At 42.7% G+C, this 288,358-nt stretch overlaps 1 protein-coding gene across 8 annotated transcripts; it reads left to right on the top strand.

The window, feature by feature from the left end:
* Positions 1 to 111,464: 111,464 nt before the first annotated feature.
* WASF3 (WASP family member 3) lies at positions 111,465 to 252,257 on the top strand. 8 transcript variants are annotated; one of them, XM_037800303.1, is made up of 11 exons: positions 147,337 to 147,368; positions 153,944 to 154,054; positions 159,798 to 159,873; positions 217,333 to 217,475; positions 228,316 to 228,450; positions 230,851 to 231,004; positions 233,432 to 233,549; positions 239,015 to 239,190; positions 243,202 to 243,456; positions 244,797 to 245,164; positions 248,697 to 252,257. In XM_037800303.1, exons 4-11 carry the CDS (start codon positions 217,343 to 217,345, stop codon positions 248,852 to 248,854), a joined length of 1,497 nt encoding a protein of 498 aa, XP_037656231.1. In that variant the 5' UTR covers positions 147,337 to 147,368; positions 153,944 to 154,054; positions 159,798 to 159,873; positions 217,333 to 217,342; the 3' UTR covers positions 248,855 to 252,257. The 8 variants fall into 8 exon arrangements, with proteins under 8 accessions (XP_037656228.1, XP_037656235.1, XP_037656234.1 ...); XM_037800301.1 differs by having other exon boundaries at positions 147,344 to 147,368; positions 159,798 to 159,892; XM_037800300.1 differs by lacking the exons at positions 147,337 to 147,368; positions 153,944 to 154,054 and adding an exon at positions 111,465 to 111,550 and having other exon boundaries at positions 159,798 to 159,892.
* The last annotated feature ends 36,101 nt before the right edge of the window (positions 252,258 to 288,358 follow it).

Raw genomic sequence — 288,358 nt, 5'->3', positions numbered from 1 at the left:
GCCGGTAGCGGAGCCCTCAGCTCTCGGGGCTGCTTAAAGGGTACCGGCGGCGGGGGCTCTTTCCCGGAGGCGAGGGCGAGGCGGAGGACTTGGCCAGGTCCTCGGCGGGGGGCGTACAAGGTGTGGAGGGCGGCGATAAGGACAAAACACTCTTCATCCAGTAGGAGTATGTGCCAAAGAGGATTTATTTAGGGGTGATTACAGGTTATATAGGCTGGTAAGAAGGGTAGGGCTGGAAAGGAGGTGAAGTAGCCTTAAATGGCAATACTGAAGGGAGAGGGGCTAGGATTGGTTCTGAGAGGACGCAGGAGCCGTAGCAGCGGGCGGGAGTTGTTCCGGCCACGGTGCATGCGCGCTGGCGGTGGCAGGAGTTGCCTTGGCACAGGGGAGTGTGCGGGCAAGATAAGGAAGTGGGGAAAGGGCGGTTGGGAGAAAGGCGGTTCCCTCCGGCGAGCCTCCCCTGTCAGTGGCATTTTGGGTGAGGAAAAGGGAGCTGCCCCGACCTCGCTTCCCAGGCTCGGGGGGGCTGCAGAGGGCACTAAGCGCCCGTACCCACTACCCTCCCCAGGGGGTGATATCAGGTCCCCTGGCCCAGGCCTGGTAAGTCGAGGTACAAGCTCAGTCACCCGCAATTCCCCTTTCTTTTTAATTAGAGGAAGAGGTTTTACCAGAGAGGCCCGCTAAGGGTGAGGGAAGGGGGAGGTCAGGGAAGGGAAAAAGGGGTTGACGGTGGCTTAGCGAGGCTGGAGCTTAGTGTTGGTGTGGTGCCCGGGCGCTTGATAATGGCTTCGCTGCAGCGGGCTGGGCGAAGGTGAGGGGTTTAAAGTTCAGGGGTTTAGAGAAGCTGGAACTCGAGGCGAGAGCGATGTTTAGGTGATTGAGAAGGGCTTCGCGGTTGGCGAGTCGACTGGTGGTGTTGAGGTCGCGGAGGGTTGGTTGTCATCTTGGAGTGGGGGGCGTTAGAGGTGGCGAGTCGCTGATACTGGATTTGCACGAACGAGGAAAAAATGGCATCTGTTTGTTTTCTTACAAGCTGGACAATTTTGCGGATGAGGTAGGGTCTTCAGATGAGAGCTAGAATAATTATTAATAAGGGGCCAAGAAAAGGAAGGATGTATGGGAGGATGGGAGTGAAAAAACTGGATTAATAACTGGTGGCTTCACGATCTTTTTTACGCTTTTTCAGTTTTTCTTGGACCCTTTTTAGGTTGTCCTCGACGAGACCTGTGGAATTGGCATATACACAGCACTCTTCTCCTAGGGCGGCGCAGAGGCCTCCTTCTTTGAGGAGGAGAAGGTTAAGACCTCGGCGGTTTTGGAGCACTACTTCAGAGAGGGAATTGACAGAATTTTTTAGATGGTAAATAGCATTTTGTAAGTGACGAATGTTTTCGTTAACAGCCGCCCTGAGGTGAGTTAGGGCGGAGCCTTGACTGGCTAGTGCAGCGATTCCGGTGCCAGTGCTGGCAAGACCTAGGAGGGAGGCAATTGTGAGGGCGGTGATGGGCTCTCGCTTTTGCAGAAGGGCAGGAGCTGCAGTTTTTTCCAGACGGAGGAAGAAGTTTTTTTCGCTGTGGTATAAGACCCTAGGGATAAGGACAATTAGGAGGCAGGTTTCTTTATATTCACTGATGATATTTGTGCTGAGACAGGGGGTAAGTCCTGTAGAGGAGCAGAGCCATTGGGAGGAGTTATGAGGAATGAGAAATTTTGCCGAGCTGCTGGGAGATGAGTAGCTGGCACAGGCAGTGAGGTTGGGAGAGTTACTGGAGTGAGGGCGGACGCACTTTCCCGTATAGGAGACTGAATGAAAGGTCAGGGGGACGGCAGAGGTATTTCAATTGCATTCTAAGGGGCTGTTTTCTGTGCTTTCTGAAAAGGAGAGGTTGGAGGCAACGGGCTCGTACAGGGAGGAAGAGGTGGAGAGGCAGAGCCAGCAGGAGGAGGTAAAATTGGGGTTGGAGGAGTTCACTGAGGCAAAGGCGGCTTGGATGAGGCTGAGGAGGGGAGAGGAATAACGAGAAGGGGGCAGAGGAAGCTGGGGTGGTGGGGTTGGCGATGCGTTGTTTGTAGCTGAGGTGCGGCTGGTTGGAGCTGAGGAAAAAGGGGGTTAATGACTTTATTGGGACCTATGCCAGAGGGTGTTTTTAAAGCAGTATTTTGGTATGGTTGGTTTACAGCCTCCTTTTTTATTAGAATAAGTGATCCTCGGTCGGTTCCTTTTTCATAGATTCTGAAGCCTCAAGTTTGACCGAGTAACCAGGAGGGATCAGTGGGGAGCTGCACTGTAAGATTAAGATGTGTGCAGGATCCCTTACTTTCTTGGCCGAGCCAGTTAACAGTAGGGAGTTTGCACCCTGTAGGGGCCCACTTTAAGGTAAGGTAATGATTAGGAACAGGAGGCTTCCAATTAGTGGCTAATGTTTCATACCCCCAGTATGCACAGTAGTACTCGTTGGGGGAATTGCAGTACGATTTTTCAGGATTTGAGGATGGGCATATGTAATATTGGGCCTGGGGGTTACTTACCTTTTGAGCGCAGGTTTCTTCGACTCTGGAGACAAAGGTGGTGAAAGGCTCATTCGGCTCCTGGAAGAGCTTGGTGAATTTATTAGGCCGACAGGCAGAGCAGTTGGCAAATGCTCGTAAGGCGATTCCCCAAAGGACAGGCCAAAAGGCGGCAGGCGCATTAATATAGGCAGACGCATTTAGAAACGCTCCAGTGCCCAAATAGGCTTCGGGGGGATGATAGACTCCAAGGGCTGCGTTTTGCTCACTTTGCTTAGCTGCTTCCGCCTGGAAGTGAGCACGCCAGTCAACAAACTGACCAGGGTTAAGAATGGAACGGGCAAGCGAGGCCCAGTCTTGGGGGACGCAATAGTCCATGCCGAGATCCTGCAGTATTTGGGAAGCGTATGGGCTACTTAACCCGTCCTCCTTGACGGCCCTGCGAAGTTGCTTGATAGTATCTGAGTCAATGGGATACCAGTCATACGGTTTTTGTGGGGTGGGGGCAAGGTTAAGAGGAAAGCAGCGAAAAGCACGAGAGAAAGGAGGACGCGCTTGCAGAGGGCTTGGCGCGGGAGTGGGGGTAGGGGGAGCGTTGCCCCAAGGGTTGCCTTGAGGTGTAGAAGGCAGCCAGGGGTTGTTAGTCGGCAGGGTGGGAGGAGCGGCGGCAGCTGCCGGTAGCGGCTCCGAGGGGGAGCTCGCCGAAGGGGGAGGTGGGAGTGGGAGGCCCCAAGCGTCGCAAGATGGCGGCGCGGTGGGCGTGGCTAAGACACAAGATGGTGGATCAGCCCCGCCCTGTGAAAGGGCGGGGTTCAAGGCACAAGATGACGGACTAGCTCCGCCCTGTGGAAGGGCGGGGTAAAGCGTATGCGGTTTCCGGCCCAGCTTAGGGCTGATGTCATCGCCGGAGCATTTCCTCCCCTCGATGGAAAAAGGAGGAAGTTCGCCATCTTGGCGTGGCGCAGTGTTATTTTGCTTTTTGGGAGTCACCTCGAGCGCGTTGTTAATCTGCTCGACTAAGGACTCCGTGTCCGAGTCATGATTTGAATTAGTATTGCTATCTGAATCTGTTGGCTGGGTTGATAGGGCCTCCTTGGATTTAATGGGGCCTCGATCAGGGGGGAGGGAGCCTTGAAGGCAGGAGCGGATGGTTATCAAGGCGGGGAGCAAGCCGGGAGGGAAGCGCTTGCTCTCATGTTCCATGACGTTGGTGACTCGATCAATAAGACGATCATAAGTAACAGGGTCCCAAAGATGGCAAGTGGTGAGCCATGGGTTAAAGGGCAGCAGGAGGTCTCAGTATACTTGCAGCTGCCGGACAGACACTTTACAGCGATGAGTGTCTAGGAGACCCGCCAGAGCACGAACTTGAGGTGCCTGGCACGTAGATAGACGATTACCCATAGCTGAGGGGGGAGGAGGGGAGGTTGTTTGCCGAGCAGAGAGAATGAGATAAACCGTGGCCGCAAGGCCAAAGGAGACGGCGAGAGCGGAAAGCAGTGCCCTTTGGCAACGGGAGCAGTCGGGGGGGGCGGTTGCAAAGAGGCACACGGCGCCAAATGAGGAAACAAAGATACAAAGAACCACAGCAAAGTAATGGAGGGGAAGAGGGAGAGCGTTAGGAGGAACGGGGGTCATAGAAGTGCGCATACAAGAGGACGAAGAGAGCGTGGGGGAAGGGAGGAGCGGCTTCGGAGCAATGAACCTCACACGGCTCCGGAAGCGGCGAAGGAGAGGCGGCCCTTACCTTGCAGGCGAGGAAACGGGAAGCTGGAGAGGCGTCCGGGCGAGCGGGCGACCTGCCGAACTGTTGTGTGGAGACGCTCCTCACACGGAACACCAGTTGCGGTCGCGGTTACTGCTTCTGGGGGGAGTGGCGGCCGGTAGCGGAGCCCTCAGCTCTCGGGGCTGCTTAAAGGGTACCGGCGGCGGGGGCTCTTTCCCGGAGGCGAGGGCGAGGCGGAGGACTTGGCCAGGTCCTCGGCGGGGGGCGTACAAGGTGTGGAGGGCGGCGATAAGGACAAAACACTCTTCATCCAGTAGGAGTATGCGCCAAAGAGAGAGAGAGTTTATTCAGGGGTGATCACAGGTTATATAGGCTGGTAAGAAGGGTAGGGCTGGAAAGGAGGTGAAGTAGCCTTAAATGGCAATACTGAAGGGAGAGGGGCTAGGATTGGTTCTGAGAGGACGCAGGAGCCGTAGCAGCGGGCGGGAGTTGTTCCGGCCACGGTGCATGCGCGCTGGCGGTGGCAGGAGTTGCCTTGGCACAGGGGAGTGTGCGGGCAAGATAAGGAAGTGGGGAAAGGGCGGTTGGGAGAAAGGCGGTTCCCTCCGGCGAGCCTCCCCTGTCAGTGGCATTTTGGGTGAGGAAAAGGGAGCTGCCCCGACCTCGCTTCCCAGGCTCGGGGGGGCTGCAGAGGGCACTAAGCGCCCGTACCCACTACCCTCCCCAGGGGGTAATATCAGGTCCCCTGGCCCAGGCCTGGTAAGTCGAGGTACAAGCTCAGTCACCCGCAAAGGGATCAGGAATTACGACTTGAACATGCCTTTTTGGGGGACACAACACAACCCTTGACAACTTCCTACTGTATTTAGAATACAGCCCCACATGACGTACAAGACCAAAGGGGATCACATCCTTGCTGACCGTTCTCACCTGCCTGCCATCCTTTCCCCTACTGTCCTCCCAGTAACCCCCATCCCCACCTCTCGCCTAATATCTGGAGCTATTCTTAGAATGTCTGGAATATGTGTGGGTATCTCTGACACCTGGTGCATGTTCTGTCTGGAAACCTGTTCCCCCACCTCCTTGACTGGCCAACTCCTGTCTATTCTTCAGGATGTGGGTTGGACATCATTTCCTACCAGAAGCTACTCTGGCCCTCTCTGTGTGTCCCTGTTACATCTCATGTCCTCCATCAGAACATTTGCTTGTATTCTTGGCCATCTCCCAACCGCATGATGACAGGGGCTGCGAATGCTTTGTTCATGGCTGTGCAATGGACACTCAGTAATTATGTGCATAATAAAGGAACAAAATGAAAGCTGCGTTTGAGTCCGGAACGGCCTATTGTGACACGGAGAAGGAGCAATTAGGTTCTCCGGGGACATCCAGATGGTAACGGGGCACGTTCCAATTCTCCACTCCAGTGGCTCTGGCCTCCTTGCCGACCCCTGCGGGTCCCTCTGTCAGGAGCCTTCTCCCCAGGCACCTGCATGGCTTGTTCCTTCTCCTCTCTCCTCTTCAAGGTGACTCAAATACCCTCTTGGTGAGACCTTCTCAGACACAGTATTTAAAGTCTCCACTCCCCCATCCCTGACTGCCTGCTCCCAACACTCCCTTCTCACCTTTGTTCTCCTCCACAGCACTCATCACCCTCCAATATACAAACGATGCTCCTCTTCGCCTTGCGTATTCTCTGTCTCCTCCTCGTAGAGTGTGAGCTCCAGGAGGGCAGGGATGTGTTCAGTGCTGTATCCCCAGGTAGCTCTGTGCCTGGGACATGGCAGGTGCTTGACAGCTCTTTGTGAGACAAGGATTCCGAGGCCCCTGGTTGATGGAGTGAGTGTTCTCAGGAGAAAGGCGTGAATGGGGCGAGGTGGGAGGGAGGGGGTCTCTGCTGGAGACTGATGCCTGCTGCTCTCTGCCCTGCCGGGATGAATTACACTGCAGGGTTGGTTCAGCTGACCTTGTATACCCCTAGGACCAACTGTCATCAGCTTCGGGCTGCTAGGGGTGGGGAGATACCTGGAACCTCCCAGGTGAGCTGCATGTCATTTGCTGAGGAAGTTCTCCAGAGAAGGGACCGCTGCGTGATTTGCAGTAGCAGCCAGCATGCCCGAGCCAGGGCACAGGGGCACATGCCCAGTGAAAAGAGTCTGGGAGGGACACCAAGGACCCCCACTCCATCCTCCAGCTCTTCTAGCCTTCTGCTGGCTGGGAAACCAGAGGGCCAAACTCTTGAGTGAGGCACCGAAGAAGAGCAGAGTGCTCTGAGTGGGCCTGAGTTGCTTGCCAGTGATGTTAAAACACTGGATTTAGAAATCTATTTTTCTCATTCAGAAGGCTTTTTTCTGCTTCCCTCCTAATTCTTGCTTGAGTTTGCACAGTTGAGGTTACAGAACAAGTGAGTTTTGGATAAATGAGCGGTTGTTTGGGGTCCCAAGTAGATTACTCTGGTCTTAGTGCATAGGTTGGTGATGGGGGAGTTAGGGTTGCTTTGTGCATGGCCCCAGAAAGTGGCATTCTCATTGTAGTCTACAGGAATGGCGCCCCCAGGAGTTGTGCAGAGGACAACGAGTGCAGGCTCCACGGGGGCCCACCTTAAAGAAATGCACACGAGTACTGTCCTTAGTCATTCCTGGTGCATGCATCGTTCCTGAAGTGAGGTGGCAGTGGTGGCAGGACAGATGGGGGATGGGGCTGCTGGGCATGGGGCACAGCCAGGCCTGTCGCTGGGTGAGGTGGGGCACTGCAGCACCAAACACAGATTACAGAGCTCCCTGAGTGCTCTGCAGGAGACCCGGGCCAGCTTCTCCCCACCCCCCACAGTCGCTCCACACATGTCCTCGCCCCCAGCAGGGTGGTAACAGGTTGCCATGGGAACACGTGGGGGCTGTCTTATCAAAATCCAGACCCCTCAGATTTCTGCAAAAATAAACGAGATCTATAGAGACAAGTGCCCATTTCAGCTGCTCCTTGGCTGACTGGCAAAAGGTCTGGAAGGGACAGTGTCCAGCAGGGCTCCTGCTGCCACGAGAAAGTCCCAGACCCCCCATCCCCTACTCTAGAAGCTCTGCTCCCACCCTGGGATTGTACTCTGAGGGTGGTGGGAAGAGGGAGTGAAGGACTGTGGAGAGAAGAGGGGCTTTGGAGTCAAGGAGGCTGGAGGCAAACACTGGGCTCCTGCCCACCTTCCCACCCTGCAGGCGGGTTCAGCACCACCCCTCTCCCAGGGTTGTGATGGGGTGAAAGGAGCGAATCCTGCCCAGTGCCACAGCCAGTGCCCATCTCCTGGGTGGCATCCCCTCGGCAGCCGGGGAGGGGCAGAAGGTCAGCTGCCGTCCTGCCTGCAGGTTTAGGCCGCCAGTTGGCTTTCAGGGTGTGGAAGTGCAGTCAACACCGGGGAGCCTGTGCCTTCCAGAGGGGCGGCGCTTCCCGAATGGCTCACCTGCGCCTGCAGGCTCATTACCGCCTTTTCTGTTTGCCTGCGAGGATTCCACATTGCCCAAGAGCTCAGTCTGGTAAACACCTTTAATCTTTGTAGCTATGGTTTCTTTTGTGTACTGTTCCTTCATGTGCCAAAATGGGAGATGTAAAAACAACTAAAACTCTAATAAGACGTCATCCTTGTGGAAAAATTAGATAATCCAGTTAAGCAACACGCAGAAATAGAATTAAAATAGCTCCAAATCATTCCACTCAGAGACAACAATGTAACATTAATTCCAGAATTTCCCCCATGTAAATATATAGAGAGATGTCCTTTTTAAAGGCAAATTTGATTTGTATTATACACACAGCTGTTTAAACTGTTTTTTAAAAATTTTGTAGATGCTGAGCATCCTTCCAAATAAGCAAAGGGGGGACTGTAATCTATAATATCTTTTAAAATAGCTATATCACATTCTTTACATAGATGTATTATGATGTATTTTTATTTAGGGTGTTTGAATTATTTTTATTATAAACAGCACTGCCATGAGCAAAATGTTTGTGCTCTATCCACTTGTTTCCTAAGAATAAAGTCCTAGAAGTGGGACTATATGGGTTAAGGAGATTTACCTTTTTAGGGCTTTTGATACAGTCATGCCACATTGCTCTGTAAACACACTGGTTTACAGTGCACCAGTCCGAGAACGCTGGTCCTTTTCCCCTGCCAACCGTGGTTACTTTTCTTTTTTATTTTTTTCCCATCCAGGGTATGAAAAGCATACTCTTGTTGTGGTCTTTTCCATTTCTTTAATGACTAACCAGGTTTATCACTTTTGACATGTATTGGCTGTTTCTTCTTTTATTAAGTGCCCCTTCCCCACTCCTCCTAGCCCATTTTTCCGTGAGGGAGTTTCTCACTTTTTGTTGATTCCCAAGTGCTTTCTATGTAATAAGCTCTTGCACAAACCTCTGCCCAGGGAATGCTCCTCCCACTGCGTGTGGGAGGTCATTGTGTGGACACTTTGGTGGGTGCTGCTGCAGCCAGGCGCACGCTGCTGGGTGGGCATCTGAAGGAGAGAGGCCGGGCGAGGCGTGGAGGGGCCGTTGGAATCTGCCAGGGCTGCTGTGGCAGATACCACAGACCGGTTGGCTTAAATGACAGGAATTATGAGCTCATTTGGAGGCTGAAAGTCCAAAGTCAAGCTGTCAGCAGGATCGTGCATTTTCCGAAGTCGGTGGCTTGCCGGCAACGTGTCACATGGTGTCTGCCTCCGTCACAGCCGTCTCCCTGTCTGTCCGTCTTCTTCCACCGTGTCCAGATCTCCCCTGCCACTGAGGGCTGCAGGCACGTGCATTAAGGCCCACCTGGTTCCGTCTGACCTCTTCCTAACTAATAGGAATTTTGAAGATCTTGTTTACAAATGGGTTCATGCCCACAGGACCGGGGTGAAGACCTGAGTGTGTCTTTGTGGGGGACGCGACTGACTCCACAGTAGGAGGGGTGCAGTGGCTTTGGAATTCATTGCTCTAACTGGATGCAGACACGCCGTTTGGCCTCATCCTGGTGCCGGATCCAGACGCCGTGTGGTGGGGTGAAGTGGTGCTGCGCTTGGGTCAGGAGCGTCGGCATCACTCAGAGAAATGCAGCCTCCCAGGCCCTGCCCCCACTGAACTGTTGTGGGCTGTGGTGCCAGTGCAGCGTCTGAATCAGTGGTTCTGGGGTGAGGCCCAAGGTTCCAGACCACGCAGCCTATAAGCCAGGCCAGTTCTCCGCCCGTTGTATCCCGGCCCATGGTCAAAATCAGCCACACCATCCAGGGGTAGTCTCAGTGTGTGGGTCCCGCAAATCACAGGGGATGCCTTTAAAAACACGACCTCTCATGCCCCCCTAACCAGCCCTTTCTGCTCAGCTCCCCACCCACCCCCACCCTTCTGATTGGCAGGTCTGAGGGGTCCGGGACAGAAATCCTCTCTGCTCTTTGCAACCAGGCTCCCCAGCTGGCCGGGTCCCCAACTCCCTACAGGCTCCTCACCTGCGTCAACCCCCAGCACTGTTTTGATCTTCTCTATATACTGGACCTTTCTCATTTGAAACAAGCTTCCTGAGGCTAAAAACCTGTATTCTAAATGACTCATGCATGCGTTCATTCCTTCAGCGAATGTTTACAGTGTCACTGTGTGAGAAGCCCTCTTCCGGGTACCAGGGATACAGCAGTGAGCAAAAGACAAAACCCTGCCCAGAGTAGCTTTCAGGCTGATGAGGACACAGATAATAAATAAGATAAACAAATAAATTGTTAGCTTGAGACACTGAGTGTGAGAAATAAAGCAGGGAAGAGAGATGGGAATTGGGAGGTGATGTTGAAATTTTTGGGAGGGAAGCAGGGAAGTCGTCATTGAGAAGGGGCCCATGGGGTAAATATGGCAAGGAAGTGAAGGAGCCAGCCATGGGGGTATCTGGGAGAGTCATTCCAGGTAGAGAGAATCAAATGCAATGGTCCTGAGGCAGGAGCATGCCCGGAGAATTGAAGGAGCATCAGAGGCTGTGTGATGGGGATGGAGTGGGTGAGGCAGAGAAAGGTGGAAGATGAGGCCAGAAGATAACAGGGCTAGATCATGTCAGGCCAGCGCTGTCCAGCAGAAAGATCATGTGATCCACATGTGTAATTTCAGAGTTTCTGTAGCCATATTAAAAAGGTAAAAAGAAGCAGGTGAAAATAATGTTAATATATTTTATTTAACCCAATATGTCTGAAGTAATATTATTTCAATGTGACTGATATAAAAATTATTGCTGAGCTATTTTGCAGTCTTTTTTTATGGTGAATCTTTGCACTCCCATGTGTGTTTTACCCTTACAGCACATCTCATTTCAGATCAGCTGCATTTCAAGGGTGCACACGGGGCTGGGGTGACCATAGTGGGCAGCAGGGTCTGGACGTGGAAAGCCCTTGGCTTTTACTCTGAGGGAAATGAGGTGTACTGTGGGGTTCAAGCAGAGGCCGGGTGCAGCCTGCGTGCCTGTTTACAGAACTAGCAAATCCTGGTGGGCAGCAGATGGAAAGGCGGCCAGGGTGGATGTGGGGGGCAGCTGGAGGCTGTGGCATTACCCTAGGGGAGAGGCAATGGGGCTTGGACAAAAGGGTGGTAGATCTGGGGGTGGTGGGAACTGGCCACGTGACTGACTGACAGATCACTCAAATGAACCTTCTCGTAAGCACTGTCACACTGAACTCCATGAAAACAGGCCTGTCCTAGGGTGCTTTTAGAAAGAGTCAGCTAACACATTTCTTGAAATATTAAATAAACTTCTGGGGGAGTTTAGACAATGAGGTAATCCTGAAAAGACACACAGTTTTGCCTCTTTGGCTTCTCACCGCAGGGGGCCCGTCCCTCTCCCAGGCCTGCTTGGGTCATTACATTCCGAGGTCGGAGCCGAGCTTTGGTCCACGTGGTCTGTAGCGCCCCCTTCCTGTGGTCTCTGCAACGGCAGGAGCTGCCTCCACTGGGTTAGAAGAGGTGTCTGTCTGCAGAGCGGGTTAGTACCCAGGGAGGGCACGTGATCAGGCTAAGCCAAGCCCCTGGCCTACCTGCCTCTTCATTTAGACTAGATTTTCCTAGGGCTTTGCTGCAGACCTGAAACAAGAAAAGGCTATTGTTTCAGGAGCACTTTGTCATTTGATGCTTTCCCCCACGAGGGCAACTTCATTTATTTGGAAGCAACCGCTGCTGGTCGGATCAGTGGGGGCTCGTTCTGGCCAGTGCTCCACCCCTCTCCCATCAGGTTCATTCCAGCATCCAGCCAGGAGACACCATCTTTTCCCCACAATCTAAACAGAATACTTTTGGTTTCTGGGTGTGGCTTCCTTCACGAGCTGCCACTAAATTCCGCCCAGCCGCCCAGAGCACTGAGCCGGGGATGCCCCCTTGCGAAGACTCAGGTGGGTTAAACCACAGGCGGAGTTGACCAAGGGGAAAAGTAGCGACCACACCTCTCCTGGAAAGCAGGGCACAGCTGGGGTTCTCCTTTCACAGACGTTACCTGTGCAGCCCACAGCTGGTTTTCAGCAGCTGCGTCAGAGACCCCCGGGAGATGCCGCTCGAAGGAGGCCTGGGAAGCCACACTCTCCAGACTTCTTCCTGCCTGCGGAGCACATTCCGAACCGTTCTCCTTTGCAGTGGCCTCCAGGGCCCACTCACGCCCTGTAGGAAATCCCATCTCCTTGTGCAGGAGAACAAAACGTGTGGTATTACCTGTGCTGATCTCAGGTGGCATCCACCGCGTTTGACTTGGAATTATCTTCTTTTGCTACTTTCTGAGCCCATCTATTAAAAGAAATGACGCGACCTGAAAGCAATGACATTGAAAGCCTCCCAGTAAATTTGATTCGTTATTGCATCACTGAAATAAGGGTATCGTAGTCTAATTGGATATTTAATCTTTTATTGACATGTAGTCTACATACAGAAAGTTGCGCAGATCACATCTGCACAGTCTGATGAATTTTCAGAAACCGAACACTCCCAGACGTTGGCACCAAACAGGCACAGAACATTAGCAGTGACTCCTTCTGGGTCACCAGGGCCCGACTGTGTTCCTGGGGCCGTGAACTCCTGTGTAAAGAGGATGTTTTGATGATGCAGCATTTAGTCAGGGTGTAGCCAGCTGAACCAGGGTGGCTTTAATCCAGATTACTCGAGGCCTTTATAAACAGGAGAAATTCAGACACAGTCAGTCAGGGAAGGTCACAGAGAAGGAGGAACCAGATGAGAAGTCAGTGGGAGTAGGAGGAGACACAGGAGAGAGACATGGCCCTCTGCGGGGAAGCAGAGATGCAGTGACAGGGCCACAAGGACTGCAGCGAGCCAGCCCCAAGGCGCACAGAAGCAGGAGGAAAGCGTGGCCTTCTGGACTTCTTAGACCTCTGGCCTCCAAAACTGTGAGGAATAAATGCTTGTGTTTAAGCCAGTCACTGTGTAGCGTTTGTCATAGCAGCCCGGCAAACTAAGATACTGACCAAAGCTGAGATCAGGGCGGGCAAGGGAGGCAGTGAGGACACAGAATGAGGGAGGGGCTCACTCTCAGGGGCCAGAAAAATGCGCTTCCTCCAGCCGTGCGCCTCCTCAGCTGTGTGCTTCCTTCTGCTCTGCACCTCCTTCAACTGTGGCCTCCTCAGCCCTGCGCCTCCTGCAGTTTGTGCCTCAGCCCCTCACTTGTCCCACCCTCACACCTCTGGGATCCTGACTTCCGGCAACATTGATCCTTTCCGCCTGCTTCTGTGTTTTGCATAAATGGAACCATATGACATGCACTTTCTTGTGTCTGAAATCTTTCACTCAGCATTGTGTTTGTGCACATTTTAGTTTGTTCAGTTCCATCACCCGATAGCAGGGGTTCTCAAATAGCATCACTCGGACAGTTTGTTGAAAGCAGAATGCTGGGCCCCACCCCCAGAGTTTCTGGTCCAGTAGGTCTGGGGACGGGTTCCAAAGTTTGCTCTACTCACAAGTTCCCTGGGGATGCAGGTCCGGGGACCACACTTTGGGTTTTGTGGTGGGAAGAGCATCTGATGTTAAGGGGCAGTTGGCTCATCTCTAGTTTTTTTTTTTTTTTTTTTTTTTCACTTCCAGTGCTATTTTATTAATATTTTTAAATAAAACTGTTGCATCACTCAAAATTGCTCTCTTCAACTCAGCAGTCTGTTGGGAGCTCAGAAAACCTGGGAGATTATAATCCCCCAGAATCCTGAGCAGAACTGTCTGAATTCAAATCTTTTTAGTTGAGTGATTTCAGGAAGTTATTTACCCTTCTGTCCTCTGTTTCTTCATTTGTAAAAGTGGCACTAATAATATCACCTCATAGTATTTCTGCAAAATTAAATGAGCTGATCCACTCGATGGACACGTGCTGGAACACAGCAAGCCTTCAGATGAAGTCCCTTTGCTGCTGCGAAGGCAAGCCCTTTCCTAAGCACGTGGCCTTTAACTTTTTTTTTGTATTTTATTGAGATATATTCACACACCATGCAGTCATAGAAAACAAATCGTACATTCGATTGTTCACAGCACCATTACATAGTTGTACATTCATCACCAAAATCAATCCCTGACACCTTCATTAGCACACACACAAAAATAACAAGAATAATAATTAAAGTGAAAAAGAGCAATTAAAGTAAGAGAGAACACTGGGTGCCTTTGTCTGTTTGTTTGTTTGTTTCCTTCCCCTGTTTTTCTACTCATCCATCCGTACACTAGACAAAGGGGAGTGTGGTCCTTATGGCTTTCCCAATCCCCTTGTCACCCCTCATAAGCTACATTTTTTTTTTTTTTAGTTATTGAAAAACTTTTAAGTATCTTTGGAACAGCTTGGACAGGTGCATCTACTTTTACAACCAGAAATTTTATAAAACCTAAATTCAGTTCAAGTATTTTTTTTTTAATCTTCATTTTATTGAGATATATTCACATACCACGCAGTCATACAAAACAAATCGTACTTTCGATTGTTCACAGTACCATTACATAGTTGTACATTCATCACCCAAATCAATCCCTGACACCTTCATTAGCACACACACAAAAATAACAAGAATAATAATTAGAGTGAAAAAGAGCAATTGAAGTAAAAAAGAACACTGGGTACCTTTGTCTGTTTGTTTCCTTCCCCTATTTTTCTACTCATCCATCCATAAACTAGACAAAGTGGAGTGTGGTCCTTATGGCTTTCCCAATCCCATTGTCACCCCTCATAAGCTACATTTTTATACAATTGTCTTCAAGATTCATGGGTTGTGGGTTGTAGTTTGATAGTTTCAGGTATCCACCACCAGCTACCCCAATTCATTAGAACCTGAAAAGGGTTGTCTAAAGTGTGCGTGAGAGTGCCCACCAGAGTGACCTCTCGGCTCCTTTTGGAATCTCTCTGCCACTGAAGCTTATTTCATTTCCTTTCACATCCCCCTTTTGGTCAAGAAGATGTTCTCCGTCCCACGATGCCAGGTCTACATTCCTCCCCGGGAGTCGTATTCCACGTTGCCAGGGAGATTCACTCTCCTGGGTGTCTGATCCCACGTAGGGGGGAGGGCAGTGATTTCACCTTTCAAGTAGGCTTAGCTAGAGAGAGCGGGCCACATCTGTCATCTCTAGTTTTTTATTCTTGCAAACAATGCTCCTCTGTACAGTCTTGTGCGTTTCCTTTGGTGAACTCTGTATGCCCTTCTGCTGGGTGTACACCTAGGACCGGGATGGCTAAGTCAGAGAGTACGCGTACACTCGGCTTTAGATCCATGCTGCCGAAGAGTCTCCCTACAGTGTTTGTGCCGACCTTCATTCCCACCAGCAGTTTCTGACGGTCCCTGTTGCCCCAGTCCTTGCCTGTGCTTGGTTTTGCCCATCTTTTTTATTTTAGGCATTCTGGTGAATGTGTTGTAGTATCTCATCATGGTTTGAATTTGCTTTTCCCTGATAATGAATAAAGCTGAGCCCTTTTCATATGTTTAGTGTCCATTTGCGTATCCTCTCTTATGAAGGGCAGTAGATTGAATTAGGTGCCCTAACAGGCACATGTTCTTAATCTTAATCCACATTCCTGTGGCTGTGAATCCATTGTAAATAAGACCTTTTCAAAATGTTATTTTTAGTTAAAGTGTGGCCATCTGAGTCAGGGTGGGCCTTAATGCAGATGGCTGGAGGCCTTATAAGGAGAAGCAACCAGAATCAATATTCAGAGAAGGCTGCAGGGAGAGGCAGGAAGTCAGTGGGAACTGAAAGAGGAGACACAAAGAAAGAGAAATCTCCATGTGATGGGGAGAGGAGGAGGAAGCTGGGGAAGCCCCAGGAATGGGGCAGTGCACACCAGAATGTACAGATTCCGGAGGGGAGCAAGCCTGGCTGACATCTTGATTTTGGACTTCTTATCTAGCCTTAAAACCAGGAGCCAATCAATTCCTGTTGTTGAGCCCAAATCAGTTTGGAGTGTTTGTGATAGCTCTGGTTATTGATCAGTCTTACTGATTAGTTGAGATCTTTACATGTCATGGAAGAGGATCCTTTGTCAGCTATAGACCCAAATATCGTCCCCTACTCTGTGCATTCATTGCCTTTTCACTATCTCCAGTGTGTTTGATGAGCAGAAGTCTTAATTTTAGTACTGTCCAATTTACCAATTTTTCTTCTTTATGGTTTGTGCGTTTGTGTGCTGTTTAAGAACTTTGCCTACTACAGGGTTCCTAGTGAATATTTTGAAGTAGGCATCCAGTACCCCCCTGGAAGTGTAGTTTTGAGTGTGATCACCCCCAACGTTTTGGATCCAGAGCTACCATCCGTGGCTTGTGTTCTCGCTCCTCATCACTCACCGCCTGGGTTTTCACATTTGTTCTTCATCCACATTTCTCCACTGCTTGCCTTCCTCTTCTCACTCTCACCTATCACCCCTGCTTATGCCTCATGGAGCTCCTGCAGGAAGCTGCCCCCTCCGTCTGGCAGCCTCCTGCCCTCGGGTCTTCAGAGCTCATGATGGGCTTGGGCCTCATTTCTCGAACGTGCCATGTGTGGATGGTGGTGGCTCCTCCTGTTTCCCCCACAAAGCCCCACGAGCCCAGCCCCTGTCACATGTGATGGCTCAGATACAGCCACCAAGTCTCCTTTCCAGACAAGACTATTTCCTTGCTGGGAACATCTCCGTGTCTCCGCAACCCAGTGCTCATTCATCACTTTCCCCAGCTGGAGGTCCGAAGTCCTGTGCTGCCGTTGCTTATTCTGTGGCTGGATTTTAGTATGGACTTCGTCTCTTCAGGTTGAGTAGGGCCCTGCTGCTCACACCATCAGCCTGCCTCTGAGCCTTCCATGGCAGAGCCGGCCCCAGGGGTGACAGGGTCCACACTGGCTCCTACACCAGGAGCTCAGCATCTTTTGAGTTTGGAGGAGGGTGAAGCATCAGTGGGCCACAGTGATAGTTACTAAGGACCTGAAAACAGAGTGACAGAGACACCGAGACGAGCCAGGAAGGATGCGAGGTGGATCAGAGGCTGGCAAGGCAGGCTCAGGGCATGCAGGTGGGAAGGCCTCCCGGACGGGACCTGTGTGCCACAGACACGGTTTCTTCAGCCGTGCTGTCCTCACACACTGAGACCTTGGCCTGGCTCTGACTCCAAAAGCATCAGCCTCCTCACGGCAAATGGAGTTCACTAACACATGCACACACATGCACACACACACACATGCATACACACCAACACACACTCACTTATATACACACACATGCACATGCACACACGCACACACACCAACACACACTCATGTATACACACACACATGCACACGCACACATGCATACACACCAACACACACTCAGATGTATATACACACACGCACATGCACACACGCACACACACCAACACACACTCATGTATACACACACACATGCACATGCACACATGCATACACACCAACACACACTCAGACGTATATACACACACGCACATGCACACACGCACACACACCAACACACACTCATGTATACACACACATGCACACGCACACATGCATACACACCAACACACACTCATGTATATACAAACATGTACACACACCAACACACACTCATGTATATACACACATGCACACACACATGCATACACACCAACACACTCACACATGTATACACACATGCACACACACACGCATACACACTCACATTTACATACTAACATATACATGTATACTCACATATACACATATATGTACATGCACACACATACATATATTGACATAAAATATGCATACCCTCAAACATATACACACAGACATACATTCACAATGCACACACTCATGCACACATACATACACCCACACCCTCACACATCTCTTACTTACCAAAGTGGTAAATAAGGAAATGGCCTGAACTGGGTTCCCTGGATATGTGCCCATTACAGATAATTCCAGGTTTTCCATATTAATGGAGCAACCAGAGATTTGAAACAGAATGTTCAAATTTATTTAAATGTTACTGTCTCCGTTGGCTGGGCTGCTGTGACAAATGCCACACAGCGGTTGGCTTAAACAACGAGAACAGATCGACTCACAGCCGTGCATTCCCCTCCCGTCGGCAGCCTTCTGGGGGAGGCAGGACCCCATCACGGGAGCTCTGTCTCCTCTCCGGCTTCTTCTGACTTCTGGCTTCTTCTGACTACCTGTGAGCAGATTTCCTCTCTGAATAAGGCCTCCAGTGGATTAAGACCCACCCGGATTCAGTTTGGCCACATCTTGACTAATAATAACATCTTCAAAAGGCCCTATTTACTTGTGGGCTCACCCCTACAGGGACATGGATTAGGATTAAGAGCATGTCTTTTGTGGGAGACGTGAGTCAGTCCCTAACAGTGACTGTAAAACATCAGATGAATTTCCTTCCCTTATCAGGGCTGCCTCTTTCTCATGCTTTGCCAAGTCTAGAGTTACTCTTTGAATTTCCTGAGCACACAGCAGTGGTGAGGGCTTTGGGCAATGAGGGGTGAGGGGTTTGAGGGGGGCTGCTGGCCAGATATTTTAAGTCACCTGACAACCCACGGTGTAAGGGGCCAAATCGTCCAGCACTGAGCAGAAGCAAGTCATAGCAGGTCTTAGAAATTGTGGCCTCTCTCCACAACTCTCCATGTCAGCAATCATATTCTTCAGTCCTTAATTCTCTTTACTTATCTTTGTATTTCCTTACTTGTTTTCTGGCAGTTTCATTTTAAGCCCAGCTTTCTGAAGGTGTGCATAGTCCGTGCCCTGGTTAATTTCCCACCGGTCCTCGATGCAGCACTGCACCGCTCACGGTTCAGCCTAGAAGGCGAAGGCTTTACCTACTTGTTGTTAACTGCTCCGCCACCATTTACCAGTCAATAGGACAATATGACTAAGTTAAAGTACAATAGAACTAAGTTAAATTTCAAAAATCAAAGTTTAGTGTTCCAAGAAAGTGATCATGGGTGTAAGCAAAGATTACAGGGTTGCTTATCGAAGACATTGCCTAGAATAGTAAACAAAACAAAACAAACAGCTAACTAAATGTCTGTCAGTAGAGGATTAATTAAATGATGGTGTGTTCTTACAGTAGGATATTAGAAAGCCATAAAAATAATACTGCAGAATAATATTTGAGGATGTGCAAAGTGATAATTGACTGTTGGTGAAAAAAGGTTAAAATCAATATGTATAGGATGAGCCATTTTTGTAAATGAAATAAAAGTAAGCGTCTGTAGTCACAAAAAGAAAGGGAAAAAAACCAACACTGTGAATAAGAAATACCAAATGTTCACAGGATCAGCTGAGGGGATGGTGGGGGGAGTCATGGTTAGTTTTTATTTCTTGGGCATAGCCCAGGAAATTTTTATATAGTGTCCATATGTAAGTTTTTTTTTAATCTTTTTTAATGCAACTTTATTGAGATATATTCACAAAACAGATAATCATCCAAAGTGTACAATCAATGGTTCGTTGATATCATCATATAGTTGTGCATACATCACCACAATCAATTTTTAAACATTTTATTACTTCAAAACAAAAAGAATAAAAATAAAAATAAAAAAAAGAACACCAAAGCATCCCATATCCCTTTTACCCCCCTATTATTTATTTATTTTGTCCTTATTTTCTTACTCATCTGTCCATATACTGGATAAAGGGAGTGTCAGTCGCAAGGTTTTTACAATTACACAGTCACACCATAAAAGCTATATAGTTATACAATCATCTGCAAGAACCAAGGCTACTGGATTACAGTTTGATAGTTTCAGGTATTTCCTTCTAACTATTCTAATACACTAAAAACTAAAAAGGGATATCTATATAATTCATAAGAATAACCTCCAGGATGAAATTTTTCTAAATTTTTCTACCTCTCAACTTTATTTGAAATCTCTCAACCACTGAAGCTTTGTTTTGTTTAATTTCTCTTCCCCATTTTGGTCCAAGAAGGCTTTCTCAATTCCACGGTGCCAGGGCCAGGTTCATCCCCAGGACTCAAGTCTCATGTTGCCAGGGAGATTTACAGTCCTGGGAGTCAGGTCCCACATAGAGGGGAGGGCAGTGAGTTTACCTGCAGTGTTGGCTTAGAGAGGGAGGCCACATCTGAACAACCAAAGAGGTTCTCTGGGGGGTGACTCTTAGGCATAATTATAAGCAGGCTTAGCTTCTCCTTTGGAGGAATAAGTTTCATAAGGGCAAGCCCCTTTACCCTTTAGTCTGATTTGCCTTAGTTCTAACCAGATCAGCCTCATTCTTATCTTGTAATTGAAGTCTGATCTCTTTTTCATCTTTGTAAACAGTTTCTATATGGGATAATGCTGACTTTCATAGCTGCAGAACTCTAACTCTGAGTCTCAGGTGTCACACAAATACCTGAAGTTCCAGGGAAGACCAGGTTATATACAAACAGCTCGGCATCTCAGAATTTAAAAATAATGGTTCCAACTCATGAATACATGGATTGCTGTAAGAGTTTACAATCTAGGAACCTTTATCATAAGCCTTCCCCTGATAACCTGTGCTCTCGAATTCAGTTCTCAGAGTTTGCACATTACATTTAGTTCATATTAGTGAGGTGTTACGATGTTTGTCTTTTTGATTCTGGCTTATTTCACTCAACATACTGTCCTCAAGGCCCATTCACCTAACTGCATAACTCACAACTTCATTCCTTCTTGCCGCTGCTCAATATTCCATTGTATGTATACACCACAGTTCTCCCGTTCATCAGTCCGTATTTAAGTTTTGCAATATGAGAGAAAATTTTTTAAATTTTGTTAATTTAGATGTCCAGTGAATGGAGGCATGGTCTTAGGGACGCACGAGGAGCGAAATGGGGGAGCAGTTACCCACTCGGAGTCAGAGCCACACGCTGACAGGTTAAGCTCCGTGATGAGGCTCCGCCCTCTTTACAGGAGAATAGTATGTAATTTGGATTTGACCTGAATTAGTCTGAGATCTGCTGCAAAGAGGCCGCTTTGTAAGTAGGACTCAAGTTGACACCATAAATGCTCAGGGATAGACTGACTGTAGAACTTCCCCATCACTGGGGAAACGTGTTGCTGGATGGGTTCTGTTCTCCTGTTTTCTGAGTGAAAAGTGACCTCAGAGGTGCCTTAAAGCAGGATGTTTTTCTTGAAAGTACATGCATTTTTCCCTCGGCCCACCAGAGGGCAGACTTCTAAAGGGCTTGTTTAAAAATTCTTGGGTCTTTGGGACTGTTTTTTGTTCACCTTGATTTTTAACCCTTAATAGCCTTAAAGATAATAGTTTCTCTTCTTAATATAAAATTGTTAGAAATAGGTAACACTTGTGTTGCTTATTAACATCACTTATCAGTTCAAATCTTAATGGGTCACTCTTTTCTTTGAAAGTTTAGGATTACAACTAGGATACACTTCAATTTGAGTGTCTTGATAATTTCAGAATCAATTTTTCAAAAAAGCAACTCTTTGTTTATGTTACCTTTTATTAGAACTCATGTGATTTTAGTTTCCTCATCTCATCTTCTAAACACCTCATGAGAAAATTATAGAGGTATCATGCAAGAGTGGAAAGAAAATGGATTTTGATGTCAGAGAAGTTGAGTTTGTTTATTCAGTCATTCATTTAATCAACAAACGTGTTGTCACATGCCAGGCACTGAGCTGGGTGCTGGGTTCAAGTCTTATTCTGCCACTTGGTGGGTCTTGAGACTGTGGACAAGTCAAACTTGCTGTATTTCTGCTTCCCCGTTGGTCAACGGGGCATAATGCCAAACCTAAGGGGCTGTTTTAGGACTCAGTGCAGTCACATGCTTGGAAAAGTTTGGAAAACTTCAAAGTTCAGGCCCCCTGCTAGTTGTTTCATATTTGCCAAATTTCGTGTCCCCTTTCTAAAGCAGTTTCTTAGCGTGTGGGGCGCAGGGGCCACCTGCTTCTGAATCTCTGGGATGAGCATGTGGAGGGTTTTAGCCCAAACCTGACTGGGGAAAATCTGCCTGTATAGCATGTTCACCAGCTCGCTTGTGTGCACTGAGGACTATGGCTCTAGCAGGGGCGGGGTTCTCAGCCTCGGCCCTGCTGACGTCTTGGGGTGCATGGTGCTCTGCTGCGGGGACCCTTCCTGTGTCCTGTGCATCCTAGGGAGTTAGGTGCACTGTGGCTTCTACCCACTGGAGGCCAGCAGCATCCCTGGGTCCCCAACCCCCAAGTGCAACAGTCAACAACGTCTCCAGACAGTGCAGTGTGTCCTGGAGGACAAAACTGCTGGCTGAGGACGGCTGAGCTGGAAAAATGGACTCCGGCTCATGGTCATCACGTGGAGCCACAGTCTCGGCCCAGCTGCCCTCTCCCAGGCCCGGCTCCTGCTGCCTCGTTCCACCGAGTTCTTACACTCATTTTTAACCTGCTCATACCAACAGCCACCCTTTACTGGCTGACTACTGGGTGCCAGGAGTGCTTTACATAAATTATCTGCATTAACATTTACAACAACCCCTTTGGTTGTTATCAGCATTAACTACTATTAGTATTAATTCTGGTTTATAAACGAGCCTGAGGTTCAGAAACCTGTGCCCAAGGTCATATGTGGAACCAGATCTCCCTTGAGCCTTCAGTGTCCCTGCGCCCATTGATTAATTACAGCCTGCCTCGTCACCCGTCTCGTATAATTTACCTAATCCAGTGGCAGGCTCTTCAAAGGCGTACCTGCCAAAGTGCTGACACGCGATAAATATTGCCAACGGATTGACTGAATGGTTTCCTCCTCTCTGCAGGTAAGGTGTGGGCTTTTATCTGTTGGAAACCATTAATGAATTAGGGAGTTAGTCTATTTGTGGATTCCGTGTTGCTACCTCTCATAGAAAGAGTTATTATTAATGTCAGAATCGTTCCGTTATATTTACAGAGAAGGTCCAGATCCTGGGGAAGCCGTGTAAATCTTCATCTGTGAGCCACACTGTTAGGTGTAATCATTGTGATGGATTTCTTATTATCTAGTGGTATAATGGAGGTAGCATTTCAAATATTAAGCCTGAGATTTAATCGTTTTACTATTTGCAATACCGAGACTCTGTATAACACTCATATTATTATCAAAAGTCAAACTGGGCCCCAGTCGATTGTAAGGTCAGAGGTCAGCAAGCTGAACAGAGAATAGATGGAAGAAAAAGAAGGCTGAGTATCAGGTGCCAAAGCTCTGAGGCCAGCCTGGTGCATCCCCACCGTGGGGACGGAGGCGGGATGGGAGGGTGCACAAGCCCCGGATGTTTCCTCTGTACAGTGGGCACACTGCTGCCCCCAGCCCTGCCGTGAGGAGTCTCTAAGTGAGTGGGTGTAATCAGCACAGCCCCCAGCTCTCTTCCCCTCACCCTGGTTTTCTTGGGCTCAGAGGTGCCTTCTAGCTCATCTGCACCATGGAAGGGAAGTGTTTGCAAACCTGTGTCACCCTGCATCAGGTTGCCCCGAGAAGGGGAGACAGAGGGGCTCCCTGTGAGAGGATCTCACAAACAGGGAGGCTGGCCCGGGTCCAGAATGGGGTCTCCTGGGCTCTGGGGCTAGAGCCAGACCCGGGGGTACAGACAGAAGGCAGCGCCTTTCTTCAGAAAGGTCTCCCGGACTTCACCAGTGCCTCAGAAGGGGTGGGGAAGACAGAGGCAGAAGGGGAGATGGCCCACCCAGACCCGGAAGATGCCGGGACCCTCCCCACTGGCATGGCCTCAGTTCAGAGGCTGCCCCCGAAAGCCTGGTGCCGGCCTCTAACTGCCTCAGCCTTAAGAGGCTTGCTTATTTATTTATTTATTGGTACTGTTTGAAAATATTTTACTAGTTTGCATACAAACTGCTGCTTATTTTTACTTATCTTTCTAATTCTTTAAGGTTTCTGGTCTTTCTTTTATGACTTGATCTATTTTTAACTGCTTTCATTTCCTTCCTGCTACGGTTTAGAGTTTTCTCCTCTATTTTTGCCTTAGCTTTAATCTTTTTAAAATTTTTTATTCCTTTTATCGTGACCTATAAGTCATTTTAATTCCTCTAAGCTAGCATCCTCTTATTACCCATTTTTTAAAAATTTGCCTTCTTAGTACTTTTTCCATAAAAACAAAATATTTTCTTTTTAAATTTCTATTTTACCTTTTGTCCTTTTAAATCTTTTTTGTTGTTGCTCCTTTTAGTTTGGTGGTTCAGGTGATATCTGCCTGATTTTTTAACTGTGGTTTACAAACGGCAGGCAAGCTGTGTGGGTGCGGGCGGAGAGAGATGGGGAAGGGATCGGGGGTGCTTGGACAGGCTGTGATCTCTGACTCTGCCTGTAACTGCCCCACTGGCTCCTCTCGATAATCCTCCATCTCCTTGTATGCTAATTTAGCCACAGTCTCAATCTGTTTCATCTGGAGGCACCATGCTGTTTTCCTTCCCAGGCAATAAGGATTTGTCTGTGCAGGTAACACACTTGAATCCGTTCATTTAACAGCTGTCTGTTAGGCACACCTGCCTCCTTTCAGGACTCACTCTGATGAGCAAGACAGACAAAAGTCTGCCCCTGCCGTGCTTATCCCAGCAGCAGACAGACAGGCAGCCTGCAGTCATTGGCCCAGATAGCTTCCGGGAGTGATAAGAACCATAAAGGAAATTTTAAAAAGGAATTTAGGCATCGGCTCTTGCCGGAAAGTGAGAACAAACGGGTTGGCAGACCCCTGCTCTGACTTTTTGCTTCTGCAGACAGGATTGTGTCTCTTGTGTGTGATGTTTGGGGGCAGCGAGCCCGGGAAGTTCTGAGGCAGGGAGCCTAGAGGGCTTAGCACGGCACTTTCACGTTAATGGTTTGTTGATTGACTCTTAGAGTCATTCACTTCCATTTGTTCTTTTTCTGTTGTTTATTTGTTTTGGATACATGGAACTTCTGAAAATAAAAATTGTTGAAAAATTTCATTCAGAAAGAATTGCTGGAATGCTGTTGATTTACTATTTATTTACTAACCACTTCCCCTGGGATGCTCTAAAACATGAAAATCTCATAAACTAAAGAAAATGGTCTCTGAGACCATAACGATCGGACATTGGCGGTGCCACATAGATGGTGCCCAGCAGGAGAGGGAGATGGAACACGTCCCACCCTCCTCTCTCACGGGCCAGGCAGAGCTGAGCTGTGAGAACAGGGCAGTGATGAACCAGAGAAACTCCTTCCCTTGCCTGGGCAAGCTCACTGAGGGGTGTCAAGGCAGGGAAGGGAGCTATAGAAGTGTCATGGTTATTTAGCAAACCCCATGGAATGGCAAGTAACCATGGCCATCTCGGGACTGTCCACCTGCAGGACCTTGACAGCTTGTCTGGCAACATGATGACTCCTTAGCCAGGCAGGGATACGCTGTAGGAAATCCACCTTCAGGTCCTTGTTGGGGATGTAAACCCAATCACGGGAGTTATATGAGGGAGCATTGCGGGCCAGTGACTTAAGATGTTTTCTAAGTCATCAAGGACTCCCCCAGCCTCAGGAGCTGGCTGTTCTCTGGGATGTCACCTTACCCCTCCTCCAGGAGGAGTCAGACAAGTCTAGGCAGGCCAAGGTGTCTGGTGAAGATGGAGTGGAAGGTGGAGCATTTGTTACCCTTAGCTGGCAGAGTCTGGAAGCTGCAGGGAAGTGGCAAGTAAATTTCAAGGATCCAAGTCAAAAACTCATGTCTGCAACAGCTGATGGGGCTAGTCTGGTTGGGTGGGCTTGTCAGATGAGGTCCCAGGAGGAGGGTAAGAAGACAAGCAGGGGAAGGGGTTGGAGTGACCCAATGTATACCTGTGACTGCAGCCACCAGTGAATCATAGGGGCAGACCAAAGCTTTGCAGGGCCAGGAGAACTGAGTGGACAAGTTGCACTTGTGATTTTGATGCAGATGCCTCTGGTTTAACTTTAATAGGAAGCCAAGTGGTGCTGAGCCTCCCGAGAGAACTCCGTGGAAAGAGGGAATATAGAAGGTCCAGAGCAGGGTCTTAGGACCTTTTCTACTCCAGCCTGCTCTGCTTGGGCTCTGACTTCTCTTTCCCTTCTGTACACACAAGAGGGTCCTCCTGGGTGGGGTCTTTCCCGCTCCTTCCCTTTATGAGGAGGACCAAGGAGAAGCCAGTTGGGGCTGGGACTGAAACAGCATCCGCTCTCCCTTTTACTTCACTATTCATGTAAACAAAGAGTCGAGTCTGTCTTGGTCTCCTAGGGCTGCTATAACAAAGTACCATAAACCCGGAGGCTTAAAGCAGCAGATAGTTCACTGTCTCACGGTTGTGGAGGCCAGAAGTCTGAGATCAAGAAGTCGGAAGGGCCTGGCTCCCTTTGAAGTCTCGAGGGAAGGAGCTATTCCCTGCCTCTCTCCTGGCTGCTGGCAGTGGCTGGAGGTCCTTGGTGTCCCTTGGTGAGTAACAGCATTGCACGGCCTCTGCCTCCAGATGTGGCCATCTCCCCTGTGTCTGTCTGTCTGTCTGATTCTCCTCTTGTTGTGAAGTCACCAGTTATATTGGATCAGGCCCATCCTAATCCAGTTTGGCTTCATCTTAACCAATCACATCAATCAAGACCCTATTTCTAAATAAGGTGCCATTCACAGGACTGGGGGTTAGGACTTGAATATATTCTGGGGGGACACAATTCAATCCCCAAAAGGGCCTTTTACCAGCCTCTCTAGAATGCTTGCAGTCTTAGGAGAAAGGAGATCCTGTTGCATCTTCCAGGCATGAGTCTCCTTTCCTCTTGGAGAGGCACCACACGTGCCACATGGCATCATAATTGCCTTTGTGCAGTTGAGTCACGTCATATGTATATTTAGCTTAAGTGAATTCAACTGTAAGTGCTCAAAAAAAATTAAAAGCGATGTAAATGATGTGTGTGATTCTGCCAGCCGTTCCCCTCACTAAGCATACGCCTTGGAGTGTGGATCTGCTCACCTTTGCATCCAGCCCTGACCCTTTCGTGATGTGAGCATCTTGCACGCCTGTGTTTAAAGAAACCACACATATTTTTCCTACAGCGTGACCTCAAAACAGAAGCCACGCCAACTGCTTCATCTGGTGCTCGATCAGAGAAACAGCCATCTGTCCCAATGCTGGAGGGAAAACGGGCCGTGTTGTATTTACTGCGAGGCAGGATTTCAGACGCCAATGCACCACCCCCATGAGGGATGATTTCGTCTGAGGGTAATTTTGATTATACTTTATTTTCTCCGTAATGTTGACTTGAGAATCTACCCAACAATTACATGAGATGCAGTTCTTCTCTGTGGCTCTCTTGCCTCCTAAGCTGTGAGCTCCTTGAAGGGTGGACCACGTCCAACTCACGTTTCTACCCCCACTGCATGTCTGGCCCTGGTGGGCATGGTGCCATGAATGAGGGAAGATGCCAGAGGGGTAGCCTAGGATGCTCATTTCCCTAAGTGGGGGCAGGTAGAGATTGCAGAGGATGCCTTGGTTATGTTCAGATCTGGTGATGTGACATAGCTCCTGATCTATGCTCTTCCACTATATCTTCTAATATTTCTTTGGAAGGACTTTTTGACAATTTTCTTCTGTTGGTGAAACCTGAATCACTGATACACACATGGACCATGGGTTCTTAGCTTTTAGAAGAGTTGCAGCCTGGCACCAGAAAGTGCTCAGTCAATGCATGCTGAATGTGGAGGGAGTAAAGAACAGATGAATGAGCCAGCTCCCCTTCTGCTCTAATGGTAATTACATCTTACATGCCTTCCTTTTGATTCTCTGTCTTGCACTAATTTACAGTCCACTCTCCCAGGTCTCTGGCTGAGTTTTCTAAGCACAATATATGAATTGCTTGTTTAGAATTTGTTCCTTCCTCTCCCAATTTGGGTCCCTCTTAGCAGGGCAAATGGTAACTCGTAGATGTCTGACTACAATCGGATCATGTTTTGTTTTGTTTTTTTAACTTCTTATTTTGAAATACTAAAAAACTTACAAAAATAATACAAACCCCATACAGAGAACTGCAACATAACCCTATTCCCGCAGCTACCCAGATCCACCAATTTCAACATTTTGCCACATTTGCTGCATCATTCTATCAATTCATCTCTCTATCCATATATGTATCTATTTATCAATCCATTTTCAGAATACTTGCATGTAGTGTGTATACGTCATGCTCCTTGAACACCTTACACTGCTATGTGCATATCCTAAGAATAAGGATATTTGCTTATGTAATCACCTGAACTACAGTTATCAAGTTCGAGAAATTTAACGTTGATATAAAGCTTACAATCTATATTCCAATATTTGTCTGAATAATGTCTTTTTGAATCTTTTCCTCTCCCATATTAGATCCTGTTCAGGATCACATATTACGTTTAGTTATCAACATCTCTTTAGTTACTCTTTCTTTTTTCTTTTTCTTTTTTTTTAACTGTGGGAACATATATACAGCAGGAACGTTCCCATCTCAACCCCTCCCAAGTACACCGTTCACAGGGATTAAGTACATTCACAGTGTTGCGATGCCTCCACCACCCACCATTACCACAACTTCCCCAACTCCCTAAACAGAAACCCTACACCCGTTATTCATTAACTCCCCATTCCCCCTGTCCCCTGCCCCTGGCAGCCTGGACTCTACTTTCTGTCTCTACAAGCTTGTGTATTCTCCGGTATTTTCTTTGTGGTTACCATGGGGCTTAAATTTAACATCTTACATCTATAACAATTTCATTTCCCTTGATACTTAATTTCAATCGTATGCACAAACTTTGTTTCTATACTCCCCTATCCTCCCCTTATGTAGTTATTGTCACATATACATGTTTATACATGATGGGTCCAAAATCACTGATTTATCATTACATTTTGTGCATTTGCCTTATAGATCCTGTAGGAACTAATAAGTGAGTGACAATTCAAAAATATAATGGGACAGCTATTTATATTTACCCCTATCATTATCCTTCCATGTGGCTTTGATCTGTCATCTGTTGTCCTTTCCTTTCAACCTGAAGAACTCTCTTTAACATCTCTTGTAGGACTAGTCTAGTAGTGGTGAACTCCCTCAGCTTTTGTTTATTTGGGAATGTCTTAGTCTTCCCCTCATTTTTTTTTTTTTTTTTTTTTTTTTTTAATATGCCACCTTTATTACTGATCAACACTGAATTGGAGGATGCAACTTAGTATGTCCACCGAATGGCCAATTAATTGCATGATGGAATCAGACTAATTTACTAACCCAATTATAGATAATGCTGATCAGGATATGTTTCCCAGCAGATGACTTTAGGTACACAGGATTAGAGAAGACATCAAATTGTAGTTCAGTCGCAACAAGAGGAGAAAGTGCTGAGCTGGGCAAATCCAGTTACTCTTCTCAGTTTTACAATTAGATAAACTTCCTCCATCTTACCTGGGGCAGAATGCATAGTGAGGCGGAGAGAGGCCAGAATTGGGTTTCGGGAAAATCCCACAAATGGAAATCAAGACTCGAAAGAAAAACATTTCCTACTAATGTTAACCTCATAAACATGGCAGTCCTGCCTAATAATCCTGCCTGTGTGTGTGTGTATATATATACACACACATATATGGATAATGTAAGTCTAAACAGAATTACAGAGACCTTTTGTTCCCAGAATTTGATCAAAGAACTCTAAAGAACACCTTGGTGAGCATGTCTATTAGAAAATCCAATAAATTTTTGTAAACATATTAGATAATATAAACCACTGAAGGAATAGGGGTGAGTGGATATAAGGGAATACAAAAACCAAGGAGACAAACACTTTCTGGGTTTAAACACCATCAGAATTCTCTTTGCCGCTCAAGTCTGCTTATCGCTGTATCTTTTTCCTTCAGTAATAGCTGTTTTCTTGACTTAGCTGCTGGAGGGTCTAGGATCACATATTAGCTCTCCTGGACTTAGCTCCCATTACATTATCTCAGGAAGGGTTCTCACTGGCCCAGCTTTCTCAAATGTTCATCCATGGTGTCATCAGTGTGCAGTCAGGAGGATGGGGGCACCATGGGTAACAGCCACTTCTGTAGATAAAGTAACTGGTCTCAGTCACTGGGTAGTTCTGACTTGAGAATTCCTCCACTCTCCATGGTTTTTCTCCTTGCTCCAATTTGAAGATCACATCTGGTTTGCTAACATGATTTCACTGAGACTCGGTGGCTGTACTTCCCCAGCATCACATCCTTGCACAGGATTATCTGATCAGGGTCCAGCTGCTGCCACTCATCCTGGGTGAGGTCCACAGTTAGCCTTGAATGAAACTGATCCCTGTGCTGGAGCCGGGCGTGCAGGTGGCGGGCCCTCCTTGCCTCCTGGGCCGTGAAGAAGGAAGCAGCGATGGCGTGCCTCAGGCGGCGGGCGTAGGTCTCCAGGAGGACCGTGGAGCAGGCCAGGAGCTGCAGGGCGGCCGCAGCCAGGGGCCCGGCCGCGCAGGGGTGCTGGGCAGGCAGCAGCGGGCAGCCGGGGGCGGTCTCCCCTCATTTTTGAAAGAGTTTTGCCAGAAGCAGAATTCTTGGTTGGCAGTTTTTGCTTTCAGCACTTTAAATATGTCTTCCAACCACCTTCTTGCCTCCATAGTTTCCTATGAGAAATGGGCACTTAATTATATTGAGACACTCTTGTATGTGACTGTTGCTTCTCTCCTGTGGCTTTCAGAATTGTCTCTTGACCTTTGGCATCTGACAGTTTGATTATAATATGTTGTAATGTGGGTCTGTTTGAGTGTATCTTGTTTGAGCATCTTGGATATGCATAGTCATATCTTTAGTTAAATTGGGGAAGTTTTCAGCTGTTATTTCTTTGCATATTCTCTCTACCCCTTTGTCTCTTTCTTTTCCTTCTGGAACCCCACAATGTGTATATTGGTATGCTTGATGGTATCACACAGGTTCCCCAGGCTCTGTTTACTTTTCTTCATTCCTTCCTCTTTCTGCTCCTCAGACTGTCTTTATTTCAATTGTCTTATCTTCAAGTGCATTAATTCTTCCTTCTGCCAGCTCCAATCTGCTATTGAACCCCCCTAGGGTATTTTTAAATTTCTGTTACTGTGATCTTTAACTCTGCTTGGTTGCTTTCCATAATTTCTGTCTATTGATTTTTCTCTTTGCGTTCATCTATAATTTGCCTGACTTCCTTTAGTTCTTTGTCCATGTTTTTCTTTAGCTCTTTGAGCATATTTAGGACTATTTTAAAAAGTCTTTGTCTGGAAAGTCCCAGGTCTGATCCTTCTCATTGATGGTTTCTAATGCTTGAATCTTCTCCTTTGCCTAGGCCGTCTTTTGCGATCTTTTGCTGAAACCTGGACATTTCAATATTTCAGTGTTATCACTGGAATTTAGACTCTGTGGCATCTGTTCCTTAAGCTTATATCCACCTAATGTTATGACAGAGCTTTTCCTGAATGCCAGGAACTAACAAAAAATAAAACACACAAAAAAGAAGGAAAATAAGAAAAACCCTTTCCCAGTCATTGCAGATTGACCTGTGCAAGTGCTCTCCTTTGGAGATTATCCATTCAATGAGTTTAGACAATAGCTTGAGGCCAAAGTATAGGTGCTGCCCTAACCCTTTTTGCACATCTGTCTTTTCTTGGGTATGCCTGTGTGACCATAGAAATTCCCCCATTGGATACGAATGCCCCCTCTTCTCTAGGAAACAGTTTCCTCATGGTAATAGGCACTGCACTTTTTGTCCTACAGCCAGCAATGCCTTGCTCCAGGCAGCCGCTTGACTGCTCTCCCACAGCATTCTGTAGGAAAGTTCTGTGAACCACCTTCTACACGCGGGGCAAGTTCTAGGATGACAAGTCTGTGACGAGTGTCCTGGTTCAGTCCTTCAGGCCACCACCAGACAGAATGGATCAGACACACATGCTCCCAGTATGTGCATGAGGGTGACTCTGTACCCTCCGGAACAGGGACTGGGACCCACCTGGGATTGCAGGCTGCCCCACACCTAACCAGTGAGGGGTTAGGAGAGGGGCCAGACAGGGCACCATGAGATCCTACCACTCTTAAGTTGCCTTTTTTCTTGGCTCAGTGCGTACCCTGTTACCACAGTCCTTTAACTGTTTTCTGGAGCTTTGAGAAAGATGTTTCTGCCAATTCTTGCTGGTTGTTCAAAGCTTCTGTTTTGGAGATGGGTCTTGAAACTTCTTACTCTGCCATCTTGATCAAGGTAGGGCTGGTTGTTCCTGATCATGATTTGGCCTCTGTTCTAAACATCCCATAATGAAGAGAATTACCTCTCTAAATCTAAACACTGAGACTGCTACAGGACCACCATGACTTTCCCACAGTTTGATCTGGACTGAAGGGCTGTTTTCTAAAGCTCTGTCTTCTAGAAATGGCTATGCTAATTTAAATAGAAAACCCCTTGCCCGCATTAGGTTTAATGTTTAGATGACACAGTCCACCAATCCTACTACATACTCCTAGTCCAGTGGTTCCTAAACGTAGGCATCATTGGAATCAGCTGGAGAGATTTTTAAACTACTGAATCCTATGCCTTAACCCTGGAGATTCTGATGCAACTGGTCTGTTGCAGGGCCCTACCTTTGGTGTATTTTAAAAGCTACCTGTGCATTTCCAATGTGTACCTAGGTTTGAGAATCATCTCACCTAGTTAATTCACTCTGTCACTCTTCTGGAAGATAGTATCACATCCTTTATTTCCTCCTCAAGGCTCCATATCCCCCCTCTCTCTTCCAAACCCTCACTCTTTAAGAGAGCACTACCTCATTTTCCCAGCACTAACCTACACACTAATATTCGTACCCATGTGCTCTGTCCTGGCTTCCATCTAGGCAACTCCCCCCACCACACCCCCTCACTGGATCCCACCCCCTATTGCCACCTCAAGGGCTTCGCTCCTGCACTTGTCCCCGCCGGTACCCTGCTTGCCTCCATCATTCATTTCCCCTTCTGCTGAGTCACTCTCATCACATCCAAGCAGTGCTGCAATAGCTCTTGTCTAAAAAAGTCTTTGAGTCCCCACGTCCACCTGCAACTGTCCCCTACTCCTCTGTTCCCCTTCAGCATAAATCTCTTCTAAGGGCTTGTGCCAGTTTGAATGTATTATGTCCCCCAAAACGCCATTATCTTTGATGTAATTTTGTGTGGGCAGATGCGTCAGTGTTAATTGGATTGTAATTCTTTGAGTGTTTCCATGGAGATGTGCCCCACCCAATTGTGGGTGATGACTCTGATGGGATAATTTCCATGGGGTGTTGGCCCGCCCATTCAGGGTGGGTTGAATTAAATTACTGGAGCACTATATAAGATCAGACAGAAGGAGCAAGCTGCTACAGCCAAGAGGGACACTTTGAAGAAAGCACAGGAGCTGCAGATGAGAGACAGTTTGAAGATGGCCGTTGAAAGCAGACTCTTGCTCCAGAGAAGCTAAGAGAGGACAAATACCCCAAGAGCAACTAAGAGTGACATTTTTGAGGAACTGCAGCCTAGAGAGGAACGTCCTGGGAGAAAGCCATTTTGAAACCAGAACTTTGGAGCAGATGCCAGCCACGTGCCTTCCCAGCTAACAGAGGTTTTCTGGACGCCATTGGCCATCCTCCAGTGAAGGTACCTGATTGTCGATGTGTTACCTTGGTCACTTTATGGCCTTAAGACTGTAACTGTGTAATCAAATAAACCCCCTTTTATAAAAGCCAATCCATCTCTGGTGTTTTGCATTCTGGCAGCATTAGCAAACTAGAACAAGGCTTGTCTGAACTCTTTTCCTCCCTTCCCATTCTCTTAATCAGCTTTCCGTTCTCAGCATTGCACCCAGCTGCTCTTGTCAAGATCACCAGTGACCTCCATCTACCCAAATCCAATGATCAGTTCCCAATCCTCGCATCTTATTGAACCATTTGGCGGAGTTTTTCTTTGCTTCTGGGTCTTCCCCCTCTCCTCATTGGCCACTCAGCCTCAGACTCCTTTGCTAGGTCTTCCTTCTCTTCCTAACCACTGAACATCTGCGAGCCCTAGAGTCTTTGGCTCTGCCCTCTCCTCTTCTTTATCAGCACCTGCATCTGAAGTGATCCTACCCAGTCCCTTCTCATACCTCCAGCCCCAAACTGCCCAACAGAGTAGCTGCCAGGCACATGTGCTACTGGGCTCTTGGAATGTGGCCAGTCAGGTTGAAATGGGCTGACAGTGTAGATACCTAATTTTGAAGGCTTAGTACAGAAAAAAGAAGGTAAAAACTATCTCAGTATATTTGTGTTGATTGCATGTTGAAATGATAAAATTTTGGATGTATTGGACTAAATAGAATATAACCAAATTAATGTCACCTGTTTCTGCTTACTTTTTTTTTTAATGTGATTACTAGAAAATTTTAAATTATCTCTGTGACTTGCATAGTGTTTCTGTTGGACGGCTCTGGTCTACACACCGATGACTCGGAGCTCTAGGCTGGTACCCAATGGCCTGCTTGGCATCTCCACTTAGATAGCTCATAGTCATCTCGAACTTCTTGGCTCCCAACCAGAACCGCCTTGCTACCATATCCAACCTGCTTCTCCCATCCCCAGCGTGTAATATCTCCATTGACCAGGTTGCTCAGCCAAAACCCTAGGACTTACCCTTGACTGCTTTCTTCCCTCATTTCTCATAGTATCCATCAGCAAGTTCTGCCAGCTCTACCTTCAGAAGAAATCCCAACTGACAGCCACCTCCTGGTCCAGGCCTCCGTCATCTCACAGTTTGCCTGAGCTGTGATCACAAATACCACAAACTGGTTTTGGTTTAAACAACAGGAATTTATTGATTACGGTTTTGAGGCTAGAAGTGTTGTGGTGCTGGCTGCCAGCAGTCCTTGGGGTTCCTTGGCTTGTGTCTCTGCCTCCTGTCACATGGTGATGTCCTCTCCTTTCTGGCTTTTGTGACTTGTGGGTTCTCTTTCTAAAGCCTTTGGTGATCCAGATGAAGGCCTCAGCCTCACTCAGTTGGGTTAAAAATAACATCCTCAACAAGTCTTCTTTACAGTGGGCCCACACCCGCAGGGACAAGGGCTACAATTAAGCACATGTCTAATTAGGATATGTAACTCCATCCACCTCACCTCTCACCTTGACTGTCCCAGTACCCCACACCACCTCCCGGCTCCCACTCCTGCCCACCTGCAATCAAATCTCCACACAGCAGTTAGTCACCTTTTTAAAACGCAGACCTTACCATGTAACTCCCCTTCACAGAACTTGCAGCTTTTATCACACTCAGAATAAAACCTGAAATCTCTATGGAGACTTCCAAGATGCAAAGAGCTGCCCTTGCCAGTTCCTCGGCTGCTATCGCCTCACTCACCTGGAGGCCGTTCCTGCCTTGGGGCCATTGCCCACGCAGCTCAATGGCTGGAGCATCTTCTCCTGGTCTCGAGTTCCCTCCCTCACTTCCTTCAGGGTGAAGCATCTGTCCGTCCATCTGCCCTCCTGGCGGGGTCCACCTCCCGTAAGGCAGCCGTCGTTTCTCGGCACAGAGTCAGGTGCTGGTGTGGCTGGCGAGCCTTCTCTGGGTCTGCTCCCTGGGGAGGCAGTAGAGAGAGGGGACCACCGTCCGGCGGGGCCCAGGGGGCTGCTGGGGTCAGACCCTCCACTCCCGTTTCCTCCCGGCCACAGCTCACCCCCTCGCAGCCTCAGCCTTCAATGGTAAAATGACAATAACGATGGTTTCCATTTCATAGGTTTCTTTGGGAGGATTATGATGGGATAACCCTCATCAAGTGCTAACCGTAGCAGATATTCCGTACACGCCAGCTGAGGTATTGCTGATTTTATTGGTCAAACTTGCAGAGAAGGAACCAAGAGCCATTTAACTGGGCAGTGGAAACCCATCATCCAGGCTTGGGACTCTTTGGATCCATTCATCCCTCCATAAAAGGCTAAGGGATAGAGTGGGTCTTTTTTTGGGGGGTGACGGGAAACTTGTATAATCCAGTTTTAAAGGGAGAATCAAGCCTCACGTTAAATACAAAGCCAGCAATGGCTACCAAGAGAGGGCTCGATATCGTTTCCCTTCACTCTCTGTCAGCTTCATTGAGCTTGAATCGTCACTGCCTTCCGGTCCTGTTCTTCCTGCTCAGCATGTTTGGCCTCACGGTCCCAGCAAGTGACATGATTTTATGGTGAAATTTGTTATCCTGGAAAGTTGAGTATGCTGGGAGAGTAGGCTGCTCACTGGAGTTGGTAGTACAAAAACATAAAATGAGAACTGCAGCCCCAAATCAATGAACAGATAGAAGGAAGCAACACGCTGCGTTAAGTAGGTTTCGGTCTCTTGATGGCTAGGACTTGTAATCACAGACAGCTAATGGGATTTGCAAACACTATCTCAGAACCACTATCTGCCATCCTCAAGAAATTAGGCGGAATGGGAGGGGTGCCAAAAGGCTGGAGACAGAATTTGCAACTGTGGAAACAATAAGGATATATCGAACAGAAGCAAATCTTTCTTTGATAAGCCAGAGGGCAATTTAGAATCACGCATTGCTTCAGGGTCATTACACTGAATGAAACTTACTGTTGTGTTCTGGATGGACAGATGTTCGAATGAACAGAGAGCCGAGGTAACAGTTTTCTGGGTAGCAGGTTCTGATTTGTTAATAATCGCTTCCATTCACTGAGCCAGGAGCAGCCCCGAGCCTTCCCTAGTATTATTTAATCCTTTCTGCCACCCTGGATGGTAGGATGAAGAAATTGACACTTAGAGAGATTAAATAACCTGTCCACTGTCATAAAGGTAAAAGGACAAGATCTGAGACTCCAACACAAATGTCTAATTTAAAGGCAATTGCTTTTAACTGCCACTCTATAACTACTAGAAAAATCCAGACTGCATTTGGAAGAGAAGTCAGCAGGGCAGACAGAAACCACGCAGCCCCGTGAATGAGGCTTCTGGAAGAGTCCACAGTCACTTCACTGCAAAGGTGCACTTTTCAGGTTGGAGATAATGATATTTGTATGGGATAGAGGCTGGTTCAGCATTAAAATGCCATGAGCTGCTGCAAATCAAGGGCTCAAGTACCATGTGAAGGGGATTGGATTTGATAAACAGGAATCAGGGAACGCGCCCTGTTTACGTTGCAGTTAGGGTTCTTTTTACCATCCTTCCTCTGAGATCCATATGTTATTTATATTCTGTTTACAAAAAAACAACCCTCCCTACTGTCCTAGACTCTATTTTCTATTACTTATATTTTATTAGTTATGGCCCTGACAGGAAGTGAATGGAACCCTGAAACTGATAATCGAGGAAAGTTTAATGGAGGGGCTTGTCACAAAGATTTGGGCAAGGTTCAGGGAAACCAACACAGTTATGTTAGTGGATTCCAAGAGCTGACCTTCCCTGGAAGGAGCAAGAGCAGGAGCAGGTTCCAGGGCCTGGAGAGAGTTCCTGCAGGCAAAAGATGCCTGACCTGAGCCAGGCTTGTAGAAGGAGCAGCAGTGAGATGCTGGAGGACATGTATTCCAGTCTCATTTCCTTCCCAACTGTGACCCAAGCCAGGGCCTCCCAGCAAAGGGAAGACACAGGGCGGGCGAAAGAACCTGTTGCTCCCAGCACAAAGAGGGTGGAGCAAGATGCGCAAAGGATCTGGGTGGGGTTTATTGAAGATAACTAATACGATTCCCTATTTCTAAAAAGAAAAAAGTGAAAAGTAATTAAAACAAGCTTGAAAAGAAAGAAGCCAAGTAATAAAATGAAGGAAGTGATAATAGTTTTTAAAAGTCAAGGCAAGACAAAGGGTAAAGGTCGAAACTGACTGTTTTAAAACCTCAACTTCCATGTGAGACCAAGGGAAGAGATGTCTATTTGGTGCAGGATCTGTATTTTCTAAACAGTATAACTCTATAGTCGGTTTGTTCAAACATCACAATTACATGGAACTTTGAATAGGACGTGAGATATGGTAGATTAGTATAGGTTAGAGTGCAATAGTGACACATCCCAAAGTAATTTGGGCAGAGAATAAAAATATATTTACAGGGCCCCCCTGAGGAGCTGGGGGGAAGTGCAGAAGTTTTGAACTTCTTCACCTGGATGGTTGCTGATGTTCTCACAAACATTAGGACTGGTGGTTTGATGTGTGTAGCCCTCTATCATGGGACTTGCTCTTATGAAGCTTGTTACTGCAAAGGAGAGGCTAAACCTGCTTTTAATTGTGCCTAAGAGTCTCCCCCTGACTACCTCTTTGTTGCTCAGATGTGGCCCTCTCTCTTTCTCTGTCCAACTGAGCCACCTCGGCAGGTGAACTCACTGCCCTCCCCCCTACGTGGGACCCAACTCCCAGGGGTGTAAAGCTCCCTGGCAACACAGGATATGACTCCCAGGGATGAATCTGGATCCAGCATTGTGGGATTGAGAATATCTTCTTGACCAAAGGGAGATGCAAAATGTAACGAAATAAAATTTCAATGGCTGAGAGATTTCGAATGGAGTTGAGAGATCACTCTGGTGGACATTCTTATGCACTATGTAGATAACACCTCTTAGGTTTCAATGTATTGAAATAGCTAGAAGTAAATACCTGAAACTTTCAAACTCCAACCCAGTAGTCTGGACTCCTGAAGATGATTGTATAATAACGTAGATTACAAAGGGTGACAGTGTGATTGTGAAAACCTTGTGGATCACACTCCCTTTAGTGTATGGATGGATGAGTAGAAGAATGTGGACAAAAACTAAATGAAAAATAGGGTGGGATGCAGGGGATGATTTGGGTGTTCTTTTTTACTTTTATTTTTTATTCTTGTTCTCATTCTTTCTGGTATAAGGAAAATGTTCAAAAATAGATTGGGGTGATGAATACACAATTATATGATGGTACTGTGAACAGTTGATTGTACACCATGGATGACTGTATGGTATGTGAATATATTTCAATAAAACTGAATTTAATTTAAAAAAAAAGTCAAGGCAAGAGACACTCATCAAGAGGTCACAAACTTCAACCCTTGAGTGGAAAATGGTCCTTAGACTATTTTGATTTAGATTTAGATTTAGATTTTGATTTCTGCTTCATAGACACATTTGAATTTATTGCCAATATTTAAATACTGGGAGATTTTATATAGAAATATGGATTTCCTGTTTTTCATGAACAATACAATGATTCTACAACAATGGCCCCACAGCAGGAGCTGGGTAGCAGCTGCCCCCTATGTGGGGAATGGGGTTAGAGACACGCAATCTCTACCCTTACCACTTGACTTATTCTAATTAAATGCATGGCCCCTGTAAGCAACCTATGATTTATACCAAATATGATGGTTAATTTCAGTGTCAACCTGGCTAGGGGTCAATGCCCAGTTGTTTGGCCAGCAATGGCCTGATTGTTACTATGAGGGTTTTTTTGTAGATGAGTTTGTGTCATTAGTCAGTTGATTGCATCTACTGGCTGATTGCATCTACAGTCAACAAAGGAGATTGCCCTCAGCAATGAGGGGAGTCTCCTAATCTACTCAGTTGAAAGTCTTAAAGCAAGAACTTTAGAAGTCAGAAAAAGAATCCCTGACTCTTCTTCAGCCAACCAGCTTCTCCTGGGGAATTCAACTTCACCTTCATAGAGTTTGCCCTAGAATTTGGACTTGTTTATTGCCATAGTGGCATGAGCCAATTCTACATATGTATGTATCCTGTCAGTTCTGTTTCTCTGGAGAACCCTGACTAATACACCAACTAAGAAAGACTGATACAACACAATGGAACTATTACTTCTAAGCTTTCAGGCCACCAAGGCAAACAGGGCAACTGAAGAGGGTCATTGTGTTCTAAAAGGAAGTGTACCTGTTCATCAGAAGAGTTTTCTAGCTCCAGATTCTGGCTCCACAGAGGAGATGCACGTCAAACATTTACTCCTTTGCCAAGAACAAGCAGGGGAAGAGGAGGACATTCTCTCCTACAATTTCTGATGCTCACAAGATGCTCAGCCTCAGATGGGAGGAAGAGGGGAACATGGTAGAGGAAATGCATGGAGCCACTCAGACTGCAGACTGTCCTGCTACCAGAGCCTTGGGCTATTCAGAACCACAATCAGATGCCGCCTCATACCCACTAGGATGGCTATTATTTTTTAAGATGGAACATAACAAGTGTTGGCAAGGATGTAGAGAAATTGGAATCCTGGTTCCTGACACATTCCTGGTGAGGATGTGAAATGGTGTAGCCACTGTGGAAAGCAGTCTGGTGGTTCCTCAAAAAGTTAAACATGGAGTTACCATGTGGCCCAGCAATTCCACTTCTAGGTATATGACCCAAATAATTGAAAACAGGAACTCAAATAGATATTTGTACACCAATGTTCATAGCAGCTTTATTCACATTAGCCAAAAGGTGGAAATAACCCAGTGTCCATTGACAGATGAATGGATAAGCAAAATGTGGTCTATCCACACAATGGAATATTATTTAGCCATAAAAAGGAATGATGTTCTGATGCACACTATGACATGGATGAACCTTGAAGACATCATGTTGAGTGAAATAAGCCAGACACAAAGGGACAGATATTGTCTGATTCCACTTATATGAAATACCCAGAATAAGTAAATTCATGGAGACAGAAAGTAGATTAGAAGTTACCAAGGGCTAGGGGTAGGGAGAATGGGGAGCAATTGCTTAATGAGAAAAGAGTTTCTGTTTGAGGTTGTATGGATGGTGGTGATGGTAGCACAACATTGCAAATATAATACCACTGAATTGTATACTTGAAAGTGGTAAAATGGGACATTTTGTGTTATATATATGTTACCACAATAAAACAACCAACCAAACAAAACCCTTCAGTGGCTCCCCATTGTCCTGAGAACAGTGGTTCTCAACAGGTGACAATTTGGCCCCCAGGGAATATTTGACAATGTCTGGAGAACTTTTGGTTGTCATAACTAGGGTGGTGCTACCGGCATCGGTGGGCATAGGCCAGGGATCCTGCTCAACATTCCACAATGTACAGGACTGTCCCCTGCTCCCCAACAGAGGAGTGTCTGGCCCCAGATGTCAATAATGCCAAGGCTGAGGAACCCTGCTCTAGAATCAAGTCCAGATTCTTTCATCCCACTTTCAAGGTCTCTGTGCCAGTTTGGATATGTTATGTCCCCCAGAAAAGCCACGTTCTTTGATGCAATCTTGTGCAGGCAGACTTACTAGTCTTTTGATTAGGTTGGAAACTTTTGCTTGAGGGGTTCCATGGAGATGTGACTCACCCAGCTGTGGATGAGACCTTTGATTGGGTTATTTCCGTGGAGGTGTGACCCTGCCCACTCAGGGTAAGTCATGATTAGTTCACTCGAGTATTAAGAGAGCTCAAGAACCGACACAGACACTGACACTTGGAGACACTTGGAGATGTAGACAGGACGTTTGGAGATGCTAAACTAGGAGTTGAAGCCCAGAATTTGCCTTGGAGAAGCTAAGAAAGGACCCCCAGATGACCTGGGAGAAATGCCCTAGGGGAAAGAAGCAAGGATTCACAGGAGCTGGGAGAGAGGAGCGAAGAGAGAAGCCCAGAGGCATTTTGGAGAAAGCCATTTTGAAACATAACCTAGGGAGCAAAGACCAGCAGATGCCAGCCAGATGCCTCCCCAGCTGACAGAGGTGTTCTGGACGCTATTGGCCATTCTTCAGTGAAGGTATCCTGTTGCTGATGCCTTAATATGGACACTTCTATGGCCTTTGAACTGTAAATTTGTAACCTAATAAATCCCCTTTATAAAAGCCAATCCATTTCTGGTATTTTCCATAATGGCAGCGTTAGCAAACCAGAACAGTCTCTGTCTTAGATTCCCAGTGACTAAAGCAAATACTGGACAGTGGGTTGGCTTACACAATGAGGATTTATTGGCTTAGAGGTTTGAGGCTAGGAGAATTAAAAAATGGGACACCAGCAAGGTGATGCTCTCTCCCCGAAGACGGTGGCTTCCTGGTGCTGGGTGCCAGTGATCCTTGATCTTTGATCCTTGGCTTTCTGTCACATGGCAGTGCACATGTTGATGTCCTCTGCTATCTCTTCTGGGTTCCAGTGACTTCCAGCTTCTGGCTGCTCCCTGTGGCTTCTCTCTCCATGTCTAATTTCCTTTGCTTATAAGGACTTCAACCACATTTGATTAAGGCCCACCCTCATTCAGTTTGGGTATGAAAACATCTTCAGAGGTTCTGTTTACAAATGGGTTCCCACCCACAGGACCAGGGGTTGGGACCTGAACTTGCCTTTTGTGGGGGACGTGGTTCAGTCCCCAACAGTCTCCAAGGTCTGGACCCTGCTTGTATCAGCAACCTCCTCTCTCACCTTCACCCGCCCCCAACTCAAACTCGATACTTGTGCCCACTTCATCCATGCTCTCTCCTATGTCTCGGCCTTTGCAGATGCTGTTCCTTCTGCCTGGAACAGTCCCCTGAACACAACACATTCGCCTTCATGTGCCTTTGGAAAATCCACCTCCCTCAAGTCTCACCTTAGGTATCACGTCACTTCCTTGGAACCCTTGTCTCCATGAGCTCCCCTAGCATCTGGTCCTTACCGCAGCACAGTAACCCTCATGCCCTGTTAAACCCCCAGGCTGTGCATGTAAGAGGGCAGGGACAGCGTCTGTCCCAATGACTATTGTACCTCCAGTGCCTGGGGACACAATACTCAATACTGCTGGATAAATAAATGGTCACCTCCTCATCTTGGTCCTTGAATAGTTTTAAAGAAATAAAATTCAAGTCCTTCTAGCAGCCCTTTTGACTCCAAGATAACCAGTATGACTCAAGCAGTTTCTGGGAGAAAGTGTGCATTTGAGAGATTCACCAGCTCACCTGCTAGCAAGAGCCGGCTCTGGAAAGCCCTTGCAATTCCACCTCCCCCGAGAAAACGTTTGGTTTATCGCTTGATCTGCCTTGGCTTAGGAAAACCGGGAATGCATTCAATTTAATTACCATCCAGTGTTAGTCAGCATGGACCTGCAGAAGTCTTCACTCTACATATTTATGGAGAAAACCATCGACTCTCATTTTTCTAAGCAGGGCAATTTCAGACACTTCCTGTCTCCAAGAAGTCATTGCTAATATTGAATTCCAATAGTATGCGAAACTGTGGCTGGCAGCCAATAAAAGATGCTTTAAACCCCAACCGTCCCTTGATAGTCCAGCAATTTGTGAGTAACCTAACAGGCAGGAGAATTCACTGAACTCTGAAGTCTAATCCTTTCCCCCCAGTGGTGAGGACTGAAAAGAGGATTGGTGACCCCAAAGGAGCTGCTTTGTGAATCAGAGTTGCATACATTCACTCACCCTGTGTCCCCAAAGGAATATTATTTTTCCCAAAGACTTGTAAGTGGAAGTGACAAAGGGAAATGCTGAGACAGGATGCCTGTCTCCGACTGGACAGCAGGTGCTATTTCTAGACCTGACCATGGCAAGGCAGGTGGGGGCAGGTGGGGGCCGGTGTCAGCCAGCTCAGGCCCCTACGTGGTGCTGGACCCGGGCACTTAGGAGATGAGAGCTCCCATCTGTTTGCCCAGCATGGCCTCGCTGTAATGTGCACCCTGGGCATCTTGTATTTCCTCTCTGCTGGGGATTTGTGATCTCTGTCAGTGCAACCAGAATCTCAAAAGCCTGGAGCCTCAAGGAGATAAAGAGCATCAAGCTCTGAAGAGCAGCCAAGTAAAACCATGGTTTTCGGTGACAGGTGTTCCTGGGGGAAGGGTCCCTTCTCCCCTCTGGGGAGAAACTGCATCACTGGAGCCTTTCCACTGCCCTGACAGTACGATGTGACAGTCCCCAAAGAGGTGCAGAAATGGCTGCTCTGTTACTGTGATGAGATTAAATATGACTCATCAGGAACAGGAAGGAGCAGAAGCGATGTTTTTCTTTCCGTGGTGAATGGTCTGAGCTGCTGGATTGTGCATGTACAATTGTCTATCGTACGATTAATAGTTGGTTTCACAGAATTGCAGGCTATTGCAGCTAGAAAAGAACTTTGAGACCACATAATCCAGTGCTCTATGAAATGCATTTCACAGATGAGGTACCCCAAACCCAGAGGTCCTGGGTGATTTCTTCAGGGGCACACAGTGAGCTAGAAGCAGAGGGGACTAAATTTCTTAGTCTCGCCTGTTTTCTCCAGACCACGCCACCTCCCCACCCTGCCCAGGAACCCAGCCCTGTACCCTCCTGTGCTCTCACGGGGGCAGTTTGCTGCAACAAGCACCGGGCTTCAGTGTCTAAACGCCTGGGCTGGATCCCTGGCTGGGTCACTCACCGACTGGGTGACACGTCTCCCCGTGTCCCCATCTTTAAAGCAGAGCTAACGGTCAGTCCCTCCGGGGCCCTGTGTGAGCATTAAAGGACACGATGGCCAGGGGAGCACAGGGCACACAGCCAGTGCTCAGCATGCAGGTGGAGTCTGACATTACCTTTTCGTGCACATACATATTTTATACCTAGTTTATGTATAAGAAAATTAATACAATAACATGCCTGCTTCAGTTCTTAAACTGTCATATTCTGATCTGTGCTCATAATTATGATTGCATAATGCAGCAGGATAATGCTCCTGCTGAAAATGACTTAGAGCTTCCTTTCCAGGTACACATCAGCCAGCAAAGGGAGTCGAATGGCCTTTTGAGTAAGGAAGCTCCCGATGCCGTCGCCCCCTCCCTGCTCGGCCCTCCTCTGTCAGGGCCTCATATGGTGAGCTGATGGGCACTAAGCTTAGCAGAGTGGGTGTCCATGGCCCTTGGAGCAGCTCCCCACAGAGAAGCCTGCGGGTTGTTGTAGGGAAGGCAGGTGTGATATAAAATGCACTTCTCTCCTCTGCATCTTGGGGCTCCGTGCCCCTCTCGGTCCAGCCTCACGGGAATCCCTTGGCCACTCCACTGACTAGATACCCACGTCTCCTTCTGAAAGATACCCATACAGGGCCCTTTTAGTGAACTGCTTTTCTTTTCTTTTTTTTTTTTTTTTTACTGATAGGGATATATTTGTTTTATTTTCTAAATCAGCACACTTATAAATCTTTTTTCCCAATAAAATTATTTTAAAAATACAATAGTGCAGCAAATTACAAGTTATCCAAATTAAAAACTTTTGTGCTTTGGAGTACACTATCAAGAAAGTGAAAAGACAACCCACAGAATGGGAGGCAGGTTTTGCAAACTACTTGTCTGATAAGGGACTTATATCTAGCATACATAAAGAACTGTTACAACTCAACAATAAAGAGACAAATACCTAATTACAATATGGGGAATGGGTCTGAGTAAATATTTCTCCCAATAAGATATGTAAATGGCCAAAAAGCACATGAAAACGATGCTCAACATCACCAGCCATCAGGGAAACACAAGTCAAAACCATAATGAGACACAACTTCACACCCAATAGAGTGAGTATAATAAAAAACTGATATTATCAAGTATTGGTGAAGTTATAGAGAAATTGGAACACTCATATACTTCTGGTGGGAATGTAAAGTATTGCAGCCACTTTCAAAAGCAGCCAGGCAGTCCCTCAAAAGGTTAAATGTAGAATTACTATATGACCCAAAAGTTCTACTCCTCAGTATATACACAAGGGAAATAATAACATATGTCCACACAAAACTGATATGTTAATGTTCACAGAAGCATTACTCACAATTTCAAAAAAGTGAAGAAACCCAAGTGTCCATCAACTGATAAATGGATAAGCAGAAAGTACACACATACCATACACACACGTGTGCATGTGTGTACAAGAACATTATTCAGCCATGAAAAGGAATGAAGTGCTGGTACATGCTACACCATGGATAAAACTTGAAAACATTATGCTAAATGAAAGAAGCCAGTCACAAAGGACCATATTGTATGATTCCATTCCAGAATAGGCAAATCCATAGAGACAAAAACTAAATTGGTGGTTGCCTAGGGTTGGGGGTTTTGGAAGGTGGGAAATGGGAACTGACTACTAGTTGATACAGAGCTTGTTTTTGGGGTAATGGAAATATTCTAAAATTGATTGTGGTGATTGCACAACTCTGAATATGCTAAAAACCATTGAATTGTACACTTCGAATGGTTGAATTGTATTGGTGTGAATAATATTTTTTTCCTTTTTTTTTTTTTTTCCTTTTTTTTCTTTTTTAGTGAACTGCTTTTCAATGTCAAAAATATCTGAAGGGGCAAGAGTGGCATTCTGGAGGGTCACTGGCTCTTCCTGGAGACAAGCAGTCTCCTGGGCCCTGGGGCAACACTGGCCCCTGAGTAGCCCTGGGCCCTGGAGCAGCCTCTCTGCCCTGGAGTAGCTCCTTGGTGCTGGAGCAGCCCTGGACTCTGGAGCAGCCCTAGAGCCTGGAGCAGCCCTGGATTCTGGAGTAGCCCCTCTACCGTGGAGCAGCCCAGGGGCCTGGAGCAGCCAACAGGAAGAAGAGCTGGGAAGAGGTCTGGCAAGAGTTTTGTGCTTTACCTCCCTGACCAGAGGGTCCTCTTTCATGATTGAGGATAACAGCAGCTCCCATATCAGGAGGATGAGATGAGATATGCAACATGGGGTGTTCTGTGGGAGAGAATCCTTCATTTTCTGGCAGTTTCTTTGGCTCCTTCCTGGCTTTCTTTTCTCTTAACTTAAGAGACTGGCGAAGCAGAGGACAGGGCCCAGGCCACGTTGACATGGGTCAGTAAGGCAGGACCTGGCCCCTTTAAGTTCCCGACTAGCTGAGAGTCGCCCAGTGCCACTTTCAGGTGCCACAGGAAGCAGCGGGCTCTATCACTCACACCCTTTCCTCTTGTCAAAATAAGTGTCTGCAGAGGGAGTCGTGTCCGAGGTTTAGGGAGCTGAGTGTGTGCGTGTGTGTGTGCGTGATGGGGGTGGAGCCGGCGGGTCCTCAGACATCCCCAGGTGAGGGGCACGAGGCTAGAGGCTCCGAGAACGAAGCCCGTGGTTTTCCATGTTAGAGAAATAAATGGCCCGTGGGTTTCCACCCCCAGCCTCAATCGTGGCACATTCATCTCCACAGCTGAGAGTGGGTGAGTGCCCACATTACCCGTCACCCCGATCCTGGTGTCGGGGGGTTGGGGAGCACTCCCTGGCAGCCCCGCTTTCCCCGGGCTGCGGCGCCGCTCCTCCCACGCCTGGACACGGTGCTGGGCACAGATGTGGCTTTTAATGTGTCTGGAGGCAAAACACCAGTGTCCCTTCACTCCTGTCCCGGTTGTCATTAAAATGGGCTTTATCCAAGGCTGGGAGGGCTAAGCAGGGAGCCAAGCCCTAGGATCTGTCATTCTCCCTCCTCTGTGACCTGCAGTGAAACACTGTTCACAGATCTCACAGCGCTGAGAGAGGGGGCACGTCGGTTCCCTCACTCTGTTCACCAGCAAGGCAAGGAGGCAGCAAACCTGCTAGAATGCAAAGCCAAAATCTTGGCTTTCACAGTTGCCAAATTCTGCCTAAATTTTAGCTTCCCTAAGAATGTTTGCTTAAAAAAATTTTTTTATAGTAAAAAATTATTTTAGTGCTTGTTTGGAAATGGGTATCTTGATTTTTCTCAGCAAACAGCTCAGTCTGTTGGTTCCTAGTGAAAAGGTCAGTCTCTTCCTTACCCGTGTGTAAGCAGTTCTACTTCCAGTTTAGCAAAGTAGGTAACTGTAAATTTGGAAAAATCTACCTTCATGACTATGCTTATTAAATTGTGTAACTCTTGTAAAGAATATTATTCAGCTGTTACAAATGATGAGAAAATGCTATAAGTTAAATGAAAAAAAAAATCAGGATATAGAATTAAGTGGTGTTAGTGCAACTCTGTAGAGACATAGGAAAAATCTGCCATAAGATTTGCTAAAACATTAACAGTGATTGTATAACTGGTGGGATTGTGTTCGATTGCTTTTCTCTGTTTTCTAAATGTTCAGTTACATGATTCTATTTTATAATGAAAAAATTTTGCACCCAAGAAGGCACTGAGCTCTCCTGGACCTGGGAGGCAGTTACCTGACGTGAAACAAATCCACACGAGACGACTTGGTAGTTTAGCTGACTCGCTGTGAGTCACCCATGAATTGACTCAGTGTGACTCATGTGAAGGGCTTGCTGTCAGAGCTACTGGCATGCTAGGTGGTGTTGATGAAAGTGTGGTTTCTAAAACTCCAGTTGTTCTCTGCAATGCCTGGGTAGCATCTGGAAGTGCATGTGGAGACCAGCAGAGGTCTCCAGGGGAGGGAGGTTGGGGTCAGCTGAAGGAGAGGGGCACGCGTGACGGGGAAAGAAGACTCAGCAACAGCAGTCTGGTTGTCCTCACCACTTGGGAAACTGCAACTTTGTCTTGTTCGCAACACCTAATCCCTCCTCCCCGGGAAGCTGATTTCTTCCTCCAGAAGTGACTAAGGAAAATAGCTTTGCCTGGTCCTCTTCTTTGTGCCCTGTGTCTCGGATTCTCTTCCGTGTCACACATGGTTTCACGCCCGCTGCCAGTTGGCAGTGGATGGCTAGCTCCCTTACATCAGAATTGATTTGCCAATTGTAGCCAGAGTTCTTCCTTTGTATTTGCTTAAATTCAGATACTAAGTATGAATTCCTCATCATTATGTCTAGAGATACAGCTACTATTCTTTCTACTTTGCTACTGCCCAGATCCATGCTATGCCAGAACTTTCCATTCATTCATGTCACGATATTTAGTGAGCACTTAGGGAACCTCATGCTCTCCCCATCTAGGCATGGGGATGCAGCAGTTCACAAAACAGACAAAATCTTTTTCCCCAGGAAGCTTCAGTTCTAGTGAGATAGTGGGAGAGCTAACATTTATTGGTCATTTGCATGTAGTAACTATCTTCCATCTCAGAGGCACGGTACAGAGGCACAAGGATGTTTAGCAGTTTATTTTGGAGTCCACACCTTTGCAGAGAGGCGAGGCTGCCTCTGTGGGGTGACTTTCAGGAGGCCGGGACCCCCCTCCCCAGTCTGCAGCGTTTGGCTGCAGCCACCTGCCATCTGGAAATTTCTTGTCTCCCCTGCCGCAGGGCAGTGGGAGGCATTATTAGGATGTGAGTATGAACAGAATGACTTCCAGGCTGAGCAGTACTTAAAAATGTGATTATCTCTACCTTACTCCTTGTGTTCCATTGTTATCTGGACTCCGAACGTAACAGCCTCGGTCTTCCTTGAACCAGCTCGTGAGAATGCCAGTTATTATTATTATTATCATTTTTACAGTATACACAAAAATGAAATATTTCTTTTAAAGTAAAATATGTTCTTACATGTACCACATTTTGGAAAATTGTATCGTAACCCACTTTCATAGCTGCTCAAAACTGGCTAAGAACCATCAAGATGATAAAAATACCTCCTGTTACAAACCACAAGAACACAGGAATGTTGTGTCCACAGAGGTTGGAGATTTTAAGATGCTGACTCAGAGTGCTCGATTTTTAGAGACAGTATACTTTTCATACGAACTGCTACACTTATTAGTTCAATTTCTAACTTTTTAGGGTATGAGTCTACTCGGAAATGCTAGATGCTCTGTTAATATTATGTTGCCTGCAAGCATTTTTATAATTTTCTTATATACAATCTTAGGTTTTGGAGAAGAGCCTTAATGAGGAAGACAAATTTTTTCCCTAGCCTCTGGTGTCAGATTAGGAGGTATCATATTTAGGAGATTCCTATAGAGCTATTTTTCCATTAGGGATTATAGACATTCCTTTGTTTTAAAAATTAATTTTGTTTTTGTTTATTAACCTAATTACTAGCAGATTTGACCTAATTAACATACATTAACATTAACCTAATATTTATCGAGTACCTACTACATCACGCATTTTTCTAGGCACTGGGGATCAGTGATAAAAGATGGACAGTGACCCTCATGGAGTATATTTTAGTAGGTAAGGCAGCCAATAGAAAGAACACAAATTATGTCAGTTGATAACAGCCATGATGGGGGAGGGGGAGATAGGCTAAGAGGAGTGGAAATGGAGGGGATGGTGCTTTTAGATGGGTCACTAGGCAAGGCATCCCTGAGGAAGTGACCCCGAGCTGTGACCTGAAGAATTTAATGTGATGGTTCAGAGCGAGGCTCTGGGGCCAGACTGGCTGAGTGCAGATGCTACCTCCCCCACCTAAGAGATGGGTGATTTTGGGTAAGTTGCATGAATTAGTCAGAGTTTTCCAGAAAATTATAGAGATTTATTAAAGGAATTGGCTCACATGACTGTGGGGATTGGAAAGTCTGAATTCCATAGGGCAGGCAGCAATCTGGAAGTTTTGAAATCTTGCACATACAACACTGTAGGGCAGGCCACAAGCTGCAAACTCCAATGAAGGTAAAGCTGTATTCCCCAGGAGAAGCTGGCTAGTTGAAGTAGAGGCAGAAATTCTTCTTTCTAATTTCCAAAATCCTCAGTTCTGGCTTTGAGACCGCCAAGTGATTGGATGAGGAGACTCCCCACATTGCTGAGGACCATCTCTTGTTGATTGTAGATGCAACCAGCCATGGATGCAATCAATGGACTTTAGAAGCAAATCAATCTACAGAATACCCTCAGAGTAACAATCAAACAACAGAACACCATAACCCAACCAAATTGAAACATGAACTTAACCATCTCATTAGATTACACCTCTATTTTCTCATCACTAAAATGGTGACAATGAGTAATTACATTATAGGAGGTTATATTTATCATTCAGTTTTTAAAATTTTATATACTCTCCTTGTGTGCCTACTTTTCTTACAAGTATATTTTGTTCATATTTTCTATATAGACATCAAAAGGGAAACACATTCCTTTACAAACAATTTTTCTAGTTGGGTGAATTTATTTCAACTCTTACAAAAGGTGTAAAAATCAGTTCACATTCTGATGCCCATGTAATACATTATATTTTTTAACTTTTTATTTTGAAATAATTATAGACTTACAGAAAGTTGTAAAAATTGAACAGAGAGTCCTGTGTACCTGTCACTGAGCTTCCCATGGTGGCAACTTATATAGCATGTACCATGCTGTCCAGAGGGAGGTTTTTGTAGGGGAGGGAGAGGGACAATAGTGTTCTATACTTGGATCTAGGTGGTAGCTCATTGAGCATTTGCTCTTTAGTTGTTGAACTGTACACATAAGTTTTGTGTATTTTTCAGTAAGTTATATTTTACAATTTAAAACAAGTTAAAAGAGAGGACAACTTCTGGGGAAGATGGCAAAGTAGGGGGCTCCAGGACTCACTCCTTCTCCAAAACCAGCTAGTGAACAGGCAGAAACAGTCTGAAACAACTGTTCTGGGGCTCTGGAGGCCAGGGGGCACTGTACAACATCCAGGGAAGAGCGGAACAAAGAGGCTGTAAAACTGCAGTAAAGAGCTGTGAGTAACTTGCTCTGTGGTGGCTGCCAGCACCCTTCCCCACTCTTGAGGAGAGCCACCTTGGGTCCAGTCCTTGGTTGGCTGCTGTGGATGGAGAGGAACGTGGGAGCCCTCTTTCCTCAAGAACAGGGATGTGGGTGGTACAGCCAAACACTTATCATGGGGCTTTTGATCAGTGAATTCAGATCACTGGGTCCTGGCCTTGAACTGCTGTTTTAGCCCACCCTGGACAGAGACCCCTGCAGCAGTTGTTTCAACCCATCCCACAGGGATGAAGGCAGTGGAGGTTCGAAGAAGCAGGTCCTCCCTAGGGTTCTGGGGAACAGTTTGTTGAAATGTACCATCTGCTGGACAGGCCAGCGTAGCTTCGGGGTGCCATCAAAAAGGTTTTTTGGTGTCTTTCCTAAGCCTCTCCCTGGCTCTCTGGAAATGGTCTATGCCCCCTTCATGGGTCTCTGGCCCTGTTTTGGCCAGTAAATACTGAATTTTATTGTATCCCGGGTGACCATCCTTCCAGAATTTGCCCTCCAAGCAAAAACAGCTAGAGACAATGAGAGTAAACAAACAAACAAACAAAAACACTATAGAGGCAAAACAAAAACAGAACAGATCAAGATTCCTGGAGAAGGAACAGAGGAAAAGAAGCTTACTCATGGGGGTGAAACAGTTGCACAAATTATGCAATCTTAAAAATTGTACCACAGACCAGAGCAAGAATCAGATGAAGAGCTGAAAAATCTGATCAGTTAAACACAGGCTATTCTAAAGGTTTAGAATAAGTTGAGTCAAGTGTCAAATAAGAGTCTTAACACAAGCCGATCAACAATAAAACCCAAGGAGAGAGAGGAACTGACCTTCAGAGTAAACTCATCAAGGCATCATAATCAGATGCTTAGACATCGGTAAAATTTACAAGCCATATTAAGAAACAGGAAGATGTGGCCCAGTCAAAGGAACAAATTAAAACTTTAGAGGAGACACAGAATTTGGAACAACTAACCAAAGATGTTCAAACAAATCTCCTAAATCAATTCAAGGAGATGAAGGAAAATATGATTAAAGAGATAAAGGACATTAAGAAGACAATGGGTGAGCATGAAGAAGAATTTGAAAGTATAAAAAGAAATAAAACAATTTATGGGAATGGATGGCACAATAGAAGACATTAAAAATACACTGGAGGCATACAAGAGAAGATTTGAACAGGCAGAAGAAAGAATCAATGAACTAGAAGATAGGACAACTGAAATATTACAAACAGAAGAATAGATAGAAAAAAGAATGGAAAAAAATGAGCAGGGTCTCAGGGAATTGAATGATAGCACTATGTGCACAAACATATGCATAAAAGGTCACAGAAGGAAAAGAGAAGGGAAAAGGGGAAGCAAGAATATTTGAGGAAATAATGACCGAAAATTTCCACTTTTATGAAAGACTTACATATACGTGTCCAAGAGGTACAACATACTCCAAACAGAATAAACCTAATAGACCTACTCAGAGACACATACTGTCAGGTGCCAAAGATAAAGACAGAATCCTAAAAGCAGCAAGAAAAAAGTGATTCACCACATACAAGGAAACTTCAATAAGGCTAAGTGCTGATTTCTTGTCAGAAACCATGGAGGTGAGAAGGCAGTGGTATGATATATTTAAGGTATTGAAAGAGAAAAACTGCCAGCCAAGAATTCTTTATCTAGTAAACCTGTCCTTCAAAAATGAAGGAAAAGGGGACAGGGGCAAGATGGCGGCATAGAGAGGAGTGGAAGCTAAGTAGTCCCCCTGGAACAACTGCAAAAAACCAGAAACAACTAGTAAATAATCCAGAATAACTGCGGGGGGACAAACGAGACCATCCACTCATCATATTCCAACCTGAATTGGGAGGAATGCCCGAGAACACAGCATAAAATCTGTAAGTAAAACCTGCGGAACCAAGTCATGAGACCCCCTCCCCATAGCCCGAGCTGCAAAGCCTCGTGGTGCCAGAGAGAAGCTCTCTCCCAGCAAGCAAATATAGCTCAGCTGAGCTCCAACTGGGGTTTTAAGTAGTGAGTGTGAACTGCTCACTACAGGTACGCATCCCCAAAAACAGACAGAGGCTTTGGGTGATGACTGACCTGGGAGAGCCAGAGGGTCACCTTGGACTGGGTCTTAAGGGGACTGTTTCGTTTTTGGCTCAGTGGAGAAAGCCCCAGTCATTTTCAGTTTCCAGGGCTGTGACTCCAGGAAGGGTGGAGACAGCACAAGCAGAGAGCCAGACCATTGAAATGCTAATGACCTCCACCTGGGGGCTCTGTCTTCTCTAGGAGGAAAGGGGTGGGGCCCTTTCCATTCAGAACCAGACCCCAGAGCCTGGGGGAACATGGCCATACCTCCTCACACCAGTCAAGAATTATAGGCTAACAGGCATCACCTGCTGGGCAGAAAAGCACAGTGAGCTGAGGCATCAAAGGGTGGAGCAATTTTCTAAGACACACCCGCAGGGAAACCAGATACTGAATATTTCTTTCCTCTGGGACCTGAGCCTGTTCTGGTCTGGGAAAACTTGATTTGTATAACCAAGGAAACCATGCCTAGACAACAGAAAATCAAAACCTACACTAAGAAAAACAAAGTTATGGTCCAGTCAAAGGAACAAATGTACACTTCAACTGAGATACAGGAATTTAAACAACTAATGCTAAATCAGTTCAAAAAGTTTAGAGAAGATATTGCAAAAGAGATAGAGGCTGTAAAGGAAGAACTGGACATGTATAAGGCAGAAATCAAAAGTTCAAAAAAACAACTAGAAGAATCTATGGAAATGAAAGGCACAACACAAGAGATGAAAGACACAATGGAAACATACAACAGCAGATCTCAAGAGGCAGAAGAAAACACCTAGGAACTGGAGAACAAAACACCTGAAAGCCTACACGCAAAGGAGCAGATGGAGAAAAGAATGAAAAAATCTGAGCAACGTCTCCGGGAACTCAAGGATGAAACAAAGTACAATAATGTACATATCATTGGTGTCCCAGAAGGAGAAAAGAAGAGAAAGGGGGCAGAAGCAATAATAGAGGAAATAATTAATGAAAATTTCCCATCTCTTAGGAAAGACATAAAATTACAGATCCAAGAAGTGCAGCGTACTCCAAACAGAAGAGATATGAATAGGCCTACGCCAAGACACTTAATAATCAGATTATCGAATGTCAAAGGCAAAGAGAGAATCCTGAAAGCAGCAAGAGAAAAGCGATCCAGTACATACAGAGGAAGCTTCAGAAAACTATGTGTGGATCTCTCAGCAGAAACCATGGAGGCAAGAAGGAAGTGGTATGATATATTTAAGATACTGAAAGAGAAAAACCGCCAACCAAGAATCCTGTATCCAGCAAAGCTGTCCTTCAAATATGAGGGAGAGCTCAAAATATTTTCTGACAAACAGACAATGAGAGACTTTGTGAACAAGACACCTGCCCTACAGGAAATACTAAAGGGAGCACTACAGGGTGATAGAAGACAAGAGTGCGTTGTTTGGAACACAATTTTGGGAGATGGTAGCACAACAATGTAAGTACACTGAACAAAGGTAACTATGAATACGGTTGAGAGAGGAAGGTGGGGAGCATGTGAGACACCACAAGAAAGGAGGAAAGATAAAGACTGGGACTGTGTAACTTGGTGAAATCTAGAGTATTCAACAATTGTGATAAAATGTACAAATATGTTCTTTTACGAGGGAGAACAAGCAAATGTCAACCTTGCAAGGTGTTAAAAATGGGGAGGCATTGGGGGAGGGATGCAATCAACATAAACTAGAGACTGTAACTAATAGAATCATTGTATTATGCTTCCTTTAATGTAGCAAAGGTGATATACCAAGGTGAATGCAGATAAGAGGGGGGGATAGGGGAGCCATGTTAGACACTTGACATTGGTGGTATTGTCTGATTCTTTATTCTACTTTGATTTAAGGTTATTTTTCCTTTTGCTGCTTCCTAGCTGTCATTTTTTTTTTCCTCTTTCTTTTGCCTCTCTACCTTCTTTGACTCTCCCTCCTGCCTTGTGGAAGAAATGCAGATGCTCTTGTATAGATAGTGGTGAAGGTAGTGAACACATAAATGTATGACCATGCAGAAAACCATCGATTATTTACTGGGGATGGAATGTATGGTGAGTGAACAAAACCATATTAAAAAAAAAAAAAATGGTTGATGACAAAACCTCAAGGGCAATATACTGAGTGAAATAAGCCAGACACATTAGGACAATTATTACAAGGTCTCACTGACAGGAACTAATTATAATATGTAAACTCATAGACATGAAATATAAGGTACCAAGATATAGGACAAGGCTTAAGAATGGGGAGTGGTTGCTTAATATGAGGAGAATGTTGAATTAGGATGAACTCAAATGTTTGGAAATGAACAGGGGTGTTGGTAGCAAGATGTGAGAATAACTAACAGTGCCGAATGGTGTGTGAATGAGGTGGAAAGAGGAAGCTCAGAGTCATGTATGTCACCAGAAGGAAAGTTGGAGGTCAAAAGATGGGAATGTATAAAACTGAATCCTTTGGTGGGCAATGTCCATGATCAACTGTACAAATACTAGAAATCGCTTCCATGAACCAGAACAAATGTATGACAATACAATTAGAAGTTAATAATAGAGGGGCATATAGGGAAGAACTATATACCTATTACAAACTATATACTACAGTTAGTAGTATTTCAACATTTTTTCATAAACAGTAACAAATGTACTATATCAATACTAAGAGTCAACAATTGAGGGGGGTTGGTTAGGGATAGGGGAGGATTAGAGTTTCCTTTTCTTTTTTTCTTTTTTCATCTTTCACTTTATTTCTTGTCTGGAGTAATGAAAAGTTTCTAAAAATTGAACAAAAATTAAGTGTGATGGATGCACAGCTGTATGAGGGTACCCAGGGGCAAGTGATTATACACTTTGGATCTTTGGATAATGGTATGGTATCTGAACAATCTCAATAAAAATGAAAAAAAAATAAAGTAAATGAATAATAGGAAGGGTTGGGGGGTATGGGATGTTTGGGGTGTTATTCTTTACTTTAATTATTATTATTATTCTTTTGTGGTAATGAAAATGTTCAAAAATTGATTGTGGTAATGAATGCACAACTGTATAATGGTACTGTGAACAAGTGATTATACACTGTGGATGATTGTATGGTATGTGAATATATCGCAATAAAATTGAATTAAAAAAAATGAAGGAAAAGGAGGAAAGAAGATGGTGGCATAGAGAGAAATGGAAGTTAGTTAGTCCTCCTGGAACAACTAATAAACAACCAGGAACAATTAATAAATAATCTGTAATAACTGCTGGGGGACAACTGTGACTGTCCACACATCATACACCAACCTGGATTGGGAGGTACACCTGAGATCACAGCATAAAATCTGTAAGTAAAAGCTGCAGAAGCGTGCTGGGAGCCCCCTCCCTCCATGACAGCTCAAACTGCAAAGCCTCACTGTGATAGAGAGCAGCACTCTCTGAACAAGTGAATATACCTCAGTCCAGCTCCAACCAGGGTTTTGATTAACAAACGTGAGCTGCTCAATACAAGCTACAAATCCTGAAAAGCAGCCAGAGGCTTTTAGTGACGACTGACCTTAAAGACCGAGAGGACCTCTCTGTGCTGAGAAGGGGAGCCCAGAGGACCAGGTGCTTTCTCTGGCCAGTGAGTGAAGCTGGGGGGACTGTAGACTGGCCCTGAAGGGGGGCTTTCTATTCCTTTTTCTTCTCAACCTGGGCAGCTCAGTGGAGTAAGCCACAGCCATTTTCAGTTCACAGCACTCAGACCCAGGCAAGGGTGGAGATAGCAGAGTCAGAGAGACAAAGAACCTATTTAAATACAAATGAAAACTCCCTAGGGGCTGTATCTTCCCTAAGAGAAAAGAAGTGGTGCCCAGCCCTACTACTGGCCTCCCATTCAGAACCAGACTTCAGAGTCTGGGGGAAAACAGCCAAAACAGAAACTAAAGACTAAAGGGGTCACACCTCCTTATACCAGTTAGGAGCTACAGGCTGACAGGCACCACCTGCTGGGCAAGTTAGAGAAAGCACAGCAGCTTGAGGCCTTACAGGGTGTGTCAATCTTCCAAGGCACACCCTCAAGGAGACCTGACACTGAATATTGCCCCCTTCTGAAATCTGAGCCCATTCTGGTCTGGGAATACCTGATTGGGGAAACCAAGGAAACCAGATGCCTAGACAACAGAAAACTATAACCTATACTAAGAAAAATGAAGTTATGGCCCAGTCAAAGGAACAAACTTACACTTCAACTGAGATACAGGAATTGAAACAAATAATGCTACATCAATTTAGTTGAGGGAAGATGTGACAAAAGAGATGAAGTGTATAATGAAAACACTGGGCTAATATAAGGTAGAAATCAAAAGATTGAAAAAACAACTGGCAGAATCTATGGTAATGAATGGCAAAACACCAGAGATGAAAGACACAATGGAGACATACAACAGCAGATCTCAAAAAGGCAGAAGAAAACACTCAGAAACTGGAGAATGAGCACCTGAAAGCCTACACACAGCAGATAGAGAAAAGAATGGAAAAATATGAGCAATGTCTCCAGGAACTTAAGGACAAAACAAAAAGAAAGAATGTATGTGTCATTGGTGTCCCAGAAAGAGAAGAGAAGGGAAAGGGGGCAGAAGCAATAATAGAGGAAATAATCAATGAAAATTTCCCATCTCTTAGGAAAGACATAAAATTACAGATCCAAGAAGCACAGTGTACCCCAAACAGAATAGATATGAATAGACCTACACCAAGACACTTAATAATCAGATTATCCAGTGTCAAAGATAAAAGAATCCTGAAAGCAGCAAGAGAAAAGCGATCCATCACATACAAAGGAAGCTTGATAAGACTGTGTGTGGATTTCTTAGTAGAGGCAAGAAGGAAGTGGGGTGATATATTTAAGATACTGAAAGAGAAAAACCACCAACCAAGAATCCTATATCCAGCAAAACTGTCCTTCAAATATGAGGGAGGGTTTAAAATATTCTCTGACAAACAATGACAGAGTTTGTGAACAAGATACCTGCTCTACAGGAAATACTAAAGGGAGCACTACAGACAGATAGGAAAAGACAGAAGTGAGAGGTTTGGAACACAATCTTGGGTGATGGTAGCACAGAAATGTAAGAACACTTAACAAAGATGACTGTGAGTATGGTTGAAAGAGGAAAGTTAGGAGCATGTGGGACACCAGAAGGAAAGAGGAAAAATAAAGGCTGGGACTGCATAACTCAGTGAAACCTAGAGTGGTCAACAGGCGTGATAAAATGTACAATATATTTTTACATGAGGGAGAACAAATGAATGTCAACATTGCAAGGTGTTAAAAATAGGGTGGTATTGGAGGAAAAATAAAATCAATGCAAACTAGAGACTATAATTAACAGAAACATTGCATTATGCTTCCTTTAATGTAACAAGGCAATATACCAAAGCTAAATGCATATAAGAGGGGGACATAAGGGAGGGATATGGGATTCTTGGCATTGCTGATGTTGTCTGACTCTTTATTCTACTTAGTTTAATGCTATCTTTCCTTTTGTTGCTTCATAGCTGTCATGTTTTGTTTTGTTTTGTTTCTCTTTCTTTTTTCTTTTTCTTTTGTCTCTCTACCTTCTTTGACTCTTCTTCCTTCTTTAGGAAGAAATGAAAATGTTCTTATATAGATAGTGGTGAGGGTGGTGAATACATAAATATGTGACTATACAGGGAACCATCGATTGTTTACTTACAATGGAATGTATGGGGTGTGAACAAAACCATCTTTAAAAAATGGGTTGATGAAGAAACATTGAGGACAGTATACTGGGTGAAATGTCAGACACAGAAGGACAAATATTGCAGGGTCTCACTGATATTAACTAATTATAATATGTAAAATCATAGACATGAAATATAAGTTATCAGGATATAGAACGAGGCTAAAGAATGGGGAGCAGTTGCTTTTTATGAGCAGAATGTTAAACTAGGTGAACTTAAGTGTTTGAAAATGGACATAGGTAACAGTAGCACATTGTAAGAATAACAGTGCTGAATGGTGTGTGAATGTGCTGGAAAGGGGAAGCTCAGAGTCACGTATGTCACCAGAAGGAAAGTTGGAGGTTAAAGGATGGGAATGTATAAAACAGCAAATCCTATGGTGGGCAATGTCCGTGATTAACAGTACAAATATTAGAAATCTCTCTCATGAACTAGAACAAATGTCTGACACTATAACTAAAAGTTAATAATAGAGGGGCATATAGGGAGAAAAGTATACCTATTGCAAACTATATACTACAGTTAGTAGTATGTTAACATTCTTTCATCAACAGTAACAAATGTACTATACTAATACTATGAGTTAAAAATGGAGGGGGGTGGTTAGGGATATGGGAGGATTTGAATTTCCTTTTTTTTTTTGGTCTTTATTTCTTTTCTGGAGTAATGAAAATGTTCTAAAAATTCAAAAAAAATTTGGTTGTGGTGATGGATGCACAGCTGTATGATGGTACCATGGGCAATTGATTGTACACTTTGCATCTTTGGATAATTGTATAGAATGTGAACAATCTCAATAAAAAAAAATGAGGGAGAGAGGATAAAACATGGGACTGTATTAAACAGTGAACCCTGTGGTGGACAACAACTGTGAATAATAGTACAAATATAAAAATATTCTTTCATGAACTAGAACAAATGTACATCACTATTACAAGGAGTTAACAATAGAGTGGTATATGAGATAAATGTACCTATGGCAAACTATGGGCTACAGTTAATAGTAATATTTTAATATTCTTTCATCAACAGTAACAAATGCACCACATAAATGTTAAGGGTTAATAAAGTGGGGAAAAGGGGTATAGGATGTTTTGGGGTTTTTTTTTTGGAATAATGAAAATATGCTAAAATTGATTGTGGTGATTAATGCACAACCATGTGATGATACTGTGAAACAATGTACATTTTGGATGGGTCGTATGGTATGTGAATATACCTCAATAAAGCTGTGAGGGAGAGTTTAAAATATTCACAGATAAACAGAAACTGAGAGAGTTCATCAAGAGATCTGCCCTATGAGGAATACTAAAGGGAGTTCTGCAGGGTGAAAGGAAAAGACAGGAGAGAGGGGTCTGGAGGACAGTGTCAGTGAAGATTATCAGTAAGGGTAACTAATGGGGTAAAAAGAAAGACAAAAATAAGATATGATATATAAAAACCAAAGGATGAAATGAAGTAAGTACTGCCTTTACAGTAATAACACTTAATGGATTAAACTCCCCAATCAAAAGACACAGATTGACAGAATACATAAAAAAAGTATGATCCTTCTACATGCTATCTATAAGAGACTCACCTTAGACCCAGGGACACAAATGGGTTGAAAGTAAAAGTTGGAAAAAGATATTCCATGCAAACAGTAACCAAAAAAGAGCTGGGGTAAAAAAGACACCTTATCTTAATAAAAGGGGCAATTCACCAAGAGAAAATAACGATAAATATTCATGCTCCTAATCAAGGTGCCCCCAAATACATGAAGCAAACACTGGCGAAACTGAAGGGAGAATTAGACATCTCCACAATAAAAGTTGGAGACTTCAATACACCACTCTCAACAATGGATAGAACTTCGAGACAGGATCAACAAGGAAACAGAGAACCTGGGTAATATGATGACTGAACTAGGCCTAACAGACATACACGGAATTTTGCACCCCCGAACAGCAGAACATACACTTTTCTCAAGTACCAGTACCATGAATAATTCTCCAGGATAGACCACCTGTTAGGTGACAAACCAAGTCTCAGTACATTTAAAAAGACTGAAATTATACACAGCTCTTTCTCTGACCATAATGGAATGAAGCTGGAAATCAATAACAAGCAGATAACTGGAAAATTCACAAATTCGTGGAGGTTAAACAACACAATTTTAAACATTCAGTAAGTCGAAGAATTGCAAGAGAATCTGTAAATATCTTGAGATGAATGAAAATGAGAACGCAACATATCAAAGCTTATGGGATGCAACAAAGGCAATGCTGAGAGGGAAATTTATAGCCCTAAATGCCTACATTAAAAAAGAAGAGCTAAAATCAAAGACCTAACTGCACACCTAGAGGAATTGGAAAAAGTACAGCAAACTAATCCCAAAGCAAGCAGAAGGAAAGAAATAACAAAGATTAGAGCAGAAACAAATGAAATCAAGAATTAAAAAACAATAGAATTAACAAAAGCAAAGGTTGGTTCTTTGGTAGGATCAATAAAATTGACAAACCCTTAGCTAGAGTAACAAAGAGAAACAGAAAGAAGATGCAAATAAATATCAAAAATGGGGGGGGCATTACTACTGACACCACAGAAATAGAAAAGATCATAAGAGGATACTATGAACAACTGCATGCCAAAAAATGAGACAACCTAGATGAAACAGACAAATTCCTAGAAACACACAAATAGCCTACATTGTCTCTGGAAGAAATAGAAGACCTCAGCAGACAAATTACAAGTAAAGAGATTGAGTCAGTCATCAGAAACCTCCCAACAAAGAAAAGCCCAGGACCAGATGGCTTCACAGGTGAATTCTACCACTCATTCCAAGAAGAATTAGTATTAATCCTGCTCAAACTGTTCCTAAAAATTGAAGAGGAGAGGACACTACCTAACTCATTCTGTGAAGCCAACATCACCCTAATACCAAAGCCGGATAAAGATATTACAAGAAAAAAATTACAGACCATTTTCTCTAATGAATATAGATGCAAAAATCCTCAACAAAATATTTACAAATTGCACCCAACATATTAAAGAATTATAGACCATGATCAAATGGGTTTTATCCCAGGTATGCAAAAGTAGTTCAATGCAAGAAAATCAATTAACATTAACAAATTGAAGGGGAAAAAAACTGCATGATAATCTTGATGGATGTGGAAAAGGCACTTGACAAAATCCAGCATTCTTTCTTGATAAAAACACTTTGAAAGACAGAAATAGAAGGAAACTGTCTCAACATGGTAAAGGGCATATATGAAAAACCCACAGGCAACTTTGTACTCAGTGGTGAAAGACTGAAAAAGTTTTCTTTGTAAAATCTGGAAGAAGACAAGAATGCTCACTGTCACCATTGTTTTTTAACATTGTGCTGGAAGTTCTAGCTGGGGCAGTGAGGTGAGAAAAGGAAATAAAAGGCATCCAAATTGGAAAGGAAGAAGTAAAACTTTCACTGTTTGTAGAGTATATGATCCTATATTTAGAAACACCCCCCCCCCCCGCGAAATCTACAACAAAGCTACCGAACTGATCAATGAATTCATCAAAGTGGTTGGATACAAGATCAACATGCAAAAGTCAGTAGTGTTTCTATACACTAGTAAGGAGCAATCTTAGGAGGAAGTAAAGACAAAATTCCATTTATGATAACAACTGCAAGAATCAAGAATCTAGGAGTACACTTAATCAAGGTTGTAAAGGACTTGTACACAGAAAACTACAAAACATTGCTAAAAGAAATCAAGGAAGACCTAGATACATAGAAGGACATTCCATGTTCATGAATTAGAAGACTAAGTATCATTAAGATGTCAAGTCTACCCAAATTGATTTACAAATTCAATGTAATCCCAGTCAAAATCTCAAAAGCCTACTTTGCAGAAATGGAGAAGCCAATTATCAAATTTATTTGGAAGGGTAAGGGGCCCCAAACAGCCAAAAACACCTTGAAAAAGAAAAACAAAGTTGAAGTACTCACACTTACTGACTTTAAAGCATATTACAAGGCTATAGTGGTCAAAACAGCATGGTAGTGGTATAAAGATAGATATTTTGATCAATGGAATAAAATTGAGAGTTTAGAAATAAGACCCTCACATTTATGGCCAATTGATATTTGACAAGGAGGCCAAGTCCACTCAACTGAGACTGAATTGTCTTTTCAACAAATTGTACTGGGAGAATTGGTTATCTGTATGCAAAAGAATGAAAGAGGACCCCTATCTCACACCTTATACAAAAATTAAAATGTATCAAAGACCTAAATATAAGAGCCAGGACCATAAAACTAGAAGAAAATACAAGGAAACATCCTCAAGATCTTGTGGTAAGCAGTGGTTTCCTGGACTTTACACTCCCTTAAAGGTGGATGAGGGAAATAGGACAGGCTGAAAAGAAGCAAGGAACCCAGAAAAATAGTTACCTGTGGGGGGAGGCAAAGGGGAATGGGGGGAAGGGGAAAGAAGCAGAGGCAAGACTTCTCAGAATACACCTTTTTGTGTTGTTTGGATTTTTGATGTATGTAAACAGTTGTTTATTCACAAACGAAGAAGAAGAATGGGGAGAGGGATGGAAAGGAAGAAGAGGAGTAGGAAGAAGTAGAGAAGCAGGAGGAGGAGGAGGGAGAGTTCGAGGAGGACAAGTGTTAAGATGATTCCTACTGCAAAACCTAGAAAAGGTTCAGAACTGGAGGAACCTTTTCAGGACCCTCTGAAGAGGAAGTGGGTTTGGGACTGGGGCTGAGAGCAGTGGGGGAGCATAGGTGGGGGGCGGGGCGGGAAGGCTGCATGACAGCTGAGGCCCTAGCTTCCCTCTCCCAGCTGTCGCAGCCCAGACCCTGGAGTCTCAGGGACACCAGGCACAGCTGGAGGTGGGTGGAGGTGACATTAAAGCAGGGGGGCTAAGGGAGTCTGCCAACTGGGTGATGAGACCCCTCCCCAGCCCCCTTCCCCAGTTCTGGAACTCTGGGAACTCTACATGCCCCACCCCAGCCCACCCCCAGGAGCACATTAGAGGATTTCCAAGGAAGGAGAAGGCCTCTGGTGACGGGCCATGGGACTGACTGAAGGGCCCACCTGCGCTGAGTTTCTCTGGGCCGGTTCCTGTTCTGAATGCGCTGCCTGGACCAGCTCATCACCTCCTCCCCAGGGGGCCACCGGCATCTTTCCCGTTCTGCAGGGGGGGCAGCCACGCAGAGAGACTTCTGTCAGGATCCTGCCAGCCCGCTCATTCACGCCCGGTCCATCTGCTTTGAGCCTTCAAAGTACTGTTAAAAAAAACTCCTGGACTGTGCTCTTTGTCTTTGGGGTTGATTAATGTCTTTTTTTTTTTTGATAAAATTTTTATTGCTTCACTATCATCTTAGTGGGGCTTGGGGAGAAAAAGGAGATGAGAAAGTGGGTGCTTAAGTTGCCACTTTTAAGTGGAAGGTAAGTGAACTTCATTTTTCTGGAATGTTCCTTTTAAAATTGAAGATGATGCCTTTCCTCTTTAACATGAGTTCATGGCTTATGAGAAAGGGCTAGGATGGGGCCAGACTGGGTGCTCAGGAGCTCGCAGGCCCTAGCTAGCGCTGGCTGCAGGAGCACTCCCATCTCACCAGCCAGCCCCTACAGTTGCAAATTCTACATGACGCATTTGCTTAAAACCATGTTTGTCGGTTCCTGGTTTGAAGACCTTATTAAAGAGTGCTTGTTCCTTCATTTTGAAAAGCTAAATCTTTTTAAATATAAACATTGAACTGGACAGCCCTGTCTGAAGAATTTCGTATCATTTTGGCCACCCTCTCCCATTAGAAAAAGGGGGAAAAATGACAAGGAGTTAAATACCAAGGTCTGTCTCCTCCAGAGCTTTGAGGATGAAGGAAAACGCCTCAGTTGGCTCCCACAGTCTTGGGAGTGATTTGTTACTCTTTTAAAAAATACACAGCCAGGAAAACGTTCTCACGTTGAAAGGCAGCTCCCTCCGTCCCCAACACGCGCTTTCACAGGCTCCCGCACCTGCCATCCTGCAATTTATTTCCCCTTAGCTTCTCTATCTGTTCTCCACCGCAGCTCACTGTTTTATTTACATGCTCTCCAGAGGAGAGCCGCGACTCAAATAATTCTGCTTTCTGTGGCTCTCCCTGAGCTCGCTCTCTGCCGGGGCCACTCCATTTCCTCATCTTTTGGAGGATTTTCCCCTTGCAAGATAGATCAGAAACCCGAGGATCTGGAAGAGAAAAATGCAGCTCCTCGGTCCTGAAAAAAGGAGAGGGAGCGCAGTCTGCTGGGACAGGGGACCCTGCAGCCTCCCTGCGGCGCCCAGAGCAGCGGCGGAGCGCGCCGCGCCTTTGGGCCCCGCCTGGATGTCCCTTTCGGGCGCCGCGAGAGGCCGTGGCCCGGGGCTAATTCGCGCCGCCCGGGTGCGCTCCGCATCGGCAGCTGCCACTCGCCCTGGCCTCCAGCTCATTGCAGCCGAGTAATCCGCGGCTTTAGCGGAGCATAACCCTGGAATTTGAAGGAAAGTAACATTTTGAAACCTTCTTAACTGTTGGCGTCTTTTCTATAAGAAACTCTAGGCCATAAAATTGCTTCGTTCGGGTTTTTTTTTTTTTTCAATGTCAATTCTTCCGTGCCCTGATAAATTTCAGGCCACCTCTCTGCATACACAATCGGATTTTACTTCTAATGGGACATAGGGACGATTATATGACCAGATTTGTTGATAAAAAGAACCCGTCAGAAATACTTCCTCTTCTTCTTGGCTGAATTTCAGACCATCCCAGAAGCATCCGGTTACAGCCTCTCAGTTGCAGTTAGGCACTGGAAGAAAATGGAAAAATTGAGTGCCTGGCGGCAAATTTAAAGTTCTTCCTAGGTTCTTTCACTGGAGGTGCGAATTCTTCAAAATGGGGGATCCTTTACTAAGATTTGTGTTAAAGGGAGGGTGATATATAAGAATCAGAGTAACAATACCATTATCACAAATTACAGACTTCTTTGGAATTGTGTTTGATGCGAAATTACAGTCTGTCTGCAGCTTCCTTTTTGCAGCTGTGAGCTGTTTACTCTTTAACCATGCAACCTTAAGTTACAGAGAAGAGGGGGAAAAATCTCTGTTTAGGGCATGGCCTGCACTCATCTGTACAGATCCCAGTTATTTCTATAAGTTGCTTTACAGATTAATTCTAGTATCAGTTTTCCAGGCCCCTTGTGTAGTTTTGAAAGTGTTTTAAAAAATCATCAATAAGGAAAATCTGGACGAATTTCAAAGCAGAAATAAAAATAACAGTGATTTGGACATGAAAATTAAGGTTTAGCCTTTAAGAAAATCAACTTCATTGCTAATTTCTCTTCAGACACTTCCCAGAATCTGGCAAAGCCAAACTGTAGAAAGATCAGCCAGATGGTGGTTCGGCAGAAAATCTTATTTAGGTAACTCACACTGTTTGGGAATCACACATAAATAATGCCAAGCAATCCAGGCAGGCGGGTGGACTTGCAGATTTCATCAGCCTGCCCTCGCCCGCTGCCTGTGCCCAGGTGACATCTGCTTGTTCTGGAGGCAGAGTCGGAAGCAGGGGACTCCTAGGGCCGGTTCAATCACTGAATAGCTGGTGGGACTTGGACAAGGAACTTAATTCCAGATGCTTAAATTCTCTCATCTGTGCAAAGAAGAGATTAGAATAGATACTCTTTCAGATTCCTTCAGTTCAAAGCAAGTTCTGATTCTAGGTCATTTTCTGATTCATAAGCTGATATTGGGGCCTTGTAGGAAGTCTTCAAGGAAGAAATGAAGTTTGAGCAGTGCCATGAAAATTTGGTTTGAGAGTTTTAGGATATTCTAAGCTGGAAACTGATGTGTTAGAAGTGAGTGAGAATAGAACACCCTTGAAGAATTGATTAAAATTCTTGCTGGGCCCTTTCTTTAGCTGCAGTAATACCTAGAAATAATGTAAATCACCTAGCACAGTATCAGTCACCTTTAGTTATTCACTGAATGGAAGCTATTAATGATATTGGAAGCTGGCTACCATTAAAGCAGAAAGGGTGCCTGAAGAATCAATAAGAGGGAGAAGTATTGAAAAAGTATAAAGCCTGGAGTAACAAACTATAAATTACTGTGAGGGGCAATTGTGAACTATCTAGGGACCTACAAAGATAAATATCCCAGGCAGTTATTACTTATGGAGGGTGATTCCTTCTGCCAAGTGGAAGTGCAAAGAAAGGCAGAGTGGGAACAGCCAAGCTGGGAGACCACTCAGCATGCTGTGATCTACCTTAGGATGATACCGTCCTGAGAATTCACCCTGGAAATTCCCTGCAAGTCATTGGTGATGGGAATCATACAAACAACTATACCAGTGGCAGCGACACTCAGAGTGCTCAGATAGAAGCTGTCCCTTGTGAAAGGGTAGGGCAGAAAGAGAAACCACATTGCAAACACTAATCGATGAAGTGGCTTTGAACAGGCTAGAATGGCTCCTGCTTATATGGAACAATTAGCAAATATTTATTGACAGGCTAAATGGATGGATGGATGGATGGGTGGGTGATGGGTGGATGGATGGATGGGAGGATGGATGGATGGGTGGGTGGGTGGTTGGGTGATGGGTGGATGGGTGATGAGTGGATCGATGGATGGAAGGATGGAAGGATGGATGAATGGTATCCTTGAAGTTAAAGATAGAGTGGAAGGAAAAGGAAGAGGACTGTTTAAAATGGCAAAATACATATTTGAAAAAGCTCCATCCTTTCCTTCTGCCCTGGTTATTTCTTTTGATCCTCATCTCCTTGCCCGACTGAGGAATGTTTCAGGTGGGTGACCCCAAACCTGATTAAAGCCCAGAGATTCCCTGTCTAGAACCTTACAGAGGCCTTTAACATGCTGTAACAAAAGTCATTGTGTCTTTTTCAAAATTTTTCATCTCTCTTTCTTTTCATTCTAATTGCTATTTCCCTAGCTCGGGCTTTCGTTATCCGACTTCTGTCCCAACAGCCTCCTAATGTATCTCTCTGCATCCAGTTTCACGCCAATATAAGCCATTAAATAATCCAGCCTTCATGCTCAAAACTTCCCAAGGTTTTGCTTTACGTGTAAGTTAAAATCCAAGTTGCTCTGTTTGACTTGCAATAACCTTTCCCCAACTCTTATCCAAGCATATCTTCTGCTTTTCTTCAAGGATCTTCCCATCCTGTCAGAACTGTCTGTCCTCAAACTTGCCATGTCATCCTTGCCTGTATGCTTATGCATTTTCTTTGGCTGCAGAATCCTACCCACCCCTTACCCGGCCTTCAAGTGCAGATCAGTATGTCTCTGCTCCTCTCCCCACCCCCCCAACCATTCCTTTCCTTTCCGATCATCATTCATCTACTAACTTTTCTTTTGGTGATGTTATACCACCAATCCCAACCAGACAAGATAATGAACACCCTGAGGGAAGGGATTACATCTTATATTTCCTTCCCCACAGTGTTTTGCATTGTCTCAATAAAGAGTGATTAATGGAAAAATCTATCGGTAGCGATGAGATTTCGGAGGCACTTGTTGATTTACAAAGTGATTTCAAATTTGTTTTATTCGTTAAAGTGAAGGGAAGCTATCTTTCTGAAGGGTATATAAAAATAGAATTTTAAAATCAGAATTCCCATTGGAATAATAAATTCAATTACATTTTGGATTTTTTTTTAATGTGATATTAGTTTTTCATTTCTTCTGCTAGTTGTTTCCAGGCAACATTGAACATGTCAAATAAAAAAGTATAAACAGAAGACTGTGAGATGTACGACCTTACTTTGAAAATCCTGCCCTTGGCAGGCTGCACACACTGTTCAGCATTCTGACTAGACGTTTCTTAAAGGCCAGAACTCTTTTCTCAGTTTGGGTTTTTCCAGAAAGAACTTGGATGATTTTAGGAAGATAACTTGCTGTGGTAAAGAATGCAGGATTTGGAATTATATAATCTGAACTGTTTGAATCCTGACGTTATTGCTGTGTGATTAGGAAAAATCATTTAAACTTTCTGAGCTTTGATTTCTTTGTGAAACAGGCATAAATATCCAATCTGCCTACCTCCCAATGAGGTTTTGTGATATGAGTGACTATTTTACAGAATAATAAAGATGCCTTTTGTTGCTGCCATTGTCATCATCGCCATCATCCTCATCATCACCAACACCATCACTAGAGACTGTACAAAGGGCAGAGGGGAGGCCACCCTCGGCATTTCTCCCCAGCCAGGAATTGGGAGAGTCCCTTTAGCACCTGCTTGGCTGCCCACGCATGCAGCGTGAACCGCACCTGACCCAGAGCCGCCTTTCCACAGCCAGAATCAGCACCTGCTTGGTGTACCCTCTTGCCTTCCACTGATGGCTCATTCCAACCCACTATCCTCTGGGGACCTGGCCCCTGGCTTACTGAAGGGCCCAGACTTTTCCTGTTGTAGAACCAGTTTGAGATGACCTTGGGAAGGCAACTGGAAATGGCAATTCCAGCCTGATTCTGGGATAAATCACAGAGGCCTTTGATGTGTGTCCTGAGCTTGGTTTTCGGTCCTAATCACTTCACAATCTGCACTTGAACCTCTCCTTTCTCTGTTAACACAGTGAAGGAACAATTATCTTCCCTATGAAAATTGTCAGTACTCTTTCCCCCTTCTCTGTTCTCACACGGCACCCGATTGTGAGGGATGAAATAAGGCGATGGAGAACACCTGGGGCTATTAACTTCCACAAACCCCTTGAGGATCCAGGCTAATGCTGAAGGTCACCAGGAGAGAATTTCTAAATGAAAAGTGGGAGCACTGGACTTGTTAAAAAACTTCCTCTTCCTGCAAGGAAGAAGGACCCTTCTATTACAACAGAAACTAGGCCATTTCAGAAGAAAGCTGAATTGTTTTCTGTATGATAATAAAATAAAATGTGCCCTTGCCAGGTGTCCCTCAAAAGAAATGGTCCTTCCAGATGTGCGGAGTGACTGCTTTATTTTTGGTCCATTTTAAGATCAATGTACATCCGTCTCACGTGGTTTAAGAGCAGCAGTGGAGGACAATCCTTTTGAAGAGAAATTGACTCTCAAGGTGCGACTAGACCTTATCTATGGGTTTTTAACCAGAACAGCATTATTCTGGAATGATATTCTATTATGGAACATCCTTATTCTGTTTTTTTAATGTAATTTTATTGAAATATATTCACATACCATACTATCCAAAGTGTACAACAGTTTTTCAGTTTCATCATATATTTGTGCATTCAACACAATCAATTTTTGAACATTTTCAATCACTCCAAAAAAAAACAAAAAATGAAAATGAAAATAAGAAAAAAAAAAAGTAAAAGAGAATACTCAAAGCATCCCATACCCCTCCTCCCCCTCATTTACTATTTTTAATTGAAATATATTCACATACCATACAATCATCCAAAGTGTAAAACAGTTGTTCACAGTATCATCATATAGTTGTACATTCTTCATTCACCACAGTCCATTTTTGAACATTTTCATTACTCCAAAAAATAAAAATAAGAACAAAACTAAAAGTTAAAAGGACACTCAAAATGTCCCATACCCCCCTCCTCCGTATTATTCATTTACTTTGTGTCCCCATTTTTTCTACTCATTTGTCTATACACTGGGTACAGGGAGTGTGAGCCATTAGGTTTTCACAATCACACAGTCACACCACGTAAGCTATACAGTTATACGATCGCCTTCAAGAATCAAGGATTCAGGATTGCAATGCAACAACTCCAGATATTTCTTTCTAACTATTCTAATAAACTAAAAAGGGACATCTGTATAATGCATATGTGTCACCTCCAGAATGACCTCTCGACTCCATTTGAAATGTCTCAGCCGTTGAAACTTTATTTTGCTTCAATTCTCCTCCCCCTTTTGGTCCAAAAGGCTTTCTCAATCACACGATGCAGGGGCCAGGCTCATTCTCAGGAGCCACGTTCCACACTGCCAGGGAGATTTATACTCTTGGGAGTCAGGAACATCCTTATTCTTCACCCTGGCCTCATGAAGCTTAAGAGAAAGGTCCAATTATGGAGCCATATGGCAAAGAGAAATTTTGGTAAACAAATTTGTATTTCAATAAAATTTAACAGTTCCATAAAATATAATAATTAAAATGTAAAATAGTAAGTATATTTGCTCAAAGTTACATTCATAGCTTACCAGATGGTGATTTGTGGATTTATGTTCCACAAGCAGAGGATTTTTAGGCAGGTAATATTTCCAATATTCTCTTTCTCCCCCATTTCTATTTTTGGCAATATTTGTGGTTCATCGTATCACCACCCCCTCAAACCAGCTTTGCTTCCGAGAACGTCTTTGGTCACGCATCTAGCAGTACAGTGTATTGCAGGTCTTTGTGTTGATTTCCATTTCCTTGTTTATTTGCGAGTTCTCTGATCCAGGATTGGAGGGGAAAGAATACAAGAAAGATTGCTTTCCCCACATGATTTCCCTCTCTGTTTTCCTGGCTCTGCTTTGAATGGCAAATGTTAAGAGCAGCCTTGCTGGGTGGAATGTTTTTCTCTCCCTTACTAGAGGGGTTAGAGTTAAATTAAAGAAACTGTGGCTGTTTTTCAGCTGCACTGGTGAAATGGTGGAGGAGCGAGCTAATCAGCTTTCTCTTCTCTACCTTCATCCTGCCACCAATCTGCCTTTTCCCCTTCATTTCTCAGCCTCTCCTTTCTCCCCTGAAATAAGAGCTCAGAGCTATTAGTGGGGAGGAGGTGGGAGGAAGAGGGGCAGGTAAATGAGAGCAACAAGAGGTGAGGTTCAGTATTGTCTGATTCTCTCCTCCCTGGACCGAAGGTACTTAAACACTGGGGCCACTCGAAAGTAAAGGAAATCGTAACTCTAAGTTTCTTTCAATCACCTGAACATCATTTTTTTTCTCAGTCTCCTTCAAATACACTCCTTAGCCTGCAGCGTTGCTTAGAGCAGTCTTTTTATTCAAGTGGCACCAACCAGCCCAGAAGCATTAGGATTCCAATAAGGTTGCCTCTGATTGCACTGGACAAGTCCCCGCTACTTAGAAAACAAGGCTGAAAGATCTCAGATTAAGACGGTTGGAGAGGATGGCACAGATCAGGACTGAGAGGCTCATGTAAATCCCCTTCCCATAAACATGGTATGAAATGGGAGCCATAGCAGTCCTACAAAAAATGTAAAATATTCCATTATAACACCTCATGCTACAACATGAATTCATACATAACAGGCCAAATGGTGATACAACCATATCAATATCAGGTAAAAACTGACAGAGAGCAACTATAGTCCATGAGGACGAGGATGGGGGCAGAGGGTGTGGTCAATTTCTCCCATAAGCCAGCAAGATTGAATGGTTCTACAATGTGATTGTACAAAGGAAAAGCAATGCCAGTAGTCCCCCATTTGAAGAGCAAGACCTGGGATTTGCCTTTCTATGAGTCATGTGGGAGCCCGCGGCCCAGGGATACCCCAAGGACCTTGAAGACTGTGCACAAAGCAGCTAGTATGACCTTGGTCAGTTAAGGTTTGACCTACTCTCCTTGTAGGATCAGGCCTCCGGAGCTAAATTTACTCTATAACTTACCTCCTCCCTGAAACTCCCTGAGGCATGATTATCTACAAGATAATCTATAATCCTCTCCTCTTCCCTGTTGACTACAATCAATCCCTCCCTAGTCACAATACCCCAGCTCCCGCCTTATGCTCTCATACCCATTTGAATGTCTTTGTCCTGATCACCCACTCCCTGGCACCCCCTGCTTTTGCAGAGTATCTTCACTTTGAGCTCTGAACCTGCTGCCACTCAGAGCAGCTCCTGAATCCAGGCAACGTGACCAACTTCCATTTCCTTGTAAGTAAGCCCCAAATAAAAGTTCATGCCTCTAGACATGCCCAGAGTCTTCTTTGGCCTCTTGGCAGCAAAGGCCCACCTGGGCCATTGACAAGTGCTGTGGTAAATGGAATTACGTACCCCAGTTTAGTCATGCCCATCCCATGGGTGTGAACCCATTGTAAACAGGACCTCTTGACAATGTTCTTTTTAGTTAAGGTGTGGCCCTACTGAAGGAGAGCGGCTCTTAATCCACATTACTGGAGGACTTATAAAGAGGAGAAACCAGAAGCCGGAAGTTGAAGACGGCCACACAGGAAGAAGCCGGAAGTCAGAGGAAAGTGGAAGAAAAGACACAAGGAGAGCGGGATCGCCATGTGACGGGGGGCAGAGGTGCAGCCAAGGGACCCCGAGGACAGCAGGGAGCTGCCCCCAGAACACCATGCACTCCTGGGGAAAGCATGGCCTTGCTTATGCCTTGATGTTGGAGACGATGAGACAATAAATGCTTGGTGTTTAACCCAATACATGCTTGTTGCTGTGCATTTGTCATTGCAGCTCTGGAAAACGAAGACATTTAGGAATGCATAAAGCACGCTGGGTCATTGAATGGGCCGAAGGTAACAAGCGTTCTGGGTTCCTCAGGCAGCTCTGCTCAGAATTAAGCAGTTGGGATTCATCACTTCACTTAGGGTTTGAGCATCGTTCCCTTAGGTGCTTTCATGTCCTCCAGCCAAGCAAACTGGAGCTAGTGCCAGTGGCTTCTGTCTCTTAGGCCAACTTGCTCAACTTCAATTTTGGTCCTTGAGATTTTTATTTTGACATTTTAAAAATTGCCTCCCCGGTGCATGGGCCTTGACTTGTGTGATGGTTCCGAGTGAATTCCAACAAATTAGTGTATCTTTTTGGATCTTTATAGAAATATAGGAAGATAAATTGCATCTGTCTCCTGTGAAAGTTACAACTTCAGCAGAATGTCAGGCTGGGAGGGCTGCAAGGAAGAGTTCCTGACAGTTGCTCAATGGAGCAGCCTGAATGGAGCTGGAAAAATAAAGACTCTCTGCTGAGGCAGATGGCCCATAGGTGAAAATATGAATGAACCTCATATTCCAGACCCCTGGGAAATCATTCCACGCTGATGGAGGGTTTTCCATCATCTTGGCGAAAAAAAAAATCCCTCAAACCCTACGTCTCTCTTGTCTGGAAGTCATTTAGATGGAAATCTCAACTGTCTGTGATGCTACCAAAATTTAGGAAGGAAGTTAAGATGTCCTCTGAGGAATTAAAATAGATGTCACCAACCCTGTGCACAAAAATACATGTACTTTGATGTTTAGGCCCTTTTTAGGGCCCATTTACTCCTTCTTGAGACAGAATTCCAACAAACTTTACACTCTGTTTTTTAACTCATGCCCATCTGAAGCCATATTTGGAAGAATGCGGGAGACTTCTGGAGCAGAAAGAAATGGCAGCCACAGAGAGGGAAGAGACCAAAACAAAACAAAAGTGAACCTTAAAAACAGACAAAGACCTCAGGAAGCTTCCTGGGACCATTTCAGGAAGAGCCAGATAGCTCTATACTCAGCCCGTGAGGGGGCGGCAGTGCCTCTTTGCAACCTGATACAGAAGTGACCTTCCTAACAAGGCTGGATGTTATCAACAAGGGATTAAAATATGCTCATCCTATTGCCATTTGTAGATACGGTTTAAAAAGCCATCCTTCCAAAATGATTAGATATTTTCAAAGGGAAAGATTTCAGTTATCTAGAAATCTATCACTTAACAAAACTTCATTCCTTTATTCTTACTTTATCATGCATCAACTCAACTAATTCAGCCTCAAAAAATTAACAGAGCTGCCAGGTGACCCCCTTGTTTTAGTTGTTATTATTATTGAGAAAAGAATTGTTTTTATTGTTTTTATCTGACTCTTCCACCTTTTCCACCACCTCTTATACACACATATACACATGTACATCTAAGAGATCAAGTCTGGTGTATTCTATATCTAAATATGTTTGAAATTTCTCCCCTCTCCTGCCACTGCCTTAGTTCAGGTGTTCAGTTTCTTTCCTGGATAACAATAGCATCCTGATTAGTCTCCATGATGAGGAGATGATCTCCCTAAAACACAAACCTAATCATGCCCTCATCCTACTTCAAGTCCTGTAGCAGTTTCCCATTTGCTTTCAGGACTGAGTTCAAACTCGTCCAACCAATCTGATAATATTATGCCCCGGCAAGTTGGTGGAGTAACTAGAACTCTCATTCATTGTTGGTAGGAATGCAAAATGGTACAGCCACTTTCGAAAAGAATTTGGCAGTTTCTTATAAATTAAACAGAAACTTACCATAGAACCCAATAATCCTGCTCCTAGGTATATACTCAAGAAAAACCTACATTCACACAAAAACTTCTACACAAATGTTCATAGAGGCTTTATTAATAATTGCCAAAATCTGGGAAAAACCAATATCCCTTAACTGGGGAATGGATAGGCTGTGGGACATCCATAAAATGGAATAATACTGAGTGATAAAAAAAAGAAACAAACTCCTGATACATGCAACAACATGTAGGAATCTTAAATGCATTAGGCTAAATCAGATTTTAAAACCCCTACTTTATGATTCTGTTTTATGATATTCTTGCAAAGGTAAAACTATAACAGTAAACACCATTGATTGCCCAGGGGTGGGGGAGGGGCTGACTACAAAAGGACATAGGAGACAATTTTGGGGACAGGGTTTTAGTGATGGTTCTACAACTGTATCCATTTGTCAAAGCTCACAGAACCATACACTAAAAAGGGTGCGTTTAAATCAAGCCTGGCCTGAGGAGCCTGGTGGGCAGGTGCCCAGCCCTGGAGCAGTGGCCCAAAACCAAGGACAATGAGGAGGCAGAGCAGGCACTGCCGGACGTATTCCAGGAAGGGCTGGCCAAGGTGGTGCAGGACCCACTGCTCTGTGATCTACTCATCCAGTTTCTCAGAATTTCCTCATGATTTTGAGGACAACTTGTCAGCACCACCTACTGAGTCCTGTTTGGACTGTTTGGGAGTGAAAAGCCAGAGGAGAACAAACGGTGGCTGAGTTCTTCACAGTGCAACCGTAGGAATCAATGACCTTGGAGGACGTAACTATTGACATCCCAGAAAAAACTGTACAGAGATGTGATCCTGGAGAACATCGGTCATCTGGTCTCCATGGGGTATCAATTCTGTAAATCAGATGTCATTTCTCAATTGGAACAAGATGTGATGTGCTAGAGCAAGATGTGATTTCTCAATGTGGAGAGATGGAATAGGATTTCCCCAAGACCCTGAGACCCAGTAGTGAAAGTGGCCTCAAAAATCAAGAGATAATTTCCACCCAGGATCACAGGAAGGACTCATGTAGTGTCATGTCACTGTAAAGATTTCACCCTGGAAAGGAGCCATTTGAATTTCATATGTATAAGGAAGTTGTTACTCACAACTCAGTAATGATTTGATATGTGTTAACTCACCTTGGAGAGAAGCCCTATAAATATAATGAAAGTGGAAAACACTTCAGTCAGAGTGCACACCTTTGCAGACACCGGAGAACTCACACTGTAGAAAAACCCTATAAATGTGATGGATATGGAAGAGCCTTCAGCTGTAGCTCTCACCTCAGCACACACCAAGATTTCAGTAATAATTATTCCTTCAAATGACGTAAGAAAATCCACACTGAAGAAAGACCATGTGAAAGTCTTCTGTAAGGAAAAGCCTTTAGTCAGTGTTCTAACCTTAGACAATATGAGATCATCCACACCGGAAATACAAATGCCACGAATGTGGAGGAGCCTTCAGCTGCAGCTCTCACGTTAATACACACCAGAGAACTCACACTGGGGAGAAATCTGATGCCTGTATTCAGTATGGAAGTGCCTTCAGTGATTGATCTTTCATCCTTCGGTCAACATCAAGCAAATCCACCCTGGAGAGAAACCACGTTAATGTCATCTGTGTGGGAAAGCCTTTTCAACGCTCTAACCTTCAACATGGGAGGACTCACACGGGAGAGAAACCCAAATGTCGGTAGAGCTTTTGGCCAGAACTCTCATCTTTTAACCCAGCAGAGAACTCACACTGGGGAGAAGTCCCGTGCCTATAGTAAGTGTAATAGAACCTTCAGTGGAAGTTCTCAACTCTCAAACGACCAGAGAACACACAGCAGTCAGAAACCCTAGGTCTATAATCACTGTTGATGAACATTCATCAGAACTGCCTTCTTGGTGTGCACAAGAAAGCTCAGAGAAGCGGTAACCCCTAAGACTGGAAGGAACACAGTGACATGGTTAAACATAAGAAAAGTCCAGCTGGAGAAACAACTCAGTGGAATAAACTTGGTGTAGGCTTCACTTATCCTGTGCATAATAATCTAGAGCAATATATACTGGAAAGAATATCAAGAATACTTTGGCACATAATTTGGCAAATAACAAACTTTAGCCAAATGACCTATAATTGAAAATATTTCGGATATGGATGTCAGTTTCTGAAGTGTTCTTCAAAATGTTGGATGTAGAAGTGGGAACAAATAATACTCAGTGAGGTTAAATCTTTTGCAGTCAATTCATTGGTCATGTTGTGAATACATATGCAATAAAATTTATTGCTGAAAATTCTGATACGTTGGTATGTGTCTTGGAAAATGATGAAACATTATATGGAATATAGTGGGCCATTTTTCCTTTAAAATTTCATTTGTGCTGGTAAGTTAGTCTTTCTATTTTTTATAACGCTCTAAACATAATTTGAAAGACTTAGGTCGATGATAAACTAACTTTGTTCACTGAGAAATGAGGATCACAAAAATATGTCTTTACTATATTAATGTTAAAATATGACTTGGAATGAATGAATGGAAAGATAAATAAGAAACATATCATTTTAAGTTTTTTAACTTTTTAGGGTGATTTTTACTGTATGAAAATTATATTTTATTTTTTTTTAAATGGGAAAACAAAAGTAGAGTGACTGTATGTTTCTTTTTTTTTTTAATTAAATTCAGTTTTATTGAAATACATTCACACACCATACAATCATCCATGATACACAATCCACTGTCCACAGTATGATAACATAGTTATGCGTTCATCACCACAGTCTATCTCTGAACATTTTCCTTACATCAGAAAGAACCAGAACAAGAATAAAAAATAAAAGTGAAAAAACACCCAAATCATCCCCCCATCCCACCCCATTTGTCCTTTAGTTTTTATCCCCATTCCTCCACTCATCCATACACTAGATAAAGGGGGTGTGATCCACAAGGTCTTCACAATCACACTGTCACCCCTTGTAATCTACATTATTATATAATTGTCTTCAGGAGTCCAGACTGCTGGGTTGGAGTTTGGTAGTTTCAGGTATTTACTTCTAGCTATTCCAATACTTTAAAGCCTAAGAGGTGTTATCTATATAGTGCATAAGAATGTCCACCAGAGTGACCTCTCGACTCCATTTGGAATCTCTCAGCCACTGAAACTATTTCGTCTCATTTTGCATCCCCCTTTTGGTCAAGAAGATACTGTCAGTCCCACAATGCCGGGTCCACATTCATCCCCGGGAGTCATATTCTGCGTTGCCAGGGAGATTTACACCCCTGGGAGTCGGGTCCCACGTAGGGGGGAGGTGACTGTATGTTTCAATTTGCCTAGTACAGTCCAGGTTTATGCTTATTGTCCCAGGGTAATTTATTATTGGCTTCTTACCCTCCATTCTCAAAAATGTCCCCAAATTATCTGATCATAGACTTAGCTGAGGATTCCCTCCCCACCCCCCACCTAGAAAGCAGAATCCAAGACAGGGCTTATGGGCAGGTAGTTTGTTTTGGGAAATGATTCTCGGGAAGAGGTTTAGGGAACTGGGGAAGAGTAAAACAGGGAAAGAAGGAAAGCCAAAAGAGACTGTCGTCCAATTGGTCACCCAGATGTGTAGTTGGGGCTTGACGCCACTGGAATCATCCTCCTATGGGATGGAAGAGGCAGCATTTTCCCACTGGCTCTCATGCCCCACTGGTCAAACATGGAGAGTTAACGTCCAGGTTGCCCATGTGTGAGGTTAGGTGGGTCAGTGCTGGCCTCCTGGTCAGTGTCAGCAAAGCCCCAGAACAGAAAGAGGAAGGTACTGCTGGAAGCCAAGGCAAGTGCTGTCAGCAATGGCTGGAGGAAGGCGCAGGCTGAGAAGATGTGAGGTGGGACCAAAGAGATGTCAGATTCAGTCTTCCTACTTAAGAGGCCCTTTTGCACTGGCCCCTGAATTCCCTTCTGACTTTACCTCCAGCCACTTATTCATATGCTCCTTTAATGCCAGACATCCTAAACACCTTTCCCTGGGCCCTTTGTGCTCTCCCAAAGGACTACTCAAACTAGTTCTTCTTTAGGGCTTCCATCTGATGTTGTACTGGTTGTACACTACACAAGGGCTCCTGTACCCAGGAGCTGGGGCTTAAATCCAGTCCAGTCACCGCTTACCCAGCCAGGTACCGGCACAGCTGTGTCTTTGCACAAAAGTACCCTATGGCCTTGTAGCAATCCTGCTCCTTGCAGCCTGGCATCCTCTGATCCATCCTCTGACCCATCCTTTGTCTGCTTAACTCCTGGTTACCTTTCCAAACTCACCTTAAGAAATATTTCTCCTTGGAAGCCTTTCCTGTTCCCCCACCCCCACCACAAGCTGTTAAATGCCCCTCTTTTGTCTTCCATAATGCCTTCAGCACACTTGTACTGCTTTGAATCCCAGAATTATTGGCAATAATTATTGGCAATACATATTTTGCTTTTCAATTTCACTTCTTTTTCTTTTGCTGAATTCTCCCTAACATAGCTTGTCTTCAAAATGCTGATCTCTAAGATTGGTGAGAAATAATAGGAGAAAAGAGAATGAAAGTTAATGAGAGTGAAGGAGGACATGACATGCCTAGAGACCTCCAGAAAAAATTGAAGATAAGGATTTCACATGCCCAATCCCCAGTTTCCATCACTGATTGGTGTCCAGAGGTGAGATGTACATAGTCCTAAGTCTCTGAAAATACGGATGTAAAACTCACCTCTTTCACCAAGTGGCTGAGAGTATTGATTAATGTTCACAAAATCATTTAAAGCTGAAAAGTTGCACACAAGTCCTTAGATATTAGATATGCTTTGCATAATAAGCTTTAGGTGCAAAATTTATGCAATAAATCAAGTAACTTGGCTCAGAAGCGAAAAAGCACGTACAAGGTACATGTTCAGAATCCACATTAATTACACAATCAACAACTTGCAAACATTCATTTCAGACTGCACTATCGATAATCTGAATCTTAAATCTCCTTTGTGTGCATTCCAGTGTGATTATCAGCACAGTGTAGGACTTTGTAATGTATATTTTAATGCACTTCTAGGTTTCCATTTTTTGTGTTAGATATATTCTGATTCTTTTTCCCAGTGATGGAAAAAGTTGACAGCACTAAGAAAATTAATATACTTCATTTTACAAAGTTTGAAATGCTGGCTTTTGCCATTATGCATCCATTGTAGAGGTAACAACTATGCTATTGTAATGATAATGATTTCCTCTGTCATTTTTCAGTTTGTATGTGAGTCCTTAAGCTCTTTATAAGCTAGAACTACTTTTCACTTCTCTGAAACAGGGAGATCCTTAAAGGTGATAACACTTTATTATAATCATGTATTTAATGTCTGTCTTCTCCCTCTATTGTAGTTTCATGAATCCAGGAACTATTTTTGACTTGCTTACACACTATTTGGCATACAGCAGGTGTTCAATAAACATCCTACATAAAGTGGAGGGGGTGGTTGGGGAGAAAGAGAGAATGGCTGTCAGTGGTACTGATACTATCTAAGAGAGATGGATGCAGGGAGGGAGGGACTGACTGACAGCACACAGTCTAGAAAGCTAGAGAACAAGTTTTCAAGATTGAACAGAAGATTTCAGTTTGCTAGGGTTGGCAAATCTTGGCTCAAACCACCCAACTATGGAAACTGTGTAAACATGGTATTGCTATTTCTTAAACCTTAAGATATCTGAAACAAGAGGATAGTATTATTAATTTTTTAAAAACTCCTTGCCCAAAAGGGTAAGTATGTGGCTTATAATTAGTAGGGTAGAATCCAGAACCTTCTAGGCTAAACAGGCTCACTCATTTTGGGGTCTTAACAGCACCTTGGATGGCATTTTGCACCTAGTTGTTTCTCAGTACAGTATGTGTGAGTATTGAGTATTGATATTACTGATATTGACTATTGATATTATCTGGCTATCATGTATGGAGCCCCTTACTCTCTGTCAAAATGTGCTACCACACATGAACATTTTGACTCCCATTTTACAGAGAGAGGAGACCAAAGAGGCTCCAATCTCGTACAAGAAGTAACAGGTACAATGTGGATTTAAACTCGGGATACTCTAAGTGATCTTTCTCTTATATTGCGGGAGAGTCTGCTTTTTGGTTTTAAGCATGTGACCTTGAACACGTCACTTAACTTTTATGAGCATCCATTTTCTTTCTGGTCTTTTTCCTTAGAAAATCCTACAAGCCGAAGAACAGGAAGGCAGGGAAGGCACTCCCTGTGGTGATGGAGCTGTCCGTGGTCCTGACAAGGCTGGAACAAATAAAGCAATGATCAGCCTATCAAAAGGAAGAGCACATGAGGCCAGAATTGCCTCCATTAATAAAGATCTTGCTGCTATTCTCTGTGTCTCTTAAGTAATTAAGCATGCTATCTCTTACTGCTGAGTGTATGGATTATGCCAGGAACCAAACCCCTGTAAATTAAAGATGCAGGTAGAATTGCACAACCCTCTCCTTCCCTCCCCTGTGCCTGAAATAGCCCGTGTGTTCCAACCAAATGAGCTGTGGTCACATCTTATCTCCATTTTTTATTATTTTGTCTTGAATTACAGATACTTTTTTTGCCCAACAGATGTTCTTAAGCCTGATTTTCCAAGCTTAGTCACCCTAAGAATCAAGTGAAATTAATTTTACAAGTTATCTAAGTAACCAGGGAAGTTCCTCTGTTTTAGGATGTTTCCATTGCCTTTCAATTTATTCATAGGAACATGTAGTTCACATATGCAGGTATTCGTATCAAGGGATATACATTTACTGTATGAAAAGCAATATAAGTTGCAATTCAAAACAAAGATGCAGTGGATACAGGACGTGTGAGAACATATAAAGTAAGCACTTACCCATCCTTTTTCTGTCAATACGGCTAATTACTGAATTTTGTACCATCATTTCTTATTGTTTCCAACTTAACCCCAATGTATAATTTAACTTGTAAAAAAACATTAATAATAAACCACTGTTATTTTGTAATCTTTTTGCTCCATGAAGACCTTTGCAAGGTTAAAAAAATTGTGATGTTTAAAGACATAAGGAGACCCTCCCAAACTTAGTGAAATAGCATGTCCTATTGAGAATTATTATAAGCTATATCTGTACTAATAAGGATATAGTGGACAGCAGTAAAAGTAAAATTCTAAAAACAATGAGTTGTAGGGTTATGACCTAGGCATTTCTCCTAATGTTTACTTGAGTTCCTCTTTGAACTGGGGATTCACTCATATATCTGCGTGTATATATATGCTTTCGTATTTTCATGCACATGGATATATTTTCATACATGTATTATGGCTGAATCTAAGCTGTTTGCATATGGGGCCAAAGGAAGCCATCTTTTCCTTCCTCCAAATTATGTACCTAAGTGATTTGCAAAAGGAAAGAGGCCTTCAAGGGGTGATTTTGAAGGGTTCTTGTAGCAAGCAATGAAAGGGATGATTTTGCAAGTTAAGGCAGAGAAAAGGAGTAGAGAGCCTAGTAACTGGTATTCACCCTAGCTCAAGGACTAAGAAAAAAACGAGGGAGAAAGGAAGATCTCCCCCATCCCCACTTAAATGAAAAAAAAAAAGCCAGGCCTTAGAGCTGTAAGGTTTGAAGGGAACAGGGCCATTTGGCTCCTGGAGGGTTTGCAGCTTTGGCAGTCTTGGAAGCAACACCTTGGGCAGGGGCAGCATTCGCCCCCAGGTGCTGAGGAAGAGACAACTGGCAGGGACTGGAGGGTGCCCAGGATCAGGGTGGCTGTCCATACACCTGGGCAGGTGTCAGCAGCAACAAGCTTGTGCAGACCAAATACATTTCACAGAAGGCAGCAAGGGCATAGAACTCACACACATCTAGATGTGTTTGGGGGAAGCAACATTCATCTCCAAATCAGGTGCAACAGATTTTGTCACACTATCATCTAGTTATGAAATTTTAATTTTCAATTACATTAGTAATGCATATATGCTTCTTTAGAAAAACATGCAAGTATTAAAGAAAGGCTAGAATCTCATTGATCATCACCCTAGACCTGGTTCCTTCCCCCTTTCTCCAGCAATAACCAATAATCTGCCATATTAAGGAACTTTCTTCCACAAGAAAAATTATGGCCTGGAAGTCAATGAAAGTACAAGTTTTAACCTTGACTTTTTAAAAATGAATGACCAGAAGCATCAAGAATAGACACACTACAAAATGGAGGGGAAAAGAGCTTCAAATGAGATGTTGGAAATATTTATCTCTATAAGCCCAATCTAATAAATATAACATTTCTCTAGAAAAGAAAAAGAAAAATAGAGTGAAAGATTTGGGCCTAACTGACTAATACATGGTCTATTCCAAGATGTTTCCAGAAAGAAAGAAAGACGGACAGAAAGAAAAAGAAAATTCACACGCTCTTTAGGTTGTGTCTACATTAGGCTTGCTTATAATGACTAATTTTTCCCAAATACAGTTTTCTTCTTCCTCATTGATGATTTTAGGTATTTAAGAGATAAAAGGATGGGTATTAAATCATGTGTTTCTTCTTAACAGTTTATTAATGGACTTATATTTGAAATTTTAGAAAATATGATAAAATTCCCTGGTTCAAAAAATTTCAGAAAGAAGTAGTGGTTCCTAATCATAGAATAAATACTCACGGCCTCCATTTACTAGTTAATTCCTTCTCCAAATGTTTTAATATAACCATGTGGTTATCATTACTTAATTTAATGATTCAGGTGTTCTGATTTTCCTGAAATAGTAATTTGGTAAATGGTACTTCCATGGCCTAAAAGAGTTAATGCACTCTCCAGAAGTGCTGTGTGTACTCCCACAGGCAGTCCAGCTCAGGGAGACTCTCTCTGGCTTTTAATGTCCAGTGGCAGCATCCTTGGTCTCAGGGCATTTTGTCCTTTTTCCAGGGCTACTTGGTACTACTCCGAATGGACGACTTGGCTGTGAAGCAGACATGACAGGGAATTCCTTCACATATATGGAGCATAACTCAAAGATGAATGAGCTGATATATTTCCACAATTTAAAAAAAGAGCCACTAAAGAGGCAATAATAATTAAATATAATATATGATTTGGACTGGATTTAATAATGGAAGACACATGAATAAACAGAAATATAGATTGTAAGCTTTATATTGATATTAAAATTCTTGAACTTGATAAAGGTACTTAAGGTGGGAATATAAGTGAATATTCTTATTCTTAGGAAATATACATGTAAGTATTATATGTCCAAGGACCATGACATATACAACCTATGCTCAAATGTCTAGAAAGCAGATAGATAACCAGACAGACGAACAGATTGATGGACGGATGGATGGACTGATGAACATATAGAATGATACAGCAAATGTGACAAAATACAGATATGGATATCAGGGAGAGGGGACTGTTGGTGTGTTTTGTATGGATTTTGCATTATTTTTGCAACTGTAATGTAAGTTTGAAATTATTTCAAAATAAAGTTTCAAGAAAATAATATATGATTGAGCTGGGTACTTGTGGATGACAGATGTCCAGTCGTAAAGAGGCCCCTGTGTTTACAGCGAACATCTTAAGAGCACCCTGCAGGTCACATCTGGACAGTTAAATCATCATCTGCTCCGTGCTTTCCTTCCTGCTGCAAAATTCTCTGTGGGCTTTCTCTCGATCACTGACTCTCAGTACAAACTTGGTTTATGGTGAGTTTGAGCAGGGTGTCTGTCAGAAGTTATTTGGCAGCCAGATTATTTTTCAACTGATATGATTTTCAAAGAATTTGTTGAAAGAAATGATTGGTTGTGGAACATGATGTCCACACACTTCAGATAAAAATGGGTCCTTCGCTTGCTGGCCTGAGCTTCAGGTCTGGATCACCCTGCAGTAGGGCAGGCATCACAAAGGATCTGGAGAGAAGAGGAAACCCCCCTCCCAACTCACACTAACCTGCAAAGCCTCTCCCCTCTGTGGGTGCTCCTTCTCCTATCACTCGGCCTCCAGGCCTGAGAAATAAGGATGTACTGTTGCCGAGGAACCAATAAAAATAAACCCAGTGACTGCCTGCCATTGAGAGGGGTGATAGTTTGAATAATGTGCCCAATTTAGACATGTTGTTAATCTTAATCCATATCCTGTGGATGTGAACATATTGTAAACAAGACCTTGTGAAGTGGTTGTTTTTGATTAAGGTGTGGCCCATCTGCAGGAGGGTGGATCTTGATTCATGTTCGTGGAGGCCTTATAAAGAGAAGAAACTGGGAACCAGAAGGTGGAGAAGGCAAGAAAACGCTGGAAGTCAGAGGAAACTGGAAGAGCAAACCCAAGGTGTGAGAGATGGCCATGTGACAGGGGCGGGGAGCAGAGATGCGAGCCTTGGAACCCCAGGGACTGTGGTCAGCCAGCACCAGAACGCTACAGACGTGGGGAGAAAGCAAGCTTGGCTGATATGTTGATTTCGGAGTTCTTCTAGCCTAAAAACTGCCAGCTGATAATTGTTTAAGCAAACTCATTGTGTGGCATTTGTTGTCATAGCAGCCCGGCAAACTGAGACAGAGGGAAAGACAATTAAGTACATCGGCAGAGTAATTAAATACATTGGCAGAGTAAGAGCCCATTGCAGGGGCTCCATATATGCGTGTTAATTTAAGTATGGGCAAAGTGCTGTGGAGGCAGAAAGGATAGTCATGGATGGGGACTGCATGTGGGGGTGATGGTGGCAGGGTTGAGGAAGGCTCCAGGAAAGGTTTGTGGAGATGTGAATAGAGTTTTGGCAAATACCATTTGGCCATGTGGACAGAGAGTGTTTGCGAGCCTTGGCTTTGGGCTCTGGCAGATCTGTTTCAAATTCCAACTCTCCACTCATTAGCTATGTGACCACAGGCAAATTCCTTCATATCTCTGAGCCTCAGTTTCCTCATTTGTAAAATGGGATTGATAATACCTACTTCAAAGGATTGCTCTAAGAATGGAAGGAGGTAATATATGTCAAGCCTGTACCACGATGCCTGGCACACTCGATCACAGAGGCAACTGGCTATGTGGACGTCCATCCATCAAGAGAGAGGGTGCTGAGGAGGAATGGTCATCTCTTAAAGGGCCGTAGACCAGAATTTGGACTGACCTAAGTCCAGATTGAGCCAGTGGAAGGCTCTATTGGGATAGGAGTGTGTGTTTGGGGAAGGGGGAAGCGAGTGACAGCTTGATGGCCTCATGGGAGAATGGAGAAGGAATTAAAGGGGAGCAGCCCATCTTCGCCTGTAAATGTTGAGGTGTAAACACCATGTGAACACAGTTATTTGCCAAAGACCTTAAAACAAGATTGGAAGAGAGAAGGCAAACAGCTCAGAAATCCTTGCTTTCCAGCTTGCTGGCAATGTCACAGATCTTGCATGCTTTTGTTAACTTTGCATATATATCTTAACAGCAAGAGGCATTTTCTTGTGCTAAGTTTAGATTAAATGCAAAGAATAAAGGTTACACACACAGGAAGCTGGCCTGGCATTTAATTCAACTTGTAAGAAAGGAATAAGTTTCGTTTTCACATAGAGACAGCATGGAATAAGGGAAATGGAGGCAAAACCAGTTTAAACAAGCCCCAGACAAAGAGAAGAGAGAATCTGCCTGATGTAAAGAGACATGAGGTAGTATCAGAGGTGGGAACTCACAGCAAAAAAATAAAAATTTGGGGGGGGGGCATTGGCTAATCAGTTCAAAATCTCAATAATGAGCTAGTTGGCTCTCTGGGATTGGCTGTACAAATTAAAATCTCAAAAGATGAATTAGTTAGTGTTCTCGGATAGGCTGTAACCTCTGTAGTACCCAGTCAATGGGGAAACAGGGGAGGGACTTGCGAATTAGGAGTAGGAGATTTAAACATCGCCATTCTCTTCCTCTGGGGCGCCAGCCTTCCGCGTGTTTGGCTGGACGCCCCATCTTGCAAGATCGTAAATAAATTCTTTTCTCCTCCAGAACCGAGAGAGCGTTTATTCCCTTACAGGTACCGCTTTATTTCCGACAAACTCTTCCGCTCTGATTCTCCAACTTGCCTCAAGAAGGTATATAGACACTTATTTTCTACATCCAAGATGTCTGTAATCTTCTGAGGTGAATAGAGATGATGGAGGGAATAAAATACTGATCTAATGGCAAAACAAAACAAAAACAAAACAAAACTAAGATTTTACCACTTCATAGCTCTTTGATCCTGGAGGAATAAATGAGCCTCGGTTTTTCATCTGTAAAATGGGTGAAAAAACCTATACCACGTGGGCTGCCGTGAGGAGCTGAACCTGCTGCCGATGGTGGAGAACCTATTGCCCACCAGTAATGACAAGCCATCCCTCCCTTTGTCTAAAAAGAAAAGCTTCTTTCAGAGCTTGCTTTATACAAAATTTGAAAATAGGCAAAATCTATTTCTGGCTTTCCCTACCCTTAAATTTATGTCTCTCTCAGTGTCAAAACCTAAGGTTCTGGAGCTCTCACCCTACTAACCACTCCCAGGAGGGGAGAGCTGAGACGTCATTAACACCTCGGCGCAAATGTGCTTAATGCATGCTCCCTGCTGAGAGTGTTTGCATTTTAAAAAGAGACCCAAGGAAAAGGCCGAGTTTCAGGCTTTCAAAGCAGAGCAGGGTGGTGTGTTAGAAAACCTCAGATCAGGCTGGGAATTCTTTATTCAATGGAAAGCCCACGTCTGCTGCCATTAAACCAGACCTTTGTTGTCTTATATGCTAATTCCAAACTGAGCCCATTGTAACTCTTGAACTCACACAGAAAAATACAAATAAACACATGCTTATCTTCAACTGCTATCATTAAATTTTACGCTGGGAGGGAAAATTTGCAGGCTCGTTCTGCTCAAATGAAGGTTCCAGTTGAAGCCCGTCAGCGGCCCAACACCTCGGTAATTCTAATCCCCTTCAGCGCAGGTTTACTAATCTCTCCCTATTATCTTTTCCTCATGACAGGCTTCTCCTTTGCTTTGCAACACCTGTCAGTTCCTTCTCGTAGTGAACCACCACGATTACATTATTACCCGAAACACAGATCCCACTGCTAAGGAAATATTTTTCTTCCTACAGACCTTGCACGCAGTATTCTCAGAAAATGTTAATAGACTGCAAGAAGAAAGGTTGGTTATTCAATGGAATCTCACTCTTCTTTTTTTAACTATAATGTCACAAGCTTAGCCTGTCACATCCAATTAGTTGCAAAGAACTACGCCTTTCCCCTTTGCCCTGCTCTCAGATCCTCCCCCTCTGACCTGCCCCACACTGTCTGGTGGTGGGGTTTGCTGGCGTTGCTACCAGAGAAACGATGGGTAAGTATAAAATCAAGCCTGGAAGGTGAATGCAGAATTTGGAACCACAGCCCAGTTTAATTACTGAGGACTGGGATGGAGGGTACCAAGAGACAGGTGTGTGGGAGCATGGGGGGTGGGAGGCAGGGCTGGGGAGATGGGTGCCAGAACTGTGTAGCCAAGTTCAGGCACTGATGGGGACATAAGGGAGCAGGTCCCAGAGACCCAAGGAGAAGCTGGGGAAGGGAATTTCATCCTGTAAATACCGTTTTTCTGACTGCTTTTAAAAGAATGGATGCACTGCCGCTTAGTCATGTTTTTGGGGGCATTTCTCTCTGTTAAGCCTTTCCTTTCCCAATTAAGATTCTTACTGTATTTAAAAAATACAGAATCTCAGAAAGTGGGAGGTGAGCATTGGTTTTTGCAAAAAATTTTCCCAGGTAATTCTAAAGTAGCCAGAATTAACCACTGCTTTAGTCTCTGCCGCATACATCCATTCTCCATTCTACTTCTAGATAAATCTCTCTGAGCTTGATGCTTTAGAACCCTTCCATGGCTCTCCATCTTCTTCTGAATTTGGACCAGACACTTCATATTATAGCCTAATCTGCCTTTTTAGTCTTAGCATCTGTGGTTTTCCTGTGTTTTCTTTTATGGCTTCACTTGGTGTTTTCTCTGCCTTGTCTTTGGCATGGTTGGATGTGGCCATGGCTGGGTGTGGCCATGGTTGGGTGTGGTCATGGCTGGGTGGGGCCGTGGCTGGGTGTGGCCATAGTTGGGTGTGGCCATGGTTGGGTGTGGCCGTGGCTGGGTGTGGCCATGGTTGGGTGGGGTGTGGTTGGATGTGGCCATGATTGGGTGTGACTGTGGCTGGGTGTGGCCGTGGTTGGGTGTGGCCATGGTTGACTTTGGCCATGGTTGGGTGGGGCTATAGTTGAGTGTAACCTTCTGCAGTACAGAGGTGTCAGGATTTGAATCATGTCCCCCACAAAAGAATAGCCCCAGTCCTGTGGACATGAACTCATTTACAAATAGGACCTTTGAAGATGCTATTATTATTTAAGATGTGGTTCATTTGTGAATAGGATCTTTGACGATCCTATTTTGGTTGAGGCCATATGGAATCAGGGTGGGCCTTAATCCATATGACTGGAGGCCTTATAAGCAAAGGAAATTTAATCAGAAGAAAGCAGAAACCAGTAGAAGCCAGAAGTCCGAAGAAGTCAGATCGGAGAGTGGGATCACCATGTGGTGGAAGCCTGCCTTCACTAGATGCTTACAGTCCTTGCCAAAAGCCCAGCCAGGCTGACATCTTGAATGTAGATGTCTAGCCTTCAAAGCTGTGAGATGATAAATGCTTGTCTAAGCCACCCTACTGTGTGGTATTTGTCATAGCAGCCCGGGCAAACTACAAGAGGGGACTGACAGAGACAGAGAGCTGAATTTAGATCACCCCCAGAAGGGGCAGGCCCTGGGAGGGGCAGGCCCTGGGAGGTGTTGGAGGGAAAGCTCCCCACCCAGGGCCAGCAGCATGTAGTGTCTGGAGAGCACGAGAACAGCCCCAGGTGTTGCCTGGTGCAGGGACCGGAGGTGTCCTGTGGGGCAGAGGTAATAATGCTCAGAGATTTAAGGAGATGGGACACTCGTAGACCACAGCAGGGTCTCAGCTGTCAAGCCCCAGAAGGACTGAGTAGTGAGCCTCCAGGGCGAGGAGAACAAGGTTGGATGTGGGTGGCTGTCCCGTGCTGCTCCACAGCAGGTTGTCATAATAAGCTCCCAGGCACCTGCTGCTCGCTCTTCCTCTCCTGAGGCAGTGGGATCTGCCCAGGGAGTGTTGGAACAGCCCTGGCCCTGCAGTCGCTGGGCTTGGAGACAGTCCCTGGCTGCCTCACTCTCCAGGGCCCAAGAGCGGGAGGGAAGGCCACCCCTCCGCACGCTCTTCATCCCCATTTCCTGAGCCTCGGGCCTGGTTCCAGCTTCCCTGCAGCCCATTTCCTCTTGCTCTGGGTTCCCTTGGCCCTGGCCCTGCACCTGCCCCTGCCACACACTCTGCTCTTCTGAGAACTTATGCCAGGATCAGCCCTTGACCACACCCCTCCTGGCTTCGGCCAGGAATTGGCCTGAATTTGCCACGAGTCCTCCCACCCCATTTGGACTAGGTTTAACATGGTTAGACCCTTGCCCAGTCCACTGTTTCTGCTCCTACTTGATCTTGTGTTTGGTAAATTCCAGAACCTTTTCCCTTGGTTCAGACCCCAAACATACTCTTCCCTACAAATTCCACCTCCCACCCCTGCTTGCATCTGACCTCATGTCACTACTCCCTATTATCATGGACATAGTTTAAAATCAGGCTAGAAGGAAATATTTATTGACACGGAAAGATGTTTATGCTAGTGCTAAGTGGGAAAAAAAGCCCATTGCAAGATAGTTTATATGTATTAATCCCATTTGTATTTTAAAATTTATGCCATACCTGCCCAGAAATGGGGCTAAAAGGACACTCAGCAATATGTTGAGTGGTTGTCTCTGGCAGGGGATGGAATTATGGAAATCTTTTGATTTTCTTCTTTTTGTTTTTATCTATCATATAATTATCCTATAGCAAATATGTAATGTCTTTGAAATAAAGAAAACTATAAAAAGACATTACTATTTTTTACAAAGAAAAGAAACTCTTAGCATTAGTTTCCTAGGACTGCTGTGACAAAGCATCTCGAACTATGTTCCGGTTTGCTAATGCTGCCGTTTTGCAAAACACCGGAAATGGATTGGCTTTTATAAAGGGGGTTTATTTGGTTACAAAGTTACAGTCTCAAGGCCATAAAGTGTCCAAGGTAAGGCATCAATAGGGTACCTTCACTGAAGGATGGATACCGGCATCTGGAAAACCTGTTAGCTGGGAAGGCACATGGCTGGCATCTGCTTGCTCCCAGGTTGCGTTTCAAAATGGCTTTCTCCCAAGTGTTACTCTTGGGACGTTTTGTCCTCTCTTAGCTGCAGCTCTCCAAAATGTCACTCATAGCTGCTCTGAGGTCCTTCTGTCTGTGAACTCCTTTATAGGACTCCAGTGATCCAATCAACACCCACCCCTCATGGGCGGGGCAACACCTCCATGGAAACTATCCAATCAAACCTTTCACTCACTGTTGATTGAGTCACATCTCCATGGAGGCACTCAATGAAAGGATTCCAATCTAATCAACACTAATACGTCTTCCCCCACAAGATTGCATCAAAGATAATGGCATTTGGGGAGACATAATACATCCAAACTGGCACAAACTGCTTGGCTTAAAACCACAGAAATTTATTGTCTCTCAGCTCTGGAGGTGAGAAGTCTGAAATCAAGGTGTCATGCAGGCCATGCACTAGGGATGCATTCTTCCTTGCCTTTTCTAGCTTCTGGTCACCCCAGGCAGGCGTTCCTTGACTTTTTACAGCATTGCTCCAACCTCTGCCTCTATCCGCATGTGGCCTTCTTCTCGATGTGTCTGTGTTAAATCTCCCTCTCCTTTCTCTTATGAAGACACCCATTAATGGATTCAGGGCCAATCCAGGATGATTTCCCTACATCCAGGATGATTTCATCTCAAGATCCTTAACCAATTACATGCAAAGACCCTATTTCCAAGTGAGGTCACATTTTGAGATTCTGGGTGGACATGAAGTTTGGTGGGGGTCAGGGGTTACTGGTCAACCCGTGACACAATGTAAGATAACTCCAGGGGTCCCAGTTGTCAAAAACAAGGCAGAAGTGCAACTGACAGCACTGGTTCAAGGGCAGGGTCAGATTAGCAGCCTGGGCGGCCCGAGGTGTAGGGCCTAGCTCCTGAGGAAAGAGAAAAGGACACACCGAAGACTGCAGCTGAATCCCAGGCCCCCACTATAGAGCTCTGCATCCCTGGACAAGTGACCTACCCTCTCTGTGCCTTGTTTTTCTGTTCTGAATAAACATGGGATTGGATTATTTGATGGCTAATCTGATGGGACTATTTCAAGGATTAAATAGATTATATTATGTAACAAACACTTCAAATGATACCTGGCATACAGTAAGCGTTCAATAAATGTTAGTTATGGGAAAGAATTGCAGGACTGGGAAGAAACCCCACCTGGCTCTTTAACAATATCCTTAGCCCCAACCCTTTTGTGCAACTTCTTTCTATATCCCTGAAATCCCCTGCGCTCTTTAAGCTCCATCTCGAATGCCATATCCTTATCTCCAGACTTTCTTTTCCAACCAGAGGAAACGGTGTCCTCATTTTCCTCTGAACCCACCTGCCTGTCTGCGTGGTTTCTCCAGCCCTGTGTGTATCCCGCCTCCCTGACAGTACTTTGTGCACTGGCTTTATTCTCCCTTTGGAACTGCACAACGGGGGCCCATGCAGTGCCTTACACATGGTGAATACACATTAATGATTTCAGCTGAATTACAGGCTTTGAAGATGATCCATTTACCTTGCAGAAATGCTAACTGAGCTCTCTGCCTGGGTATATGATAAACTCCTGAGATTGCATTGACAGAATTTTATTTAACGTGTCACTTTATACACACAAGGAAGTTTAATTGCACATAATTAAAATTATGATATTCAGTCACAAATAAAGTCTTAATCTGGCCAACAGTCCCACTGTCTCCACCCTTGTTTTTTGCCAACTGGGCTATAAATAAGAGGCAGGTTGTTTGAGCCAGTATCTGACCACAGAATAGCAAATGTCTTCGAAGGCACTTAAATCCCGAACAGTGACGGCACCTCATTTCCAGCCAAGTCTAATGCAAGGATCTGCACAAGGCTCTGCTGTTGGACTGTAATCAGCAGCATTATTTTTGGAGAAGGGAAATGCTAAACTTGCTAGAGTTTTGTTTTATATTTACCTCCTACACGTCTTGGCAAATAAGCTATAAGCCATTTGTTTTTCTCCATCCAGACCATACTTCCTTTCAAATGTTTTTGTATTACATTTGCCAGAGAGCTGCAGAATCTTAATTGTGGCACTGCATCAAAATCTGTCAGGAGGAGGTGGTTACAGGACTCAGTATCTATTTGCACCAGGCTATATGTTGGCTGCATACTTTGAAGTGACATGTCTAAGAATTGGAGTTCAAAAACCACATGCATTTGATTGGGGTTAAACGGTGTTCTGCATCACCCCTGCCCAAAGCCCACTGTAAATTCACTAGCACCTGTCATTGTTCTGGACATAAAGTAGGTGCTCAATAAATGCTTATTGATTGATTGCATTGCGACGTTCCTATAATGTCACTCTTGGAAAGGCATTGAACGAGCTTGCAGAATTAGTGTCTGCACAAAAGGAGCTTACGGTTTTCATGGGACAGAGGATGTGTGGGCATGGTTAGAGAGGAGGGGTTGGAAAAGCTGAGTACCTAACGCCAGTAAAGAAAAGGAAAACATGATGGAGGGTAGTGCAGGGCTGTGGGACATCCCGTCCTGTCGGCGTCCTGTGTCCAAGGGCTGAGCCCTACTTTCTTCAAGGCACTTCTGAGCAGCAGGGTGCTGGGGTGGCCTCGAGGTGGTGAGAGTACTTCTGCCGGAGCCTTGACCCTGGGGTTTTTGTTTACCTGGAAACATTCCTGCTTTTCTCCTGGGCTCTTGGGACTTCCTCTGTATGTGTGGGAGGTAGCCCAGCCTAGGTGGATGGATGGATGGATGTCTGCTTGGTTGGAAAACAAACCCTAAAACCTGGGAAACAGTGTGGGACAAACTGGGCACAGTTATTGGAAAGGAAAATTTATTGTTTCTTGACTCAGAAAACCTTTCACCTTTCATGTATAATTTTTTAAAATACAGTAGACTTTGGGATAATTCTAAAAGAGGAAATGAATTCATTTTGAATAATTTGAAGAAAAATATTGCTATTACTACTGTGGTGTGTGGGGAGAGGGAGGGGAGGGTAATAGATCAGTGTTCTCTTACATTTCAGAACTATAGACCCGATTCTGGGAGAAGAGAGGAGGAAGGGTGGACAAATGGTGGGAAGGTGGGACAGAGCTAAACAAGCACAATTGCTCAGTTCCCTTAGTCCCAAAGCCTTCACCACCTTCACAGGACGTGGAGAACAGATTCATTTTTGCTTCCGGATGCCCATGACCAAAATGTTTATTACACCTGCCAGAAGGTTCTCTCTTTATCTTTCAAACTACAGGAATGACAGAACATTTGTGGGCATGGTTGGTTAAGAAGTGTTTTCCCAGCCTAGCTGAGCTTGACCTCTTTTGATTTCCACTCGCTTTTAGCAAAACTTCACTGCAATAATCTATAAATCATTTAACTGTAGCTATATTTAAACCTACAAGAATCAGTCTCTCCAATCCCAACAATTGTTACTGACACAGAGGCGGCTCCTGAAAAAATCCTTAAAAAGCAATGATTCTAGGATCTGGGGTGGGCATTTGCACTACCTCCAACCCCAATTCTGATTTATTCCCTGGGGCGGGAATGTGCTCCCCCATCACCTTCTGCTTAAGGGTGCCCGTCATTTTGAGGGTTTTCCAAGCAGGGCTGTGTCATATCTTCCGTGTGTACCAGGGCAGATACAAGATCAGGAACCACTGTAGAAATGCACTCAGAGTTGAAGCCACTGGTTTCCAGGTGGACTTTATTAATGATGCTAAATTGCTTCTAGGTGTGTTTACAGCTAAATATTAAATAGCCATGGTTTTGAGGTACTCATTTGGGGGAAACCGATTAGGATGTGTTTCATGCAGGTCCTGTTAGAAACAGATGGTACATCCAAAGGGTGGAACAGAAGAGAGTGTAATGAAGGGATTTACAGGGGTGTGGACCAGGTGAAGGGAAACAAGGAGGGAGGGTGAGAAGTCCAGGGGCCAACGATGGCAGGGAGCCTTTGACATACCTGGACCTAACGGACCTGGGGAGAGGACAATGGGCTGGAGCCCTTGCAGAACTGTAGCTGTAGGAGAGGATGGCTGGGCAGGAACATGGCCATAGGGAGCCTAGAGGTGGGCGGATAAAGAACCCAACCTCTCTCTCCTGCCTTCTTGACTCCTGCCAGTGCCTTCCATTGCTGAACCCAACAGGAAGTCCTGGGCTCCAGTGCAGGGCAGAGGGGCAGAGGATGGACCAGGAGGTGGGATGTGCAAGAAGAACCACCAGCGCAGCTCAGCTCATGAAGATTGGTTGCCCATCTCAGGCGATCCACCCAGAGCATGAACAACACACAGGATGACTCTCCCACACCCACCACCCAAACCCACACCCCTCTGTTTCTCTGCTTTCCACCTCTCTCATTTTCCCATTTTAAATCTCCCTGAACTGCTCTGATTTCTTTGTTTCTTCAGGGTGACTTTGGGGTTTCTCTTAATTGCAGTTTCTTCATGTTTTAAATGAAGAATCCCTTCATGGAATTCTTGTGACTGAAAAACCCATTGAAAGCCCCTGGCATTATTCATGGACATTCTTGCCCACACCTTAGGGCCCCCCATATCTTCTCCATGTTCTTCTTTAGCCTTAGGTTTAGGTCCATGCCAGGTGGCTCTGGGGCAGCTCTATTAGCAGGTCCGTCTGCCTCACAAAAACAGGACAGAGAGAGGAATAGAATGGGCAAGAAAGCAGTTTCCCATAGAGGCCAAGATGGAGATAAAATACAGTGTCCATTAAACTAAAGCAGGAGATTAAAGGGGAGGAGCAGGCCAAAGCAGGAAGAATAAAATTCACAGACAATTCATCAGTCACCAAAGAAGGTATCAGTGCCATGTGGCCTGGCTTTTCTCCAAGGCATGAAACTTCATTTCCATGGAAGGATGGATGGAAGGAAGGAGGCTTTTATATTCATTCAGGCCTCTTGTAACTGCCCTGTTCCAGTAACAATGGGATTTCAGAGACACAGGAAGAATTCTTAAGGCTCCTAAGTCAGGTTTGGGAATGAAATCCTCACAGGAACATCTAGGAACTGCTCTTCCAAAGAATCTAGTTGTCAAGTCTGGATGGGAGGATGAGAGACGGTGGTGAGTAACGTCACGAATGGATGCAAAAATACAAGGTGAATCTTAGCTCTTAATATTCTTTTCAAAATGAGAACCATAAATAGTTACAAACTCATCCACTCTTCATCCGTCTTGGCTTCTCCTAAGGAACTCTTATCCAAGTATTTAAGATGCATGGTAAGATCCAAGCCTTGAATGGGTTTTATTCCTGGAATTAGGAACAATTTTTTAAGTGGTGTGGATTGCAGGATGCCTCCGTCAGGCTGCGCTGCACAAAGGCGGTCAGCAGCTGCTTGTCTAGGAAAACGGGGGCCACGAGGACACCTTCTAGTATCATCAAGAGTTAGGCAAATCGCAAATCTCACCGAAACGGGACCACGAATGATAAAAAATTAAGCCATGACCCAACTTGGTTAAATATGTCTAAGGTAATCTCATCACACACCTTGTTGTTTTTCCAAGGGAAAATCTTGGATTATAGAAAAGGAATTGCAGCACAGGAATCTGCCCGTGTTTACACTGCATTTGATTGTTCAGTCAATGAGTAAACTGAATCCATTTGGCAAAGGCACTGCATGGGGGGCTGCAGGACTCTGTTGGATTGAGCTGGTGAATGAGGTCTCCTAAACTGCCAAGGTGAGGACCAGGCTCTGAACCAGAGGGTTCCCACAGCACTGTGCTCATCCAGTGACGCTGCGCATGCCCTGCCTGTTTTAATTTCTCAAGGTCAAGCTTGGTTATGCACAAATTTCACCCAGTATCTGCTAAGTAGTTTGTCTTCCACCGACAAGGGTAAGTAACTGAAAGACGTTTTCTGAGGCTGAGTCTGGAGCCCCCTAGATGCTGGGATTAAATAGCTGAACCATCTCTGACTTCAGCTACCGTGGCTGCAGGGGCAGGAGACGCCAGGCTGGAGGCCAAGGGCAACACCGCTCCGACTTCCACGTTGCTCTTTGCTCCCTTGACTATCCACCCCCATAAATAATGGGATCAGCACTGTGGGAAGCCAGGTACAGCTACGGATTCAGTCAAGCAAACTCTGCTACTGTGTGCTTGCTGCCAATTTTCTGTCATTTGCTTCCATTTTAATGGAGAAGTTGGAGTTTTTCCCCAGAACTTTAACTTTGTACCTCAGGATTATTTTAGGGCATATTAGAGCTTTGATTTATGTGGTTTTCTTTGTCCCTTTTTATATTTTTAATTTGCCTTCTCTAATTTTCAGAATGCTTAGAGTAATTTTCTCTAATTGTTTTGCTTTTAATTCTACTACTTTTCAATTTTGTTTTTACTTTTGACCTGTGAGTCTACAATGCTGTCTAGTTTTTTTCAAATTTTGATTTCAATAATTTTAACTTTTATATTCTTGTACTTAATCGTTTATCTCTTTTACTTTTGTTTTAATTTTTATCTGTTTCTGGATTTTCTCTTTTAGCCTAAATTGTGTTTATCCTATCTCTATTTTATCATTTAATTTTTTTGAAATTTTTATGCCTTTCAATCATGATGTGCTTTAATACATTCTCATACTTAAAATGTTTAATTTCTATTTTTAAGTACCATTATTTAGTCTTATAAGATTTATTTTCCTCTTAAACAACTATTCTCCCTTTTACTCTTTTTCTTTCTTTTCTTTTATATTTTATTTACTTTTGAATTTAATTTTAGGGATCATTCATAGTTTAGGATTTTATTTGGGGGACCACTGGGGCCAGGTAGGAAACACAAATATGTGATTTGGGCTGGACAAGGCATTAGGGAAATGGGTATCGTGAGGCCCTGGAGACAGCATGTCCTGCCTAGAAGATCCAAATTCAGAAGAAACCCTTGAAGCAAATACCTAGGATATGAAGCCGGTGTTACCAGGGATAATTTCTGGGTAGGATTATAGTTTGCTTTCTCTTTATGCTCTTTTGTATTTTCAAATTCTTTTACAAATGTATTTCTTTTATAATAACAGGGAGGGAGAGTAAAAACAAAAATTAAACAAGAGGACAACAAAAACACCGTGCAGCCAGACAAAACATGTGTACTGGCTGGATACGGCCTGAGGACTTCAGGCTTCAGTTAGTAACCTGGATTTATTTTCATAGTGGGAGGAAAGAAGCTCATGTTGCAAACAGGTGAAGTTGAGGACATTGCTCTCCGCTCCTTTCCCTGCAGCCACCCTCTCACCCCCTCAATCAGTCTTCACCCTTTCAAGGACAGTTCTTCTCAAATCTTTACTTGTCAGGTTTCAATGGCTCCTATTAGCAAAACTACTTACCAGCTAACCTTAACAAGCACTTACTACATATCAGATGCCACTCTTTCTTCTAAGCAATTGAATTCTTTTTATTTAATGGATACTGTAAGTCATGTTGCAGATTGTTTCCATCCTTCGGCTGGCAGCTAGGAAGCTCAAAGCCAAATAGGGATCCACTGTAACCACTACTCATGACCTCAGCACTAGCTCACTTATGTCCAACTCACATTCTTTCCTTCTTTGATTGCCTCCATAATTTGTAGTCCTGTTTTATTGAATATATTTTGTAAGATACTTTAAATCTTTTTTTTACTTTTGGAATAATAAATGCACATGATCTGTCTTGGCTTACTTCCTCAGTCTCATTTTGGTATAATTCTTTCCACACCTCTCCTCTCCCTCACCAACACACACAGACACTCACCATACACATCCTTTTTCTGGGGCTATCCAGAATTAATAGTGATAGTTACCTAAATTCCCCATACTTTCTTCATAACCTTGCATTTACTATGAATTCTGCGTAGAGTTGGCTATTACTGTTTCCTACTCTTCGTCAGAGTTAACATTTTTTTCTAACATTTTATTGTGATTAACATTTTTACAAATCAAAATTTCTCATTTTAACCACTTTCAGGTGTACAACTCAGTGATATTAATTACCACAATCTTGTGCTACCAGTGCCACCATCCATTACCCAATCTTTTTTATCACAGAAACTCTGTACCCATTAAGCAGTAACTCCACATTCCCCTGCCTCCAGACTCTTGATATCCTCTGATCTACTTTCTGTCTATGTGAATTTTTTTATTCTAGGTGTATCACATAAGTAAGGCAATGCAATATTTGTCTTTTTGTGTCTGGCTTATATCCTCAACATGATTCTGTATTTTCGCATGTATCAGAACTTCATTCCTTTTGAAGAATGAATAATATTCCATTGTATGGATGTACCACATTTCGTTTATCCAGTCATTTGTTGATGGACATTGGGGTTGCTTGCACCTTTTGCCTTTTGTGAATAATGCTGCCATGAACCCCGGTGGACACAATGTTAACTTTGATCCACCTCCTCAAGGAGCCTTTCTCCTCAGTTTCCTTCTTTCCCGCCTTTCTGCTTAAGATGCTTGTCCTGCTCTCGTAGTGTTATCCTAATCATCATGGTGTGTGTGCCGGTTTGAATGTATTGTGTCCCCCAGAAAAAGCCATATTCTTTGATGCAATCTTGTGGGGCAGACATAATAGTGGGGATTAAGTTGGAACGTTTGGATTAGGTTGTCTGCATGGAGATGCGCCCCACCCAACTGTAGATGATAACTGATGGGATATTTCCATGGAGGAGTGGCCCCACCCATTCAGGGTGGGCCTTGATCAGTGGAGCCATATAAATGAGCTACAAAAAGAGAAGGAACGGAGTGCAGCTGTGAGTGATGTTTTGGAGAGGTGCAAGCTTGCTAGAGAGGAACGTCCTGGGAGGAAGCCATTTGGAAACCAGAACTTTGGAGCAGACGCCAGCCATGTGCCTTCCCAGCTAACAGAGGTTTTCCGGATGCCATTGGCCATCCTCCAGTGAAGGTACCCGATTGCTGATGTGTTACCTTGGACACTTTATGGCCTTAAGACTGTAACTGTGTAGCCAAATAAACCCCCTTTTTATAAAAGCCAACCCATCTCTGGTGTTTTGCATCCTGCAGCATTAGCAAACTAGAACAGTGTGCTTGCTCCACTGGATCTTCTCCACTAAACTGTGAGTTCCTTGGTGGCTAGGGCTTCTTTTTTGAACATGTCCATTAAGTAAAAGTACATAGAATAGAAACCAGCGAGAGCATTCCTAGAGGCATGGGCCTCTGTTTGGCTGAATTATTATATCCTATGTAGATTTTGATATAATCATCTATGATCTAATCATCTAATATGCACCAATGCCAAAGAATGATGTTACTTAAATCATTTGGTTTTCCCTGGAGAGCAAGTTTTCGCTCTATTAATGTCTATCATGATAGATCTTTTGGCTTGATACAGCTTGGCCTTCTGTGAACTTCTGTAGAGGGAATTCAGTTCGTGTTTTCAGATTTTAATAAGTAAACCTCTGCACAAATGCAGTTCTGACTATGGCACTTCTATCTTTTCATTATACAATACCCAATAACTATTCTTTGCATTCACCATCAAACTCAGGATGTTTTCCTTCAAACTAGCTCTTCCCCCGTCTGTGATAACATCCTCCTCCTCCTCCGCAGAAGCCTGGAACCTTGACATAATCTCAAACAGTTAATCACCTCCTCTTTGACTTGTAGTCAATGGTCAAATCTCATGGATCCTGTCCCTGAGAAGGTCTCACATCTGCCCTTTTCCTTCTGTTCTCTTTGCCACTTTCTTGTCATGGGTCTTCATTTCTTGTCACTTACCGTGAGAACTCATTTCCTTGTCCCCTATCTCTTTTGTCCAACCTACCTACACACAGAGCTCTTCATTTCACTCTTCTCCATGGAGCCAGGTCCAACCTAAGGGCTTAATGTAGTTGTTAGAGCGGACTGACTGCTTTCAGTGGCCCCTCGTTGTCTGTGCAACAATGTCAGAATTTCCTAGCAAGACTCTAATGACCCTTACACAGTTAAGTCCTAACCTCATTCTCCAGCTTCTCCCCAACTTTCTCAGCATCTCACCAACTCTCCAACTTCTCCCCATCCACACTATTTCTTGTGCTGGAATGCTCTTCTGCAGCTATCTCTGCTTGTCAAAATTACATATCACTCCTTTCAGGTTCAACCTAAATGTTACCTCTTCCATTCCTCCACGAGGATATCTGTTATGACAGACCACTTGGCTTGATACATTTTAGTCTTCTGTGAATTTCCATAGAGGGATATGGTTCATGATATTTCTGTCTCCATGATGCCCCTGTGGAATTTAATTTATTATCAACTTGTCTCTTAGAACTTGCTGTATTTTTTCTTGACTTATAATTTTTGCATTCGAGTGCATGCCTGAGTTTCTCATGCTGTCTGTCTGATGGCTGGAGAACCTGAGTACACAGGTTGGCATCCTCCAGAGCACCTGGCAGCCTGTTTCCCTTTCAATAACTGTTATTAAATATAATTAGTGCTTTGTAACAACTAAGAAATCTTTATTATCTCTTATGGGTAGTGAGGGCTAGTGGACTTCACATGGGAACCACAAAGATGAACAAAACACAGTCTTTTCCTTCAAGAATGACTCTGGAAATTAAGGTAACCAGGAAGTGTTCTGGGATCTTTTAAAGCAAAATCCTTCTGTGATCACAGGCAAGTTGTTAACATTCCTTGTGTGTTAGACAACTCATCTGTCAAATATCCTATTGTCAAGGGCTTTTCCTTTTTTCTAAGGAAAAGGCGATATTTTAAAACATCCAAATCTGTTAAGATCTTTAAATTTTATACGAAAAGCCATTTCATAAATACTGTATATATGAAAGGGCTTGGAATGGTTAACTAGCAAAAATGCCGGGCCCTGATGGTCAAGGCAGGGTCTGATAATGAAGGCAGGTGTTCCAGGTAGCATCAACCTGGTAATTATTTTCTTCCTGCCACAAGCCCAGGTGGCTCATATAACGCTACCTCACCACAGAGCAGAGATAAAAGACAATCGTGGGCCACTACAGTGGGTAATTTTGCAGACTATGCATTGCAAGAGGGTATTGTACATTTCTTTCCAGAGCAAATTAGGACTAGTAATCACCCAAGCAATGAAATGAAGATTCTGTAGTTTAATATCTGAATTTGGAGCTATTGCTCTCTAATTTTTGTATTAATATGAAAATAGGTTCAAGTGAATATAAAACCAGCACAAGGTCCCAGATGAGGATGAAGAAATTAGAGGAGGGTCTATGCGATACCAGGACAGAGCCTTTGCCCTCAAACTAAAGGGTTCGATATTTTAAAGGAACAATTTATTATTGAACTACATAGGACCATCCTATACTCTATTTGATATTCGTTTAAATATGTATAGTGAACTTCAGTTCACTTCATAGCTTTAATTCATTTATTTCCAGGTAACCCTTTTTTGTCATTTAATTTTAAAAATCCTTCAGGTAGAGAAGGGAATGCATCTGGTAAATCAACAAGTGCAGACTGGGGAGAGAGAGGAAAAAAGAAGAGGAATAATTAATATTCACTGAACATTAGCAATTGTACAACTATTTTCATGCTCATTTGTATTGTGGAAGTGGGGACCCAGAGACGTTAAGTTACTTTCCCACCATCAATTTCACTAGTAATGAACAACACGAAGAGGAAATTAAGAAAACAATTTCTTTTACAATAATGACTAAAAGAATAAAATATCAAGGAATCAATTTAACTAAAGATGCAAAAGGCTTGTATACAGAAAACTACAAAACACTGCTAAAAAGAAATTAAATTAGACCAAAATACAGGGCTAGGCATTCCAAGTTCATGGTTTAGAAGACTACATGTTGTTAATATGCCAAAATTACCTAAAGCAATATACAAATTCAATGCAATCCTGATTAAAATTCCAGCAGCCTTTTGGGCAGAAATGGAAAAACCAATCCTCAAATTTATATGGAACTGCAGGGAGCCCAAATAGCCAAAACAATCTTGAGAAAGAAGAATAGCATTGGGGGACTCACACTTCCCAATTTCAAATTGAATTACAAAGCAACAGTAATCAAAACAATGTGGTACTAGCAAAAAATAGAGAAACGGATTAGTAGAACAGAATTGAAAGTCCATAAACAGACCACACATCTATGGCCAATTGATTTTTTTCCAATTCCGTTTTATTGAAATATATTCGCATACCCTACAGTCATCCACAGTGTACAATCAGTTGTTCACAGTACTATCATATAGTTGTGCATTCATCAGCAAAATCAATTTTTGAAAATTTTCATTACTCCAAAAAAATAATAAGAATAAAAATACAAGTAAAGAAGAATGTCCAAAACATCCCATACCCCCATACCCCTTATTATTCATTTAATTTTTGTTCCCATTTTTCTACCCATCTGTCCATACACTGGATAAAGGGAATGTGAGCCACAAGTTTTTCACAATCACACAGTCACACAATCGTCTTCAAGAATCAAGGTCACTGGATTGCAGTTTGACAGCTTCAGGTATTTCCTTCTAGCTATTCCAATACACTAAAAACTAAAAAGTATAACTATAACACATAAGAATGCTCTCCAGAGTGATCTCTATACTCCATTTGAGATCTCTCTCAGCCCCTGAAACTTTATGTTCTTTCATTTCTCTTCCCCATTTTGGTCAAGAAGTGTGTGCTGGTATGAATGTATTATGTCCCCCAGAAAAAGCCATATTCTTTGATGCAATGTTGTGGGGCAGACGTGTTAGTGGGGATTAAGTTGGAACGTTTAGATTAGGTTGTTTGCATGGAAATATGCTCCACCCAACTGTAGATGATAACTCTGATGAGATATTTCCATGGAGGCATGGCCCCGCCCATTCAGGCTGAGCCTTGATCAGTGGAACCATATAAATGAGCTGACAAACACAAGGAACTCAGTGCAGCTGTGAGTGACATTTTGAAGAGGAGCTACAGCCAAGAGGGACACTTTGAAGACAGCATAGGAGCTGCAGATGAGAGACAGTTTGAAGATGGCTGTTGAAACCAGACTCTTGCTCTGGAGAAGCTAAGAGAGGGCAAATACCTCAAGTCCAACTAAGAGTGACATTTTTGAAGAACTGCAGCCTAGAGAGGAACATCCTGGGAGAAAGCCATTTGGAAACAAGAACTTTGGAGCAGACACCAGCCACGTGCCTTCCCAGCTAACAGAGGTTTTCTGGACACCACTGGCCATCCTCCAGTGAAGGTACCCGATTTGGACACTTTATGGCCTTGAGACTGTAATTGTGTAACCAGATAAACCCCTTTTATAAAAGCCAGTCCACCTCTGGTGTTTTGCATTCTGGCAGCATTAGCAAACTAGAACAAAGGGTTTCTCAATCCCATGATGCTGGGTCCACGCTCATCCCCAGGAGTCACATACCACATTGCCAGGGAGATTTCCACCCCTGGGAGTCATGTCCCACGTAGTGGGGAGGGCAGTGAGTTCACCTGCAGTGTTGGCTTAGAGAGAGAGGCCACTTCTGAGCAACAAATGGCCAATTGATTTTTGATAAGCGTGCTAAGTACATGCAGTGTGGAAAGAATAGTTTCCTCAGATGCTGTTAGGCAAACTGGATGTCCACATGCAGAAGAATGACACTTGACCTGTTCCTCACAGTGTGTGCAAAAATCAACTCAAAATCGAGCAAAGAACTAAATATCAGAGCTAAAACTATAAAACTCCCAGAAGATAACATAGGGACATATCTTCAACAACAACAGGACAAATCCAATTACAAAAATTGGCAAAAGACTTGAACAGACATTTCTCCAAAGAAGATATACAAATGGCCAATATAGACATGAAAAGATGCTCAACATCATTAGCCATTAGAGAAATGCCAATTAAAACCACAGTGAGCTACCACTTCACACCTACAGGGTGGCTATTATTAAAACAACAAAATAAAAGATGTTGGAGAGGATGCAGAGAAATTGGAACTCTAGTGCATTTTTGGTGGGAATGTAAAATGGTGCAGTCACTGTGGAAAGCAATATGGCAACTCCTCAGAAAATTAAATACTATATGACTTGGCAATTCCACTTCCAAAGAGAGTGAAAATAGGGTCTCAAACACATATTTTTATACTAATGTTTATAGTAGCATTATTCACAATAGCAAAAGCTGGAAACAACATAAATGTCCATCAACAGATGAATGGATAAACCAAATGTGATATATACACACAATGGGATTTTATTTGGCCACAAGTGAAACGGAAGTTATGAGATATGCTGCAACATGGAAGAATCTTGAAACAAACAAAACACAAAAGGAAAAAAAACGGTATGATATCACTTATAAGAGATGACTAGAAATTAGCAAATGCACAGAGATAGGAAGTAGATGAAAAGTTACTGGGGGGAGGCGGGGGCAAGAAGTGGGGAAGGGGAAGGAAGAGTGAAAGAAAGTAAAGACATGTGAAGGCATACAAGGAGAGAACAGAGGCGGGCACAAAAAACCGTACCCAGGCAGGCCGTGGAAGGCGATGTTTGAGCCGGGTTGAAGGCTGCGTTTCCTGGGCGAGGACAGGTGGGACATGTATTCAGACAGAGGGCGCACAGGGCCTCGAGGGAGAACGGTTAGTGGTGCAGGATGCTTTAGGAAAATTGGGTGGAACTGGATTATTAAGGCCTTTATTTGCTTTATTATGTAGGCAGTGGGAGCCTCTGAAGACTTCTCAGCAGGGGAGAGATGCATTCAGAACTGTATTCTACAAACCACTCATGCAATAGAATGATGGACCAAAGCAAGGGAAATGGGTAGGAAACATTGTCAACACAGATGAATGATGATACAGACTTCCACGAGGGTAGTGGCAATGGGAAAAGAGGGGAGGGGATAGATTTGGGGAAATATTGCATATGGATTTCCCGCTGTATTGTATACACATCACTCTGTCTCACTTTGTAAGAACAGCAATTTTTATGGATTTTCTGATTCACAGGAGAAAGTTTGCTCATGAAAATACCACAGATCCTTGACTTGGTAACCTTGGGTAAATAACATAATTTTTCGGAGCCCTATCTGTAAAATGGGTATAATACCACATACTCAGTAAATGCTGTGGAAGTTTAATAATATATCAAGTACATCATACTGCACATAGCGAATTCTCAATAAATGTTAGTTTCACCTTCCTGTAGTTTTCCTCACCTTAAAAAAAGATTAATATCATTATACTGCCCTGTTTTTATAAGATAATTGAGGTAATATTCAAATTTAAGAAATGGTTCTTCATGTTTCTAGGGAAGATTTTATTCTTGTGAGATGTGGATATGTCTATATGTGTGCTCATTTCACCCTAATGTCAAGATAAAAATAAATACTATCCTTCAAAAGAGTAAATGAAGTGTGTTTATAAAGATTTATCTATGACACTAAATTAGTTCTTGAGAACTGAGGTGGTTGTAGTCATTATTTCACTTCATTCTGAGAACAAGTACAAATGAACACGTCAAAAGTGATGGCAATTATTGTGCTTTTATAATTTGATTTCTTGCATATTCTAATTATATCCGTTTAATTAGTAACCACTCTTTGTTCTTTAGCTTCCCCAAAGTCAGACTGAACGCAGTGCCTAATGCAAAACAGTTTGTAATTTTTATGAGATGACATGCCATTAAGTAAAAAGAATGACAATTGTTTTTCCACTCAAGACTTAGTAATGACAAAAGATAACTTAAGCAAATCACTGAGCAAATATCTAATTTATAAAGTCTCTTGAAAAAGTCACTGTGTCTTCACTATCAGATTCAAAGTAAGGATGACATTAAATCTGCCTATGTGTTAACTTCGGAAATTTACCCAAGATTTTGACCAGGCAAGGCGGAAGAAAAACAAAGACGGTAGCTTTCATGTAGTAATGCAGTTGTGACGATCTTATTTAGGAATGTGCTTGAGAGCTTGCTCTCAACATGACACCAGACAGCATATATTCACTCACTCAGGGACCCCGGATTGGCTGCCCCCCACCCCTGGGCTTTGTACTCGTGATTTCACAGACCCCTGACGATGGCCTTCCATCTTCAGGCTCTCTTCAGCTTAGTGCCCTATCACCACTTCCTCCACTCCCAAATTTAATTTTATTACTTGAGAATGACACCTGCTTAGGAGATAAGGGCAATGTATATCAGGGTGGTTAACTATTTACAGAAAAAAAAGGGAGTTACGAAGGCTTGAGCAGTTGGAGGTAGCTAATCTCCAAGTTCCCAATTTATAGGCTCTTCAAGTTTCTTCTTGTATAGGAGAAGAATCAAATTTTTGCTCTTGGAGCACAAATGTGGGTAAAGTGTCTTGGTGCCTGCAATTTGCTTTCAGGTGGTTCAGTAAGGAAAAATTATGTGTTTACAGCTACAGAGGAAGGAAGACTGTGATGAAGCAAATGTGGTTGAGTGTAGACAATTGGTGAATTTGGGTAAAAGGCATATGGGTGTTCATTGTATCATTTCTTCAATTTTTCTTTACATTTGAAATGTTTCAGTGTAAAATGTTGAGGAAAAACTCACTAAAACAACAAAAAAGTGCATGTGATGAACTTCTTAAGATTTAGCAAGAGTTTAAGGGCAATTGAATTTGTCTTTGATTGTATTAAAGGATCACAAATAAAGCAAAGTGACCCCCATAAAAAAATAACAGGAAAATTTTCTCTTCTTTAGGTTAACTATGGTTTCTGCTGGTTTTTTTAAATGATTAATAGACTTTTTAGTACAGTATTAGATTCACAAAATAATTGAGCAGATAGTACAGAGACTCAAATACTCACCCAGAATCCACCCCCAGAATGTTATATAGTTGGAATCGAACAGTATGTAGCCTTTTTAGACCAGCTTCTTTCACTTAGCAGTATGCATTTAAGGTTCCTCTTTGTCTTTCTGTGGCTTGATGGCTCATTTCTTTTTGTTGCTGAGTAATACTCCATTGTGTGACTCTACCACAGTTTGTTTATCCATTCACCTATTGAAGGACATCTTGGTCACCTCTTGGTTTTTGGCAGTTATGAATAAAGCTGCTGTAAACACTCACATGTAGGTTTTGGGTTGAACATCAGTTTTCAACTCATTTGGGTAAATACCTGCGAGTTGGCTTGCTGGGTTGCATGGTAAAGCTGTTTTGCTTTGTAAGAAACTGCCAAATTGTCTTCAAAATAGTTGCACCATTCTGCATTCTTATCAGCGATAAATGAGTGTTCTTGTTGCTTCCCATCTGTTTGGTATTTTCAGTTTTTTTTGGATTTTAGCTATTCTAACAGATGTGTAGTGGCATCTCATCGTTGTTTAAATTTGCAATTCTCTAGTGACATGATGTTGAGAATTTTATATGAAAAGATGTTTATTTGCCATTTTTATATATTCTTTGGTGAAGTGTCTGTTCAGATGTTTTGCCCAACTTTTTATTTGAGTTGTTTTTTTTTTCTTATTATTTGAATGTTGTGTGGCTTTTTTTTTTTTAAGTGAATTGGCTCATGAATAGAGGGCTCAATCATATATTCATTTATTCAGCAACTCTTGCAGACACTGCCACTGCCACACTCAATATCTGCATTCTCCTTCTCCCTTACTAACAGAACCCTGACTTTGTTCCAGACAAGTTCCCAGATAAACATACTTAGTATTTCAGACTCCTCTGCAGTTAGGAGCAATCATATGACACAGGACTGGCCAATAAGAAGCAAGTAGAAGGTGCTGGGTGGGACTTCCCAGAAAGATTGTTAAAGGGGACAGGCTCTGTTGGCATGATGCAGTGCCCAGAAAGGGCATGGCCAGCTTGTGGGGATAAAGAAGAAAGTCACAGTGAAGGACAGTAGAGTCAATGGTAGAAGGTGCCTGAGACACAACAACGTCATGGAGATGCTGAAGCCCCAGGACTCTCTCCAGGACTTCTTGTTCTGTGATAGGAGCCCCTAACTGATAAGCCACTGCCACGAGTTTCTGTAACAGGCATCCAAGACCCTCCCTGATTCAGCAGCATTTTTCAAGCATGTAGTAAGTGAGAGGCATGGTGGTGGGCATCAGCCTCTGAACAAGATTATCCTGAGCAGTTTTAAAGACTGGTTAACAGAAGTACTATATTTGAAAGAACTTCTTTATATTACAGACATAAAACCAAGGGTAGAGTTATATTTACTACATATTCACGCTGTATCAGACATTGTGGTGATGTTGCTGGAGTCTGGTAGACACCCAAGTTGCGCTCCAGTACAGGCTCGTTTTCTTGTCTCAAGAAAGAACTCAGGGACAAGAGGAATGGTAGCAACCAGTAAAGTTTATTTGAAAAGCTGGCACACACGGGGAAATAGTAAAGGCTGTAAGAAGGGATACACGCTTGAGAGGTCCCCACGGGCGGCCGGAAGAGAGGGGCCGCACCGGGTTGAGCTATGTCCAGGTTTTATTTATTAACCTGTTGCTGTGCTTTAGGCCACGGTTGGGGGTAGAAATTCCCATTCTCTGCCCACCCTGGCTTAACCTCTCCTTTTCTTCCATCTGGCTATCTTGGCCAATTCTGGGGATTAGGGTCTGGTTCCCATTCCACCCAGCCCTTCCTTTCTCCCTCTGCCTGTCTCCCTGCCTGTCAGCTGGTTCTAAGAATAAGGGTTTGGGTTTCCTTTTGCTTGGCCCCCTCCTTCCTGCTCTCCATCTGGCTGTCTCGACTATGGCTTGATGCTGACCCTCCATTTGAACTGACTGACGCCCCTGGCCTGCCCAGAGTGCCCTATTCTAGCCTGCAGAGGACACAGGAGTATAAAATAAGGACCTTTCTCTCATGGAACTTGCAGTCTGCTCAGAGAGATATGACTGATCTATATGAAACTATCCTGAACACTTCAGGACAGTGCAATTAAGGGCTCATAGTGGGTGCTAATTAAGTGCAGCAGCAGATCAGAGAAGGCAAGGGTGAACACGAACACTGAGGAGCCAGGAAAATGTAATTAGCAACCCTGAAAACACATTCTAGGTATCCTGCACTTCAATATTACTGAGTTCTAAATCAATGACCTAAATATAGACATGGAAGCTATTCCCCCGGGTAAGGGAAGGTGAAATGAAGGAAAGTCATTTTCGTTTGGATTCAGCAGAAATTAATCACTCTTGTATCAATACTTGAAATACAGGGACGCGGTGGTCATTCACTCAATTCTTGTTTACCTTACTAATTACCAGTATATTTCATGTTGACGTGATATGGAAAGTGACTATATGTCTTCTTAAAATAGAGCTTTTAAAATCCTTCCATTGGGAATAATATAGGTTAATAGATCAGACATTTTATGAAGAGGGGTACATGCTTTTTACTTAGGGCTTCTGTTGTTGGAAACTTTGCTAACATTGATAACTGCTATTCATATTTCTTAGCTTTTAATTGCTGATTACTGGCTACCTGGAACAGATGTTAATCACATATGTGGAAAGACAAGAGCAAGGTAAGTCTGAGTTAGTGTGTCTTGGACTCTTTTGGGATTTGAACTTTTTTCCTTAAAGTTTTTCAATTGTAAAGATAAAATCTGGTGATCAAAAAAGATAAAGGCACACAAGCAAAATAAAGATAACATTTCTAATATTTTTAAAACTTTTTTCCTTCAGTAACTATGAGAATGTATTTATTTATTTTTTTTAACCTTTCTTTTCTTTTCTTGGGTCTATTTAAACCTGAATTACCAAATATTACTGGCTGTGTTCCATTGTGCAGGGTCTTAGGTTGGCAGCTTCAGGATATCCCGAAGGTATTGTGTGGATTTTCTCTCATCTAGAGAGGAGAGAGCTTGGAGGTAGGTTGAAGGAACAGGGATGAATCTGTGGAGGCAGAGGATGAGGAGATTTTGTGGGCAGAATGTTAAGGGATTTGAGACCAGAGTTAAAGCGACCGGTGATATGGCCATAACGGTCCCAGGGGCGCCTCGACCCTCATCCATGCCCGTCTGACAACATCCAGCCAGGCAGACCTCTGTCTCCATGAACCTTCAAAACCCAGGTAAGCCGAGGGCACAAGCGCAAACTCAAACGGACCGCAGTGGGTACAAGGCAACCTAAGGTGATCCAAGGACCCTTGGGTAAACTCGGCCACAAATCTCCCTCCCCCCAACTCAGCAAGTCTGCGGCCAAGCCCCTTGCCCAGCCGGGGGCAGGTGACCCGGGGTGAGAGCCGCCTCCTCCGCAATCCCCGCCTCCTCGGGCAGACGCTGAGCTCTTCTGCCCGGCGCCCCATTGGCCGACGCGCTCGCCAATCGTAGGGAAGCGGCCCGGCGAGTGGACTCTGGTTGGCGGCGCCGGCCCCGCGCCCCCTCCCCCGACAGCCCCGCCCACCTGGGAGGGGGCGTGGCGCGGCCCAGACGCGGCCGGGGGCGGCGTCGCGGGCGCCCGCTGCGTGCGGGGCTGTGCGGCCCGGGCGGGGCGCCGCTGACCGCGAGCTCCGGGCGCGATGCGGCGAGGCGCGGGCGGCCGAGCCCGGGATCGGTGAGTGCGCGCTAAGGGCGGCCGGCCGGCGAGCCCGCTGGGCCTGTCGCCCTTCTCCTCCGAGGCTTGGCACCGGGCCGCTGCCGGGGAGGGCGCGAGCGGTCCGGGCCCGCGGTCCGGGCCCCCGTCCCGCCCCGCAGCCGAGTGAAGTTGGCGCATCGGGCCGGGCGCACGCGCCCCGGGGCGCGGGGCCCACGCTGACCGCCTCTCGGCGCCGAGCCCTGCGGCGCAGCAGCGTTCTTTCCCGGCTCCCACGCCCCCAGGGCTTCCCGCCGCGGTCCGGCCGGCCCTTCGCCCCACGTCGTCCCCGCCCTCCGGTCCCGCGGTCCCCAGCCCCACTGGCCCCTGACCCCCGCGCTCCCGGGCCCAGTCCCCACGCCGCGCGCCGGCCGCCCGCCCGCCATCCCGGCCGGTGGCTTGGGGCCTCGGGGAGCTCCACGCACGACGCATCCGAGCGCCCCGCGTCTGGACCTTTACATTCCCCGGAGCTCCCGCGCTCTCACCCCTTTCTCCCGGTCCCTCACCGGGCGAGCCCGCCGACCCCCGCCCCGGGATCGGGTCCTCTCGGCGCCCCGCACCCTCTGTCCGTGCCTCGCGCCTTGTCCCCGGTGCGGGCGCGGTGCGGACCCTCCTCCGGGCTGCGGGGCCGAGCGCTCCCGGCCCAGCACCAGGCTGGGTCCGTGAACCGAGGGAAGGGGGCTGGGGCCGCCGAGGCGCGCGTCGCAGGGGCGGGGGCTGAGGGCTGCGCGCCGGGGCTGCTGCGCGTGGTTTGCTAATCCCCGGGAGACTGTCTCCGCGGGGCGAGGGACTGGCGGCCTGACTCGCGCCTCCTCCGCGCGGGATCTCCAGCGGGTGGGAAGTCTTTCCTCTCCGTCGGTGGTACCTACGGGCAATGGCGCTTTCTTCTCTTTGCAAGGCATAGTTCTCTGATCTAGAGCAGAGTTGTTGATTATTATTAGGAAACTGTGCGATGGTTTCAGGGGTGGATGCGAACATCTCATTTTCTTAGCTGCTATTGGGTGGAACAGGAATGTTTTCTCTTTGGAGGTTAATTTTAAATTGGTAGCTTACCACCAGCAATTATTTTTGAGTTTCTAAAAATTGAAAATTAAAAAGGCCAGTTTTTGCTGGATGCTTTCCGAATCAAATGTATCAGGGGGCATAAAATTCATCTTTCAGCAGTCGTAATCCATGTTTCTTAAAGGCAGGAACTAAGACTTTTTTGAAGGTTTGTCTAAAGCTGTGTTTTAAAATGTCTATTTTCTATATGAAAACTGAGTTCAAAGCGTTATAATTGACTTATTTTTTCTTTTAGTTCTAGGACATTCTGTTGAATGTTGGTTACTTCTTTTTGTATATACGCTACCTGACTAAACAATGCAGTAGTTTTAAAAAGCTAGTTCTTTAATCTAGTTGAGAGGTCAAACACGAGAAAGCAGTGTTTGACCTTTCCCATAGGCAGTTCTTATTGTGTCTTCTCCTTTCCCCCAAGATTTTATTAGTTTAAAGATAGTACTCATTTTTCTTCATTTTTAAAGATCTCAGTTTGTACTCACATCAGTTGTGTCTCTTTAGATGTTTAAAGCTCACTAGCTTGAAAAGTTTGGTTGACTATATATATGTGGTCTGACCTGTATCTGTTTTCACTTAAAACAATGGAAAGAAGCTTGTTCTAGAACTATCTATATACCAAAATTGTTCTTGCACTTTCAGTTGCTGACATGAAGTTGCTTTAGAGAATTGTTTTCCCTTAACATTTGCTTAAAATTTACAATCTAGTAGTTAGTGATGTGCTGCACCAAGTAGACCCTTTTAAAGATGTCTGAAAATAAAGGCGGAACACTTATTTGAAAATGAAGGTGGAACGCTTTGGTAAGTGGTCATGCCAACGTTCTGGTCTCCCATCTATTGTCAGTGTGTCTTTCTAGAAATACTTTACAGTTCCCATGGAACTGGCATGCAGCAAATAATGTCTTACGATGCTTATTGGGATGTGATTAAAATCATTGCATATTATACATTTTGAAAGGATTGTCCATACCAGTGGGCCAGTACTAGCGTTCTTCTTGTAGAGTTCTAAGAACTTCTTTGAAGGATACTCACAGGTTATGTTTTCCACTCCAATCCACTCTGTTTGCTTTGGAAATGGCTCTCTATTGCTCTACAGATCTCAAAATGCCCAGCTTCTCTATTCAGTCCTTCTTTGTTGAGTTTCCCATGTGGTTCTTCAATGTGGATCTTCTTTCCTCACCATTTCCTAGGCACTTGTCTTCTTTCTTGGGACCTGCTTTTGGTCATTTGGAACCAAATATTGCTTGCAGTCCCTGCATTCTTCGTCAGCATTTTTTTTAAATCTGTGAGTTAATTTTATTTACACTAGTAAATAAAACATCTTTCATTTAAAACAAACATTTTACACTAGTAATACAGGAGTATTTTATATCAGTAATATATAAATAGTGCACATTGTAAAGTAAATTTAATATCAGCATAGAGATACTTGGAACAGAAGTCTTAGTTCCTTTTCTCTCCTATTTCCTGCCCTTTCTTTTTCCAGAGGTAACCACACCTAATACTATGGGATGTGTTATTCCAGATGTTTTTCCAATGCCTTTTTATCCAGAAACCGTTTACTGAATGCCTGCTAGTTACCAGGCACTATTCTAATCACTCTGGTTGCAGAAGTAAGCAATGAGAACTTTCAAGATGTTGATAACCAACTATGATGGTTAGGTTCATGTGTCGCCTTGGCCAGGTGATAGTGCCCAGGTGTCTGGTTAAGTAAGCACTGGCCTGTTACTGCAAGGACATTTGTGGCTGGTTAGTAAACCAGAAGGCTGGTTTGTTAAATCATCAGTCAGTTGGCTGTAGCTGTTACTGATTACATCAACGAAGGGCATGTCTTCCACAATGAGAGAATGTAGTCAGCTGGATTTAATCCAGTCATTGAAGACTTTTAAGCAAGACAGATAGAGAACCTTCACTTCTTCTTTGGCTTACCATTGAAACGTTTCCTGAGGAGTTCATCGAAGTTGCCAGTTTGCTGCCTGAGTTGTTCATCAAACATCTTCATTGGAGTTGCCAGTCTGCTGCCTGCCCTATGGAATTTGGACCCATGCGTAACCACAGTTGCGTGAGACACTTTTATAAAATCTTTTAATCGATCTCTCTTGTTGATTCTGTTTACCTAGAGAGCCCTAACTAATACACCGACCGAGACAAACAATTACTGTGCCGTGTGATAAGCAGTAGGATCGCATCAGGAGTGGGAGCACAAGTGGGGGATGACATGAATGATGCACACGGGGACCTTATCCCTTCATTCACTTGTGCTAGTCATTCGGCACCTTTTGGGGTTCAGACCGTGTGAATATGTGCTGGGGATGCAGAGACCACCTCTCGGCCCATGAAGGGCTGACTGTTCATGCTGGGTCTCAGACGGTGTCAACTGTTGGCTCCCGTGCAGCATGGAAGTGCTTTGAAAGGGGCCAGCTGCAGGAGCTCATGGATGGACCACAGCACCCAAGCTGGTGGACATTTCGGAAATAAGAAGTCTCCCAGAGGAAGTATCTAAGAAGGGATTGGTCACAGTCTGGCTTGAGGAGGGAGTGTGCAAAGGCTTGTAAGGGAGATGGTCCATGAGGGGAACTAAAAAAAGTGCACTTGAGTGCAGGGGCATAGAAGTGGCAAGAAATGACACTGGAGAACTGGAGCCGTGCCATGCAGGGCCTTGTGATTCCTGTTAGGAGGAGTTTGTACTTAACTGTGGACAGTAGGAAACTGGTGAAGAATTCTGAGCAAGAGAGTGACATGAGAATGGATTAAGATGGAGGAAGGAGGGAAGTTTGAGGAGGTAAAATTGACAGGACATGGTCATTGGCTGTCTGGGGGGTGGGGGAGGGGGAAGTTAGGAGGGGAGGAGTTCAGTTCAGGTTCTGGCTTAATAGCAGGGTGGGCAGTGGCGACATCTCTTAGGAAGGGAGAGAAGGAGGAGTTGTAGCATCCATTTGAGGGAAAAGATGATGGGTCCCACCTGGGCATATTCAGTTTTGGGTGCCTGGGGGACGTGGTGTTGGGTTGGCTGTGTTAGGGAGCTGTCTGGGCTGGAGATACAGATTGGAGAGTTCTTGGTACTAGTTCCCAGCTGCCAGCCGAGGTGCCACGGTGCACTCCAAGGCATGCTGCAGGAGATTTTAAACTGTTGGGGGAAACCCAGTAGTGCTTACAGCTGTTTAGCCTTGTAGCTCACGGTAGTTAACAGTCTCAACATTAGATTGTGCCAGTTTCCTTTCAGTTACCTTACCTTGTAAAGCTGGGCCTTTGCTCGTTGTACCACGTGAAGATCATTGTGGAACAGGCAGAGCCAGCAGGGGAAGGTGCTGGCGAGAGAGCCACTAAGATAGTGGCTGAAAAGTTTCTGTGGGGTCTGGCCGCAAGGATAGCTTTGGGGACCGTGGCAGGAGGAGTTTCCAGGAAGCGTCCTGCGGTCAAGGTGGACCTGGGGCTGAGGGAGGGAAGGGCTCAGGGGAGATGGTCTCTGGAGCTTGGGTATGGAGAGGGGAGAGAAGAGAGGGGCACTGGCTAGAGGAGGGCAGCTGGCACAGGGCAGCTTTTTTTTTTAAAAAAACTTAGTACCTCTCCCCCTATTTCCCTCCCCTTTCTTCCCTCCTTTCTCAAGGCATGCTTTTCTTAAGACTGGTTGGTCCTCTTTGAGGTGGAGTCTGCTTTGTAAAAGCCTTTTCTTGTGCCTCCTTTGTCCCCTTCTAGGTCATGTTCCATTCTCACAGAAAACCTTCTCTTCTCAGGCCTTCCTGTTGCTAACCTCAAGACCAGTTTTGTTTGTTTGCATTGGGGCCTCCTGAGGAGGAGATCCTATCTTATAATCCTTAGATTAGAACGATTTTTCCTTACCCAGATCTCACTTATAATCTTTGGAGCCAGCCTCTTTTGTTTCTTCTCGTGACCTGGATCTCTACTGTCTGAGGTTAGCTCTTTTCTTCCCTTGCCTTTGTAAATTTATTTTCAACGCCCCCAACATCTCAGGTGTCAGGACGTTTGCTCATCTTTCGGGTTACTAGAGCTTCTAGGGCCTTGACTCTGAGCTCAGCATCCGGGATCATTTCTCACGTTTTTGCTGTTTGACATTTTCCCTTGGGCCTCTAGTAGGGTGCCCTCTGACTTCTTGAGATTTATCTAAAGGTTTCTACTCTTGTGTTATATCCTCTTGGACTTTTTCAGTATTTCATTTTATGTTTATTTCATTGTTTTCTTTTCCTCTTGGCTTTATGTTTGTTTTGTTTCAGTCAGTCCACGTATGTCTGAATGCCTTTCATGTAGCAGTCATAATTTTGGTGCAGTGTTCACCTTGACCAAGCCCCTGCCCTCAGAAAGCTTATATTCCAGGAGGGTAAAACAGAGGATTCATTGTCTTCCTAACTAGCATATAAAACCCTCTGTGGGCAGGAACCAGACAGCATATGCCTTGCACCCAGTTGGTGTTTAGCTTGCACATTCTACTACCTATGTAAAGTAGCCCCTTAAACCTATGTAAGGACTTGCAGAGGTTGGGACGTCAGCCCTCAGCGCTAACACTAAGTGCTTTCTCCCACTTGCCATCTTCCCATAGCCTTCGTGATTGTTGGTCTTTGAATTCTTCAGTCTTACAGCAGTTGAAAGCTCATTGTTTTTTTAAAGTTGTGCTTCTATCGGGACGTGATGAAGATTCTGTTCCCGTGTGTGCAGTCGTTCCACTTCAGGGCACCTCGTGGCATGCTTTCATTGTAGCATGCCACGACAGCTCAGTGAAATTATATTGCTCTATAAAAGTATTGATGGAATCAACTGAATCAGAATCCACAGAGCCATATTTTTTCAGCTAAACAGATGAAATGGTGCATTTTTTGCATGAGGTAGATACTCAACAAATATTTTTTCATTGACTGAGAATGTCATGTGTGTTATTTCACAACCATGTAATAAATAGGATGCTGTCATTATGTAGTTTAAAAAATGTGGTATGAGCCATTTTTGCCTACTGATATCTCATAATTCTCAGCCTTTTCACATATGTGCATGGCAGTGTTGTTTCCTTGTTTTGCCTGTTTTGTTACATAGCTCTGCATTAGCGTATTACCTAGGCGGATTTCAGTGCTGAATTGACTTTGTAAGTCTTTGCTGGGCTGCGTTTTATTGAAAATTGAATATTAATGCTTATGGAGACGCTCATGGATTTAAATTGCTTCCAGTGGTGCAGGGGAGGAACAGTGTGTAAAAACTCACGCAGTAAATTATCTAGTGCACGTTGAGGGGCAACATCAACGAGAAAGGTGGCAGGTAGAGAGGTGGCGATTTGTGTGTCTGCTCATGTCATTCCCAGGGACGCTGCTGCACAGCCTCAGGTGCAAACGAGACAGCTTCCACTGCAGACAGCCTTGTTTCCCAAGGCTTTGCTGAAATGTGAATTGTTCTTTGAGCTAACCCAGTGAGGAAGATTATTAAAATGTCACTCCTTTTTTAAAAGTTGGTATTGCAATTTAGAATGGTTCCAAGGCTTATCCATGATGATGTTCTTAACGTGCACCGTAATTAAAATTTTCATGGCTTCTGCATTGTTTTCCGTTGAGTCATGTAGGCTAATTAAAAAGTTCTTCCGTTTCTTTCCAGTTATTTCCATATTTAACCTCAATAAAAAAAAAACAACAAAAATCATGTGAAAGTTATGAAACCTCAAGATAGCATTTGAAAGAGTTGTATAAAGATCAGGCATTGAGGAGTTTCAAATGGAACTTTTCTTGTAGGTTATGTTTTTGGTGACTTCTTGCCAGACAGGAGTATAGTAGTTTGTGGTTTTATTTTTTGGATTATTTGGTTTCTAATGATTGTCAAATCTTATATTACCCTGCATTTTAATATTTACTCAGCATTCTTTATCTTTTTGGACATGGATCTAACTCAGATCAGGAGCTTGTGTAAATGAAAGTTACAACTAGAGTATTTGTTGGAATGGGATATGTACTTTATCCACATTTTCATTATCTGAGATGCTTATGATTGGATTTAATGTAAACCTATTTCTCTTGTTTCACATTAAATAAAGATTTGAATTAGCTTATAGGAAATAATCATAACAATAAAACTAAATGTGACTAATAAGAATCAAAACTACGAAAATTACTAGTCAGAGTATTATGAGGACCAGGAAGTAAAAAAAAAAAAAAAAAAGAATGTTATTCTTTCAATAACATTGAAGTCACCAAGGTCAGACAAAATTTTATTGACTCAACACAATTAACATTTATTTCTTGCTCATGTCAAAATTGAGTGTCCGCGGTCCTCCTGGGGTGGGCTTCCTCATGGTGATCCAGGTAGTCAGGTTTTTCCTCCCTGAGACCCTGTCCTCCTAAGCAGGCACCCACATAATTCAGCTGGAGGGTGGGGCAAGAAAGTGAGGTCAAGTGGAGGAAGGGTTTTAAGGGTCAGCACACTTCACTTCTTGGCACACCGGCCCCACTTACGTGTAACTTTAGGCTACAAAACATAGTCCACTTCTGAACCCAGGAAGAAGAGGAGGGCATGACAGGATATTGGTCTCTGCCACATGCTAACTAGGAATTTACTGAGCATCCTAGTGGCCAAAGTGAAAGGGAAAAACATCCTCAGTTCTGTACTGCAGTTTTCACCATCCACAAAAAATATTCCAGTTTTTTCTTAATATGTTTCCTGATTTCACACTTGGAGCTTTGTGTACGTTACACTGAAAGATGTAGTAGGTGCAGTAACACCCTTGTGGCATATAGAACTAGGGTTCTTATTAAGGCTGATTATGGTAATGCCCTTAGATGAAATGGAAATGCAACTTAATAAAAACAGTTCTGCAGATGGTCAACTAAGGTGGTTTAATATGCTTTCTGATGATGAGAATGAGCACATTGCATATCTTTCAAATAGTCATTCAAGAATATAATTTATTTCAAATGGATTTTTTGGTAAAGATTATATGGAAGATAGTTTAAAGCTGTTGTTTTTGCCTAGCTTGAAGTGCCAGTATTTTATGTTGTCCATTAAAGGTAGCTCAGTATACTTTGGAGTTCAAGAACAGAGAGATGATTGACTAATTAATAATCGATACACTACATGCCAAGCTTGTTCTAGAACAGAGGTTGGTAAACTGCAGCCTGTAGACCAAATCTCTCCTGTTGCCTGATTTTGTAAAGAAAACTTTATTGGAACACACATGCCCAGTCATTTATTTCTTGTCTGTGCCTGCTTTTGTGCTCCAAAGCGGAACTGAGTTAGGTAGTTGGGACTGAGACTGTCTAGCCCACAAAGTATAAAATATTTACTATTTGTCCCTTCACAATAAAAGTTTTCTGATGCCTGCTCTAGAGGACAAATTCTGTTATGGAGCTTACAGTCTAGTGGGGGAGAAATAGAATAAACAAAGGACATATCACTGTATAATATGTAGCAATAATGGCTATGAAGAAAAATAAAGCAAGTTAAGGGGTTAGAGTTGCAGGGACTTCTATTTTGATGGGGTGGTCTGGGAAGGTCTCTCTGAGAAGGTGACATTTGAGCAGGGTCAGGAATGGAGGTGAAGGAGTGAGCCAGCCAGGCAAATATTTTGGGAAAGAGTCTTACAGGGGAGGAACAGCAAGGCCCTCCTTGTGCTTGAGTATCAGCAGGGAGGGCAGTGGGAGGGAGTGCGTGTGTGGGGTGGGTGGGGGGTGTCACAGATGTGGTAAGGGCCTGGATCAGGTAGGGTCCTATGGACTTTGGTGGCACTTTTATTTTATTCTGAGATAGATGAAAGCCATTGTAAGGTTTTGAACAGGGGAATGATGTCATTTGACCTAGATTTTTCTTTAAATTGAAAAGACTACTGTGGTAAAATATATATAACAAAGTTTAACATTTTAACCATTTTTTAACTGTGCAGTTCAGTGGCATTAATTGCATTCATAATATTGTGCAGCCATCACCACTATTTCCAAAGCCTTTTTACCCCTCCAAACAGAAGCTCTGCACCCATTCATCAGTAACTCCCTATCTCCCCACCCCCCCACCCCTGGTCACCTGTAATCTTATTTCTGTCTATGAATTTGCCTATTCTAGATATTTCACGTAAGTGAATCATATAGTACTTGAACGTGTGTGTCTGGCTTATTTCATTCAGCATACTGTTTTCAAGGTTCATCTGTTGTAGCACACATCAGAACTTATAAAAGCTATTGATTTTTGCATGTTAATTTTATATCTTGCTTCCTTGCTGAGTTCTTTCATTGTTTGAATTAGTGTTTGTCATTGACTCTTCAGGTTTTCCAGGTTTACTTCGATGTCATCAATGAATAGAGAGAGTTTTCTTTCTTCTTTTCTGTTGTGTATGCTTTTGTTTTCTCGTGTCTGATTGCGTTGATGAGTACCTCCAGAACAGTGTTAGAGAGTAGTAGAAGTGGGCCTCCTCGCCTCATTCCTGGCCTTAGGGAGAATGCCTCTATATTTGCTCATCAAGATGGTGGCTCTTACAAGTGTGGTTTGCACTCACTTGCCCCCTCTCTATGTATAAATGTATACATATAAAATCTCGTTAAGGAATTATTCTTGTTAATGAATTATTCATCCAGTCCTGTTTCTTCAGCAGTTTTTTTTTAAATTAGAAATGATGTTGAATTTTGCCAAGGGCTTTGTCAGCCTCTATGGAGGTAATTATGTGGCTTTTCTCAGACTTATTTGTGTGTGGTGAGTTACGTTGCCGGATTTCCTGGTATAAACTCTTAAGGTAGAGTCTGTTTTAATTTCCTAGGCTGCTCAAAAAATGTCATGGAATGGGATAACTTAAACAGTGGGGATTTATTAGCTAACATTTTGAGGCTAACGAAGTCTAAATCAAAGCATCATCAAGGCGATGCTTTCTCCCTGAAGACTGTGGCGTCAGGGGCTGGCTGCCGGCGATCCTGGGTCCTTGGTCCATAGTTGTCCCCTGGCAGGGCACCTGGGGCGTCTCCTGGTCTCTGTCTTCTCTTCTGGGTTCCATTGACGTTCGGTTTCTGGCTGCTCCCTCCGGCTCTCTCTCTCTCTGTCTGAATTTCACTCTGTTATAAAGGACTCCAGAAATAGGACTTGAAGACCCATCCTGATTGAGGTGAGCTACAGCTTAACTGAAGTAACCCCATCAAAAGGTCCTACTGACAATGGGTCCACACCCACAGGAGCGGATTAACTGTAAGAACATGCTTTTCTGGGGGTACATACAGCTCCAGACCACTAGAGTCTGTTCATTAGTATTTAATTTCCAATTTTCTCATCAGTATGCACAGTGATACTGGTTTATAATTTTCCTTTTTTGTGTTTGCTGTCTTAATTAAGTTTAGATATCAATGTTGTACTTGATTCATAGAAGAAATTTTAAGTTTTCTTTCATTTTTCATGTTTTTAAAATAATTTATGTCATCTGGTTTCTAAAGTTTTACTAGAATTCCTCTGTGATGTCATCTGGGTCTGTTCTTTTTGTTGTTATTCTTGCTTTGTTTTGTTTTCTTGGATTAGTTCCTTGATAACTTTTGTTCTAGTTTGCTAATACTGAGGAATGCAAAACACCAGAGAAGGATTGGCTTTTATAAAAAGGGAATTTGTTTGGCTACACAGTTACAGTCTTAAGGCCATAAAGTGTCCAAGGTAACACATCGGTAATCGGGTAGCTTCACTGGAGGATGGCCAGTGGCGTCCGGAAAACCTCTGTTAGCTGGGAAGGCATGTGGCTGGCTTCTGCTCCAAAGTTCTGGTTTCAAAATGGCTTTCTCCCAGGACGTTCCTCTCTAGCAAGCTTGCTCCTCTTCAAAACGTCACTCACAGCTGCACTGAGTTCCCTCTCTCTGAGTCAGCTCATTTATATGGCTCCGCTGATCAAGGCCCACCCTGAGTGGGTGGGGCCAAGCCTCCATGGGAATATCTCATCAGAGTCATCCCCCACAGCTGGGTGGGGCACATTCCAAGCAAATCTAATCAGCACCAAATTGTCTGCCCCACAAGACTACATCAAAGATAATGGCATTTGGGGGGCACAATACATTCAAACTGGCACAACTTTTTCTGATTTTTCCATGGAAATTAGTTGGTTTAAGCTTTCTGTATTTTCCTAAGAAATTCTCCATTTCAACTGGGCTTTTAATTTATTTGCATATAGGTGTACAGACTTGTCTTTTATGATCTGTGTTTTGTATTTTTTTATATTTGTGCATTTGTTTTTTTTTTTCTTTTTTTGGGTTAATATTAGCTTGTTGTTTGTCTGTTTCAGTTTTTTTAAGATCCAGGATTTTTATTAATTTGATCGGTTGTCTACCACATTAATTCCTGTATTCATCTTTATTTTTACCATCTATAGCTTTCTTTTTGTTAACCTTGTTCTTTTTCTAACTTTTTGGGTTAGAAATTGTTCTGGTTTGCTAACACTGCCATTATGTAAAATACCAGAAATTGATTGGCTTCTATAAAGGGGATTTATTAGGTTATAAAGTTTACAGTTCTAAGGCCACAGAAGTGTCCAGACTAAGGCATTAATATCTTCTTCATTGAAGAACGGCCGGCACATGGCTGGTACCTGCTGGTCACGGGTTGTGTTTCAGCTTCTCTCTTAGCTCCTGTGTGTCCTTCCTTCTTTCTCCCAGGGTATTTCTGTCTAAGCTTCTGGGGGTCTGCTCTTAGCTTCTGGGGCAAACTCTGGGCTTCATCTCCTAGCTTGGCATCTCCAGGCATCCTTCTGTCCACAACTCCAAGCAACCATCTGGGTCTGTGTTAGCTCTCTTTTTTTAAATGCAGTTTTTATTGAGATATATTCACATACCATACATTGAGCTCTCTAAAGACCCACCCTGAATGGGTGGGGCCACACCTCCATGGAAATAATTTAATCAGAGGCCTCACCCACAGTTGGGTAAGTCACATCTCAATGGAAACAATCAAGAGTTTCCGCTCAACAAGATTGGGCTGAAAGATCATGCCTCTTCTGGGGTCCGTGATAGTTTCAAACTGTCAGAAAAGACATGTCAGACAGAAGAGTCTGCAAATCAGAAATGTACAGCTTGGTGAATTTTCACAAAGTGAATTCACCCATGAAACTAGCACCCAGCACATGACAGAGTATTACCAGAACTCCAGGGGGTCCCCAGACTCCCTTTGAGCCATGACCACCCCACTCTCAAAGGGTGCCCGTTATGCTGACTTCTGACATTCATGAGTTTGGCCTGGTTTTGAACTTTATAAAAATGTAATCATTAGTTTGCACTGGTTTGCATTTAAAGCTTTCCTTCAACAATTTTTATTAAATTCATCCATGTTGCTGCAAGTACTTGTAGTTTATTCGTTGTTTTTGCTGTGTAATACTCCATTGGGTGACTGTACCAGAGTTCATTTATTCATCTCCCCTGATGGTGAATATTTGTGTTGCTTTCAGTGTCTTTTATTTCTAGTTTGCTTTTTGCATTGCCATCAGAGGGTATTGTTTGTAATGTTTCTATTTTATGAGCATCTTAATGATTTCTTTGTGCCTTATAAATGACAAATTTTTGTGAATGTTTAATATGCTCTTGAGGTGAAGATATATTCTTTGCTATTGGTGTGTAGTGATCAACATATATCCAACAAAATCTACCTTATAGGTTATAAGATTATTTATATCTTATTTTTTGTTGCCTTATCCTGCTTTGGACTCTGTAGTATATTATTCTTTTATTTCTAGTATGTTTCTATTTATTTCTTATATCTGCTGTAATTTGTGTTATTTTGTTTGTGGATATCAGTAACTTATCTTTTCATTGTGAACTGTAGCTTTTAGTGTTTACAAATACTACCTTTTTAAATTCTTTTTGTCTTGAATTTTATTTCATTTTGTATGATTGCAGTCTGTTTCCATTTTCCTGAAAATTTTTGTCCTGTTTCTTTATTTTCAGCCTTTTTGAATTAATGCATTTTAAGTACGTCTTATATACAATTTAGAGTTAGGCTTTGCTCTGTAAGACGATTTGAAAATCTTTTTGTTTTAATAGGCAGGTTAGGCTCATTCATGTTAATTGGTATAACTGATATGTTTGCTCTCCATTCTGTCATTATCCTATGCTATAATTACTGTCTATATTATGTTATATTTACTGTTTTCATGTATTTTTAGATGTGTTTTTCTTGATTTAAAAAAAATTTTATTTTGACATCTAGGGAAGGCCAAATTTTTGTTCCAGTGGTTACCTTGAATGAATAATCTTTTATAGTGCCCTTAACCCCCTTCCCATTTTTAACCTTTCCTTTTAATATCTTGGATGTGAGTTTTAAATGGCATCATTTGACTCATATCTGTTACCATATAATAGTCAGTGATCTTTTTCTGTTTATTCCTTTCTCTCTTCTTCAGTCATCTTATTCTGTTTTCTCCTTTCTTCCTCCTCCTTCCATTATTTTAGTTGCATTTTCTACTTTGTTAAAACATACGATGTTTATGTACCATTCTTCTATCCATGACCCCAATTTTTAATTGTAGTTTTACAGTTAAACACATAAAATGCTCACCTCTCCATCAGTCCTTTTGCTTAAGTTTCTTCAGTCAACCCCTGATTAGATGAAGTTCAAGCCCTAATACATCCATTGGATGTAGTGAGTTATCTTCCTTTGTATCCTGAATGGTATTAGTTGTGTCCCATCCTTGGAAGAATTAAGAAAATAGTCATTCAAATAATTTTAAATGTCTGTGGTTCAGATGATGAACCACATCATCTGAATAAAGGAGATTAAAATGCCCAGGAAGAGGACATGTTTAAGTGTTTCATGAGTTCTTCTATATTCACATCTTCTCTTAGGGCCTTAATTTGAAGGACAGATTGGCTGGATGTAAAAAAATTTTCCCTTAAGTTTCTTGAAAATGATTTTCAACTCTTGCTTTGTATGTTGTTTTGAGAAGTCTGATGCCAATCTGATTTTCTTGTCCTAGTAGGTTATCTCACCTTTTATCTTTGATGTCCTGAGGATATTTTCTGTATTTTTAAAGTCTTAACAGTTTTACTAGTCTCCATCTTGGAGTTTTTTTCTTGTTCGGGTTTTCCCAGTTGGCTCTTTTCAATGTGTAGATTCACATCTTTTATTTCCAGAAAGTTTTCTTGGATTATAGTTTAAATATTGTTTCAGTGTTTTAAGTATCTCTTTCCAGAGCTCTGAATATATATATATATATATATATATATATAAAATATATATTTATCTTGATATATATATAATATATATATGTCTTGAATTGACTGTATTTCCAATTATACATATGTTTGACCTTCTTTGTTTTCTATTTCAGTCACTTCCTCTCTGACCCTTCATACTACTTTATCTCTGTTTCTTTTGGTTGTTTTGCTGCTTTTCATCAGTTTCCTTCTTTAAATTCTCATTTGAATCTATTTTCCCATGGCTCCTTCTTCTTTAGTCTTCACTTCTAATATGATTTTTCTTCTTTTTGTTTCTTGAGTTCAATCCACTCTTGTTTCATTTCTCCTTTTTTTCCCTCTGTTTCTGTTCTTAGTTTCTGTACTTTGATTCAAGACATTTTTTCAGTTTTCACATGCTTGAGATTATTTAATTCAGTTTCATATGTGTACTACAGTTTTCTTTTGTTTCATGGTAATTTGTACGGCAGAAGTTTCATTAATGGAGATGCTTTGATTCACATTGTGTGTTTTCTTATGGTAGTTTTGTGTGGATGTTGGCTTATTTTATTCCTCTTCATTTTGTGTGCAGGTTTCCTGGTTGTATAATACTCTTCAGTCCTGTCCTCTTCCCTGTGTTTCTGTTAATTGATGGTGTTGGTTTTGATGGGTTGGACATCATGTCTTATTTTGCTTTTGGTTTGGCAGGATTCTTAGCATTTCTCTTTTTTCCTTCTTTCCCTTTATTGCCATTTCTCCAAGGGCTGCCACCTTGAACTTTCACTGTCTGACTGTCCCTCAGAAGCAGTGCTTCCCCAAGTCTGCAACTTCTGGTCCCACTTACTTTCAATCCCCTTCCCTGTAGTCAGTTTTTTGAACTACCACGTCTTGATCTGTGTTCAGTGATTTAGCATTTAATGTTGGTCTTTCATGTGCCCCTACACTTTTCCACGGAACCTCTGATGTCCTCATCCCTGTTCTTTGCAGCATTATTTGTAATAGCCTCAAAGTAGAAGTGAGACCCAAGTGTTTATCAGCAGTCAAGAGATTAAATAAATGGTGGCTTATTCACATACTATTCAGTAATAGATATGAACAGACTTATGCTACATGCAGCAAAAGGAATGAATCTCACAGACTTAATGGTGAGCAAACAACACTAGACTCCGTAGAATCCATAATGTAAGATCTGCTGTAAATAAAATTAAAAAGTGGTGTTCGGATTCAGGGTAATGTTGCTGTGAGTGTCACCATACATGTAGTTTGATACATTTCTCTTGAGAGTAAACCAGGAAGTGAAATTCTGGTTTATATGGTATGTGTATGTTCACTGTGGACATTGATTGTCTCTGGGGAAGAGTGAGTAGGGCCTGAAGGGCACCTCTGGGGCACTGGCAAGGCCCCCTTTTGTGATCTGCTTAGTGGTTATCAGGTGTGTCACTTAATTCTTCAAGGTGTACATTTGTGGTCTAAACTTTTCTGTATATGTATAATATTTCCAAGAAAAATAATTAAAAAATGTAAGTGGAAGAAGAAAAGAATGGGGCCTTTGAGTCTATTGTAAGTGTTTTATTGCATTAAAAAAAATCTATTTTTATACTGGCAATTTTATAGCAGCAGGCCTTAACGGTGTTTTACAGGGATACTGGAGGTCTGTGGGACCTTTACGGGGTCTCCACAAGGTCAAACTTATTTTCACGATTCTACTAAGATGTTAGCTGCCCTTTTCGCTCTTATTCTCTTAGAGCGTACAGTGCTGTTTTCAGAGGTTACATGATGTATATCTCCAGTGATCTGAAAGGGTATTAAAATACCCCTCCCTTTTCCAACTACATACTGGTGTCAGACTGGGTTGTCTTCATAAACTGCAACCAAAACATCTCATAACAGATTGGACTCAGAAAGCAGATATGAGAATCCAGTTGCTTCTCTTAAGCCAGACATTAAAGAAACTTGGAAAAATGTAATATTGGCACTATTCTCAACAAATATTTTTGTTTTGAGAAATATGGTTATTTTTCTTTAAAATATATCATTTATGTTAATTCAGAATGGGTTTATTATTATTTTCAATGATTCAATAAATATTTAAAACATTATTCTCTTAACTTCCAGTATGATAAATATTGATAAATGTAACTCATGTAGACAATAATTTTTGGGGGATTTTGATTGTGAGGGGTCCTGAAACAAAAAAAGTTTGCCAGCTTTCTTTATAGTATAGAGCAGTGAATGGTTCAGCTGGGAAGTTTTAGAAAGTCCCAGCCCCGGAGATGTGATTTAATTGGTCTGGGGTGTGGCATGAACTTTGAAATTTTTAAATGATCTCAGGTACCTCTAATTGTAGACAGGGTTGGGAACTTCACTGTTGGGAACTTGACTTAATACAGTTTGGAGTAGCGGTATATTGGATGCTTATGTAATTTCTGTACTTGCTGTCTTGAAAAAGGTAAGAGATTGGTTCCCAAATTTGCACAAAAGAATCATGTGAGGATCTTAATTTCATCTTCAATTGCTGTTAGTATGTAAAAACACGATTTATTTTTGTAACTTTTTATTTTGAAAAAATTGTAGACTCAGGAGTTTGCAAAAATAGCAGAGAAGTCCTGTGTACGCTTCCTCTAGCTTTCCCCAGTGGCAGCCTCTTACATGACTGTAATACAATATCAAAACCAGGCAGCTGACATTGGAACCATCCATAGACCTTACCTGATTTCACTCATTTTACATGCACTCATTTGTAGTTGCGCTAATTGATTTTTATGTATCGATTTGTACTGTGTGACCTTGTTGAACTTGCCTTTAAGCTATAGGAATTTTATGGTGGATTCCTTAGGGTTTTCTGTATAGAGGATCATGACGTGATAGTCATGAAATTGGCTACGACAATGTTACTTCCTCTTTTCCATCTGGATGCCTCTAATTAACCTACTCACCACCTCCCTCTCTCCCTCCCTCCTTACTCTGGGTGGAACCTCCACTAGGATGTTGAATACAAGAAGTAAGAGCTCGATTTCTTGCCTTACTCCCGATTTTAGGGGGAAAGCCTTCCATCCTTCACAATTAAGTAGGATGTTATAGATCTTTCATATGCCCTTTATCAGTTTGAAGAAGTTCCCTTCTATTCTTTGGGGGTTTTTAGTCACAAATGAATGTTGGATTTGTGAAATGCTTTTCTGAATCTATTGAGAATGTCATCTGGGCTTGTCATTTATTCTGTTAAGATTATAAATTAATTGATTTTTGGAGGTTAAACCAGTAAATCCCACTAGTTCATGGTGTATAATCTTTTTTATTTGTTGCTGGATTTGGTTTGCTTACACTTTGTTGAGGATTTTTACGTTTATATTCATGATGGATGTTGGTTTGTAGTTTTTTTATGATGTTTTTGTCTGTCTTTGATTTTGGGGCAATTTTGGCTGTACAGAATTAGTTGGAAAGTGTTTCTTCCTCCTTTTCTGAAAGGGTTTGTGAAAGGTTGTGTTCTAGTTTGCTAATGCTGCCGGAATGCAAAACACCAGAGATGGATTGGCTTTTATAAAAGGGGGTTTATTTGGTTACACAGTTACAGTCTTAAGGCCATAAAGTGTCCAAGGTAACACACCAGCAATCAGGTACCTTCACTGGAGGATGGCCAGTGGCGTCCAGAAAACCTCTGTTAGCTGGGAAGGCACATGGCTGGTGTCTGCTCCAAGGTTCTGGTTTCAAAATGGCTTTCTCCCAGGACGTTCCTCAGAAATGTCACTCTTAGTTGCACTTGGGGTGTTTGTCCTCTCTTAGCTTCTCCACAGCAAGAGTCTGTTTTCAGCAGCGATCTTCAAACTGTGTCTCATCTGCAGCTCCTGTGCTTTCTTCAAAGTGTCCCTCTTGGCTGTAGCTCCTCTTCAAAACATCACTCACAGCTGCACTGAGTTCCTTCTCAGCTCATTTATATGGCTCCATTGATCAAGGCCCACCCTGAATGGGTGGGGCCATGCCTCCATGGAAATATCTAATCAGAGTTATCACCTACAGTTGGGTGGGGCACATTCCATGGAAACAAAGAGTTCCAATCTAATCAGTACTAAAATGTCTGCCCCACAAGATTGCATCAAAGATAATGGCATTTGGGGGACATAATACATTCAAACTGGCACAGGTTGCTATTAGTTCTTCTTTAAATGTTTGATGTAATTCACCTGTGAATTCATTTGGACCTCTGACTTCTTTGTGAGATTTTAAATAACTAATTCAATCTCTTAATGTATTATAGATTTATTCAGCTTTTTTCTTTCTTTTTTAGTCAGTTTTGTTACTCTAGTTACTCTAGTTACTCTAATTCCAGGAATTTTTTCCTTTCATCTCTGTTATCTATTTTTTTGCCATGAATTTGGTCTGGATATTCCCTTAGAATCGTTTAAAACTGTTTTAGTGTTGGTGATGATTGATCGCCTCACTTTAGAGTCCTGATTTTACTAATTTATGTCTTCTCTCTTGTTTTCCTTGGTTAGTTTAGCTAAAAGTTTGTCGATTTTGTGGCTCTTCTACCATCTGGGTAGGATTTATCCATAGCGTTAAAGGGGCAGGGGGGGGGAAGATGACTAATGTCTGTGACTGCCTTTTAAACCATAGAATTTTAGAATGATGATTGTTCTGACTTTTGAATGTGAAACTGATATTTAGCCCCTCTGAAGACAACAGGAGGGAGAGAAACTAGAGTAAAACACAAAAGTAAATACAATAACCAAGCTAGAGAAAGGAAAAGGGTGGTGATGATGATGAATCGTAAGCAAAGTATTTTAATTATAATTTTTAGCTTACCTTTAATTGAGTAGTTATTTTAGATATTAGCCAAATAAAACTCAAATATTTTCACATTAGGTGGATTATCATATAGGTGGGTGGTCCGGTCCCAGACAGATGTTAAATTGAGGCATCATGAGGATAGGACATAAGGTTGAAAGAATAGTTCTCCTTTACCGAGGGAATATTTATATTTCTGGTTGTTTTGTAGATATAACAGAAATGTCACATGCATTGTCACCTGCCTAGTTTATCATTATCTTTTGTCTCAGTGATTCCTGGGGAAAAAAATAAAAATAAAAATATTATTCTTCCTGCAACTTCTCCCACCCCTTTCCCCTTTCTCTCTGGCCAGTTTCACAGTGTTCTGTAGAAATGAGTTTCCTGGGCGATCCCCATTTTCCACCAGGGGTGACATCCTTATGACGGTTACGGGGAACACAGATCATGCATGGGCATCAGAAATGATGAACAGACAGCTGAAATGAGTGAATGGGCCCAGAAAAAAATGAAACTGAGTCATGCTGAAAAAATAGATGATTTCTAGGTTGAATGTGTTTCTGAAACGTGGTGTTGAAAATTGGGTATGCCTGCATTTCTATTGATTAAGCAATTATTCTGTGTAGTTTTGGCTTTCCTATAGAGAGATTTCATTTAAAAAATAACCTTTACACTTTTCCTTTTAGTAGAGTCTTAGGAATAGACCCTTATTAATATGAATGTGTCTAAAGGTTGGCTTTCATGCTTTCCTTTTCTCAGAACTGCTGCGGCATAATGCAGCTTAAAAATATGTACAGTTTTCTGTTTCTGTCAAGATGTTCACTTCTTTGTCAGAAACATCTGAAAGAATTCCAGTGAGTGGTGATACACTTTCAGTGGGCTTTGTATAAAATTGGCCAAGCATTAGATTCATATTCTCTTTTAGATCCAATTAGCATGCATATATTCTTCCTGAAGTGTTGTATTTCATACATTACATTTTGTGCTTGCTGATTTAAAAAAAAATCTAATTCTAATGTTAACTTCAAATTATTTCTGGTAAGTTTGGAATTTATTTTCATTTTTTTTAAAACATTGTATTTGATTTGCAGGCATTAGTTGTTGATAAAATGAGGAAGCCATATCTGGATGGATGAAACGTGATTTCTATTCATAAATTGATTAAAATCCGATTTATCTGTGTGTCCTCATTAAAGTACTAAAATCAATAATAAGATATAGCAAATTTCATTTAAATCTGAGTTTAAAGAATTTCTGGAATGGTAGGGATATGAACAATTTACTAATTAAACCACTTCTTTCTTTGGTAGTTGAATGGATGGAAACTCAGATTTGAATTGACTACATTTTGATCTATTTTCCTTTCCTCCTTCCTAGATGCAGAAACAGTAAATACTGTCTATATCTTTGGGTTTACACTTCTATGCTTTTTCTCTGGTGTAGATTATTGAAGTTATCCTTGGCACAGTTCTGTAATTTTTCTTTTAGTTCCTAATAATTTCTTGTTGCCAGACATAAGTTGCTTCAGTTAGCTTCAATTTTCTGTATTATTTTCCCTTTCCAGTAGGACTTCTTTCCTCCCTCCCTTGCTTCCTTCCTTCTTTCCCTCCTTCCTTCCTTCTTCCCTCCTTCCTTCTTTCCCTCCTTCTTTCCTCTCTCTTCTGCTCTTTCTCTTTCTCTTGCTTTCTTTTAGGGGCTTGTTACCCTGAGTTTTACTCACCTGTAAAAGCTGATAATTGCTCCTTTTGGAAGGAGAGTTATAAGAATGAACTCCACATGTTTATGTCACGGTAGAAGGAAGCAGTAGGAGCTGGGTTAACTCCAGATGGCAAGGAGGGATGGAAAGAGCCATGAGCAGTTGCAAAGTTTGAAACAAATTAGGAGAGAGAAATCAGTTGGAGCCTTCCACATTGTTCCAACCAGAATCATTCTCTTTTTAGCTGCTTGCCGTTCTGGTTAAAATTTTATTTAAAAAAAGTTCTGCTGTTAAAAATAAAAGGTATAAAACCCCTGCTTTTGTGGATAGATGCATTATCCACAGTAGGCGTGCTATCAGTAGAAGGCAGTCAGAACCTCTTGGCTTTTGATCAGCTCCTGTTAGAGACTCTTTCCATGACAGTCACTCACTACCATAAACCAAGCTTTGGTATCAGCAGCAGAAGACAAAGGGCCGTTTGGAATATTGAAGCCGTTGCTTCGGGAGAGGATACTGGCTGAGACTGCTTCTGGTCGTAGAATGAGAAATAAAGGCACTTCGAGCAGTTGGTCGATTTGTGGCTTGTGGACACTGAACTCTGTAATCCATCAGATTCCCCTTTAGAATTTCTTGAAGCAAATGTATAGGACCAAAAGGGGTGGCTTTTGGCATTCATTTCTAGCTCGTTTGAGTCTTCTGTCCTTTTTCTTTTTCCTTTTCACCTACTTTCTCAGTAAGTGTTTTCTTGCCTTTTGGAACACAGTGGAGGTACATAAATGCAGTCATTTATGTATAGGTCCTGATTCGGCTTACCCCTGGGTAGGTTTTTGGTTCCAGGCTAGATGATTGTCTCTAAGACCTGATACTTCAGAATAGCATCCCGGTCACCAGCAGGGGCCGCGGGGCCTGACAGATTTGGGTTCAAATCTTGGCTCTGCCGTTTATTATCTGTATGATTTGGGGGACATTTCTTAACTTTGGTGAGCCCTGATGTCCTTCTCTAAAAAGAATACTGTTCTAGTTTGCTGATGCTTCCAGAATGCAAAACACCAGAAATGGATTGGCTTTTATAAAAGGGGGTTTATTTGGTTACACAGTTACAGTCTTAAGGCCATAAAGTGTCCATGGACAAAGGGTACCTTGACTGGAGAAGGGCTGTTGGCATCTGGAAAACCTCTGTTAGCTGGGAAGGCATGTGGCTGACGTCTGCTTGATCCTAGGTTGCATTTCAAAATGGCATTCTCCAAAATGTCAGTGTCATCTTCCAATGACCATTTTCAGAATGTCTGTCTCAGCTCCAGCTGACTGTGAGCTGCTTCTGTCTGAGATTATATAGTGCTCCAGTAAACTAAACAGGGCCCACGCTGAATGGGCGGGGCCACACCTCCATGGAAATTATCCAATCAGAGTTATCACCTACAGTTGGGTGGGTCCCATCTCCATGGACACTGAACCAGTGGGTTCCAACCCAATCCACACTAATACCTCTGCACCCACAAGAATGCATTAAAGAATATGGCTTTTTCCGGGGGACATAAATATACAGACCGGCACAAATACCTACCTAAAGGTTGATGTAAGGAGTAAGTGAGAGCATGTAATAATAAATAAGGGGGTTGGGTACTGTGCTGAGAACAGAGAATTGCCCAGTAACCAGCAGAGTAAAGAACAACGGCAATAGCAAGGAAGTCCCTGAGGAACCCTCAGATGTGTGTTGGCATTTTGAGCCCACACTTTGGAAGAGAGGGGCAAAACCAACCTAGATGTCATTGTCAGCTATTAACATATCTCATATGGAGTAGACCCTTTGAGGAAGGATTAGTAAACTACAAAGATGATGACAAGCACCTCTGTGGATGTTTAAAATGGGGTAGGAAGAAATTCATGCTCTGTTAGTAATTGGAAGCTTGGTTCTTAGTGAAAAGAGAGTGGCACCTGTGGTGTAGTGCTTGGGCAGGGTTAGTGTGGGTGCTGTCTACCGCCGTTCGTAGAAGGGCACGCTGTATAGTGATCTGTGGTGTTCAGGGTGGTAAAAAAAAATTTGCTGGGCAGTGGGAAAAAGGTAGGGATGACTTTATTCCAAGTAGATGCAATAGAGAAGGAGACCAGAAGGCTTTGTGATGGGAAGTGGTGGGGGGTGGGGGGTTGGGAGACAGAGAGGCTGGGACTGGAAAGCTCTCACAGTGTGGGGACAGAGGGCTCAGCTCTGCTGAAGCAGAGGGCAGGAGAGTTTCTAAAGACTGGGGGGAGCTAATGGAAGCTCTTGGTGGGAGAGGTCAAGCAACGTGGGAGCCAGGTGGCACATGTTCTGTCCAGATTCTCTACAGGCCAAGGTGAGGGGAGTCAGGGCCTAGAGTGAGGAAGAAGCCTGTCGAAAGTTTGGTCAAGCTAAGGCACCATGGGTGGGGGGGTTCTCAGTCTAAACTGCTTTCCAGGAAACCAGGGTTCAGGTGGAATTCAGCACTGTCAGTGTCTTCAGTTACATGATCTCATTTGATGTTTACAACAACCCTGCAACGTAGCTTATTATTCCCATGGGCCTGGTTTGCATGGGGCAAGTTCCAGAGGTGATGGGGAGCAAGCAAGGATCAGAAAAAAGGAGAATTATTTTCCTTTAATGGGTGAGACACTGAAAATTTCCAAGGACACAGCCAGAAAGTGGATGGTAAATCTGGTTCTGGAATGACTAATTCTGATGTAGGGCTCTGTCTCTTACAGTGCCTGTAGTTATTCTTTCTTTGCTCAAAATGGGGGTACTTAAACATGTGGAGTAGTTAGTAATTCTTCCAAGTAGGCAGAGGTGGGGATGAAGCTAGAACCCAGGGCTCCTTAAAGCCCCAGCAGGAGTTCTTTTCTGTTAGGTGCTGCTCTCTCCTGGAAAATTCCTTAATTCACTGAAAACTTTTTATTTTTTTAATTATGAATTTGATTATGTCACTCATTCCTTTTTATTTTCTTGGATAATTTTTCAGAAAAGTTTCCCTGAACACACTCCATGATAAATGGCCCTTCTAGAATGTCCCTCTTCCACTTTTTAAAGCCTTGATAGTCTTTTGAAGTCACTCCAGTTTTGTTATAGTTTGCTTTTGTGACTGGGAAGCTGAATGAAAGACCATGTGAGTTTTCTCAAGTAGCTACAGCAAACACGAATCAGAAGTGTGGTCACCAGCGTCTCGGGTAGTCCAGAGTGGTTTGGGGTGCAGAAGCCAGAAGGGCCAACCTGAGAAGTGTCTGTGCAAATGTCCTGAAAACTCAGCTCAGCTGAGTCCATTTTTGGGCTCAGTGTGTTGAACATGTAACTGGCAAGATGTTGCATTTTTGTGTGTTTACTTAATTAAATGCCTAACTTTTAAGTGACACCTATCCCTCTCCTTCCAAAAAAGGACCCGCACTTGGTTTTGCAGGATTATGGCCATCAAGCAAACTTCATAACAGAAACACTTCCTTCCAGATGCCTCTTTTTCTCTCTCATCATAGATTACATGCTTGATTGCAAGGGACCAGTTAACGGAATGGTGGAGCCTTGTTCTGCTCTTTCTTGAGGGCTTGTGGTTTTTTCTGTAATACAGATGAAACATCTCAGGATTTTCAGAATCTTCTATGAAAAATCCCTTGATTGTGGCAAATGAGGAAGTTTCTTATTACTTCTTGAGAAATACGTGCTAAGATCTTTCTCCAGAATGTTATTTTTCGAGTAAAAGTGGGACTTAAATTTTCAGTACTGTGCAGTGAATGCAGGTTTTTTTTGAACACTAGTTATAGCTCTGGGATTGAGAATGTATGACTGCTGTTAACCTAATCTATATTTGATACATTCTCTGCAGCATATTGAGGGTTCAGCATTGCCCTATAGACAGATCTTGTAGAAAGTCATAACTGTTTCAAAATCTTCTTAGTAAATTAAAAAAATGAAAACTATTGTTACTTCCTCTCCTAATTCTGATAGCTCCTGCTAATTGGCCAAGGGAGTAGAGTCATACAGGTAATAACCCTCGGGAAAGGAGTGTAGGGGTGGCAGGTTTCATCCTGTGAATCAGAGCCTCCATAATAAAATATAATAGAATTCTCCCAAGCAACAGCTGGGAAAACAGAAAGGAAGACAGACTTGAAAAAAGGGGTCCTAAACGAAGAAGGCCAATTCTTTATCATCATAAATGATATTTCTATGTCAAAAAAGGAAGAACAGATTGACAAGAACTTGAAGAAATATCAGCTGTGGATAAAGGGAGAAAATCCAGGGCAGTGAAAATTGCGGTTTGGGGATTGAGATGATAGTGAGCTGACGAGTGGAGCGTCAGGCACTGTTTGCCTCACCCTGTGGCTGGAAGGCCTCTCCCAGGGCTGGTGAGCTGTGGCAGTGGGTTGAGTCGCTTTGGGTGGGTAGATATGGTTTGCTCACAGTGATGTCAGACAGCTGGTAGAAAGGCTGTACTTGGTGTCGTTTTGCTGTAGTTGGCTTCGGGGGGAGCATTTGAAGCACAGCTGGGTACAGCTGATGGTAAGTAGGCCATCTTCCCGGATGGTCTGTTTGACCAATAGAAAGTTAGAGTGTTCTTGAAGCCAGAGCCTGGTCCTTCTTCATCACGATGTTCTAAACTGGGTGAGCGCTCTCTGCTTTTCGGTATGTTGACAGAGCAACTTTGTTCTGAAAAACCCCTTGGCCTCTTATTGCTTTATTCTGCATCTGTTCTGCTGAAATTAAACCACAGCCCCAAGATGCATAATAAAAAGACCCTGCCTTATTGACACTGCCCACAGAACCATCAGGTGCTCATCTGAGTTCAGGTGATAGCTGGGGGTTGTGCTTTCGAAAACTCGCTTCCTGGGGGCCTAGGCAAGAAAGAAAGGTTAGAGAATGTTACCACGGATTCTGTTTGATCACTTGATTTTTATATTTTTAAAAACTTCCTTCCTTCCTAGTGATTTGAGGTTGCATAGAATTAAAAAAAAGTGCTGAATTTGGAAGTCAGAGTTACCTGGGTTGGTGTCCTGGTCAGAACTGTAATGCCCGATGGGACTTCATCTAACACATAATTTTGACTTTGTGGTATTTTCTGTGGAGAAGAAATGTTGTATATTTTTTTCCAGGTGGTTTCATGTTTGGCTTCTATTTTTTTTCAATCATGCTGTGAAACACCCTTTGCACTCCAAGATGATTAAAAATCTAAAAATTCTTCCATGTTTCTTCAAGTCCTTTAATGGCTTCATTTTTTACATTTTTGTTCTCTTTGGAACCTTTTTTTTTTGGTTTAAGGGGCGAGGTAAGGATCCAGCTCCCCTACCCGCCAATGGCTACTCAGTTGTTACAATAGCATTTAATAAATAATCCTTAACTCCAGTGATTTGAAATGCCACATTCATCGTATACTGAGCTCCTATATTTTGTGTAGTCAGTTTCTGCATTTTCTAATCTGTTCCATTAGCACCACACTTTCAATTATTGTAGCTTTATGATTTTTTTTTTAAATCTTCATTTTATTGGGATATATTCACATACCACGGAGTCATACAAAACAAATCGTACATTCAGTTGTTCACAGTACCATTACATAGTTGTACATTCATCACCTAAATATGATGTTTTAATATTTGATAGGGGATGCCTCCTTCTCTTTCTCCTTCTTTTCCAGAGTTGTTTTGTCTATCCTTGCTTGTTTTTCTGTACCAATTTTAAAATCAGCTTGTCTAATTCCTAGGAGAATTGTTGGGAATACTTAAGAAAACCCTTAACTCTCTTAATCACTGGCGTTCTGGATTCTTAGTGCCCTGTCAGTATTATATAGATCTGGAGACTTGGGTTTTAGACCTTGTTCTGACATTCACTGGCTCTGTAATAAAATATTAGATTCATGTTTTATTATTTTACAGATATTTGTATGTAGGTGCTTTTAGAGGATTATTGTGTACTTGTTTTTGTCTTTATTTTCTCAATCACTAGTTACAGTGTATTTTCAGAATCCTCAAATATTTTTTAGCATTGCAGAGGAGTCTTCATACTTGCAAAAACTGGAAACAACCGAATACAGAGGTTCTCTAACCTCTTTTTTAGTTCCAAAATTCAGTTCTAAATAAATAAAAGGTGGTATATCAGCAACCCAATCAAGGATTGAATTTAAGTCTCTGTAGCCACTGAAAGGTTTACTCCACCAAGAGAAACTACAGAATGGGTTCTTGGCAACATCATTTATCTGTTTCTTTCTTTTCCTCTGTAGCCATTTGGTGTTTTGAAAGGAAGCATATTGTCTGGATTTTCAAAGTACTCCAAAAACAGGATGAGGGAGTGCTTTATTTTTGAAGTATTTAACATGATTGTCTCTTCAGCAGAATTAAGTGCTGCAAAAGCTTGACTGCTGTGTGTTGTCCTTGCTGACTATTATGATTGAAATAAATGTGTATATACCTTTTTTCTCCTTCTGAGCATTCATTGTTGGGTTGAGTGAGAGCCCTGGACAGAATGCTTGGTTTATGGGAGAAGACAGGCTATAGTAATTTTCAGAAATAAAACTTCACATTTTGAAGGGAGAATAACATCGATAGTTTTTATAATTCTGTAATAGAAATTGGGTACGGATCAGAAAGTAATGGAACAAACGAGAGAAACTTGCCTTCCTCTGTAGATGAATGGCCATCACCAATACATTAAATGAAGACTTTATAAATCACGTATTAAAAATTTTTTCTTGCCCCTTTTGGAAAATTGTTTTGAGGAATATGTGTATATATAGACCTCTAAAAAATTTACCAGAGAGCCTGTAATCCCATCAAGTTAATGTTTTGACATAGGGAGTGAGGTTTGGACACAGTTTCATCTAGTTACCAGACTCTGTGTATTTAAGAAATGTAAATAACGTTCTTAAGCTGAAACAAATGTGATACTCGAATAAGCTGATATAAATTGGTGTTACTGAAAACAGAAAGGTTAGAGAAAGGAGTTTAGAAAAAACAAGAATATTAGCGGAAAATAATCCAAGGATGTAAATTTGAAAAATTCAAAGTGATAGTCAGTTTATTGAATGCTCAAATGCTGTTTATTTGTGTACTAAATGGAAAAACGACCCATCAGGAATGTTGGTTCCTTCAGGCACAGATCTCAAGGTGAGTTTTATATTTCTTCCATTCAAGAGAAACAGGACCAGACTGAATCAGAACCACAGAGTCCCAATTCCAAATTCCTGGGTAAGAAACACTACTTGGCTTATTTGGGGTAGTGTCTGTACTGGTCCAGTCAGTTCTGGGCAGGGGCAGTAGTGGGGTTGGTCACAGAGTAGTGAATCAGGGCTTTACAAGGAAAGCTAATGTTTCTACCTCAGTCATCCCCACCCAGAAATTGCCTTAATGTTTTCAGATGTCATCACAGATTACATTTTGGGAAATACATGTTTTTTTCCACTAGTCTTAATTTGTTCTTGTGGACCCTTTGAAGTCTTAAAAAGCTTAGTTTGCCGGTAAAGTTTAAGAGTCACGGTCAGTTTATCTACATTGTGGCCAACACTGGGATTTTTCACGTTTTAACCTTTGCTAGTCTAAGTGAAAACGGCATCACATTACAGCTTCAGTTTGCATTTCTTTAATATTTTTGCATATCTACTTTTCTAATAACTACTAGATGGATCATTACTTGGTTCCCTTCTGGTTTTGTTTAACCAAATCGGTGGGCTGTCGGGAATCTTCTGTCTTGTGAGAATATTGGTTTGGAAAAAGTTTCACCTTATTCTAACAGCCAACAAATTTAGCACTAAACACAGCTGATCTCAGGACTGGCTTGGGGGGCTGCAGTGGGCAAGTGCCTGCGAGGCAGCGATGGCTGGACATGGTGTCATGGCGGGAAGCCTTTTGACTGGCTGACTGCAGACCGTTGCTGCAAGTGAGCTCAGCAGGGATTGCGGGCTGCAAGCGGTAACGGGTAGAGAGACCACACAGCCTGCGAGGCTGGGCGAAGCGTGCCTGGCGTGACAGTGGCGGAAGATGCATTTGCATGAGTGGTCCTGCTGCTTTACCATTAGGTCAAGGCTAAGAATAAAGTAGGTATCTTGATTGTACTGTAAAGTGATTTTGCATATATCTAGTGTTTAAATCTTCCGTTTAGTTATTTCTCCAAAGCACCCGTGTGGCAGATTTATATGTGTTTAAATGAACCGCTTCTCATGACATTTTAAATTTAGGATAGGTTGGGGTGTAGTGTCTCCTCAACCCCTGAGAGAACGTCAGACGTCACACTTTGGATTGTCCTGAACACGGATAGATATATGTTCACCTTGGCTAGATGTGACTTTGGGTTTCAGTATTTCTGAGGACCATAGTTGTGCTTCTGGCATTGAATTAAAGCCAGGGTGCACCTATATCAGGCATTTTCACACTTCTTTTCTCATTAGTTTCTTGACTGGATTTGTGCCAGTCCGCATGGTTTCCCTCCTGAGCTCGTGTACAGGAAAGAAAGAAAAAATGCAAATGCTTTTTCTTTTGGGTGTGTAACTGCCTTTCCTCTTGGAAACCATTCCCTTTGGGAAGGCTGACACGGAGGGCTCCTATTGGAATAGTGTTCTGACAGCTTTTCTCATCAATATGCCTTGTCAGTCCTCAGTTTGCAAGACGTTGTCAAGGTGTTCTTGATTTGAAGCCTGGATGCTTTGATTTCCACCCTGTTAATTTCTATCCTGTTAATTTCTTACCCATGACTCTGCTGAGGTCCCCTCCCTCCCTCCATTTAATCTCAGTCAGAAAAAGAGGGTCAAATTCCTGATCCCTGCTTTTACTTGTTTCTGAACTAAGAAGGTTACCCTCTCTTAACTATCTGTACAAAGATGTAATATCTTTTGCTTCAGTAACTTTTTAGAATTTTGACCTTTTTCTTTTTAATTCAAGAAGAAAACTAAAGTCATAAAGATGGGAAATTATTTCTTCTCTTTAAAAATCTTTCCTTCCACAGATGTCATCTTTAAATGTGGTTCTTAAACCATAGACATCCCCACAAATTTATGCACAGAAAATAATCTGGATGAGGTCTAAACACAGAAAGATCTGGATGAGATTTGGTAGTCTGGTAATTCTTTTGTGTGTTTATGTAGAAAGTAGGAATGGAATTCCACATAACTTTTCATTCATTCAGCAACTAGTTTTTTTATTTTTTAAACAATTTTATTCACGTACCATACAACCCATCCTAAGTTAACAATCAATAGCTCGTGGTATAATCATGTAGTTATGTATTCACCACCACAATCTATATGACAACATTTCTATTTCTTCTGCAAAGAAAGAAGAGGAAAAAAATTTAAAAAATAAAAAAATAAAAAAATGAAACAGAGAAACAAGAATCCCATACTCCTCCTTAAATCCCCCTTTCATAGACATTTAGCTTTGGTATGTTGCCTTTGTTACAATTAATGGAAGAATATTACTGTTAACTATAGACCCTAGTTTGTATTGATTGTATTTTTTCCGTATACCATCCCATTTTGAAAACCTTGCAGTGGTGACATTCACTTGTTCTCACTCATGTAATAACTTTATTATATTTGTACATTTAATCACCGTCATTGTCCACTCCAGGTTTCACTAGGTTATACAGTCTAGTTTTTACCGTCTATCTTTCCTTCTGATGTCATACATGCCCCCTAGCGTTCTCTTTTAACCATACTCACACTCAGCTTTGCTCATTATGCTTACAACATTGTGCTACCGTCAGATAGTATTGTGCTATCCATTTCTGGATCTTTACAGTCAATCCTGTTGAACATTTTATACTCCTTCAGCATCAGAAGCCCAATCTCTACTCTCTTTCTATCTCCTGATAATCTGTGTTCTCAACTTTAACTCTCAGAGTTCACTCCTTTATGTTAATTCATATTAGTGAGACCATACAATATTTGTCCTTTTGTTTCTGGCTAATTTTGTTCAACATGGTGTCCTCAAGGTTCATCCACATTGTTATAGGCCTCACGACTTTATTCTGTTTTGCTGCATAACACTTTGTCATATGTATATACTGCAGTTTGTTTATCCATTTGTCCATTGATTGACATTTGGGCTGTTTCCATCTCTTGAAGGCCATGTTGTTTTAATCCTTTACTGTGGTGTAAACCTACTGTAGGTGGGACCTTTTGATTAGGTTATTTCACTTAGGCTGGGACCCACCTCGTTCAAGGTGGGTCTTAATCCTCTTACTGGAGTCCTTTATAAGAGATACAACACATACAGAAGCTAAGAGATGAAAATAAGAGTTCACAGAAAATACATAGAAGCTGAGGAAGGAAGCTACAGACGGAGAAGCTGGAAGTTGAAAGCAACAAAACTCTGGCGAGAAGGACCGGCATACATTGCCATGGCCTTGCCATGTGATAGAGGAGCCCCAGAAGCCCCTGCCTTCAGAGTCCAGGTGTCATCCTGTTGATGCCTTGAGTTGGACATTTTCATGGCCTAAGAACTGTAGATCATAAGTTAATAAATCCCCATTGTAAAAGCCAACCCATTTTTGGTATATTGCATTTCGGCAGCTTTAACAAACCAAAACACTTCCATTCAGTCTGTTTATTTAAATATTGTCATGCCAGAGACTTTCAAATTTATATATCCAGGAGGCGGGGGCCTCCTTCCTAAATGCACACTTGAATATGCAGCTGCTACCCAACATCTCCCCTGAATATTCAGTGTGCATCTGAAACTGAACACGTGCAAACCTGAGCTCCGAGTCTTCTCCTAAGTCTGCCCCTCTTGGAAACTTGCCCCTATCAGTGATAGCAATCAGTTCTTCCAGGTGGTCAGACCCAAAACTGGATTCATTCTTAATTCCTGACTTCCTCTTATATCCCATATAAACTGTTAGAAAAATCCTGTTAGCTCTACCTTCAAAACATATCCAGAATCGGACCGTTTCTTACCCTTCCATTGCCATCACTGTGATCTCTTAACCTGAATTACTGAAATAGGTCTCTGAACCTAGAGCTCCAGCAACTGATTTTTTAAATTCAGTTTTATTGAGATATATCCACATACCATACAGTCATCCAAAGTGTACAGTCAGTTGTTCACAGTACCATCATATAGTTGTGCATTCATCACCCCAATCTTTTTTTTGAACATTTTCCTTGTACCAGAAAAAATAAAAATAAGAATTAAAAATAAAAGTAAAAAACACCCAAATCACCTCCCCCCAGCCCACCCTATTTTTCATTTAGTTTTTGTCCCCATTTTTCTACTCATCCTTTCATACACTGGATAAAGAGTGTGTGATCCACAAGGTTTTCACAATCACGCTGTCACCCCTTGTAAGCTACATTGTTATACAATTGTCTTCAAGAATCAAGGCTACTGGGTTGTAGTTTGATAGTTTCAGATATTTACTTCTAGCTACTCCAATACACTAAAACCTAAAAAGGGATATCTGTATAGTGCATAAGAATGTCCACCAGAGTGACCTCTCGACTCCATTTGAAATCTCTCAGCCACTGAAACTTTATTTTGTTTCATTTCACTTACCCCTTTTGGTCAAGAATATGTTCTCAATCCCATGATGCCGGGTCCAGATTCATCTCCAGAAGTCATATCCTGCATTGCCAGGGAGATTTACACCCGTGGGAGTCAGGTCCCACTTAGAGGGGAGGGCAGTGAGTTCACCTGCGGAGTTGGCTTAGCTAGAGAGAGAGGCCACATCTGAGCAACAAAGAGGTGCTCAGGGGGAGACTCTTAGGCACAATTATAAGCAGGTTTAGTCTCTCCTTTGTGGTAACGAGCTTCATAAGGGCGAGCCCCAAGATCAAGGGCTTGGCACAGCAAACCACCAGTCCTTAGTGTTTGTGAGAACATCAAACACAACCCAGTTGGGGAAGGAAGTCCAACACTTCTGCGCTTTCCCTCAGCTCCTCAGGGGGTCCCTGCATATATATTTTATTTCTCTGCCTAAATTATTCTGGGATGTATTGCTATTTTACACTAACTTGTACAAATCTACCAGATCTCACTTCTTATTCAAAATTCCATGTGATTGTGGTGTTTGAATAAATTGACTGTACAAGTTAAATTATTTAGTGTACTACAGAAAATATAGATCCTGCATCAAATAAACATCTCTTCCCCTGGCCTTACAGAGAAGTTGAAGTTTTAAAACATAGTATCGTACTTTACCCTTTGGCCTGATTTGCCTTAGTCTTAACCAGATCTGTTTCATTCATATCTCTAATTGAAATCTGGACTCTTTTTCAGCTTTTTAAAGAGTTGCTGTAAGCACTGATACTGATATTCATGTCTGCCAAGCTCTAGCTCTGAGTTTCAGTTGTCACATAGATATCCAAAGTTCCAGAGGCTGACCGGGTTATACACAAAGGGATCAGCATGTCAGAATTTGGAGAGAGCCATTACAATTCGAGAACAGATGTGACTGCTGTAAGAGCTTACAATCTAGGGACTGTTACAATAAGCATTCCCCTGATAAGCTATGCTCTTAGATTCAATTCTGAGTTTACACATTGTAGTTAGTCCATATTTGTGAGGCATTATAATATTTGTCTTTTCGTTTCTGGTGGACTTCAATGAAAATGCTGTCTACAGGATCCATTCACCTCGTTGCATGTCTCACAGCTTCACTCCTTGCAGTTTCTCAATATTCCATTGTATGTGTACACCACAGTTCACCATTCTGTTCTTCAGTCGATGTACCCTTAGGCCACCTCTGCCCGTTGCAAATTATGAATACTGCCTGCATAAACGCCAGTGTGCAAATGTGCATTCATGTCCCTGCTCTCAGATCCTCCAAGTATATACCCCCTAATGAGGTTGCAGGACCTTATGGCACCCACATACTTAGTTTCTTGTGGAATCACACACTGTCCTCCAGATAGGCTACACCATTCTACTTCCCCACCAACAGTAAATACGTACATCCCTCTCTCTCCCTGTTTTCTCCAGCACTTTTATCCTTATTTATTTTTTTCCTACAATTTTATAGAGATATATTCAAATACCATACAGTCATCCACAGTGTACAATCATTTGTTCACAGTGTCATTACATAGTTATGCATTTATCACTACAATCAGCACTTGAACATATTGATTAATGTGAAAAAAAATTTTTTAAAGAATAATAAAAAAGATAAAAATAAAATATCATGCAATACAATATAATAGTAAGGTCAGTAAAGTATAAGAATTTTATCACTAATTAAAGTCTTCTGAAATACTACATAGAGGGTTGCATAATTATTTTATAGCTTTAATATAATTTACTTTAATTCTTTTGTTTGGCATATTTAGTTGCTTTTGTCTTTAATTTTCTTTATATGAGGCGACTGGGGTCAGGGAAGCCAGTACCTCTGCACCTCCCACAAGCATTGACCTTGTCATTTGGAGACAGGTCACTGCTTCCGCCAAAACCTCCAGGAGAATTGGAAGGTGGCTATCTCATTTGCATACATAAGCGTGATGGTGTCAGCACTTCCTTTGCAAATAGTGGTCCAGGTAAAGCTGCCACCTTGGGACGTTTGCTCTTTTCTGCCTTCTTGTTGTGATGGCAGAATGCATGTCTTGCATTTACTAGTAGAGAAATAGTGGCTGCTGTCCATTAAGTGCCACTGCCACCTTGCTATGTTTTTTGCACGTAGGAGCCCATCATCCCTCATCTTTGCCCTCTAAGGGAGGATACTGTTAACCTTATTTTACAGATGGGGAGATTGAGCCCAAATAGTTATCACTTTCCCAAGGTCTTGGGCTCTTTTTGGCAGATCCGGCTTGGAACTCAGGCCTCTGTTTCCATTTACCAGGCAGCTGCTGGTACTCAGAAAACGAGGCTTCCCACAAGATTATATTGGACACCACTAATTAAGTAGCGATTACTACTTAATTAATAGAAGACTGAATTTAGTGCTAGAAATATTTTCCGTAGTAAGCAGATAATTCTAGGTGACTGGAATTTTATGTTCATTTCTGGGTGGTGATCAGTTGTTTCCTGGTTTTGGCTTGCTTTTGGCTCTCGTACATGGTAGTCATCTTGCCGTGTGATGGTGAGATATTTGGTTCCCTGATTGTTTTAGATATAGTGTATGCTAGAGTTTAACTTCAGGCTTCGGAGCATTGAATATAGACAAGTTGTAAAATGTTCCTGCAGTGCTTGTCATTCTTGTTTGAGCACACAGGGGACCCTGCGGGTGGAAGTTTATGGGCCCATTTATTATAGTGACCGCTTCTATACTTTATCTTCAGGGAGGAAAAATGACTAAGGTTACTTCAGTTGCATGCCAAATCTTTGTCAGGTTTAGTATTACAAAACTAGTTTTGAGATGTATTTTGATTCTGGAATATATAAAAATTGTCATGGTAATGGAAAAAAAAACCCTCTGCAATGCAGCATTTACATCTGCTATTCCATTGGATAATGCGTAGACTTCTTAGGTATTTTTGTTCACTTATGTAATCATTTTCTATGTCCAGATTTAAAATTCAGCTTATTCAGTTAGCTTAAATGGTAGTCCTAATTTGTTTATGCTCTAATCCATTGGTTTCCAGCCGGATGCTGATTGTTGTGTGGTATTTTAGCCCAGGATATGTTTGAAGAGGGAAGAGAGATGCAGGTCAAGGAAGGTAAGAGTAACTGTCTCTGGTACCTGCAGAAACAGCTGTGGAGATGCAGAACTCCAGGTATGAGCGGAAGGTAAAAAAGAAGGCAACTTCTGTCCGTTGGCCAGTTGTGGAAGGCTCAGCAGCTCCCTGTGTTGGGGCCTGGGTGGCACCTTGGGTAGCTGGTGGATGTCACTGATGTGAAGACAGGTTAGAAAGTCAGGATCATGAGTGCCCAGGTAAGACTGGAAATTACAGGTGAAGCACCCTGACACCTGAACAGAAACCAGATGGATATTCAGGAATCAAAGCATGTCAGATCAAGGAAGTAAAACACACAGCTAACCAGTGGGTAAGGTGAGCAAGAGGTGATCAAGGACCCGTGTTGCAGGCAGAACCCAGGCCAGGATCTAGGTGTGGGAGAAAGGCAGCAATTCAGAACCTGGTGAAAGGTGTGGATTACGTTAACCACAGTTCAGCAGACCTCTCTTATACTCACTTAGGGTGGCTTGTGAAGAGATGCTAACCTGGTTGGACCTGGGAAGGTGAGGCTGAAGCTACAGGGGATGCCGTGGATTGGATGCTGAAGTTAGGATGACTCTGGACAGGTGGCATCATAAAAGGTACAGGTCTTGGAGGTACTGCAGGTTCAGTTCCAGATCACTGTGGTAAAGTGTGGCCCGTGAGTTTTTTGGTTTCCCAGTGCATATAAAAGTTCCGTGATCTGTTAAGTGTGCAATAGCATTATGTTTAAAAAAACAGTGTACATTAACTAAAACATGACAGATGTGAAGCGAGCATGTGCTGTTGGAAAAGTGGTGCCAGTAGACTTGCTCAACGCAGAGCTGCCACAAAGCTTCAGTTTGTAAAAAATGTAGCATCTGCAATGCGCAGTAAAACAAGGCGCAGTAAGATGAGGTATGCCTTTCATTTAATGTGTGCCTGTTATGGTACCTGGTATTATCCTAGACCTTAAGGATTAAAGAAATGCAAAATATAGTGCTTACCCTCAAGGGGCTCCTAATTGAGTTGAGCAGACAGAGCTCATGCACCGGAAGGTAGACAGCAGTGGAGGGTAGCAGGTTGGGTATCACATGGGGAAGCTCTTTTCAAGTTCCGCTGGAAGAAAAGGGTGATCAGGCTGGGCTGGGTGGTCTGGAAAGCATGATTAGGGAGGGAGCCATGGAAGAAGCTGAGTTTAGAAGAAAATGAGGGACTAAGGTGAGAAGGCTGTGGGATTGGGTGCCACTCCCACCTTCACTTGCTGTGTAATTGGGGCCGGTCATTTCATCTCTGTGAGCCTGTTTCCTAATTTGTAAGATCATTACAGTAATTCCTACCCTGCCTGTGGCAAGGTTGTTGTGGAGATTAAACGAGGTGATTTATGTGAACGCCCTTTGTAAATTGCACAGTGGATTCACAGGTAAGTTGTTCTTAATATTTGCCATTTGCGGTTGAGAACCTGTTGGATAATGGCTTTGTTTTGGCTCATTCATCATATGTAAATGAGATTGTATCTTGCAATCAAAGGCATTTCGTGCAGGCCATGATTAGTGAAAAGAAGGAGCCAAGAGCCTGTCTTTAAGTAAGGTTAGTCTGTGCCTGAGATTTCACTTAACACACTTACAAATGCACAGTTAGTATTGGACCTTAATTTTTAATGTGTATCTGAAGTGTTTTACATTTTTTGTTAATAAAAAAAGAGGAAATGTATTTGATGAGTAAGTTTCTGAGCTGTGAAAAGAAATGAGAGTCCATTTAGAAGCAAAATTACATGGCATTTCTCCTTCTACATTCAAAAACAGACTATTTTTAGCATCTCTTTGAATCAGTGATGAATTTCAGTTACGGATTCAGTAATTAAAGCAGAGAAAAATAGAAAGTAGTTTAGGCAAGAAAATACTTTCAGGCTGGATCTGTTTCAAGGTTTAAACTATTATCTTCAAGGGCCTCTGTAGAATCACATGGTTGGTAATCTTTGTGGAATCATGAACTACAGGAAGAGGGCCAGAAGACTGGGGAAGGACAAGTTGTCCCACTTTTTGAAAAAACAGGGAAGTTTTAAAAAGATTCTGGGATTGTGATTCTGGATTCCTTAACCAATGAGCTTGTTGCAGCGAGGGTCCCTGGGGACAGTTCTGGAACAAATGACCCAGGGCCCTCTGTCCTCACCCTGTTTTTCTGGTCTTCAAGCTGCTTACTCCCCGTGGTCAGCTCACTCCAGCCAGCGAGATGTCAGCTCCCACTGTGCCTGGCCCCTGCTCCACCCCTGCCTCACTGCAGCATCTCAAGCCAGAGGAAATTGCATAATGGTGCCTGTTGAGCCCAGTACACATTTATAGTTAATGATTTTAGATTGTTCCATAATGAAGCCAAACAACTTTTTTTTTTTTTACTTGCTCCTGATTTGTGACCTTTCCTCAAGCTGGAAACCTTAATTTATCGTGAGCAAGTTATTATTACTTTATCTTTTTATGCCCATTGCAAAAAAGCTCATTAAGTGTTGGGTTGACTGGAAACAGCTGGTGTCCTGTGGCCCCCAGTTCTCAGGCCCTGTGGCTCCATGGAGCCAGCCCTGGCGAGCTCAGCTCTTGGAACACCAGGCAAGTCCCCTGCTCAGGGAGATGCAGTGTGATTTTTTTTTTTTTTTTTTTTTTTTAATTTAAACTCAGGCATCCAGGAAAATTCACTTTTTGATAGGTGTTTTTTGAGCATTGTGCCAGGTGCTAGGAATTAAAAACAGGAAAAAGAGAAAAAAATGTGTTAGTGTGAAAAGAGTGGCAAGTCCGAGGCCTGAGGCTCGACTGGGTGGCTACCAGGGCCAGATGTCTCACCTGGGAACATTTGCAGAGAAGTTAGGATTTAAGGGCCGTTTATGATGACTGAATCATTATATAGATATTCCTTTTTGCTTTCTGGTATGTTAGAGTGGCCACAGGGAAATACCTGAAATCTTCGAACTGTAATCCAGCTACCTTGGTCTCTAATAATGATTGTATAGCCTTTATTGTATGCCTTTCTGATTGTAAAAACCTTGTGACTGACCTTCACTTGTATCCGTTTTATCCAGTTTTTTGACTTTAGAGTCTTATGATCATGAAGGACTGCCCCTAATGCTTATTAATGAAGGGTCCTGGGTCAGGCCAGAGCTAATCCATCCCAAGTCCAAAGTTATCTTGATAACCGGAGCTGGATCTAACCAAAATTGGCCCGCCTGACATGCACAGTAGCTTAGACTTTAACCTACAAGTCACTTATACCTCATTATAATACTAAAAAGCACACCCACATCATATGAAGGCCGCCATTTTCTTACATACGTTCTGTGACTAAGCATGTAGTCAGTCTGCATATGCTCAATAATGAGTTCACTTCTAGTTACATAACCTGGGGCCACTGTGCTTGTTATCCTAAAACCTGTCCATCTTTTGATGCTAAAAAACTACTAGAATTACTGCAGTTTGGGGAGACAGATTTTGGACCCATAGACCATCTGCTCTCCTGCGTCACGCCCAGCAATACAGCTCTTTCTCTCTCTGAGACCCCTGTCTCTCAGGATTGGTCACTTGAGCACATGGGGCAAAGAATCCACCGCCTTGGTCCAGTGACACCTTCACAACACAGCTTAGTGGTCACCTGCCAGCAGAAGCACATCAGGTTAGGTGATCCACTGTCCCTTTGAAAACCTATTTATACAAACTTCTGAGCAATTTCAACTTGTAAAGTCTTTGATCTCGAGCAGTTCGGTACTTTTAGTTGTGGTAACGAGTGACTAAGCCAATTTAAAAATTAAACTAAACCTGGACTTAGTAAAGCAACTCAATTTTAGGTATTCATGTGTTAATTTATTTGTTGATAATTTGTTTTGTTCTGGACCAAACATTGAATGAGAGGTTTGCCTTGGTCTGCCAGACTGCTATGACAAATGCCATACAATGGGTTGACATAAGCAGTGGGGATTTCCTGGCTCACAGTTTTGAGACTAGGAGAAGTCCTGAAATCGAGGCATCAGGAAGGCAAGGCTTTCTCCTCTAATTCTGGTGTTGGCTGCCGGCAGTCTTGGGGGTACTTGGCTTGTGTCTCTGCTCACTTCACATGTCAATGTCCTTTCTCTTTCGGGTTCCGTTAACTTTCTGCTTACATCTCCTCTCCATGGCTTTCTCTGACTATGTCTAAATTTCTTCTGAATTAAGATTAAGAACATGTCTTTGTTGAGGTACATAACCCAGTTATCACAGGGCTGCTGTGAACTCCTTTCTTTGCAAAGTCCTGGAGCCCTTCCACCCCTGGGGCATTTCACAAACTTAAAATAGTGTGGTCATAGTAGTAATTGGGACTTTCCCTTGCGTGCTTCTCGGGCATGGAGGCCAGGTTCTTTCCAGGATTGGTTGAATTCTCACAGTCTCATCCTTAAGGTTAGGGAAATTTAAGTTTACTTAAAGGGCCCAGGGTCTTACAAAGAGCAACCAGCAAAGCTAGGTCTGGGCTCACCTCAGTTGAGCCCACTGGGCTGCAGTGCTCTGTGTGGATGGCGCCCCGAGAAGGAGACCCTGGCTATATGCAAGGAGAGTTACACCACGCTTTGCAGTGGAAGTGACCACTGAGATCCGTCACATGGTTAGAAAGGGAGGAAGGGAGTGGGGAGCTGGTCTGTGGTTAGAGCGTTAGGGAGGGGTGGTGGGAGGGCACTGGACAGGTGGCTCTTCCCGGGAACCTGGACTTGGCTGCCCCACTTGTGGCTGGAATGTCGAGAACTGGCAGATCAAAGCCACTTCATCACACAAACTGGGAGAGACCAGTTGTCCTAACGGAAGGCGTGGCCCTGTTGGGGGATCAGAGCTCACTTCAGCAGCATCTGAGGTATATGGCTCTGAGCAGCATGTCCTAAAGGACAGGCTGGAGAGTGGGAATAGCAGGACGGTCTGCGAAGGTTTAGCCCCTTGGAAACTTGGAAAATGGAAAGGATGTGGTAGATTCTGTTTGGTTTCAGTGGGCAGAGCAGAGCCGTGGTTGGAAGTTGTAAGGATGAATGTAACTTGAATGTAAAGAGAAACGTCATTTCACATCGTGTTCCTCTGTGAGTGGGGTTACAAACTCGAACTCCCTCTCCTTGAACAATATTCCAGCAGAGGCTTAAGGGGGTTATAGTGGGAGATGGCTCAGCCCCCTCCCAGCTCTTTAATGAGACATGCAGGTGTTTGGGAACTGTTAGTTTCTTTTAGCCTCTTTGGAGACAGACAGGCAGGTACACACACAACTTGATTTCGGGGGAAGGCTCTCCATCTGGGAACCATTCATGATGAGAAAATATTTAAATGGCGATGCATTTATCTTTGTATTAACTTTGCATGCTCTGTGCATCTCAAAGGACAGTAATCAATCTCTTGGTGTTACTTTGTTCCACATGCAAATTTTAAATCTTTTCTTGTTTGCTGCACCTGAAACTAATCTCTTCTCCCAGAGCACTTTGCCTGACTGTCTTACCACTTAGCGCTTACTAACTTGTGGCTGCGTCTTTTTGCACATAGCTTCACTTTTTCTTTGCCTGATTAATGTTTATATTCTCATGCATAGTAGGAAGCTAGTAAAATGTTTGAATGAATTGCTGAGGGGCTGATGTGGGCCCGGATCTTTATCTGGACTATTAGATTCTCTGGCCAGGGACGGTCAGCTCAGAGGCATGGGCCAGTCACAGATCTCTGCAGTCATATATCATACCAGGAATTGATTGCTCTTTCTTCATACTTTACTAGGCAGTTCTTGCTCATTAAATGGAAGAGGGAGAAAATGTCTTATGTCCCTCGTATTTAGGTTAGTGATCAATAATTTTTGAATGAATAAATTATTCAAACTGGGAGAATTTTTCCTCATATGCACTCTTACAGTATAATTAGTGTTTTTATTACTGAAATTAATTATTAAAATATTTCATTACTTATTAAAATGGAAGTGCATCTAGCTGAGAGTGAGATACATCATAGATGTTCAATGACTGTTCACTAACTATCTTTTTGTTTACTTAGCACACTGTCCCTTCTGCTGCTTGTATTTTTTTTATTTGGGCGTGTTTACTCTTCCCCACCAGCTAAAGCTTTCTGAGGGCAGGGATCTTGTCTTATTACTTAACATGGTTTTTGCCTCCTTCTATATTAAGAACTCACATATATTGAATTGATTTATAGGGCCAGCTAAATGTGTTCCTAGTGGCTCTGATTTAAAAGATTTAGGACTGTTGTAGTAGTGGGGAATTGAAACTTAGGGAATTTTAAAGCTCTCATAACAAACCTGAGTGAAGAAGGAGAGAAACACAAAGATAGCTGCTTATTTTGTTGTTAGACTCATGCTTCTTACTAAAAATATTTGTATTTGGCATTCCTACGAGATATGTTTCTCTGAAGCTAATAGTAGGAATATGTTCTAAAAGGCTAATAATCTTGTAAATAGAACTTTATGTGTGAATGGTTAAGAGCAGTGGTGACACGATCTCGGATGTGGAAAGAGAAATTTAGAATTTGATCTTGGTTAAGGAGGAAGCACTGGAAAGTGAAGTGGGGACACAGAGTTATCTGGAACATGTGTGCGTGTTTGATACGTGCCATTTTCTGATTTCTGGAAAGCCGGAATTTGGAGGCTTAAGAGGTGGCAAGGACCAAAATAGTAAACCAATCCTAACACAATCAGATTAGGATAACATTGGCAGATTAATGCGTCATTTAGACACAACCTGTTCTCAGGTTAGACAGTTTCATATCACAGAATTATTTATTTTATATCAACTTCGGATGTCATGGTTAATTAAGATTAAAGGGCTTATTGCTAGGGAAAACTTTATTATCATTGACCTTTTAAAATGCCATATGAAACAAAATTAGATATTTCACAAGATAAATTCAGTCATTTCTCTCATCAGAGGAATGTAAACTGAATGTAAATTGAACTGCTCAGATGGTGAATGGTCTGTAATATACTGGAAATTCCCTGAAATCATGTTGTTGTAAAGCTTATCTGGTCCCCCCCCCCCACTTTTAACTTAATTAATTAATTAATTATTATTATTACCTTTTTTTTTTTTGGTAAATGACTGTTCTACTAGGAGCTAATTTATCCTGGCTTGAATATCTCTGGTCTGTGATTATTCCTTAAATTGTGATTTGCTCTGGTTTCATGATGTAGTTTATCTCTTTTTTTCTTTCTGAAGGACACAAGGAATTTGAATTTAGTGATATCATTGGAAGAATTAGACTGAAACCTGGGGGCAGCATGAAGACGTTTTGATGCTGCCATATTGAGGTCATGGTTTAGAATGCAGGTGAGCACGGATGGTGTCTTGGTTTCCCAGCTGCTAAAACAATACCGTGCGATGGATTGGCTTAAACAACAGGAATTTACTGACTCACGGTTATGAGGCCAGGAAAAGTCTAAAATTAAGTGTCCGCAAGACAGTGTTTTCTCCCTGAAGCCCGGCATTCTGGGCCTGTCGGCAATCCTTGGTCTTTGGCTTTTCCGTCACATGGCTTTGCATGTGGTAGTGTCTGCTCCTTTTTCCTCTGGCTTCCGTTGACTTCTGCCTTCTTCCTGTGGCTTCTCTCTCCATGTCCATGGCTTATAAGGACTTCAGCCATATTGGACCAAGGCCCATGCTCATTTTGTTTTGGCACCCCTAAACTAATAACATTCCTTTTGTGGGGCACATGATTCAGTCCCTGTTCTAGTTTGCTAATGCTGCCAGAATGCAAAACACCAGAAACGGATTGACTTTTATTTGGTGACACAGTTACAGTTTTAAGGCCATAAAGTGTCCAAGATAACACATCAGCAATCGGGTACCTTCACTGGATGATGGCCAATGGCGTCTGGAAAAACTGTTAGCTGGGAAGGCACGTGGCTGGCGTCTGCTCCAAAGTTCTGGTTTCAGAATGGCTTTCTCCCAGGATGTTCCTCTCTAGGCTGCAGTTCCTCAAAATTGTCACTCTTAGTTGCTCTTGGGGTGTTTGTCCTCTCTTAGTTTCTCCAGAACAACAGTCTGCTTTCAACGGCCGTCTTCAAACTGTCTCTCATCTGCAGCTACTCTCTCAGCTTCTGTGCATTCTTCAAAGTGTCCCTCTTGGCTGTAGCTCCTCTTCAAAATGTCGCTCTCAGTTGCTCTTCAAAATGTCACTCAGTGCTACACTGAGTTCCTTCTGTTTGTCACCTCATTTATATGGCTCCAGTGATTTAATTTAGACCCACCCTGAATGGGTGGGGTAACACCTCCATGGAAATTATCCAATTACAGTCATCACCCACAGTTGGGTGGGGCGCATTTCCATGCAAACAACCTAATCCAAACGTTCCAACTTAATCCCCACTAATATGTTTGCCCCACAAGATTGCATCAAAGAATATGGCTTTTTCTGGGAGACACAATACATTCAAACTGAAGCTCCTCTCTCAGTTCCTGTGCATTCTTCAAAGTGTCTTGGCTGTAGCAGCTTGCTCCTTCTGTCTGATCTTACACAGTACTCCAGTAATTAAATTCAGACCCACCGTGAGTGGGCGGGCGAACACCTCCATGGAAATTATCCAGTCAGAGTCATCACCCACAGTTGGGTGGGGCGCATCTCCATGGAAACACTCAAAGAATTGCAATCTAATTAACACTGATAGGTCTGCCCACACAAGATTACATCAAAGATAATGGCGCTTGGGGGGGACATAATACATTGAAACTGGCACAGTCCCCAACATGTTGATGGGCACATCTTTGATAGGATTTTAGAGGGAGGGGTCCTTAAAGATCGCTTGGTTTGTTTCTCTGTTCACTGATTGGTTCAGTTGATAAATATTTGAGTGTCTGTATGCTTTTCATCTTAGTAGTCTTTTCTCAGAGATGGCTAATAACACCTTCAAACCAGTGTTCAAGCCTGAAACCTTAGAGCTGCACTGCCCAGTGCAGAAGCTACCAGCTATATGTTGCTATTTAAATGAACACAAATTAAAATGAAATAAAATTTAAAAAAACTCAGCTCTCTGGTCATACTCGTCATTCTAGCCACATTTTTAAGTGCTCAGTAGCCATGTGACTGGAGGCCACCACGTGGGACAGTGGAGCTGTTGAGCATTTCCACCCCTGCAGAAAGTGCAGCTGGCAGCACTGCCCTCAGATGTCCCTTGACCCAGTGTCTGAGTCACAGCTCAGCTACGCCTTCCAAAGTTGTTCCCTTTAAAGACTTCAACACTGTCTTAGTTTAGGTCTTCATCGTCTGTCATCTTAATGTAGGCCCCGATGTTCCTGGTTCTGGGAGGCCTTCTCTGCAGCTCCCTCTGTTCTGTCAGTGCCTTGCTTGCCCCTCCTGAGAACCTCCAGCACCTTGAGCGTAATCGCCTGTTTATCCGACTTTTCTTCTGGTGAACTGGGAGGTTCCTGGAGCTACAGGGTTGGGTTTGGGTCCTTCCAGGGTAGAGACGTGCAGGGTGCCTGCCACCCAGAACCACTGTCGGTGCCTGGCTGGCCAAGGAGGCTGCGCCAGGCTGCATTCTGAGAGCTGGAGATGATGTGAATATGCGCGAGTTCAAACAGACCAGGCGGAGGGAGCTTCACGGACACAAAGCCAGGGGTAGGAAATTACTGGGCAGGGAGGCTCCGAGACTGTGTGTCCAGGGCTGTGTTATCAGAACCACCCAGAGCTTAACCCTGGGATGTAAACAGAATTCGGATTACAGTGTCGCATATACACCGCCTTCCCTATAGATAGTAATACGATGTCTCTTAATGGAGATGTTAGGTTTCACCCTTAATGGCTGCGAAGGAGCTCTAGGTGTGCTTTCCACGTGGTTATTAGGGACAGTGACTTTGTAGTCAGATAGACTTCTCCTGCCCTTGCCCCTTCCTAACTGTTGTGATCCTGGGAAAGTCACCTTAGGAACTTCAGTTTCTTTACTTTTTTAAACAGAAATAATACCTACCTCGTGAGGATTAAATTAGATGTATTCTTAATTCTGAGTAAAGCATTCAGCAAATGATAGCGGATAACAAAAATAATAGTTCCTAGTCTTTCATAGAAATGGGAAAATTCATAATTAGTGTATTCTAAAGGATTCCTAAACATAAATGGTCATCCAGAAAACATGTTAGGGTGTTGGGCACTTTCCTTGCTCATATACAGAATTAACTAGATATTAGTCATCGTTAAAGTGAAATGTATAGGGCTGGTTATTTTCAAAGTTATGAAAGTAAGGTAGTCTGGTAGAGGTAAAATTTGGCCTGAATCATCTAAAACCCAGGGATAATTTTCTGTATTTGGAGAGAAGGTGACCACTTATGCCAGTTACTGGAGAAAAACTCACTTTTTCTTTACCTCTGCATAATCAACATCATGTGGTACAGCTGCTCCTGAGAGAGAGAGAGGAAATTGTGTCCTGTTTTCCATTTTAAATAATAAAATATAGGACATGTATAAATTAGAGTATCATTGAATGATCCTCCTCTTTTTTCCCCATTCTTTAAAAGAATGGTAGCAGCTTTAACTGTGTAGGTTCTCAAAAACCCAACCTGCATGGAATGTGTGTTACTTCATGTATGCCCACATGGTTCTTTTCAGTAGACTGGAAGTTGCTTCTCTTCCCTACTGAAAATGGCAGAAATCTACTTTCCATTTGAATTAAAATAAGCTAGGTTTTTATCATTGACCGGAAGAGCAATATATTTTCTAAAATTGTAAATTAAAAACTATTAACATGGACTCATTTATGTAGCTTTTTTTCTAAATTCTTTTCCGCCTTTCCTCTCTGCAGCCTTTTCTCTGAAAAGGTCTTCATCTCCACCTTGTCCACTGCTATCTGCAGAACAGGACCTAGGGGCCCTGAGGTTCTCCCTCTAATTTCCCAGACGCCTGTTACAGAGACCAGCTCTTTAAGGCAATTGGAAGATTTTAGGAACTTAATTTATCCATAAACACAGTTCATTCAGTGGTTATATATCCCAAAATAAAAGCACGTGGCAAAACACATGAACATTCAATTCAACAAATATTTATTGAGTATTTACTCTGATGAAAAGTTTCTTTTCAGGGATGGAGGGTTTATAAGAAATAAACTTTAGATACAGAGTCTAATGGGGGAAGCTGATGCTTCTACGTGGTACTTAAATGTGGTTCAGACAGTGCACATAGTGTTGGAGGAATAAGCAGGTCAGCGGAGGGGATCCGTTATTTCTCACAGAATCAGATCTTTAAAAATAGAACATATTCCCATTTGCTTAAGATAATTAAAGGAGAACTTCTTTATTAGAGAATAGACTAAATATTCAAGACGCTTTTCATTGCCTGTGTTCTTCAAGGACACCTTGTGTTGACTTTCCTATCGGTTATATCATGTCTGTTCTGTAACTGTGTATACAGCACAGTGTAAGTAATTCTTTTTCCAGTGCTGTATGACTGTGTGAAGCCCCCATTTTGGTTCAGGCATTCCTCTCTCACCTGGGCACTTGCACTCTCTTAACTGGACTCCTTGCTTTCTCTTGTCCTAAAAATCATACTCTAAGCAATTTTCACAGTCATCTACCTTAAATAAAAATTTCATTGCTTTTATAAGGTTGCTTTCGAGCCTTGTGACAGTTCCCATGACTTATGATAAGGTCTGAAGTCACTGACATGGTGTAGAAACCTCCTTCATGATCTTGAGTCAAATTTCTGACCTGATTCCACCTGGTTCTGTGTCTGTCTGTCTGTGCCTCGGCTTCTATGGGCAGGCACTGCCTTCCCCCACCTCACCCCTCCCAGTCTGTCTGAGTTTTCCAGAGATGCTGTAACAACTACATCAGACAATTTGGCTTAAACAACAGCGACTTATTGTCTCACAGTTTTGGAGGCTGGACATCCAAAACCAAGGAGTTGACAGAATCATACTTCCTCTGAAGTCTGCAGTGTTCTGGTGTCTTGCTGGCGCTCGTAGCTCAGTGTCCGCCTCCGCCACATGGCCGTCTGTCTCCTCCTGTCCCCTCCTGACTGCATCCAAATTTCCTCCACTCACGAGGCCTCCAGCCGTGCTAGATGAAGGTCCTCGCTGACACCAAATGGCCCGTCTTCACTAACGGATCTCTGAAGATGCTGCTTATAAATGCGTTCACGCCCACAGGACCAGGGGCTGGGACTGGAACATGTCTTTGTGGGGACGCGATTCAGCCCACAGCACCAGCTTTCTCCGACGCTCCAGCTTCTTTACCGCAATGTCTTACCATATTAAAATCATCTGCATCTGTCAGTCACCCCCACAAGGCTGAGTGCTTTCAGGAGCAGGCATTTTCTTACTTATTTTTTGTGTCTTCAGGGTTTAAAGAGGGACTGACTTATTCAAGACACTTGGTACATTTTTGCTAAATGAATGAATGTTTATTCATTAAATTTTTCTTGTTTTCATGTAAACGATACCTCTGGATAATGAATTATATGTTTTTTGCACCTTATAGCACAGCACATTGCTAAACGATACTTGTTACCAGAGTGCGCTACCTTACTTTAGTATCATTAATCCTGGAAACAATGTACAGGGTCAATTCAGCATGTTAAAAATCTTTGTCACTGTCTATTTTATTCCTATATGTACTATTAAAATATTTTTTAAAATGATGATCAGGATTTTTATTGAATTCAAATATTGTGGAAAAAATTAATACAAATACTCTTATCTGGTATAGTTTTTGTGTATGGCTAGTAATATTCAATTCATTCTGTGAACAGTAATAAAACCTAAAATTTATGTGTTGCCGTTGAGTAAACGGATCGAGTGTTTCACTTGAATATGCCTATATAGACTTTTTTGTTTTTCTGCTCTTTGGCTATTATTTTCTGTGATTCCTTGAAGTTGATTTCAGAGCTTGTTTTGGGATGAGGAGTTGGAATTATACAGGAATTCACCTACTTTACTAGCTTGTTGTTTACACTCATTAAAAAAGAACTAATTTTGGGAGTAGCACTCCCATGATGAAATTGTTGAAATGTGGAATTTAAATTTAGGCTTTTTTTTTAAGACTTGAATGTGTTTTGCTTACTGGTATTTAATTTTTTTCCCTTTAGTTTTAATTATGATACCTGTTACTGCGGATATCTGAGCCAAAGTGGTGATGCTAACTGAGGGAAATTTCTGCAACCTGTAAGTGAAAGATAATACGGTAAGAGTGTGTCCTTTATCACTTAAAGTTGTTTAATTTCTCTGTTATAGTTTGGAATTTTAATTTCAAATGGAATAGTAGAAGCAAGAAAAGGGCCATATCCTACAGAGATCCTACAGATAATAAAAGTACAATAAAAGCAATATTATAAGCTACTTTATGTCAGTACGTATGGTAACTTAGATAAATGCACAGATTCCATAAGCGACACAAAGTATCAAACCTCACTCAAGAAGAAACGAATAACCTAAATAACTCTTTATCTATTAAAGAAATTGAATTTATAGTAAAAACCCTCTCATGAAGAAAACTCCCAAGCCCAGATGTCCTCACTGGTGAATTCTACCAATCAGTTAAGGAAGAAATAATACCCATTGTACACAAACTCTTCCAGAAAATAGAAGGGAGGGAACACTACCTGATTGTATGAGGCTTTATATTACCAGGAAAAGATATTACCTAACAAAATATTAGCAAATTGAATCCTGTGTATATAGAAAGGATAAAATATAATGTCAAAGTGCCATTTATTCCCGGAATACAGGATTGGTTCAGCACTTAAAAAGCAATGTAATTTACAATATCAGCAGACGAAACAACAGAATAAAAATAAACCCATTCATCTTAGTAGATGCAGGAAAGCATGTAGCAGTATTTATTATCCATTCATGATAAAGACTCAGAAAAATAGGAATAGAAGGAAAACCTTCAGAAAAGTAGGAATAGAAGGGAGCATCCCCACCTTGATACATCTATGAAAAAGCACACAGCTGTCAACATAATTATTGGTTTTCCCTAAGATCAGAAGCAAGGTAGGGGTGGTCACTTCTCACCATTCCTATTCAAAAATGTTCTGAAGGTTCTGGCCAGTGCAGTAAGGCAAGAAAAAGAAATAAAAGGACATGTAGATAGGGGAAGAAGAAGTCAGTCACACTCAGCATTCTCATAGCAAGAGATCCAGAGAAATGTAAGTTTTAGACTTGTCCTCTGTAATACAGGGGAGATGGTGTTCCAGTTTGCTAAAGCTGCTGTTATGCAAAATACCAGAAATGGCTTGGCTTTAATAAAGGGGATTTATTAGGTCATAAATTTACAGTTCTAAGATCATAAAAATGTCCAAACTAAGGCATCCACATTAGGATAATTTCACTGGGGAAAGGCTGATGCCATCTGGAACACCTCTTTCAGCTGGGGGGGCACATGGCTGGTATCTGCTGGTCCTTGGCTCCTGGGTTGTGGTTCAAAATGGCTTTCTTCATAATGTCTCTGGGCTTCTGTCTTTGCTCCTCTCTCTCAGCTCCTGTGCGTCCTTGCTTCTTTCTCCCAGGGCCTTTCTCTCTAAGCATCTGGGGGTCCTCTCTTAGCTTCTCCAGGGCAAATTCTGGGCTTCATCTCTTAGCTTAGCATCTCCATATGTCCTTCTGTCTGCATCTCCAAGTATCTGCAAGTGTCAGCCTCTGTGTCGGCTCTCGAGCTCTCCTAAGTACTCTGGTGAACCAATCAAGACCCATCCTGAATGGGCAGGATCCACATCTCCATGAGAATAATTTAATCAAAAGTCTCATCAAGTGTTGGGTGAATCACATCTCCATGGAAACAGTCAGAAGGTTCCACCCAGCAAGATTGGGTTAAAAGATCATGGCTCTTCTGGGGTCCGTGACCGCTTCAAACTGACACAGATGGGAATAAATGTTGACTGTCAGTAGACAGTATCTACTACACTTTGTTTTCTATGATTATGATCTGAAAATAATAAAAGCAGGACAACATTTATATCACTTGTGGTTTTAAGTTTCTGTTTTCTTTTAAAGTTAAAAGTCAGCATAATCCATTAGGAGGGTGTTATTTCAGCATTTTCTTCTTTTTGCTGATGAAAGCTGCCTGTGGTACCGAAAAGTTACGTGTTGATTTAAACTTTATTAAATAGCTCTTGGTTTTTAATTTAAAGCAAAGGGCCATCTGAAACAATGTGTTTTAGGGTCCTCCAGAAAAACAGAACTGACAGGATGTATGTGTATATAAATATTGTGCAATTTATGGTAGGAATTGGCTCACATGATCGTGGTGATTGGCAAGTCCAAATTCTGTAGGGCAGGCTGCAAGCCGGGAACACCTATTAAGGTTTCAATGAATTCTCCAGAAGAAGCTGGCTGGATGAAATAGAGACAGAAATTCCTCTTTCTGACTCCTGAAATCATCAATTCTCCCTTTAAGGCCTTCAACTGATTGGATGAGACTTCTCTCATAGCTGAAAGCCGTCTCCTTTGTTGATTGTAGATGTAATGAGCCATATATGCAATCAGCTGATTAACGATTTAATTACAGAAAATACCCTCACAGTAACAGTCAGGCCAGTGCTTGCTTCATCAGACAACTGGATATCTTAACCCCGCCAATTTGACAAGTGAAATTAGCTATCACACAATGTTAAGATGTCCTCTTAAATTCTAAGAGGGCAAACAAAATTATTATTTGTTCATTGCATTATAGCAGTCATGTAGCTTTGGATGAGTTAAACATTTTGTCTTGCCATACTTCAGAATAAATTGAGGTGTTTTATGTAACAGTATGAGCCAGATATTATACCTATTTCTGCTGGATAATTTCCACATATTTGGCTATTTTTATGATGAGTGATGATGCAGTTTAGAGAAAAGATCATGAGCGTGGAAGTTGAGGAAACCTGAGTTGCAGACCCAACTCCTGCTGATAGTTATGTCACGAAGGATTGGCTCAGGGTGGTTTTGCCGGAATGATTTCTAAGTCTCCTGCAATGAAATAGTTTCAAAACCTGTGTTGAGTGCTTCCAAATTTACACAAAAATACAGTTTAATAATTATGTGCATTTTCTGTTTTAATGGCATGTTACTGGCCATACCTGTGATATATTCTGTGCTGAGTACTTGGTATGGGAGAGTGGTATAGAAGAGGCAGAGAAGTCTTAAGAGTTGCCTTAGTTTGCCAGAACTGCTATGACAGACACCACACAATGGTTGACTTAAGCAAGAGGAATTTATCATCTCCAGGTTTTAAAGACTAGAAGTCCAACATCAGGGCATCGGCAAGGCTTGCTGTCTCCCGGTGTGATAGCATGCCACCAGTCCCCTATCAAAGGGCATTCTCTCTCCTTGCATATGCTTTTCTGGTTGTTGCTGACTTCTGCCTTTTCCCTGTGTCTTTCTCTGATCGAAATTGATAATGAGACATCCTCAGAGAATCCTATTTACAAATGGGTTCCTACCCACAGGAATGCGGATCAAGATTAAGATCATTTCTTTTGTTGTGGCACATGTTCAATCTACCACGGAGTTTAAATAGATAATCTTAGGATTCAAATCCTCAGAGGTGGAAGCCTCTGAGCAAAATCCACTTAAATCCTTGAGCCTCAGTTTCCTCATCTGTAAAAGGAAGATGATAATCTCGGGGAGCTGCTGAAAGCATTAGGAGTAGCACACAAAGCACCTTGCAGACTGCAGACACTCAGGTGGGGATCAGACAGGAGCTTTGCTGCAGAAATGTTATGAGCCTGGCATCTGACAGAACAGGCTTTAATATAAGTTTCTTCTTAGAAAAGGCATGGAAAGACACACGGGTGTTGACAAGGCTTTTCTGTAGGTGTTGGGAGAGCGGGTAACTTTTATCTTTTTGCTTGTCTATTTTTCAGTTGCTTTACAGTAAACGTGGATTATTTATGTAATAAAGTATTCGTATAAATAAAATGTAAGGAAATACTATAGACAATATAAGTTCTTAAACTTACTAGTTACGTCACTTTGGATAGTTTACTCTGTCAGCTGGAATGTATTATGTCCCCCAGAACGCCATTATCTTTGATGCAGTCTTGTGGGAGCAAACATAGTGGTGTTGATTAAATTGTAATTCTTTGATTGTTTCCATGGAGATGCGCCCCTCCAACTGTGGATGATAACTCTGATGGGATAATTCCCATGGAGGTGTGGCCCCACCCACTCAGCATGGACCTTGATTAGTTTTCTAGAGCACTATATAAGCTCAGACAGAAGGAGCGAGCTTGCTACAGCCAGAGAGGAACATCCTGGGTACAGGAGCTGAGAGAGGAGCTGCAGATGAGAGACGGTTTGAAGACAGCCATTGAAAGCAGACTCGTGCTCCGGAAAAGCTAAGAGAGGACAAATGCCCCAAGAGAACTGAGAGTGACATTTTGAGGCGGAGCTGTGGACTAGAGAGGAACATCCTGGGAGAAAGCCATTTTGAAACCAGAACTTGGAGCAGACGCCAGCCACGTGCCTTCCCAGCTAACAGGTTTTCTGGAAGCCATTGGCCATCCTCCAGTGAAGGTACCTGATTGCTGATGCATTACCTTGGACACTTTATGGCCGTAAGACTGTATCTGTGTAACCAAATTAACCCCCTTTATAAAAGCCAATCCATTTCTGGTATTTTGCATCCCGGCAGCATTAGCAAACTGGAACAGTTACTTAACCTTCTTGAGCTCTGATTTTGCTATCTGTTAAGTGGGGTCGATACCAATCCATAAGATTGTAGTGGGAATTAAATGGCACATGTGTAAAATGCCTAGCTCTTGATTTTCCATCAATCAGTCTGTTGACCAACATAAGCTTTGTGATTTTGGTGTTTTTTTTGGTTGGTTTTCCATAGAAAGTTACCTAGGAACCCCGACTCGTCATTTTTGGTGGTGATCGTGGTTTACTTGTTGGAGTATCTTTTCAGAAAAATGGAGCTAATTAAATGCCAGCCCTGGATGTTTTGAGGCCAGTTTTGAGATATTTAAAATTGTTTCTCTTCCTGCTTTCCTGACTCAGACAGTTGAGAATGGTTAACTAAAATAACTGTTTAATTTAATCTTTCATGAGCACAATTTCTAGTTGCCAGAAATATTGCCATCAAGATGCTTCTAGAAACACAGAAACCTAGGTAAGCGAGGGAGAAATTGGTGGATTACACGTCTCTACTGCTGTTTTGACCATACCTGTTTTATTAGGTTCACTCATGAAATTGCCAATGTTTGACCAATAAAAATGGTAATTTCATATGGTTCAACTCCATATTTTAGGGTATAGGGACTGTTTTTCTTGCACACTTAGCAAATCATCTAAGTTTGTATTTTATCATTTGTTGTTTCCCCTGGGCATTTAAATTTTGTTTTTAATATATTGTAATAGTTTGAAGCTGAGTGAACATCAGAAAAGATCATGTTTTTAAAGCTAATCCATTCTTGTGGGTGTAGACCTTCTGTTGGAGGGATCTTTTGATTAGTTGTTTCAGTTGAGGTGTGCCCTGAGTGAGTCTTAATCCTCTTTCTGGAGTCCTTTATAAGAATTCTCTGAAGAGGGAAATGCACAGAGAAGCTGAAAGCAACAAAATCCAGGAGAGAAGGATCAGCAGGCACTGCTGTGTGCCTTACCGTGTGACAGGAGCCCCAGATCACCAGCAGCCTTTCTTCAGGAAGAAGTATCATCCTGTTGATGCCTTGATTTGGACATTTTTCACAGCCTCAGAACTGTAAATTGAAAGTTAGTAAATCCCCACTGTAAAAGCCAACCCATTTCTGGTAAATTGAATTTTGTCAGCTTTAGCAAACTAAAACATATTATATTGGATTTTCCTTTGTAATCTGTTTGGGGAATGTCAGTCTCAAATAATGATAGAGAAGGCTAAGGAAGAGAGAAATGTATATTATCTTTTTTTTAACCAAAAGGAGAAGATGCTAACTAATTTTTATAAGACTTTTAATTTATGGTTAACTAGATTAATTAGAAATAAAACATTAGAAATTTTTGAGACTTATACCTTGAGGGGGTCATAGGTCGTAACAGAATCTGAGTACCTAAAAATTTTGTGAGTTTCAAATTCTTTCAGGAAATAAATTTCAGAAAGTCGTATCTCGCTAGTAAGTATTAACAATCATTTGACAGTTTTAGCTTCTGAGTGCTTATTTTATGTTATTATGTTAAATTTATGTTAAATAAATATTATGCTATGTATTTTAGGTTATGGATAATAATGCAGCTTTAGCTGTATTTAAAGTTGCGTTTGTAGACTGATGTAGGTGATGATTTTATCGTACCTTGAAAAAGCTAACAGTTTTTGGTTTTATTTTGTTTGGTATGGATTAAAGATAATGTTCATAATATTGTAATGAACAGCTTATGAGCTTTTCATATTCAGCACAATGTGATTTCAGCATGATTGTGGTGCTGATAAATGGCTTCTTCCTCTTTCTACCCAAATAAAGTAAAAAGGGAGGTAGTTAAATACTTCAAATTCGTCAGGTAGCGTTTATGTTTTAATGCAAATACTATCTAGTTTGTGGAGCGCCTTTCAGGTGTCCCATCTCATCACAGCCCTTTGACATATCTCGGGTGATACCATTGCTTCCGTATTTTAAATAAGGAATCGAGCCTTGGATTAGAGGCTTCACCCCAGGTTTCGTCTCTCGACGAGCTTGGGGCTTCTGCTTTGTGGTCTGTCTGCTTCCCTGTGCTGCTTGTTGGCTGCTGGGCCCCGTTGCTAGGCCCTTGAAGAAGAGATACGTCTGCTTGGACTGCTGTATGTGGTGTGCTCTCTGACAGTGTTGGTGGAAGCAAATTCCCTTCAAGGGAAGGTATTCTCTAGGAGAAGAACTTTTCTCAGGAATTGAGCCAGCATTCCTGATAGCATTTGCATCTTGCCCATGAACTGTGGTCTCTTCTAAGTGTCCTTGGGAGCTGTTCTGTCTAGTTGCCAGATTCATCTTTCAGGTCTTGTTTCTTCTGTCATGTGTGGTCCTGGGTCTGTGGCTAATGATAGAGTTATTTCAACTTGGCTATCATGTTGGAGTTCAGCTTTTAAAGAAATGCTCAGTGATCTCTCAGTTTATCTTCTGCTTTCCCTCTCTTACCCACCACCACCTGGCCATTTTTTTTTTAATTTTTATTTTTTTATTGAGATTGTTCACATACCATACAATTATCCAAAGATCCAAAGTGTAAAATCAATTACCCACAATACAATCGTACGTTGTGCATCCATCACCACAATTTTTTTCAATTTTTAGAACATTTTCATTACTTCAAAAAAGAAATGAGACAAAAAAAAAGAAACTCAAATCTTCCCATACTTCTAATCACCCCACCTCCATTACTGATTAATAGTATTGGTATAGTACATTTGTTACTGTTGAAGGAACGTTAAAATACTACTAACTGTAGTATATAGTTTGTAATATGCATATTTTTTTTCCTATATGCCCCTCTTATTAACTTCTAGTTATAGTGTCATACATTTGTTCTAGTACATGAGAGAGATTTCTAATATTTGTACTGTTAATCATGGATATTGTCCACCACAAGATTCACTATTTTATACATTCCCATCTTTTAACCTCCAACTTTCTTTCTGGTGACATATGTGACTCTGAGCTTCCCCTTTCCGCCACATTCATGCACTATTCAGCACTGTTAGTTATTCTTACAATGTGCTACCATCACCTCTGTCCATTTCTAAATGTTTAAGTTCACTCTAGTTGAACATTCTGCTCGTAATAAGCAACCACTCCCCATTCTTTAGTTTCGTTCTATATCCTGGTAACTTATTTTTCATGTCTGAGTTTACATATTATAATTAGTTCATATCAATGAGACCCTGCAATATTTGTCCTTATGTGTCTGTCTTATTTCACTCAGTATAGTGTCTTCAAGGTTTCTTCACCAACCCGTTTTTTTAAAGACGGTTTTTTTCCGTCCTAAGTAACCAATCAGTGGTTCCCTGTATAGTCACGTATTTATGTATTTACTACCATCGCCACTATCTATATAAGGACATCTCCATTTCTTCTACAAAGAAGGAGGAAGAGTCAAAGAAGACAGAGAGACAAATGAGAAAGAAAAAAGAAAGAGAAAAAACAAAAACATAACAGCTAGGAAGCATCAAAAGGAAAGATAACATTAAACTAAAGTAGAATAAAGAGTCAGCATCACCAATCCCAAGAATCTCATACCCTTCCCCCATGTCCACCCCTTCTCCCATATGCATTTAGCTTTGGTATATTGCCTTTGTTATATTAAGGGAAGCATAATGCAATCTTTCTGTTAATTATAGTCTCTAGTTTGCATTGATTGCATTCTTCCCCAATCCCACCCTATTTTTAACACCTTGCAATGTTGACATTCATTTGTTCTCCCTTATGTAAAAAATATTTGTCCCTTTTATCACAATCATTGAGCACCCTAGGTTGCAGTGAGTTAAACAGTCCCAGTCTCTATCTTTCCTCTTTCCTTCTAGTGTCCCACATGCTCCTAACCTTCCTGCTTCAACCATACTCACAGTCATCTTTGTTCAGTGTACCCATGTTGCTGTGCTATTATCTCCCAAAATTGTGTTCCAAACCTCTCACTCCTGTCTTTTCCTTTCTGTCTGTAGTGCTCCCTTTAGTGTTTCCTGTAGAGCAGGTATCTTGTTCACAAACTCTGCCATTGTCTGTTTTTCAGAAAATATTGTAAGTTCTCCTTCATATTTGAAGGACGGTTTTGCTGATTACAGGATTCGTGGTTGGTGGTTTTTCTCTTTCAGTATCTTAAATATGTCACCCCATTTCCTTCTTGCCTCCATGGTTTCCGCTGAGAAATCCATACATAGTCTTGTCAAGCTTCCTTTGTATGTGATGGATTGCTTTTCTCCTGCTGGTTTCAGGATTCTGTCTTAATCTTTGATGTTTGATAATCTGATTATTAAGTGTCTTGGCGTAGGCCTATTCAGATCTATCCTGTTTGGGGAATGCTGTGCTTCTTGGATCTGTAATTTTATGTCTTTCATTAGATATGGGAAATTTTCATTGATTATTTCCTCTGTTATTGCTTCTGCCCCTTTTCCCTTCTCTTCTCCGTCTGGAACACCCATGATACATACATTCCTGCATTTCATGTAGTCATTCAGTTCCTGGAGATGTTGCTCATATTTTTCCATTCTTTTCTCTATCTGTTCTTTTGTGTGTAGGCTTTCAGGTGCCTTGTTCTCCAGTTCCTGAGTGTTTTCTTCTGTCTCTTGAGATCTGCTGTTGTATGCCTCCATTGTGTCTTTCATCTCTTGTGTTGTGCCTTTCATTTCCATAGATTCTGCCAGTTGGTTTTTCGAACTTTCAATTTCTACCTCGTGTACGCCCAGTGTTTTCATTATATGGTTCATCTCTTTTGCCATATCTTCCCTAAACTTTTTGAATTGATTTAGTTGTAGTTGTTTCAATTACTGTATCTCAGTTGAAGTTTAAGTTTGTTCCTTTGATTGGGCCATAACTTCATTTTTCTTAGTGTAGGTTGTAGTTTTCTGTTGTCTAGGCATCTGGTTTCCTTGGTTACCCAATCAGGTTCTCCCAGACCAGAACAGGCTCAGATCTAGAAGAAGGCAATAGTATCCTTATCCCTGAGGGTGTCTTAGATTGATACACCCTTTGAGGCCTCAAATCACTGTGCTTTTCTGCCCAGCAGGTGGTGCCTGTCAGCCTGTCACTCCAGACTAGTGTAAGGAGGTGTGGCCTGTGGCCATTTTCCCCCAGGCTCTGGGGTCTGGTTCTGAATGGAAGGTGGGTGGTAGAGCTTGGCACCACCTCTTTTCTCTTAGGGAAGATACACCCCCTGGGTGGAGGTCATTTACATTTGAATACTCTCTCTGACTCTGCTGCCTCCACCCTTGTCTGGGTCAGAGCTCTGGGAACTGAAAATGGCTGAGGCTTTCTCCACTGATCCAAAAAAGGGACAGAAATCCCCCTTCAGGGCCAAGTCTGCAGCCACCCTCATTTTCGCCCATTGGCTAGAGATTGCACCTGGTCCTTTGGGCTTCCCATCTCTCCCAGAGAGGTCTTCTGGCTCTCCAAGGTCAGTTGTCACCAGAAGCTTCTGTCTGTTAGTTGAGGATTTGCAGCTTATATTGAGCAGAAAATGTTTGTTAATTAAAACCCCAGTTGGAGCTCAGCTGAGCTGTATTTGCTTGCTCGGAGAGAGCTGCTCTCTAGCACTGCAAGGCTTTGCAGTTTGCTGTGGTGGAGGAGACTCTCAGCTTGGGTCTGCAGTTTTTACTTACAGATTTTATACTGCTGTCTTGGGCATTTCTCCCATTTCAGGTTAGTGTATGATGACTGGACGGTCACGTTTGTCTCCCCGCAGTTATTCCAGATCATTTACTAGTTGTTCCTGTTGTTTATTAGTTGTTCCAGGGGGACTGATTAGCTTCCACTCCTCTCTATGCTGCTCTCTTAGCTCCGCCCCACCTAGCCATTTTTCAAACAGCTTTATTGAGGCATAATTGACGTACAATAAGTGATGGATAAAGTGTGCACTTAGATAACTTTTGACATAAGCATGCAGCTGTAGAAACCTCACCACAGTCAAAAGAGTGAACATATCCATTGGCCACAAAAGTTTCCTTGTGCCCTTTGGTGAGCCCACCCTCCTCTCTCTCCTCTAGCCTCAGGCAATGACTGATCTGTTTTCTGTCTCTATAGATTAGTTTGCATTTCCTAGAATACTGTATAAATAGAATCATACAGTATGTACTAATTTTTAATCATTTTAATTGTGAAATATAATATATATATATATAAATAGAAGTGATAGCTTTCCAAGTGCAGTTTAACAAGTAGAGAGCAGATTTCAAAGAATATTATGGGTTACAGTTCTACAATTTCAATTACTTCTTTATTGTGAAATACAACATATATGCAAACAAGTAATAATTTTCAAAGTACAATTTAATATGTAGTTATATAGGAAATTTCCAAAAATATTATGAGTTACATTACCATATGTTCTAGTTTGTTAATGCTGCCGGAATGCAAAACGCCAGAAATGGCGTTATAAAGGGGAGTTTATTTGGTTACACAGTTACAGTCTTTAAGGCCATACAGTGTCCAAGGTAACACATCAGCAATCGGGTACCTTCACTGGAGAATGGCCAATGGCTTCCGGAAAACCTCTGTTAGTTGGGAAGGCACGTGGCTGGTGTCTGCTCCAAAGTTCTGGTTTCAAAATGACTTTCTTCCAGGAAGTTCCGCTCTAGGCTGCAGTTCTTCAAAATTGTCACTCTTAGTTGCTCTTGGGGTGTTTGTCCTCTCTTAGCTTCTCTGGAGCAAGAGTCGGCTTTCAACGGCCGTCTTCAAACTGTCTCTCATCTGCAGTTACTCTCTCAGCTTCTGTGCGTTCTTCAAAGTGTCCCTCTTGGCTGTAGCAAGCCCGCTCCTGTCTGAGCTTATATAGTGGTCTAGTAAACTAATCAAGGCCCATGCTGATGGGTGGGGCCACACCTCTATGGAAACTATCCAGTCAGAGTTATCACCCACAGTTAGGTGGGGCACATTTCCATGGAAACAACCTAATCCAAACATTCCAACTTAATCCCCACTAATATATCTGCCCCCACAAGACTGCATGAAAGAACATGGCTTTTTCTGGGGGACATAATAATATACAAACTGGTACATCATAGTTTCAGTTATTTCTTTATTGTGAAATAAAACATATACACAAAAAGGTGATAACTTTCAAATTACAATTTAACAAGTAGCTATAGAGCAAATTTCAAAGAATGCAGTGGGTTACATTGCCACCATTTCAATTCTTTCCTTCTAGCTATTCTAATACCCTAGCAACTAAGAAAAAGATAATTATATAGAGATTCGGTATTCATAATCCTTTGTTAAAGTCCATCTTGTCTGTTGCTACCCCTTTAATTTAATCACTTTCTCGATCTTCAGGGATGTTTAGGCAGTGACCACCCTAACTTGTTCATGTTGAAAAGGGGTGTTGACATTATGGGAAAAGAGGGCACATCTCGTTGATGTTCTTGAAGAGGCTGTTCCCTCTGGGTTTTGGGACTTAGCAGGCATAGGAGAATTTAAGTTTCTGAAGAATAAACTTAGTGAGTGAAACTTTTATAGAGTCTCAGATAGAGATCCGGGTATTCTTTAGGGTTTTCAGGACTACTGTTGACTTGTGCTCATCAGCCTGCGGCCATCTGGCATATCTAACTGAAGCTTGCATAGGAGTAACCTCCAGGATAGCCTCTCAACTCTATATGAAATCTCTTATCCACTGAAACCTTATTTTGTTGCCTTTCTTTTCCCCCTTTTGGTCAAAAAGGCATTCTGAAACCCTTAATGCCAGGGTCAAGCTCATTCCCTGAATCTGTGTCCCACATCACCAGGGAGGCTCATTTAGCTGGGAGGTCTGGTCCCACATTGTGGGCATTGGGCTGAGAGAGAGAAAGTCCACATTGGAGCAACAAAAGAGTTCTCTAGAGGTGACTCCTACGCCTAATTATAGGTGGACTTAACCGCCTCTTCACAAGAGCAAGCCTCAAGATTGAGAGCTTGACTTACATAGTAGGGTGTTCCTAAGTTCACATAGCATATGTTCTGTACGCAGTAATCCATCCATATATCACATCATCATCACTTAGCTGTACAATCCTCATCACTCTCCATTTTATAAACAACTCTCATGACTCAGAACACCCAATAGCTCTTTTCAGTTCTCAATTATTTGTCCCTAGTGTTTGTGTGGTACGAGTAAGGTATTACTGTTAATTATAGTCCCTAGTCTGCAGTAGGTAAATTTTTCCCATATACCATTCTGTTGTCAACTCTCTGTGTCATACCTTAGAAGTATATCATGCAAGCATCTTTGTTTGTAGTGCTGATCTGTGGGAAACATGCCTTTAAACAACCCCTTTCAATTCTATTTGCCTTCAGTACAACTCTGATACTTATAATCCCATTAACAAGCAATCATCACCCCTATCTACTCCCATGCTATTGAATTCACTCCCACTAACATATCTGAACACAGTAGATTATCATTTCCCCTTCACTAGCTTCTGTCTTTCACTAGGTTCCCAATATTCTACATCATAAGTCATTGATTTTACATTGTTCAGGGAGTTCATAGTAGTGATAACGCACGATATCTCTCCTTTTGTGTCTGACTTATTTCACTCAGCATTGTATCTTGAAGGTTTGTCCATGTTGCCAAATGTTTCAAGACCTTGTTCCTTCTTACTGCTGTGTAGTATTCCATCGTATGTATATACCACATTTTGTTTATCTGCTCATCTGTTGAAGGACACTTGTATTGTTTCCATCTCTTGGCAATTGTAAATAATGCCGCTATGAACATCAGTGTACAAATGCCTATTCTTGTCACTGCTTTCAGATCTTCTGGGTATATACCGAGAAGTGAAATTGTCAGAACATAGGGTAACTCGATATCTAGTTTTCTGAGAAATTGCTAAACTGTCTTCCACAGGGGCTGTACCATTATACATTCCCACCAGCATCAAATAAAGGTTCCAGTTTCTCCACATCGTTTCCCGTATTTATTGTTTCCTGTTTGTTTAATGGCGGCCATTCTTGTCAGTGTGTGTTTTTATCTCATTGTGGTCTTGATTTGCATTTCCTTAATTGCTAGTGAAGCTGAACATTTTTTCATGTATTTTTTAGCCATTTTTTATTTCCTCTTTGGAAAAATGCCTTTTCATCTCTTCTGCCCTTTTTATAATTGGGCTTGGTACTATTGTCATTGAGTCGTAGGATTTCTTTATATATACAGGATATCAGTCTCTTATCAGATATATGGTTTCCAAATATTTTCTTCCTTTGAGTTGGCTGCCTCTTCATCTTTTGACAAAGTCTTTTGAGGCACAGAACCTTTTGATTTTGAGGAGTTCCCATTTATCTCTTTTTTCATTTGTTGGTTGTGCTTTGGGTGTAAGGTCTAAGAAGCTACTTCCTTTACTAGGTCTTGAAGATGTTTCCCTACATAATCTTCTAAGAGTTCTATTGTGCTGCCTCTTATATTGAGGTCTTTGATCCACTTTGAGTAATTTTTGTACAGCGTGTGAGGTAAGGGTCCTCTTTCATTCTTTTGGTTATGGATATCCAGTTCTCCCAGCCCCAGTTGTTGAAGAGACTGTTCTGTCCCAGTGGATTTGGGGGCCTTATCAAAAATGAGTCGACCATAGATCTGGTGGTCTATTTCCTACCTCTCAATTCGATTTCATTGATCTATCTCTGTGCCAATACCATGCTGTTTTGACCACCGTAGCTTTATAGTAGGCTTCAAAGTCTGAAAGTTTAAGTCCTCCCACTTCATTCTTCTTTTTTAGGATGTTTTTGGCAATTCGAGGCCCCTTTCCCTTCCAAATAAATTTGATAACTAGCTTTTCCAAGTCTGCAAAGTAGGTTGTTGGAATTTTGATGGGAATTGCATTGAATCTGTAGATCAATTTGGTTAGAACTGACATCTTAATGACATTTTAGCCTTCTATTCATGAACACAGAATGTCTTTCCACCTATTTAGGTCTTTTAGTAAGGTTTGTAATTTTCTGTGTAGCGGTCTTTTACGTTCTTGGTTAAGTTTATTCCTAGGTACTTGATTTTTTTAGTTGCTTTTGTGAATGGAATTTTTTTTTTTGATTGCTTCTTCAGTTAGGTCGTTACTAGTGAATAGGAACATTACTGATTTACGTGCATTAATCTTGTATCCTTCCACTCTGCTGAGTTTATTTGGTAGCTCAAGTAGCTTTGCTGTCGATTTCTCAGAATTTTCCAGATATAAGATCTTATCATCTGCAAATAATGACAGTTTTACTTCCTTTCTGTGCTGGTTTAGATGTATTATGTCCCCCAAAATGCCATGTTCTTTGATGCAGTCTTGTGGGGCCAGTTGTATTGATTAGGTTGGAACTTTTGGATTTGGTTGTTTACATGGAGATGTGACTCAGTCATCTGTGGGTGAGACCTTTGATTGGATAATTTCCATGGAGGTGTTGCCCCACCCATTCAAGGTGGGTCTTTATCGGATCACTGGAGTACTTTAAAAAGAGCCACACAGGCCCAGATGCAGAGCAGTTGCAGCTAAGAGAGGACAAAACACCCCAAGAGCAACACTTTGGAGAACCCCATTATGAAATGCAACCTGGGAGCAAGCAGACGCCAGCCATGTGCCTTCCCAGCTAACAGAGGTTTTCCGGACACCAATGGCCATCCTCCAGTGAAGGTACCTGATTTGTTGATGCCTTACCTTGGACACTTTATGGCCTTAAGACTGTAAGTTTGTAACCAAGTAAACCTCCTTTATAAAAGCCAATCCATTTCTGTTGTTTTGCAGAATAGCAGCATTAGGAAACCGGAACACTTTCCCATTTGGATACCTTTTATTTTTTTTGTCCTGGTGAATTGCTCTGTGTTAAATTCTAGCACAATGTTGAATAATAGAGGTGACAGTGGGCATCCTTGTCTCGTTCCGGATCTTAGGGGAAGACTTTCAGTCTCTCACCATTGAGTACTATACTAGCCTTGGGTTTTTCATATATGCCCTTTATCATATTGAGGAAGTTTTCTTCAATTCCTACCTTTTGAAGTGTGTTTATTAAAAAAGGAAGCTTAATTTTGTCAAATGTTCTTTCAGCATCTATCAAGATAATAATTTGATTTTTCCCTTTCAATTTGTTAATGTATTGTATTACATTGAATGATTTTCTAATGTTGAAAAACCCTTGCATGCCAGGAATGAACCCCACTTGCTCCTGGTGTATAATTCTTTTAATGTGCCTTTGGATTTGATTTGCAAGTATTTTGTTGAGAATTTTTGCATCTGTATTCATTAGAGATATTGGCCTGTAGTTTTCCTTTTTTTTAGTATCTTGATCTGGTTTTGGTATCCGAGTGATATTAGCTTCATAAAATGAGTTATATAGTGTTCCTTTTTCTTCAATTTTTTGAAAGCGTTTGAGCAGGAATGGTGTCAATTCTTTTTGGAAGTTTGGTACAATTCCCCTGTGAAGCCATGTGACCCTGTGCTTTTATTTGTAGGTAGATTTTTGATGACTGATTCGAAGTATGTACTAATTTTTGTCTGGCTTCTTTCAGTGAGCCTAATTATTCTGAGATTTATCCTTGTCATTGCATGTATCAGTATTCATTCTGTGGTATTCCTGAAGAGCATTCTGTTATCTGGATTTACTGCAGTTTATGTATCCATTTACCTACTGACGACTGTTGGGTTGTTTCTAGCTTTGGGCTGTTACAGAGAAAGCTGTATGAACATTTGTATGCCAGTCTTGGCATGGGCATATGCTTTTGTTTTTGGGTAAATAACTAGGATGGGAAACTGCCAAACTGTTTTCCAAAGTGGTGGTTTTATTTTACATTCTTTCTAGCAGTGTGTGAGAGCATTCCACTAAGTGTGGACATTCTGATAGGAGTGTAGCCTGATAGGAGTGTAGCGGGATCTCACTGTGGTTTTAATTTGCGTCTCCTTAATAACTAAGGGTATTGAGTGTCTTTCATGTGCTTATTTGCCAGATCTGTATATCTTCTTTTGGTGAAATGTCTGTTCATATATTTTTGCCCAATTTTCAATTGGGTAGTTGGTTTTATTCCTGAGTTTGGGGAGTTCTTTATGTATTTTGAGTGTAAGACTTTTATCAGATAAATGATTTGCACTTCTATGTATTGTATTAGCATTTTTTTCCCCATTTTACCCCAGTGTTAAACTTTTGGGAATGATGTGGGATATTTTCTGTTCTTATTTTTGACACTTCTCCAGGTTCCCTCCCTCCAGTCTATCTTCCCTCCAAAAATTGGTTACTCCTTGACATCCTTTTTACTGCCTTCCTACCTTTCCTTCCCCTTTATGGCAAAGTGGTTGGTATGTACTCTGTCCCCAGGGCCGCCTTCTCAGCTGGCTGTACACTAGTTAGTCTCTGCGAGGGTGTTGCCCCCTCTTCCAGATGGAGATGCATCCCTAATTGGGGAACATGTTTGCTTGGCTCCAGGGTAGTTAAAGCCTGGCCTATTGAGTCTGGAGATGTGCTGCTCCAGTTTTGGTGGGTGCTGACTTGGGTTTCCTGGGGCACCATCACAGCAGTTTAGGCCCAAGCCTTACGTACCCCAGGTGCTTGTCAGAAGCCAGACAGGTATTCAGATTCGATAATGAACACCCTGCACACAGCACTTACCAGTGTCCCCTAATTTATTAACTGTTTTTCACTTCTGACTTAATTGCCTTGTGCTTTCTGTGTAATTTCACCTTTTGGAATTAGTTGACTTTTGTGTGTGACCTAATTCATGGTCATTGTTTTTGCAACTTTTTCATGTGTTTGAAAAGAATGTGCATGCTTGCATTGTTACAGATAAAATTTAACTATTAATTAAAACTTGTTAATTACCTTATTCGAATCCTGAAATTTTTTGTTTGTTTGTACCTGAGAGCAGTGTGTTGGTCTTCTACCAAAAGGACTACAAAGGTTGATGACGGTTTTTAATAGGTTTTTACCTTCTGTCCATATGACAAATGTTTTATTGCTTTTCACCTTGAATTTCTGTTGTATCTTATGTTAATATTGCTGTACCCTCCTGCCTCCCTTTTTGTTGGTGTTAACATTTTCCTGTGTATCTTTTTTGGTCCTTTTATTTTCACCATTCCTGGTCATTTTGTTTTAAATGTGCTTGTTTTAGTGTCCTGGCTGCTAAAAACAATTACCATACAGCGGGTTGGCTTAAACGAGGGGAGTTTATCAGCTCACAGTTTTGAGGCCAGAAGTCCAAAATCGAGGTGTCAGCAAGGCAGTGCTTTCTTCCTGAAGATTACGCCATTCTTGGGCTGGCTGCTAGCGATCCTTGGTCCTTGGTTTTTCCATCGCATTGCAATGCACATGGCGGCATCTTTCTGTGCTCTTCTGGGCTCCACTGACTGGCTGCTTCTGGCTGTTCCCTGTGGCTTCTCTCTCTGTCTGACCTTCACTCTGCCCGTAAAGGACTCCAGGGATAGGATCAGAGCCCAGCCTGGCTCAGTGGGGCCACATCCTAACCGAGGTAACATCTTGAAGACATCTTATTTACAGTGCGTCACACCCTCCAGAATGCAGGCCAAGACCAGGAACATGTCCAGGCTGGGGTTCCCAATTCAGCCACTACAGTGTTCAGGAATATTTAGCCTTTTTTCTTTTTACACTCAGCTTGTGTGTTGTTTTCTTGTAATAGACTGTGTGGTGGGTAAGAACAGGGACCGTGGGTTCGGTCTTTCTGGCTTTGAATTCAGCCTTTGCCATAAATTGGCTGTGTGATGCTGGCCAAGTTAACCTAGCCTTTTCCTTGTAAAATAGAAATATTAGTAGTTTCTAACTCATTTTGTGAGTTAATTCTTGGTGCCTTAGGTTGTTTTCCTTGTAAAATGGAAATATTAATAATTTCTAACTTATTTTTTGAGAATTATATGAGTTAATGTACGTAAAATGCTCAGCTGTGCTTGGAACATTATATATGTCGTAGGTGTTAGTTGTGTTATTAATAGGTGAGTTCACCCATTAACGTTTATCGTAATTATTTGGAAGGCCACTATTATGCCTTCTTTTTATTAAAACAGATCCATTTCCTGCCCGTTGTGGACTTGATTACAGTTTTTTAAACCCTGTAATTGTTTGTTATTGATATATCCAGTGTTTTCTAGTTGTTTACACTAAATTAAAACATTTGCACAAATAGTACCTGAATATATTCTTCTTTAAAAAGCTTGACACACATTTGAGATTAAAGTCCCCTTTGGGACTGCTCTTCCTTATTCAGGCCACCATTGTTAGGAATTCAATGTTTTTTCTTCCAGATCTTTGGTGTGCTTGTATATCTATACATACATATAGGAAATGCGTAGTATTTCTTTCTTTTTGCAGATGGTATACTACTGTTTGTTTTCATTCATCACTGTGTTTCAGTGATCACACCATATATACTTACCTTATTGCTTTTACTAGTTGTCCTTCCCTATTGTTAGTCATTTTCATCTGTTCACCATGACAAACAAGGCTGCAGTTAGCATTCTCGGACCTGAATCTTTGTGTGCAAGTAAGGGTGTTTCCCTCAGAATAAGAAGTGGAAATGGTAGGTGATAGAATGCACAGTCTTAGTTTTATTTGATATAGCCCTTTAGAAGGGCAATTTGATGATATCAGTTTACTCATTCATGCAAACTTTTGCAATACTTGGCAGAACCAAACTTGACTTTCGCCAGTCTGCTGCAATGAAATAGCATTTCATTGCTGTTTTCATCTCCTGATGGCAGGCAGGGTGGGCATCTTTTTACCCCTTGGTTGCTGTTTCTGTGATGTGATGTGCCGGGTCTTCCCACTAGGATTCTCCAGCCACATGCACTTGGCCGTGTCCTTTGCTGTCGTGTTTTGGTGTTGTGGCCTCTTCGTTCATTCTGGTCCTGCTGCCTTTCAACTTTTGGACGCTTTCTATCATTTTAAATACAGACCTTCCCTTCTTCCCTCCCTCCTTCTGTTTTGAAACTCTGTACTAGATATTTGGTTTATTCTCACTTAAACTTGTTTCTGTTTCTTCAGTTCAAATTATATAGCCTTTGAAATGATCTTCTATAAATGAAATAACACACAAATACATGCATATGTGTACACAATACACACCCCAGTTCTTCTAAATGTCTCATTTTAATTGAGAAATATGCTTAGCATGTGCTAAGGCCTAAACAGAAGAGTAAATTACATTTAATGCCAAGCCGAGGAAATGGAGATGGTTCTTTTTTCTTGTGCCAGAGGTCACGTTCTGCTACGGTTTTCCTTGGCGTATTCACACGCAGCAGCACTAATCTGTCTCCTACTTGGAGTATGCTCAGCTGAGCGTCATATGGCTACAACTTCCTGGCAGATATCAAATACAATGTGAGTTACCAGGTGTCATACTGAATCATGGTCGGCAGAGATCTGGCCAGAATGCTTTCCTGGCCTGGGAGGTAGGATATGCGATAACTGTCTGCGTCTGTTCAAAGGTTAGTGAGAGCCCAGTCATGTACACTGAGAGTGAACACAAAGTAAGGTCAGGGGGCCTAGGCCTGCGTACACAGTTAGCAGCAAGGGAGCATGGGGAGTTGAGGGGCCAGTCTAATCCAGTAAGACAATAAAATCTTTTAGATGAATGGAATTTGGGAGACGTAGACCAATCCCTTCCTTCTTTTTTTTTTTTTCAGAATGGCAATGAAATTTTATTAGTTCTCTCCCCTCTTTTCCCCCATGACAGTATAATATAATAAGTTAGTTGTAATTTTTGAAGATTTTTAAGAAGTCACAATGGAAAGCATTTACCTGTAAAGTTCAATTTTAAAAAACTTACTACAAGTATATTTGAGAATTTTCCTGTTGAATAAACTGAAAGGAAATAAGTCAAAATATTTAAATAGTTTGATGAACTACTGTGTTTAGGTGGTAGAATTACAGATGGTTTTTTTTTTTTTAATCTTCATTTTATTGAGATATATTCACATACCACGCAGTCCTACAAAACAAATCGTACATTCGATTGTTCACAGTACCATTACATAGTTGTACATTTATCACCTAAATCAATCCCTGACACCTTCATTAGCACACACCCAAAAATAACAATAATAATAATTAAAGTGAAAAAGAGCAATTGAAGTAAAAAAGAACACTGGGTGCCTTTGTCTGTTTGTTTGTTTGTTTCCTTCCCCTATTTTTCTACTCATCCATCCATAAACTAGACAGAGTGGAGTGTGGTCCTTATGGCTTTCCCAATCCCATTGTCACCCCTCATAAGCCACATTTTTATACAATTGTCTTCGAGATTCATGGGTTCTGGGTTGTAGTTTGATAGTTTCAGGTATCCACCACCAGCTACCCCAATTCTTTAGAACCTGAAAAGGGTTGTCTAAAGTGTGCGTAAGAGTGCCCACCAGAGTGACCTCTCGGCTCCTTTTGGAATCTCTCTGCCACTGAAGCTTATTTCATTTCCTTTCACATCCCCCTTTTGGTCAAGAAGATGTTCTCGGTCCCACGATGCCAGGTCTACATTCCTCCCCGGGAGTCATATTCCACGTTGCCAGGGAGATTCACTCCCCTGGGTGTCTGATCCCACGTAGGGGGGAGGGCAGTGATTTCACCTTTCAAGTTGGCTTAGCCAGAGAGAGAGGGCCACATCTGAGCAACAAAGAGGCATTTGGGAGGAGGCTCTTAGGCACAATTATAGGGAGGCCTAGCCTCTCCTTTGCAGCAAGTCTTCCCAAGGGTAAATCCTATGGTGGAGGGCTCAATCCATCAAACCACCAGTCCCCTATGTCTGTGGTCATGTTAGCAGCCATCGAGGTGGAGTAGGCGAATACCCCTGCATTCTCCACAGGCTCCTCAAGGGGGCACTACATATTTCTTTTCCTTGTTTTTTTTTTTTTTTTTTAATTTTTTTTTTAAATCAACTGTATGAAAAAAAAAATTAAAAAAAAAAACCACATACAATAAAAGAACATTTCCAAGAGACCATAACAAGGGAGTAAGAAAAAGACAACTAACCTAAGATAACTGCTTACCTTCCAACATGTTCCTACTTTACCCCAAGAAAGTTACCTAATATAGCAACATTTCTGTGAACTTGTTCCTACTATATCCATCAGAAATTAACAGACCATAGTCATTCCTGGGCATCCCCAGAATGTTAAATAGCTTATCTGTTCTTCTTGGATTATTGTTCCCCCTTCCTTAATTGCTCTCTAATGCTAGTTCCCCTACATTCTACATTATAAACCATTTGTTTTACATTTTTCAAAGTTCACATTAGTGGTAGCATATAATATTTCTCTTTCTGTGCCTGGCTTATTTTGCTCCGCATTATGTCTTCAAGGTTCATCCATGTTGTCATATGTTTCAAGAGATCGTTCCTTCTTACTGCCGCGTAGTATTCCATCGTGTGTATATACCACATTTTATTTATCCACTCATCTATTGAAGGACATTTGGGTTGTTTCCATCTCTTGGCAATTGTGAATAATGCTGCTATGAACATTGGCGTGCAGATATCTGTTCATGTCACTGCTTTCCGACCTTCCGGGCATATACCGAGAAGTGCAATCGCTGGATCGAATGGTGACTCTCTGTCTAGTTTTCTAAGGAACTGCCAGACTGACTTCCAGAGTGGCTGAACCATTATACAGTCCGGAGAAGCTCAGAGAGGATGAATACCCCAAGTGCAACTAAGAGTGACATTTTTGAGGAACTGCAGCCTGGAGAGGAACGTCCTGGGAGAAAGACATTTTGAAACCAGAACTTTGGAGCAGACACCAGCCATTTGCCTTCCCAGCTGACCGAGGTTTTCTGGACGCTACTGGCCATGTTCCAGTGAAGGTACCTGATTGCTGATGTGTTACCTTGGACACTTTATGGCCTTAAAGACTGTAACTGTGTAACCAAATAAACCCCCTTTTATAAAAGCCAGTCCATCTCTGGTGTTTTGCATTCCGGCAGCATTAGCAAACTAGAACATCAGGTTACTGTCTTTTCACCTTTGTGGTTTCAGTTAGCAGTTTAAAATCTTAACTAGAGAAGAAGCTGATAAGTTACTTTTGTTCTTACTGTGATAGTGTAGACTATCTCTTCCAGTTGGGATGTAAAATGTAGCAAGAGAACATGGCTTCCATCATATCAAGGAGACAAAACCAGTTATCTACATAGTGGTAACTTTCTTAAACTCCAAATAGCGACAAGCCCTCTGAGAAGAGACAGGGTATTTTGAGCTGTTTCACATTTAGCAGAACACAGGAGGCAGGTAATCAGCATAGAATGGGGAAGAAGAAATCAGTTAAAATTTTAATGAATTTTGGAATGTTGGATTTGGGCTGTCACATCAGCTTAGAGTAATGGGGAGGCCCAGATTCCTGGAGAGCTTGCTCACCCACATCTCTTCCACAATCTCCACTGGGTGCTTACAAGGAACTTGGGGGCAAGCCTAGGGGCTAGACAGACCTTTGGTGGCACGGCCAGTGGGGTGTGACCAGCTCCCACTCTGGGAGAGGCACAGTGCATCCCCAGACCCTGCTCACATATGACATGAAAGCAGATGGGGGCAGGGAACAAGCCACAAACCCTGTATCCCACTGGAACTTGGCAAAGATCTGTTACTTCTGGCGGAAGTCTAGGAAACCTTCCTTCTGGTCCCCTGGAACCGGCAAAGCTCCTCTACTTCTGGAGTGAAGAATAGCACCAAAAGCAGGACAACCTTGGGCCCATGATCTTTCACTAATAAGAACAGGCACAACTACCAGGCAGAGTTGAGGTGCCAAATCTCAGGAAAGAGCTCTGCACCATCTGATTCTGAGAAGGCCCCACTCTGAGGGCCAGGTGCAGAGCTCTTTCCTGAGATTTGGGCTGGACCAGTGGAAATGAACTTTCCCTGCTCCTACAGTGAGCCTAGCACCAAGTGAATCTGAAGGATAGTCAAGAGTGTAGGCAGAGATCACTTTTGAGATGTAAGTGTGAAGCGACTGCTGAAAGCTCAGAATGGAGCAGGAACTCTGAGAAAAAACTTCAGATATTCCCAGATACCACACTAAGCCTGTTGCTAGATGTTTCATGCTTATGGTGTATCAGATATCAATAGTCACAAAACTATTTCAGCAATTGAGATGACCCAGTCCCTCAAATTATATAGCCTTTGAAATGATCTTCTATAATGGACTGAGGAAAGACCATGCAGGCCCATTTCCAAGTATATATACTGTTTTTCTCAGTCTCTACTGTTCTACAAATGATGACTGACATTCAGTACAAAAGTATGAAACCAGAAGAAAGGAGGGGGGCAAGAAAGAATGACTCATTGTCAAGAGGTAAAGCAATCAACAGAAACAGACTCAGTGATAATCCAGATGTGGGAATTATCAGGCAGGAACCCTAAAATAATGATTAATATGTGTGCCTATTTGGACATATGTCCCCCGAAAGGCCTTGTTCTTTAATGTAATCTTGTGGGGGCAGACCTATTAGTGTTGATTAGGTTGAAATCCTTTGATTTAGTGTTTCCATGGAGATGTGACTCAATCAACTGTGGGTGGAACGTTTGATTAAATTATTTCCATGGAGATATGGACCCTGCCTATTTAGGGTGGGTCGTGATTTAATCACTGAAGTCCTGTATAAGGGCTCACAAACAGAAGGATCTCAGAGCAGCTGGGAGGGACGTTTTGGAGAGCAGCTGAGAGAGGCATTTTGAAGACGGCCATTGAAAGCACACTTGCTGACACTTTGGAGATGCTAGCCCAGACTTTGCTCCAGAGAAGCTAAGAGAAGACAAAACACCCCAGGAGCGACATTTTGAAGTATGCACAGGGGCTGGAACACAACCTGGGATCAGCAGACATCAGTCATGTGGCTTCCCAGCAAATAGAAGTTTTCCAGACACCATTGACCTTCCTTCAGTGATAGTATACTCATGCTGATGCCTTAATTTGGACATTTTCATGGCCTTCAGACTGTGAATTTGTAACCAAATACCCCCCCCCCCTTTAAAAGCCAATCCATTTCTGGTATTTTGCATAATGGCAGCATTAGCAAACCAGAACAATGTGTTAATGAATATACTGGAATAGTGAGCAACATGCATGGACCTAGGAGAATCTCAGCAGAGGGAAGGGAGTTATTTTAAAGAGTTAAGTAGAAATGGCTGGAAATTAAAACATGTTAAGTCACGTTTGTCACCAGATTGGACATAGCTGAGGAAAGAATCAGCTCGTTGGAGCTAAATCAATAGAACATAAAAAGAAGAGGGAGGGAGGGAGAAAATGAGGGAGGGAGAGAGAAAATGAGGGAGGACAGAACAGAGCATCCAAGATTTCTAGAATGCTATCAGTCATCTAACATACATGTAATTGGAAAGGAAAACAAGAGTATTAGGCAGAGGCAGTACTTGAAGCAGTAATTGCTGAGAATTTTCCAAATGTTCCAAAGACAAGAAAACAGATCCAAGAAGCTCAGAGAACCCCAAGTAGGATTTTTTAAAATTCTTTTTTATTAAGATACATTCACATACCATGCAGTCGTATAAAACAAAACGTACATTCAGTTGCCTACAGTACTATTAAATAGTTGTGCGTTCATCACCAAAAGTAATGTTTGACATTTTCATTACCACACACAAAAATAATAATAAAAATTAAAGTGAAAAAGAACAATTAAAGTAAAAAAGAACACTGGGTGCCTTTTTTTTTTTTTTTCTTCCCCCATTTTTCTACTCATCCATCTATAAACTGGACAGAGGGGAGTGTGGTCCATATGGCTTTCCCAATCACATTTTCACCCCTCATAAGCTTCATTTTTTTACAATCGTCTTCAAGATTCATGGGTTCTGGGTTGTAGTTTGATAGTTTCAGGTATTTACTGCTAGCTATTCCAATTCATTAAACCTAAAAAGGATTGTCCATATTGTGCGTAGGAGTGCCCACAAGAGGGTCCTCTCAGCTCCTTTTGGAATCTCTCTGCCACTGAAGCTTAATTCATTTCCTTTCACATCCCCCTTTTGGTCAAGAAGATGTTCTCCATCCCATGTTGCCGGGTCTAGATTCCTCCCTGGGAGTCATATTGCACATTGCTAGGGAATTCACTCCCTTGGGTGTCAGATCCCACATAGCGGAGAGGGCAGTGATTTCACCTGCCCAGTTTGCTTAGCTAGAGAGAGAGTGCCACATCTGAGCAACAAAGAGGCATTTGGGAGGAGGCTCTTAGGCACAGTTACAGGCAGGCCTAGCCTCTCCTTTGCAGCAACAGTCTTCCCAAGGGCAAGTCCCTTGGTAGAGGGCTCAGCCCATCAAACCACCAGTCCCCTATGTCTGTGAGCACATCAGCAACCATCGAGGTGGGGAAGCCCAAGAACCCTGCATTCTCCACCAGCTCCTCAAGGGGGCTCTGTATATTTTTTTCATTGTCTTTTTTTCTTAATTAACTTTTTTTTTTAAATCAACTGTATCAAAAAAAATTAAAAAAAAAACCATACAATAAAAGAACGTTTCAAATAAACCATAACAAGGGAGTAAGAAAAAGACAACTAACCTAAGATAATTACTTTACTTCCACCATGTTCCTACTCTACCCCAAGAAAATAACCTAATGTAGCAACATTTCTGTGAGCTTGTTCCTACCATACCCGTCAGAAATTAACAAACAATAGTTATTCCTGGGCATTCCCACAACGTTTAATTTACCCATGATAGCTTGTCTGTTCTTACTGGATTATCATTCCCCCTTCCTTAATTGCTCTTTATCTCTAGTTCCCCTACATTCTACATTATAAACCATTTGTTTTACATTTTTCAGTGTTCACATTAGTAGTAGCATATCTTTTGTGTCTGGTTTATTTCGCTCAGCATTATGTCTTCAAGGTTCATCCATGTTGTCATATGTTTCACGACATCGTTCCTTCTTACTGCCACGTAGTATTCCATCGTGTGTATACACCATATTTTATTTATCCACTCTTCTGTTGAAGGACATCTGGGTTGTTTCCATCTCTTGGCAATTGTGAATAATGCTGCTGTGAACATTGGCTTGGAGATACCTGTTCATGTCACTGCTCTCAGATCTTCCAGGTATATACCAAGAAGTGTAATCTCTGGATCAAAGGGTAACTCTGTATCTAGTTTTCTAAGGAACTTCCAGACTGACTTCCAGAGTGGCTGAACCATTATACAGTCCCACCAACAATGAATAAGAGTTCTAATTTCACATCCTCTCCAGCATTTGTAGTTTCCTGTTTGTTTAATGGCAGCCATTCTAATCGGTGTGAGATGGTACCTCATTGTGGTCTTAATTTGCATCTCTCTAATAGCTAGTGAAGCTGAACATTTTTTCATGTGTTTCTTGGCCATTTGTATTTCTTCTTTAAAGAACTGTCATTTCCTATCTTTTGCCCATTTTATAATTGGGCTGTCTGTACTATTGTCATTGAGTTGTAGGATTTCTTTATATATGCAAGATATCAGTCTTTTGTCAGATACATGATTTCCAAAAATTTTTTCCCATGAGTTGGCTGCCTCTTTGCCTTTTTTGACAAATTCCTTTGAGGTACAGAAACTTCTAAGCTTGAGGAGTTTTGATTTATCTGTTTTTTCTTTTGTTTCTTGTGCTTTGAGTGTAAAGTCTAGGAAGTGGCCGCCTAATACAAGGTCTTGAAGATGTTTCCTTACATTATCTTCTAGGAGTTTTATGGTACTGTCTTTTATATTGAGATCTTTGATCCACTTTGAGTTAATTTTTGAGTAGGGTGTGAGGTAGGGGTCCTCTTTCATTCCTTTGGATATGAATATTCAACTCTCCCAGCCCCATTTGTTGAAAAGACTGTTATGTCCCAGTTCAGTGGCTTTGGGGGCCTTATCAAAGATCAGTCGGCTGTAGATCTGGGGATTTATCTCTGAATTCTCAATTCTATTCCATTGAACAATATGTCTATCTTTGTTCCAGTACCATGCTGTTTTGGCAACTGTGGCTTTATAATAAGCTTCAAAGTCAGGGAGTGTAAGTCCTCCCACTTTGTTTTTCTTTTTTAGAGTGTCTTTAGCAATTCGAGGCATCTTCCCTTTCCAAAGAAATTTGATAACTAGCTTTTCCAAGTCTGCAAAGTAGGTTGTTGGAATTTTGATTGGGATTGCATTGAATCTGTAGATGAGTTGACATCTTAATGACATTTAGCCTTCCTATCCATGAACATGGAATATTTTTCCATCTTTTAAGGTCCCCTTCTATTTCTTTTAGTAGAGTTATGTAGTTTTCTTTGTATAGGTCTTTTACATCTTTGGTTAAGTTTATTCCTAGGTACTTGATTTTTTTAGTTGCTATTGAAAATGGTATCTTTTTCTTGAGTGTCTCTTCAGTTTGTTCATTTCTAGCATATAGAAACATAACTGACTTATGTGCATTAATCTTGTATCCCGCTAATTTGCTTAATTTGTTTATTAGCTCTAGTAGCTGTATCGTCGATTTCTCAGGGTTTTCCAGATATAAGATCATATCATCTGCCAACACTGACAGTTTTACTTCTTCTTTTCCAATTTGGATGCCTTTTATTTCTTTGTCTTGCTGGATTGCCCTGGCTAGCACTTCCAGCACAATGTTGAATAACAGTGGTGACAGCGGGCATCCTTGTCTTGTTCCTGATCTTAGAGGGAAGGCTTTCAGTCTCTTACCATTGAGTACTATGCTGGCTGTGGGTTTTTCATATATGCTCTTTATCATATTGAGGAAGTTTCCTTCAATTCCTACCTTTTGAAGTGTTTTTATCAAAAACGGATGTTGGATTTTGTCGAATGCTTTTTCAGCATCTATTGAGATGATCATTTGATTTTTCCCGTTCGAATTTTTAATGTGTTGTAATACATTGATTGATTTTCTTACGTTGAACCATCCTTGCATGCCTGGAATGAACCCCACTTCGTCATGGTGTACGATTTTTTTAATGTGTCTTTGGATTCGATTTGCAAGTATTTTGTTGAGGATTTTTGCATCTATATTCATTAGGAAGATTGGCCGGTAGTTTTCCTTTTTTGTAGCATCTTTGCCTGGTTTTGGTATTAGATTGATGTTAGCTTCATAAAATGAGTTAGGTAGTATTCCATTTTCTTCAATGTTTTGAAAGAGTTTGAGTAAGACTGGTGTCAGTTCTTTCTGGAAAGTTTGGTAGAATTCCCCTGTGAAGCCATCTGGCCCTGGGCATTTATTTGTGGGAAGATTTTTGATGACGGATTGGATCTCTTTGCTTGTGATGGGTTGGTTGAGGTCTTCTATTTCTTCTCTGGTCAGTCTAGGTTGTTCATATGTTTCCAGGAAATTGTCCATTTCCTCTACATTATCCAGTTTGTTGCCATGCAGTTGTTCATAGTATCCTCTTATAATTTTTTTAATTTCTTCAGGATCTGCAGTTATGTCACCTTTTTCATTCATTATTTTGTTTATATGGGTCTTCTCTCTTTTTGATTTTGTCAGTCTAGCTAGGGGCTTGTCAATCTTGTTGATCTTCTCAAAGAACCAACTTTTGGTGATATTTATCCTCTCTATTGTTTTTTTGTTCTCTATGTCATTTGTTTCTGCTTTAATCCTTGCTATTTCTTTTCTTGTACTTGGTTTAGGATTGGTTTGCTGTTCATTTTCTAGCTTCTTCAGTTGATCCATTAGTTCTTTGATTTTGGCTCTTTCTTCCTTTTTAATATATGCATTTAGTGCTATAAATTTCCCCCTCAGTACTGCTTTTGCTGCATCCCATAGGTTTTGGTATGTTGTGTTCTCATTTTCATTCGTCTGTATATATTTAGCAATTTCTCTTGCTATTTCTTCTTTAACCCACTGATTGTTTAGGAGTGTGTTGTTTAACCTCCAGGTATTTGTGAATTTTCTAAGTCTCTGATGGTTATTGACTTCTAATTGTATTCCATTGTGGTGGGAGAATGTGCTTTGAATAATTTCAATCTTTTTAAATTTATTGAGGCTTGTTTTATGTCCCAACATATGATCTATTCTGGAGAAAGTTCCGTGAGCACTAGAAAAGTATGTGTATCCTGGTGATTTGGGATGTGATGTTCTGTATATGTCTGTTAAATCTAATTCATTTATCAGATTGTTTAGGTTTTCAATTTCCTTGTCGGTCTTCTGTGTGGTTGATCTGTCTATAGGAGAGAGTGATGTGTTGAAGTCTCCCACAATTATTGTGGAAACATCAATTGCTTCCTTTAGTTTTGCCAGTGTTTCTCTCATGTATTTTGTAGCACCTTGATTGGGTGCATAGACATTTATGATTGTTATTTCTTCTAGTTGAATTGCCCCTTTTATTAGTATGTAGTGGCCTTCTTTGTCTCTCAAAACATCCCTGCATTTAAAGTCTATTTTATCTGAGATTAATATTGCTACACCTGCTTTCTTTTGGCTGTAGCTTGCATGAAATATTTTTTTCCATCCTTTCACTTTCAATTTCTTTGTGTCCCTAAGAGTCTCTTGTATGCAACATATTGATGGTTTGTTTTTTTTAATCCATTCTGCGAATCTATATCTTTTAATTGGTGAGTTTAATCCATTTACATTCAGTGTTATAACTGTGAAGGCATTTCTTGAATCAGCCATCTTATCCTTTGGTTTATGTTTGTCATATACATTTTTCCCCTCTCTCTATTAATATCCTTTATTGTACCCATATCAAATCTCTTTAGTACTGGACCTTTCTCCAAGTCTCTCTGTCCTTTCTTTGTTTCTCTGTCTGTAGGGCTCCCTTTAGTATATCCAGTAGGGCAGTCTCTTGTTAGCATATTCTCTCAGCATTTGTTTGTCTGTGAAAAATTTAAGCTCTCCCTCAAATTTGAAGGAGAGCTTTGCTGGATAAAGTATTCTTGGTTGGAAATTTTTCTCACTCAGAATTTTAAATATATCGTGCCACTGCCTTCTTGCCTCCATGGTGCCTGCTGAGTAGTCACTACTTAGTCTTATGCTGTTTCCTTTGTATGTGGTGAATCGCTTTTCTCTTGCTGCTTTCAAACTTGCTCCTTCTCTTCTGTGTTTGACAGTGTGATCAGAATATGTCTTGGAGTGGGTTTATTTGGATTTATTCTATTTGGAGTTTGCTGGGCATTTATGATTTGTGTATTTATGTTGTTTAGAAGATTTGGTAAGTTTCCCCCAACAATTTCTTTGAATACTCTTCCTAGACCGTTACCCTTTTATTCCCCTTCTGGAACACCAATGAGTCTTATATTTGGACTTTTTATATTATCTATCATATCCCTGTGGTCCGTTTCGATTTTTTCAATTTTTTTCCCCATTCTTTCTTTTATGCTTTCATTTTCCATTCTGTCATCTTCCAGGTCACTGATTCGTTGTTCAACTTCCTCTAGTCTTGTACTATGAGTGTCCAGAATGTTTTTAATTTGGTCAACAGTTTCTTTAATTTCCATAAGATCTTCTGTTTTTTTATTTGGTGTTGCAGTGTCTTCTTTATGCTCTTCTAGGGTCTTCTTGGTGTCCTTTGTATCCCGTACTATGGTCTCATTGTTCATCTTTAGTTCTTTGAATAGCTGCTCTAGGTGCTGTGTTTCTTCTGATGTTTTGATTTGGGTGCTTGGGCTTGGGTTATCCATGTTGTCTGGTTTTTTCATGTGCTTTATAATTTTCTGTTGTTTTTGGCCTCTTGGCATTTGCTTAACTTGATAGGGTTCTTTTAGGATTTGTAGACCAATTGAAGTCCTTATCTCTAATTTATCAGATCTACAGCTTCGTGGAGTACACTTTCTCTAACTAACCAGCAGGTGGCGTCCACGAGCCACCTGTTCTCCACAAGCCAGTTCTCCCCTGCTTTGCCTTTGTGGTGAGTGGGGGAGTGAGCCTTGTGGGATCCAATTGGTGTACCAAGCTTGCGTGTGTAGTTGGTGTTTCCTGCCCTGTATATGGGGCATGTTTCTGAGCGGTCAGGGAGGGGCGGTGGCTCTAACAATCAAATCTCCCTGGTGATCCTGGAGTTTTAAAGCTGCTGCAATAGTCTAATCCTTCAGTTCAGTCCTGCCACAGTTTGTCTCTGCCACTGACCCACAAGTCCTTGGTATTGGCGTATGGCTCCTGAGACTTGCTAGTGGGTCCCTCTTCCAGTCCGTGCACCCCCTGGTCCTCTGTTGAGGGATGACTGTGCTATGTCACAGGTGAGTGCCGTCCCCCCAGAGCGGTTCTGAGCTGCTGGGCTGTGTAGGGAGGCTCCCAGTCTGCTGAAATGATGGCTGAATGGGGCTGTGTTAATTCACACTGCTCCACCTTCCCAACTCTGGGACAATCAGCTGAGGTTGCAGGGAAGGCTAATGTCCACGCCCAGTTTTGTGGTGTGTGCCTGTTATTTGAAGCACTTCCGTCACACTGGGTTGTGTGGGGCAGCTGTGGGCTATGGGGCTGGCGATGGCCAGGAGTGTTTCCTGTCTACTAGGATGCTGGCTGTGAGCGGACACCCCCCCCCCTTTTCTTGGGAAGTTGTGGTGTTTAGTGAATTTTCTCAGCCACTGGATTATTGCCTTTTGTCTCAGAGCTCTCTTAGTTCTGTCTTGTCTTGACCTGCCCAAATTGCAAGCCTTTGAGGCTTTTTGTATTGGGCTTCTTAGAGTAATTGTTTTAGAAAAAGAAAAAAGGATTAAAAAAAAAAAAAAAAGGGCTCTCCTCACAGATCTAATGGGTTATTGAAATGCTAGGAGACAAACCAATTAGGGCCATTAAGGAAAGGTCCACAGGGCAGAGAGATCAGCTTTTCTTCGGGATTTGCATATGAGCCTCAGGGCCTGAGCTCTGCCCTTCCCCTTTCTATGTTCACCAGAACTCCAAAAATCCTCCGCTTTTATTTTGGAGTTTTTCGTGCTGTTTTTTTCTATGCCTGTCTCCTCTCTGCTGGGCTGGCTGCTCTCAGCTTCTCTGGTGTCTGGTCTCAGTCTATCTATGGTTGGAGTTTGGATCAGTAGAATGAGTTTCCGATAAGAGGTGCCACTGCAGTTCTCCCTTTTTTTTTGTTGCTATTGAAAATGGTATCTTTTTCTTGAGTGTCTCTTCAGTTTGTTCATTTCTAGCGTATAGAAACATTACTTACTTATGTGCATTGATCTTGTATCACGCTACTTTGCTAAATTTATTTTATTAGCTCTAGTAGCTGTATCATCGATTTCTCAGGGTTTTTCAGATATAAGATCATATCATCTGCAAATAATGACAGTTTTACTTCTTCTTTTCCAATTTGGATGCCTTTTATTTCTTTGTCTTGCCGGATTGCCCTGGCTAGCACTTCTAGCACAATGTTGAATAACAGTGGTGATAGCGGGCATCCTTGTCTTGTTCCTTATCTTAGAGGGAAGGCTTTCAGTCTCTCACCATTGAGTACTATGCTGGCTGTGGGTTTTTCATGTATGTTCTTTATCATATTGAGGAAGTCTCCTTCAATTCCTGTATTTTGAAGTGTTTTTATCAAAAAGGGATGTTATTGGCCTCTTAGGCTTTAATGTATTGGAATAGCTAGAAGTAAATACCTGAAACTACCAAACTCCAACCCAACAGTCTGGACTCCTGAAGACAATTATATAATAATGTAGATTACAAGGGGTGACAGTGTGATTGTGAAGACCTTGTGGATCACACCCCCTTTATCTAGTGTATGGATGAGTGGAGGAATTGGGATAAAAACTAAAGGACAAATGGTGGGATGGGGGGATGATTTGGGTGTTCTTTTTTCACTTTTATTTTTTATTCTTCTGGTTCTTTCTGATGTAAGGAAAATGTTCAGAGATAGATTGTGGTGATGAACGCATAACTATGTTATCATATTGTGGACAGTGGATTGTATACCATGGATGATTGTATGGTGTGTGAATGTATTTCAATAAAACTGAATTTAATAAAAGAAAAAAAAGGGGGGGGGATGTTGGATTTTGTCGAATGTTTTTCAGCATCTATTGAGATGATCATTTGATTTTTCTCTTTTGATTTGTTAATGTGTTTTAATACATTGATTGATTTTCTTATGTTGAACCATCGTTGCATGCCTGAAATGAACCCCACTTGGTCATGGTGTATGATTTTTTTAATATGTCTTTGGATTCAATTTGCTAGTGTTTTGTTGAGAATTTTTGCTTCTGTATTCATTAGGGAGATAGACTTGTAGTTTTCCTTTTTTTGTAGCATCTTTGCCTGGTTTTGGTATTAAATTGATGTTAGCTTCATAAAATGAGTTAGGTAGTGTTCCATTTTCTTCGATGTTTTGAAAGAGTTTAAGTAAGATTGGTGTCAGTTCTTTCTGGAAAGTTTGGTAGAATTCCCCTGTGAAGCCATCTGGCCCTGGGCATTTATTTGTGGGAAGCTTTTTGATGACTGATTGGATCTCTTTGCTTGTGATGGTTGATTGAGGTCTTCTGTTTCTTCTCTGGTCAGTCTAGGTTGTTCATATGTTTCCAGGAAATTGTCCATTTCCTCTCCATTATCCAGTTTGTTGGCATACAGTTGTTCATAGTATTCTCTTACAAGTTTTTGTAATTTCTTTGGGATCCCCAGTAATGTCATTTTTCTCATTCATTATTTTGTTTACATGGGTCTTCTCTCTTTATTTTTTCAGTCTTGTTAAGGGCTTGTCAATCTTGTTGATCTTCTCAGAGAACCAACTTTTGGTGTTATTTATCCTCTCTATTGTTTTTTTTGTTCTCTATGTCATTTATTTCTGCTTTAATCCTTGTTATTTCTTTTCTTGTACTTGGTTTAGGATTGGTTTGCTGTTCATTTTCTAGCTTCTTCGGTTGATCCATTAGTTCTGTGATTTTAGCTCTTTCTTCCTTTTTAATGTATGCATTTAGTGCTGTAAAATTTGCCCTCAGTACTGTTTTTGCTGCATCCCATAGGTTTTGGTATGTTGTGTGGTCATTTTCATTCGTCTCTATATATTTAGCAATTTCTCTTGCTATTTCTTCTTTAACCCACCAATTGTTTAGGAGCATGTTGTTTAATCTCCGGGTATTTGTGAATTTTCTAAGTCTCTGATGGTTGTATTCCATTGTATTCCATTGTGGGCAGACAATATGCTTTGAATAATTTCAGTTTTTCTAAATTTATTGAGGCTTGTTTTATGTCCTAGCATATGATCTATTCTGGAGAAAGTTCCGTGAGCACTAGAGAAGAATGTGTATGCTGGTGATTTGGGGTGTAATATTCTATATGTGTCTGTTAAATCCAATTCATTTATCCAATTGGTTTTCAGTTTCCTAATTGGTCTTATGTCTGGTTTATCTGTCTATAGGAGAGAGTGATGTGTTGAAGTCTCCCACAATTATTGTGGAAACATCAATTGCTTCCTTCAGTTTTGCCAGTGTTTGTGTCATGTATTTTGTGGCACCATCATTGGGTGCATAAACATTTATGATTGTTATTTCTTCTTGTTGAATTGCCCCTTATATTAGTATGTAGTTGCCTTCTTTGTCTCTCGTAACATCCTTGCATTTAAAGTCTATTTTGTCTGAGATTCATATTGCTACTCCTGCTTTCTTTTGGCTGTAGCTTGCATGAAATATTTTTTCCATCCTTTCACTTTCAATTTCTTTGTGTCCCTGTGTCTAAGATGAGTCTCTTGTATGCAACATATTGATGGTTCATTTTTTTTGATCCATTCTGTGAATCTATATCTTTTGTTTGGGCAGTTTAATCCATTTACATTCAGTGTTAATACTGTGAATGCATTTCTTGAATCAGCCATCCTATCCTTTGGTTTACGTTTGTCAGATGTATTTTTTTCCTTCTCTCTCTCAATGTCCTTTAATGTAGCCATACTGAATCTCTTTAGTACTGAACCTTTCTCCGTCTCTCTCTCTCCTTTCTTTGTTTCTCTGTCGTTAAGTCTCCCTTTAGTATGTCAAGTAGGGCAAGTCTGCTGTTAGGAAATTCTCTGCATTTGTTTGTGAAAAATTTAAGCTCTCTCTCAAATTTGAAGGAGAGCTTTGCTGGATAAAGAATTCTTGATTGGCTTTAATTATTATTATTGTTATTTTTATGTGTGTGCTAATGAAGGTGTCAGGGATTGATTTAGGTGATGAATGTACAACTATGTAATGGTACTGTGAACAATCAAATGTACGATTTGTTTTGTATGACTGCATGGTATGTGAATATATCTCAATAAAATGAAGATTTAAAAAATAAAAAAAAAAATAAAAAAAAAAAAAAAAAAAAAGAAAACTGTACATAGCCCAAGGTCATGGTTTGTCCTATATCTTTGTCTGGAAGTTTTATAATTTTAGTCTTTACATTCAGATATTTATTTCATTTTAGCTTAATTTTTTTCCATGGTATGGATTGAAGTTAACTTTTTTTCCTATGGATATCCAATTATTCCAGCACCATTTATTTTAAAGAGTATTTTTTTCCCACAGAATTTCTTTTTTCTTCTTTTCTTTTCTTTATTGTTATTATTATTATTTTTTGATGAATAGCAGCTGTCCATGAATGTGTGGGTCTGTCTCTGAACTATGTATTATTTTACATGTTTTGTTCTTTTTCAAAGTTTTTTTGATTATTCTAGATCCTCTATATTTCCATATGAATTTTAGAATCAAGTTATTAATTTCTACAAAAACACATGCTGAGATTTTGATTGGGTCTGCATTGAATCTTGAGATTAATTTGAGAAAATTGACAACAACATTGAATCATGAGTACAATATATGTCTCAGTATATTTAGGATTTTAATTTCTTTCAGCAATGTTTTATAGTTTTCAGTATATGGATCTGTCAGATGTTATCAGATTTACATAACTATTTCATATTTGTGAAGTACTTGTTTCTAAGTATTTCATATTTGGGTTGCTATTGTAAATACTATTTATAATATTAAATGTTACCTTTCAATTTCTGATGATTTGCTCCTGGTATATTGAAATAAAACTGTTTGTTAAATATTAAAAAAAAAAAAAAAGAATTCTTGATTGGCAATTTTTCTCTCTCAGAATTTTAAATATGTCATGGCACTGCCTTCTAGCCTCCATGGTGGCTGCTGAGTAGTCACTACTTAGTCTTATGCTGTTTCCTTTGTATGTGGTGAATTGCTTTTCTCTTGTTGCTTTCAGATTTTGCTCCTTCTCTTCAGTATTTGACAGTCTGATCAGAATATGTCTAGGAGTGGGTTTATTTGGATTTATTCTATTTGGAATTCGCTGGGCATTTATGATTTGTGTATTTATGATGTTTAGAAGATTTGGTAAGTTTTCCCCAACAATTTCTTTCAATACTCTTCCTAGACCTTTACCCTTCTCTTCCCCTTCTGGAACACCAATGAGTCTTATATTTGGGCGTTTTATATTATCTGTCATATCCCTGAGGTCCATTTCAATTTTTTCGATTTTTTCCCTATTCTTTCTTTTGTTCTTTTGTTTTCCCTTCTGTTGTCCTTGAGGTCACTGATATGCTGTTCAGCTTCCTCTAGTCTTGTACTGTGAATATTCAGAATCTTTTTAATTTGGTTGACAGTTTTTTTTATTTCCTTAAGATTGTCTATTTTTTTTATTTACTCTTGCAGTTTCTTCTTTATGCTCTTTTAGGGTCTTCTTCATATCCTTTATGTCCTGTGCCATGCTCTCATTGTTTGTCTTTAGTTCTTTGTTTAGTTGCTCCAAGTACTGTGTCTTCTGATCTTTTGAATTGGGTGTTTGGGTTTGGGTTATCCATATTGTCTGTTTTTTTCATATGCTTTAAAATTTTCTGTTGTTTTTGTCCTCTTGGCATTTGCTTAACTTGATAGGGTTCTTTTAGTATATGGTGGCTGATTTAAACACTTGTCTCCAATTTGTCATATCTGCAGCTTTGTGGAGTACATTTTCTCTAACCAGCAGGTGGCGTCCGCGAGCCACCTATTCCACTCAAGCCATTTCTCCCCAACTTTGTCTTTGTGGTGAGTGCGGGTGTGAGTCTTGTGGGGTCCAGTTGGTGCACCAAGTTTGTGTGTGTGGTTGGTGCTTCCCGCCATGAATGTGGGGCATGTCTGAGCGGTTATGGAGGGAGGGTGGCTTTAAAAATCAAATCTCCCAGGTGTTCCTGGAGATTTAAAGCGGTTGCAATAGTCTAATCTTTCAGTTCCGTCTCGCCACAGTTTGTCTCTGTCACTGACCCACAAGACCTTGGTATTGGTGTATGGTCTCTCAGACTTCACAGTGGGTCTCTCTTCCAAGCCGTGCCCTCTGCGGGGGGATGACTGTGCTACATCACAGGTGAGCACCGTCCCCCAAGGGAAGTTCTGGGCCTCAGGGCTGTGTAGGGGCGTTCCCAGCCTGCTGAAAGGATGGCTGAATGGGGCGTGTTAATTTCCCCCTTTACACAGAGCTCCGCCTTCTGAACTCCGGGACAGTTAGTTGAGGGTGTGGGAAAGGCTATCGTCCACACCCGATATTGTGGTGTGTGCATGTGTTGTTGGAAACACTACCATCACACTGGGTTGTTTGGGGCAGCTCTGGGCTGTGGCGCTGGCGCCAGGCAGGAGCATTCCCAGACCACCGGGAAGATGGCTATAAGGGGACGCCCCCCCTTTTCTTGGGCTGTCGTGGTGTTTCACGAATTTTCTCAGCCACTGGAGTTATTGCTTTGTGACTCAGAGCTACCATAGCTCTGCTCTTGTCTGGGCCCAAATTGCAAGTCTCTGGGGTTTTCTGTAATGGGCTTCTTAGAGTAATTGTTTTAGAGAAAGAGAAAAAGATAAAAAAAAAAAAAAAAAAGGAGGGCCCTCGTTGCAGATCTAATGGGCTATTGAAATGCTAAGAGACAAGGAGATTAGGGCTGTTAAGGAACAATCAACAACACAGAGAAATGGGCTCTTCAGACAAGGGAAGTCGCCCTCTGGATTTGCATGTGAGCCTGAATCTCTTTGAGCCCTGCCCTTCTCCATTCTGTGTTCACCAGAACTCCAAAAAGTCTCTGTTTTTATTTTTATTATTATTATTATTATTATTTTTACTGTTTTTGCTAGCCCTATCTCCTCTCCACCAGGCTGACTGCTCATGGATTCTCTGGTGTCTGGTCTCAGTCTGTGTTTGGAGTTTGGATCAGCAGTCTGAGTTTTCAATAAGAGCCACAACTGTAGTTCTCCCTCCTTGTTCCCAGCACCGATGGCCCCTCCTCCCACGGGACTGAGTTTGGCAGGGAGGGGCATGGGTCCTCTGGCCGTGAGAAGTTACAGATTTTGCTGATCTCAGCTGTTCCACGCGTTCGTGAGTGTTGTATGAAGTATGCCCAAAGTCAAATTGCTCTGCGGTGTCCGGTCCACACAGTTCCTGGCTTTCTACCTGTTGCCCTGGAGGCGTAACTAAAACCAACACATCACCACTCTGCCATCTTGCCCTGCCTTCCCAAGTAGGATTTTAAAAAGGGGAGAAAACCTCCCAAATTCTAGAAATGCTAAACCAAGCTACTCACATACCAAAGGTAAAAAGAAAGTTCTTGAAGGCAGCCAGAGTAAAAAGAAGCCTTACAAACAGGGAAACAAAGACAAGTATAACAGCAGTCTTCTTCTCTGCGACTATTAACGTCACCCGATAATGGACGGACTTCAAAAAGTACCAAAGGACCTTTACCCTTGTCCCCAAATCTAGTCTATTCATAATTCTATACCAAGCAAAAAAATATCTTTTAAAAATAAAGGCAAAATGAAGACTTTTTTAGAGAAACAAAAGCTGTAGAAATTATTGCCAGGACATCTACACGCCAAGAAATGTTAAAGGAAGTTCTTCAGGCAGAAAGAGTTCCATATAAAAATTTGTGTCCCACAAAGAAATGAAGAGACCCTGAAATGGTAAAAATGAGGGTAAATATGAAAGTCGTAGTTTTCCTTGCTTGTAATTGCTTTAAAAGATAAATCGTCTGAAGGAAAAAATAACACTGTATTTGGGGGTTTGTAGCATAAGAAGTAAAATATATGAGAACAATAACACAAAGCAGGAGAGAGAAGGAAATGGATATACATTATTCTAAAATTCTCATACTGTGCATGAAGTGATGTGGTACTATTTGAAAACTGCCATAAGTTAAAGATGCATGTTGTAAGCCCTAAAGCAACCACTAAAAAATATAAGTGAATAAAAGCCAGTAGTGCAGATAAAATGGCATCATAAAACACAATCGAAAAGAAGTCAGGAAAAGAGGCAAAAAGGAACAAAGAACAGATGAGACATATAGAAAACTACTAGCAATATATGGAAGTTTTAAATCCAACCATTCAATATTTACATTCAATGTATATGGTCTAAACACACCCCTGATTAACAGAGATTGATCAGATTGGATAAAAAAGCAAGACCCAACCCTGTATTGTCTAAAATACTTTAAATATAAAGATACAGGTAGGTTGAAATAACAGGAAAAAGATACACCACGTAAACCCTAATCAAAAGAAGGAAGTAATGATGACATTGATATCAAAGCAGACTTTGGGACAAGGATTATTACGAGGGGTAAATCGGACATCATATAAAGATGAATGGGGTCATTTTACCAAGAAAGCATGGCCAAAATGTGCATACATTCAACAATAGACTGTCAAGAAACATAAGCAAAACTGATAGAACTGAAAGGATAAATGCACATATCCAAAATTATTGTTGGCTGCATCAACACTCATCTCTCAAAAATTCCTAGAGCCAGTATACCAAAGGTTATTCTCCATTAGGCACCTGTCCTCCTTTTTTGTTTCTCACTTATACTGACTCAGCCATTCATGTGTGTCATTGTTTAGTCATTCACAGTGTATTTGAGGACTATCAGGGTGAACTGTGGGAGTAGAGAAATGTGCTGTTAATAGTTAGTAAGGCAGGGGTTCTCAAGAGAAACCCCAGAAGTGAAGTATGAAGTAAAATTAGCTAGTCAGGTTGCTAGAAACACATACAAATGCTGGGTATAGTGTTAAAAAATATTTGTACATGTATCTGTTTTTAAAAGTATGGCCAAGTTCAAAAGAAAGACTTGCAGTCCCTGTGTACTGTCCAGCGGAGTCGGAGGGAGGGATGGAAGCTGAACCAGGTGGCAGCTGCATTTTCAGGCTGCTGAGATGCAGAAATAAGTCTTAGGTCAACCCAAAGGAGTGCCCTAGAACTGAGACATCAGAATAAAAGCTGGGATTTCAGAGGGTTGGAAAATTCCTTAAAAGCAAAACAGAAAAACCATGCTCTGCAACCCCGAGAAATAGCTTGCCGTCTGCCTTGGGCTCCAAGTAATAAGGAAAAAAATATCAGAAATCAGAATCCCAATCCTGTTCTGATTGCACAACACAAAGTTGCTTTGAGGAAACTCATAAAACAGGGTGCAGAGAAGAAAGAACACACCTGTGAGAACGTTTACAACGATGGATTAGACACGCCAGGGAGCATCAGCAGATGCACCGTACGCACAGACACACACACACACGTGCAGAAACATGCAGGAGAATTTACACAGAAGTACAGGTGGTAATGATGTTAGTCCAGCTCCTCTCTGCAGCAGATGCCAGCACAGGGTTGCATGTGCAGGGATCCCAGTTGGATCCCCTGGCTTCCACTCTCCTCCTCTTTGCCACCACTGTGTAAAAGCAGCGCTGCGTCCTCCCGCTGATCACTCAGTTACGTCTGCTGGTATGGGGACGCCTCTATTCCTGGTCCCATGGTGCAGTGGTAACTTGTTCACTGGGACCTTTGCTGTGTCCCCTGGCTAAAGGGAGCCCCTTTGGGGACCAGGACTTCGAACCCTACAGAGTCCAGAGTTGCAGGGATCAGAGGCACAAAATCCCCCCGTGGGTTCTTGGCAGCCGACGGTGAGTGGGGCCACTCCTGCTCCCATCCATCAGCTCCCTGACCCGTGTGTCCTCCTCCTTGGAGATACGTGCACCTGTCGAGGTCTAATAACTGCCTCCTGCGTGGTGGCACCATGGTGTTTGAGCTGCTGCCTCAGTCGTGCCTCGAGAAGGCTGTTCGGTGTTGAGTGGACGCCCAGTGGATCCCATGGCAATGGCCTGCTCCAAAACCTCCTCCCTGGTCAGGTGGTGACGTGTGGAATCCATGCTTCCAGAGCAGGCATTCCACATGCCCCTGGGAGCGGGGCTGGCAGGCTCTGCGGGCAGGAAGGTCGGGCGGGCATAATTCTAAGGGGGGCTCCCCGAGATTCTTTCCCCTGCTTATTCACTCACACACTGATCAGGTCCTGCTGGGAAGAGAGTTTACAGGGTATGTAAAATCCTAGTCAGTCAATCTTAGGATACAGAGGTTATCTGGGTGGCCTGATCTAACTGCATGATCCTTTAAGACGGAAACCTTTCTCCAGCTGGTGGCAGAAGGGGGAGTCAGGGAGACTGAAGCACGAGCAGGATTTGAGTTGCTGCTTCTGACTTTGAAGATGGAGGGAAAACACAGGCCAAGGACTGCAGATGGCTCCTAGAAGCTGAGGACGAGTGCCAGCTGCCAGCCAGCAAGGAATTGGGGCCATTCGACCGTCAGCTTTATGGAACTGCATTCTGCCAACATCCGAGCGAGCCTGCCTGCAGAAGAGAGCTGCACAGCAGGCCCGAGACTGCTGTCCCTAGAAAGGCTTCCGTGCCAGGTGGGCCTGTGATTGTCATCTGGAAACTTCGGTTTTGGGAGGATTCCTACCATTTTCTGATAACATGGCTCATGGGCCCTAAACTATTTTTGCAAACAACGTGGTTTAGGCTGAACATCTGCCTTCCCCCCGGGACTCTGGAATTTTGCTACGTGCCTGGCAGATGGTCCCTACCAGACCAGCCCCCAGGAAAAGCCCTGGGTTCCCGCAGCCTGTACCTCCTGTAGTCTGTTCCTGCTGCAGCCCCCTCTGCCCCCCAAGCTGGCAACCTTCCATTTCACCCACTATTCCGAGGTGTGTTGCCCCAGAACCCAGGCTTACAGGCTCTGTGCTTCCTTCTTGGAAGGAAGAAGGTGGAGGGTGCAAGGTGCAGCCATGTGTCTTGCTCTGACGAGGGCACAGAGTCCACCAGGCCCCGACCACTGGATCCCTAAAACCTTCACTGTGGTCTCCAGACCCTGGGTCGTCATCAAGTTTGTCTCCCACACTTTGGGGCACACTTATCACACCAGCACTCCCCGTTCTGTGCAGCCAGCACGTGGTAGTCGCTCCCTTTCCATCCCTGCCAGGCCCAGCTCTTCCCCAGTGGGTTATGCTGGCGTTTGTCCCTGGGTGTCCACCTGGCTTCAGGAAGACGAGTGCAGGAAGCTCCTGCGGGGGCACCTGGTGCCGTGCGAGGGCGGCTCTGCAGCATCTTCCAGCTCAGAGGGTGCTGGTGAGGGACGTGGCGAGGAGTTGAACCCCAGCACCCTCAGGCATCCGTCCAGAAGTCCTTCTCCAGTTTTCAGGTCCTGGGTTTTCCCTACCAGAGCCTGACTTTTGCACAGCCGACCTGCCGTGGCTGAGAGTGAAGTGCTGGGAGGTGGATGACCCCCAGTCAGTTGTTTGGCCTGTGGTTAGGTTGTGCCGCCCTCCGATCACAGGTCATGATGGGGGTCTTCTCCCCCCGCAGGGCTCCGTTGTTCTCACACTCAGCTCTTAACCGCCTGTTAAGGGCTTTCAGTCTCCATTCCTCTTGGGCAGGACAGCAGGACAATTTAGCAGCCATAAGCGACCAACTCTGCTGCTTCTGTCGGTGTTTTTGCCTCTGTGCTTTCAAAGCGTCTGCCTCAGTGTACCTGCCACGGCATCTCCCGCCATCAGGACATTTTTCCAGGTCCCTCAGGAAAATCTCTGGCAATTGGTCCTGACCTGGACTGCATCCTTTCTGCCTGCCGAGAGGGCTGTGCACAAGTCCCAAGTCCCCTTCCTCCACCTGTTTTCTCAGACAATCCTGGGTGCCTCTGGGGTGAGTCCAGGTCCTCTGAGAAGCCAGCGCCAAGCTGGGGTTAGTGAAACAAGGATTTTATTAGGGGGAACACCTGTGTGAGAGGAAACAGGGCCAGGCTCGAGGTGTGTGTGTGTGCCCTGCTGCAGGGGGGAGGGAGAAGGTGGGTGGGCGCTCTGTCCCGGGTGGCTCTGTGGTCTCGGAGAGTTGGCAACGCCCTGGGGGTCCTTGTCTGCCTCCTATCATCGTCTGTTTCTCTTGAGTTACTTTATTCTAATTTCTTGCTCTGACTTGCCAGGCTCCATTTCATGTGTTAGAAGGGCCCTCCATCTCTGCTGCCAGCCTGGGCTGGATACCTCAGTCCCACTTGCAAATTCCCAGGGCAAGACTCTGGCCCAGTTTCAGCCATGTCCTGGAATTCAGTTCACAGTTACGTGAAACCTCTTTCTAAAGCGGGACATTTCCCTAAAAGGGAGACAGATCACAGGCCTGACACGGCTATACCTGTAACCTCTAATCTTTAACCGTCTGATTAGCAGTCTGCTTTCTTCTTAGCACGTTGTTCTAGTTTGCTAATGCTGCGGAATGCAAAACACCAGAGATGGATTGGCTTTTATAAAAATGGGGTTTATTTGGCTACACAGTTACAGTCTTAAGGCCAATGGCCTCCGGAAAACCTCTGTTAGCTGGGAAGGCACGTGGGTGGCGTCTGCTCCAAAGTTCTGGTTTCAAAATGGCTTTCTCCCGGGACGTTCCTCTCTAGCAAGCTTGCTCCTCTTCAAAATGTCACTCACAGCTGCACTGAGTTCCTTCTGTTATGTCAGCTCATTTATATGGCTCCACTGATCAACTTAAACCCACCCTGGATGGGTGGAGCAACACCTCCATGGAAATTATCCAGTCAGAGTCATCACCCATAGCTGGGTGGGGTGCATTCCAAAGAAACACTCAAAGAATTGCAGTCTGATCAATCGTGATAACGTCTGCCCATACAAGATTACATCAAAGATAATGGCGTTTGGGGGACATAATACATTCAAACTGGCACACACGTAGAATGTCTTTGAAGAATGATTCGGAAGGTCATGGTTCTTTCAGTAAAAGTATCTGAGAGGCACCTGTAAGATTTCCGTTGGTGACTAATTGGATTAGTTCAGTACAGTTGGTTTTTGTCACTGAGAAGCATTCTTAAGAGTAATTGCTGACCCTACGTTTTCTCCTTTACTTCTTCCTTGCTCTTTAATTTATTCAAAAGCAGATTAGTGTCAGATAAAATAAAAGGCTGTCTGGGAAACAAATACATCTGTTAGAAAACTTCACACTGAATTGGAAAGCCATCAGAGTCTTTGGTAGGTGATTCCAGCTTTGAAAAGGAGCTTCAAAACCCTTTTCCTTAAATTGCCAAGACAGTTGCATGGCCTCTGTTGTCATTTGTATTTAGACAAGTGCAGAAGCACCATATAAATGTATCCTGAGAGTGAACAGTGAGGGCTGGGATTAATTAGGCAGAGCTGACGTGGCGGAGCAACAACTGTCAAAGTGCCCAAGTGAAACGCATGTATTTATGCATAAGGGTATATAGTCTGCAGGCAGTTTTTGAATGTTTAGGTTGTGTTGGGGACTGTTAAAGGCGTTATGGGGGGAACAAATAGAATTCGTAGACTCTGTCCCTGAGTTCAGGCAGTGCACAGTCTCAGGAGAAAGACAGCATTAGTTCTAGCCTAATCCCCGCACATAGGCTCCTGCGAGTTGTTGAAATAAAAGTGGGGACACACATGGCCAGCCCGCACGTTGCCGCTTCTGAATCCTTCCTGCAGACCTCCCTGTGTAGACGGAAGCTTTTTTTTGTGTGCCCTGATAACGTCTTAAGTGAGTCTCAGGCCGGCACTTAGAGCCGCTTTGTGAGCTGCCCCATGCCCAATGTTCAGTGAACAGTTTTGCTAGGATACAAGGAAGGGGGAGGGTCTTAACTATAAAACTAAAGACCTTCAGCAGGAGTGGGGTGTCAAGAGAACAACAGGAGCACTTCTGAGAAATGCAGGAAAGTCAGATGTGGGTCTTCAAGACTGGAAATGAATGGCAGGGACAGACTTCTCTGTGTGGGAAACAGCCTGAGCTTGCTCTTAGATACACTAAAATAGCAGGCATATATTAGATATTAGAGAGTGTTCTGGTTTGCTAATGCTGCTGTTACACAAAATACCAGAAATGGATTGGCTTTTATAAAGGGGATTTATTAGGTTACAAAGTTACAGTTCTAAGGCCATAAAAGAGTCCGCACCAAGGCAAAAACATAAGTATATCTTCGCTGGAGAAAGTCCATTGGCATCCAGAAAACTTCCGTTAGCTCAGGAAACATGTGGCTGGCGTCTGCTTGCTCCCAGGTTGCGTTTCAAAATAGTGCTCTCCAAAATGTGTCTCTCAGCTGCTCTGAGCTCCTTCTGTCTGTGCCCTCTCTTTCAGAACTCCAGTGGTTTAGTTATAACCCACTCTGAATGGGCGGGGTCCACATCTCCATGGAATTAATTTAATCAAACGTTTCCACCCTAATCAACAAACTAATTAATCTGCCCTCCACAAGATTGCATTAAAGAACATGGCTTTTTTTCTGGGGGATATCATATATCCATACCTGTTCAGGGGGTCATTCAGTTAAAGGAAAGGAAGGAGGAAGGTATTTGTAAGCTTTGGTCGTATTTTAGACATGTGGGTGGGACATTTATGTAATCTGTGTATAATTAGGGTTCTATGTATTAGAACAATTACAGGTCCAAAAAAATGTGGGTGGGAAGGTGGGGAGATGCTTTATACCGACAACTTTTTAGGCATGTGTTCTAGTTTGCTAATGCTGCCGGAATGCAAAACACCAGAAATGGATTGGCTTTTATAAAAGGGGGTTTACAGTCTTAAGGCCATAAAGTGTTCAAGGTAAGTCATCAACAATCAGGTACCTTCACTGGAGGATGGCCAATGGTGTCCGGAAAACCTCTGTTAGCTGGGAAGGCACATGGCTGGCATCTGCTCCTGAGTTCTGGTTTCAAAATGGCTTTCTCCCAGGACGTTCCTCTCTAGGCTGCAGTTCCTCAAAAGTGTCACTCTTAGTTGCACTTGGGATATTTGTTCTCTCTCATCTTCCCTGGAGCAAGAGTCTACTTTCAAAGGCCATCTCCAGAATGTCTCTGTAAGCTGAAGCTCCTCTCAGTTCCAGTGCATTCTTCAAAGTGTCCCTCTGGGCTGTAGCTCCTCTTCAAAAGGTCACTCGCAGCTGCACTGAGTTCCCTCTGCCTGTCAGCTCGTTTATATGGCTCCACTGATCAAGGCCCAGCCTGAATGGGTGGGGCCACTCCTCCATGGAAATACTCAAAGAATTCCAATCTAATCAGCACTAAAATGTCTGCCCCACAAGACTGCATCAAAGATAATGGCATTTGAGGGACAGAATACATTCAAACTGGCACAGCATGTCAAAGATTTAAAATGTGGGGAAAGAGTATGTGATGGTTTGAAGCTGTATGTACCCCAGAAAAGATCATGTTCTTAAAGCTAATCCAGTCCTGTGGGTGAGAACTTTTTTAATTCTAAGCAGTCTGTTTTTATTTCAACAAGCAGATTTGATCTATTTACATAACATGAAATTACTGATATAGGTTAACTCATTTTTATCTTGTGTTTTTTTTTAATTCAGTTTTATTGAGATGTATTCACATACCATACAATCATCCATGGTGTACAATCAACTGTTCACAGTATCTTCATATAGTTGTGCATTCATCTCCCCAATCTATTTTTGAACACTTTCCTTACACCAGAAAGAATAAGTTCTTAAAAAAGAACTCCCACGTCCTTCCCCCCCCATCCCACCCTATTTTTCATTTAGTTTTTATCCCCACTTATCTACTTAACCGTCCGTACACTGGATAAAGGGAGTGTGATCTACAAGGTTTTCAGAATCACGTTGTCACCCCTTGTAAGCTACATTGCTATACAATCATCTTCAAGAGTCAAGGCTACTGGGTTGCAGTTTGATAGTTTCATGTATTTACTTCTAGCTATTCCAATGCGTTACAACCTAAAAAGTGTTATCTATATAGTGCATAGGAACGTCCACCAGAGCTACCTCTTGGCTCCATTTGGAATCTCTCAGCCACTGAAGCTTTATTTTGTTTCATTTCGCATCCCCTTTTTGGTCAAGAAGATGTTCTGAATCCCACAATGCTGGGTCCAGATTCATCCCCAGGAGTCATATCCTGCGTTGAGGCTGCCCCGAGTGGGTCTTAATCCTCTTACTGGAGTCCTCTGTAAGATGAAATTCAGAGAAGCATGCAGAGAAGCGGAGAGAGAAGGACACACAGAAAACAGAGAAACTGCAGAAACAGAGAGGAAGCCACTGAAGCCAGAAACTGGAAGCAACGAAACCTGGGAGAGAAGGGAGACACTAGCAGACGTGGGCCTTGAGGATGGCTGGTGGCCGGTCTTCGGGGAGAAAGCATCACCTGTTGATGCCTTGATTTGGACATTTTCATGGCCTCAGGACTATAAACTTATAAGTTAATACATCCCCATTGTAAGCCAACCCATTTTTGGTATATTGCATTTTGGCAACTTCAGCAAAGTAAAACAGAGTGACATTTCATCCCGAATAAATAAATACAAAATGAACGTGGAAGAGGAGAACATTACGTACATAGTCCTGGTTCAGAACCCCACATCATTTGCCCGTCCAAAACTGTCATTTAATATAGCCAAAGGCTTTTAGAAATTACTCTTTTGAGAAATTTCTTAAAAGGGAATTCATGCTTGGGCCAGTTTCACAAAGCAGCATGATAAGTCAGCTGCTGATGAATTCAGATTCTTGTAGTGAATTTGCTTCATTAGCTTAGTTTCATTATCTTTGGAAGCTTTTGCTGCCCCCTCCCCCCTCTCTCCCCTTATAGCTATGTGCCTCTTTATAAACATCATCTTTTTTGTTGCTTAATTTCCTTCTAGTTCTTACGGAATTAGTTGATCCCTGCTGATCAGTTTTCGGTATTTTCTTTCCCACATTTTATGCTTTCATTAAGTTTTATTAATGGTTTTTCTTATTCTTCCCCTTGTGAGCGTTGCCAGAAAAAAATGGGCTCGCTGCCCGATGTGCACAGGGATCAATTCTGTGACACCAGGGTTTCAAAGAGAGAAAGAGGTTTACTGCACGGCTGCCTGTAAGGAGCCTGGAGCAAGCCGAGATCTGTGTTGCCAAGTCAAAGGGTTTATAGTTTTTATGGGATTTAGACAAAAGGAGGTGGAGAGAGTAACACTGGCAGATACTGATTGATTGGTTGTGGTTAACTGGAAGTGTGTAAGCCCAGGCCTGAAGACTGGCAAGAGCTGGGGTAAGCAGTAGGTTACAGTTTACAGCTGTGTGGCGAATAGTTCAGTTAGCATAAGATGATGGGTGAAGAGACTAAGCTAAACAGACGGACTGTGAGAGCTGACAGAAAACCAGCTGGGACAAAAAGATTGTTACCTATTATAGCAGTGTTGTAAAACATAAGATAACAAGTAAGGGAATGGAAGCAAACTAAAATTACGCTTATAATGTATATATAATATACAGCGGCTACGAGGAAGTCTAGTTTTCCAGTTTATTTTGGTGTGATGTTACTGTGGTGGTTTGAAGCTGTATGTGCCCCCCAAAAACATGTTCTTCAATCTAATCCATTCCTTTGGGTGTGATCCTATTCTAAGTAGGTAAGACCTTTTGATGAGGCTACTTCAGTTAAGGTGTGGCCACCTAATTCAGGATGGGTCTTAGTCCTTTTTCTAGAGTCCTTTACAAATGGAATGAGTCGGGGGGGGAGGGTGGTGGTACAGAAGCCAGAAGCTGGAAACAATGAAACCCAGAAGAGAAGGGGGAGACCAGCAGATGCTGCCATGTGCCTTGCCATGTGGCAGAGGAGCTGAGGATCTCTGGCAGCCAGGCTTCAGGAAGAAAGCATCACACTGATGACACCTTGATCTGGACATTTTCTCGGCCTCAAATCTGTAAGCTAATAAATTCCCAGTGTTCAAGCCGAGCCATTTCGTGGTATTTGCTTTAAAGAGCCTAGGAAATGAAGCAGTTATCATCCTGTTCGAATTGATTCTCCCAGAAAGAAATAGCGACTCACAATAAGTCTTTTACATTTTTGCTCAGAGACCTGTATATCTAGAATTTTTGTATTTTAGCACTCCATGGGAGCTTACCTTTTCCTTTATATAATTTTTATGTAAATATTGCTATTTTCTGTGGTTAGGTCTTCAATCAGTGAACTGTTCTTATTTTTATTTTTGTAATAAAATTTATACACTTAGCCACCTTTATTGAGTGCTTATGATATATGCAGGTGCTGTTCTAAGTGATTTGTGTATGTAGTAACTCACTGAATCCTCTCTTGGTGAGGTAAGTACTGTTTTTATCCCTGTTTACGGGGAAGGAAACTGAGGCACAGAGAGGTGAACTAGGTGCCATAGCAGGCAGTGCCCCTCAAGTGACTGGATGGGGCAGTGTTTGGCTCTGAAATATGGTCATTGACTCATGCAGCGAACTTTTCCCTTGTGTCATCCACGTTTGCCCTCCTCTGGTTCCTTCTCCATGTTCCCTCTGCCACAGGACCTTTTGTGTGCTAACCCTTACTCATCCTTCAGATTTCAGTTCACTCGTCACGTCCACACAGAAGCTGCCCGCGACCCCTCAGACAGACCACCACCCCCTCCCGCCCCCAACCCCACACGTCCCTCCCAATTGCACTGACCATGGCTGGACGGTGCACTATTAACGTGTGACTTGATCAGTCTGTCCTCCCCTCTAGAATAAAGTTCCCTTCGGGGAGGGACCTGGTCTGTTTTCACCCACCACTGAGTCCTTCTCATCTCGCACGCTGCCTGGTATGTGAGGAGGTGTTCAGTAAATGTTGAATGAATGAAGAAAAAAAGGTTGTGAAGAAAGGAGGAAGGAACAAAAGGTTTATTATATGCTCACCACATTCCAGGTTCTTTACGTACAGTATACCATTTGGTCGTGGTGTCAGCTGGAAATAAGTTTTATTTTAAGCAACAGAAAACCCAACTGCAGAGGTTTAAACAAACAGGCTGTTTGCTTCACATAATGAGAGCCCTGGAGGAGGCCCTGTGGGGCTGGTCTGACTGCCAGCAAACACCGTCAAGGTCCGTGGCTCGATGTTCCGTTGTGCCCCACCATCCTTGGTGTGCCACTCTTCGTGCCCCCTGCCTGCACCACAGGCAGGAAGTGAGGGAAGAACCAAGAAATGCCGAGATTTCTTCTTGCAAGGCTTTGTCCTTTTGTTTGGCGAAAGAAGCTCTTCCAGGGATTTCCGCTGATACCTCATGGACCAGAACCGTGTCCCACAACCACTCTTAGCACTAAAGCAGGAAAGACAAGACATTGAGTATCATGCTTTGCTGGCTCTGAAGCCAGGCAGGCCAGGGAGAAGGTGGCTGGAAATGGGGTGCTGGATGAACCAATCTCCAGCATCCTCCAGCACCACTGTGATAGCCCCAGAGCTCAGCACTGCGTCTGGCATACAGCCGGCGCTGCATGAAGTGTTATTGAATAACAGCCCTTGGGGAGAGATGATACCAACTTTCTTTTGTAGAAGAAAAGACTGAGGCTTAGAAAAGTTCTCTGATTTGCCATGAGGTCACACTCTCGTTAACAGTACAGCTGAGATTCAAATTTAGGTGTTTCTTATTCTCAAGGACACACTCTTATCTAAAATGGTAGCCTATGAGTTGGCTGAAACAAGTTTGGCACTATGATAATCCTGTCAAAATGCCAAAATAGCCTAGACATTGGATTTTCTGGTGTTGTATGGGTAGGAGGTTTGCTGTGTAAGTAGCAGGTTTGGAATTCTTCATACCTCTTCAAAAGTACAACGTAGAGATTTTATTTTATTTATTTGTATTTTTATTTATAATGTACTCTTAGAGGAGGGAAGCAAAAGGAACTTCCAGGAGGGGAAGGCTGTCCTGAAGTGCCTGGTGTTCCTTGACTATCTGTTCCTATTTAAGAATAAGGCACTAAAAGCAGTTTGGAAGAAGTGCCCTTGGCAGGGGTTATGACAGGTCTTGCATGGGGTGAACTCCTGGCAATTTCAGTAGGGGGAAGTGTCAATGTCTGTAACTCTTTTCTCTTCGAAATTGGCGTCATTTTCCCCAGGAAGGAATGCTCTGGTCTCCTTGGCTGGGGGGTACAAACCAGGCTTCCAGCATTCAGGGGCCAGGTGGGGAAGGGACCTGGATGGGGGGGGGGGGGTGTACGTGGGGGTGGGGTGGAATCAATCTCACCATATGACATAGACTTCGATTTAATACCCCTGTTTTCAGTGAGTTTCCTACATTTATCCTTCACTGTCTTATAGATTCTGTAACTCACCTTATCCAGAGAGGCTGGGCAGCCCAGGAAGTGAGAGGGAATGGATTTTTAAAAGCCTGTCCTCCTTTGTTGATATTCTCACAACCATGGAGGATTGACAGTTTGGTATACCGAGCCCTCTGTCTTGGAGCTTGCCCTTATGGAACTGGTTCCTGCAAAGAAGAGGCTAAACCTGCTTATAATTCTGCCTAAGTGTCTCCTCCTGAATGCCTCTTTGTTGCTCAGATGTGGCCCTCTCTTTCTGGCTAAGCCACTTCAGCAGGTGAACTCACTGCCCTCCCCTCTACATGGGACCAGACTCCCAGGGGTGTAAATTTCCCTGGCAATGCAGGATATGACTCCCGGGGAGAATCTGGACCCGACACCGTGGGATTAAGAACATCTTTTGCCCAAAAGGGGGATATGAAATGAAACGAAATAAAGCTCCAGTGGCTGAGAAATTTCAAATGGAGTTGAGAAGTCACTCTTGTGAACATTCTTATGCACTATATAGATAACCCTTTTTAGGTTTTAATGTGTTGGAATAGCTAGAAGTAAATACCTGAAACTATCAAACTGCAACCCAGTAGCCTTGACTCTTGAAGCAGATTGTATAGCAATGTAGCTTACAAGGGGTGACTGTGTGATTGTGAAAACCCTGTGGATCGCACTCCCTTTATGCAGTGTATGGATGAATGAGTAGAAAAATGGGGACAAAAAACTAAATGAAAAATAGGGTGGGATGGGGGGGATGATTTGGTGTTCTTTTTCTTTTATTTTTTATTCTTATATTTGCTTTTTCTGGTGTAAGGAAAATGTTTAAAAATGGATTGGAGTGAGAGAACCTAAGATGGTGGCTAGGTGAGACAGGGCAAAAAAACACCTCCTTGAAAAATACTAGATAAAAGCCAGAAAGTGACCCAGAACACCAGTTCCAGCGATGCACCAGCTGGACAAGGTCTGCTAAATCCACGGGGACCGTGTATTTGGTGAAACCGGGACTCTGCATTCTGAAACGAGTGAGTGAGCCAGCTGAAAGTCCGGCGGCCTCTCTGCGGTGTGGGAAAACACTGGTTTGGTGTTTGGAGACAGACTAGTTCGTTTTTTTTTAAAAAAAACCCGGGAGCGGCTGCGGATAGGGCGGTGAGAACCGTGCAGTGAAGCGCGGCAGGAACAGGCCTTGTGAACGCCTGAATATCTGGCGTGGAAGGTAGCCCTTCCTGCACCCGCTACTAATTGTCTCGGAGTGGGGAGGGCAGAGGTTAGCCAAAAGGAGAAAGAAACCGCTCCCCTTGCAGCCATTTTCCTGGCGGGTTGGGGATGCTCCTGCCCGGGGCCGGAGCCACAGCCCAGAGCCACACCAAGGGTCCCAGTGTGACAGGGAGTGTTTCCTGCAGCACCGCGCACACACCACAATATCGGGCGTGTACAGTGGCCCTTAGTGCAGCCACAGCTAATTGTCCCAGAGCTGGGAAGGTGGAGCTGTGCGTAAAGGGGGAAATTAACACGCCCCATTCAACCATCTTTATAGCAGACTGAGAACGCCCCTGCATGGCCCAGCGGCCCAGGGCTTCCCTGGAGGGCCAGCATGCACTTGTGACGTGTCACAGCCTTCCCTCAGCAGAGGTCCTGGAAGAGCATGGCTGGGAAGGGGGCCCTGCTTGGAAATCCCAGGGACTCTACACCAATGCCAAGGATTTGTGGGTCAGCAGCAGAGACAATCTGGCGAGACTGAAATGAAGGTTTAGACTCTCACAGCAGCCTTAAATCTCCGGGAACATCTGGGAGGTTTGATTATTAAAGCTGCCCTGCCTTCCTAACCGCTCAGACACACACCCCACGTTCAGGGTGGACAGCAACAACAACACACCCAAACTTGATGCATCGATTGAACCCCACAAGAATGAGACCCCCACACAACCACAAAGACAAAGTTGGGGAGAACGGACTTGAGAGGAATAGGTGACTCGCGGATGCCACCTGCTGGTTAGTTAGAGAAAGTGTACACCACCAAGCTGTAGATCTGACAGATTAGAGATTGGTGTTTTTCATATCCAGAAAGAACCCTATCAAGTAAAGCAAATGCCAAGAGGCCAAAAACAACAGAAAATTTTAAAGCATGTGATAAAACCAGACGATTTGGAGAACCCAAACACCCAAATCAGAAGATCAGAGGAGACACACTACTTGGAGCAATTAATCAAAGAACTAAAGACAAACAATGAGAGCATGGAACAAGATATAAAGGACATGAAGAAGAGCATGGCACAGGATATATAGGACATGAACAAGACCCTAGAAGAGCATAGAGAAGAACTTGTGAGAGTAAATAAAAAAACAGATGGTCTTATGGAAATAAAAGAAATTGTTGACCAAATTAAAAAGATTGTGGATACTCATATACAAGACTAGAGGAAGCTGAACAACGACTCAGCGTCCTTGAGGCTTACAGGACAGAAAATGAAAGAACAAAAGAAAGAATGGGGAAAAAATTGAAGTGGATCTCAGGGATATGATAGATAAAATAAAATGTCCAAATTTGAGACTCATTGGTGTCCCAGAAGGGGAAGAGAAAAGGTCTAGAAAGAGTATTCAAAGAAATTGTTGGGGAAAACTTCCCAAACCTTCTACGCAATATTAATACACAAAGCACAAATGCCCAGCAAATTCCAAATAGAATAAATCCAAATAAATCACTCCAAGACATATTCTGATCAGACTATCAAATACTGAAGAAAAGGAGCAAGCTCTGAAAGCAGCAAGAGAAAAGCAATTCACCACATACAAAGGAAACAACATCAGACTAAGTAGTGACTACTCAGCTGCCACCATGGAGGCGAGAAGGCAGTGGCATGACATATTTAAAATTCTGAGAGAGAAAAATTTCCAACCAAGAATACTTTTTCCAGCAAAGCTGTCCTTCAGATTTGAAGGAGAGCTTAAATATTTCACAAACAAATGCTGAGAGATTTTGCTAATAGAAGTCCTGCGCTACTTCAGATACTAAAGGGAGCTCTACTGACAGAGAAACAAAGAAAGGAGAGAGAGTTATAGAGAAATTAAACAGACATATATAGAACATTACATCCCAAATCACCAGGACACATTCTTTTCTAGTGATCATGGCTCTTTCTCCAGAATAGAGCATATTCTGGGAAATAAAACAAGCCTCAATAAATTTAAAAAAATTGAATTTATTCAAAGCATATTCTCTGACCACAGTGGAATACAAATAGAAGTCAATAACGATCAGAGACTTAGAAAATTCACAAATACCTGGAGGTTAAAAACATTCCGGGATAATCAAAAGCTGAGGGACTTCATCATCCGTAGATCAGTCCTATAAGAAATGCTAAAGGGCATTGTGTAGGCTGAAAGGAAGGGACACTAAACAGTTGACTGAAACCACATGAAGAAATAAAGATTTCCGGTAAAGATCACATGGTAAATATAAATACCAGTACTACTGTATTTTTGATTTGTAACTCCACTGTTTACGTCTTACAGGATCTAAAATACATAAACTGTAATGATAAATCAGTGGTATTGGATGCATTGTAAAATATGTAATTTTTGACAAGAACTACGTAAGGGTGGGGGAATGGAGGAATATAGGAACATAGTTTATGTGTCCTATTGAAGTTAAGTTGGTATCAAAGAAAAACAAGATTGTTATAGATTTAAGATGTTAAATTTAAGCCCCATGGTAAACACAAAGAAAGTATCAGAGAATATGACCATAGAGATGAAAAGTAGAGTATGGGTTATGAGAAGTGGGGGAAGGGGCAATGGGGAGTTAAGAAATGAGTGTAGGGTTGCTGTTTGGGGTGAAGGGAAATTTCTAGTAATGGATGGTGGGAAAATGATAGCATTGCAATATTCTAAATGTGATTAATCCCACTAATGGAATGCTAGGGGGAGGGGTTGGAATGGGAAGATTTAGGCTATATATATGTTTCCACAAGTGAAAAAAAAAAAAAAAAAAGTAAATAGATAATAACAATTAAATGCCAAGGGTGATCCTGGATGGGATCTGAGGATGGAGGAGAGGAGGCTCAAAGGGACACAGTTGGGACATAAGGAAAAAAAGGAAATATAGTATGTAAGCTTTGTATCAATGTTGAATTTCTTGAACTTCTTAGCTGCGCTTAATGTGATTGCATAAAGGAATGTTCTTGTTCATGGGAAATGTATATATGAATTATATTGTTTGTTCAAGGATGTGTGCAGCTTGCTCTCATGTTCAGAAGACAGAGCAATAGATGATGGATGATAGGGAGGGAGGGAGGGAGGGAGGGAAATAAAGAAATGGTGATGTGACAGGATATTAAAGTTGGTGGATCGGGGTATTGTCAGAGGGGGGTCGGGGTATGCTGGAGTTCTATGTATGGGGTTTGTATTGTTTTTGCAACTGTTCCTGTAAGTTTGAATTTATTTCAAAATAAAATTAAAAAAAATTAGATTGGGGTGATGAATGCACAGCTATATGATGGTACTGTGAACAGTCGATTGTATACCATGGTTGATTGTATGATATATGAATATATCTCAATAAAACTGAATTAAAAAAAATCTCAGGAAAAAAAAACAAAAAAAAACGGAAGCTGGGTCCAATGGACTTTGATGGTGTAAGAGATAAGGTTTAAAGGTGGTAAACTTATATAGTCTTAGATTGGGCTTACCCATACAGAATAAAATGAGACAATCATGTCTCTTGTTCCAGACAGACACTGTAACAATAATGAGCAACTTAATGAATTATTTAAAATTTTTAGCAAAATTAAATGAAAAAAAAAAAAAGTCCTTTTCTCACATGCTGCTAAAATTTGTTGCCTCTTGTTTTATACAAGCGTAATCCACCAGACTTAGAAAGTCTCTGATTCATACCCTACCAGGATCAATCATAATATAGAAAATAATCAGTTGATCCAGTTTGTACAGTGGACTCAATCAAAGAATTTCAAAGCAAATTAGATGCTCAACTAAGTTTAGGATATGGCCAGGAAAATCTAAACTCAGTTCTGTGCTATGGCCCAGTTTGATTTAATAATTGTACATATGAATGTTACTTGTAAGACAACCAATTACAAAATACCCGATATGGTCTATTTGGAGTCTCTTGCTAATCAGGGTTTAAATCTGATGAAAAGATACAGTCATCAGTAGCAATATATTCTGAGAACCTTGTGAAAGAAGAAAACTAACATTAAATAGTGTGTTCTCCTTTGTGCATAAAGGTAATGCTAAAGAAACATCATTAGTAATTCACAATTAGCACCTCCTAAAAGCTGTATCTTACTCAAAATTCTAAAACAGCTGTTTGAAAAAAAAAATAAAAACATTTCCGTGTTTAAGAAAAAGCCTGTCCTCCTGCTGTCTTAGGAAACATCCGCTCTCTCATGGATACCCGGTGCTTCCTGTTTCTTAGCCCGTGTGGTAGGGATGTTCTTGGGCACAGATTGTCTTATTTCTTCTCTCTGTTTTCAGTTTAGTTTGTGGCCTGTTCTTTATTTTAATTTGGCTTAGGCTCTGTTCACAATTTTGTGGCTGTTGTATATTTTTCCTATTCTTAGTACTTGTGGGCTTATGCCTTTTCTATCTCTTAATTGTCATTTTCGTGGAGAAGGAGGGAAGGTAAAAATGCGTGTCTTCAATTTGTCATGTGTAACTGGAAACCTCATAAAAGGGTTTCTGTAAAAGTAGGATTGTAGTATATATACATCCTTGAGATCTATAAAATGTATTTATGCAACTTAATCTTTGTTGTACATCTAGCTGATCCTCACATGTACAAATGATAGGATAGTGAATGTTGCTGGGGCAGGAGTCACTTCTCCAGGGAATGAGATCTCCAGACTTGCCGAGACGTGAACGGTGTCTTCTTTCTCTCCAGGTGCTGAGCCATGCCCCTGGTGAAGCGGAGCATTGAACCCCGGCACCTGTGCCGCGGGGCCCTGCCGGAAGGGATCACTAGCGAACTCGAGTGCGTCACCAACAGCACCCTCGCCGCCATCATACGCCAGCTAAGCAGCCTGAGTAAGTCATCTCGGTTCCGGAACACCTTTTTTCCAGGTTGCTGGTGACATTATTCATTTCAGAAATAGAGAATTGATAGCAGTTCATTAGTTACACAGTTGTCGAAAGAAGAGACCACGACTTTGAAGTAACCGCCTCCCGCAATGTGAAATTAACTGTTTGCACCGTCTCAGGTCTTACAATGCCTAATTTTATTTGATTAAGAATTAACGCTAACTGTGGTGGTTTGGAGCTGTATGTACCCCAGAAAACAATGTTCTTAAAGCTACTCCATTCTTGTGGGTGTGGACCTATTGTAAGTAGGACCTTTTGATGAGGCTGCTTCAGTTAAGACGTGGTGCAGGGTGGGTCTTAATCCTCTTGCTGAAGTCCTTCATGAGAGAAGGAAATTCAGAGAGAGAGAGAGACAAAGCCACAGGCAGCAAGGAGCTGAAAGCATCAAAACCTGGAAGAGCAGGGAGAGACCAGCAGATGGCGCCATGTGCCCGGCCAGGTGGTGGAGCAGCCAAGGATCGCCGGCAGCTGTCTCTGAGAAGAAGGCTTCTCCTGATGGTGGCTTGATTTGGACATTTTTCTCAGCCTCAAAACTGTAAGCCTATAAACTAATAAATTCCATTTGTTAAAGTCAGCACATTTCGTGGTATCTGCTGTCAGCAGCCTAGCAAAGTAAAATACTAACATTGACCAATTCACAAAGTATTACATAAAACCAAACATGTATAGGCTAATTACAGTCTTCATTTTGTTTAAAAGCTTATTAAAATAAAGATAAAATAATTGGTGAATTTTTAACTTTACTAAATTGTTTTGTTAAAATCGAAATGAACTAATTACTATTTTTTGTAAATGTACTAACAGATTGAACACTAGTTAACACCTGGAATATGCCTGGGACATAGTAAATTCTCAATAAATATTTGTCGATTGAATGATAATCAAAATGAAACAGAATAAAACCAAACAGCAGTGAAATTTGCCAAATTTGCTAAAAATTTTATAACTTAAAATGCAGGTATTGATTTCCAAACTGAGGCTAACAGGTTAGCTGTTTGTTAAATATGCATAGTGTCTTGTATGTTTATGTAAGATTTATGGCAAATACAAGTGTACAGAAAACAAGACTTTCTATTCTAATTTTGAACATTAATATTAAATACCCAAGGAATGTTCCATTTTTTAAGCCTCAAATATGCATGAAAGTGCTTTTTCTGTCAAATATTTTTCAAGTTGGATTATTTTTCCCTAACTTTTACATTTATGCCACTCCTTTTCAGTTTAGATGGTGTACGTTGTACTGTGGGTGACAGGTTTTCACAGTTAAATTCTTCAGAAACTTCATAACTAGAAAATCTTCCATGAAGTTTCACATACTGGTAGCCTCAAATGTAGGAGGATGTTTTTTAAAAAACTCAAATACTTTTATTTATATTATATAAGATTCATCATTGATAACTATATTTTTCATTTAAAGAAGTATACTGTATTATATTGATATATTTTTAATGTATCTATAATCACTGACTAAGGTAAAGTAACTTGGATATTACTTTAAATGTCTTTCAAAATAGGTTTCTTCTGGAATCTAAACTAATTACAATTGAATTTTGGTAGTGGTCATTGGTAAAATATAAAAATGCAGGTGATTACAGGAAAATACCTTGTAAGTTATTGAAGGGTAAAAATGTCCCTGTTTGTATTCATATATTTCTGTAAAAACACTTTAGTCTGTTGTTTTTATAGTCAAAACGTCTATTGGCATAATCTGTAAGTGCCGAAAACCAACATAAACGGTTAAAATTTCAGTTACAAGCTGCCTGTCAAGCTGTAATGCTCAGTGTCGTATTGTGTTTGTGTGTTCATGGTGCTAGCTTGTCCAGTCTCTCATGGATGGAGTCATCCACGCAGTTACATTGCGTCCGATGTAATCCACATGTGCTCCTCTCCCCCATCACGTCCCTGTCCTGATTCTTGTTGTGTTGTTACGTGGCAACGGGGACTTAAGGTTGCTCATCAGCTGACTTTTCGAGAAGCTTATCCTGGATTATTCGGGTGAGCCCAGTGTAATCAGTGGGTCCTTTAAACCTGGAAGAGGGAGGTGGACAAGTCCACGGTAGAGTGACGGGAGGTGAGAAATGACTCAGTTGGCCAGAGCTTACTCTGAGGCTGGAGGAAGGGGCTGTGAGCCAAGGAAAGCGGGCAGCTGGACATGGCAGGGAAACAGATTCTCCCCCAGGGTCTCCGGAAGGAACACAGCCTTGCCAACACCTTGAGTTTAGCCTAATTTAGACTTCTCATCTCCAGAACTGTAAGATAATAAATTTGTATTTAAATTTGTATTTTAAGCCACTAGGTTGTCTTCATTGTTAGGGCAGCAATAGGAAACTGATACACTGCTGTAGCCTCAATTACATTTGAGCCACATAATCTACCCCTGTTTCATGACTGAACCAGGAATGGGTACCTGCTTCAAAAACTGTCAGTCCACAGTTAGGCTGGCTCCATGGCTCTCAACCCTGGCTCTAGGATAAAATCGCTATGGAATTCTAGTACGTGATGCCAGTCCTCACCCCGTATTGTGATTTGAATATGCAGCCTGAGATGTGAGTGTTAAATGAAATACCCGTGTGTCTGGAGTGGAAAGGATGAGCTGGGTCAGCCAGATTCTTCCAGAGCATCTGAATTAAGTACAGTGAGTTTGCTAGTTTCCCACGGGGCCTCCTGCTCTGGGCCATGGTTGCTGCCTGCCAGTCAGAGTTGTGGAGGGGGCAGAGCTCAGAGAAAGGAGAGGAAGTCAGTGGCAGAGGGAGGCAGGACCCTAATGTGAGAGACCAGGAGGCCCAGCAGGATGGAGCGAGCAGCTGGTCCCCAGCAGTGCCCAGCGTGGCCTTCCAGCCCCACTCTCGGTGTTTTCTTGCTTGAAGCTTCTTGAGTGCATCCGGAGCTTGCAGCCCAGGGAGCCTCACACAGAGGAGTGAGTGAGAGATCGATTGTTAATTGGTGGTAGAATGGCAACTTATTGAATCCTCATAATTTATTTATTAGTATTTATTCACTGTGTACCCCTGTAGATACCACATGCAGCAAATAGAATCAATTTGGTGTTGTAATTGGAAGTTAAAAACATATATACTTTGCCTCAATGTGGTCATAAAATAGGAAGACAGAGATGCTACAGAAAACTCTAGAACTTAAGAAGTAACAGTGACATTTTTGGGTAAATCTTCAGATTTTGTGTGGTTTCCCAGTGGCTATAAATACATTATAGGAGACAAGGAAAGATGCAATTTGTTAGCCTCTGAAATTAGGAAAAGTGTAGAATTTAAAGAATGTTTTATGTTATTTTCTAATTTTGTAAGCATTGGTCAAATTTTTTAAGTGAAGTTTTAGAAGTACATGGATCTGTCATATTAAAAGTTTTTTTGTTTAGTATTAATTCCTATAATAGAGCCAAAACTGAATCTTTAAAAAAAAAAAAAAATTCCTTTGCGAATCATTAGGTGTGTTCAAAGCAGCATGGGCCGTGCTAATCCTGTTCTCACTCCCTTCCCCCACCACCACTTCCCGCCTCCACGCCCCATGTCAGAAACTCTTTTTCAGGTAGAGATGAGGACAGCTGTGTGAACTTTCCATAAGCAAACCATCCGGGAGGCCAGACCTTGTCAAATGTGGTCCCAGAGAACCCCAGTGGGAACTTAAAGGGCTCACCTAGAATTGCCCCCGCCCTGACCCCAGACGGGCCACACCTGCCTGAGCAGCGCACACCTGCCCCAGGGAGAGCTACCGTGACTCTCAGGTGTGCCGAGGGCAGGAGAAGCAGGCCAGGAGTCCAGAAGGGATTTCTTTGGTCTTTTTGAAAAAGGAAGACTAGAAATTGAGGCCTTGCTTTACCAGATTCTCATCATGCCCCAGGGGACAGTTCAGGGTATGAGGATGTAAATGACTTGGCATAAAGCAGTGCAGGAATCTGGGCCTGGGTCCCAAATGGACCTCGGAACCCTCCACAACTCTGCAGAACCTTTGGGAAATGAATAGGTTTGTACCAACTGCCATTCCCCCATCACATTCAAATTAGACTTCTCATCAAAGGCCAGAAGTTTTGTCAGCATTAGATTTTATCTGTTTTTTGTTTGTTTGTTTTTAGGAAATGGAAAGCTTTTCGGTGAGAATGCATTGATCGTTTGTATTGGGTTTAAGAAGCAGTCACAGAAAGGAAAGAGGAGATTTGTAACATGAGCAGCTTTACAGTGAAAGAAAAAGTATCAAAATTTTTTCAAAACTTAATCCAGTAAAATTAAAAATTAGGGTCTTTAGTAATTTTCAGGGGTTTTTGTTGTTGCTTTTTGAGTGTCACTGACTTCTAATGAGTGATCCGGGGGAGTAAGGCTACTTGCTAAAACAGTTTTGGTTAAGGACGTATTACTTGGTTTTCTTTCCAGCTAGGGAGTATTGATTTCTTTTTTCAAATAATGACGCTTTGATGCAGCAATTAACATTAAATCAGGAGTGCTTTTTCATCATTTTCCTTGATTAATAATCCAAGTGCTCTTGCTCCTATCAGCTAGTTGCTCAATTAAAATTGCAGTATCATGCAATCAAGTCCCTACTGATATTATAATGTAATTTTAATGTAATTTGCTTCAAAAAGGAGATGGCAGCATAGGGCAGTTTCACTAAAGATAACAGAAGTCTTTTTTAATTTCTCATTTCCACTGCTGCTTTGCTCTTCGTTCTTGTGATAATAGCTTTCTTCCCCTTTCCCTCATAAGAGTGCCCCAAGATGTCAGAAAGAAAGAGGTTAGTGCATCACCCTTTTCCCCACGTGGTTACTGATTATATTGATTATATTTGATGGTAATAATAGGATGATATAGAAAACTTAGCAAAGGAAAACACAAAGGAGAAAAACTATGAAAATTTCATTAATCAGAGAAAATCAGGGATGCTTTGTGTATTCTTTGTAATAATGGTATCTCACTGTATATATTGTTTTGTAGCCTATACTCATTAATACGTAGTAAACATATTTCTTTGTCATCTCTTCTAAGACATTTTTCAATAGTTGAATGGCATTCTAGTATATTGATATACCAATAACTTATCATTTTCCTATTGTTGGACATATAGGTTGTTTCTTTTGTGGGTCCACTATTATAAATTCTTGTAGGAAATTGCTACATACATTTCTGGTCATTTTTTTAAAAAACTTTCTCCTGTCTTAAGAGTCATTAAACTTCCTCATAAAGAATTAATGTAGTCTTCACAAAAAGTAGATTTTGTGACTCCATTAAGTTTAAATATGCCTCCCTTACTTTTAATCATGAGAAAATCTTCTGTTCTCCCCTTCATTTCCAAGTTTGGGGTAATTCCATTAATGAGGAAGGAAGTTTGTTTTCTTCTCAGAGATTTTTATTAAGTGATTAATATTTATATTAATACTCATTAAGATGCATGTTGTGCTTCATATCAAACCAAATGCTGAATTTTTATAAAAATACGTCATTAAAGGCTTGCACTCTAGGATATTTGCTTTTAGTAATCGGATCTGAAATTTGGAGTTGTATTAATTGATTATACAAGTGCAGTTCTGCTTAGAATAGAGATTTAAATATTTTGAAGGCATGCATGGAATAGATCTCTTGTATACATTTGATAGAAAACATTTTTTCCAAATGGGATGGTATTTTTTTTAGAGAAGGGGAAATAAAAGACAATCTATAAAGGAAATAGATCACAAGTACATGTCTATGCATGTTGGAATGCTCCAAGACTCGGTCATTGAAACTCCTCTGCTATACCCATTTACTAGGCGATCTGTCCCATGCTTTGAAATACCATCTTTATGCTGATGACTTCCAAAGTTATGTCCTTAGTTCTAACTTCTTCCCTAGACTTCAAACTTGTATATCCAACTGCCTGTTCTATGTCTTCATTTGGATTTCTAATATGCATCCTGGCTCAACATGTCTAAAACTGAATTTAAGATTTCTTTCTCCTCTCTTCCCCAATCCTCTTTTTCTGTCATTGCAAATGAGAATACTACTCTTCGAATTGCTTTTGATTTCTCTCATCTTTTGTACCAAACATGCAATCCAATAGCAAACAAGAACGACCATATTCGAAGTCTATACCTCATCTGTACCTTTTAGCAAGTGAGGTCGGCCATCTTCAAAGTCTATGTAAACCTATACCTGTTAGCAAAGTCTACACCACATCTACTCACCTGTTAGAACATTCCTGCTTCTACTGTAGTCCCAGCCTCCATCCGTTCTCAGCTGCTCAGCGACAGCCTCCTCACTGATCTCCCTGCTGCCACTCTGGCCACACACCCCCTCAAAGTGGAGGAGATCTGTTTCTCTCTCCTTTCTACCACTTTTCCTGTCGCTAACTGGGTTCCAGCCACATTGGCCTCCTTGACGTTGCCCACACAGGCTGCGTTCCCCCTGGAAGGTTCTTTCCCCACATGTTGTATGGTTCCCTGTCCCACTGCAGTCCGTTTGTCTGGTAAGGTGCCTAAACCTCACCTGGTCTAGGCGCCTTTCTTGACCAGGCATCTCCTACCATTCTCCGTTCTGTTACTGTGTTATTTTTCTTCATAGCACTTCTCACCAGCTGACACATTTGTGTATTGTCTGTTTCTCCCAACCATAGTATAAACTTCACAGGAGCAGGGCTTTGGGCTGTGTTCACTGCTGCGTCCCTTCAGCAGCTGCACAGCTCCTGGCACATGGTGACTGCCTGACAAGCGTTTGCTGCATAAGACGAACATGCTTAATAATGAACATCGATCGTGTTAGTTCTTACAACAGTCTTGGAAAGAGTACCATGAAGAAGTACAGTTAACTGTGTACTCTAGTCAACTCTGGGTGGATTTTTACTTTTAATTTTTCTGGGTTTTCCAAAGTTTCTACCATGTAGTACTCTTTTATCTTCACAAAGACGTTTCAGAGAATCAGGATATATACTTACGTCTTTTGACTTTTATACAGTCTTGTAAACAGATCAAAGACAAAATACATACATCAGAATGTTAGCAGTAGATGTCTTTGAACCATTTTTTCCAATTTCTTACTTTTCTGTACTTCTAAATTTTCTAGAATAAGTATGGATTGCTTTCATACTAGAAAGTCAAATCTTAACAAGAAAAAAAAAACCACACAACGTATGGCTTGTTATTTTATATAAGTCAGTAGCCACTGGGTTTTATTACAGACCCTGTAATAAAGGCTTTTTTTTTTTTTTTTAACTTTTTATTTTGAATTTCCATAAACCTTCACCCAGATTTCCCAGATATTATACCACATTTTTAAAACATTTTTTATTGTGAAATACAGCGTATACACAGAAAAGTGACAAATTTCAAAGTACAGTTTGACAAGTAGTTATAGAGCAAATTTCAAAGAATAGTATGGGTTACTGTTCCACTATTTCAGATGTTTCCTTCTGACTGTTCTAATATACTAGAAACTCAAAAGAAATATCTATACAGTGATTCTGTGGTCATAGTCACTTGTTGAATCCTAATTTCTCTGTTACAACTCCTCGCTCTCACTTGATTGTTCTCTCATTCCTTGGGGATATTTGGGCAATGATCATTCTAACTTCATGTTGAAAAGGGGTGTTGACATGGGGTACAGGGATGCAACTGGTTGATGTTCTGGAAGAGACTGTAACCTCCAAGTTTCAGGGCTTATCTGGCCTAGGGACAATCTGGAGATTTTAAGTTTCTGAAAAATAAACTCAACAAGTAAAACTTTACTAGAGTCTTAGGTAGAGCCCTGGGTTTTCTGTAGGCTTTTCAGGAATGGTGTTGGTTGAGGCTTAGCATACCGTCATTTGCCACATTTTTTTCTTCTTCTCAGAGACTGGCCTCTTCTCTCTGTCCTTCCTTCTTCTCTCCTTGGCTCCCTTCTCTTCCCCCTCCCACCCTCCCTTACCCCATATTCATATGTCTGTGTTTATATACAGTTCTCTTTATGGTCTGCTTGAATCTGGAACAGTTCCTCAGTCTTCCTCTGACTTTTTGACTGTGACGTTTTAAAGGTACCAGCCATTTATTTTGACGAATGTCTTCTGGTTTGGATTTTCTGGTGTTTCTTCATGATTAGATTTAGGATGTTGGCAGGAATCACAGAGCAAGGCTGGGTCCTTCTCAGTGCTGTGTAACAGGAAGCACATATCACCTACCTGTCCCGTCCCTGGAGATGTTAACTTTGATCCCTTGGTAAAGTTTTTTAGGCAGGTTTCTCTAATGTAAAGTTTCTGTTTCTCTCTATGTAATCAATAAGTATTTTCTGGAGAGATACTTTGAGACTATGTAAATATCTTGCTTCTTATCATGTGTTTACCCACTAGTCTTCTCATCCATAAATGATTCTTGCCTGAAACAATTTGTTGGTTGCAGAATGGAGAGTTTTCTCATGCCATAATTTCTTTTGCATTTATTAGTTGGCATTTTCCTGTAAGAGCTTTCACTTCTTTCTCTGCTTATCCATTTTTTTCATTTGTTTATATCAGAATGGACTCATGGATTCTTATTTTGCCCTGTGGATTATAGTTCATTATTTTTATTGTTTATTTGGATGCTTACATCTTTCCCAGTTTGGCCAGGGGGAGCCCCTTCACTGGCTCCTGTGTCCTTTTGACATATCCCCATCACTCTTGAGTACTTCTTTTTTTCCTAGTATAAGCAAGATATTCTAGAATTGTTTTGCACTTCTCCACCTGCAGCCCTGAAATCAGTCATTTTTCCAAGGTACTGGTTCTTCTGCTGGAGAATAAAAAACCACAGTTTTCAGCACCCGAGGTCTAGGTACTAGGTGTAATCAGTGTCATGACCAGTTTCTTATTCCACAGGAAGTACTCACATCGGACACACCAGTTGTTTCCAACAAATCTTTACTTTGAAATGCAGTTGCAAGTCCATGCTTTATTTTTTGCTTTGACAATTTGGTGGCATACATCTTAGCTTCAGTTACTTGGACACAAGTTCATAATGGTACATATAAATCCAGAAGTAGAACCTTTATCAGTAAAGAATGAATAAATTGACTTACCTCACTGGTCTTTAATCCAATTCGGAATTATTTTAGTTTAGCTATTAATGGAGTTGCCATTGAGTGAATAAGTAAAATTCAACTTTCCAAATAAGTTGCTGTTTGCAGTACTGAATACTGTAATTGCAGCACTGTATGCATGTTCATCAGAAAATATAGTTGTTCCATTTTCTTCTGTGTAGTCACTTGTCAGCTTTTGGCAGCTGGCGAAAGATTAATTATGCTGTTCTTTATTTTCCTTTTTATAAGTCGAAATCTTCGAAGCGGAAGTTTTTCAGATGGGGTTAAGGACTGAAGATAGAGGGCACGTGGTGTTTGTCCTTGTCAGCTGGTAGAGCGTCTAGTGGAGCGTACATTGTTCTCAACAGCAGTGCCGTGCTTTGAGAATGCCAGTCTATCTTTTGCATTATTTTCATTATTCTTGGTGGCACCCCCATTATTCTTGGTGACAGATGCTGCCCCCTGTTAATGCAATTTCTGCACAGCGGAAAGGGAAGGGATGGGAGTTCTGGAGTCGTTCTGGAATATTTTCTTTAAAGCCATGAATGGTACAGTAGAGAAACAAAAACTAGTTGGTTTCATCTTGTCCATGTCAGACATTCAGGAAAACAGCTGACAGACTTGCCTGCGAGACATTTGGAACATGGCGCTTGTACATCCATCTCCTAGCTGAGTGGGCATGCATTTCTGAAAATAGGTTTCATAAAGCATTAGTTCTGTAAGATGTCAGGTGTTTCCAGGCACAGCCAGTTTGAGAAGTGTGGCGTGCGAGCTGCCTCTCTTGCAGATTTCCAGTGCTGGGTAGCATAGTCACGATTTCGAGAACCCCCACGGCAGAGAAACAAAGCACTTACTGTATATGCTGCAAAGTGTTATGAAAAACGTAGGGTGATTTTTCCTGCAGTTGCGTTCTCTTCATGGAAGGCCCAGCTTCTTTTTCTCATTTGAGTGATAAATAAATAGAAAACCCAAATATAAAAGAGGAGATAGGTATCTCTATGAGAGAAGTGAGGGTGCCTGTGTGCCTTGCACACCAGGAATAGGCAGTTATTAAATATTTGTTGAATGAATAAAGAATTGGGTTGTGATCTGAAAATTCAAAGTTAGCTGATATGATTCCTGTCTTGCCTGTTAAATTTTCAGAAACTTTATTAATTACATTTTAAGAAAAGTAGGAGTTGTATCTAGCACCCACAAGAATGTAGAGTCATCCATACAGAAATCGTTAACTCAAAATTTAAAATGTTAATTTTTAAAGAGTGATAGAAGTCTATACCTAAGATTTTTGAATCTTTACTGGAAAAATGTAAAATCATTGGCAAGCATTAGTCACAGTATAAGATACCTAATGTTTCCAATTGTGAATATTGAGGTAAATTCTTAAATTTAAAAACCAGCAAGATTTCTTGAGTTATCTTGGGAATGAAAAGTGAAGTTTTGTTTCTGAGACTGTGTTTATACTTAAAGCATGCAAAATGGCAAAATAAGAGTTTTGTTTCGTTTTGTTTTCCCAAAAGTTTCATTTAATGGGAAACAATTGATCATTCCTGTATCAATTTAATAAAGATTCTGTACAGTCTGGGGTATTTTAAAATTCTACAGTTTTGGGTCAATTTCATGTTTATATGAATATCCCTAATAACTTTTAGAAAATTCTAAGAGCCTTTGAATGTGAAACTTTGTTTTATTCATCATTTGCACAAAATCCTGTGTGTTGGCACTAATAAGGCATCGGTGAGAATGTGTGAAGACAGCTTCAGCACTTCCCCATTCATTTTCTTCCACAGGCAAACATGCCGAAGACATATTTGGTGAGTTGTTTAATGAGGCTAACAACTTCTACATCAGAGCAAATTCTCTTCAAGACAGAATTGATCGCCTGGCCGTCAAAGTCACCCAGCTGGATTCGACAGTGGAGGAGGGTAGGTAATTGCATGGAAGAGTGAGCCGCAGGGATGTCCACGAGACCGAGGTCATTAATTGCAGTGTAGTGACTGCTTTTTCCTTTCGGTCATGTGCTGATATTTCATCTTGTCTTTTTCCAGAATAGCAAGGGGGGAATGCATACAACATCGGGCTGATTAGTGATGAAAAGATTCAGCCATTGTCTACAGCGTACCCCACAGTCTCTTTAGAATTACAAATACAGTATTTGTTTTAAAGGATTCTTCAAATGTATTCAGTATCCGAAATTCTAAGTTAGGTCACTGGTGGTTATTTTAAAAGCACGTCCTTACCTAAAAGTCACAGACTCACTTCAGAGTCTTGGCCTAGGAAGAAGGTTATCATATGTGCTCACGTTCAGAGGGCTGCAGAGTGACGGCTTCACCCTCCGTACGTTCCTTGTGCTGGAGGCCTGTGATCAGCTTGATGATTCTGCTGATTCAGAAATTGTATTAAGCTTCTCAGAAGTAGCATTTTCTGAAGGCCTGAAATTTATTAAAATATCATTAGTATTGACCGTGTTGTTTACTGTCATTTTGACAATGCACCTGAAGTTGTGAGAGTGTCAACAAAATTAAAAACTGTCAACAATTCAACAATACTTTCTTCAAAGTTCACTCTCATATTTTGGGTAAAAGACTAAGGTTAGATGGAAAAAAAATCTATAGTATTGGTTAAAAATAAAGGTTTTACTTTTTAAAGCATACTTATTTATTACATTCAGCCCTCTTCATTTTTAAAAGATATATTTGCTTGTGTATGTGTCTTTTTCACAAGTCAAAATTAAATGAGTAAATTAGAAGTTAACAAAATGTAGGACAGTGAAGCTGTAATATCCATTATGAATATTCTTACTGACTATTCCAGCAATAAGTAGGAAGCACAAATCATGCTGTTTATTTTTTTTTGCAGATTTTATTGACATATATTCATTTATCATATATTCCATTCAGATTATACAGTCAGTATCTCATAGCATCGTCACTTACTTGCGCAATCATCATACTCACTTTTAGACCATTTTCATTACTCCAAAAAAAATTATCAGATAGATACAAAAAAAGAAAACCCCAAACACCACATATCCCTTATTTCCCCCTATTATTGACCCTTGGTGTTGGTGTGGTACTCCAGTTACTGTTGATGAAGGAATTTCAAGGTATTCCTGTTAACTAGTCTATAGCTTACAATAGGTATTTCCCCCCACATGCCACTCTTTTATTAACTGTTTTTACCAGTGTCATACATTTGTACCAGTTCATGCAAGTATTTACTCAAAACATGCTCTTTTATTCTGATTTTTAAAATTTCTTTTATTTAAAACATTAAAATTTGTACAGCTGTTTCATCTATTCAGATAAGGAACTCTTACCATCCGAAATTAAACATGAGCTTTTCAAAGTGGTATCACAAGTGATTTTTTGAAGATATTTATTCATCTTCCTTCAGTTTCTTTGTTGGCTCTTGCAATTGGAATGCTAGTGATAAACTTAGATTAAATGTTATGAAATTTTGCAGTGTTTCATATTTTTAAAATCCCTTTCCAGTCAAGATTGTACTTTATTTCTTTTCTTGGCCTGAATGTTATTGGCCTTGACTAGAAATCAGGAAATGGTGTCCTGTTTTGGGCCTGTCTTTTGTGTGCTGGTTGATGTTGGAAAGTTTTCTTACCATCCCTGAATCTCAGCTTCACTGGTCAAGTGGGTTCCCACCACCAGTTCACCTACCTCAAAGAGTCTGTGTAAAAATCAGATGAATTAATGCATGAATTGGCAAGTGTTGTACAAATGCAAGACATTAGTGTACCCAGCCCTGATCTTTGGACTCCTTAGTGTAGTTTCGCAACCTAGATCACACTACTTAATTTCTAGGACAATATGTCTATTGAAAAGCTTTGACATCTGTCCTTAATGTTAGTTTCAGAAAAACTTACTGCATTATTTACATGTGAATGCTTTTAGCATAAGTATTTCTTGTGTATCTTAAAATTAAACTGGTATTAACTGTTTGGATAATATCCTTTTCTAGGTTACCAAAATCTGTGTATTTATATGCCTATTGTACTCATAACTATATTGCCATATCAGTCTGAGAAGTGGTGTTTAAGTAAAGAATGACACTCTGATATTAAGTTCAATCAAATCATTAGCTCCCCACAAAAGAAAAGGAGATGCAATTTTGACATCATTTCATATAGATAACTTATTTATAGGAGGGAAGGAATGCACACGCTACTTAATAAGCATGGTTTTAAATGAACAGTAAAAACATTTGTGGCTGTACTAGGAGACATTTATGGTTGTGAGTTAAATTATACTTGTTTCTAAGCAGTTAAAATATTTCCATATAACTCAGCTTAGGGGACTGTTCTCTTACAGTGTCACTACAGGACATTAACATGAAGAAAGCCTTCAAGAGTTCCACCGTGCAAGACCAGCAGGTGGTTTCAAAGAACAGCATCCCCAATCCTGTTGCTGACATTTATAATCAGAGCGACAAGCCGCCTCCGTTGAATATTCTCACACCGTACAGGTATGGCGTCTTTCATTCCCACAGCCTCATCTGTCTAGAGAAAGTCAGAAAGGTGGGCAGAGCTGGGAGGGTGCTGATGGGTTGTCTAGAAACATCCTTGAATGGTTCACCTGGCTCAAAATTAAAGAGTTTTTTCAAACTTTGAAAATAGTAATTGCAGTATTATATACAATAAAATTAGCCATTGGTGTACAATTATGTAAGTTCTTGTATTTTAAAATATAGACAAACTTAGAAGAGACATCTGAGCTCTCAATTTAGCTTTTAAATGTAGCCATCTTAAGTCAAAGTGGTACATGACAGTATTGTGTGTGGCTATGTTGTTGTTTCTTATATTCAAAATCAATTTCAGGGCACTGCATAATTCATTTATAATGCAGCAAAATACTTGTCTCAGCATTTCAGCACTGCAGAGAGGTATTTGTTATTTAATTCAGAAAAATGCACTCTGCAGTGTTAGGGGTTTCAAAGAGTCGAAGTATAGTCAAAACATTAATCTTCTGTTGTAAAATAGTAGGACATATTAGCAGGACCACACTTCCAAGAAAAAGAATGGAAAGTAAATAGTGCAAAAAGTGAACACCTAGGAACTAACTGAAGTTGGTTGTTTTTGTTCGCACCTCTCCTCCCCACTGCTTCAGTGCTTGCTTTACATATTTTCTGTCCACCTTGTTTCCTGTCTCCCTTTTCATATACTTTCTTGTTTTCCCTTGTTGCTTGTTTTATTACTTTGCCCAGCTCCTGCCCTCGTGTCTAACTCTTTTCTGCAGCCCTTAATGAACCCAGACAGTGGTGAGGTGCAGTCCTTACTGCCCCCCAGATTTAGCTTTCATGGATGAAGCTCCTTTTGGGATTGGTAGGACTCAGAGGACTGATTCGGCCTTTTAGGATTCAGCGCCTTCTTCCGTTCCCTGCTTGCAGCCTTCCTGATATCCCAGCGCTCCTGGGCCTTCTGGTTCTTCCCAGGAGGGCCCCGAGTTTCTCTCCATCCAAATTCCTGGCCCTCCCCAGGGCTACAGGGAGACGTGGGGAGCTGCCCGCAATAGCAGCTAAGCTAGTAAAGCAGCGGTTAAACTGCATCCCTTTCTTTCTGCAGTGACAGAAAGCTACTTGAATAACATGACAGTTTCTCATGGAAACTGTGATGGGAGAGAAACAGTTGTCCCATCTTTCTATGAAAGAAATATATGTTTCTGGAGGTCTTTGCATACTCATTTAAAAATTAACGCTATATATGAAGCCTGATTTTTTAACTTGTGATTGTGATTTTGTTCAGTAGATCTTTTCCTGGGGTAATTTTCAGTTTTACTTAACATTGGGAGCCAAAAGCCTTGCTTAGTGGAAGTTCCTACCTGCTGTTAGTAAGAAACCTCACTAATAATTCTCTCCTGGAGGGAATAAACCAGAAAACCTAATGAACTGCTAATAGTTGAGTAATCAAGGTCGTGGTTGAATATTCGTGTTTGTGGTGGTTTCAGATTTTTAATTGCAGAAGTGCACAGACTCTCATATATGTCCACACACTGCTATAAATATGAGTGTGTGTTCAGTTTTATGGAAAATAAAAATGCCTTTGACTCTAAAAGTGTGTTTAAGAACAGCAGTGCCAACTAAAATCTAGTTTTTGTTAATACAATAATATCTTGGTTATATACAAGACATTTTTTTAAGTTTGACACTGTGTATATGTAACTTAAGTTACAACACAGTGTTAATATGAGAAGTACAAAAGTGACTGAAAATTAAATCTTTAGTTGTTCTAAACACAGAACGTATTTCTGCTTATATCCTTTGTTTACTTAAGTGATATTCTGCTTTCATTAAAGCTATTAACTATATTGTTTGGTAATTGGTGAAATTAATGGCTACAGGGGAGTGAACATTCTCTGTGGGTTACTTCCATTTTGAACATACATAGTTCATGACATTTATATATGCGTGGGCATTGGGCTCCTTTCCTAATTGAATTTATGGATGGTGGCCCAACCTGATGGAGAAAGACGCAGAGGCTTATTAATTTTTATCCTAATAATATTGGAGCTCCAGAATAGAAGTGGATGTGCATGTAATAAACTATCCACCTCTATGTATAGCCCCCCCATTGGAATAAACAAAGCATTTCTCAAAAGAATTGTATTAAAAATTGCCATTTATGAGCCATGTTGGGATTTTCAAAGGAGTTCTCTGTTTTAATTCTAAACTTCAAGAGTGCTTTTTACCTAATTGTTCTAGAACAGGTTGCTATTCTTGCATATTTGCACAGTTTTTTCAGACAAGGAAATCTGAGAGATTTAATAATGTATAAGATTGTTAAAATGCCCAAGTAGATGCTATCATCGCATGAATGAAAATTAAATTAATCTTGGACCCATTATGAAAGTATCTCACAACCTTTCTGTTTCTGTCTTGTAACACATTGATTTACAGAGATGATAAGAAGGATGGGCTGAAGTTTTACACGGATCCTTCCTATTTCTTTGACCTTTGGAAAGAAAAAATGTTGCAGGACACCGAAGACAAAAGGAAAGAGAAAAGACGACAAAAGGTAAGTAGCTGTAGTATGAAAACCCTGAACTTAAATGTGTAAACAGGATTCTTGTTCAAAACAGTAATTCTTTATTTAAATGCTTGAGATGTTGAATTTAGTGCTGAAGTTTTTGTCACAGGTTACATATTTTACATGACGATCCTAACAGTTCAATCTAACATGTTGATACTATTTTTCAGTACCATCTGACTTGCTCTCTGACGCTTTCCTTTAACAAAAGTAGTGCCTGAAAATTTCACTTTTGTTTGTAACTATGTGTTATAACTTTTATCTTTCTGCTCTCTAAAATTTCGTAATTAGTCAGGCATTCCACATCAGATACAAGCATCTGCCTTTGTTTTGCTTTTTTATGTTTGTAATTGTTGAGTTGCCACTTAGCTGTAATTACAACTGTATTAGGGTTCTCCAGAGAAATAGAACCAATGGGATACACACACACAGAGATAGATAGGCAGAGAGAGTGATTATGTGGAATTGCTTATGTGACTGTGGGACGGTAAGTCCACAATCTGTAGGACTGATAAAAGTGACTCTGAAGTCTGGCAAGTCTTTATTCCTGGGAGAAGCTGGCCAGTTGAAGGTGGGCAGAAATTCTTTCTCATCTCTGAAATCTTCGTATCTGGCTTTTAACTGGCCGTTAACTGTTTAAATGAGGAGACTGCCTCCATTGCTCAGTGTTGCCTCCTTTGTTGATTGTAGATGCAATCAACTGATTGTAGATGCCTTTCCATCTGTGAAAAACCCTCAGTAGCAACCAGGCCAGTGCTTGCTTGCCCCAACAGCTGAATACTATAACCTAGCTAAGTTGACACCTGTAATGGACCATCACAAGGACATTGGTGAGATGTTCCTACTGATTGGAAAAACAAATGTGATCTGCATGGCTAGAGGATACTATCCACTAAAAATGAGATGCCCTTGGAAGCATCTTCTGTGCAGCACTTGTGGAAGGACACGCCCACTCTGCTTAGGTTAAGGGAATTTTGTTTTGAAAATTATCCCTCTGGGGCCCAAAATTTAGACATAAGCCACCGAGGAAAGTTAATTCTCTAAGAGCAGGTATTAGCTAAGATGTTTGTATGTAGGTTATATTTAGAAGCACCCACCCAGTTGCCTTGGCAAACATCGGAGTGCTTTGGTTAAGGGAAATGCTTGGCATTTTGTGAGTTGACGGCTCTCAGGTTTGGAAGTGTTTTGGTGTATTTGCCCAGTAGGAGTCACAATTGGGAGTGGGGAGAAATTCTGGGCTTTGTCCCAGCTCTTTGTTTACTTTGTTTATACAATGTTGAAGTGGGCCTCTTTGAATCAAGGCTTTTTCATCTCTAAAATAGGATTCAAGAAAGAGTACCTGCCAACAATTTGCAAACTGTGCAGGTGTAAGATATTATGCTGGATGTGAGGAAAGGATTCAGAAGGACTTGATTAGTCATGCTTTCTTCATTGGGCTGGTGGGTTGGGAAGATTTAAGAAAATTTGGATTATCTTGGAAGAGTTGCTGAGTTCTACATTGTATCCAAGTGAAGAAACGATATTTTAATCTCTTGAAAAGAAATATTTAAAGGCATGCTTATCTTAATCCCCCTACCTTTTTTTAGAAGCAGGGCTTTTAGGAGTGTTTTCTTTTAATACTTTCTTGTCCCCTTAAATGGCCTTCTAGGTTACACTTTTGGCAAAACTAATTTAATTTGGCCATCTAGGTTTCACTTTTGGCAAAAATACTTAATTTTTTGCCTGTGTCTTTGATGGAAAACAGCCTAATCTGTTATTAGTGTGTCTTCAATATCAGTATGTCATTTCCTTTGCTCTTTTGTCTCATTCCATGTTCCTCAAACACATAAAATCTGATTAAGAAGTTTTTATTTGTTCCGTTCATTCATTTATGTAATAATTCTCTTTTGAAAGCCTTGTAAATGCTGGATAAGCAGCGATGAAAAAGACAGGATTCTCACCCTCATGGAGATTACAGTTTAGTGGGGAAACAGCCATTAAACAATTACACGAGTAAATATGTAATTGTAAGTGTGTGATTACAGTGCAGGTACATGTTGTGAAGGAAAATTCCCGGGAGCTGTGGGTGAGATGAAGGAGGTGGGGTACCAGGGAGGGACCTTGGTACAGGGAACTTGCTGTTCACTGTAGATCCAGGGGTGGACAGTGGAAGCCAGCAGACAAGAGTGTGTGTGTGTCCGTGCCTGCACCCTGGGGGGATGGAGAGGTGGTGGGGTGCAGGGCAGATGAGATGGGGTGCTTCGGAATTGGGAAACAGTCTCAGGAGAAGGGTGTAAGCACACCATGGGGTAGGGAGCAGTTTAGCATCTTCTGGGATTTTATTGTTGGCTGTGGCAGCTGGGATGTGGATTCATCATTTCTAACAGTTGGTCATATTTGGCTCATCTGTGTGTGTGTGTGTGTGTGTGTGTGTGTGTGTGTGTGTGTGTCTGTCTGTCTGTCCATGTCGATGGCCGATTTGGGGGCTGAACCATTGGAGAGAGAGTTGTAGAGCCCTAACGCTCAGCCCCTGAGATGTCAGCATACATCTCTTTATAAAGTAAGCTTATAGTAATTTAATGCAGTGGTTCTTAATTAAGATGCATATTGAAATCGCATTGAAACCACCCCCCCCCATATTTTTTTTTGCTTTTGCTTTTTTAAACTATACAAACAATACATTTTGGTTATAAAATGTTAAAATAACACCAAGGGAAATGAAGGCATTCCATCCCCAGGAGTAACTCCCCACTGTTAACAGTTTGATGTGTAATTTTTAGACCTTTAAAGCATTCATAAATACATCCATACACATTTTACAAAGTACTTTTATGTAAATTGAATTGTGTTACACTTGATATTTTAGAGGGGCATATGTAGATATAGATAGCATTAAAAATGGACTCCTTTCTGATGGTTGTATAGTATTCCAAAGCAGGCTTGCTTTTTCCACTATCTACCCATTACCCTATTAATGAATACTTAGGTTATTTCTAATTTTTGCTATTTCAAGAGTGCAGTGAGCATCTTTGTCCTATTGTGCTTTTACTCACATACAGATACTTCTTTGGGGTAAATTCCTCACAGCTGAATTGCTACATCAAAGAGAATGTGAGTTTTAAATTTTAGTAGACCCTACCATGTTGTTCCGCACCAAAAAAAGACTTAACCAGTGTTCTAGTTTGCTAATGCTGCAGAATGCAAAACACCAGAGACGGATTGGCTTTTCTAAAGGGGGTTTATTTGGTTACACAGTTACAGTCTTAAGGCCGTCAAGTGTCCAAGGTAACACAGCAGCAATCGGGTACCTTCACTGGAGTATGGCCAGTGGCGTCCGGAAAACCTCTGTTAGCTGGGAAGGCACGTGGCTGGTGTCTGTTCCAAAGTTCTGGGTTCAAAATGGCTTTCTCCCAGGACGTTCCTCCCTAGGCTGCAGTTCCTCAAAAATGTCACTCTTAGTTGCACTCAGGGTATTTGTCCTCTCTTATCTTCTCTGGAGCAAGAGTCTGCTTTCAATGGCCATTTTCAAAATGTCTCTCATCTGCAGCTTCTGTGCTTTCTTCAAAGTGTCCCTCTTGTCTGTAGCAGCTTGCTCCTTCTGTCTGATCTTATATAGTGCTCCAGTAATTTAATTCAGACCCACCCATTCACCTTCATGGAAATTATCCAATCAGAGTCATCACCCACAATTGGGTGGGGCACATCTCCATGGAAACACTCAAAGAATTACAATCTAATTAACACTGATAGGTCTGCTCACACAAGATTACATCAAAGATAATGGCGTTTGGGGGGACATAATACATTCAAACTGGCACAACCAGTTTATGCTCTTTTCCAGTACTGGATTTTTTTTTTTTTTTTTGGTGAGCCAAAAGAAAAAAAAAATGGAATTTGTATTTTGCATCTTTTAATATCCTTATTAACCATTTATTTATCTTATGCAAATTTCACATTCACATCTTGTGCTGACCCATTACCAGAGCCCTCTGAGTTCCTGGGAACCATACAGTTCTGTCTTCCCCACCACCTTTGAGCCACCTTCCGTCCTGTCCCACTTAGACCCCCTCAGGAGCCTCCTAGCCGATGCTCCTGTCCCTGTCTTTCCCACTTTGAGCCTTTCTCCACAGCATGGAGTTTCCAAATGCCTCTCCTCGTTATGCCAGCCACAGCCTTCCCGTCTTGTTAAGTATCCTTCAGTGGTTTTCTGTTGCTCATGAGGTGGACGGCATTTCTAAGACGGCATTTGAGGCCTCACCTCCTTTCAGGTCTTACCTGGGGCCCTCCCCCGTCACCGTTCACCTCCTTTCATTTCTCCTAAAGCGATGCCCTCCCCGCTCCCTGGGGTCTTTGCACGTTCTGTCCCCGGTTCTTGGCGTGCAGCTCCTTTGCAGAAGTAGTGCCTGTTTGCAGGTAGGTCTCTTCTCCAGGTCACTCAGGCAACCGCCCCTGGCTTCCATTCATGCCAGCATTTTATAACTGTACATTTACGGTTGCCAGTTCTATGCTCCCACGTTGCTTCGTGTGTCTTTGTAGCCTTGCCTGGGGCCCGCGAGCTCCCTGAGGGCAGAGAGCATGTCTCCTTTTTGCCATGTGAGTCATTAGATCCCGGCTCAGTGCAGGGACAGAAGAAGCGCTGTAAGCTCCTGTGCTGAGCCCTGGTTGTGGGTTTGGTTATATAGTCAGCATTTTTTGAATGTGTGCTGTATGTCAAACAACATGTTCCGATGCTGTAAGAGGGCCACAAGAAGTAAAGGCACTTAGTTCTCGTCCTTAAAAATCATCCAGTCTTACGAGGGAAGCAGGAAAAAACATGTAGACACACAGAAATAACTCTCCTCACCTTTAAGGAACTGTGTATGTATGTACGTGGGACCTAAATATTCATTGAATACGTTTTTACTGTACTTCTGGCAAAGTAGGGCTGGAGCAAGAATGGCTTTTTGTATGGGGGAAGGTAAGTTTTTATCTTATTTTTGTTTTGGGTGAAGGTAGTTATAGGGTTAGCTTAAATATCCTATAATATTTAGAATCTAGGAATAGAGCATTTGGATTATTCCTTTTGGAAGATAATTGCATGTTAACAGAATTGTGTAGTGGTGGGAAATGATTTCTCTGTATGGTGTTGTCAGATATTCACCTGTATAATGTAACTCTAAAAGGTGTAGTACATTTAAAACAAGGTAAAAGCCTAGTAAAGTGAGAGCTCTTTACCAGACTGTGATAATAAGCAACTCTTTTTTAGTCGCTTTTTGTTTATTTACACTAAAAGGATAAATGCCAGTTTCTTTTGGTTGGGTCTGTGGGGGAGGAGTAGTATGCCACTTTAGAATGTTCTTAACATTAGGGTAATAAATAAAACGTGAATGTCTGTTGTCTGCATATCGGTCTTGTTTCCTGTGCATTATGACTGCATTTAACCTGCTGTTTTCCCTTCTGTCTCGGCATGCTTCCTTTCTTTCCTTGGATGCCAGGAGCAAAAGCGTGTAGATGGCACAACCCGGGAGGTGAAAAAGGTTAGAAAAGCCAGGAACAGGCGCCAGGAGTGGAATATGATGGCATATGACAAGGAGCTTAGACCTGACAACAGGTTGTCTCAGAGCGTGTACCACGGAGCGTCTTCCGAGGGATCGCTGTCCCCAGACACTAGGTGTGTGTGTGTCCCCAGCTTCCTTCCCACGCTTTGGGCGGCCTTGGTTTTATCATCAGTTGGAAGTGCGGCAGTGGCTTTGGTGTTTATGAGGCCTGCAAGATGTTTCAGAACTTTCCTTAAAAATTAATTTGATGTATTTTGATTTTGAAATAATACCTTAAAACAGTTTTATTACATTGTGTGCCTGTGTGTGGTTTCTAATCGCTCTGACTTAAATTTATTGTTCAGTTCATCTAGATGTAATGTTTTAACATCAATTCTGAATTTTGGATTAGCAACTGTCAATGACTTAAATTTTTATTTTAATAACCGTTTAATGCTTTCCCTTTCTGTTAGCTTGGCATGTTGAATTTTCTTTGTCATTCGGAATCTAAAAATGGTTGGTGGGTGGTAATTAATGTGATTGAGGAATAACTTCATTGTTCTTTTTGATCACCCTTCCCAAAAGTTGTGAACAAAAGAGAGATTTCCTTTCTTACTTCAGATAACTAATGTTGTGTATTCTAATTTCAGGAGAAGAATGCTGTTGGAGTTTGCTTAAAACATTTATTAGCAATTTAGTAAAAATACTCCTTGCAGGTGTGACTGATGGGGTCACTGAGTTGCATTTGTCACAGAAGGTATTCGCTGCTTAACAGGATCCGAGGAGTCAATTTTGAGATTTTAACTTTCATTTCCTGTTTCTGCTTTTTGAAAAGTTGTCGTCTTCCATTTGTATAAACTCTCAAAGTCCTTCATCAGCATTGAAAAATTTGCATAGAGAATTCATGTAATGTACCATTCAAGAATGTTTCAAAATCAGTGACAACCTGGACCTTTTTTATCTGTATCCATTTTTGGTTTTACTCTTTTTACGTTTGCAACCTCAGTATTTCACATCAGACTGACCTATAGAAGATGCTTAATAAATATTTGCTGAATGAAAGGCTTAATTTGTACTTACAGTGCCCTTAAATATTCCTACCCTAGCAGTCCTGTCGGTTATTGATAGGATGGGAAGCAGGTTCCAGGGAAAATTTTCCATAGGACCTGTTAACTGTAAAATATCAGGATTATTGGCACTTCAACTGAATTCTAGCTTCAAGCTTTTTAATGTCAGTTTATTTCTATACAAAATAAGAAAACAGGTTCTGCTCATGGTTCTTTGGTGGGGGGGTAGTTAGTACTTGAACTTACTAGTTCTCATGATGTCAGTTTCCTTTCTTTTCCCCAACTAAGTTGCAATTATTTACTAGTGCAAAACAAATTTATTTTTACTCCATATATACTGTTTTATTTTAACAGATTCCAGATGGAAAAAGTGATGGATTGTTTTTATTCCTCAGTAGAATGATTGATAATCATTCTAGCATCTTAGAGTAGTTTTTTTCTTATTTTTAAAAAATCAAATGTAATTATGAGTTTTATTTCTAAAGAATTTCCTTTTATCTCATACCATCTCCAATGGCCTCTCCCTGTAGACGTACATCATTTATTAACAGTTTAAAAGATTATAATCATCATTGTACTGGGAGATATTAGTTATGTCCCTTAAATTAATTAAAACTTTTTTCTTTTTTACTGTAGTATCACTTTTTTATCATTATAAAATAACACATAGATATTATGTTTGGAAATTATAGAAGGAAATGATAAAATATCCGTAATCCCCCCAGTCAGAGGAAGCTGCTGTTCACATTTTAGTGCATTTCACTTCAGTTTTGCTTTTTTTTGTGCGTGTATGTTTTTTGTTTTACAAAATTAATCATACCACAAATTTTTCATCTTGGGACTTCTTAACCTCTATCTCATCTCAAGTATTGTTCGGAAACAGAGGTTTTTGATGGTGTGCCTTCTCATCTGGATGTGGTCAGGGTAGCGTTGCGGGAAGGTTAGATCCCAAATTTCATGGCCTTGTGTATCTTTTTCACCCGGTCCACACGGTCAGTAGTGTTGGCCCCTCTGCAGAGACAGTTACGAGTGGTCTGTTTCTAAGCGTGACTCCGGTGAGGTGGCTGCAATGCCGCCCCCTTGTCTTCAGCTCTCTTTCTCCATCTCCAGGAAGTATGACCCCTCGGTGCCCAGATGCCCTTGGTGGCTTGTTTTCTCCTGTCTTGTTCTGAGCCCCGCGTTTCACTCTCCAGCTCTCCCCACTTGGGGGTTCATTTGATCCCCCCACTGACTCTCACGGCCCTGCTTCTCCTGTCTCGGCGTCGTCTTTGCCGCTCCCGGTTCCCTTTTCTGTGACAGTGACCGGGACCTCCAACCCCCTGCCCACCCCGCTCCTCTCTGCGTCAGCAGAGTGGTTCCTGGGGCTGGTTCCTGCCCCACCACCGGGCGGCAGCACCTCCCAGCAGTGCCGCGTCCCGCCCTCCACCTCCTCGGGTACAGTCATTTCACCCCTCAGCCCACCAGCCCCTCTTCTCCCGGCCCTCAGGCCATCCATGGCTGTGATGTTATACTTAAAAAATTCATTGTCTGTTGCTTTACTTCCCCCCATGTAGTTCCCTGCTTTTCCTCAGCTCCTTTCATCCCCATATGTCATAGCTGTTGTACAAGGAATGCCTCTCAGTTATGCTGCATATTTGCAATGTCCTGCTCCTCCTCTCATCAGAAACACTCCATGTTTTGCTAGGTGACTTAGTTTCCTTCAAAATGTTGCACGTAGTCTCACACGTGTAGTCATTGGCAGCCAGAGTTTTTGATACTTACATTTTTAAAATATGCTAAATCTAAAATACAGGTCAGGTTCTTTCCTTGTTAAAAATACTTTTAACTCATTCGCTTGAACTGTTTGCATAGTCCAGAAGACATAATCATATGCACACTGTAATCTATCTAGAAAATGTACTGCAGTGAGGGAAGAAGAGAGCGATTATAGCAGTCTCTTCTCATTTACAAAGATTTGGGCACCCTGTGATGCTCCAGCTCAGGAAACAGCTGGTGGAAATCCCAAGGTTCAAAATTCGATTTGTATCGTCACTGCCCCGCCACATCCCCAATGTATTTCTGCCTGTTTTCTTCAGAGAGAGAAACACAAGCTGAATCCTAACAGACACCAGCAAGTGAATGTGAGAAAAGTGAGGACGCGGAAAGAAGAGTGGGAGAGAAGGAAAATGGGCATTGAGTTTATGAGTGACGCAAAAAGACTGGAGCAGGCAGGGAGCGCCAGAGAGGACGGGATGCCCAAAGGGTTTGTTGTTTTGCTTTCTTCGGGAGCCCCAGCTCAGGCCGCCACCTTGCTTCCGTCGTCATGAGAGGACGTGCCTTCCCCTGTACTGACTACGTCCTGTAACCCGGTGCCAGGACCCACGACCGTCTGTACTAACAACACGTGGCGCAGCTGCCGGCTCCCCGAGTCCTCCGCGCCCCCCGGCTTCGCTCACATGCCAGCACACTCGGCACCTCTGCCAGCTCCACGCTCGACTAATAAAATATTGTCATTCCTTCCAGATTTTCATTCTCAACTGTGTATTCAAAGACAACAAGAAGGCCCTTTACATACCGCTTCACATGGCTTCTTTCTCTGCGTTAAATACATTCCTTCTGTTAAAGAAAAATGCGATCCACTCGGTTGCATTTTTGATTTCTTCTTAATGTTAATATTTATCCCATTCGCCTGCCATTTTATAATTCCTAATTACGTGCTGTCAATTTCACTGCTGCTGAAATCTCCTGTCTGCCCTCGATGCTGTTTTTAAATTGGATGGAATTTGTCTTGTAGCCTTCTGGCTTATGCTGAAATATCGTGAAAATGGGGCTCTGCTGTTTCCTGCTTGCCAATCTGTCTGACTCACTTTTTTTAAAGCTGTGAATCTGAGTCCATGTAACACTGGGGCTTGCTGCTAAAATAGATTGTGCCGCTGCCCCCGGGCTCTCCTGGGGCTGTGCGTGGTCGATAGCAAAGGGAGATAAATACGTGGTTTCTGTGCCTTAGTGATGTCACGAGTCGCTCGCACCCTGCGCCCGGGAGGGGACCTGTTTTTAACTTCCTTCACCTGTCTCCCGCCCCTCTGCCTTGCATTTCAGGTCCCACGCATCGGATGTCACGGACTACTCGTACCCGGCCACCCCCAACCACTCCCTGCACCCGCAGCCGGCGGCGCCTTCCTACGCGGCCGGGGGAGACGGCGCCGCGCCGCAGGCCCCGGAGCCCGAGTACCGGCCGCCCCCCGGCTCCGCGCGGCACCTGGCGCCTAACCGGCCGCAGCAGCCGCCGCCCCCGCCGCCCCCGGCGGCCGACGGGGCTCCGGCCTCCGCGCCCCTGGCCCCCGCGGACTACGGGTGAGCCGCCGGGCCTGTGCCCTCCCGCCGCCTTCGTGGCTTGGGGCTCTTGTGCGTGTGGCGGAGGAACCTGAGCTTATTCTGATGCTTTGGGGTCAGCACGCAGCCAGGGGTTCAGGACATGGACGCGAGCATTCAGGACAAATTCTGGGTTCCCTGAAGTAGGTGGAGGCTTACGCTCCTTCCCGGCTTCCCATTAGTGTGGAGAAGTCTCAGCTTTGTCTCCGTATTCACCTGTGCGCAGTCCGCGCACACACATGGTCTTGTACATTTAGCTGGGTCGGTAAGCTGAGGGGTTGATCAAGGTTGTGCACCTGTCCCAAGCCCTCAAGGGTGCCCGCCTCTGCCAGGTAGCCACACGGGTCCTCACCACCCCCGAGGACAGCGCAGCTCAGCACCCGTGCTCACTCCACACCGTGCGCGTATCCGTCACCAGGCCGTCCTGTGTCCTGCTGTGCTGGTGGAAGTCATGCACCTCCTCAGAAAGACCCCCGTGGCCCAGTGTTTTATTTATCAAACGCCCACCTTGATTTTGATAAGCTGTCCTTAGCTCTGTTTGGGCTTAACCCCGCTCTTGAAAGAGGGAGTCCTTAGAGTTGCTGCCCAGAGCAGTTGCCGATGCAGTGCAGCCAGCATGTGTCGTCTTCAGCTCAGAGCCAGCGTGAGTCACTTTCCGGACATACATGCCTCAGCTTTCGGAGGTTTTTTTCCCCTGACCCCGTGGGCCTGAATATTTTCCAACTGTTGGTTCTCCTGAAGTCAGGATCCCTCTGAGTAGGTGGTGAGGGTTTCTCAACATTAGGCAGTGGGTCCCTGGGCTGCAGTCAGGTTGGCCTGGGGAACCCTTAGCTGAGTAGAGCTCAGCAGAGTTGGCAGTTGTGGGACCTTCCATAGCTTTTAGTATTCTCGTGGGCACTGTGGGCACGGGGCGTTTCTGCAGGGACTGGCAGATGGGGCTGACCACAGGCTCCTAACAAAACGAGTTTGTGAACTACGCAGTTTGGGGAATCTTGGTAGAAAGGTTGAGGTTGCGTTTGTGTCACTCGTCTTAACCTCTGTAGCCAGCTGTGTTACTCTAGCTTCTCACCAAAGATGGTTTGACTTTTTGATTGGTCACTTTTCAGTGCATTTCAGTAGAAGATCTTGAATTCCATCTTAATAGATAATGTAGAACTGTGAAAATAACTGACTCCAAATCGAGGTTTGTGTTCCGCAGCGATTTTAATTCTAATGACATGTGCCCTGGGCTGGGGGAGGCCTTTCTGATGGGCTTGCTGGACCACCACGGACGTGCCCCTCTGTGCTGGCTTCATTGACCGTGTGTTTTGGCTTCTCCATAGGATGCTCCCAGCGCAGATCATCGACTACTACAACCCGTCAGGACCACCTCCCCCTCCACCGCCTCCTATGATCCCTTCGGCACAGACTGCATTTGTTAGTCCTCTGCAGATGCCCGTGCAGTCCTCCTTCCCTGCAGCTGCTGGCTCCACATACCTGGCACCCCCTCACCCTCCTTCTACTGGGCTGGCGGTCACAGCCCCCCCACCTCCAGGCCCACCGCCCCCCCCACCAGGCCCTCCTGGGGCATCCTCTTCCCTCTCATCCTCCCCCATGCACGCCCCACCAGGAGCCGAGGCGAAGCGGCAAGAACCTGCACAACCACCAATAAGTGACGCTCGTAGTGACCTTCTTGCTGCTATTCGAATGGGTGAGTGGAACCCTCCAAACGCCAACGCTCCCTTTCAGAAAGAGATCTCTATGTATCTCTGTCTAGCCATGGTGCTGCTTCTTCAAATGACTACTCTCTGCAGTAAACCAAGTTTTAGAATAGGGATAAAGGAGCCTTCTTTGATTTTTTTTTTTTTAAGTCTGTGTTTTTGCCAGTGCAGAGTAAACAAGTAATAATAAAGAATTAAGAATTCGGGAAGTCTTTACTTAGTGAGAAACAAGGAAACAGAAATGATAGTTACTTGGTTCTTTAAGGGTGAAAGTATAAATGAAAGAAAATCAGCTCAGATCAATGATTTATTTAAAAAATAAAGTCTAGGTATGTCTTGGACTTTTCTTGCTTTTAGCTTGATGTTCTAAGCCAGTAGGTTGTCAACATCTCTTTAGCCGCAGAACCCTTTTAGCCTGATGAAAATCCTACGCCATCCCCCAGGACATGAAACACACAACAATGGCTTTCTCTGGTTTAAGCAGGCTGGGGACCTGGAACCGCAGCCATTGGGCCTCCCCTAAGCGTCCAGCTTCATGTGGAAACCGTCCCACACCCAGTTAGCCTTAGCCCCGGGCCACAGCCCAGGTTGGCTGAGGGTCACTGCCAGGATGCAGAAATCTCTCTTCTCCGTGAGGTGCTGTCCAGCCCATTGGCCACAGGTCAGTTGCTTTGATGTGTAAGTGACCAAGGGAAGGTCAGCCGGTTCCCATCGTGGCATTGGAGGCGTCCTTGATGGAGACTCGGTGCCATCGCCACCCCTCCTCTCGGCAGGCCTCAGCTGGGCCACACATGCCCTCCTACGTGCACCCTGGGTTTGTCCAGAGTTATATTGCCTCATGGATATCAAATTTGGGGCCATCGTAAGAAAATGTTGGATTTGTTTTTTTTCACAAACCCTGTACCCCACGAAGGACATGTTCAGGTCTTCACCTGTGCTCCCGTGGGTGTGAACCCCTCTGCAACGGGACTCGGAGGATGTTGCCGTGAGTTAAGGTGTAACCAGACTGAATCATGGGGGGCCTGGTCTATATGACTGAAGGCCTTATAAAGCGAGAGAGTTCAGAGAAGCCCCAGGAAGAAGCCAGAAGTCAGCGGAGACAGAAGAGCAGACAGGAAGAGCCCAAGGATGTCGCCCCGTGACGGGAGGCAGAGATGCAGGCCGGGGACGCCAGAGGCTGTGGCCGGACCCTGGGCAGGAAGCGCTGCCTTGCTGACATTGATTTTGGACTTCCAGCCTTCAAAACCGTGAGACCATAAACCATGAACTTGTTGTTCAGGCCACTCCAGTGTGTGTTATTGTGGTAGAGAAGCTGTGGCTACTAAGACTCCTATAACGAATTGATGCACAAACTGAATCTACTCAAGAGGAAACATCAGACAATCCCAATTCAAGGAATAGCCGTCAGTGTGCTTCAAAAATGCCCAGGTCTTAAACACTAAGATAAGAGAACTGCCCCAGATTAAGGGACATTAACGAGACATGACAACAAATGCTAAAGAGACGTGATAACTAATGCAGCGCCTGTCCTGCATGGGCTCCTGAACAAGCAGAAATATTTTTTTCATTTACTGTATTAGTTTTATTTGCAAATCTTAAATAAATCCTGTAGAATAGGGAGTAGGATTGTATCTATGTCAATTTAATGATTTTGGTAATTTTTTTTAGGAAATACATGTGAAATATTTTAGGGGTGTAAAGGAACATTAACTAGAACTTATTAAAATGATCCATAAGAAAATGTATGTGTACACATAAGAATGAAAGAGCAAAAGATCAATAAAATAACTGTGGTGTCCAATTGCATGGAACTTTGAATAGAAAGTGAGATACAGTAGGTTAGTATAGGCTGGAGTGAAATAGTGACACATCCCAGAGTAATTTGGGCAGATAATAAAAAATATATTTACAGCCTCCCCCTCCCCAGCCCCGAGGATCTGGAGGAAGGTGCAGAGGTGTTGGACTTCCTCATCTGGACTGGACTGGTGTTGATGTTGTCACAAACATTGGGATTGGCGGTTCGATGTGCTGAGCCCTCGATCATGGGACTTGCCCTTATGAAGCTCTTTACTGCAAAGGAGAGGCTAAACTTGCATATAATTGTGCCTAAGAATCTCCCCCTGAGTACCTCTTTGTTGCTCAGATGTGGCCCCCCCCTCTCTCTAACTGAGCCACCTTGACAAGTGAACCCACTGCCCTCCCCCCTAAGTGGGACCCAACTCCCAGGGGTTTAAATCTCCCTGGCAATGCAGGGTATGACTCCCAGGGATGAATCTGGACCCGGCATCGTGGGACTGAGAGTATCTTCTTGACCAAAAGGGGGATGCAAAATGAGACGAAATAGTTTCAGTTGCTGAGAGATTTCAAATGGAGTTGAGAGGTCACTCTGGTGGACATTCTTATGCACTATATAGATAACACCTCTTAGGTTTTAATGTACTGGAATAGCTAGAAGTAAATACCTGAAACTACAAAACTCCAACCCAGCAGTCTGGACTCCTGAAGACGATTATATAATAATGTAGATTACAAGGGGTGACAGTGTGATTGTGAAAACCTTGTGGATCACATCCCCTTTATCTAGTGTATGGATGAGTAGAAAAATGGGGATAAAAACTGAAGGACAAATGGGATGGGATGGGGGGGATGATTTGGGTGTTCTTTTTTCACTTTTATTTTTTATTCTTGTTCTGGTTCTTTCTGATGTAAGAAAAATATTCAGAGATAGATTGTGGTGATGAATGTATAACTATGTTATCATACTGTGGACAGTTGATTGTATACCATGGATGATTGTATGTTGTGTGAATGTATTTCAATAAAACTGAATTTAATAAAAAAAAAAAACTGTGGTGTCAAAATGTTATCAGCTGGTGACTCTGTAGGGCATATGGGAATATTTTTTCTACCAGTCTCACAACTCTTCTATAAATCTGCAGTTATTTCAAGGTAAAAAGGAAAAAAACTGATACACATTACATCATCAAAAACAGCATTTTGTTACCAAGAGAGGGAGCGGCTGGTTGTACTTTATATCCATTTTCAACAATAATGAAAGAAAGGGATCTCAGTTACTGCCTCGGTGTAGCAGAGAGCTAGTGGTGTGGACAGTGTTCCCATGCCTTTGGATTCTAGTGCTGTCCAGGAAGAGACTCTGTGGCGAGCAGAATGTTCTGGGTCTGCACTGGCCAGTACGGCAGCCACAAGTAAATTTAAGTAGCCACATGTGGCTAGTGCAGCCTTAGAACTCTCTTCAGTGGTCTCGTGCACTGAACCTATAACTTTTTTTTGTGTTACATGACATTACTTCAATATAAAATAAAAAGTTATGACTTTGCATTCATATTCCTTTTTTTGTCATGAAACTTCTAATATTTCTTAAGCTTCCCCCACACACACACATTTCCAAAAATTGATATCCATAGTGTCCTTTGGGGGAAGAAAAGGCAAATAGACATAGTTTGTTTTTCTTTCATTTGGAACCAGCAAAGGGCTTTAATGCTTTACTTATCGTGTCTCCAGGAATCCAGCTGAAGAAGGTGCAAGAGCAGCGTGAACAAGAGGCCAAGCGGGAGCCTGTCGGGAATGACGTGGCTACGATTCTTTCCCGACGCATTGCCGTGGAGTACAGCGATTCTGATGACGACTCGGAGTTTGATGAAAATGACTGGTCAGATTGAGGCGTGTTCATGGGCAGCCGACAACCCGGCAATGATGCTGGTTGTCAGCCAGAACTCCATGAGCTGGCAACGTGTCGGAAACTTCAGTGGTCTCAACACTTCAGTGGTGGTATTCTAACCCTGTAGCTTAGCACCTTTTGTATTAATGTGATATTGCTTCTGCACATCCAAAACTTCTGGGTTTTTTCAGTATTTACTGTGTAATACTTAAGTGCCACTAAACATAGCAAATTGTACTGCACATGAAATACGCTGTAATTATTGCATTGTCCGGGACACAGCATTTTGCTTTCTTCTTGGCCATGAAAGTATTTAGTGCAGTTTGGGTTTATTCTTAACAGATTATTATAATTCTGCAGACTTGCTGTGTGTTTGTGATGCTGCCTGGTTGTTAGGTCTGCGACTGTGTGTCGGAGTGATGTCTTCCAAGCAGTAAGTGAAGCTGTTTTACTTTTTTAAAAAATTTGTTTCAGAAGAAGTTGGTTCCACAGGGAAAGATTGAACAAGTGAGGAGAGGCAAGTGTTTCTGCTTTCAGTTTCTTGGCTTGGTAGCCTCTGAGTGAATTTGAATGTTCTGTTGAATAATTTCACTTCCTTTGCACGTTCTGATAAAATGTGACATTGGATGGGACCCTTTTTAGGCAAGATTCCACGGTAATTTCTCTTTGTCCTGTGGGCATTCACTTAAGAAATGCTCTTTGATGATTTCTGTGCCGGGTGTCAGCAGCTCAGTAGCAATGAAAACAAAGAATAGGGTCCTTTTTGCCTTCAGGGGCCAGGTAGGGGGTGACAGTCAAAGTTTTCGACAACCATTCTGGAGTGGACCCCCACCACTGGGAACAGGCACTAGGCGTAAAGGAGCCAGAGGGTCTGGTGGCGCCTCACTGCTGAGTGTCAGCCAGAAGAGGTGGCTGCTCCCATTTCCCTGGAAGCCATGTCCTGAGTGAGGCTGGTGGGAGAGCGTCACGCCTCAACAGGTGGCAGAGCGCCTAGACATGCCTTCCTCCACGTGGTCTGGACCTTAAAAGCTCAGCATCGGGGAAAGTAGGTTTGTCAGCCGTTACCTTTTCAGGGTGCTATGGCCAGATCAGGGATCGCTCTCCCACTAGTGAGGTCTTGCTCTGTCCTAGAAGCACACGGTTCTGTGGTCTTGTGTTGTCTTTTGCACATTCAGTTTTAGAAAGTACCTCACCAGGTGACTGGGATGAGACCTGCTGTCCCAGATCACTTTCTTCCCCCCTTGCCCTTCCCTGTATCCTCGCACACGTGGGAATCCTGGAGACACAGGGTTTATTTTCCTAGGAAGACAAGCCCTTGGCAAACTCGTGAATGAGAGCTTCTATTTTGTAATTCTGGATGAAGGGTAACTGGTTGTTTAGAATAAATACATGCCCATGCTTCATTGTAGATATGACGTCACAGATAAACAGTAGGACCTCATTTTACACGACCAGTACATTCCAGGACCCTTCAAAGGGTATCATCATACGTAATAGCGAACCCCATTAATAAGCATTTCTTACACAAATATACATATCACATATTGTTTTAATAAATAAATAAACACTAGTAACAATGAGTAAACAAAATCACAGAAATAATTTTTAAAAATCTTAATTCTCTCTCTGCCTTTAATTTTTTTGATTGCCAATCACATATACCTGAATTTGCATCTTGAGTTGGTGTAAAACGAGGTCCTGCTGTACTAAGATAACTTACTTACTTACTAAGGAATTGTTACCTCCATGTAACATTTCAAACAGATCGCGATCGTTAGAGACTACCACTTAGTTACAGTGAAGGAAAGTCTAGACTATTGGGGTAAAAACAGTTATTTGAGTTGATGATAGGAATGAGACAGGACCACAGCCAGTGGGCTTTTGTTAGTTGAGTTCTCTGTGGGCAGTCGGCTGTCACCTGCATCATGTCTGTATGTCTCCAAGTGGACATGTAGGCAGCTTGGGGCAGGCAGCTTATGAAGCTTGCACATTGGGCTGTATTCACTGAGGTTGAATAACCTAATGTCAGCATCACCTCTCCAAGACTGTGCTTATCCCTGCTCATCTGAGCCTTTTTAGCTGTGCTGGCTTTTTAGGCACATGCTTCTTGAGTTTCTGTTCTTGGAGTTAGATACCATCTGGCTATTCACTGTAATTTTCTAGAATATAAGTAATAGTTGTTAACTTTTTTTATTTTTCTCTTCTTTTTTTCCTAATGTAGAGGCCTCCTGTGTTGGCAGTATTCTTGGGATGTTACCGTTTTTAGCTTTATTTTGAGTTTATTATAATATTTTGTCTTTATTGTTACTTGTATCTTAGGAGTTACCTGTATCTTTCTAGAACTTATGTTCAGCAATCTTCTATGTTCTTTAAGGCCCTTGTGTTCTCAGGATGGAAAAACATATTAAAGCCACTAACCATGTCATGATTTCTTCTTTTCTGTCTTGTTACAGTAAAATTATTGGCACTTTGTTCATAAATATTCATAAATCTATAATTATTAGTTGCCTTTGTATAGTTTAATCAACAAATTATTTTCAACTTGATTTTATGACTAGTGAAAAAGCTTTTGCCCTGTGCGTTATGCAGCCTTTAAAGGCGTGGAAAATGAATAAAATCCAGTTTAGATTATTTTGGGGAGTATTTTTCTCAGAAAATTGGATTTATTCTAAAATTTAAATCCAGACCTTTCCTAAATCATGGTCCTACATGGAAACAAAAAAAGTTGTTTTGAATACTCAGCATTCACTTTCAAAAAGTATTTACTGAAACAATGGAGAAAGACGTTGGAAAGCATATTCCATATCTGTTAATGTGTTTTTCATAGGGCAGTTATAAACAGTAAGGTTATATTAAATTGTTCCAGTTTTATTTCCTCTTGTGTATTTTAATGTAACCTCCCATAAGCCTTTTCCTTATTGCACAGAATTAGGCAAAGGGGAGGAAGTGGTTTCTCGGTACCACGTTAGCGCAAGGATGTGATACGGTGGAGCATCACAGTTGGTTTCTGCAGCCTGAGGCCCAAACCATAAGATTTGATACACTTATATTTTTTTCAGTAAAGATGCTGCTAAAGAATTAACATTTTCATCTCAGTAAAACTTTAGGACTTTTCTGAGCGCCAAGTGGCTACATTGTGTGAAAGTTTTATAATAACGAACAACTGAGATACATTTTAATCCATTAAAGATTAGTGGGAATGTATCAGCCAGAGTAGCAAATAATTTTTGTTTTCTAAAGCAGAGTATCTGTCATCTTCCAGTATTACCAGCACTGTTGTAAAATGAATTTAAAGTGGTATTAAAAAAATTAACTCCTGTTAAACAATTTTTATCTGTTTGTATATCTTACAATGGATTATGTACAAGTAACATCTAAATAAAAGTAAACTTTCAATCCTAAAAGTTTTTGTTTTTTTAAAGTATCTTTTAAAATTCAGTTTTATTAAGATATATTCACATACATATAGTCATCCAAAGTGTATGAGCATTTGTTCACAGTAGTTGTGCATTCATCACCAATTTTTGAACATTTTCATTACTCCAAAAAACAGAAAATAAAAATAAAAATTAAAGTAAAAAAGAACTCCCAAAACATCCCGTCACTTCCTATTATTCATTTACTTTTTGTCCCCATTTTTCTATTCATCTGTCCATACACTGGATAAAGGGAGTGAGCCACAGGGTTTTCACAGTCACGCAGTCACATTGTGTAAGGTGTATAAATATAGTCATCTTCAAGAATCAAGGCTACTGGGTTGCAGTTCAACAGTTTCAAGTATTTCCTTCTAGCTGTTCCAGTACACTAAAAATTAAAAAAATTATATGACACATAAGAATGACCACCAGAGTGATCTCTATACTCCATTTGAGATCTCTCTCAGCCCCTGAAACTTTATTTTGTTTCATTTCTCTTCTACTTTTTGGCCAAGAAGATTTTCTCAATCCCATGTTGCTGGGTCCAGGCTCATAACCAGTAGTCATATCCCACGTTGCCAGGGAGATTTACACCACTGGGAGTTATGTCCCACGTAGAGGGGAGGGTGGTGAGTTTACTTGCCGAGTTGGCTTAGAGAGAGGCTACATTTGAGCAACAAAAGAGGTTCTTTGGGGGTGACTCAGGCACAATTGTAAGTAGGCTTAGCCTCTCCTTTGCAGTAACAAGCTTCATAAGGGCGAGCCCCAAGATTGAGGGCTCAGCCTTCTAAATTGGTAGTCCCCAGTGCTTGTGAGAATATTAGGAACTCCCCAGGTGGGGAAGTACAGTATTTCTAAATTTTCCCCCAGTCCCTCAAAGGGGGGCTTTGCAAATACTTTTTATTCTCTGCTGAAATTACTCTGGGATGTATCGGGGCTTCACACTAACCTGTACAGACCAACCAGATCTCACTCCCTATTCCAGGTTCCTTGTAATAATGGTGTTTGAATAAACTGTACATAAAAGTTAAATTACATAGTGTGCTGCAAAATGTAGATTTTGCAGCAAATAACCAACCATCTCTTCCTTTGGTCTTGCACAGAAGTTAAAGTTTTAAAACACAGTATTATCCTTTACCCTTGAGTCTGATTTACCTTAGTCCTAACCAAGTCTGTTTCATTCATATCTCTAATTGAAGTCAGATTTCTTTTTCAGCTTCTTTAACAGTTGTTATATGGGGTAATGCTGACATTCATAGCTGCTGAATTCTGGCTCTGAGTCTCAGGTGTCACTCAGATACCTGAAGTTATACACAAAGGGCTCAGCATCTCACAACTTAGAAATAACCATTACAGCTCAGGATATATGTGACTGCTGTTAGAGCTTACAATCTAGAAATCTTTACGATAAGCCTTCTCCTGATAACCTGTGCACCTTATAGTTAGCCCATATTAGTGAGGTGTTATAATGTTTGTCTTTTCATTTCTGGTTTATTTCACTCAACATGCTGTTCTCAAGGTTTATTCACCTAGTTGCATACCTCACAACCTCCTTCCTTCTTGTAGCAATTCCGTATTCCATTGTATGCATACACCACAGTTTGCCATTTCATTCATCAGTCAATGTACCTTTAGGCCACTTCCATCCATTGCAAATTGCCACCATAAACACCAGTGTGCAAATGTCCATTTGTGTCCCTCTTTTCAGTTCTTCCAAGTATATATCCAATAACAGGGTTGCAAGACCATATGGCAACCCCATACTTAGCTTCCTATGGAACCACCACACTGCCCTCCAGGTGGGCTGCACCATTCTGCTTTCCCACCAATGGTGATCAGGTACATCCTTCTCTCCATTTTCTCCAGCATTTGTGTCCCTCTGTTTATTTTTTAAACAGCTTTATTCACATGCCGTACATTTGCTCCTAAGTAAATAGTCTGTGGTTTCCGGTATAATCACATAGTTATGCATTCACCCCTACAATCTATATGAGGACATTTCCATTTCTTCCACAAAGAAAGAAGAGGCAAAAAGAAAAAAAAAAAAAAAGACAAGTAAAAAAACAAAATAAAAAATACAAATATAATGCAATTCAATAAAAAGGTCAGACAACAACACCACCGCCAAGAATCCCGTACCCCTCCCTTATATCCCCCTCTCACAGACATTTCGCTTTGACATATTGCCTTTGTTACAACCAACGGAAGCATATTACAATGTTACTATTAACTATAGATTCTAGTTTGCTTTGATTATATTTTTTTTCCCAATTTTTGTTTTTGACAGTGTTATGTTTGACCTGTTTTTGGGAAGATGTCAAAAAAACTGGGCTTGGGTGGAGTTTTAATCCCACATTTACCAGATTAGGTAACAGAAGATAGTACTCTGATTTCCTTTTAAATTTCGATGTAATTTTTATGTAACCAAGATTCAAATTGAATTCCAATGAGTGACCCAAGCAAGGCCTGGAGGAAACCCGGCAGGCCCGGAGCAGGGAGGAACTTGCTCAGAGGAGAGAGGCGGGAGCCAGAAAGGGCCCCCACATTTACACACGGTATGCTTTCATTTAATCCTCAAGATAAGTCTTTAAAATGGGCATTTTCTATTTCATATACCAGAAAGTGGGGTGACTTTGCTTGCTCGTGGGCCCTGGTAGATGTGCACCTCACTTGTGTGGCAGAATTGCACAAGGGGAGGAGGGGGCAGGGGGTCCCCATTAGGGAAAGCCTGCCTTTGTGTCACCGGTGTTGGGGCCCCTGCCGTAGTGTGGGTCAGTAGGGCTGTAACTGGCTCTGTGTGCCCTGGGGGTGCCTCATCCATCTTTGTATCCCCGAGACCCTCAGCACAGCCCCCTGTCGACCACCAGCTGCTTCTTGAACGATCAGATGAATGGATGGATTTCCAAGTTAACTTTTTTTTTTTCCAAAAAGTAAATTGTGTGCAACTTCAAAATCACGGAGCAGTTTGCTGAGTACCCTGCATTCCTCCGTGTGGCACGCGTCACTTGTGTGGCTTCCCCGCTCCACTCGTTCAGTGGGGCTGGCCTGGGCCTCTTGTTTACCGCCATCTCCTGTGTGGGTGGAGCAGGCACTTAATAGGTGCTAATAAACACTGAGTGCTTGTCCCTTACAGAGCAAAAGGGAGGCTCCTTCATCAACAAATACTTGAGGACCTAATAAGAACTTAAATGCTTTATACGTGTAACGTGCTTAGTGTAGTGCCTGACAGTTCGCAACCAAGGTTAGGTTGTTATTGTGGTCTGCGAGTCACTTGTTGGAGATGAGTGAACTGGCCACTTTCTTGCCCTTGTGGAGCTCCTTGTCTAATGAGAAAGACAGGTGTTAAATGATACCAGATACATATGTTAAATGATTTTATGGGTGCCAAAGAGATGCATGTGGTGCTATATGGTTGGGAGTGGGGTGGGGTGTGCCCAAGCTCGACAGCAGAAGTATTAAATGCTATATTTAGAAGGGATCCTACAGCTCATCTTGTCCAGCCCCCCAGCTTTACAGATGGGGAAACGCCGACTTGCATTGCTGAGGGCTCAAATCCTGATTATCTATCTATCTATCTATCTATCTATCTATCTATCTATCTATCTATCTATCATCTATCTCTTTTACAGTTTTATTGAGATATATTTACACACCCTACAGCCATCCACAGGGTACAGTCAACTGTTCACAGTACCATCATGTAATTGTGCATTCACCACCAGAATCAACTTTTGAACATTTTTCGTACTCCATAAAAAATAATAAAAATAAAAGTAAAAAGAACACCCCAAACATTCCATCTCCCCATCCCACCCTATTTTTCATTTTGTTTTTGTCCCCATTTTTCTACTCATCCATCCATATACTGGATAAAGGGAGTGCAATCCACAAGCCTTTCACAATCACACTGTCACTCCTTGTAAGCTACGTTGTTATACAATTGTCTTCAAGAGTCAAGGCTACTGGTTTGCAGTTTGATAGTTTCAGGTATTTACTTCTAGTGATTCCAATGCTCTAAAAACTAAAAAGGGATATCTATATAGTGCATGAGAGTGTCTACCAGAGTGACTTCTCGACTCCATCTGGAATCTCTCCACCACTGAAACTTTGTTTTGTTTCATTTCACTTACCCCTTTTGGTCAAGAAGATGTTCTCAATCCCACGATGCTGGGTCCAGGCTCATCACCAGGAGTCATATCCTGCATTGCCAGGGAGATTTACACCCCTGGGAGTCAGATTCCATGTAGAGGGGAGTACAGTGAATTTACCTGCTGCATGCAAAGCCTGACCTCTTTTAACTCCTGAGTTTTCAAACTATGGTCTCTGTTCCACAGTGGCCCTTCATTTTTTTTTTTTTTTTCATTATTGAGGTTTGTTTGTAAAAAGGGTTCTACGATCTAAAAGTTTGAGAACCACTATTTGATACCATCATTGTCTACCTAATTTTCTTATCTTTCAACCAAGAAGTGTTCCTACTGTTACAGCTAATAAGCCCATGATCCTATATTCTAATTTTGTATGCTGCCAAGGCAATACCGGTTCAGAAATGTGTCAAAAGTTTGAGAAGACTTAAGTATTTAATTTGAAAGGTATGAGTGATGTGGGGGTATCCCAACAGGGACTTGGTGATAAAGAGATTTGTTATCCAAGCATGCTTTCTCTGCAGAGCTGACACCCTGCAGTGTACATGTCAAAATCCAATCACTCTCGCCTGTGCACACTCGCATCTTCATTCTTTCTAAATCCAGCCCTGCATTCACCCCCTGCTCTTGTGATCTGAGTAATTAGCTCCAAATACAGCACCACAATTAGTTAGAGGTAGAAGACCGACCTGAAGAAAAATCAAGAAAATAGGCCATTCGAAAGCAATTTTAAACTCTACTAAGAGGCACTTTCCTTGAAGTGACACCTAAAAGCCTTCAGTATTCTAGGACATGTATCAGCTGTTTTAGCCTACAACCAATTTAAATAGAAGCCAAGCAATTTCAGAGGATATACCCTACATATTCTGAAAGTGTGGAAGTAATTTTGCCTTTACATTTGTAAGATGTTGCTTTTTGTGTGACAGTGGCTTGAAATTGATCTTCTACACTTTTGAAATGGAGACTTTATGATCGCGATCAGTTAGGCTGTCAACTTTCGGCTCCTTTGAAATGCCTTTTAGTGTTGCAAGGATCTAGGCATTCATTGGATTTCTGAGCTGAAGCATTTCAACAGCACAGTATTGAGGTCCAGGGCAGGAAGTGGCCCAGTGCGGGCTCCACCTAACTAACGGGAACCCCTGGGTGCTTCTCTGGCCGGGGAGAGACCCACACTGATCAGCAGCTCTGTCTCCCATCTGGCTCGGGGCCCTTGGCCATGTTTCCATTTGGCCTGAGTCACCGCGTCCCCCCCATTCACACAGCCCTCCCGTCCGCCCCACACCACACAGCCCCCACCCCTTCCCATCGCTGTTATCACCCCCAGCTGCCACATTGGTTCTGAAATAAGATTGGGGGTGCAGAAGCCAAGGGGAGATAAAGGAACAAGTAGTGAGATATAAAATTGTGTGTTTTAGCAGAGATGTCCCTTTCAGTACCTGATCATCTGGGTTGGGGTTTTTCCAAGGGTGGTTCCCATACCACCTACATCAGAATTAGCTGGGATCCGTGTGAAAATGCAGATATCCGGGCCCTGTCCCAAACCTGCCAAGTCAAAACCTTGAGCACAGAGCCTTGGAATCCACGGTCTGTGCAGCTCCCTGGAGTAATGCTGAGGTACACCACCGTGCAGCAACCTCTGTCTCTCCCGGGGCCTGGCCTTGCAGGGCCAGCGAGAGCCAGAGGCACCCCTGCTGGTGGTCAGCCCAGCCCCGGCCCCTCCGCAGCGGGGCGTCACTCACTCGAGCAGATGGAGTCCACCACAGTGGCGAACCAATGACCCGGTTGTTTTCAGCCTTGGACCCCAGGGGCAGTGATTTGGGACCCCTGTCCATTTCCCATCCTGGTGGCCGACACCATGCGGGTTGTGGCTTTCAGACCGTCGCTTCCTCATTTCCAGCCCTACCAGCAGGTCCCCTCCCCAAGCTCCTCGCTTGCCCGCAGCTGCACAGATCACTCTGGAGAGCCTGTGGTCGCGCAGCTGATCATTTAGAAACTTCTCAGCTCTGGGCGTCCACACCTGGAGATGAGCAATGTCAGGGGCTGTGCCCACCGAGTCATTCACAGGTTTGTGCTCATCTTCCCCTGGCTGGAGTGTGCTGATGTTAATATTCTCCATTTATCCCACCACAGAGTCCTTTGTGGCCGAAATTTGGAATCACAAGGCAGGTGATTTGCAAACCCCAGGGCTTCTCTGGTGGCACAGCACTCTTCAATGTCCCGCTGTCTTCTTCCTTCATGGCCATATTTCCTTTAGCCTGCCTTCTTTCCTGGTCCACTTGCTCAGGGGTGCTCCCCCCATGTCCAGCCAGGGGCCTGCTTGCAGGGCCGCCCGTCCACCCGGTGGCTGAGGCGTCTGAGGCGGTAACTAACAGCGGCGGGAACCCCAACCCCAGGCCCTACCGGGCTGGGCAGCATCGGAGGAGGAGGCACTGCAGAAAGCAAAGGGCTTCATTGCTTTTCTTCGGGTCATGCATTGTACAGAGAAGCTGTTGTTCAGGGCTGCCTGTGGTCTTGCAGCCGGTACTGAGGTAGAAAGGGAAGGTTTGCTCTCCTCCAGATGTGCTTGGTCAGATCCCGGGGAAGCTTCCCCGAGGGCTGCTCCCCTTTCCACCCGCAGGGGGCTCTCACGGGCCCCCGACGGGCCTTCCTGCCCATTTAGTTAATGGACTTTAAATGGGGAACAGAATAAATATTCTTGCCTCTGCCTCACACCTAAGAGGGTAACCTGATCCCAGCTAAGACAAATGGCCAAAGTGACTGATCCAAACCCCTGAGGCTCCTTGACCTCTCCGTGCAGAAACCCGTATTTATGTCCTGCTTGGTGGCCCCACGGGGCTGGGGGAAGTCCCCCGGGAGCTGCAGCAGAGCCCCCCAGCCCCGGCCAGGCCCCCTGGACTCATTCCCAGCCAAGCTCATCAAAAGGGTGAGTGGTTCTGTCTGTTCTGAGGCCATCGGAAGAAAGAGCCTTTGAAAGTGTGTTGGCAAGAACATCTTCCCTTCAGGAATCAGGAGGGCCCGAGCTGGGGCTGCCCATGCTCAGGACACTCTGTGGAAAGTCACTGGGGACAGTGAGCCGTCGGAGCAGTTGTTTCAGGGACAGCCGGGGCCACACGGGGTGAGAAGGACACGGGGACCGAGTCCCCAAGAAGGGAGTGACTGAGTGATTCAGCTCTCACTGGTGATGACCCCCAGTGTCTGCAGCTCTGCAACGGCTCCTCTGCTCGGGGACAGGATGGCAGTGCAGTTGCCGGATAAAGTGTACAGTGCACCTCAGACAAAGGAGATGGAAGGGCCCCTGTGCCAGGCAGTGTGCTGAGACGTGCGTCTGCCATCTCTCAATACACTAACCAGTTCTGCCAAGTGGGAGCTAGAATCCTCTCCATATGAAGGAAACCGAGGCGAAGGTCATAAAATGGGGATTTGGAGCCAGGATGCCCGGTTTCCCTCCTCTGAGCTCCTTCACGCTGGCAGGGCCTGCGCAGGCTGCTTGGAGGAACTGGGCCTCACCCAGCTGAATCAGTGTCATTCTGCAGAGACTCACTGTGGCTGCTTGGAGCTGAGATGTGATGGCAGCACTGTGATGGGGCGGCTCAAAGGGTCCCCGAAGTAAATGAGTTTGATGCAAGTGACAAAAGGGCCTCCACGTCAGGCTGCAAGCACTGTCCCCTGAGTCGGACTAAAAGCAAATGGTTAAACTTTCAGAAATTTGGGGTTGCCTCGCCTCTCCCTGACACCCCCTCCCCACCTCCAAGCTCCCTGCAGCCCGGGAGCTCAGAGATCAAGGCCGATACCTGAACTGGGGCAGGGGGGTACCTCCTCGTTTCACCTGATTTTTAGAAGTTTACACCTGATAGAATCACCCTGACCTCAAAGCTGCATTGTTAAAGTGTCCTCCTTTGTGACCAACATTTAGGAAACGGTGATCAGGACCGGGAACTGGATGTGCGCCCATCGGGGCCTCCCTGGGAAGGGGCTGGTGTGTTGTGCGGTGTGCTGTTCTGTCCCCATGGGAGACGCCTGCAGGCCACAGCTGTGTGCATTTCCTGGGGGGTGGTGAGAGGCCCCCGGCTCTACTCTGGGGGTGGTCGGGGCAGAGGAGGGAGTGGAGGGTTGGGGTGCACAGTGAGACAGAAACCTGGGGGTTTGGGGTGGCAGACTCCAGCAGGGGCTGCTGGAGGGGAGGAGGCTGGGAGTCAGGAAAAATACAGCTGTGCAAAGGAAGTAACAAGGACTGTGCTGACTTAAGTGTGGGCCTCTGCTGAAGTGAAGAGTGAACTTCACTTCCAGGGTGTGAAGTTCAGCAAACGGTTGCTCCGGACAAAGAGAAGCAGGGTGGGCCTGGCCGTCACGAGAACTGGGATGCTGGTCCAGGGCCCCCTGACCCTCCATGGGCAGCTGAGAAGGCAGCGGGGAGGCACCTGAGAGTCTGGGGCCCAGAGCTGATCCTTGGCAGTGAGCCGAGGGGTCTCCGTGGACTTGGGGACTAGGACGGAGAGGCCTCTCCTGGAACCGGGGTGGGGCCCAGCAGCTCCATGGTCTGTACAGAGCAACGTCTCAGTTCTCCTTGTGGCACAAGGCCAGGCATTTGGAGGCTTAAAAATAAAAGTGTTTGGAAATGTGCCTTGGAAGGAGTTGTGTCAAATCTTTTGAGACCCCTAAAGAGGACAGCTCAATCCTGAGTTCTGGAACTGGGTGCTGGGTGGGCTTTAAAAAGGGGCAGAGGCCTCCTGCACTGTAAAAAGCAACAGAGATGGAAAGCTGTGGTTCTCATCTAACCAGTGGACCCAAATGAAGGCAGGCTCAGACCTCTCTCCTAAAGTAAATGCTAACCCAGGTGCTCACAAACCCTTCCTGAGGCTCGTCCCTGCGCTTCCACGGGAAAGCACCGCCCTCCAGTGGCCAGATGAGGAAGTGGTTTCCTGGAAGACTAACTTCACGGTTCGTTCATTCAACTCACTCACTCATTCATTCTTTCGATGGATCATTCTTTCATACATGTATTTCTCATGCATTGTTGTGGGAATGTGAATTGGTACAAATTCTCTGGAAGGCAATTTTGCAAACATCTATCAAAATTAAAACCACATTCCTGGGACCTGGCAATTCCATCTCTAGAAATGTACCAAGGCGGATCGCCCCAGGGAAAGTGACACGGCCTGACTTCCAATGCCAGGTCATAAAAGGCAATGCAGCTTCCCCCTGGCTCCCCTGGGTGGCCACCTTCTGAAGCTCAGCCACCATGCTGGGAGGGAGCCCAATGCACACACAGCGACCAGGAAGGGCTCAGCCCACAGCGAGCATCACTTTGCAGACACGTCAGTAAGTGAGACTTCAGGTGCTCCTGCCACCACCCGATGCCGAGTGGACCAGAGTGATGGATCCTTACTGAACTTCTAAGATCGGAAGTGTGGGTCCTCCAGCTTCACTCTTCTTTTTCACTATTTGGGGTCCCTTACCCTTCCATATAAATTCAATGAATGGTTTTCCATGTCTGCAAAGAAGGTGGTTGAAATTCAGATTGTAAACGCTTTGGGTAGAATTGACATCTTAACAATATTTAGTCTTCCAATCTCTGAACACAGAATGTCTTCTCTGATTTCTTTTAGGAATGTTTTGTAGCTTTCTGTGTATAAGTTCTTTACAATCTTGGTTAGATTTATTACTGGATAGTTGAGTCTTTTAGTTGCTATTGTAAATGGAATTTTTTATTGATTTCTTCTTCAAATTGTTCATTTTCAGTGTATAGAAATTACTGATTTTTACGTGTTGATCTTGTACCCTGCCACTTTGCTGTACTCATTTATTAGTTCTAGTTCTTAGATGTGGATTTTTTAGGAATTTCTGTATATAGAATCATGCCATCTGCAAATATAAAAAGTTTCACTTTCTCCTTTTCAATTTGGGTGAATTTTATTTTATTCTCTTGCCTGAGTGCTCTGGCTAGAACTTCTAGTACAATGTTGAATAACAGTGGTGACAATGGACATCCTTGTCTAGTTCCAGATATTAGAAGGAAAGCTTTCAATATTTCACCACTGAGTAAGATGTTAGCAGTGGGTTTTTCATATATGCTCTTTATCATGTTGAGGAAGTTTCCTGCTGTTCCTAGTTTTCTAAGTGGTTTTGTCAACAAGGAGTGGTGGATTTTGTCAAATGACTTTTTCTACGCCAATTGAGATGATCGTGTGCTTTTTTTTCCTTTATTTTATTAATGCAGTGTATTACATAAGTTGATTTTCTTATGTTAAGCCACTCATGCATACCTGGGATAAATCCCACCAGATCATGGTGTATAATTCCTTTAATATGCTGTTGGATTCATTTGCTAGTATTTTTGTTGAGGTTTCTGGTAATTATATTCTTAATTTTCTTTTCTTGTGGTTTCTTTGTCTGGCGTTGGTATTAGGGTGATGTTGGCCTCATAGAATGTTTCTATTTTTAAAATCATTACTCTAATATTTACAATATGGGGACTTAATTCATCAGAGTCTAAAGTCAATCAGTAATTCTCCCCAGGAGTAATTTCTTTTTAACAACCACAGTGGCACACACATGGAGCAATCAGAACACATACTGGTTGATTCACTCAGATGATGTACGAGTGATGCTGGCTGTAGATCAGGCCAGCTTTTATTCTCCTTAAAAATACAAGGATTTTCCCTCTATTTACCCATCCAACTTTTGTGTATTTTTATTCTTTTTTTAAAAAACAACACCTCACAGGACGTATTGTTTCATGCAATCAGTGTTCCTTTAGATTTATCCCAATACTTACCATTATTTTTGATCATCATTTCTTCTTGTATTTCAGACCTTCCATTTGGGACCATTTTCTTTTATCCTCAAGTGCATTTTCTTTTTTTTTTTTTTATAATTTTCTTTACTGAGGATCTGCTGATGATGGCAAACTGTTAGTTTTATTTATCTGAAAATATCTTCATTTCACCATCTGGGCCAGTTACTAAGCTCTTGTCTCTTAGCTCTAAACACGCCTTCTGCACACTGGACACTGGAGCTGGGACCCGGCTGGTGACATCCTGCTTTTGTCGGCGGCCTGTTGTTCAGCTCTGCCAATGAGGGGTGGGAGGTGGGGCTTATCATTCAGGGTCCAATCAGGAGAAAGAAACTACACTGGTTATTTAATCAGGGAAATGCTAATAGAAAAAGTATTTCAGTAGAAGTGTGTAAGATGGTTAATGACTAACAGGGATAAAAAGGACTGTCAAAGAGTCTAAACATAGTAGGTGCAATAAAGCAGCTGCTGCTTCTGGTTTGACGATAAAGGAAACATGGACCAGGGGAATGACCTCCCCCAACAGGGCCTCACTTTCTTCAAAAAAGCTGTGGCTACCGCAGAAACATGCAGGCTGCTGGTGACAAAAAAACTCTCCAGAGCATGGGCCAGCACTGCTGTAGAAGCAGCCCACCACCCCTGGATGATGTGGGCAAGCTGGAGCTCACCTGTAGAAGTGACCTGGCATTGTTAGAACACGTGGGTGGGGTGAGGCTGGTCTGAAGCATTCCACTGTTGCTGGAGGATATGGTGGACCAGTGCTGGTCTCGAGAGGTGACCTGTCATTGTCAGAGAGTGTGGACTGGCTGGAACGACTTGAAAGCAACATGCCATTTTTGGAGGGTAAAGGGGATGGGGACAGAACTGCAGAAAGAGGCTGCTGGTGGGGAGCGCGTGGCCTGAGGGTGCAGACAGAGCTACTCTGCTCGGAAGCAGCCGCCAGTGGACAGAGTGTGGCACAACTAGAACTAGTCTGTGTCCCATGCTGGATAATAATATTAATAACCATATGATAATGATAATATTAACACTAATAATGGATGACTAGACCCTGGAAAGGAAGTGTCTTCTGGACACCATTGCCTCAGAGCTTACTTCTTTGACCTTTATTGATGAAAGTTAACATTCTTCCAACCGCAAAGGAGAAATGTTTACAGGGAGCAGCCTCAATGTCACAGAGCAGGGCAAAGATGTGTGCATCTTGACTGACAGGCAGTCATTTCTAACTGTCCAGTACAACCCTTTGGGGACTTACCTTCCATATATAGTCTTCTGCACGCGTGGGAACTTCTACTCAACAACAAAACAACTCTAGGTTTCCACCTGATAAGATGCAGCTAACCTTTGTAAACATGAAGTTCTCACTCCCTCCTCAAAATGAGAAGCATGGCCCCAACAGTCAATTTATCTACCACTGTCAAAGAGAAAATGGGCAAAGCCACTACAGTCCTCATTTTGGCAACTGCTCATGAGATTGTAGGTGATATCTACAGGTTCCTTGTTCTACTGCCCACTTCATATTTCCCTTACCCTCAGGCAGAACCTCGGCTGATCAGAGAAGTCTTTACCTTGAGAAGTGGCCCTCATCCACATTATGAGGGATGTTCATAATGTAGACCACGGTTGACTGCAAATTTCAGACAAGAAACTTGAGCATCAGTTAACACTTCAATCTGGAATCTCTAGTAAGTACACCTATATCAGTGAATTTGACACAACTTGTTGTTATATTCTGCCCTCTTTGGTCTAACACCTTGAGAATCTACTCCAATGCATAGTCACCAGGTTTCTAGTAATATATATTAGCTAATATATATTAGCAAAAAATGGCAATTACTTTTGTGTGCAAGCTGTTTCCTTCTTCAGAGCATGTACCCATCCTGAGATTTGACAGTCTATAGGTCTAGTGACAACAGGAGTGGTTGTGGTGGGTCTTCAGGAGAATGAGTATCCCCTTGAAAGACATGTGCTCTAGGTGAAGTTAGCATAGGGTTTTCAAGCAAAAGAATTCTGCTCTTCTCAGACACAAGAGCTCAAGCCATTTCCCCTGGCAAGGGAGGCCCAAGGAGATTTGAGACTCTCAGTTTCATCTGGGTCTAAGCAGACCTTCTCTTTCTGTGTTTCAGGGTCCCATTCTTCCCCAATTAATGCCTTAACTTCCACATGAGTTGAAGCTGTGAATTCAACTCTGTGAAAACCCCACAGAGTTACATTTTGAGTTTGATTTTCAACAGTATTAGCACTTCACTTAAAAAATAAATAAGAGATTCATTCAAGGCTATCATGGAAGCTATTTGGTTACCAGACTGTGATTTGCACTGAGTTTAAGCACCTGAACTTCTCATTTGCTTTTTGTATGTGCTCAATTGCCCTAAAAAAAAGCTCATTCCCCACCATAGTCCTTCTGGTCAGCATTACTGTCATAATGGTCAAGGGCAGCAGCCACCTGCCAGAGGGTATGGGCAGACCCGAGCTGGTCTGTGGAGGTGGCCTGCCAGTGCTGGAGGGTGAGGTGGGCCAGAGCTGCTGAGAAGCAGCTGCAAGTGGGGAAAGCATGACTTGAAGGCACAGTCAGAGCTACCGAAGAAGCAGTCCACTGGAGCTTCCTGGAAGCAGCGGCTGGAGAAGAAAGCACAGTCAAAGAGCACAGCTGGAGCTCATCCATGGCGCCACTGAGCTCTCCTGCTGCATAATAAAATAAGAATGGAGGACAGGACCCAGAAAGGAGTGTCTTCCTGCCACTATCACCTTGAAGAATCTCCCTTTCGTCCTTGACTCACAAATCTTAACATTCTTCCAGTTGGCAAAGGAGAAACGATTACAGGGTCCAGCTCCAGTATCACAAAGCAGGGCAAAGGGACAATAAATTTTTAACTGCACTGTGACCCTAAAGGAGTCACTAGGAGGTTGGGAAAAAGAGAAGGGACTTACTCCTTTCTCTTTTTCTCCTGTGTAAATCAGTGGCACCCCAACAGCAGCCATTTATTCCAGGAGTAAGAGTTGTACCAAGTTTGCCGTTTTCCCAACACTTGCAGAAACAGCCTCATAGCCCCAGCATTAATCACCCCCTTCTCAGAGTTCAGGGTCCCAGGCTGATGGGGTCCCTGCTCCAAACACAAAGACATCAGTATCAACCAAGCAGTGGCCCCTCCACTGGGGTTTGAATTCCAGTTCCATGAAGCCCCACTCCAGGCTACTAAGTTTGAATAATTCTAACTTATCTTGCTCCCCCAGCCCCACAGGTGGCAGCTGCTTCCTGCAGTTGCTCCTTCTATGATACGTTAGCATTCTCCTTTTGCTTTTTCAGTTACCTGGTTAATAATTCATTACACCCATCTAACAATTTCTATAATAAATTATCTATGGTAAAAACCTGCTGTGGTTTCTGGCTCCTGATTGAACCTGAAATTAACTTTATTTCACTTTCATTCTGGAAAGATATTTTTGCTGAGTAGAAAATTCTAGACCAGAAGACAGGTTTTTTAGCTCATTAAAGAAATTATTCCTTTGCATTTTGGCTTCTATTTTTGCAGGTGAGAAGTCAGCTGTCTGTTTTACTATCACTTCTTTGGACATATTGGTCTATTTTTCTCGGCTGTTTTAAATTTTTTTCTCTTTGTCTTTTGTGTTTACCAGTTTTACTATGATGTTTCTGGGTGCAGTTTTAAAAAAATGATCCTACTTGAGATTTGTTGAGTTTCTTAAATCTGTGAATTGGTTGCTTTCCTTAGTATAGGAAAAATCCTAGTTATTATGTTTTCCCCACTTTCTCTCTCTTCCCTTCTCAAATTCCAATTCAGTGTAGGTTAGACTATCTCACTTTATTCTCCATGCACCTTTACCTCTCATATTTTCTGTATAGAAAACTTCAGTGTCTGAAATCTTTGCAAATCTGTTTCTGCTGCCTTTTGTTTCTAAGATGTTAAATTTAAGCCCTATGGTAACTACAAAGAAATTATCTGAACAGTATATACAGAAGGAAATGAGAAGCAACTCAAAAAGTACCCTGTAAGAAAGCAAATGAATATGAAAATAGGCATTAATGAAAGAATTGGACAAAAAAAGGTTTAATGCTTATAAAGACTAAAGAGCAAAATGGCAGAAGAAAGCTCCTTCCTGCATTATCAGGAGTTATTGTAAATAAAAATGGATTAAACTCTCCAAACATCAGATATTGGCAGAATGGATAAAAAAGCATGACCAAACTACATGCTCTCTACAAGAGAGAACCTAGATGAAATGGGCGAGTTCCTAGAAATACAAAACTACCAACACTGACTCAAGAAAAAATAGAAGAACTCAACAGACAAATGGCAAGTAAATAGATTGAATCAAGCATCAAAAACCTCCCCATAAAGAAAGTGCAGGACCAGATGGCTTCACTGGTGACTTTTATCAAACATTCCAAGAACAATTAAAAGCAATCTTACTCAGAGAACCTAAGATGGCGGCTAGGAGAGACAGGGCAAAAAAACACCTCCGTGAAAAATACGAGATAAAAGCCAGAAAGTGACCCAGAACACCAGTTCCAGTGATCACCAGCTGGACAAGGTCTGTACTTGGTGAAACCGGGAGTCTGTGTTCTGAAACAAGTGAGTAAGCCTGCTGAATATCCAGCAGCCACACTGCGGTGTGGGGAAACCATGGGTTGGCGTTTGGAGGTGGACTAGTTCTTTTTTAAAAAACCAAAAAGCAGCTGCAGATATAGCAGCGAGAATCACACAGGGAAGTGTGGCAGGAACGGCATCTCCACAACCTGTGGGTATACAATATCTGGCATGGACATAGCCTTTCACACCCACTGCTAATTATCTCAGAGCAAGGAAGGCAGAGGTGAGCCAAAAGGGGAAAATAACCATGCCCCTTGCAGCCATCTTCCTGGCGGGCTGGGAACACTCCTGCCCAGGGCTGGCGCCACAGCCCAGAGCCACTTCAAAAAACCCATTGTGACAAGAAGTGTTTCCAGCAACACATGTACATGCCACAATATCAGGCATGGACAATAGCCTTTAATGCACCCACAGCTAATTGTCCCAGAGTGGGGAAGGTGGAGCTGTGCAAAAAAGGGGAAATTAACCCGCCCCATACAGCCATTCTTATGGCAGGCTGGGAATGTACCTACACGGCCTGGTGTCCCAGAACTTCCCTTGAGGGATGGCGTGCACTTGTGATGCATAGCACAACCTTCTCTCAGCAGAGGCCCTAGAAAGGAATGGCTTGGAAGAGGGACCTACTCAGAAATCCCAGGGACCATACGCCAGTACCAAGGACTTGTGGGTCAGCAGCAGAGACAATCTGTGGTGAGACTGGAATGAAGATTTAGACTCTTACAACAGCCTTAAATCTCCAGGAACACCTGGGAGGTTTGATTACTAAAGCTGCTGCCCCTCCCTAACCACTCAGACACACACCCCACATTCAGGGCGGACAGCACCAACAACACACCCAAACTTGGTGCACCAATTGGATCCCACAAGAACCAGACCCCCACACACCACAAAGACAAAGTTGGGGAGAACTTACGTGAGGGGAACAGGTGACTCACGGATGCCATCTGTTGGTTAGTTAGAGAAAGTGTACACCACCAAGCTGTAGATCTGACAAATTAGAGATTAGTCTTTGAATAATCCTACATATCCTAAAAGAATCCTATCAAGTTAAGCAAATGCCAAAAGGCTAAAAACAGAAAATTTTAAAGCATATGAAAAAACCAGACGATATGGATAACCCAAACCCAAACACCCAAATCAAAAGATCAGAGGAGACACAGTACTTGGAGCAATTACTCAAAGAAATAAAGACAAACAACGAGAGCATGGCACAGGATATAAAGGACATGAAGAAGAGCATGGCACAGGATATAAAGGACATGAAGAAGACCCAAGAAGAGCATAAAGAAGAAATTGCAAGAGTAAATAAAAAAATAGATGATCTTATGGAAATAAAAGAAATTGTTGGCCAAATTAAAAAGATTCTGGATACTCATAGTTCAAGACTAGTGGAAGCTGAACAACAAATCAGTGACCTTGAGGGCCACAGAATGGAAAATGAAAGAACAAAAGAAAGAATGGGGAAAAAAATCGAAAAAATTGAAATGGATCTCAAGGATATGATAGATAAAATGAAACATCCAAATATAAGACTTATTGGTGTCCCAGAAGGGGAAGAGAAGGGTAAAGGTCTAGAAAGAGTATTCAAAGAAATTGTTGGAGGAAACTTCCCAAACCTTCTAAACAATATAAATACACAAAGCATAAATGCCCAGCAAACTCCAAATAGAATAAATCCAAATAAACCCACTCCAAGACATTCTGATCAGACTGTCAAATACTGAAGAGAAGGAGCAAGTTCTGAAAGCAGCAAGAGAAAAGCAATTCACCACATACAAAGGAAACAACATAAGACTAAGTAGTGACTACTCAGCGGCCACTATGGAGGCGAGAAGGCAGTGGCATGACATGTTTAAAATTCTGAGAAAGAAAAATTTCCAACCAGGAATACTTTATTCAGCAAAGATCTGCTTCAAATTTGAGGGAGAGCTTAAATATTTCACAAACAAATGCTGAGAGATTTTTCTAATGAAAGACCTGCCCTATTTCAGATACTAAAGGGGCCCTAGCAATAGAGAAACAAAGAAAGGAGAGAGAGATATGGAGAAAGGTTCAGTACTAAAGAAATTAAATATTGGTTCATTAAAGGACAATAAGAGAGAGAGGGAAAAAATACATCTGACAAACATAAACCAAAGGATAAGATGGCTGATTCAAGAAATGCTGTTCTAGTTTGCTAATGCTGCAGAATGCAAAACACCAGAGATGGATAGGCTTTTATAAAATGGGGGTTTATTTCACTACACAGTTACAGTCTTAAGGCCACAAAACGTCCAAGGTAACACATCAGTAATCGGGTACCTTCACTGGAGATGGCCAATGGCGTCCGGAAAACCTCTCTTAGCTGGGAAGGCACATGGCTGGTGTCTGCTCCAAAGTTCTGGTTTCAAAATGGCTTTCTCCCGGGATGTTCCTCTCTAGCAAGCTTGCTCCTCTTAAAAACGTCACTCATAGCTGCACTCCGTTCAGTCTCTTTGAGTCAGCATGTTTTATATGGCTCCACTGATCAAGGCCCACCCTGAATGGGCGGGGCCACACCTCCATGGAAATATCCCATCAGTTATCATCTACAGCTGGGTGGGGCGTATCTCTGAATCCAAACATTCCAACTTAATCCCCACTATTATGTCTGCCCCACAAGACTGCATCAAAGAATATGGCTTTTTCTGGGGGACATAATACATTCAAACTGGCACAAATGCCTTCACAGTAATAATGTTGCATGTAAATGGATTAAACTCCCCAATTAAAAGATATAGATTGGCAGAATGGATCAAAAAATATGAACCTTCAATATGTTGCATGAAAGAGACTCACCTTAGACACAGGGACACAAAGAAATTGAAAGTGAAAGGATGGAAAAAATATTGCATGCAAGCTACAGCCAAAAGAAAGCAGGAGTAGCAATATTAATCTCAGATAAAATAGACTTTAAATGCAAGGATGTTATGAGAAACCAAGAAGGCCACTGCATACTAATAAAAAGGGCACTACAACAAGAAGAAATAACAATCATAAATGTTTATGCACCCAATCATGGTGCCACAAAATATATGAGACAAACACTGGCAAAACTAAAGGAAGCAATAACTGTGGGAGACTTCAACACATCACTCTCTCCTATAGATAGATCAACCAGACAGAAGAACAATAAGGAAATTGAAAACCTAACAATCGGATAAATGAATTTGATTTAACAGACATATAAAGAACATTATATCATAAATTACCAGGATACACATTCTTCTCTAGTGATCACAGAACTTCCTCCAGAATAAGCCATATGCTGGGACATAAAACAAGCCTCAATAAATTAAAAAAAATTGAAATTATTCAAAGCACATTTTCTGACCACAATGGAATACAATTAGAAGTCAATAACCATCAGAGACTTAGAAAATTCACAAAGAGCTGGAGGTTAAACAACACCCTCCTAAAATAAATGGTTTAGTATGTAGAATGTAGGGGACCTAGTGATAGAGAGCAATTAATGAAGGGGCAACAATAACCCAATAAGAACAGATAAGCTATTGTGGGTTAATTTAATGTTCTGGGAATGCCCAGGAATGACTATGGTTTGTTAAGTTCTGATGAGTATGGTAGGAACAAGTTCACAAAAATGTTGCTATATGAGGTTATTTTCTTGGGGTAGAGTAGGAACATGTTGGATTCCCTTGTTATGGTTTGTTTGAAATGTTTTTTTATTGTATGTTTTAAAATTTTTTTTTATACAATTGATTTAAAAAAAAGTTAATTAAAAAAATGAAAAAAAATATGCAGAGCCCACTTGAGGAGCTGGTGGAGAATGCAGGGGTGTTGGGCTTCCCCACCTCGGTGGTTGCTAATGTGCTCACAGGCATAGAGGACTGGTGGTTTGATGGGTTGAGCCCCCTACCACAGGACTTGCCCTTGGGAAGACTGTTGCTGCAAAGGAGAGGCTAGGCCTCCCTATAATTGTGCCTAAGAGCCTCCTCCTGAATGCCTCTTTGTTGCTCAGATGTGGCCCTCTCTCTCTCTAGCTAAGCCAACTGGGCAGGTGAAATCACTGCCCCCCCCCCCCCCCATGTGGGATCAGACACCCAGGGGAGTGAATCCCCCTGGCAATGTGCAATATGACTCCCTGGGAGGATCCAGACATGGCATCGTGGGATGGAGAACATCTTCTCGACCAAAAGGGGGATGTGGAAGGAAATGAAATAAGCTTCATTGGCAGAGAGATTCCAAAAGGAGCCAAGAGGTCACTCTGGTGGGCACTCTAAAGCACAATATAGACAACCCTTTTTAGGTTCTAATGAATTGGAATAGCTAGCAGTAAATACCTGAAACTATCAAACTACAACCCAAACTGATGAATCTTGAAGACTATTGTATAAAAATGTAGCTTATGAGGGGTGACAATGTGATTGGGAAAGCCATATGGACCATACTCCCCTTTGTCTCGTTTATGGATGGATGAGTAGAATAATGGGGGAAGAAAAAAAAAAGGCTCCCAGTGTTCTTTTGTACTTTAATTGCTCTTTTTAACTTTAATTTTTATTCTTATTATTTTTGTGTGTGTGGTAATGAAAATGTCAAAAATTAATTTTGGTGATGAATGCACAACTATATAATGGTACTGTAAACAATTGAATGCATGCTTTGTTTTGTATGACTGCATGGTATGTGAATATATCTCAATAAATATGAATTAAAAAAAAAAAACAATCCTACTCAAACTTCCAAAAAATTGAAGAGGAGGGAAACCTTCCCAACTCATTCTGTGAGGCCAACATCACCCTAATACCAAAGCCAGATAAAGATACCACAAGAAAAATTACAGACCAGTAACCCTTACCAACATAGTTGCAAAAATCTTCAACAAAATACCAGCAAAGGAATCCAAAAGCATGTTAAAAGAAATATACACCATGATCAAGTGGGATTTGTCCCAGGAATGTGCAGGTGGTTCAACATTAGAAAATCAATTAATGTAATGCATTAATAGAATGAAGGAAAAAAAACCCACATGATCATCTCGATGCAGAAAAGGCATTTGACAAAATCTATCACCCTTCCTTGATAAAAACACTTAGAACACTAGGTATAAAAGGAAACTTCCTCAACGTGATAAAGGGCATATATGAAAAACCACTGGTAACATTATACTCAATAGTGAAAGACCCAAAGCTTTCCTCCCAAGATTGGGAACATGACAAGAATATCCACTGTCACAACTGATATTCAACACTGGACTGGAGATTCTAGCCAGAGTGATTAGGCAAGGGAATAAAATAAAAGTCACCCAAATTGGAAAGGAAGAAGTGAAACTTTTCTTATTTGCAGATGACATGATCCTATATAAGGAAATTCCTTAAAAAAATCCACAACTACTTTACTAAGACTAATAAATGAGTTCAGCAAAGTGGCAGGGTACAAGATCAACATGCAAAAATCAGTAATTTCTATACACTAAAAATGACAATTGGAAGAAGAAATCAAGAAAAATTCCACTTATAATAGCAATGAAAAGAATCAAATATCTAGGAATAAATTTGACCAAGGATGTAAAATACATGTACATGGAAAGCTACAAAACATTGCAAAGAGAGATAAAAAAAAAACCTAAATAAATGGAAGCATATTCCCTGTTCATGGTTTGTAAGATTAAATGTTGCTAAGATGTCAATTGTATCCAAAATGATTTACAGATTCAACATAATCCCAATCCAAATTCCAACAGCCTTCTTTGCAGAAATGGAAAACCAATCATCAAGTTTGTATGGAAGGGTAAGGGTCTCCAAATAGTGAAAAAATCTTGAAAAGAAGAATGATGTTGGAGGACTCACATTTCCAAATTTTAAAACTTATTACAAAGTTACAGTAATCAAAACAGCATGGTACTGGTACAAGGACAGATATATAGACCTACAGAATGGAATGAAGAGCTCAGAAACAAGCCATCACATCTATGGTCAATTGGTGTTTGACAAAGGTTCCAAGTCCACTGAAAGAACGGTGTCTTTAACAAATGGGATTGTGAAAATTGGATAGCCATATGCAGAAGAATGAAGGTGGAGCCCTTCTTCACACCATATACAAAAATTAACTCAAAATGGATCAAAGACCTAAATATAAGACCCCAACCATAAAACTCCTAGAAGAAATCATAAGGAAGCATTTTCTGGACCTTATGTTAGGCAATGGTTTCTTAGATTTTACACAAAGATGTGAGCAACCAAGGAAAAAATAGATAAGTGGGACTTCATCAAAATTAAAAACTTCTGTGTGTCAAAGGAATTTATCAATGAAACTAAAAAGACAACTTACAGAATGGGAGAAAATATTTGGAAACCACTTATCCAACAAGGGTTTAATATTCAGAATAAATAAAGACATCCTGCAACTTAACAATAAAAAGCCAAACAACTCAATTAAAAATGGGCAAAAGTACTTGAATAGACATTTCTCTGAAGAGGATATGCAAATCTACAATAAGCATATGAAAAGATTCTCAACATTATTAGCCATTAAGGAAATGCAAACAAAAATCACCATGATAATACTTCACACCCACTGGAATGATTACTATTCAAAAAACTGGAAAACTTTTTGCAAGTGTTGGAGAAGATGTAGAGAAACAGGAACACTCATTCATTTTTTGGGGGAATGTAAGATGGTGCAATTGCTGTAGAAAACAGTTTAGTAGTTCTTGAGATAGTGGAATATAGAAATTCCGTATGACTCGGCAATCACACTTCTGAGTGTATACCCAAAAGAATAGAAAGTGCAGGCTTGAACATTTAATTGCACACTGATATTCATGGTGGCATAATTTGTGATTGTCAAAAGATTGAGGCAGACCAGGTATCCATTGGCAGATAGATGGATTGACAGAGTGCAGTATATATATGTCCTGGTTTGCAAAGGCTGCTGGAATGCAAAATACCGGAACTGGATTGGCTTTTACAATTAGGGGTTTATTAGTTCACAAATTTGCAGTTCTAAGACCATGAGATGTCCCAATTAAGGCATCAATAGGATGATACCTTCTCTGAAGAAAGGCCAATGGCATCTGGAGCTCCTCTGTCACATGGGAAGGCACATGGTGACGTCTGCTGGTCCTTCTTCTCCTGAGTTCTGGTTCCAAATGACTTTCTCCAAAATGTCTCTGGGCTTCTATCTTAGCTTCCCTGGGTCCTTCTGCTTGTTTCTCCCAGGGTGTTTCTGTCTCAGCATCTGGGTCTGTGTCGGCTCTCTTAAGGACTCCAGTGAACTAAATAAGACCGACTTTGAGTGGGCGGGGTCACATCTCCATGGAAACAAACTAATCAAAAGATCCACCCAACAACAGGTTTGCCCCCACAAGACTGGATTAAAAGAACATGGCTTTTGTGGGGTACATAATAGATTCAAACCAGCACAATACATATAATGGAATATCATTCAGCCATAAGAAGGAATGAAGTTCATACAATGATGAGCCTCAAAGACACCACGTTGAGTGAAGTAAGCCAGATAGAGGAGGACAAATGTATGATCTCACTGATATGAAATAATTAGAATAAGCAAATTCATAGAGTCAGAAACCAGAATACAGTTTACAAGGGCTGGGATGGGGATAGGGAATGAGGAGTTAATGCTTAATTGTATAGAGTTTTTATTTGGGGTATAGAGTTTTTATTTGGGGTAATGGGAAACTTTGCTGATGGGTTGTGGTGAGGGTAGCAAACACTGTAAATGTGATTAACACCACTGAATTATATTTTTGAATGTAGTTAAAAGGGGAAACTTTAGGTTGTATTTTTGTTATTGCCAGAATAGAAATTAAACAACAACAACATAAGACTGTATAAGACAGTGACCCCTAATGTCAACAATGGACTATATTTACTAGTACAATTATAATAATATTCTCTCATCAATTGTAACAAAGGTACTACAATAAGGCAAAATATTAATAATTGGGGAAACTACGTGTTTGAGGGGATATATGGGAACTGTGAATTTTCTACATGGTTTTCTATAAACTACAACTTCTCTAATAAAAAAAAAATTTTAAATACCTACTATGTGCTCAGCATTATGCCAGGTGTGGGGATGCCTCTGGGAGTAAGGGACACATAAAAGGCTATGAATTTTCTTGCAATGAGCAAGGGATTTGACGGGAGAGTACAGCGAGTTTGGGACAAACCAGCCCCTTTCCACCTGGGGAAGAAGACGAGGGCTCAGGAGGGGCTGACTGGGGCAGGAACCATCACTAAGCCTCCGTGGGAGGGAAGGGAAGCCTTTTACACCCACAGCCTCCGGGAGCTGGGAAGGCCCCTGGTCCTAAAGGTGAGGAAGCTGTACTAATGGTCATCCTGCGTTTTTATTCCAAAAGGCCTGCATTAGGGCCCTTTGGCTGGATTTGGCTGGAGGCCACACCTGGAAGGACGGGGAAGTGGCCTGTTGAGAGAAGGAGGTTCAGGCTGGGATCGAGACCAGCAGGGGCAAGCCGTGGGTGGGTGTGTGGGAGTGTGTGAATGTGTGTGTAGGTGTGTGCCTGTGGGTGTCAGTGAGTGTGTGAGTGTCCCACCCACCCTGACACAGGATATCCTGAGGGTAGAGGCCAAGGCTCCCCTGGGGCAACGGCCGTGAAGGTGGAGACCCTGAACTTGGACTTGTGTGAACCTGAGAGCTGGTCACTCGCCTGCACTCCCCCAACTGCATGGCCTCGGGCAGGCCACTTACTGTGTCTGAGCCTCGGTTTCCCCATCTGTCCGCATGGCCTCGGGCAGGCCACTTACTGTGTCTGAGCCTCGGTTTCCCCATCTGTCGGCATGGCCTTGGGCAGGCCACTTACCATGTCTGAGCCTCGGTTTCCCCATCTGTAAAGTGGCGAGAATGAGGCCTCTGGATATAGATTACTGCTTTTTCCTTGTTCGTTCTGGCCTAGATGGCCCTTCCTTGGTCTCATCTGGGTGGCCAATTTTCAGAGAAGTTCAGAGGCTTTCCACAGGGTACCAGTGGTGTCTCCGAGCACCCCAGAAGCTTCCGTGGGTCTGAGCGGGTTTGAAAGGACTGGGATGAGGTTCGCATGAGTGCCAGGAGTCTCCGGGGACCAGGAGCCCCCCAGCAGGTCCAGGGGTAGTGTCCTGGCGTCCCCTCCCCCTCCCCTTCCATCCCAGCCCCTCCCAGGCCTCCCCTCACTCCTGCCCCCAGCCCGGGTGGGTCCCTCGGGTGTCTGCCCTGCCTCCAGGCCCTGGGAACCCATAGGGCGGAGGTCGTGTCATTAGAGTAATGTAACCCAAGACTTACGCTTCCCCTAGGCTGCTCCTGTTTGAAAACAGGCTCTTCCTACTAAATTGAGATGGGCGGTGGTAGAAGCCTTAATTTTTATTTTTTAATCAATTTTTTGGCCAGTTGTAGGTTTCTAAAAAGAAATTGCATGCAAAGCATGGAGAGTTGCCGCATTCTCTCACTGCACCCCCAGTTTCGCTTATACTGACATCTTGCATTAGTGTGGGGTGGGAGCTTTTGGTTCCCGCAGCCGACTCCACCTGGGTCCTCATTCCTGCTTCCGGAGAGCAGGGGTTTAGCAATGGTTCCCCCTTCCCGAAAGGCCGGTGCTTCCTGATCGAGACGCACAGCTTAGCGGACTCGGCTCACCGCGGCCTCTGCCCAGGCCCCGGCTGGAGGAGATGCTTCTTTCTGGGGGAGTCTCGGCAATGGCCCCCGAGGTGTGCTGGGAAATGTTTAACCACAAGGTCCTCAGTAAAAATGGAAGAGTCCAGATTTGTAGGGGTTGCCAGTTTCCGTGGTGTAAATCCTCTCACTGCGGCTCCCTGAACGTAGGGTTGAGCCAAGACGTGCCCATGGGCCTCTGGGTCGGTGTCAGGAGGCCCCAGCCCCAACAGGGAGCCTCTAGCAAAAGGGAAAGGGGGTGACAGTACATCCTGTGTGGGGGTCAGGCAGACTCTGGCCAAGGCCTTTAATCCACATGATGCCAGGCAGTTACCACAACCATTCCCAACATTTCGGCCCAGCCCCTTGCAGAAGTCCCGGCTCTTGGCTCCCTGAGCCCGCAGCTCTCACTTCCATTCGTGTGCTGACCTCCTTCTGTCTTCGATTGTGTCATGTCTTTGCCTGGTTCTTCCTTCTGATGTCAAGGAACTGAAGGAAGACGACCCGGCTTGCATCCCAGCTCTGCAACTTACTAGCTGGGTAAACGTGTGCAATTTATTTAACCCCCATGCCTCAGTTTCTCCAAAATGGGCATGCCATTTAAACATGGTGTCGTGAGAATCATGAAGTTAACATCTCGTAAATGCTTGGGATCGACACGTAAGAGGCATGAAGAAGACTGCAGTTGGATTGTAGATGAGTGGCCCTGAAGCAGGACGCTGCCATGCAGGGTTCCTGAGTCCTTAGGGGTCTCCGGGAAGGCTGGGTCAGGGCCTGTCCATTTGCTGTCCATTTCTTGTCTTGATGCAGTGCAGCGCTTGGGAGAAGAGGCAGCTGTTAAAAGTAAGGTGCCTGTCGCCGTCAAACTAAGCATCCCCGGTTAGTTTGGGTGGCTCCCAGTCCTCAGAAGCTTTTCTCCACGTCCCTGATCCTTGAAGCTGGGGAGGAGCTGCTGACTCAGAAAAAGAAGTCACAAAAAGCCTGCAAATGAGTCTGGCATTGCCACCTGCTCAGCAAAGGGGGTGGTCAGAGCAGCCTGCCCCAGGCCACCATGGCCCTCGGATGGGGAGCTCTGAGAGAAGGGCAGAACCAAGGACCTACCTGGGCTGGGCTTTGGGACCCACCAGGCCCTCAGTGGGGGTAGGGTGGGGGGAGTGAGGGCTGGGGGAGGGAGACAGTGGGGGGAGAAGCAGGGAGGAGGGCTCCAGTTCCCCCCCGCCCCTCCCCAGATGGCCCCTCCCCGCTGCTGTGGTTCCAGCTGTGTCCATCCCTCACCCACCCGCTCGCCACCCCTTGCTCCCCCCACACCCCATTCACAATCCTGGGCAGATGGGAGACCGTACTTGATTCCATCTTTTACCAATTACACTGTGGAAGAGAAGCAATCTGACCACAGCCTGACACGCGTGTCCCCCTGGTCTCCAGGCCAGTTAAATGGCCAGAGGCAGGACGAGTCAAGGAACAAACGTGTTCCACGTTGGTGTGTTAGCTGGCTGGGTCTCAGCTACCTCTCTTTACCCACTATAATCCTCCTGCCAGCAATTTTATTAGGGCTATCTATTTTGTGATTCAAATTGTTGAAGGTTTTAGAAGACTTGTCTTTTCTTTCTCCCAGAATTAAAATTAAACACATATATACCAATAGCAATCTAGTGTTGGAGGTAATCTATGCTTATTTAAATTAATGTAGCAGGCCTGGTGATTCTATTTAAGGCTTTGGAGGATTTTTTTTCTGAATCAATGGCTTTGACTCTAAACATGCTGCAGTGTGATGTTAGCCAGCTGGTCAGTAAACAGCACAGCTTTTTCTCCAGGAAGATGGACTGAAGTTGGCTGAATCATTTCTAAGTTCTAGTCTCCATGGAAGCAAAGATCCAGCTGCGGACATAAATAAAGAGTCAGGATGTCCTCGCCCTGCTTGTCATCAGTTCCGAGGATGTCTCCTGGGTTCTAAGAAGCCAGCACCTCGGGTTTGCTCTTGCACATGACCTCACTACTTCCCTGGCAGCATCCTTACTTTTCTCCCCTGCACACCTGCGCGGTGGCCTGGCCTCCCCCCTGCACCTCTCCATCCCCGGGATCCGGGGTTCATTCACTCTGAGCTGGTGAGGTCTGCCAGCCAGTCACCCAGCACACTGCTCAGGGCCTGGGTGTCTGAGGAGGGCAAGGTGAGAAGGATTATTTGTGTTTTTTTAAAATTAAATTCATTTTTATTGAGATACATTCACATACCATACAATCATCCATAGTGTACAATCAAATGTTCACAGTGCCATCATATAGTTGTGCATTCATCACCCCAATCTATTTTTGAACACTTTCCTTACACCAGAAAGAATTAGAATAAGAATAAGAAACAAAAGTAAAAAAGAACACCCAAATCACCCCCCATCCTACCCTATTTTTCATTCAGTCTTTGTTCCCATTCTTCTACTCATCCATCCATACACTGGATAAAGAGTGTGTGATCCACAAGGTTTTCACAATCACACTGTCACCCCTTGTAAGCTACACTGTTATACAATCATCTTCAAGAGTCAAGGCTACTGGGTTTGATAATTTCAGGTATTTTACTTCTAGCTATTCCAGTACATTAAAACCTAAGAAGTGTTATCTATATGGTGTATAAGAATGTCCACCAGAGTGACCTCTCGATTCTATTTGAAATCTTTCAGCCACTGAAGCTTTATCTCATTTCATTTCACATCCTCCTTTTGGTCAAGAAGATGTTCTCAATCCCACAATGCTGGGTCCAGATTCATCCCTGGGAGTCACATCCTGCATTGCCAGGGAGATTTACACCCCTGGGAGTCAGGTCCCACATACAGTGGGTTCACCTGCTGAGGTGGCTCAGTTAGAGAGAGAGGGGGCCACATCTGAGCAACAACGAGGTACTCTGGGGGAGACTCTTAGGCACAATTATAAGTAGGCTTAGCCTCTCCTTTGTAGTAACAAGCTTCCTAAGGGCAAGCTCCGAAGACAGAGGGCTCAGCATACCAAGCTGTCAGTCCTCAGTGTTGTGAGAACAGAGAAGGATTATGTTTTCATGGAACCCACTCAGTCTGTGTTTAGTAGGAAAACTCAGGCAGGAGGCACTTGCTCCTAAAGGCCCAGGCAGAGCAGGTGGGAGGGCAGGGGTGTGGGGCAGGGCACAGGGGTGGGGGGACAGAGCAGCCCAGGATGTTCTCTGGGTAGTGGGCCCTGTGGGACCCACCCTTGCCCACAAGAGGGGCCCAGGGGACAAAGAAGACAGGAGGCGGGTCAGGGAGCTCCAGGTGGCTTGGAAGCTTCCCTGTGGAGATCTGCTCCCTCCTCCCGTTAGAATGCCCCCTCTAGACCAGTGAAATCAGGGTTCTAGGGGTGGGGCTGGGGCACCAATGTTTTTAAAGAGCTCTGTGAGTGATTCTACACTGCAGCCAGGGGCTGAGAACCTACCTCTGCGATGTTTGGCTGGTCCTGTGAGTGCAGAGGTGGTCGTGTTCTCCCTGCAGGGAGAGATTACGCAGGTGGGTCTCAGGCATAAGCGAGCATCAGTATTCCCTGAAGGGCTTGTTGAAACTCAGATTGCTGTGTTTCTGATTCGGTAGGTCTGGGGCAGGGCCTGAGAATATGCATTTCTGAAAAGCTGTCACATGCCGCTGCTGCAGCCACTCTCAGAACCACTGCTCTGTGCAGTGGGATTTTTCTGCCCTCAGTTCCCGGATTTTTCCTCACCTGGGGCCCTGGTGAGTCACCCCCTTGGGTGAGGGGAGCAAGCCTGTGCTGCAGGAACGGACCCCGGACCCCTGTGGCCGGGCTCTCCTGGCTAGTGACGCGTTTGGCTTCCGGTGAGTTTTGGAGGGCCACTAAGGAGCCGTCACAGATGACCTGCATGAAACGTCAGGTGCTGTGGGTTTTCTCTCCTGTCCGTCCTTCAAGGACAAACCGGCCCCTCACCACTGGGTGGAAAGAACCAGCTGAAGGACTGGACATCAGAGGCTTGGGAATTCGACTATTTGTCTAGCTCTAAAGCGGTTCACAATCCTTTGATTAGAGCTCATTTCTCTGAACCGGTGTTTTTTTTTAAAATAAACTTTTGATTTTGAAACAATTTCAAACTTAGAAGACAGTTACAAAAACGATAGAGAACTCCAACAGGCCCCCTACCAACATACCCAGATTTGCCAACTTTTAACTTCTTGCCACATATTTTATACCGTTCTATCATTCATCCATCTTTCTATCAATCTATCTATCTATCTATCTTTGTCCACCCGTCTGTCTGTCCATCCTTCTGTTCAGACCCCCTAAGAAGAGGAGGGGCTGAGATCCCTACCTGTCATGTACCATCATTAAAGTACAACGTACCCAACAACAACAACAAAAACCAATAGAAAACTCCAACATACCCCCTACCCAGATACCCAGATTTACCGACTTTAAACTTTCTGCCACATTTGTTACACCATTCTCTCTATCTCTGTCCTCTGTCCATCCATCTATCATCATGTATCTCTATCCATCCATCATCTACCTATCTCTCTATTTTCTAAACATTTGAGAGTAGCTTGTACACATCGTGCTCCTAGAACACTAATGCTTCTATGTCTATGTCGTAAGAACGAAGACACTCAGGGAGCCACCTTAAGGACAGTTATCACGTTCAAAAAATTTAAACACTGATATAAAACCTATGGTCTATATTCCACTTTTTTCAGTTGTCCCAATCATATCCTCTCGGGCAGTTTCCTGGACCGGTTTCATCTCCATCAGAACTTCTAGGCCGGGTGGTGCAGGCAGAAAGAGCATGGGCTTTGGGCTCAGCTGGACTGGGCTTTGAGTCCCAAATCAGCCTTCATTAGTCATGTGACTTTGGGAGATTTACTTAACATCTTGGAGCCTCAGTTTCCCCAGGACTAACACAAGTGTTATAATATTTATGAGGATTAAGTGGGACAACAAATAGAAGGCTGACACACAGTAGGTGGTGGAAAAAAATGAAGCTCCTTCTCTTCCCCTACCTGAGGACATGGAGGCTGAGAGGCTCCGATGTCCTAGGCAGGGACACATAGCTATGGACGGTGGGGGCCGTGACCTGTGTCCCCCTGGTCCTGTGTCTTCTGTCCCCTGCAAGGGAAGTCTTGCTGTTCACAGTCCCACTTGACCACACCCACGTCTGCACTGCTGGTGGGCCTGCAGGGCTGCTTTTGTCGTTTGAGAGTGTTTTTAAAAATGGGCTATCAGCTCTGTTCTTTTTTTTTTTGTCTTGTTTGAAATGCAGCGCTAACAAAATGTTTTTGGCACAGTAAGCATAATATATGGAGAGATTTTTATAAAGGATTATAACTGGGAATCTAATTAAGACTAAGAAAGCAATCCTCATTATGATTCCAAATTGTGCCACTCAGTATAATTTTACGATGATTAGGAAAGGAAAATGGCAAGATAGCTGAATTTTCTCAGCATAATGCAAACTTGATGTTATGATCATTTAAAGCCATCTGGGATTGTTGCCCTGTTCCTCAGGTCACAGGCCTTGGTTAATGGGAAAAGAGGGTCCTAGGGTCCCAGACCTGTGGCTTTCAAACTTGGCTGCATGTAAGAATCACCTGGAGAGACTTAAAAAATTCCTGTTCCCAGGTTGCACTCTCGACCACTTATATCAGTGTTCCAGGGGTGAGGGCTTGGGTGCAGGCATCAGTATTTTTTAGGGCTCCCCCATGATTCTAATGTACAGCTGAGGTTGGGGACCCCTGCTCAAAGCCCACTATTAACCCGCCTGCCTTGCCTCCCAGATGTCCTTCTGAAAGTGCCTCGCACACAGAATAAACCAAAGCCCTCACTCACCCTGTTATGTGAGTATATGTGTGTGTGTGCTCTATGTGTGTGCAGTGTATACATGTGTGTACATTGTGCGTGGATGTAGGTGTGTTGTATGTGTGTGTTGTATGTGTGTATTTGTGTATATATGTGTATATTGGTGTGTGTATGGGTGTATGTTGCAGGCATGTGTGTACATATGTGTGTATGTGTGTCTACGCACGTGCATACACAACTTAGTAACCCTATACTTTTTTTTTTCTGGATTCTCTCCATGAGAATTGTGATAAGAGGATGGGGCAGTAAGGGATTGGCTCTCAGTCTTAGATTTTAAAAAGTGGAAGTGGTCCTTGGGCAGGGCGTAGGGCTTGGTCAGCTGTGGGAAATGGGAATTAAGGAAGAGAAAAGGGGTCCAGGAGGGAAGATGCCCAGGGAGAACGCACGGAGCCTCCCACGGAACTCAATGGCTAGATCTGGCCTAAGCTCTGCTCTGGTCCCCTGGCCTGTCCTGCCTGCAGTCGGCTGGCATGGAGGAGGAGAGACATGCGATGGTTCCCATTTTTAGAAAATCTTTGTGAAATCAAATTAAGGGCCACATAGAGGTTGTCAGTGTCTAGAGTAGAACAGGTTTAATTCAAACCATATGAAGGCCTTGCTGCTGTAGTTGACAAGGCCAGAGGAGAATGTGACCAAGGGTGGTGGTGGTTTGGAGCTGTATGGACCCCAGAATAACATGTTCTGAAACTTAGTCCATTCCTGGGGTGTGAACCCATTGTAAGTAGGACCTTTTGAAGTGGTTACTTCAGTTAAGGGGTGGCCCACCTCAATCAGGATGGGTCTTAATTCTATTACTGGAGTCTTTTATAAGTGGAATTAAACTCAGACAGAGAGAGAGAGAAAGCCACAGGAAGCAAGAAGCTGAAATTCAAAGGAACACACAAAAGAGCAGAGAGTCCAGGAGAGGCCACCATGTGCATTGCCATATGATGGAGAAGCCAAGGCCCAAGGATTGCTGGCAACCAGCCCCAGAATGTGACTTCAGGAAGAAAGTGTCTCCTTGATGATGCCTTGATTTGGACTTTCTCTTAGCTGCAAAACTGTGGGTTAATAAAGTCCCACTGTTTACTCCAACCCATTGCATGGTGTTTGCTTGAGCAGCTCAGGAAACTGAAACAGGTGGTTACTAGGAGACGAAGATACATAGGAGAGTTATCATGGAAAGAACACTGGAAAAGGAGTCAGGAAATGTGGGTTCCACCAGGCAACACTCTGAAGAGTTACATCCTACTTCACCACTCTGAACTTCAGTCTCTTGTCTGCCAAATGAGGAGACTGAGCTAGAGGTGACCAAACTGGGGTCAAATGCCCTTGGAAGGGGTGATCAGAGATTTTGAAAGGTCATCCCATCATTGGCATTTTCCATTGCACACTGCTCTTAATTTGGGAGCTCTTGGCCCTTCCTGCCCAGGATTCTGTGTTCTTTTGAATCACTCATTTGACTCTGAGCTTTCTACCTGTTTTCATTACAAAGAGTGATGTTATTGAGATATTACTCTCTCCTTTTCCAAATCACCATAAACATGTTCATCCCAATCAAATGTAGTTTTGCAAGGAGAAGAGTGTAACTTCAGGAGAAGAGACTCCATCACTGACAAGGAAAGATGAGCATCCCTGGGTACCGGGGCCCCTGGCTGTAAGCCATACTGAACTTGACGGTAAGAGCAGACACTTTATTTTTTCCATAAGAAGCAGAGCTTTTATTGCTGCTTGTTGGGGCTGAATTAGATCCCCCTCAAGTCCTAATTTGCATTCCTGTAATAGGATGCTATTATTATTTAAGGTGTAGCCAAACTGAATGAGGGCAGGCCTTACTCCAATATGGCTGACATCTTATAAACAAAGGAAATTGGACACAGACGTGGAAGCCGGAAGCCAGTGGAAATCAAAGGAGCAGATGTAAGGAGAGAGCGACAGCCATGTGATGGAAGGACTGCCAGAAAGCAAGAGACTCCGGGAGAAAGCCAGTCCTGCCCATGCCTTCATGGTGGATTTTCAGCCTCCAAACCATGAGACAAAAAAATCTCTGTGGTTTAAACCAGCCACTGTGTGGTATTTGTCATAGCAGCTGTGGCAATTCTCTGCCTTGTGAGTCCCACCTCCCCAAGGGAGAAGCCAGAAATGGACTTTCCCAGACTCCCTTGCAGCCAGGAGGCAGGCATGTGACCCAGGCTCTGCCAACCAGATGTGCTTGCACTAGCCTCAGTCTGGAAGCTGGTAAGGGGGCAAGCAGGCAGACAGGACCCAGAATGCTTGTGGGCAAGGGTGGGGGCAGCGACCTCAAGCCTGCAGAGGCCGAGTGACAGGGCTGGATGGCAGTGTCCAGGGCCCAGGGACATGGGCATGGTCTGTGTCTGGGCAGCGTCATTGGGGCCTCCATGGGAGCACTCCTGTGTCAGACATTTGCTCCTGGTAGGTAGCAGCCAATCCTGGTCCTCTGGCCTTCTTGGAGCTACTTGATATTCTTTAGAAAATCCCCTTTCTGCTGAAACTGCTTCGAGTGGGCTTCTGCTCTTGCAAACACGAACCCTGACTGAGAGAGCAGATGATGAAGACAAGGACTTGGGCTCAGAATGCCAAGGTAAGAGTCCCTTTACCAGGGACAGCCTGGCTGGCAGTTGGGGTGGCCTGGGCCTGAGTCGTAGGTCATGGTTCTGAAGACGGGGGTCAGGTAAGAAGATGCGGCAGTCATGGAACAGGCAGAACCCGGCGTTTGTTTCTTGTTGGGGTGCATGTTTAGAGCCAATGAGAATCTACCTCCCTGGGCAGATCTCCCGGCAGGCTCGGGGCCAGTGAGACAGACAACTGCCAAGTTCTTTATAGTCACTCAAGTCAGGAGCAAATCTAGTTTCATGGGACCTGAAGCTTATGTGGTGTAGAAGGCCTTCTTAAGGAAGAGGACACACATGTTAATTCAGCACCGCCAGAGCCCTCCTAGGGCCTCGAGGGGGCCACACAAGGGGTTGTGCTGAAGACGAAGCTTCAACAACTTCAGGATGCAACTGCCTGCAACTCCCGTCCTCATCTGACCAGTGGAGGAGCCTCTTCCTTTCATAGGCCCCCGAAGCCTGCCCGTCAGGCCCCTCCTTCTGATATGATCTCAAATGGGCCAAAGTATTCAAGACCCAAGGTGCTCAATCCCCCGGCACACCAAATGCATCTCATCTCTACTTGACGGCTCCAATTAAGATAGAAATTTATAATCCCACAATGCCTTTGTCCTAAGGGAATGTCACCATGCCTTTGTCCCCAGCCTTTTCCCAGGATAGCTATGGTTCCAACTGTTTTCTAAAAGTGGATTCATTTCATGCTTTTGGTATTTCCTAACTTTTCTGACTTACCTTTGTGTCATATGTCTGTGTAGTCAACATACTAGGGGACTCATGGGTAAGTGCCAGTGAAGAATCTGAAGGTGGAGCTGGAGCATCAAGCAAAAATGCATTTGTTCCATGACCCGACCCCGCCACCCGGCCGCCCTTTCAGCGTGGCGTCTAGGAGCGCTTGCACACTTTATCTGGGTCTCAAACAGGGTTGCAGGAAGAAGCACATGTGTGAAATTTCCCTAGCCTGGGCCTGTAAATAAATCTCGTCTGTATTGAATGGACTATGTGGAATTAATCTCTCTTTAAGGAGTGTCCACATGGGGCTGACTAATATCTTGAAAGGACATTTTTCATTTTTGCATCAGCACCCTTTTTTTCTTCATTTAAGCAGGTGGCTGATTTGCAGCTCACTGCCTCAGGGGAGCATGTGGTGGGACGGCAAATAGAAGCAGTCTGCAATCTTTCTTAATTTGTTCTCCAAAGACTGAGCACTTTGTGAACTTAGTCGGTTTTGTGGGGAGAGGGAAAGAGACAAGGAAATTGAAAGACATGAGTGGCATCTCTTGGACAAGCAGTGGGGAGAGCAGGGTTCACCCTACTCCTAACCAGAAAAAGATTTATGTAGAGTGAAGGGGAGAGAGAGAAAGAGAGAGAGAGAGAGAGAACAGTTGATGGGTAGATTGTGCCTTCTGTGGGAATGGATGCCAACCCTTGTGAGGGACATCTATTGCGTCAACTCAGCAGATGGGAGAGGTAGCCTTGTCGAAGATTCCATGTCCCTGTGAAGCAAGAGCTGACAGGGGCAATGGGCAGCCCAGCAACCATGGAGAGCAGATGCTGCCCCCCAGGCCCACCTACCAAGAGCATATAACATCCTAGAACTTTGATACCACCCGGGGGAGAGGGTCAGGGATGCTCTAAGAAGCAATGAGATGAGGGTTTCTGCCAGCCTGGCAGAATGAGGGTTTATTAGTTAGGGTTCTCTAGGGAAACAGAACCAACAGGAGATATCTGTAAATATGAGACTTCATAAAAGTGCTGAACGCAAGTGTGAGGGTGCATGAGTCCAGATTCTGTAGGGCAGGATGCACGAGTCCAAATTCCGTAGGGCAAGCAGGGAGCTGGCAATTCCGATGAAGTTCTTCGTTGAATTCCTCAGGAGAAAAGTTCTCTTCTTCCTTAAAAGTCTTCAACTGATTGGGTTAAATCCAGTTGATTGTGGAAGACATGCCCTTCGTTGATGTAATCAGCCACAGATGCAGTCAATTGATTGATGATTTAATAAACTAGCCTTCTGGTCTATTAGCCAGCCACAAAAGTCCTTGCAGTAATGGTTAGGCCAGTGCTTGCTTGACCAGACACCTGGGTACCATCACCTGGCCAAGTTGACACAGGAACCTAACCATCACAGAGGGCTTGTCAGAAATTAGCTTGATTCATAGAAAACATTTTAAGTGCTATTTCTGACATGTCCCAATTTTGTGACTAAGACACAAGCTCATGCAACACAAATTAGGCCCATAGTATCCTTCATTCCAGTAGATTTTGTGATTATTTTGATTAATTTCATAGCTTGAGGGTCTGCTTTAGCTCTGCTGATAAGTACAAGAAAGGTGCTGGGCTGCAAACATTTTATCTGCACCCCCTTCCCACGGGCAGTGCAGTCTCCTTACTGGTCTCACCTGGGGAAGTGGTGATTTGCTCTCAAACCACAGTCTCGATC

The sequence above is a fragment of the Choloepus didactylus genome, chromosome 12 (genome assembly GCF_015220235.1).
Source record: "Choloepus didactylus isolate mChoDid1 chromosome 12, mChoDid1.pri, whole genome shotgun sequence".
Classification (NCBI taxonomy): domain Eukaryota; kingdom Metazoa; phylum Chordata; class Mammalia; order Pilosa; family Megalonychidae; genus Choloepus; species Choloepus didactylus.
Note: the sequence above shows the minus strand (reverse complement) of the source record. Positions and strands in the feature narration are given on the sequence as shown.

Bases quoted from the DNA above. Each gene is read 5' to 3' on its own strand.
- WASF3 (XM_037800300.1), top strand. From the start codon at position 217,343: ATGCCCCTGGTGAAGCGGAGCATTGAACCCCGGCACCTGTGCCGCGGG. The intron at 217,476-228,315 runs GTAAGTCATCTC...TTTCTTCCACAG, and splicing joins ACGCCAGCTAAGCAGCCTGA to GCAAACATGCCGAAGACATA. The intron at 245,165-248,696 runs GTGAGTGGAACC...TCGTGTCTCCAG, and splicing joins TCTTGCTGCTATTCGAATGG to GAATCCAGCTGAAGAAGGTG.